A 226,812-nucleotide genomic window follows, 5' to 3' on the forward strand; every position below is an offset into this window, starting at 1 on the left:
TGTAACAATATCAGTGTGACTAAATGGGACATGTCTGTTACCTTGTGGCAGGATGTAAATTTTAGGCAATAATTTCTTCATTTTATTTCTTTTTGGAAGTTGAGCTGATGACAAAGCAGAAATTCCAAACAGCTTGTCCAACAAGAAGTACCCTGTATTTACCTGGAAGTTAAAAGAACCATCCACTGCAAAATTACACCATCATCTACAAAATACTCTCTTGATATTTTGACACTGATCCTCTCATCATTAAAAAAAACACTTCATGCATGATTTAATCTTTAATGAGGGACTCTTTTATGCTGTGTTGCAGAGCCTGAAAGGGTAAATGCAGAATCTTTTTTAAAAAATGTCTCATCTCTGTGTAGACATTTTGCTGTGTGAAGAACATGTTTTCACCTTGAACGGTTTCCTGCCCTCAGCAAAGACCAGCTGCGTCAGTGTGAGTGACTACATCCCTGTAAATGAAGATCAGAATTAAGCCTTTAATACAAATGTATGTGGCTTCTGGTTTTTTACTCCTTCTACTATCCTTGAATCAAAATGGTGGGAATACAAGCAAGATCATACCAACTGGCACCTGCTCAAGGCCTACAGATGAGGAGCACCTTGCAGGAGCGGGCTCTTCCCTTCTTCTGGAACAGTGGGTTGAGGGTGGGGGAGTGTTTTGTTTGCATCTGTTGCCTTTTGCATCATTGTGCTGTTTGGGTATCTGCATGCTGCCGTGTTTAGCACCCTGTTCAACACCTATTTCTGAGGCACATCTCTCTATATTCAACCATTCTTCACGTTTATTGCAGTGTGGTATGTTGAGTCTCAAGCATACAAGACCTCCTTTTTTGTTCTTAGCAGGTGGGACATAGCTCAAAGACTTTTAGGCTTTTTGTAGTGGGTGGGTTTCCCTTTTTTTACCCTTGGTGCATACAGAGCTCCCACAGCCTGAATGGGAATCATGGATGAAGGAGGAGGAAAAAGGTTGGGCGGAGTAAGGTGACAACCTTTACCATAAGTTCTAAGCAAGAATAAATTCTAGTCACTTGTCTCTAGCAGAATGGAGCAGGAGGCCTCGCCTACTGAAATCATGATTTCGTGGAAACTTTCACGCAGAATATGTCTAAATGCCACTGAAAACAGTGAGCCCTCATCCTTTCCTCCCACTCCAGCTATGTACTCCTGCAGCCCGCCTTCTGCAGCACTGGCAAATGTGCAGCCCTGCAGCAAGCTGATCTGGCCAAAGCTGTCCTTTTCCTTCCTGTGATGTAGGTGAAATCCAATGAACGTTTAACCAAGGCCTGAATCCTACTCAGATACCAGGTTCTTCATGTAAATCACGAATGTTTTTGCTTAACAGATCATTGGGCTACTCATTCTTTGCACAGGAGGAATTCATAAACCCCTCTGGTTTACTCCTTCTGGCCTTTCCTTCCCTCCAACCCACTTTACACCCTGCAGTGTCTGATACTGTGCTCCCAATGAGACTAGTGCCGATTTTTTAAATAGTAAACCAAATTATCTGTTACTTTTTGGGCCAAGACTAAATAATCATTTAGACAAATAAAAATTAGGCCATGCCTAAACCATTAATGATGCTGTGCTCTCCCATGTATTTTGCTGTTTGATTCCCAGTACGCATAGTAAATTATCCTAACTAACAAGGAGGGAAGGCGCACTGTATATCACAGAGGCAACCCTCCCAGGGCTAGCACGCAACTGCCCTTCACGCTATACCCCGTGAGAGCTTCTGAAGCTCTAGCTGTGATGTTTAATGGTTCCTTCAGCTGCTGCGTGCAGTCTTATTACAGTATAATGGCGCTCATTTTTTTTCACGTGCGATGGTTCCAGGTATGTGCAAGCAACAGCCCTGGCCACGTTTTGTTCCATGGAGAGAGGATGATGAGTATGTGACTTGAGCATCCATGGTAAAGTGCCTTGTAAATTCTGGGAAACCAATACAGCAACTGCCCTTGATCTCATTTTATTTCTAAATGTAGATCTATGAGATTCAGCTGAAATTAACTGAGAGAAGCGAGGGCTTCAGGAACAGGCCCTACTAACGTGATATATAATGCAGAACTAGGCTGTACCCTGCTTTCTTCAAGTATTTACCTGCGGAAAAACAAGGCGTGGCCATTTCTCAGCTGATATTAATTAGGACACCAGGTCAGTGGAGATGGGGCAGTTTATACCTGCTGTAAATCAAGGATCATACTTCTATTCAATATAAATGAAGTCTTTCATACTGACTTTTGCTTTCTCTCTGGTCCTCTCCTCTTCAGGCTGTGCTTTGTCTGTGTGGCATCCTTTCTGCTCTGCAGCAAGCCTTTTTCCCCCCTAGTACTACCATAGGCCTGTAATAGCCTATATGGACTTCCTAACTCCCTCTTCACCATTACTATCCCCTCCCCTTAGCTGTACTTCCTAATTTCCTTTTTTGTCCACCACTCTCTGATATTATTTTCTGCAACTACATTCATTAAAACTGTTTAGGCCTAATTAACTACAGGGGGCTCCTTCTTGCAATAAATGTGATATTATGAAATAAAATCTGCAAGATCAGGTTTTGCATTTTAATTGCAAAAGACTTGCAGGCTTTGGACCAAATTCAGTGCTGGGTTCAATTCAGCTTTAGGTGGAGTGTAATGCAATGTAAGAACAGATAGGTTTGTGTGATATGTTATTGACATACTGCTTTTCAGTAGCAACAGATTTCTCTGGCTGCTGAAAATAACTGATCTCTTATTATGGCGTAATCTTCCTATTTAAGACCTCAGAGATTTCTGCAAATCTGAGAAGGCACTTTGCTACTCAACCACGAGACTAATGTTTTAATAATAACTCCATCTAATACAGTTCTCTTCTTTTTTCCTGTTCTTATCTTTGGTCTTGTAGCAGAAAAAGCACTGTTGTCAAGTCTGTTGCACTTCTGTTTTGATGAGTGCATGCTAGTAAATGATACACCTGAGCAGCAGCTGTTGCACTTCAGCCTGTTCTTAAAGAATGGTTTTTGTTACAATCAAACATTTCTGTTAATTATCCCTTCAATCCCAGCAGGTTTTGATTTGCAGATCCTGAGGAATACAATTAACAATGAAAACATGCAAAGCTGCCTGTAAATGTTCTTATAGGTCATTACAGTCCATGGTGAAAATGAAACCAGCTCACTGTTATTAAAACATACCCTTAAATAATTACTGGCCTGGTGTTGGAGTTTCAAAGGAGCTATTTCCAACTCTGACAAGGTTTTAAGCCCAGGGAAAGAAAAGTTCAGTTAGTAGAAAACAAAGGTAATCCTCCCAAAGGCAATGAGCTGGAGGAACAGAGGTGAAAGATGGGTACTTTTAGGATACCTGCGGCTGGCCAGTATCTATAAAAAGGAGCGACAAAATGAGTGTTGGAGGAGAGGTTTCCCTTTGCCTAAGGAAGCTGTTGCAGGTTGGACGTACAAATTCGACTTTAACTCTGCTACATCTTGTTTTCTTACTTCTGATAGGCTTTGAATGACACAACGTCACTGTGGCTTAAAAGCAGCCCTAGTCGCTACCGTGAGGTAAGGACAGGTGAAAGACCCAGGCCCAGGGTTTACCAGAAGTAATGGGCATGGTGCTGCGATGCACTGAATGATCTGTCCTGTTCATTCAGGGTTTGATTAGAGAGGTTTGTGTTCTTGAAAATGTGCTCACAAGTCCACAGGTTTGGGTTCTATTTTCAGTGGTTTTCACTGCATCAGGATAGAGTGGGATAATGTTTTGCGGGAGGGACTAAACATGCAAAACGCAAGCATGTTCGAGCAAAAGTAGCTTTAGAACTTTTGCAGGATAAGAGCAAAAGACAATAGTGTAAGAAGGGAGAAGAGAAACAAGGGGAAACATGGGAATGCAAGGAAGACGAGAAACATAAAACCACCAAGGACTAGGGAAGTGGCGTGCTGCTCCCACTAAGGGAAATGGAGGAAGATCTCACTGACTTTAAGTGAGGCAGCTAGCTTATCTCTACCCTGACACTGAAAGTGCAAGTAAAGAAAGTATTGGTCAAGGTAGTACAACCTGGATAATGATAGTAGTGAAGTGGCATGAAGGTCCCTAACGCAGGCTGTTAATGCCATGTACCTGTTGCTGTGGGTAGTCATCAGCCTCAGAATCAGCAACATGGGGCCAAGAGGGAGGACAGACAAACTTCTTACCCACCTTCAGGCTGCAAGAAGTCAGGGATGTTGCTGACATGTTTGCCTGACCAGATTTTAAAAACCACCACCAAGAACAGTTATCTCCACAGGCAGCCATCTCTGCTGTTGTTCCCATGAGAAATTATCCCATGTGCAACCTGAAAGTCCTGTGCTGCAGTTTCAGAGCAGGTGGAGAAAGGTTTATGCTGCGATTCATGCCTCTGCAGCCTTCCTAATAAATCAGAACCAGCACAGGTACAACCACCTCAGTACAGTGTGGGTTTGTGGGTCATGACGCAAAGAGTGAAATGGGCCCAGTGTCTGAACAAACACCCTGCTCTTTGCCCCCTGCCCGCCTCCCCCCCCCAGCCCGCACCTTTGCAGCATGATATTTTGGCTGCCTTGGCTGCCATGCATTTGATAGCTATGGGCTTTAACCGTGCTACAGCTCCCTTTGCTATATGCATCTATCTCCCAGAAGGGCCCTGAAGATACCTGGCTTGCCACCAGCGGTAAAAAGGCTGAGAAGTCATGCATTTAACTGGAAACCTGTATCAGAAAAGCATCTTCAGGTGAAAGAAGAGCCAAAACTATCTGTGTATCTCAGTTGATTACTACTAATTGCTCTGAGAGCCCTTGGGACTGCAGCATTTGTAGAAGCACAGAAAGTCTTGTTTTCTGCTGTATGTTACAGACGTGGTCCTGCAAGCTGTGGTGAGTTTTTCTGATGAGCATATAGTTTTCAGGAGCCTGGATCAGAAACCAATTTACTAAGATGTTATTGGAGCATTCAGAAGTTGGCAAGATCCTGTCCTTCTCGTGTACATGCTCACGTATTTTACTAGAAATATAAACTTTCTATATAGACTTCTGCTGGTGGAAACATTCTGCGCATTGCCTGATGATGTGGAGAGCCCTTTTCATCTCTCGCTGTGATGTCCATGCTCCAACTTTAGTCATGGAAGTGGAAACCACCTCATCTGGTGCTTTAGGTCCAAGCCTGAGCTGAAATTGCAGTGTAAGGAGAGAGACAGGGTCAACAAAGGGATAGGCATTTTTCTTTCCTTACCTAAAAGGCCAAAGGAGAAACACATCCATGTGGAAGAAAAGTTCCTAACACTGCCCTCATACAGGAAGAACCTCCACATGGATACCAGTCTCTCGGTTTAGTTATAACGCATCCCTCTTTTATCCTTATGGGGAGCTGGTGTGTTTTCACAGAAGAGCAGGGATGACCAAGGGAGTCACAGCCTCCTTATTCCCATTGCGTAGTGCAATCTTGCTCGCATGTTGTAAGATGGAGTCACAGGTACAAGGTTGTACAGCTCACCCCTTCCAGCCCTTCCCGATCAGTGCAGGGCTTCATCTGCCCCAGCTCTGCATCACTAGCATTGCTTTTCCCACAGGTTCTGCACCTTGAGGCTGGGAAGAGGGAGAGACAGAAAAAGCAGCAGCTCCATTTTTGCATTAGCGACTGAAATGGTTCATGTTAATCAAAACCAAGTTCTGCCAAATATGCCTGGATGATCTTTTCTTTTGAATTCTTCTTGGTCTCCAAGTTCTGATTTGCATCTCTAAAAAAAGCCCTGTTTTTTCAGAAAGTATGAAGGAAAAAGTCAGAGTTTCCAAAATTAAGGTGACTAGGATCTTGCAAAAGATAACAACTCTTGCTGTAACAACAGTAAAATCCATTTAGCTATATAGGTAAAGAGCAGCAGAGAAAAAGATATTGTTGTCTTTTTTTTTAAACAAGGTAAGAAGAAGCTTAAAAAGTATTAAGGTCATTAATGGTAATCTAGGTCTAGTGAAAAGCAAAAAATATTTTGGCTCAGTTTTCAGTAACAGTGGTTTCAGAATATGGCAGTGAAACAGGGTGATGGGAACAAGTGAAGGAGAACAAATTAGCACATTGTGGGTTTGGGTTGAAACAAAACAAATTATTTAATATCCAGTTTAACTGAGATCATAAAAGTTGGCAAATGAAACTGCAGTTCCCTTAGTGATGTTTATCTGTGCAGTCATCAAATTAGCCAATACTGGGTGGTTGGAGAATGGCACATATAGGACCTGTTTAATGAACAGAGAAATAATGAAGCCCTCCATTGCTAACAGTTAATACAACCTCAATAGGCTGGAAAGATTTAGTACAAATGCTGAAGAAAAGATTAATAGGGGAGATGGAGATAAATGGAAAAAAATACAATGTACCTTTGTAATACGTTGCTCACCGTGGAGAAACTCACTGCTGGTTTTGGTGAGAAAAGCAGTTCTGTAGCTAAAGGATGTACAGCAGCTGTTGCTTGTTTGTACAGTTGCAATAGTATAATTGGTAATTTCTCATGTAGCCCAAGAGCAGGTTAATACAATTATGATACAGTAAGCAAGGACCAGGCAGAAGGGGAGGCAACAACGTGCTGTTGTCAAAGGGGATACATGGGGCTAGAGGAAAGGTAACAGAGTTGATGGTAGAGGGAACAAAGGATTGGATTTGGGACTGATCCTGATAGATGTTTGTATTAACAATGTATGGAAAATAAGGAGAAAAAAACCACCAACATTTAATTTTGCAGAGAATGATCAGAAAGTTGTTGTAGAAGACTTAAGTGACAGAAATGGGCAGCCCTGAATGTGGGATTGGTAGTTTCAGTAGGAGTAAGGGTGTATTGATCACAGCCCAAGGTCATAATAATCCTGCCTACAGCAGAGCTGGTCAGTCATGCTCAAAATGTTCCATTAAAACTGGAGCAGATGCAGAGAATGAGAATGGAGAGTCTGTTTTATGAGGAAAGCCTAGACCACCACTCTGGCTCTTTTAGCAGAATGAAGGCTGGAATGGAGTATAGTTGTTGTTCATAAGTATGAAAGAGAGATAAATGTAGATCTCTATCTATACTAGGGAGAAGGCAGAATAGTTAAGGACAGTACTTGCCACTGAACAAGATGATTATGTATTGCCTACTATGAAATTCAGTCCAAAAAGGGGGGGGTTACCTATCGAAGGAGAAGGGGTTTGGAGCAGATTTTCAGTGAGGCTTTTTAGAAGTACTTTAATAAATATATTGGGAAAAAATGCTATAACGTGGTGGTAAATCACTGTAAACCAAGATTCTCGTATTCCTGTGCCTGTGGGAAGTACAGGGGGCATGAGAGGGCTTCTCCTTATTCATTGACAGGTTCTAGTGATTAGGAAAGCATAGTGGTTTTTTTCCCTTCATAAAATTCCTGCTGAGGGAGGTATATCGGCAAGTGAGGTAGTTGTAATATTTGCTGTGCTTCTGAGTGAGATTTCCTACAGCGGGCTTTTAAAGTCTAATTGCCATTAACAGCTCTGTACATGCGATGTTTACATGAGGATGGAGAACAGCATCTAAACCTGTTTAAAATTCTGCCAGGGGAATGATGAGCCAAATCACTGGGCTGACAGATGAGAGAAAGTTAGAAAAGGATGGATCTAGGCAGCTTTCCATTTTATGGCCTGAAGGGAGATTTCTGTCTAAAGTGAACTCCCAATTCAGACAGTTTCCTGACGTGTGTGCTTATTTCCATCACTCTCTCCTGGTGTTTAACTGTACAAATATTTCTGTCATCCAGTACTGAGCTTCCATGTCTAAAAATAATGAGAAGACAGCTGAAATATGAAAATGGTGTTCTCCTGGAAGCCATTTAAAATCAGTCAGTCTGACATAAAAGAGGCTACTAATAGTGCCATATTTGGATTTTTCCCAACCTGAACAGGTAAGGAATTTATGTGGGATGTGCTCCCCTTTTTTCCTCAGCCTTGAAGAGCATTTTGGGTCACAGAATAGAGGAATGACTTAGTTGTTGTATAGTCCCTCCATCACTGTTGGACTGGATGCAGTTCACCATAAAGCTGAAGGGTACCAATATGAATATCCCTCTGCAGTTATGAAGATGCTAAGATGTCACAGAGTACAGAAGTTTGTATGCTTGAATAACTTGAGTGGTGATTGCTAACACCTTAGAAAGAGTGAACTCTGCTGGGGTAACTGTGTTGACTGGTTTAGGTTTCCTTAATGAAATAGATTAACGTTACTTCTCTGCACGTGTGTTGCAATTGAGTTGCCACATCACGTCCAGATCAAGCAGATCACCTTTGTACATTTCTGGAGTAATGTTGATCCTTATCAAGTAGTACAAGTATTGTTGTATTCAGGTTCAAGCAGGACATGCTTTGCTTTTTCCTATCTTTTGTTTGACCATCAACTACAGCAGCTTCCAGATACAGGGGTTTCTTAACACACTGGACCAGCTTCTGTAAAAATGATAGATGACAGGAACTAAGGGGGAGGAAATGGTTGCAAAGCTATTGATCATAGTTCACTATTTTAAGAAAAGGACAACAGGAGAGAAGCAAAATAGAGATAACGGGTTTTGGTAAAGCAGGTATTGATAAACTCAGGGAATTTGTAAGAGGATTTTCTTGGGAAGATAATTTAAGGGGAAAGAAGTGCAGGAGAGAGAGCAATTACTGAAAGAAGCAGTATTTAAGACACAACAGCAAATTATTGTACTACGAAGGAGAAGGCAATCAGCGTAACAAGAAGGAATAGCTGCAGCAGAAGCTCTTTAAAGTCTTGAATATTAAAAAGGGATTTATTTACAAATTAGGAACAAGGACATCTGGCTAAAGATGAATAGACCAAAAGTGTATGGTGGAGCCCAGAAAGATAAAGTGCACCATTAACTACTATTGAGGGTGATTAAAAAAAAAAAAAAAAAAAAAAAGTGAAAAGATTGCGTTAACACTACAAGAGCAGAAAAAGGCAAAGTAAAAATAAGGCACATTCCTTAATAAGGGAGGACTGCAAATAATAGGCTGTGATGACAAAGTCAAGATATTCAATGACATCTTTGCCTCAGACATGATATAAATTTTGAGCAAATGCCTAAAGCAATTAGGTTGTTTACAAGAAAACAGATGCACAAATCTAAGTAGGGGAAGAAGAGGCTAGAAAATATTGAATATGATACATATATTAAAGTTAGAGTGGCCTGGTGGGATTTACCCTTGAGTAGCTAAAAAACTTAAGCAATATCTGAACCATTAATGCTCATTGGTAACAAAAGAGGAGAAAGTTCTCTAGGAACTAGAAGAAAACCCACAAACCTCACCCTTCCAAAAAGGAAAAGGAGGGTTCAGGGAGATAACAAGTCTATCTGCGTTACCGTGAAAGATACAGAAGATTAAATTATTAAAGAATCAATGTATTAAGTACCTAGAGAATAATATGCTAATAAAAACAGCTGGAGTAGATTTGTCGAGAATAAATCATGTCAAACTAACCTTGTTTCCTTCTTTGACAAGATAATTGTTCTCATGGGTAAAGGAGAAGCAGTAAATACATCTTGACTCTGCTAAGTCTTTTGAGATGATCCAACTAACATGCTCTTAAGGAAACAAAAGAAGCATGTACCTACTCAGAGCCACGATACAGTGAGCACACACTCACGTGGTTTGGTGTTAAACTGGGAAGGCATTAAAAGCAGGGCTCTGCAGAAATCATATTTCTGCTCAGGATTTTGATTAACAACTGGAATCATGAAACACAGAAGTTTTCAAACAACATGAGGCTAGGAGGGTTTACAAGCTCTTTGAGATACAGGATCAAAATTCAGAACCATATTGAGAAACAGCATGAAAGGCCCAAAAACAGCAAGGGAAAATCCAGTACTCAAATACAAACACTTACCCTTGGGAAAGGGAAATTAAAAAATAAATTATAAAATAGGAAATGAAGAGATGCAATTGCTCTAATGGAGCCATGATGAATGAAATTGTCATAATATGACACTGTTACCAAACTAAGTGAATCTCATGCTGTGTAGTGCTGACAGAAGTGTTGTAGGTAACATATGCAAGGTGATTATCCTTCCTTGCTTGGCCCTAGGATGCTGACATTGGCACTGAACAACTTTGGGCACCACACTTTCTGAAGTGTTGCCCAACCGGGAGGAGACCAGAGAAGGGAAGTAAAAAAGGTATGAGGTAAAGAAAACATGGCCAGAAAACAAGAGCCAAAGCTGTGACTTTTGAGAAAAGATCAAAGGAAATGGTTTTGTTTAGTACAGGAAAGAGAGACTAGAGGTAAAATGTAATAATAATCCAGTATTCGTAGACTTGTTAAAGCAAAAGGTGGTAATTTGTTCTCAAAGACTCTTGCAAAACAGACTGTGATGCACTCAATGAATTTGCATTGGAGATATTTTGTGGTGTGATATTAGGAATTATCTGTGGTGTAATGCCTAAATATGCTACACAGAGGAGGAGTGTTTATGGAAGGGTTTCAAGATCAAGCTAGACAAATTATTAGATGTGGTCTAGGTGTAATAGCCCTATCTTTCAGAGAGGAAAAAACTCTGTGATCCCAGGAGGTCCTTAGCAGGCTTGCATTGCCATTATTCTATTAAATTAAGACCAGGAACACAGCAGGGTTGACTGTTATTATCTTTGCAGATAATTTTCAGTTCCAAACTTCAAATATACTAGGCTATTATAAAGCATCTTTTGTTTTATATGGATGTTAGACAACCACAAGTAAGAAAGGAATGTGATTAAATACTTTTCTTAAAAACTACTTTAATTTGGGGCCAGTTAAGGAATAAAGATACGTGGAGAACAAGATGTAATTAAGGAACAGTGGGAGGCCTGTAAAGAAAAAATCTGGTCTGTATAATGAAATCTCAATAACTTCAGCAGGCCAGTCGAGCTGGTAGCCTGGGTGGCAGAAATCAGGCTAATTGTGTGTACCCTGAGAGACCATTCTTAGGGTTATTGTGGAAGAGAAGATGGAAGATAAGACAGAACACAAAGACCAAGCACACAAGAAACTGAAAGGCAAGAAGAAGTGAGAGCAGGCTGCAGGAATCCCGAAGACCTCAAGAACCAGAAGCAGTAGTAGAGAAATATGTTTAAACCCAAAATCTGCTCTGTGTTTATTAGCCAGGGCAAAGACTGCAAAGGCTTCCAAAGTTGTCATTTACTCATTTGTACTCTCCAACCATGCCGTCTAGTATGGTGGTCGCTGGAGAGCTATGACCCTAATCCTCTTGGGAAACTTGGAATGTAAAACCTGACTTGTAACTGTCACCCCAGCCCCGCTCTGTTTGTAAGACCTCTCCCAAATAAAGGTCTGTATGTAAAGATTGCACCTGTGCTGGTTTCAGTCGGGTCTCTGACACAGCAGAAGCAAAAGGCATTGCTTGATGGATGCTGCAGACTGTGCCTTCATCAGAAAAGCCCTGGGGTTTGGAGTGCCAGTTGTGGGTGTAATACGGGAGTTACCAGTGAACTGGGAAACATAGTGCTCTCCTTACCTCACTGCTGGATCCTTGTAGACCATGTAGTGGCTCCAAGCGCTGCTAACAGCCTCGAGCAGAGGAGGCTTTACTGATTGCCACCACTTTTGAGGAAAAGCTTTGGCTGGTGTCAGTGCCACAGCCCTCTGCCAGCCAGCTTAGGGGTGCTTTACATGCAGTGCAGAGGACAAGTGTCTGTGCAAACACAATGCCCCTCCTGGGTCCTCATCTCCCAGGCACTGTAGCCTCACCCCAGTCTAAACTGATCCCCAGAGGTGAGCTGGTGGAGCAACAAAAAGGACAGAGCTCCTCTCACCCCACCTGGGAACACGGCAGCCAGGAGCCTTATGGAGTGGTGCTGGGGCTTCCTTCCCCCATACGCTTTCCCAATTCCACATCTGTCTGAACCCCTCATCTATAGCAGCACTCCTCCAAGAACAGGGGCTTTGGGATCTCTGCATCAGACACGAGCCCTGGGGCTGAGCCTGGGCTCCATGCCTCCTTTCAGGTGGGGAAGGCAGGTAGAGACCCTCAACAGGAGAAGTGGGTCTGGGATGTAAATGGAGCTGCTCCATGGCCTGGGGCAAAAAGCTTTCCCTTTCCCACTTGGTGAGTCACATACTGTCCCCGCTGCATCCTGAATCTTGATGTTTAATAGCAAAAGATCCATTACAACTCTTTAGCAGAACCCTGGCATTTGCTATAGTAGGCTGCTTAGAAAAGGCACAGAGCAGGAGGGAAGGAAGAAGCTGTTCCAGGGAAAACGTGTTTTCTGAGAAAGCTTCAGAAGCAAAGAGAGTTAAGTTTGAATGAGTTCTAGCTTGATTCCACATTAATCTCCTGGCTATTAATCTGGAGTCATTATCTTTGAGCACCAGTGACTGCAAATGCCCTTCTTACCCTTCTGAGCAGAGGAGCACGCAGGCATCAACCTGCACCTCGGAGGGGCGGCAATAGATAGTGGGCAATCAGGGTCAGGTGAGGTGACCATTTCCAAAGTAACTATCCTTAGCAGATGGGATCGGTTAATTCTTTGTTCTTAAGCAGATTCCTGCTGTTAATGAGAAAGGAAAAAAAAAAAAAAAAAAAGGAAAACCAAAAAGAAATAGTAATTTTTCTGCTCTGAGGCAAGCAGAATGCCTGAAATAGCTGAGATATGGGTAGTCTAATTTACAGGGACTCAGGAATCCCGTGTGGCATGTGCTTGGGGATGAAGTAGAGCTGGGCCCTGAGGCACTGTGACCTGTAAGTCTTAAATGTATCTGCTTGATTTTTGAAAAGAGGCAGAAGCAGCCACAAGGTTAACATCTTTGCCTTCTGATGCCTGAGGCTTTGCAGTGTTATTCAAGGCAATAATTTATCTTGTACCTACGAGGAGTTAAACAGCAGGGGTTTTGCTTAGAAAAAATTACAGCAAAACCTTGCTCCTGTCAAGAAAGAAGACATGGTGTCTTAATTAACTAAAGGACAGAGTTGTTTAGCTTTTCTGCTGGTGATGCCTCAGATCTCACCGACCATCAGCAGTAAAAAAGGCAAAGACTATAGAATGTAAGTGCTTACTTTAAACTTTGGGCATTCTTACTGTATTACAAACGAGCCCTTCCCCATAAATGAATAAGATTAAAATTTAAGAAATAGCCTTTTAATCTGTAACTTCAAGCACCTCAACAGAAAAGTTAACATGCAATGATGTGGTCTCTGTTTCCTGTGTCTAGGATGCTTATTATTACACTTCCTGATGGGGTAGCCTGTGCTACAGCTAGTTAAGCTCACATTTTCTGGAAGGTTTAGTCAAGACCCAGCAGTGCATTGTTCAGAGAACATGATCTGCTTATCTTCCTCATATTGAGCTATTGAACAGTTATCTACTCTAAGGGCTGCGAAGCATGCGCAAGTGTTCCTATTTACCTAAAAATAAATCAAGCATCTTTTGTAACAGGAGTGTGACAGAGGAAGGAGAAACGATCTGTAACAAGAGGACATTGATAATTTGCAAATCCTGAAAAACTTAACGTGGTATTTAAGAACTGAACATGATTTTTTTTTTTCCTGGCTTCATCATCATCACCACTCATTAAAACTTGCCTATAACTTGTAAAATCTTTTTGTCTGGGATTTAATTAAATAATTCTCTCAAAGAAAAACAAAGCAAGTTAGAATCTGGTTTGTGCTTTCCTAGCTGTATAGCATTTTTGGAGCTCAGACACTTGAGATTCAAACAACGGTATTTTTATCTTGAAATCAGCACAGAAGATGCTGAAAAGATACCTGTGTGAGACCAGCAGAATAATAAACACTTTACATATATGCCTACTTTCCTGATTTCATTGACAGTAATTATGAGAAAGAATTGGTAAGACTTAGAAGTTTTAATGTTATTTGGATGTAGTAAGAGATTTCATGACTTCTTTCTTTGCTTCTAGGTTTTACCAATTCATCTCTGACGTTCAGATTTCTGTGGCTAAAATGGACCTCTGTGCATCAGTCTTCATAAGTGATATAAGTCCAAGACCATCACACAGCAATTTCTGCAGCTGGTGAAGAACTTATCTTCCAATTATATCATGTCTTAAAAAGACATCCTGGCTTGGTTTGCTCTCTGTTACAAATTCTATTCGATTGCCTTAGTCCTTATCAGTAGGTATTTTGGCTTTTGTTAGTGCTTCAATATACCAGCAGAAATATATTTCATTGAAATGCATATATATTGCTCCTCTTCCAAATAAAAGATACATTAATTTAATGACAGTTAAAATGTGCAGTTTACACATATTATCTTGACAGTACTAATTAACTCCACACCTGGTAGCAACCTGAAGAAAGAGCTAAATGAGTATGCAGACATCCTTGTGATGCTGCCATCTCACCCAGGGTCAAAGCTGAAGGGCATTGGTGTAACAAGAGAAGCAGCTTGTTTTGCTGTGGTCTGGCCTCTCACTAGACACATTGATAAAAAAAAATATAAAAATTGTGGATGTGTTGTGCTTGTGACACTTGCAGAATTTACAGTATTAAGTAAAATAGGACAAAAAAGATATTCTCCAAAAGATCTGCGTCTAGTGGAAAAAAATGATGTGTATTGTAAACCCTCCCTTATCAAAGATACCACATTACTTTCAGAGGAACCATAATGTCTTAGCGATACCAAACAGCTGTTGGTGGTGACTACTCAAAGGTCACCGATTGCTTAAGCTGGTAACAGTCTATACCATCCCTAGGATTTTCTTTGCATCGAGTGGAAAGTCATTCCTGTGCTATTTTGGGTCTACTAACAACATTAGTGGTGTGATATTTTCTGCCTGCTGCCTTCTGGTTTGTTAGTGTTGGTTGTGGAGTTTTTTTATTCTTCATTTCTGTGTTGAGTTTGCATTGCTTATATGACCTCTCTTTGTTCTTTTTTCTCTCCCTAAAAAAAAGAAATGCTTCCCTCTTTTCCAACTGAGCAAGGCTTAGAAACCCACTGCCTCAGGTATTTTGAGTCTCTTTTGAGTTTAACCTTGTTCATCAGGATTCTTGCCAAGCGCCTCAGGATGCAGAAGAATCACAGGCACATCATCTGGGAATAGATTTTGTGTTCAAGCCCAGACTGAATTGACTTAGTGGTTATATAGGCTACTAGGGAATACACATATTCACTACATTTGTCTTCAGGTCAGGAGTTTGCTTCAGTACAGGAGAAGAAAAATTTAAGATTTATGTTTTAACAGAATTTTCAGGTGTATTCTTGCCAAATTTTTAAATTCTTTTTTCATACAGTCGGTATTTTTAAGTGGATGTTTTCTGACACACTGAATGGCAGTGTCATGTTCAAACTACTAAAAGGTGTCTGATCACAGCACGTTTTGTAGTTCAGTCATCTTTTGTCCTGAGCATTTTCTAACCTAAAGATGAGTGGATTTGAGTTTGGATACGAATCTTGCCAAGCTGAACTGTATAATTTGGCCATAGTCTAAAATAGCCTTGGTCAAAAGCCATGCAATTTCACAGGCATCTTTGGGAACACTGTGACAAGGAAGGAAAATGCCCTTTTTGGTGACACCACTACCATCTGAAAGTGTGGTGTTAATCTTACCAAGATCCTATTTGCTAGACAGACATCTTGCCATAGACTAACTTTTGTATTTTGCAAGATGCAAATATACCCATCTAGTAATTCTCATTTTTCCTACTAATTTTCACGTGCTCATAACCCTGCACTGCTGTTTGCTGCAGCATTTGTGCTTTTCAGCCATGTTCATTTTCTTACCATGAATACTACCAAGTCCTTACTTTAGAAGAGTTGAAGGTTCCTGTTTGGATGCTGTGGGAGAACTAGAACATAGAGGGAGTTATTGGGAGTATTTGGAGCCAAGGACAGCTAGGAGAGCCAATAATTTTGTCTTTGATGCTTGGCAGAGCTGAGGATGTGAGACCCTGGGGTAGTAAGTCTCCTACATACAAGAACCAAGGTTTAGGGGAGCTGCAGGTCTGTGGATTGGGAGAGCATCAGGAAATTGTTTTTGGAAGCTTACAAGTACACGAGATAGTACGTTGGAGGCTTTGCAACAAAATCATTTCATGCCAGCACTGACATACTTATTAGATCACAGATCACTGAAGCTACTCTCAGTGTAGCTGCTTCTTCTAGGTGCAGTCTGAAAAGCTGAGGAAATGCTCCTTTCACCCTTCTTCTTTCCTCCTCTGCACACTCATTTTAAGACCAAATGCAACCTGGCAAAATAGAAAACCAGTATATAAGCCACCTTGAATTCCTCAAAGCGTTTTCTGAATCAAAAGCATTCACCGGATGTTGTCAGATGTTGCACGTTGACCCACGTTGGTACTTTCCTACAGCAGACATCTACAAAATACTGGACTTGTATCATCTCAGTCCTCAAGTATTTGAGCATGACCATAATTAGGGCTCTACTTCTGTGAAACAACCAAACCTGAACAAAAATGGTCTTCTGATAGTCCAGTTCATCTCACTTTTGCTGGATCCAGCCCATCAGAAAGCACCATAAGGTGTCCAGGCTCTAACAAGCAGTGATATCTCACTTGACTTGGTCTGAGGGAGAAGTGGGTGCTCAGAGAGCCCCCTCCAGCAGCAATGTGTGACAGAAGACCTATTTTAGATTTTGCACAGCAACGTTGATGAGGGACATCTCTGAATCAGGACCTACTTTGATGAAATGGGGAGGTTTCCCAACAGCCCTCCATGTCCTGACCACCTTTGGCCAGACTTAGCCCAATGGGTGTTGCATCCAGTCTGGTGCAGGGAAAGGTTTCTGACCTGCACAGCCTACTAACACAGCAGAAGAATCCGCTCACTCACAATCTTTTTTTTTTTTTGTGATGCCTAAAAGCACAGTTGCTGAGGAAAGCCTGGTTCAGTGGCTAACTGCTTTGTTTTTCAGGGCTGTTAAGAGATTATTTTACTCACAAGATGCCTTCCATTCTTCTCTTCACCTCTGACACAACATTCCTGTTCCAAACTGCTGAGCTATTTTTGCTGGAAATTTTTAACAAAAAAAAAAACATTTTTGGCAGACACTGGGGGAAAAAAATACAGCCAGAAAGGAGAAAAAACTGGCCCACAGAAGACTGTGGGAAATACTTGTATATTTTGATCTAAAGCAGCCGCTGCGGCTCCTGTTCCAATTACTGTTCCTTTTCGACAAATCAAGGATAACTGATGTAGAATGAAGCCACTTGGGAAGCAAAACATCAGTCCTCAGGCTGCAGAGCACTTCATTAAGAAAGTTAAGCTATCAGCTTTCCATGGGGGGGGGGGGCGGGGAAGAAGAAAAAAAAAATCTTTAAACAAAGCAGCCCTGAGGGGAGAAGGCAGCATCAGCATCAGCTAATCTAATGGCTGACAGGATGGAGGTAGCTACAGGCTTTGAGTATGAGATCTTCCTCCTCGGCAGGGTGCGTCCTCCTTGTAGCTGTGTCAGATCTGGCTTCCCAAAGACACGTGGCTCTAGTCAGGGCCACACGTTAATGCGAAAGAGCACAGGACTGAGGTCAGAAGGTGGGAAGGGATGTGAAGCTAAAGAACCAGCAGATGGTTTGAGGAGGCTAAGGAAAGGTGGGAAGAGGACACAGAATCCCGTAAGGTGAAGATGGTGATTGTGGTCTAAGCAGCAAGTAGACCAAGAATGTGAATGAGAAAAAAGAAAAAAGAAGAATAAAGAAAAAAGAATGAAAAAAATTACCTTTTCCTAGCTTTGGCCAGGAAAAGTTCCTTGGTCTTGGCCAGGAAGAATTCTTTGGTCATGTAATGCAAAGGAGTGGTGAGAGTGGAGTAAGAGAAAAATGAAAAGTTTGGGGGACATTCCCAGAGAGGAAGAATTCCCAGATTCTTGCTCAAGGACTGTGGTAATGGAGGCAGAATGTGGTTTTCAAGGTTATACCAAGCTGTTTGAGATGCGATGAGGCAGGGGAGGTGTCAAGTGGAACAAGAGGATTTAGCAGCCCAGGCCGGGTGAGGTGGGATGGGGATCAGAGGCATGCTCCTCACCTGAAGTGTTTCCTCATGCCACTTCAGATCTTTCTGAGCCAAAAACGGTTGCAGAATGGATCGATGCCTCCATTCCCCCTCTAGCTGTGGGTATAATGGGTACATTTTCTTGATCATGTATTGATCTTGATGCTCACAAAGTTACATTCTGGTAGCTGCAGAGGCTGAAATCTTTCACATTTGGGTACAATCAGACTACTGTCTCTCTCAATCTGCTGTCTGTACAATCAAGCTCCTGTCGTACTAAGGTCTCCCAGGGCTAATTCCTAGGGTAAATGGACAGATCTGTTTCCATGATGATTAGATCCAAAATCTTGGTGATGCCACCATTTTATTCCAACAATTAAACTGAATCCATCTACCTACTTCACGCAGGTGAAACAGTTGTCAGAAGACAGCTTTCAGCAAACCCTAATTCAAAGCAGCCACATACCACTGATTTAGAAATTCATCCTAGTCCCCTACCAATTCCATGGGTTTTCCAGATCTCTCTGTGAGTATTTCTCTCTCTTTCCATCTTTGGTTTTAAATATAAACAGATGGATGGTTTAGAAAAAATAAAAAGGAAATGCTGTGTGGTTTCTAGCTATTGGTAAATACCCAGATAAAGTGCCCTCAACAGATTAAAGAAGTAAGCTCTTAAGAACCTTATCTAGCCTAATCTCCGACTACTGAACCTTTACTTTTTCAGAATTAGCACTGATTTGATTTTTTCCTGAAATTGTTTGCTTCCTACGTGGTCTGTCTTTGCCACACGTAACTGTGTCCAGTGTGTGTTTCAGTGCATGCTGCTGACAAACGGGTGGCAGCTCTGAGGACAGAGAGTGTTCACCTACCACTTTAAGAACTGGAATAGGGGGCAAAACAGGCAAGAAGAGGCTTTAAAAAGAAAAAAAAAACCCAAACCAACCAAACCCCCCCAAAAACCCCAAAAAACCCACACTCCAAATTATAATGTAGGTGATGCAAGTTTCTGAAAGCTGATGAGACAGTAGGAAACCCAGTGCTTGTGCTAGCCTGTGTCTGATAGCAAAACGCTTAATTGCTTTGAGGAAAGAGTGAAGGCAGGGCGCTCAGCTTTGCTGTATTTTGCTCATTGTTCCACAGGGGAAAATCAGTATAACCTTTGGTACAGTACCAAACTCTGAGAAACAATAGCTCTGCGATTTTGAAACAGTGGATCAAAACTTACATGGACTCATTCAAGGACTGAAAGTTTTAGAAAGAGTACCTCTGGGGCAGGAATTGAACTTGAATATTCCCAACTATTTGTACATTATACAACTGATGTACATTAGCTCCGCTAAGATCCAGGCCAAGCCAGTGAGTTGGCCAAAACAGTCCCAGTCATGGGAAAAAGTGCTGGCAGTCTAGGAGCTCCAGTGGTCTGGCAGAGCTGTGCCAAAGGAGGGGGTGGGGTGGGTTTGTAGGAGGTAAGGAGGCGCCCTTCAGCCATGCAAGGTGACCTCAGCTGGCTTTGAACTTCCTGGTGCTGAAAGTTTCCCAGAAAGATGAGGAAACCCTTTGTATGATGGAAAGAAGCGGTGCCTACATGGCTCAAAGAAGTAAAAGATGTGAAGGTTGCCTTGTGTGAAGCTGAGACAAAAGCTTCAGGGAAAACTTTTCAGAAAGTGAACTTTGAGGTCCCTCTGTGCAGGCCTGCTTAAAGGCTTTCATCTGATCAACAGATGTACCCTTCTTCCCACAGGTAAGTTACAAAGAAGAGAGAAAAATCCCATTTATGGCAGCCTATTTGGTGGTTCAGTGTGTGTCTTGCAACCATTTCCACACCCCAACACTGAAGAGGTCCTACCTCATTTGGACAACTCTGCTTTGCTTCCAACACTGTTGGTAAACCATGCTTGAAGAAAATTTCCTGTTGTTTCCAGTAAATCACCTGCAACTTTATGGATCTAGTTTTCCACTTACACAGTTTCCCTTGACTGCCAAACTGCTGAAACTGGTAAAAATCGCATCTGGACTAGTAAATAGCCAGCGCTGCTGCTTTTGGTTAATTGTCGGTGATGTCCGCTTATGATTTTGTCACTCTGTCATGGTTGTCACCACAAAAGCCCAAAAACTGAAAACATGCATGGACACCATCATGGCAAAGCCTTAAAAAAAAAAGCATTTGAAATGAACTAAGTAATATAGTCTTCAGCAGAGCTGTGTAAGACTAAAGCAGGCGCAACTGTGCCAGACAGCAAGATCTATGAGAAAGTCATAAATCATCTAGAGATTAGTTGAGAGCAGGAAGAAATGCCTCCTATGAACTCAGTATTTATTTTTAGGTGGGTTCTCAGACCTTGCTGGAGCCAATGACAGGAAACTAAACTTTATGACTGCTTTCCTAAAACAGCTTAAGAAGGTTTATGAGAAAAGAGTAAAGAAAAGTTTCCATAAATGAAGCAGGACCACAGTTTTGAAAACAGTGGGAGTCAGATGGTAAATGGTAATCCATCTGCTAGGAGACTGACCAGGAGCCTAAGTGAATGCCTGAAAGTCTGCTTTGAAGAACTGGGTCCCAAGTGATCAGGTTATTCCAAATTCCATTGTAAAAGAGACCCGGCCACTTAGAAGTCTGTTTCACTGAGCTTTCATAAAGGGATTCACATTATGCCATACAATATTTTTGACATCCATAGATCTAAGAGGAAATATATCTACAGAATTGTTTCATTTAAAAATGAAGATTTTACTACAGTTTCGGGTTTTGGATCATCAGCTAATGAGTTGAACTCAACTTTTCTAACATGCAGAAATGATTGATACTTTTATCAGCTTCATGGCAGCAAACTCCACTGCGGTGAGGCTTCTTGGGGGATGCTCTAGCTTGGGCCTCCAAGCGAGTCCCAAAGTTGCCTCCCCAGGACATAAGGATGCCCTTAAAAGTGAGAGCAGTGGGACTGGAGGACCTACCTGTGAGTAAAGGCCTGTCTGTGCCAGCCAGAGTAATGGTCCAAGCTGCCAATTTATACTCATTATGGCTTTGCTGATGCAAATGTTGCATGCTTATATTACATCAGGAACAGCTTCACTGAACTTCTGTGGGACTACTTTGCAAAGTCAATTATGTATGGAAGTCTTAGCAGACCCACCTAGAGAAATTCAGCCCAGCAGAGAGGGCTGATGTGCCATTAGTCATGTTTTAAAGACTTAAGAGGCACATAAAAGATGCATAACTTTTGGGTTGTATACACAGGTATACATATCAATGGCATTGTTAGTGCTATTTGAAGTATTTATAGAAGTGCTTTGCATTCAGTGGTGAGTTAAAAGAAAAAGGAGTCTGCTTCAGCCGACATCTTAAAGGGATGTTGAGAAACTTTACTGCTGTTTGCCCTGAGGCCCTTCCCACGATACATGCAATACTGAGACATGGAAGGTTAATTAGAGAATATTTGTAAAGGACTTTGAAGATAAAAGCTTTCTTTCTTTCCTTTTTCTTCTTTTTTTTTTTTTAAATGCTAAATATGCTGATGATTATGAAGGTGGAATTTCTGACAGCTTCTTTGTTTTGCATGCTGCACTGAAGTGGTTTTCTATGAATCCACAGTTTGCTGCCAGATTTTCAGCGGGGAGATCTGTCTGTGTACCTGCCTGCTGCTGCCTTTGGTTATGCCATGGACCAGCACCACCAAGAGTGCCTGCTGGTGCAGGAGGAGGCTGGGATGAAGTGCCATGTGGCATGCCACCAGCAGCCACCACTGTAGGCCAAGTGGAAGAACCTCCCTGTCTGTAACATCAAGGTCCATCAGGGTTTCTCCTTGACTTCAACAAGCAACAGAAACGCAGCCTTGCAACCCAGGGAGGGAAGCTCATTGAACAAGATCTCTGAGACTAACTCTTCTCATCTACAAAGGCAACCCACACTGACGTTCTGCTTAACATAATACTTCCTAGCCTTGCAAGGTTGAAAAAGATGTGGCAGCAGCTTTACCAGCGGTAAGGCTGACAAAACTGCCTGTCCTTGAAATTTCATAGAAAATAATTAGAGCCAAGTGCTAAACAGTCCGTGCTAGTGCATCTTACTCATTTAAACACAAGAGCTCAGCAGCAACAACAGGCTTTAAGTCTAATTCTCAGAGCTTTCTGCTGTTTCCGTAAAAAACTTCCCTTTCTCTTCATTAAACTCATTAGGTCATTCTTTATCTACCACATACGCTTTCACAGGAACTGAAGCATGGAACAAGGCAAACAGCAGCCTCCATCACACAAATCAGTACATTTTCCTATTCAGTAAAACTAGGTAATGCTATTCTGCCAGCAATCTGATGTGCCTAAATTTATTAAGCTTTCATTAAGGTAGACCACTGTAGTATGGGAAAATTTTATACCTAATAGAAGTAGGTTTATGAAATAGATTAGATTATTGGTAAAAATAAGTTTTGAGGTATTTATACATTTGACCACGTTTTATAGCTGAGACACGAAGATACCTTGAGAAGGTGCAAATAGTAACCATTGAACATCATCTTGGCCACTGCCAGTTACTTGATGGCTTGCTGCTTTGCTTGGCTGCTCTGCCTCTCCATATGGTGAAATGTACCTTCCCTATAAAAAGCATCCAGAGCACTATGACAGAAATCTGCCGTTAGAGCAACCCAGCAGTGTTACTGAAAGAGTTGGTGCTGAGACAGAGCAATAAGCAGAGTAAGAACTTTCTAAAGGTACAAGCTCCCTGCAAAATGAAAAAACAAGGCATTTCCCCAGCAAAGAGCAAATTCGCAGCTAAGAAGCCTCTTTAGCCCAACCTGTGTTAAAATATTTATTGTAAAGTAATAAGATGTTGGAGGGAAGGCATGTATACCGCATAAATAACTCTCCGTCTTGTTCTTGAAATTATATTGCAAATTATCACTACAAGTTTATTGAGCACTAATTTCTCCCCACCTTTGGGTAGCAGCCTCTATATATTTATGCCTGCAACACAGAATGCCCCAGCAACAGGGAGTAACTCTTCTGCTTGGTGAATGGGAGTGACCTGCCAGAAGTGTTTCAAGGGTGGCTGGAGCCAGGCTTGCCCTCTAGTTTTCGTCAGCATTATTAAAATCCTGGCTTGGTGTCATCAGACGAAAGGTCTATATAGCAAAATATCTTTCCCAGTGGCCAAAAGTAGGTGCTCAAGAAAAGCCTGTGAGAAAGAAGGCATCCTGAGGTAATTCAGTTTATAATGAAGCTATTTATTCATTCCCTGATAGCCTCTGGATAATTTCCTGGTGTTTCTCTTGTGTGAGAAAGTATAAATTTAACTTGTGGTCATTACATTAGTTTGAAATAGATATTGATAGAACAGCAGTCTTTCACACAATAAAGTTTTCTGAGCAAACATTCTGAACAATAACTTCAATACTCAGCAACCCAGCATTGAAGACAAAAATGTCATCTGTGACGCCATTAAAAACTCTTTGAGGTAATACCTTCTCTGTGTAAGCAGCTGTTAGGCTTGCAAAATAGGAAATTGTATCCTGCAGGAAGGATATATACATGCCTGTGTCCTCTTCTACCTGCTGAGCAAACCTCTTTGCATGGAAAGGTTAGACCAGAAGGCCATATACAGCATCTCTTGGCAGAAGGCGTGCTTGATGCAGGGGTCTTTTCCATGCAAAATCCGTGAGGTCCATTTCAAAGGGACCTAACTGAGTTGAGTACCTAAGAAACCTTCCTAAGAAACATGCAGTACACAAATCAGTCTGAAGCCTGAACTAGATCAGCTACAGAGCTAATGCTTGTGAAATTGCACTGACCGCATGAATAATTCTCCATCTTTTTCTTGAAGTTATATTGCAGAAGTTAAAGGAGCTGCCATCACCTCAGCTGAAATCTTAAACACAGGCTCAAAAATTGAGTTTTATAGGTACTTCCTCCAAAATGCCTTTTCCTACAGCCCATGCTTCTCCTCCCCACCTCCAGGCAAGACCTACAGGCATGTCCCTTGCCATGGCACTGCCCAAGAGGCCACTTGCTACATCCTCCTCCACAAAAGAAAACAAGTCCAGAAGACCATCCAAAGAGCAAATCTACCTAATCCTGTCTAAAACATCTCCAGAGAGCTCAAACCTTTGTCACAAAAAAAATAACATACGTAAAGGGGTTCAGTTAAGTAACTTGGGAAATACAATGCTCTGTGTGTGCACATGTATGTTTGGTCACTCAGCAGTGACCAGATTTGGATGCAGATTTATTTTAAAGGAAATGCCGGTTTTCCCAGGCCAGTCAACCAGCATCTGACGTGTCTTTTTCTTAGCTCATTCCTCCTCCAGGTTTTCTTTCTGTCTTGAAAAAACATGGAATTCTTCCATCCTGACAGCCCTTGTGCAATCATATCAATACCTGTTTGTTCCCTCCTCTTAGTCCATCCCACACCAGCTCAGGTTGTGTTTCTTTATCATATTCTTTTTAAAAATCAAAATAATTACTTTTTTTTGTGACTTGTCTATAACATGCTTTCCCACCTCCCAGAGTTCTTGTGAGGCTAGATTTGTATCCCATGCCATGAAGCGGCTGGGGGCACCATGGAGGTTTCTCCAGGATTTCTTTGTATAGTCTGAATATGCCACCTCCACCCTCCCGTCTCCTTCCCCCTGCAAACCAGCCTGGTGGAACTCCTCTGAGCTGGCTCAGTTACTGGCATTTCAACAGGCTCAGCTCTGGCTAAATAATGATTTTAAGCTTCCCGGTGAGCGTTGCCCCCCTGGGAGAAGTGACCTATTGGTCTGAACCAGCTTCTATTAAAAGGAAACATTAGAAAACCACTGCAATTAGCGCTCTGACAAGGATGCTTACAAAGATGAATTTGAGATTAGTGTTACCTCTAATAACTATTCCCTAATCACATTTTGTTTAATTACATATAGATCACTATTTGTCCCAGGAATTGTCTGGTGCCTGCCTTTTTGTGTTGGTTTCAAGCGCCCATCAGAGGCAGCCTGACCATCAGTGATGAAGGTGCACCCTGCTGCTGTCTACCCCATGTGGGGGAAGGACCTGGGCAGGGGTATCGTCATGGTTTTGCTTTAGTATGAAACTGGGGAGAAAGCAGCCTGGCTTTCAGGAGGAGGGCAGCTGCCTGTGCTCCTGTATATGTTGTGTATTACTTACCAGTATGTGCCTCAGAGGCCACACTGTTGCCCTCTGCAAATACAAAAGAAAGCTAAGCTCCCAAAGATCTCAGGTTTTTGGCGCACAGGCATTTCATTACTTTTGCCCACTGACTAAACTGTCTGATGGAAGTTAGGTTTGTTGGTTTAGCACCCAAAACCTGAGAACAATTCAGAGCCTCGCCTATGTACAAGTTTATTCCAGCATCATTATTCACAGCAAAACATAGAGCCTCCAGGTTTTTTAGGCAGATTTCCTTTGAGTTTTGAACCAATAAAACAAGTACTAGAAATAAATGTGCATTGGGAAGCCCCAGGGACCAATATACTAATTTTAAAAAGTATATGAAGGCATAATTTGCACTTGGTAAGACCATGGCTCTGCTAAAACTGCCGTTCACTGAAAGTAGCCTTTTTTATTTCTGCAATGGGATAAATTTATGCTGTGACCTCCACATATGAAACAGAAAGGCTGGATAAAGACTTCTCCCTACCAGCAGCTTAATGATCACCACAAATGAACCTAAGTCTCTTTGTGCTGACACAGCCTATTTGCAGTAAAAGTCTTCACGGCATCTTCTGCGCAATATTGCTTTCCTTGCAAGACATGAAGAAACCCAGTAACTGAGCATTAGGGAGATGGAGTGCTTTACAGTAACATGCACAAGAGCCTCTTGGGGCAGGCAGTTGTCACACTTGTTACGATGCTGTCACTTGTTCACCTGTCACCAAGGGGTCCAGTTTTGTCCTTCAAATGTATGTTGCCACATCAGATGTCAGCTCTATCGTGCATGCAATTGCATTGCAAGTCTGCTGACACTAAACTGCCAAAGAGAAGGATTAATTTTCCATTGGATCAGTGCAGAGACCCTTTCCAGCAGCAGCCTGTACTTAGGTTGGATTAAATGTACCATGAACCTGTACTCCAAATGGACTGGAAAATAAATCGCCTATGCAAGCTCATTTTTTCTGCTCTGTGTGCTGGGAGACCCATTTTAAAAGCTACGTATACTGTGGACAAAGTTTCTTTTTCTTCCAAGAGAGGGCACCATTAGCTTTCCTTCTGCTGCTCTCAGAGGCAGGGTGGTTGTAGCAGCCTCCTTGGCTGGGCCCTGTGTGCCAAGCCTGGGGACAGGCACCAGAAAGCACCAGCTTGGTTTCCTTTTGGAAATCTCAGATAGCTGGCATGCTTTCTACGATTGTCCCGCACAGGTCTGGCCCAAGGGAGAGCCCTGTGCCTGGAGGACCTTGCCACCATGCTGTGCCGGAGCTGCATCCCACGTACATTAATGCCCAGCCCAGCCTGGTGTGCCCTAGCAGGGCCTGGGCTCCAGTCAGCGGCACAGGTCATGCTTTGCTGTGTTTCTTCTGCACGAGCACTGAACTCACATGCAGGTCCTCTCCTTTTGATGAGTTAAGAGACTCCAAGAGCTGGATGGAAACCTGTACAACCAGCTGTGACGCTTATTAGCTGTACTTTGGTTTGTTAAATGCATGCCAGTACAAATACTGCTAAATAAAAGCTGTCTGTGAGACAAGAATAACCATCTCTTGTATCATCATTGTTCCTATCTGAAAGCAACAGTGTCCAGTGAGGTCTAATGCAATCTGTAAATCTGTGACCCCAAAAAAATGAAAGGGGGGGAAAAAAGTGTAAACAGCCCATATGATACTGGATAAAGATGACAGCGCGCTATTTCTGAGCTAGCTCGGTTTCACAGGGCTGTAACTCCCTGAAGGCAGCAGTCTCTGGAGTTAACACATGTATTAAATAACATTCCTCCTGCTCTTTTTAGAAAGAAAACAGGCCTTAAAGTAAAAGCTTTCTACAACATGAGCTCTGGTGTTGAAGTTCACACAGATGGTGCTTACTAGAGAAATTTCAATTCCCAACAATTTCAAGCACCACCTGATCTGTAATTCCAGCTTCTCCCTCAAATAAACAGCAACAATAAGCCAGAGACTGGGGACTTACTCTCCCATAGATACTTACAGGTGGGCTCCAAGCAGGCTGACTCATCCTGTGGGCTGGGATGTGGGGAGCGAGCCCACCCCTCTGAGCAGGGCATGTCCCTGGATGCCTACCCTGCAGCAGCACCATTCCTGGGGGTCTGCCATGGGTGTGACCCAGGTGGGTGCTGACATAGGAGCTAAGTCTGTCCCTACCAGCAAAAATGCAGCTTTAAGGACTCTGAGTCATCTCTGCAATTCCCAACACCTGCCTTTGGTAAATGCAAGGTCCCTCTCTCTTGATACAAATACCCCTTGCCAAATACTGCTGCAGTGTTGCCCCAGCCAGCAGCCTTAGGGGGGGAATGAGCAAGGTTATCTCTAACCAGCTACTGCTGAAGCACAACTGCCCTGAAGAGCAATGATGAAGCTGTTCACTGTTGTAGTAGGCATGTAGGCCTGTCCTAGGTACCGTGGCAGGTGGCCCCACTATGCTGGGGGCCTCCTCAGAACACTCTTGTTCTTTTATTGGCAGCCCTGTAAATTTTGTATGTGATCTGATGTAATTATTGCATGTTCAGATCAGTTTCCTGGAGGCTGGCTCTTTGTTGCTTTCCTGGGTCGAGCTCAGGAGCGCTGAAGGATGATGCTCACTTAGTGCTGCTGCTGATAATGACAGAGCATGTGGGAGACACTTGTATTCCTCTCCTATCTTTAAATAGCAATTTTCTTTATCTTATCTTAAACTAACATATCCTGTGCAGGCAGACAGGGGGTTAAACTGCAGCTGTGTTTCTTTGACTGTACTCTCTTCTGCAGCCTTTGTAGCTTTTTGTATTTATTTGAAGTTGGCCGCAGTGAGCTTGGTGGAATTTCTGAATGCTTGTCCTTCCCAAATACCTGCGCTTTTCTATACCGACACCATTCTTCATTTTAAGTTCCTCTCTTTTGGTGCCTTGACACTGGGATTTAGCCCCATCGGTGTCCCTGTACCAGCGTCTCTCTGGAGTAAGCATGGGGGCATTGCTCTGCCTCTGTTATCCTATCTGTGAAATACAGAGACCAGCACTTTCCTGCCTGATAAAGACTTTTGAATCTGTAAGTCATTTTCTGATCTTCACAGAGGAGGAATGTACAACGTATTTCAGTTTCCTTCTTGATATTAATACTACTTATTTTTCTTCATAATATCAATGCTAATATAGAATCTTCCCAAGCCAGCTGATCACTAAAGGAGGGTGGGGAAATCACGTGCCAAAAGAGCAAAGATTTATTTAATTAGTTTTATTAAAATAAAAATATCATGCATTAATACGCATTAGACATTTCTGAGAACCAGTAATATGAAGATTAAGACTACGTCATTTCTGCATAAAATAGGTTGAGCTGGTAGAACATGCAGCCTATGTATTGGAAGGGACTGGATGGAAAGATGAAAATGAAAAAGGTGCTGTAGTGGCTTTTTTTTTTTCTGTGTACAAAGTTCATCTATAAAGACAAAAATGATTTTATTTACTAATTGTGATGCTGGGGACTTATCCAGGCTGAATGTATCCTGACAGTTCCAGCTCCTGTCTTCTTTACTGTCTTGCCAACCCAGTGTATTTTGCTCTGTTATGCTGAGGACCCTGTAATTCCTTTAATCTGTCTGCTACACGTTCCACCAGTTGGATAATTAAACAACAATACTCAGGGGACACAGGGCTTCATTTGACTGGCTTTGCTAACAGAATTTATCTTTCTGCCTAGTGTAGTACAACAATTTAAGTCACCAGTGTGACTCTGGTTGAGACTTTGCCTTTCCTTCCATGGGAGTCCTGCCTTGCTGGTGCACACCCCATAGCTACGCAATTCGGAACCGACCAGCAGTACGGCTTCACACGCCGCCTGTCACGCTGATGAGGGATTGCTTTGACTCTGCTTCTGCTATTACGGTAAAAGTGAAGTGAGAACCTGCCATGCAATTGGAAAGAGCAGCTTTTATTAGCGCCCTGATAAAGCAGCACCTGGGCTTTCATATTGCACTTCCAATGGTCACAAGCGTTAGCTGTATTTTTGCTCACATTATGAAACTCCAGCACTGTGCATGGAGAGAGCCAAAGGGTCTTGGAGAGAGGAAAAGGTCCTGTTATTAGCTTCACTAAGCCCTGGATAAATCCCCAATGTGACAACTTTTACCAGGAAAAAAAAATTAATATCTAAGTATATCAATAAAAAGCTCTTAATGTGAGTTCTTCTCTGGCTACAAACCCTACAAGCTAGCCACTGATTTTTCTTCCTCCCAAATACAACAGTATATTACAATAAAAGTTCTCCAAAATTAAAAACAATTAAAAAGAATAATATACACCTCATTTTTATCGCTCAATATACAAACAATCTTTGATCAACAGTATAAACCATTAAACCATATAAAAGTCAAGAGTTTCTTATTGTACAAATAGTGCTTTCATAGTTGAGTAACTTTACAATGCTGCAAGGGTACCGCCTGTATCTACGGGAATATTGCTTGACAGTTTATTAAAACCAGGACATTATACCTTATACTCAGTTGATTGCATCAATACAAAGCAGCCTAAAACGGGCAATGGATCCATAGGATCTCTGATTATTGCGAGGGATTTTTCAAAAATCACTCAACATTAGCCTTGCTTTATACTCTCAGTGTAATCAAGTTAAACACCCCATTAGTTTCAAGGTGAATGATGTTAGCAATGTAGGTTTAAAAAAGCAACCTAGGTATGTAAGCCAAGCCTCCTACCATTGTAGACAACTACTTTACTTATTCCCTTTCACAAAATATGAGGATAGCATCGATGGTGGTTGCTAATGCACACTCTCCAGCTAGCTTGCGAGAGGTAAAGAGAAGGGTCTGGATAAATTCCAGTGGGACTGGAAACGATGTACCGTATCAGCTACATAGGAACACCACCTTCCATGGTTCAGTTGTTATTGGGGGGTTGATTTCTGGTTTTCACCTTACTAAGCAGAGAAATCCATTACTTCAAGGTGAGAAGCACAGAGAGACCACAGTGGCCGCAGTGTTGTGCCTCCAGACAGCACCACCTGCACCGCGTAAGAGGGTGAGAGCAAGGCTGGTGGAGCACCAGCCCTGAATCTTGGCCGAAGGCATTTTGCCTTTGAAGAAAACCCTTCTTTTTGGGTGCTACTGCGGTTTCACTTGACCGCTAGCTGCGGTACAGCCTGTTGTTGCCACACTCTTCTCTCCCCATATAAGAAGGAGAGGTGGCATGAAGTACCTCTGACTAACTGCAGCCCGCAGCCCACGCGGCCACGGTAATGCAGGTGAGCTGCCACGACACACGGCCTCACACGGCAGCGGGATGCGTGGCAGACAGCAAAGCCTACCCGGGAAGCGCTGTGATTCCAACTCCCCCGCATAATTAAAGTAATACATAACCGACAGTGTTATCGATTTAAAGTCTCACTGCCTGCCTACACACTTCCTCACATAAAAAGCAGTTATCTCATCATGTCTCATCTTCACATAATTGTATTTTTTCCTGATACTGACCTAAAACATCGTGTATTTATTTCTTTTTTTTTTTTCCTTGACTGTGTCCCTGTTTAGCTATTGCGTTGAGTAGAAAGTGAATCCAAATTGAGTAGAGGTTCTAGGTCTGGCCCTGAAGCGATACCTGGTCTTGATATTTGGTTTGGTTTTCTACAGACAGGCCTCACCCTCCTGTCAGCCCTCTTGACTCCATGGAGGTCTGGCCCAGCCACAATCTGGAGTGGAGAGGTTTAGCTTTTCCCTGGAATGAGAGGCTGTGGAAGTGGTGGCCAATACCCTAATTCCTTTAAAGCAAGAAAACAAGTCGTTACATCTTTGGTCCTAATGCAGCCCATTTGACAAGCTACTTGAAGGTGTCGCATTTTTCTTTTGTATAAACATTTTTTTTCTATTTTTTTTTTATTATATTATTTAAAAAAGGCTCCTTAAAAGTTGTATCTCCGAACAAAGAAATAACACTTACAAAAAGAAAGCTAGAAAATGGGATCCCGATATAAAAATTTGAACCAGTGGTGATAAAACATTACAAAGCGTAATTCTTGCCAAGTGTATACACAGAGCTGGACATTTCAGGAGTATATGGTTGCCATCACGGAGGAGGACACAGGTACATTTTCACACTTTGTCCTGATTCAGCTGTTTTCTCACAGAGAAATGCAGGGGGATGCAAAAGCCAGAGTACCGTAACTGCATCTGGAGAGGTGGTGGCTGTACTAACAGAAGATGTTGAACTCTGAATGTGAAAAATGGGTGCTTGTCTGGAAATGCAAAGGGTCTCCTTGGTACCCTGGAGCAGTCCAGACAGACCAGGACACCCCAGGCACCTGGTGATGGGACGTCTTTAAGCTGTTTGGGTCTGTGTGACATTGTTGTAGCCCTAACTGCCTCTCCCAGGGAAGAGATTCACCGCATAGTATGAGTGCTGTGTACATCAATTTTCGCACAAGCAATCTCTGCAAGAGGGCTTCCCTTCAAGCTGGTAGCGGGGATGGGAGTGACGTGTCTATCCCCACCCATACCTGCAGGAACGGTCAATGGCCTCAGTGATATCCCTGGGGAAATTTGGCAGCTGTCTCTGGTATGGATTGCCTGGCTGCACCCCTTCTCCGGCATTACTCTCCCTACACAAGCCCCTTCCTTTCAAATAAAGCATGGGACCGTAATGCTGGGGCTTCACGTGCCCATCCACAGTGACGCTGGTGGGACAGGTCAGCACACTGAGGTGTTCCAGAAACCACCATCTAGTTCTAACTGCTCTCTTAAGAAAACTCGCTGCCTAGTTGCCCGCCAGCTGGAAACAAAAGCAAGCCCCCGACAAGAGCAATTGCAACACAAAGGGAACTTCCTAAGCCAAGAAGAAAACAACCCAAGGCCCAAATGAAGTCAAGTGTGCTGACACTGTACGCAGATCACTGGAACACATCAAAGGAAGATGAAGACTCTTGACTTAACTTACATTTTCATATATTTAGCAGTTATTAAAAGTCTTAAATTACTATTGCAAAAGCAGTTCCATATTAAGTGGTGCTTTATGGTTAAGAGACGCTACGCACTAACTTGTGAGTGGTTTTATTTTGCCTTTCATGAGAAATACAGTAAAAAGGGACATGAATTTTTTTCTGTTGGTAAGACTGTTGGCTTTTAAAAGTGGCTGTGGCCTGCTATATTTCCCTATTGAGCTGCATTTTAAAAATCAGCATTTTCTACCCACATGTCCTGAGGGACAACAGCAGAACTTTCAAGTTATTTCTGGAGGCTGAATTATGCTGCCCGACAGTGTTTGCCTTTGTGAGTACCTGGATCTGCAGGGAGCTCCTTGCTGTTAAAAGGTCAGTGAGCTGCAGTGGGAAAACCAGACCATTTCAGCGACTTATTGATTATTATTATTTTCATCTCAGTGGAAATCATTTGGTACATTGCTGATGTCTGTTCCTCTCTGAGCATCATCTTGCATAGTGCGGTCCCATCCGCTCCCAGTGGTGCTGGATCTGGCCCTGCAGGCACTCGCTCACAGACTACAACCTGCTGCCCAGTTTTTATTTTTGGCTGGCTTTTTGAATTGTTACTGAGCTGCCAATTTACAGATTATGGCTTACAGGATACCTGCTTACCGGAACTACTTTACAATATAACTGATCCCACCAATCTGGAATCAGTACGTTTGTATCGGGAGTTTGTGGTCCTATATCCTCTTCCCTACTCTTCTCATCAAAAACAATACATTCAAAAAGCAATGCTCTTTCAGACTTACATGGCTTAATTTTTAGATGAGTCTCCTTGTTTCTTGCAGTGAGTTGCTACTGAATCCCTCCTAAATTGTTTTAAAAGGGCAAGCATATTAACCTCTATGAAATAATTTTCATGCTACATAATGCTGGTGATACATATTGCTATCTCTTAGTGGCTTGGTTTAGTTAACAGGTTTAAACAAAACATCAATGAACTCCTTTGTGCAATAGTGTCTGAAAGATTCGGCAGGAGAACATTTACTATGTGATTGTCTAGTGTTCGGCTTGCAGACATAACAGATTTAGCAGATCGAAAATTATCTGCGATTTAAGATCTTTTTTGGGGGGTTATGTACATTCCTCCTGGGGCAGTGGGTGGAGAAAAGCAGCACTGCCTGTGCTCACATGTTGCACGCTTGTGAGAGCAGCACAACACATCTGCTCTCAGGAACGCAAGGAGCAACCTGCCACTAACTGGACGTGGGAACTGGATTTTGGTTAGGGTTTTAAATACAAGCTAGTAACAATCAAAGTCAAACATTGCATCCTCCATACTGCTGTGCCTGGTACTCGGCCACAGTGACACGTATGTCCCAAATCTTTGGATTTTGACCCAATATACTGCTTTACCCTAGACTGCAGTGTGGCTGGTAAGTTACTGCACACACACAAGCTGCTAATGCATTTTACACTGTGTTACTTAGAGAAGGGGTCATTTCACATGACCATTCTTCTCCGTCTTGCCTCAATAAATCTGTAAAAACAATGTTCTGAGGATTTGCTGCTTGCTGCTGGACTCCAGATGCAATCCTTAAACTGAAACACATACTGATGTATGCAAAACATGGTGGTGGCAGAAATCTGACTATTTCTTGCTACTTATTATAGACTACCTAACCTCTGCAACTCAGCTGCTTATGCCATCCCTCAAGCAAGTTGTCCATGTTCAGCTAGCTAAAGGCCTTTGCACCAAAATCACCAAACATGCATTTGCCTTCTGATCTGGTGGTTTGATTAAAACAGCCCTGCCAAGCTGCTGCTGGGCTGCATCTAAATCACTGACTAAATTTACATTTTAGGCACTTTACCCCTTCTACATTTGTAAGAAATATTAATGATGGAATAATCTGAAGTTCTGGATCATGGGTCCCTGGTAAAGAGTAGCTGCTTTTGCTGCTGTGATTGATTTATACTATCAGGCTAAAAATCTCAGCCTTCCTCGCCTGCCTGTTCCACACTGATAGGAGAAGACAACGCCGGGTATTTTAAAGAAGCAGTAGGCAGCCCTGTGTTTCAGAAGAGGGAGATGATCTTTTCCATCGCTCCAGATTATTCTCCCTTTCCTCAGTTCACTCTTACTGCCCCTCCTGCATTGCCAGGATCTGTAACCCCAAAGGGACAGGCAGCCAGCCCCAGTGTGGTACAGCAACTGGCAGCCAGTAAAGCACAACAACTGATAAACCCCTTTTCTTTGCCACATCTATATGGGAAAACGGTTTCTGCTCTGAGCCCCTTCAAGAAGGGAAATAAAACTGCTTGGCTAGAGCTACCTGTGTTTCTTGCCCTAGTCAAATTTAATTTAGTATAGTTCTTCCAGTCTGTCTCATGAACGCTCCAATTTGCCACCATTTGCATTTCCTTGACATTTAATTAAAGTCTGTTAAATGTTATTTGACACTTCATTTTTCAGTTATGGCAACATCTTTAACAGTTTTGCTGAAGAAGAAAGGCATTTTGACAACTTGACAGCTGCATAAGGGATCAGCAAAAAAAGATGTCTTGTGTTTGACCATCAGAAAACAGAGTAATGAGCACTTTAGAACCATGTACAGATGATGCTGAGGTGTGTTCCTCCTGTCAGTTTTTAGCAGTAGTGGTCAGTAGGTGATGCATTGTGCCATTCCTTGTGTTAGTTTTCCCCGGAGCGATCCACTCCATACCGCCCTGGGCAGAATCTCCCATCCATCCCCCAGATGCACTGCTCTTCACACCAAGAGGCAGTATGTAGAGCCAAATCGTAAAAATCCGGTGGTTTGGAGTAACCGTTTCAATTCCCGGAGTTCTGGAAAACTATTTAGTAACATTTTTATTTTTTTTTCCTGCTGGTGATCTTGAGCACCACATAGCAGACCAGCAGTACAAGCATCTGATCTCTTAAAAGATCCAAAAATTCTGTTAGAAACATTTATAAAAATACAGAATGTAGAAAGGAATTTGACTGTACAATGTGTACAGCTCACAAGTTCATCCCAGAGTGGCTTCTTACCATGCTACCATTTGAAAACGAAAGGAATGCATCCGTATTTCTTCTGTCCAGCCAGATCCCGCTCCATCCCAACATGCATCCCAGTGCAGGCTATGGGCCTCAGTTATTATGTGGAAATGGGCGAGAAAAGATGCAAACTACCATCAGATAGGCTTCACAGTTTCAGCCTCCCTGCTGAAAAGGAAACGTGTGCTTATTGATGCATTGTGGTTGCCGTTCATTCTGGGCAAGGGTCCATTCTTGCAGCAGCCAGGTAGTTCACCCAGAGTCTGGCTTGCCTCGCTGCAAGAAGAAATTCTCTATGGTCATGCCGAGGCTTCAATGTATTCACTTTTTGGTGCTGCTACCCTTAAGTACTCTGGGTTTTCTGCTGCGGGAACTTTCAAGAGACCATTGGGTTTGGTTTCCTTCGGTAAGAAGTCCTGCTGGTAGTCAGGATTGTCCAGATTTATTTGGTGGTTGCCTGCCTGGATCCAGTAAGGAGAGCTCTCGAAGACCGTCTTGGCCAGTGGAGACTGGTTGGTGTTGAGATACTCCGGGTTGTCCACAGCTGTGCTGTGTGAATTCTGGTAGCTGGAGTCCGTGGGGACCTTTGAGTTTGCTGTGAGAGCGAAGTTGTTGTAGATTGGATTCTGGACTGCCGAGGCAGATGCTTTCTTGGGTGCCAACTGGTTTACGTACTCTAGAATAAAAAGAAAATAAAAATAAGGAATGAAAACAAAGAGATGTAAGTAATGCAGCCACCTGCATCACTTGAGATGTAGTTTCAACCCAGCTGCCACTTGCTCTTCACACAGCATCTCAATGAGCTTCCCAGCGCAGAAGAGAGCTGACGGCAGGGACTGCCATGCTGTGGCACCAAACATGCTGCCCTCCAGCTGACCTTCAGTAATTCAGTTTGTAAAGCAGCAGAAAGATGGCTTGAACCACGAGACAGCAAGATAGCTACTACTGATTTTAGTGATGTGTGGGTGGCTATGTCCCAGATACTGTTCTGAAACTGCAGTCTGGGAGCTTAGCTGCCAGAAAATGTTTCCCTAGAAAAATATTTAGAGAGGAGGAAAATGCTTAGAAAATACAGGACTGGCAGTAACAAGAGACTCCATGTTTCACTTCAGTGCCACTCCTTGCAGGGTCTTTCACCCTTTTTAGCTGTGGTGTATTTTTGGAAAGGTTAGATGGGATTTTTTGAGGGCACAAAGCACCATGACCACATAACCCAGCACCATCTCCCTTGGTGCTTGCTGGCTCGCTCACCAACCGCCTACACTGTACGTCCACGTGAAACTATGAACTGCCTTCTGTGTATCAACATCTGAAAGCAGTGAAACTGCCAGAAAGCTGTTTATATTGCTCAAATGGTTTAAGGGGTGAAACGTGGGTTTTAGAGGATATTCTCCCCAGTAGAAAGCATGCAAACTCCCGGCCAGATGGCACACGTGGCAAACATGAGGAACATGGCCTATGAAGGAACCAAAAAGAGAAACAGCCAGATAAAGTGTAGGGAAAGGATATGTGCACACATTTCCACTCCCATTTACCGAGAAAAAAAGGTAGGAAGCATTTGGATTCACTTCCTTTCTACAGAAAAAGAAGGACAATGATTATATTCACGACCAAATGGCTTGTGAATGACTGCTCGTGTGACGGAGACATGAGAGCCATACTCACCCGGGGCTGGCAGGAAGCTGTCGTCTAGGCTGTCCTCCAGGAAAGCGCCCGTTGGGTCTGAGCTATACCTCTGGACGAAGCTGTCTTCCCTCACAGGGTGCCCCTGCTATGTTGGAAGTAGAGAAAACCAGTATTAGGGGGACTGTTTTGTAGAAGTTGATCCACACAGAAAGAGTTGCTCCTTTTTTAAAGGTCATCCCCACTTACCCCATTCCTGTCAATGCAGGTTGTAGCAGAGTTGTTGCTAGTAGCACTCTGAGAGAGAGAAAGAAAACACAGACATCGTGAGAGGCAGTTCACTCTTAAAACTGCTTGTCATGTTTCCACAGAGGAAAAGTTTCATACCAATGAACTCAAGAGAGGAGTGCGGGATGTTGAAGGGCTGTTGAAGAAGCCCTGGTGTGGCACGAGATACTCATCCGCATCCACTATATCTTCCATGTCCTCCTCCTCCATCAGGGTGCGATAAAATTTGGAGTCCGTAGGGCTGGGCAGGTGCATCCTGTCATCTCCCTGTGGGACAAACGGGCGTGAGGGAGGTCTCGCAGGCTGCCTTTGGGCCCTCACTATCCCCTCCTCTGGGAGACAGAGTGATTTAGCCAGAGGCCCAAGATACAAAATCTTGATCTGTGCGTTTAACCAAATTTACCTAGAGTTTAGGGGAATTTGGGTGTGCAATCTCTGCCCATGCTGCTGTAAAAGAGCTGCATTCTTAAAAGGATCAGACTGTTCTCTCAGGACTGCACTATGGACTGTTACTGGCCTGAGGCTGGGACCAGGACTAAGAAAATAGTGACTGCTCTTGGAATTCTCTTTGTGATTCTAGCTGAAAGAACCTGGCCAGCAAGGATAAACTGGGCCTTAAATTATCCTTATTATATGCTTTCACATGCACTAATCATCATTTTGGGTCTCGTATTAAACGCCCGCCAGACACCTTCCCGCCGTTGGGCTTAGTACCTGTATAACGAGGTAGCGTGGGGGGTCCCGGGCCATTTTGGAGAACTCTGCTATCAGTTCACGAAACTTGGGACGGCTGTCTGCATCAATCATCCAGCCTGGAGGGACAACAGGGAAAGCAATGCACAAATGAAGTTGTCTCGGTGATCAAACACAGAGCTTAAAATAAAATGTAACAGCAAAAAGAGCAGTGCCACGCATGGAACAAAGAAAGGAGGTCCCCGTAAGGGACCATCACAAAGAGTTTGTTCACCAGCCACTGGTGCATTCAAAATACACATCATGGCAGTTTTGGGAAGAGCGAAGGAGGTGATAAACCCCCATGCTGGCAAACCTCCAGGATGCACCTGTCTCCGCTCCTGCTGGCTATCTCTGTATGGGCAGGCAGGTCCCACCTGAGGGATAACAACACACCATGCCTGAGGAGAGCAAACGGGTGGCCAGCCTGGACTGGTCCAAACTGGCCTGCTCTAAAAAAGCTCCTGAAGGAAGGAACACAAGCTAACTTCAGCGGGTGCCTGCAGAGGTGCGGTGATGTGACTGTCTAGTCGACGAGCTGCTTTGTGGAATCCTGGGAAGCCTAAAGCAGCAGCTACCCTCTGTACCAGATGTCTTCTAAAATTCAAAACATCCTTGCTGGGGACATTTTGAAGCATTATATCTAAGCTGTATTTAATTAGTAACCAGACTGTAACAAAAACAAGTCCTACAGCCTAGTGCGGATCAATGCTGGATGAGATCTTGAATATAGATACTGGTGGTTTGTTTTATTGCTTAGGAAACCCACGCTTTCTGTTATCAACTAATGGATGAGCTGATGTAGAGACTCTTGCATTTAAAATTAAAAGTAATAAAGGTCAAGCTTGCTGTGTCTAGAGGAACTCATAAAACCCAGCCTATCCATAGTAATGGAAGCAATAATATGCCATCTGAAATCTGCATTAGACAAAAATCTCATCATTCCCAGTGACTTTTTACCATGCTAGAAACAGGATACCTTGCTAATTCAAGAAGAAATCCTTCTTGCTTTTAGACAGAGTGGAGCATTTTGGAGTTTGCTGCTGTTGCAGAAGTAGCATCTACTATTTCTGAATTTATCTCTGAGTGGGAATCCCAAATTCTTTTAGACAAAACGGTGCAGCTTCAACAAGGTCTGTACCACAGCCTGCAGACATGGGGTGCTCGGAGCAGTGAGTGCAGCTGAGTCCTGCAGCAGAAGGCAGGCTCAAACCCCAGATCCTCACGCTCCTGCATTTAAATTCAGCATAACGGTATGAAAGGGGATAGGGATGCTCTGCTGGCTGTGTTTTACAAGCAGCAGGTACGTGATTAGGTGCCTGGAAAAATGCCTTCTTTCTGCATCTGGGCTGGCCCTAGGGAAAGGCAGGGGGTTGAGGTGTCAGTAGGGTTCAGCATCTCTGAGGTTTAGTTTTTAGGACATTGCTTTTGGGTCTGGGCACCACCCAGGCTCGGTGCACACATCTGGATCTGGTTCCTGCTTGCCCTGCGGAGCACAGGATCAGGCTCAGCCTGTGTGGAGCCTGTCCCAACAAAGCAACATGTGGGTGCTCTGGGATTCCCCACAAGTGCTGCACTCCAGGGTATCCATGATGGCATGGCTCCTGTTTCACCAACAGGTACACGTTCCTCCAGTGACAAGGTCTTAAATGCCACCTAGTGGGCTGCTTATCAGCATCCTCACAGTGGCGAGCAGGGATGTGGCGATTGTGGTCTAGAGATGTGTGGGAAGCCAGGCAATAATCTGACATTTTAGCAGCTGATAGAAAAGGGGCGTGGGTTTCAGAAGCCATTTGACATGCCCTAAAAATGGCTGAAAAGCGCTCCAGAGACCCTCAGCTCTTGTGCGACTTCACTGCAACAGCTGTGTGCCCAAAAGGGGCCATCAAAAATGAGGAAGAAATCGGATGAGGAACTCCGGATCCTCACGTGCATCTGCCGTTATGGTGCTGCCTGTGCTCCTGGCACCCCTTTAGTTAAAGGAGGACACAATCCACATGCATGACTGTAGGGGGAAGCATACTGACATAAGGGGGAGCCTGGAGGAGAAGGCAGTGTTAATTTTATTTTCTAGACATACAAAACCAGAGTATCAAGTAAAGTGGGTGGTGTTATGCTAATTTATACTGCCTAACAATATCAGCTTAAAATAATTGACAATATCAGTCAGTGGTGTCGTCCTGGTTTTGGCTTGACAGGTGTGTGTGGTGAAAAAAACCCATTGGTTGGCTGAATTAGTGACTAATGAAACCATATCCCATGCTTCTAGCTACAGCTCCAGGTGCAGGAACGCACTCTGGTGTCACAACTCCTTCCACATAACCCTGTTGCTGTGCCATCACCAAGGGCACGGCATGTACAAATGTGACACGATGAAGGCAATTCTGCTACTTACTCGACTTCAGGGAGCACCCACAACCCCAAATGTGAACTTACATTTGACCATGATCATGTAGACGTCGATGGTGCAGATTGGGGGCTGGGGCAAACGCTCGCCCTTCTCCAAGACAGAGGAGATCTCGCTGGCAGGGATCCCATCGTACGGCTTGGACCCAAATGTCATCAGCTCCCAAACTGTCACACCTGGAGGGTGGGAGGAGAAGACCATGAGGGACGCTTTACCAGCAGCTGGGTGCTTGCTTTTCCTTAAGGTTTTAGGGCTTGCTTTTATTTAAAAAAGAATAATAATAATAATAAAAATCTCAGCTAGTATCTCAGTGTTGAACATCACACAAACTTCCCAGCCCCACAGAAAGCAAATGCAGGGTACCGTCTCCGTCTCCAAGCAAGTGGTTTGAAAAATGGAAGTTGTCTTTTTTTTGTTTGAAAACAATCTCTTTGGAGACGAGCAAAAGCAGTTTTTGAAAGATGTGTAAACCAGCTGCCTTAGTGTCATTTGCTGACATACCATGCACTCTTGTGATGTAGCTGTTGTGATTGTCTGGTAGCTTAGGATACAAAACAAGATTTTGGATGCCAAGATACATAAACGGATTAAGAGGACCAGAGGCTGTACTTTTTCTAAAAGGACACAGGATCTGACCATCTGCATTAAATATTTTCCAGAAATGTGAGAGCCCATAGAGTGGAAATTTTGGAATCAGTTGCTTTGAAAAGTTTCCTTTCTGCTCCTCTTTTCTTTCAAGCTGATTAATGAACTATACCAAATATAAAATGCATTCTTTAAGGAGGTTATCACTTTGCTCCCCTTTTAGCATTGTCCTCTCAATATCAGGACAGCACAAGCATTTTTGGCCACAGCAGAGTTACACTAATTGACACTGACTGCCAGCGTGGCCAATGGTTTTAAGTCCTCCCTCTAGTTATGTGGCTTTCTTGTCAGCCCAGCTACATTTCACGTGAAGCTGCGGAAGAAAAGCATCAGCAGAAGTTCAGCAAATGGAGCAGAGTCTCCTACCGGCAGCCCCTTTCGGGGGAGGGCTCATCTTCTGAAAGCGTATTCTGCAAAACAACTTGCACCTCACTAACATGCAGTTTAATGGGAATTTTAGTTTGTTGAATAGGTGATTCTGGCTCATTGCTAGTGTTTAATCTCTCAGTCTTCTCATAATAGTAAGAAAAATAGTCACTGCGTAGAGCCACTAGGAAGTCCTGAAATTTTGCAACTCATTTGCAATACTTGGAACTGGTTTTAGACTCACCATAACTCCAGACATCACTCTGATGGGTGTAAATCCGGTGTAAAATTGACTCCAATGCCATCCACTTAATAGGAACCTAGGAAAATTCACAAATAAGCCTTAATAGGCTGATGCAAAATTTATTAGTGGTATTTACCACCAGGTGGTGTATAAACCAATAGTTCGTTGCAGAAGGGGAAAAAAAACCCCACAACCCAACCAACAAGCAACACAACCACCTGAGTGGCAGAGCAGGCAATTTTTGAGTGCCTTATTATTATTTTCATTTATTATGTTGAAGCTGAGAACTTGCAAAATATTAGGCGTAATTGAAATATCTCCTACAAATTAGTTTTACAATATTTTTAACCATCAAATTACTATTTCTTAACCTTCTCCCACAACAGGACACAAATCCAGTCTCAGGCTATATGACAAAGACTGATCTGCACTCATATGGTTCCCATTTATGGTCTCCACAATATTTGCAAGCAGCTTCCCTTTTATTTCTCAGCAGGACACATTCCCTCCATCAGCACGCAGTGCAACACGAAGGCGTGTTGAACCAAGCCTGACAGGTCTTTCTTCTGCTATAAATATACAGCATTCCCTTTCTCTTCATAAGCTGCACAGTATTATTGGTGTTGGCGACACCAATGAATTCAGCCATGATTTTTTTTTTTTTTAAATATGCTTTTTAAATAACGTTGCTTTTTCCCAGACATTCTGGGTGGGAATTTCAAAAGCATTCCCTGCTTTGCTACCTCCGCTCCCGCTGCAGTCCCACTGGTCTGACGCTGCTTTCAGCTGATTTCAGAGGACTTCCACCAGCTTCAAAGGCAGCACGCTGAGATGGCAGCTGAGTGCTTTGAAAAATCCACTCTCTATTTTTTTTTAACCCTGTGCTTAAGGCTCACGCGCAAGCACAGACACTGACAAACACGCGGCAGTTCACTCCCTGATGCGCTTTACCTTGCCTCCCTCAGCGTGATACTCCTTCTCGTCGGCACCCAGCAGCTTTGCCAGCCCAAAGTCCGTGATCTTCACATGCTGAGGAGTCTTAACGAGGACGTTCCTGGCAGCAAGGTCACGGTGTACCAGCCGACGCTCCTCCAAATAGTTCATGCCCTGCAATAACAACAGGCTGCTGGGCTTGGAGGTGCCAGTGAGTTACCAGACTTCAGCTGCTCTGCGGTAACTGTACGCACACCACCATAACCATGGGGTAACCCGTCCCACCTTCAGAAAAAGGTTGGCTCTTTCGATTTATGTGATGCTTATTGCAGGTAGAGCACATGAGCGTGTGCAGTTACACGGAGAAGTAAAAATTACCCTCCAGGAACCTTTCTGTGGGTCCATGTGCTGGTAGGGTGATGAAGATAAAATACAGAAGCAGTTAGATATAGCAGGGGCTGCGGTTCCTTTGGGATTTATTTCAAGAAATACAAAATCAGGATAGGGCTTTCAAATAAGGTGGCAAACTCTCCTTTCAGCTGCACTTTTGGAAGTCCAGTGACTGCAGGAGAGCACAGTACAGAGCTTACCACCTTCCATATGCACGCAGGCCAAGCCTACAGAGCATATTTAGACCTCAATCATTCAAGGTTACCAATACTGCGTCTTAATACAGCCTGCTCTGCCTTCTCCCTGCTAACAATGAGGTAGGCAACCCACTGCAAAGGTGAAGGAAAAGAAAAAAGAAAAAAAATTCATTCCATGGCTGAGCTCAGAGTTGCATCTATTTTCAAGTTCTCTTTGAAAAGGCAAGTTCTTCCAGTTTCACTGCCTCCCATGATGAGATTGGGTTCGCCATAGCATACGTGCTTTTTTTGCTCCAACTGCCTCTCACAGAAGAATACAACTAATTGTGCTGGTTTGACTTCTTAAGCATAAATCTAACAGCTGTGTTTCTGACCACAGAGGTTACTCTCCCCTTTCCCTCAACACCAGTCTCTTGGTGTATGGAATCAAAATGTTCACAATTTCTACGTTTCCTGCAAGATCTTCTCTAAAAAACATAATTATCCCCAGTCCACAGGTTTCAGCTGGTGATAGCTCATGTGCTTGTACTTTTATGAAGACAGAATTAATAAAAAAGTACTTATAACCTACAAAGTTCCCAGCAAAAAGATCATATTGATGTGATGACAGAGCACTAGAGGGAATAATTCCCTTCCAGCCTCCACCCCCTTTAAGACCACTGCTAACCTGGACCACCATCGAATCCTCCACCCAAGTCCCTCAGCAGAACTTCACCCATGTGCTGCTAACACTGCCAAAACAAACCACCCCAACAAACTGGCACGATGCCGCTGTGAGCATGTGTTTAATTACAGAAATAGATCTTTAGCGAGCAGAGCTCTTAAAACAAAACATCTTGAGCTGCCGACAGAAAACAGACTATGTTAAAAAAAACCATAATAATCACATAATCCAGTCCCACTAGGACAAAAGTTTTCCTGCTAAACATGCCTTGCTGCAAAGCCTAAGGCGCAAAGCTGCTGAAAGGCAGAATATCGGTTTCACACTAAGCTGTTTAAAATGCTGATGGCTAAAAGACTTGTGCACGTGCATAATCTCACACCAAAGATACTGAACTGCTCATCTAGAAAGTTCAGCAGATCTTTAATTGTGTGCAGACCTGGGGTTTAAGCCATTTGTCATCATTAAGCATGAGACCAATGTGTTCAAAGGGTTACTTCACAGTGTTTCTGCACATGGAGTGTGTATGCTCTGTCATAACATCTTGTCCGAAAGACAGGACTCCATACCCCAGTGAAAGATAATGTTTGTAAAAGATGCAAAGAAAACTTATTTCAAAGCTGTGAAAACAGAAACAAAAATAAGCTTCCCAGGGAACTTGCCTCCTGCTGGTTAGTTACCAGACATCAATATATTTGTTTCATTTGTTTTCCCCCTCTCCAAAAGTAAATTTTTGAAGAGTCAGAGAATGTCCAAAAATCTGGCATGACTTTATCAGAGTAGTAACACCCGACACATTGGTGGGAAAAAGCCGTACACATGATTTACGAGCGCTCTGAGAAGAACTTCAGTGTGGAGCAGCACAAAGGAGTGTGTTGAAGGTCAGACATCAGTGGAGAGAGTAGAGGTTGCTATGGGCGTATGTGGAACCGACATGGAAAAAAATCAAACAGTAGCTAACAATTGTGAATGGCAACCTCTGGGGCAAGTGATGCCCCAAGGATCAATTTGGGGACTCATTTTGCCACCTTAAAAATTAACGAGGAGGAGGAGGAGGAGGGAAATGTGGCCTCCAGCTCATCCTCCGAAGGGACTGAAACCAGGACAGAGCAGTAATTGATTTTAAACAAGATAGCAAAAGAGAAAAAAGCCGTTCACGTCCCAGGTGGACACATAAATTAAAATTCACTTGCTGTGGAGCGCACTGCAAAAAAGTACACACACCGAGATGAAAAATGTGCTCTGTATATTTTTGGTGGATACATTTCTGAGGTCTTCAGTATGTTTCCTGAAAGCAAGCCACGGCTGGGCGAGCCTGGGATGTATACAAGGTCTCGAGGGACCGATAAGGCTGTAAGTGTGTGGTTAGCCTGGGATCAGCATGCCCGAAATAAGCATCATTAAAGCAGCTGGGCTCTGCGGATACTGCCATCCCATACGACAAATCTCCAACAAACTGCAGCTATATTTTTGCTGATTTTGCTTCATTTTTCCATGCTTGCACATGGCTAACCACCTTCCAAACACAGCATATTGCTGCTAAGGGCTAGAAGGCTGTACTTCAGTCTCCTTTGCTGCTCTGCTCTTTGGCAAACAGTGCCAGGTGTGATAATGAGCCTTCTCCTTGGCACTACGGCCATTGCAATTAGATCACAGGCACCAACTCAGTGCATATAAGTTACAAAACAGCCCTGGGGTGCCTGAAAGTCTTTTGGTCGCAGCCAGCTTGTGCTAGAACAAAGTTGGTATGTATTCATCAGCAGTTTCAACCCCCAGTCCTCCAAGATTTCAGCCTGAAATTCTCCGAGGCACCCAAGGAGGTGTATTCAACAACATCACTGCCCCATGGCACAGGCCAAAGGAACTGATGGAAGCAGAATTTTGGTATGGGAATCACCAAATTCTTCTCCCTTCCCTGCCACAGCTTCATTGCATCACATTATTATTTCATTACCAGGTGTTTGGTTTGGACATAAATGCCTTGGTGATAATATTACGCTGTCTAGGAGCATTCTGAAGAATAGCTAAGGTTTGCTCAGCAGCTTGAAAACAGTAAATTGTTTAAGACAAAGTAACCATTTCCTGTCACGTATAAGGTATCTAGGAACAACATGGTGAAACAGAAAGATTTACAGAGACAGGTAAATAAATAAATATATCCCATGCTGTCACATCTCCACGGTAAGAGTTTCAGCTGATCTGGAGGCACATCAGTCCACTTACCTTTGCAATCTGCACACACCAGTTGAGAAGGTACTGGGAGCCGATGTTGTCCTTGTGCTCTCGGATGTAATCGAGGAGGCAGCCGTACGGCATCAGCTGTGTGATGAGCTGAACAGTGGAAGTGAGGCAGATTCCCAACAAGCGGCACACATGAGGATTGTCAACGCTAGCCATCACGTAAGCTTCCTAAGAACAGAAAAAACTCAGCGTGAAACAGCATGACACAAATATTTGGAGGCTGTTGAAAATCAGTTGGTCATTCAAGAGGTTGCTAAAATACTATATGCAAATTCTGTGCCACATATCACACACAATGTACTTGTATTTCCCACTCTGTGGTCCAAGTTTTTCCACTCAGTGGAAGGTCCAGATTTTGAACGCTGAAGCATCACCAAGATGCCGCAGCAGAGCCAGTGTCCCACTGGTGCTACACCAAGCAAATGTGGGACATAAAATCCTGGGGACAGACCTAGGAGGAATTAATAAATTGAACGTCAGCTGGAAGCTGATGGGATTTGATCATTTTGAGCACTTAATTGCAAGGGCAACACATCTTGTGAATATGTCATACGGCTTTTATTCCTCCACAGACCTTTTCACAAATCTGACTGGAAATCAGTACTTTTGAGACTTCTGCCCCTCTGTCAAGGTTCGTACTAACCAAGAAAGAAAAAAGTAATGTAGGATGCGACTGACAGTTCAATTTTTTAAAGAGACCGTGTTCTTCTTGACCATGTTGTTCTTCAGTCCATGTCAAACAACAGGCTAATAATCAGTTCACCTTTAGAAGCTTAAATACATGTTTTATTTGAAGCAACACTGGTGAAAATAACATCCCCAATTGGAAAAGCTGTTTTAGACCCATATAGTGATGTAAATGATACCAGGAAGGTACTTACAATGTGGGAGCCCAAGCAAAAGAAAACCTTTGGTCAACTGGAATTTTGGGTTTGAGTTTCATAAGTAAGTGAAAAAATCTTCTTTCAAGCCTGGGGTCACCCCATGTAGCTTTAGGTACCGAGCTAAGGTACCCAAGGTACCTGCTCTTCCCTTGCTCTTCTGTAGGAAGGGGAAGACGCCTTCAGAGGCTGGTACTGTATGCTCCAGACACACTGAATACATCCTTTGATATGGCCATGGGGTAAAACCCCCCAGTTTCATGGGGTTTTTTGGTGCAACAGCTACTTATGGATTGAAATTTGAGATCTATATATAATCATACATAATATATATTATGTCAAGTGCCACCTCAAAGACTGAATCCAAATTCAGGAAAAAATAAAGAGCTGAAGTTGTTTGCTTTTTTAAACTAACTTTGTGTCTGATATACAGTATGACACATTTAGATATTTTTAAAGCCATCTGATTGGAAACCAGCACAATGGGAAATAAATGGGAATTTTTCCATGCAGTGAGCTTTTAGGTCAGCACCTTAACTCAACAGCTGGAGTGATGCCAACTAATCATCCCTCAGCAATTCAGCGTTAGGCTAGCAGCCCCCCAAAGCCTGAAATCACAGTGAGGGCGCTTTTGTGGCAAGGAAAGGGGCAAATCTGCGCTTTCTAAGAGCTTAAGAAAAGAAATACCATAGCACTTTACTCATCATCTAACAAGCTTTCCACAGATGTGACATAGCTGCGTAGCTGGTAATAACTATTATTAAACAAAGTTACTAAAGCAATGACGTTCATGAAATAAGCAACCCCAATTCTTAAGCAACACTTTCTGGCCTTGGTATTGTTGCTTGACGTGCCAGCCTAAGCAAAACACGATGTAATGCAGCTTCTTCTGAGGTGCTAATCCTGTGTTTGGTGTCCTTGTTTTGGAGCCCCTGGGATGAAAGTGGCCGCTGGGCAGCTGGTTTAAAGAAGATCTCCAGCAGAGTGCTCCTCAAGCTACGGCAGGGTGGGAGCAGGTCATCAAGATCTATTGGACAGCACCGATTCTGTGGGCTAGCTCAAGGAAAGACAGAGCAAGAAAACAATCTGCTGCTCAATTATGTAAGCATTTGTGGCAGCATTTTGTAAAGAATCTTGCAGCTCTGTCATGCGATGCTCAAATGTAAGCAGAGACCAAAACATGCTCATCTCCCTGGGCTTCCAAACCCAGCTGTCGCAACAATGAAGGGCGCTTGTTCCTTGCCTTGCTTCTGGTTGGGATTCAGATCCACGTTGTGTTCCCTCCAGCCATTGGGGTGGGGTATATCTGCGAAGACGGTGCTGTTCTGGCTGCCCACCTGCCAGGCAGCCCTCATGGGGCTGAGGGGGGCTCACAGCTGGGATGCTGAGGGATCGGGGCAGGCATATGGGCCTCACAGCCTTCGGAGCATGTCCAAGCCTTGACGCCACCTATTACATTTGAGACTTGGAAAGCAAAATGGGCCACTGCCTCCTTGCAGGGGGCAGAAGGGAGCTATTGTGCGGTCGTGGGTCCCTCTAAGTAGCCCAAGACATTAAAGTGGGCCTTTGTTTCAACTGTTTATCTTGGAAATCTCTGCGGTACACTCTGACCTGCTCCAAGTATGCTTGGTATTCAACAACAATCTTCTGAATTAGCCCTACCCTAATAAAGCCAGCGAGAGCACGCCTGGATTGTATGAGCTAAAGCTGCTGCGCTTGTTCTATACCTGGCATGTTTCTGTAAGACAAATCATCTTTAATTGGACATTATTATCTCTGAGGTTTCAGGGACCTTGAAAAGTTGGTTTTGTAGCAAAAATCTGTTTTGAGAGGAGCTTTTGGAGTTTTCCTTCTGACTTCTTTCACTGGTTTTGTATTTTTTAACTTTTTTCTGACATATAGAATAAATTCCACCAACCAAATAATCTTAAAAAGGTGCAGGACTGAAAAAAGCAAAAGCTTTTTATTAAGCATCCTAATTCAAAGAAAAGATAACACAGAGATGTGCGACAGAAACTTCTTTGAAAAGAAAGGACTTTGATATCATCAGTGTGCAGCTCCTGCATCTACTGCCCCATTGTACGACTATCTTGATTTGCTGAAGGCAAGATGCAGTACTGCAGGCTTATTCATTGCTTTCCTTCAGTATACAGGAATTTAATGCAGTTAAGCCCACAGCATGCTTTGTGTTAGGTTCCTTCTCACCGTGACAGGGGAACGAGGGGCAGAGCTCTGGGCAGGCAGCCGAGCAGCATCTTTGCCAGCTCCTCACTACAGGAATGCTGGCGAAGCAGGGTACCGCAGCCTGCCCGCTGGCAGGGCAGGGGCACGGACCAGGGCCACACGGGCCTGTGTGGCCACAAGGGACCTGGGAAAGGGCTGACACTGGTCTAGAGTCTAACTAAACTAAAATGAAGATGGATATTGCTTCACTTATGGATTCTGAGATGGATCACCTATTTGTTCGCATTGCTGTCACGCACATACCAAATCATGTGGTACATAACACATAATCTGTTGGAGTAATGTATTGGAATAACACTGCTTATTCCAGCTGATCAGAAAAATCCAGTGTGCTTCCTTCAGTAGCACAGGTGGTGTTTTGTTCACCGCCATCCATCTCCAGACACTTCTATGAGATTTGTTAAGACCTTCACCAGCTTGAACCATACGGGGTGAGCCTTGCTGCCTGAAGTGTCATTTGCTGGCCAACGCTGGATTTATTATTTTTTTTTATACAAATTTCCCGTTAAAGTGGCTCGGTTCACACGCACACACGTTTCTTGTTGCTGAGGACTGAACCAGAGCACAGGAAAGCTGAACTGAAGTTACACTGAACACCTCAGTGCTCCTCTCTGCACTCAGCATTTTCCTTTCCTTGTATATAAATATATATGTATATCCTTGGTGCTGTATGTTCTGTGGCTTCAGATCTAGTTCAGATTTTTATCTATTCCAAGTTCAGGGAACTTTGCATTTAGGATGCTGGCTTACCCGTTGTAAACTCACACATTTATAAACTCCTGGATCAGCATCCCATAGCCTTTTCCTCTGTTTTCTGAAGTGATGAGCTACACCCAAGCAAGAAAATAGAATTCCCAGGCTCCTTTTGGGAAGCGAGATAATTTCTTGCTGTTCATGGCAGAGAAATCAGACAGCTGAGATTTTTTTTTGTTTCTTTTGGTTTTAGTTAATTTAATCCTATGTAACCAAGCAACTAGCTTATGACAATCTTCAGTGTCAGAATTCAAAAATCATTAGATCTGTTGTTATTTGCTTTAGCTGTACCACCGTAATGGCAATGGATGCCACAGTTTAAGGCCTAAAATGTCAGAGTAAAGACAGCAGAATTAGCTGTAAAAGTATGGTCCTGACCTCTCCTTAGGTCCCACCCCACGAGCTTAACATTAGTATTTGGACTGTGAGCACAGGGCTCGTAGGAGACACAAAAGCGCTTCACAGCCTGGGCTGCAAAGCCCAGCACTTGTAGAGGGACAGTTCAGGTTGGCGCGCAAAATATTTCTTCCCAGCCAAAACCCTGAAATCCCTTTAGTTGTTACAGAGGGAAATCCACAGACCACTGAGAACTTGACAAAACAAATATGAAAACTTACATCAAGTATTTCCTTGTTGGCTTTTGGTGATGTAGCCTCTCTCAATTCTTTAATAGCGACAGGAATTTTAACCTTCTCCCCTTCTGGGATCCAAAGTCCCTAGCAAAAAGAAGTATAAAGAGTTACTCAGTCTCATATCTAACTGGTTAATTCTCACAATTACACATATGTTTGTCTTCTGAGTAGACTTAAATATTCTGAACAATGGGAAGACAACAAAAATATGCAAAAAATGTGTCTTGTGGGCATTAACAAAATCCTGTTAATGGAGTGGTATTTCTCTTTCAGTCACCTCTACCCTATTTTTTTGAAAAAACATGTTCATGACCATGTCTGTATAAACAGCCCAAGAGATGCATAAAGAGCAACTTTTGCAGATGTGAATCTAATTAATCAGTGCATCACAGCAACTGCACATGCAAAACCTTGCCACTTCCAATTTAAAAATCATGGGATGAAAAAAAATTGGCATTTTCTCATGAAAACAAGATGGCATCTATACTGTACCAATAATCCCATCCTAAATGTACATCGTGGCCTGTTGGTTTATGTCCGACTGGTTCAGTGCTCTATATCTATAGCGTCAGGAGGCATTTGGGTGGCAGGTAAACAGTGTGACACTGTGAGGACACTCTGCTGATGTACCCAGCATTATAGGTGCACATTCTCAGAGATCAATGGGATTTGTTGCCCTGAAGTTCCTAGCCACAGCTGGAATCCTGCTTCAGAATATAAAGCTTTATAAAGAGATCTATGAATCTACAGTTTATATTTCAGTACCACTGGCAAAACCAGAAATACATATCTTGAATAAAAGTAGGAGCACAGAAAAGTGGAACTCGGTGAAGAGGAAACGCAGAGGATCAACAAACGTCAAGAGAAAAAATACCTTGTGGACCTATACATTTGAAGGTGTGTAGGCACTTCCACACATCTGAGTCAGTTCTAATGAAAGAGTGATTGACAATTATAAATACGAGAGCCCAGACCACATGGAAAAATAGTTTAGCACTGAGCTGACCAAAGCACATTTCAGTTTTTGCTAATATTCACAACAGGGTGCATTTGGCTGTAGTAGTTTTAAAATTGAAATCTTTGTCCTCCAGGTTCAGCAGTATGGCTTTGGCAACATCTTACGTAGAACCTGCCACGTTACCCGATTTGTAACTCAACTAATGATGATCGAGTCATCTCTCTGCCATCCAATACATACATACTATAAACTCTAGTCTAAAAGAATATCTACATGATGATGGCAGCTCCCAGTCCATGCTTTGTTTGTGTGGCTTCTGCATGAGGGAGCAAGATGAAAAGGAGAAGAGAAACATGATGATCTTACCTTATAAACAGTGCCAAAAGCTCCAGAGCCTAGAACTTTGACCTTTTTAAATTCTGTTTCCTTCAAAATTCTCAGATGAGCCTGGTTGGGTGCTTCCCCACTGGGTGTCAGTGGTTCAACCAGCTGGTGCAGAGAGAAAAAGACATTAGAAGCATGTCACAGTCTAGGAGGACAGCAAGCAGCATGCTTTGGGGAAGCAAAAAAATCCTTCCTTTAAAGTAATGAACATTTTATTCCACTAGAAGTTTACAGGAGGACAGCTCCACTCTTGACTTGCAGCAATAAGTATCCGAAGTTGCTCCAAATTTTGCAGGAAAAATCAGTCACAGAGTGACAACCGCCATTCTGAAGGCAAATGAAGGTACATACACTGCTGTTCAAAGGCGGACTTTGACTTCAAAGCCTTAAAACATGGCATGGAGAACAACGTAATTACCATAGATCCTAAATTAGATTTTATATATATATATTGAACTTGCAAATAAATTATAAAAATGTTTTAAATACTGGGCAAAAATCACCTGCAACCTTTCAGGTCTGCTTTTGTTTAACTGGATGAAATTCCTGTGGTACCAGTGGCTCCCCCCGACCACAGGGTTTCCAAGCAGCAGTTGAAACTCTGAGTGATTCTCTTCCCAGTAAAGAAGGAGATGGTGAAGCGGTTATTGATGTTTTCAAAATCTGATCTAAGACTTACTGCAGACAGCAGGGATGCCCTCCAAACAAGAGATATTTAACACTTTTTTGGTGCTTTTTCTTTTTCCTTTCCCTTGAATAAAACTGTTTAGCTAGATATAGTCTTATTTTAGCAGGTCAACAACCTTTCTGTGGTGATGAGATATCCTCATTTTGATGACTCCAGAGGGTTCAATACAAGCAGAGCACAAATTGAACTCTGCTGTCACAACTGTAGAATACAGTGGTATATAAAATATCATTAGGTGGTGCATTAAAAAGCAAGACAATTTTTTGTGTAGCTGACTCTGCAAAACCAGCGAGCACAGAAGGAATCTGCAACTGGGCTTTTAGCAGAATGCTAAATACAATTTGCTAATTATTTACTAGGATTGGACTAGAAAAAGAAGGAGGCTAATCATAAAAGAGTGGCTTTAATCCAAGATAATGAATTTTGCTATTTGGTATGTGAGGTACCCAGAGGGTGATGCTGTAACACACATGAACCATTCACTTTAATGGCTTTGTGGGGGTTTTGTGCTGAAAAGAAACCAAAGACAAGACACAAACACTTCCTCAATTCCTTTCTCTCTCTTTTTCCGCCCCACAAGATCAGACATACACCTGATAAGGCAGTAAAGTTTTCCAGAGCGCCCAAGTTGCCGCAGCAGCCCCAAGGCTTGCCTGGAGGGAGGAACGATTTGTGGCTGAGGGTCTACACAGCAAGGTGGTATGGATCAGAAAACACAAGGCACCTCACCCTGAAGGCGTGGTTTTTTCCAAGTAGACAATCTCAGTGCTTTTCATTGGGATTTAGACATCTAAATCCCCTAAAGCTTTTGGAAATTACATCCAGAGGCATCAGACTTGAGATGAAGCGAGCAAGCGTTAGGTGCACACTGCCTCTTTTCCGACTAGCACAGCAGGCACCGTGTTTGCCAACACGAGGGCTTGTTGAGTTACAAGGCAGATATGCAGTACTTTAATTCCCTGGTATGAGGCGGCCAGCACCGAGTGCCCCAAATAAAGCAGCCGCTGTTGCAGCCGTGCCAGCAGCACTCACCTCCCTCTCCTGCAGCAGCCGGCGCAGGGTCCGCTTTCTGACGATGTGACGTCTCCGCAAGTAAAGGCCGATGCCCAAGCCGACCACCACCAGGCACAGGAGACCTCCGACAACGCCAGCTGCAATAGATGGGATTTTGGAGCTGCAAGACAGGAGGGGATGCAGAAAGAGAAAAAAAAATGCTTAGGTGTAAGATTTAAAAAAAACACTAAATACCCTACAGAGGCTGCGTGAAACCTTCGGTTTTGATCAGGTGCACACTCTGGACATCCACTTAAGCCTATGTGACACTCTGGGTATCTTGGGCATCTGTATTTTTAAGTTCCTCATCCAGTAACCTGCTAAAAGTCTTCACTCTTAAACTCACAACCGGAGCTGAACATCATAGCTTAAGCAAGGACAATTTCTCCTCCCTCTGATAAACCCACCAAGCATGTGAGCATTTGATCTGTGAAGCTGATGTATGTCAGCCATGGGCAGCCCACACGTGGTCAGATACACAAAGCACCTGGAGAGAAGGTGATACCGAGATGGCACACGCAGCTGCAGTACCAGCGATGAAGGTGACATCTCCCCATTGCTTGGGCAGCCCATGCTGTAAGGGTCACAGTGGACTCCAAAGCATCAGCCCAACTACCCATGTACAAATGTCTGAGGCCAGGTAATGTTGAACCATCCACATTGTACATGCAGGTCGCTGCCTTTTTATTAGAGCCTCGGTCATTTCAAACTTCAGTTGAAAAGAAAAAACCCGTTTTCCTGTTGGTTTTTGATCTGTACTCAGAGATCCATCACAGCTCTTTCTAAGTTGCTCCAGGGATTACTATTATAGTCACTTTTTAACAATATTTCTAGGCTGAATTTGTCTTCCCATAGTACGTCTTTGCAGCCAGAAACTAAATCCCCCTCTCCCTTAGTCAGAGAAGCCTGTTTGCTTGTTGCCTGACCTTGAGCAAGACACGAAGCCAAACAGTGCAACATAAGATCTAGTGTGAAGAACAAATGTCCACCTATGCATGAAGTGGCTAGAGATATACAGATCACAGGGCTGGAAAAGACCCCATGGGTCTCTGACATGAACCCCCTGTAATGCAGGTAACCATATCAATCTCCTGTCTTTGCCACTAGTTTTTACTCCTTTCTTTTTTCAGCCTCTCCTTTAGTTCTTCAGTGACAGATCCTAGGTCTCACCTTGACTAACAACCTAAGCAGAACAAGATTTTGGAGCCTTGTGCCAGGAATATTGCTTGGTTTTTGAAATAATTTTTATATTGTTGGAGCCTGCTCTAATCTGTCACTTCCCTGTATGGAGCTTAAGACTTAACTTCAGCCCCAGCCTTGTGGTGTCCAGCGTGGCAATGTAAACACACATGCATTCTTTCCAGCTCGGTCGCTAATTGTAGCAGATGAAATACTCACCCATTTGGACAGCCTTCAAGACCTGGCCCTTTGCACCTGTAAAAACAAATGAACATTACAAACATATTAGCTCTGGCATACATACTTCTGTAATTCCAACTAAGAAGAGTGCTACTGATTGAAGTCTGTGTTGCAGAGCAGTCCAAGTATCAACATAGGAATTTATAATAGTCACACACTCTATTGAATATCAGTCAATAGCCTTGCTCCAAAATGTTTTATCTAGATGCATTATTTATGCTGCATACTTAGCTTAACGAATACTTTAAAACCACTTTCTGTCAGGCAGTAGAATCAGGGGAGGACACAGATACACAGAATTCAAATGGACCTGTGCTCCCTGGCTCCGTGTGGACATCTGCCTTAGTGCAAGAAGCTCAGGGCTGACTGTGGAGAACAACAAAAGCAGCCTCTCCCCTGCACAAGGGCAGAAAGCTACATGGAAATAGGGCACTGCAGACCCTCCTGCATAATCCTGTTTCCTGATAAGTAAAAGACTCCAGTTTCCAGACTTACTATTGCAATGGAAACATGGGCAGCTGATACACACTCCCAATCACAAAAGAGGATCTGACAGCACTCCCTTCAGCTATAGTCTGTTGCGTATGTGTCTGTGATATTTTTCTTTCAGAATCTAAGATATTATGTTACTGGTAATGTAAACAGGTATGACAGTTACCCAGAGAGCCAGAAACTCTACTAGCAAGTCATTCACCCTCCATTTGAGTTTAAAATACCTGAAATTAACTTTCGCAGCCCAATGCAAAAAACACCACAGATGAAACCACAGTGACTGTATTCATTTGGTGGTCTAATGGGTGTGAGAGGCACCGTGCATTCCCGAAGTGCTGCTGGGCTACAAGATGTATGCTTTTCATGGGATCTGTGGTCTTTGTGGCGTCTACCAAGGAAGGAGAGCATCACAGAGAGGGTTACATCACCTCTGAAGAACAGAGCACAGCAAGGAGAAAAGTCCAGTTTGTGGTATCCGCTCCCTGCGCTGACTTACAGAAAATGGATCATCCCAAAACAACTCTGGAGGAGGTCAAGTAGGGGGTAACGAGTGAGCCTGTGCCAGTAAAACTGCTCTGAATTCCCTCTCACTGAGAGGTGGGCCCAGAAAAAATTTAAAATGACAGGTGGAGTTGCAGATCTTATCTCATAACTTGATCTAGGTCTGGAGGAGGAAGAGGTGAAGCAACCGCTCATTTTATTGGATTTTTGTTTGTTTGCTTGTTTTTGTTACTCTGATCTTCCCTCGTGTATTTGTGTTGTTTCTGGGCCAATGCAGCGCTCCAAGAGCCAGCATCTGGAAGGTCTTGAGAGTTCACTGGGCTCCCATGCAGGAATGTGCATCCTGGTGTCCTGGACACACTGGAAGTGCAGCGCATACCGGTTCCCGGATCCCGGGCGCCCAGCTTTGTTAGCATTCCCTGTCTGCCTATGGCTTGGTTTATTTGCTCAGTTGTGTAACTATGTGCAGAGAGGCTGCACGTGCAGAGCAGAACCACCAGCTCACTTACGGTCGCAGGAAATGTATCTCACTTTGCACACGGTTTCTCTCTTTGGGTGCCCAACAGATAACTGATCTAGGACCCAAGACCTCATCCCAACATCCTCTACCACGTGGATACAAATTTCTATATGCTAATGCAACAAAGCACATGCAGCTTCTCCTGATAAGGATGTAAAATTAAACGACTGCACTTTACTTCAGAATGTGACTTTGGTTCTTCAAAGTATCTCTTCCTAAAAATTCTGGTTTGCCATACTACTTTATGATGGCAAATCCTCCATGCACTTCCTAACAGCAAAAAAAAAAAATAATATATATATATAATTACCTGAGGGCATAGTATCTAGTCTGAGGAACAACTGAGCAGTTATTTTCCTACACCAGAAAGTAGAAGTGTAGATTTTAATCTGTCTCCTTCTTTTTTAAAAAATTATTTCCCACATAAATGTATCAATATCGAGTCTGGTGGGATAAAGTATAAAGGTGTTTTGGAATAAAGTAAGAAGGCGTTTGGAAAGAAAAAGCCTGCACTTTTCAGATCCCATGTGATTTTCTGATTCATTTCACTAGTCAAAGAAGAAACGAAGTCTATGAAAAACATCCATCCAGGACTAAATATAACCATCTTTCTTAATGTGGAATTTTATGATGACACCCAACATAAGTAACCCAGGTTTTATGGAATCTAAACAATCACTTTTTCCATTCCGAAATAACTTTTCTTCTGCTTACAGAAACCAAAAAGAGAAATGTGACCCTGTGTTATGAACTGCCTCAAGATCTTGTAGATATATCAGGAATCTAGCAGTGGTTGCAGTCTCTGAAATATTTCTCTACTCTTTTGAAAATTAGATCTGTGCACAGCCCCCGAAAACTATTGCATCCTGAACTCAGCATTTCACCTGTCTGCGTAAATATTACTCATCCCAGTGCAGACTTTTTTATTTCCCAAATCCATCAAGATTTTAACAACTTTCTCCTCGACCTGTAGTTCCTAATTTGATGTAATACAGCCAGGTGGCTATGATTTATGGCCTTTCAGAAGGGACTCGTGCTGTAACAGCCAAAGTTACTTCACAGTCATAAAAGAAATGGAAAACCATTGGGCTTTTTAAAGCCTTACAAGAACTTTCCTCTGCCCTTTCTTCCTCATTAACTTTCAGAGGGTGACAAAGGCCTCACAGTTGTGCTGTGCTGCTGTAGCCTTCTCTCTTGGATGCCTGGCTGCTTTCTCACACCCCTGCCCCCAAATACCCTGGCATTTAACGTGAAGACTGGTGAGATACGTAGCGTTGGTAGCGACTGCGGAGGCAGGACGCGTTGGCCAGTGCTGTTAACTGCAGTGGTGGTTTCTCTCCTTGTTCTTCCACCACAGCAGATGTACTCTGGGACAAACCAAAGCCTTCAACGCCAAGCAGATTAATTAAGATGGCGTGTGTCATTAGTTGCTAGGGATATAAATGGGTAATTCCAGGGCTTTTGAGATGTTGCTCTCTGAATCGGAGCATATTTTCCCAGCTGTACTAGAGGGAGAGTAAAAGAAAGGTCACGTATGAAATCCCCAAGGGTTTACAGGAGAAATGGGAAAGAATGGGCCTTTCAGGCCGAGCAGGAGAAAGCTTCCTCCATTCTGTTTTCTAATGAAAGCAGCAAATAAAATGAGACTAGATGGGATTCATCACGGCAATAGAAAAGAAGTGATGTGCTACAAGTAAGCACACTTAAAATATTAAGTACCACAGCTCGTGACAAAGCTCAGCTAGGAGGAGAAGCCAACTTTACCTGCAGCTTCTTCAAATAAAGAAAATGGAGCCAGATCCTGCAAACCCTTACTTGCATAACTACAGAAGTCAGCATGTTTAATCATGCTGCTAAAATTTTGTGGGCTCTAGTTGTGAAATTGGACAGGGACAGAAAGAAAGTTGCTGTTTCTTGTCACACAGCAATTGCTGAGACTGGTTTCTAAGGATGCAAAAACTTTGCGAGCCAGCTATTTTCCACCCACTGCTGAACAGATATAATTTCCTGCAGCACAACAAGGGAAAGGCGTGAAGAGAAGTAAGCGGCATTACTGATCGATTGCCTTCATGAGGACAATGCCATGCCAGACTGCGTGTTCCCAGATTATGCCTCTGACACTGGCTCCCTACCCATCAATGCCGTTGGCCTCAGATGTCCCATCTGTAAAGCAAAAATAGTAACACCACCTTCTCCTGGCTCTTTTGAGCCCTTCAAGGATACAGCCTATTTCTTCTGCCACATTTGGGCAGCAACTCAAACAGGGCCATTGAATATGCCCACAATATAACTGGCAAATTTAGCCTGGGTCTTTCATATAGGAGTAGAAATGGATACTACTTTTTACATTCTGCCTTAATACCACAAGGCCAAATACATGGAACCACATGTTGGCTACCCCTGATTTTAAAAAACACCTCCTTACCCTACACCCATCACCCGCCAGACTCCACTGGTACACCCGTCCACTGCTAAAGCCAGGCAGGAACTGGCTTTTCTGATGAAGTCTGCTCTGAGGACTTGCTCGTGCACAAAGAGCCACTGTGTGGCTCATCATTACATCCACACACCTGGCAGATTACGCTGTCCAAATTTGCATTCGAGTCTAGTGTTTGATCCCGCTACCGAGGAAAGCCTTGCTCAGGTGTGGTTACCCACTCCGCTGCTCCGGCCATCAGCCATGTCCCCATGTGGCCGGTCAGAAGAAGGATATTGGTTCACTGTGGCCAGTTCATATGAGTAGGGACTAAGGAGGTCATTAATAAAGAGCATGGTTATGAAGATCCCTTTTCAACTGTGATCATTTGTTCTCAGGATGTGATGGGAAGCCCTGATAAGCCTTGCCTGCGACTGCAAAAAAACACAGGGGCATCACCGTTAACCACGGTGAACCCCCATGGCTCTTACGGCTGCCGGCTGAAAACCAGAGCACTGAACTCGCTGCCAGCACTAGGAAGGGCTTTTACTTGCTTCATCTCCTTTTCTCCATTAAGGTGGGGGCCTGGACACTCGCTTTTTCATGACCTGGCAGCTGAATTAGCTAACACACAACGGGATGATGGGTTGGTCTGAATACACTATAATTCTCTTTTGCAACATGTATGACAGGCATATTACAGAAGGATTTTGGATCAGACAGACCTGCAGGGTACAGGGCAGGGGCCTGTGAAGGAAAAGATGCCAAACATGGGCTGTTTTGTTTGTTGGGGTTTTTTTCTCTCATCATTATGTAATGTGTTGTGTTTCTCGTCATCTGTAACGGGATGTGGCAAGCATCACAGTCCCACAACCACATCTTAAACCCTGAAACCTTTTACTGCGCATTCCGTGTCCTTTGCAGGTCGGAAACCAGGAGAGGAGACAGTTGTTTCTTATTTTCATGTAGGTTAAACACAGTTCAATTCACAGCTCATACAGGTGACAGTTTAAGCATCCCTCCAAATGAGGACAAAAGTGGTTCATACAGACTGGGTTTACTGAGCAAGCTTCCCATCAATAAAGCCACATGCAGGAGGCAAGCAAGGCTTTAAACTCAGACCAAGTGCCAGCATATGGAAAGAAGGAAAAAAAGAAAAGCACTGTGGTACCCCACTAGGATTTCCCTCCTGAAAAATGGAAGGTGCAGAGAAAAATGGGCCCCGGGAGCCCAGCATCCACCAGATGTCACTGATGTTCCTCCCAAAACCAGAGGACCCAGCACCAAGCCAGGATGAGGGGGGGCGGGGGGGGAAAGAGTGCAGTGCTGGTGGGCAAGTTCTGTACAATTCCAGGAAACTTCCTGGTTAAATCAACAACCCAACCTGTTTCAAAACCCTGAAGACATTTTCCTTACTTTTATTTCCAAAGTCTGCCACACTCTGCTTACCTTACCTGTGTACTCCTGACCTCTGTCATTCCCTGCTATGTCTTCTTCTTGGTGGTTTGAAATGGGACCGTCAGGAAGAGAAAGATGTCGAGACAAGCTGTTCCCCTCTTTCTCCCCACCCCCCCACCCCCCCCAGCTCCATTCAGCCCGAGGTTTTACTCACCCCCGGGTGCAGTTGGGATGGCAGAGCTGGCAAACCGCATTCCCATCCGCATATTTCCAGACAAGGGTGTCATTCTCACCCAGAACCCCTGCTGGGCAGGATTTCACGCAGTGGGGGCCGTCTATAAAATGGGCACATTTCATGCAATTGTCAGGGCCCTGCGAAGAGAAACAGCTTGTTTATAATGCCATCACATCAGCCTGTTCAGGAGGAAATTCAGAAGATAAACCTAATGCCTTCCACTGCTGGAAGCCTTCAGCATCGTCTGGTTTTATGACCTTGCTACCACCTGATATTCTTGCAAGTATTTGCTCCTGTAGGATGGACCGTACAAAATGTAGCACCTGATGTTTAAAGCTAATATCTTCTTGTGTTTCAGTGTTGCCGCTTTTTTTCCCACTGCCTTTTCTGGTTGGGAAGCTTGCATTTTGCATGTAAAACAGGATCATTTAATGACACCTTGATAAGGGGTCAGCTGAGCGGTGGAGGGCCTGCCTGCTTCAATCTGCCATCACACGACATAAAACGCTGGACTTGGACCTGCTGACACCTCCCTGAAGTACTGGCCCCAAATCATTATTTCCCTGGTTTCTCAGCATGGGTTCTTTCCTGTTAGGGAAAAGCAGGGGATAATGGAGGCAACACAACCCAAGGAGTCCATGGTTTTGTTTGGTTGGTTGGGTGTGGGTTTTTTTGGTTTTTTTTAACTTTGAAAACTACTTAATTTGTGTTTAAAGGTGTTGCCTTTGGCTGTTGTTGGCAGAACTGTTTTTATTCAAGCTATAACAGCACCAGGAATGCCCTAAATATTTTAAAGCAGGGGAACCAGCAATTCTGGGTCAAATTCTACTATGGAGAAAAACCAGACCACATCCACACCACTGGTTTCAGTGGGAATAAAGTAAGACGTGCTACAGGAAGATTATTTTAATTACTGTAATGTCTAAGGGCCGCTATAATAGACTGATGACTAGATGCTGGGCAAATATGGAATGAGGGGGTGGTCACCACCTGAAGGAGCTTACAAATGTTTGTAACACCCCTGAGGCCATGGTGGTCTAAGCTAGAAGGGAGGATGGAAATGCTTCACATTACTGAGCAGTGACTTTTCAGACTGATGATGTGGAAGGATGGAGCACTCAGTGCCTGCAGAGGATGGGAAGAGGTGTTTAAAGAGAGGAGGATCTCTGACAGAAGTAGGGGATTTGATTTAAATTACAAAAAAAAAAAAAAAAAAAAAAAAAGAGAGCAAAGAGAGAGAGAATTAGAGTTTTACAATTAAGATATGATTTTGATCTGATTAAAAGGAAATTGTTTCACACCATTGTCAAACTGGATGTTTCATAACACAAAAGGGTTTTCTCAAAATTAAAGACGAAAATTGAAGAAGACTCTGGATGATTCGCAAGATTACATTGTATTGAGTTTTGTAGAAGAAGCTTTTGTATGAATTTGGAATATTTAAACAAGTTTGAAAATCCAACTGATTCATTTCAATTGCCTTTCTTTGAACATAATTTACACCTGCAATGACTTTAACATAGGTAATTACTGTAACCTAGTTAGAGGAAGGAACACGACTTTAAGTAAAAACTTAAAACTTAACATGCTTCCTGCATGTTTTTCGATAAGCATTTGGTTTTGATCATGATTTTATCATGGCTTTTGAAAAAGGCAAAAAGCTACTGTTTTAATCCACTATTTAAACACTTTTTCTCCTCTGAATAAGGAAATTTAATCTGTTCAGGCCAACTTGGCAGTTCACTAGCTACATGTTCCTGAGATGTTTGCCAGATTACTGTACCGTCACACATGTAAGCCATTTTACCCCCCTTGTAAAAAGACACAGAAAAGAAAGGCCCTACGACGCCTGTGACTGTGGATTACATATATAATGGGTGACACAAAAGAAAAATAACACCCTGAGGCTCCCTCTCCTGTCTGCTTCCCTGCCTCGCAAAGGCTTGACTCCTAACCCCCCCATCTCCACTCTTGGAGAAGGGTGAAGAGACCTCAGGATTATCTCAACAGGGGAAATACACATTGATACTCGGCCTGAGGCACGGGTTTGCTAAGGTGACTGCTCTTACAGGCCCAGTGCAGGTTGCGTTGTATGCGGTGGAGTTCTGCACCAGGCACTCGGGGTGGCAGGGCAGGCACTTGGACTCCCTCTCAAACTCCCTCGGCTCCCTGAAAAACAAACAAACAAGAGAAATAATTAAAAAACCCAGGCTGATTAGTGAGTGATAGATTTCCTCTTCCTGACTTCTCCAGTTTAAATGGATTGGGATGATGGTGCTGAGACAGGAGGAGGTACAGGAGGACCCTCCTGGCTACACCAGCAGCGCTGGCCCAGCGCGACCAGGGGGAGGTAAGAGTAAGGGAATTTTTGTTGACGGTGAAACACATGGTGCTCCAGATTGCATACTACAAATTAGTTTACTTTCCCTTTTAAGGTAATGACACAGAATATTCACGACGATTTCCAAAGGCTTTTAAATGGTAGTGATGCAAAGAGATCAGCAAAAACAGTTTAAGTGATTCCAAGGCTCGAAATAATAATTAGCAAAGTTAAAAAGCAATGCACTGATAATTAAATTCATGCCCTCCCTACAACACACAATGAATCATTAAAATATGAAAGCTGGGAACAGATGGTTTCAATAGCAATAAAGCTGTTCCACTTCAAGTAATGGTGTTATTAATTAAACTAAATCTACCCATCATTTGACACAAAAAATGCCCAGATCTGCCCTTCAGGTCTTAATAGCTGCTGGAGGGAACCAACTTACAAAAAAAAAAAAGACAGCTGCTAAACTGCAAGCTGCTAGAGAAATACAAACATCAGGGGCATCAGCACCCTGTCAAGTACTTGCTTAACACTCATGATTTTTAAAAGTCAAACTTTGAAAGATTTATTAAAATATCCCTGTAATTTTCAGTGCTAGATGTGCCTTCCCCCCCTGAAAAACCTAGCCGCAGTCCTGACAAACAATGATACGCTCCCTTCAGCCTGAGCAAGGCTGAAGCAATAATTTTGCCTGGAATTGCTGCTCTCAGTGCTTTTCAGATGAAAGTTCATTCTCCCTTGACTGCAACTTTGCAAATTGCAAGGGCAAGCCTACTGGAGCCAGGGCTACGGGGCCACTGAGCTCCCAGGAACTGCAAACGGCTCTAGCTCTCGACCGATGCGCTTGACATGACAGACAACTGGGATTTTCACTGGGGCTTTAAGCTCCTTTATTTCTCACGGGAAGGAAGCATAAGGCTTAGCCTCCTTGGGCCTCCAGATACTCTCCTTGCAGGCTTAGGGGCATGTCTTCTTGGTAGCCACTGCGGCAAGAGCAAACACCTAAGCAATGCTGATGGGGAAGGGGAGGTACCTCAGCCAGGCACCATGCTCACACCTCTGCAAAGCTGGTGAAATCCCACGCAACCGCAGGGCCTGGTTTTTGCTTGCTTTCTAGTTGCAACAGGTTTTCAAAACCAACCACCCCCACTCCCGAATTGTCGCCAAAACCTCAAGCACCCCTCGGATGCCTTACCCTTGCAGGATGTTGCACTGTTTCACACACTCCTTCTGGCGATCGAAAAACCTGCAGGAGAAGCAGTGGAAGGGTCCTGGGCCCCAGCAGCCCACGTCTGAGCACAGGGGGTCACAAACGTGCCTGGCAGCAGCTGGGAGGGAAAGACAAGAAAAGCCATGAACGTCAAGGCAGGAGAGAGGGCAAATGCAGCACTGCCCATGACTCCGTCCTGCTCAGCCGCTTTCCCCAGCAGATGTGAATGGTCCTGGCAGCATGGAAGAAGAATAATCATGCTTCTCTTCATTCCCAAAGCCTGAAATTAAGAGTGACTTCTGGCCTTTCAAAATAAGAACGAGCTCCCTGTGACAGTTTAACAGCTGTGTAATAAAGATAAACCAGTACCAGGCTGAGAGTTGGGGTGGTTCAGTCTGGAGAAGACAGTGCCCTGGGGAAACCTTACTGGGGCCTTTTAACACTTAAAGGGGCTTATAACGACTTTTTGCCAAGGCCTGCAGTGACAAGGGACAACAGTTCTGAACTGAAAGAAGGTAGATTTAGATTGGATATGAGGAAGAAATAGTTACGATGGCACAGGCACAGGCTGCCCAGTGGATGCCCCATCCCTGGCAGTGCTCAAGGCCAGGCTGGACTGGGCTGGGAGCAGCCTGGGCTGGTGGCTGGTGTTCCTGCCCGTGGCAGCGGGCTGGACTAGATGGTCTTTGAAGGTCCCTTCCAACCCAAACCGTTCTGTGGTTCTATGACCAATTTCCAAAACACAAGAAATCCATATTCTGCAACAAGAAGTAACTAGATTTTGGTGCAGGACCACTGCAGTCAACAGCAGCATGGTTGAACAACAACTTTGACCTTGTCAAAAAGCCCAGTATTTGGAGCTAGCTTCTGTGTCCTTCAACCTGTGTGGCTTCATTATCCCCACAGTGGTGAAGCAGCTCCTTCCTATCTGCTGGAGACCATGAAGTCCACACCTCAGTAAGAAAATATCCCACTTTTCCCTCACCATCTTCATTAAAGCAGTATCACTGACAAATTACTCTTGCATTTCAGCAATAGCTTCCATGGGAAGCAGGAAGGCAGCCCTGACTTACCACACTCATTTTTATTTCTGTTCTGTATAATCTTTGTTTTCTGGCTCGGAGTTGCAAACAGGCTGCGCCAGTCCATGGTGTCAGCGTAGCAGAGGTTCTTGTTCTTCATAATGGCGACATCTCCATCGCTTATTTCCTTGAGTGAGCGCAGCCCTAAGGACTGTATTTTCAAGTTAACAACAGCAAGGGAATACTGGCCACTAAAAAGGAGATGGACAAAAAGAAAACACACAGAAGAACGAGAATTAGTAAGCAGGGTTTTACTCAGCACATTTTTCTTTTGGTTTTCAAATGTGTGTTGCTGTGAATTGAAGTTTGTTCAAGCAAGATGCTGCTCAGCCCTCTAAACTGAACACCTGGTACATGGCATACCTACTGTAAAACTACAGCAACACTCGTACCTGGTTTTGCATGGGCTTTTTAAGCTAAAACTGGCAGGGCATGTGCACTCTGTCAAGTAAATGGTGTGCAAGAATGGTTGTAGGTAGAGCAGCTATTACTTTGTGCTGGTCCACCAAGCCATCCTTCCTCTCAGGGTAAGCCCAGGAGGGTGTTGGCTGGACTGCTAGTGTCTGTACCACCTAGCAGCCATGGTCTCCATCCCTGACTGCCCAGCTACCTGAAATCCCAAAGTGCTTCTGATTACATTGCCCCAGACTGCAAAGAGTGCCCTCCGTCCTGCTGGCTCTTCCAGGCTGCTGGTCCCCAGAGCAGGCTCCTGGCAGCCTTCCACACACAGCACAGAGCTGAGGGTCTTACCTCCCCAGCACAGTATCTACTGCTACCAAGATGGTGCTCTGCTCCTCGCAGGGTTTTTCCCCTTTTGCATCAGTTTTGGGACACCCGAGTCTCACACCCCCTGTTACCTTGGGGTGCTCGAACAAGTGCAGCTCTAAACACAGTTTCTTCTACAGTCGCTCTGGCAAGATGATTTACTTACTGTTGCTTGGTTCTGCCTCGTATAATCTCCAGATTTTCAAAAGCATAGAGATCAGTAGCATTATCGGGCCAGGCTTGAATCAACAAAAATCCTGAAATGAAAAAAAGATTTAATAATAATAGTAGTAATGATGATGACGATAACAATAAAAATAACAATAATAATAAAACGTGGTCAGTATTGGCAGCAGAACCTCCTCCTTGAGCTCCTCTGGTGCTGGGAGAAGGTGTTTGTGCTTTCCCTATGGTTATCTGAGAATCTTAAAGTGAAACATGACATTTCAGGGAGCAGGAAGATATTTTTAAACCCTGTTTTATAAACAGTTTACTACTCGGCCCACCACCAGGGCTAAGGAGCGTAAAAGACAAGCATGCTGGTGAGCCACCCATCCTGCCACACCGCGCTGCCAGTGACGACGGCTCTGGCTAGCAGATACCCTGGCTGAGAGGTGGCGGGCACCAGTGCTATGGGAGAAAGGCATCATGCCATCCCATTCCTGAGCTGCCCTTGGGGAATGGGAAAATTGGGGAATGGGAAAACTGAAGAGAAAGCAGAAACAGAGCAGAACAGACAGCTGCTCAGAGCAGATTTGCTAAGGCAAGCAGATTTCCCTGCTCAGCCAAGGTGCCCAGGAGGAGGGGGAGAATTCGGGGAATCGCAGGCAGGTCTATGAAGCTCTGGGGTTAGTTGTTGCTACCATGAAGGGAACTAGACAGGTGAAAGAGAGCAAGGAAAGGGGAACTGGAGTCATGTCTGTGGAGCCAGCTCTGATGTTACGCTCATTTTATAATGGGCTGAACAAAATTACTTTTAATTGATACTTGGTGCAAGACGGCGGCTGAGGGCTCCGCTGGCTACTTTGTGCTTGTGGAGACATATTCACCCCAAGGAAGAGCTCTTCAGGCTGGAGAGGGTGTCTCCACAAGGATGATGCAAGCCACTGAGCACGCTTCCCTAAGGAGCTGCTGAAAGGTTTTCCACAAATAGAAACAAACTTGGCTTTTTTTAGCTGGAGTGACACGCCTCTGCATCACCACAAACTTCTTGGGTGGCTGAGGATCTCCTCTGCTTTTACTCTTTGCTAGGGCTGACAGTTCAGCAGAAGGGATGGTCTGGCCAAACCACACACCTTGGATAGGTGACCAGCGTGGGTCACACGGGTGTAATGCTGGTGAGGTGTTGCTGACCACCTTCGTGAAGGGTGACCCCTAGTAGCTCAGGGGCAGAAACAATTTGCTTGGATTTCTCTCCATGTGCTTAAAAAATTTCCCTCCACTCCCTTTGTGTTTTTGGCAGTACCAGTCAGAGGACATTGCAACTTAAAACTCATTGCTAACCTGATATTTCTTTAACTGTTTTGAAGACATCCAACTTCTTGGGGTCCAACGGCAGGGTCTTTGTGAAGGCGTCCCTGAAACAAACAGAATGAGGAATTGGGAAAAGAATGGCTCAGCCTGATTTTCTCCCTAGCCCTTCTCCTCCAGTGCTGAATGACCAGCAGGCAACTCACCCTAGAAATGCAACTGGGAGAATGCTGACGTCCCCATTGATCTTGGTACAGTTTTTGAAGGAGTCTATGTTTGTGGCATTTATGGAGAGGATCCCTTTGAGTTCACCTATTCCAATGCCATTGCACACTGTTAAGAGAGAAATACAAAAGTCAGGGGGGAGAAGAGTGAAGCCCAGTCACATGGGAGGGAATAAACATGGAGATGCCGTTAGTCCAGAAAGCACTCCCCTATGGTCAAACCTACCACTGCAAGATGAATTTCACAGATCTGTTGCCTACTTTTGCTTTTCAGAAAGCACCACAGGACAATGGCTTCCTACTTGCCCAGCTGCGCAGCTCTGGTCCGAGCATCTCTGCACACAGGCTGTGGCACGTGCCCATCTCTCTCTTTGTTCTGCTTTCATTTTACTCCCCTTGATGAGATACTGGGAAGGACAGGTGAAGGAGAAGGCTGACGTGCAAGATACACATGCACACAATGCATGGTTTATCTGCTGTACTTGTGGTGTATCCCAGTTGGAGAGCATGCTCCACAGCCACATTTCCTGATCAAACCACTTGTCAGATCTCCAAACTATCACTGGATATTTATATTGAATTTGCACTTAATTGAGATAAGAACTCCATATACTTTTTCTACATCTCAAAGCCCTACTGGTTTATTCCATGTTTTTATACCTTTGCTGCATAGCCCATCACACTTTTTACACTTCCGAACACCGTTTTCTTCCACTTCATAGGTATCGGTATTGCACGAGCGAACACATGAGCCGTGGTCAGTCACCACGTAGTTGTCTGGAAAAAATGAGGATACAAAGGTCACTGAAATACGAGGGATGTGTTGGGGGCTGCACAGGCACTTCAGCACTGGGAAGAAAAAGGGGGTTTGAACTTTTGGCATACTTAACAAAGCACAGGCATCAATTATGAATTCTCACAAACACCCTCTGAAGGCAGATGGACATACAGTGCTCACCATTTTACAGAGAGGGGAACGGTCACACAAGGATAAACCAACAAGGCCAGGCTGTGCACCAGTGCCATGATCAGGATCAATACACAGCACTTCACCTCTGTGCACTCTTCCAGGCCAAGGGCTGGCCAGGGCAATGGTCATCCCCAGAAAGGGGTACCAGTTCTGTACACCAAACCTTCTTGCACATTTAAGTCTTGAAGGGTTAAAAAAACATGGATATAGAACAGTGTGAAAGAAAAACCAGTATCTGTTGAGGAAACAATGAACATAGGCCTTGAGAGGGAGGCGTTTAAACCAATGACTTTCTACCAGTCCTAATTAAGAACCAATTACTACCAGTTGATACTGCTTTGATAATCCACGGGACTGATTCAATACGGTCATTGTCCTAAAGATTCTCATGAGGTGTTTTTCTCCCCATCAAGAGAAAAATCTTCAGAAGTCACAATTCAGTGGTTAAAAATCAGGGAAGGTGATGGATGCAGACGGTTTGAAAAGGCTGTCTTCTTTACCAGCTAATTCCCTCATTTTTGTTACCTATTCCCAGTTCCCACAGAAGCTGAGCAGAAGAAAGTTCTCTTTCACTTGGCCATAATGCAGAGGGATAACGCAGGTCCCTTCCCACTCCTCTCCAACCTCCCACCTCCTCTGCGGCTGTGGAAATGAACTTACGTGGACATTCCCTCACACAAGTGGCTCCGAAGCTGTATTTTCCATCAGGGTTGACATCCATCTGATAAGTGGTGGGATTATACAGGACCAATGGGGGACATGTATCCTTGCATGTAGCATCGTCCCGAAACTTGCGGCATGCCTGTCATTGAACAACAGCACCTGTTAAACTACCTTCTCCTTAAAAAGTGACAATAGTTTTACATTTGCTCCTTAAAAACACTCTGATGGGCTCATCATGTTTCGTGCTTAGCTCTAATGGAACTCCCAGGCAGCTACAGGATGGGATGGTCCCTCATGCTTTGAAGGTGAAAGGTTGCTTCAGGTTGGGCAATTGAATTAAATATTTAGGAAAAAAACCCCAGAGAACATGAGGTTTTCTTGTTCTGAACAAGAAAACTTGGCACTCGGGTGGAGAGCTGCTGGGATTCACATGGGAACAGAAGTGAATCTGCATGCCTTAGAAGAATTTTCCCTACAAGCAGTAACCAAATCCAGACAAACAGTACTTTTCTTGGCTGCTTTTTTAATAACCAAAATCAAATCAAGTCCTTTCCTGCCGATTACTGACTTTTCTGGCGAAATATTAAACTGAAGTCATTATATTTGGCTGCAGGTAATGAACAATTTAGCAGGCATTTATGAAGGACAAGTTAGTTCTTCCAATCTATTTCTGCTTTAAATTAATAATCACTCTCTTTTCCCCTTTTTTCTTCCCTGGCTTTCCAGATGAGAGAATAACTGTCTTCTCTGTGAGCCAGTAACGGCATCATAGCCATGCAATTTATTAAGGGGACCAGGAACAGAGGTAACAACAAAACTGAGACCAGACGGTTTCTGTGCTGATTACCCAGGTGTCACCTAATTCAGAATGAACTGCAGTGCAAACATGGGGAAGAGTTAAAACCACAGTGTGCACCACCAACGCCCTGAAACTCTTGCAGAAAAGCAATGAGAAATGAGACGTGTTTTTTTTCCTAAAAAAACCTCCATTTTCTCCTTCTCCCTCCATTGCCCCAGGGTCCCCCAAATAAAGTGCTTTTGTGGCAAGTGAAAACCAGAAAATGAAACCTTGATTTCATGTCTGAAGTTAATAAAATGCAAAAAAAAAAAAAAAAAAAAAAAAAAAAAAATCCAACAACCCTTCTTCCCCTTACAAGTTCTTGCTTTAGCAAACCAAGTTTATTACTGACTAGCGCTAAGGAGCACAAGGCCAAGCTGTGCTGGCATGGAAAACCGCTGCACCAGGGAGGCAGCTGAGGACCTGGGGACCTGCCTGCGTGGGGAAGTCACCCTACAGCAAACACTCAGCTGCTCTGCAACAACTTTGAGCTCACTGGGCTCTTGATGGCGCTAACACTGCTTTGGCAGGCACTAGGAAGGTCCACCTGCAGGGTCAGTAGAAACCTGCTAAGGATGCTGTGAAGCTCATGTCCTCTTCCCTCCCACTGACCACCCGCACAGGGAAGCCCTGGAGCACCCTCCGGGTCAGCACCCCTCAGAGGCCTTCTCGGATGGAAGGAGGGTAGAGGACATGCAGCTGGAAGCCTGCCTTGCTGTGCCAGGGATTTAAGCAGTTATGATGGTGGTGTAGCATCATTACCAGGCAGTCGCTCTCCCGAGGCCCCGTGCACCCCGCGGCACACTGGTTGTGGCAGCAGTCACTGGGCACCTTTCCCCTGCACCGGCCAGAGCACTGCTGCGCACAGATGACTTTTGTTACTGGAAGACACAAGCAAAAACAAAAACATCAGGCATGAAGAATGTTAGAACTGTATTTATTGCAACGAGATCAAGAAATATGGAAAAAAAGGTCTGATGCAGGATCTGTTCTAGATTTTACCCCTGGGATGCGTGTTCTGTCCTTATATAAGGCCAGCGCTCTGGAGGGGTGAGAGCTGGTGTGGGTGGTGATGAGAAGGGATTGTGTTCAGCCCATAATTATCTTGGCTCTTGCGAGGTGCTAAGCACTCCGGTCCCAGCCAGCAAACCATGGCCTGCTTAGAAATAGCATCCAGGTCCCTGTGGCATCAATGCCTAAATCAAGAAAAATTCTGTGGAGTCATTGCATCTTACAGCTGGACAACAGAGCAGGATCTGGCTCCATTTTGCTGAGAAAATCTGCTATTATTGGTGCTAGCTTTGGGAAAAAACAACATGAAAAGAGAACTGCCAGGACTCTCTACTATAACGGGAAACCGTACGTCGTTGGTGTGGTGTTAGGATCCCTTCAGAGCGCTAAAAATATTTCTGAAATTTCCAGAGAGAGGGGACGCCCAGTCAGCAAACTGATTTCATACGTGAATTGTATTATTTTTCTTTAGGCTTCAATTCCTTGGCCAAATTTTATCTTCATTACTCAGCTCCCACTGGGTTTGCACCAGTGCAGCAACCCAGATGAAGAACTGGCCCCAATTCAGCGTTTTGCAGGGAAGAAAAACCGCCTGCAACATTTTGTTGAGAATCCTGAAATCATCTCCATTTGAATATCAAAGCAGAGAAAACTATAATCAGAACAATTTAAAAAAAAAAAACACAACACCCAGAAATTAATGGCTAGCATGTGTTTGTACCAGAGACGCAAAATGGGATTGTTTGTTCTCTAAAAAAAAAAAAAAAAAAAAAAAGACTGATCCACAGACCCTGGCATTAGATGTCAGAGAAACCTGATGGCTAACCCACTGTGCTGCAGCGCCCCGAGCATCCCAGCGCGGTGCTAGCCTGAGCGGTTACCAGCTCTGCAGCTGGCACAAATGAGCTACAATACCATCAGGAACTCCTGTAAGTCTGAAACAGACGGTTGTTAATTAACAGAAAGTTATTGGTAAGTGTAACCTGCTACAGGGTATATAACTGATATTTTAAAATAATATTTCCTAGCTTTTTCCACTACACACTTTTATATGCAAATTGTATTATTTCATTTCCCTTGTAAGTCTGTAAGCAAGATGGTATATTTTCAAGGAAACAGATTATTTCCACAATATGCATTAGCTTCTCCGATAGCAACTCCTCCATTCAACTAGAAATGGGGGAATAAAAGGCGCATTGTTCTACACGAACAGCATTTCGATATGATTTTTTTTATAAGCGTCAGCAGGGGAGTAAAACAGCTCGTCACTTTGATAGCTATTGACTAGAGCTTCCTGCTGGAAACATAGATCACGGCAGGCATTTATATTTCGTACGAAATATCCCACATTTGTTGAAGGAGAAAGATATGCATCACCCCAAACCTTCCCACACATGGAAGCGTGGGATACGTTTTCAGTTGGCCAGATTCTCAAATGCCTGGAAAGGAGAGCCAGAGCCTGCAAGCAGTTTTGCTTTGCACGCTCCCAGTTACCCTCCCAAAGCCAGCACGAGTCTGCAAATGCTGGGAGCTTGCAGGGCTGAGACTTGGGTCTCGCCAGCCCCTGGGACGGCTGTGTGGCCTCCAGTGCAGGACTGACCTGGGCAGGGCTTTGTGAGCAGCAGCCACTGCCCACCTCCAGAGCCAAACTGCAGAGTGGAATGAAAAACTCTAAAGCTTATATTAAATGAAGAGAGAAAGGCTCTGTGTTCTTTTCCCTTAAGCTCTAGAAGGCGTACAGCTCTGGCCTGATACTTGCAAGCAAGAAGCTTAGGTGTAGGTGATTATTTGCAATGGACAGCAACATCCTATCCTTGGTTTTCATTTGTGTTATGTCTAGACCAGCAATCTTTCCACTGAACCCTACACAAAACAAAGAATCAGAAACAGTGTATTTCCCTACTTATTACAGAAAAAAGGAAATAATAAAGTAGCAAAACAAACTGGGATGGTCTTCTTAGCCTTTACTTTGGGAAAAATAAAGCCTTGCAAAACCTCAAGCATGTTTCTGTCACTCCCTCAATATTAGACAAGCATCCTACCTGCACAAGTTTACAGTAAGGCACAGGCAGCCAACCTGAACAACCTCATGATGCCAAATACCTCCACTGACAAATTAGAAAATGGTTATGCATTTTCTGAGAGCCTTCCCAAGGTCCTCTGAGTACAGCATGTGGTGTGATCACCCACATGAAGGTGACACCTTTTGCATTTACAAAAGAAACCTATGGGGATTCCAAAGAGAGCAGTTAAAGCCAGCAAAAATCAGGTTATGTTGTTGCTTCTAATAGTAGAAATCAATCTGAAGTATCATTAACTGGCCTGCGGGAAACAGCAGGAAGGCAAACAATTCACCACACAGCTACCGCATTCTTTCTTAAACAGTAAAATAACTTCACGAATAAATGTTTGTAAGTGAAGATGGGAAAAAGTTAGAGGTGACAGATGAAAACTTTCAACATGGGAGACAGCTGTGGTCCTTTGCCTCTGGAGGAAGAGCACATCTGCAGGGAAACTCAGACCCAAGTCAAGCCACCCCGAGGTTTCCCCTCCAGGAATGGAGCCACCCGGGGGCAGCAGGCACAGCCTGGTCTGCGCTTCTGCGGAGTGGGCAGCGGGCCATGCCCACCCATGGTGCGCTTCAAGGAGCCCCAGCATAGCGGGATGCAGAGATGGGCAAGTGTGAAATACGTCACTAATTCACGCTTAGCGGGTTACTTTCTCAGCGGATAGAAATTTAGTATGTTGGAGCACACAAGATACTTCTTAGTTAATCTGCAGGCTTACGTGTCTGGCAGTTCTGTTCGCCTGGGCCCCAGCAGTGGTCTTCTGTGCAGTTCGGATGGCATTTGGGACCTAAAACACAACAGTGGAGTATTATATTCTATAAGCGTGGAGAACAACATCACGTGAGTCACAGAAAACAAAGACTCGAGCTTCCCTTCTCGATAAATCAAGAAAGGAAGCACCTATATACCAACACTCAGAAATTTTGAGAGCTGGACCTTAAATCTTTATTGTGTGTTCACCTCTGGCTTCCTACATGCGGTTCCCACACCTTTGAGCAAGTGAGTACAGTACCCAACCAGTCTAGCTTATGGAAGAGGTGTATTTTTCCCAGGAACAGGAATCTCAGCTACTGCCCAGCTGGACCTTCTGCTGGGGTTTGCATGCAATGGCAAGTCACCACCGGCTTGCGGCCAGGCATGTGCCAGCTGCTCGCTACAGGCCACATGTAAATCAATGTTTCTGAACAACACTGTTCGAAAAAGAAAACAAACCCAACTGGATTCGCAGGCAACCGCCAGCTACTCCGACCACAAAGTAATTTGACTTGTCTGCTTTGCGCCCTCCTCCCGCCCTTTGCCAAAAATACTGCTGGGTGTAGGACCACATGGCAGATGGACAGTCACTGGAGAGGCGGCAGAATGGGCAGACACCCTGCCTGACCCTGGAGGTTTGGCTCTGGGCTCCTTCCCATCCCTCCCTCCTTACGCTTTTCTTTCTTTTTCTTTCTTAACAACAGGCAAAGTCCCAGCGAAACAACTTATTTTAGATTACGGGCTCATTATTAAAACCATAAAAGGCTGTCTAAGCGGATTAATCTGGAATTCACTACTTTTAAGAGGCATTTCCTACTAGAGTGATTCTTCCTGCCACCAACACGTGGTTCTCCCTGCCCCCACTGCCCATCACATAGCTGAACAAACGCCAATAGTTGTCCAAGAGCTGATTGATTTGGGGCAAGACCAAAGAACTTTCTGTTTTTTTGAAGTTGAAAAGTCAAAGGTTAACATTTCTGTGGTGTTTAGAGCCAAACTCCTATGCTGACTTGTATAGTTTGCAACTCCTTGATTACACTGGGGCTCTGCAAAAAAATATGTCAACACAGAAGTTGGCTATTAGCTCTCAGGCAATTACGCAATGGGAAGAAGATAAAGAAAATATGTTTCTCCGCCAATTTATAGCGCCAGAAATGAAATGCTCAGAAATGAAAATAAACATTCCCTTTCCGTGAAATGACTGGGGATTTTATGAGGGACTCATAAGGCTGAAGGATTAGCTTGAGCCCACTCTAAGCACATGCTACACAAACTTTTGAATATAGGCTCATCTCCCTGCTGATCTAAAGCATCAGACTTATCGGCTTGTTTATCATTAATTTTGCAAGGATAACCTGTGCGGCCTAAACCAGCAGAGCTTTTACAGCACTCAGCTTCAGCCTTAGCGCTAACAAGGCTTCGAGTCCCACAGTAACTCCATGTGGGTTTTCCAGACCAGACTTCTATTGTAAACAGAAGATTGCTGGAAAGCAAACGAGTGCATGCTATCCTGCGCTGCCTTTGGAGAACACGTACGTAGGGTACTGTCTGAAATCCAGGGAAGGTTTCCCAAGAACTCCACTAAGCTGTGAGTTAAGGACCTAACTACCCTGAAAAATTACACCTTGGGGGAGCGGTGAAGAAGTGAAAGGACTTCCCTTGGAAGAGGGCTTGCTGGCCCTGCGTGCAGGGCTTGGCGGACCTGAAACCCACCGCACGGAAGATGGGATGTTTGTTTTCTCTGAAATGGGGGAGTGCACAGCATTTTTGGTAAGTTAGTACTCACAAGAAGACAGGTTGCTTGCAAATTCAAGCACCGTGAGAGGCTTCTTGCTCGTGTCAATGATGTCATTCCAGAGAACGGTGTCCATGTTGCACAGTTTGGGGTTGTTGCTGATTTTAACACCTCCATTGAGAATTTCTGCCATGGAAAGAAAAAAAATGGTAAGTGAAACAAACTGCCTAAGTCTCCCATCTCTGAACTCAAGAAGGGGAAATAAAACATGTACTTCTTCACCCTCGGGCACACTACACTATGCTGACAGAACAGGACAATCCACATAGCACCAGCACTCCTGATGGTGCCGCTAACACCGGGCTCAGACTGATGGGTTCTGGAAGGTCGGCTGCTGCTGGATGCCACTAAGAGACCAGCACATGTGGCTTTCTGCCTGGTGCCACCTCCAGAGGCCACTGAACTCAGCAGAGGTGGCACTGCTGGTATGCATACCAGAGACCATGTAAGACCCTAATTCACATACCAACCAGCTCCCACTGGAATTTAACAGAAAATACCGATGCACATGCGCTGGAATTAAATGATGCAAAGGAACAAGTGGATACTTCTTTGCCATTTTGGAGGACACAAATAAATCCCACCACCCTGGTGATGCTTTGTATTTTCTGGATCTTTCTGCAATGGGAAATTACGAACTTTCTTCATCTTTTGAAGAAGGCTGGCTAGCAGGAAAGCAGTTAGGAAACTGGGAAACTACATTCAGATGGGCTTGATGGCATATAACTCTGAGAGGAGATCTCCAGTCAGATCTCGATACCAATAACCTAACAGTGGAAGTTTGTTTTACAGGTGCCTCCTCCACCTCTTGCCCTCATCTCACCTGACAGCCGTTTCATCGGCAGTTCTCGGAGTCCCTGGGTTTTATTCATGTGGTAATTGGATAAAACTGCCAGGGCGTAAGAGTTGTCATACAGCACATTGCCTCGGATGATCTGGAGGTTTTCTAAGGGAATGACATCCACCATGTTAAGCGCGATGAGCACATAGCCTGCAACCTCCTGTATCGTCTGAGAGAACAGAAGAAACAAAGTGCTTAATCCATACCACTCTTCTACTCTTGACAGAGTCACTTTCCTCCTCCCACCCATCCAATCCATCATCTTTCAATTTTAAGGAATGATAAACCACTTAATCTCATTAAAAAGTAAATAAATACGAGAAGAAGAAGGGACTATATGGGAAATATTGTCAGGTACAAACTGAGCCTTAGAGCAGCTGCCAGGGGGTCATTCCAAAGGTTCAGCTTACCCCTGTTCCATCCCCAAGCAAAGGCAAATGGGGCTGCCTTGGGGATGCAGGAGAACAGGGCAAGCATGTACGATAGGGCAAGCAAGTGCGCTGCTTCCCCTGAATACTTGCCCAGCCTCCAACCACTGGCAGCACAGACACCATTTGGTTGAGGCTCTTATGCTCTCTCTTCTTTGTCCCTTCCCTTGCAGAGCCTCCAATGCTCAGCAGAGGGGAAGATCAGGTAACCTTCTCCCTCTTAAATAACAGTTACAGGACAAAAAGAAAAGTGAGGCACTGTCCCTGGATGTAGGTTAATTCCTGTACTGTGAAATGTGTGCATTTCTATCTCCTACAAAAATAACCATAAATGAAAAACCCTCAGGCTACCACTTAGGATACTTCCCTGTTCTGTGCAGACTACCAGTGAGGGTTCAAGAGACCTGTTGCATTCCTGGGAACTCTGAGCTCCATGGTCAAGCTGTGCTTGGGAAAGAAAAATGGCAACACCATTGTGTTTGTAACCCATATATCTGAACCACCTCTTTTCTGATGTTTTTGCTTGTTGCTATGATGAATTTTTTTTTTCCTTTTCTTTGTTCCCTGAGAAAAGCTCAAAGAGATTACTCCCCTCAGCCCAGAGGACTGACCTGTTTAATCACAGCTACCATACCAGAGCTCTTGATACCAGACACACACTTCAAATGGCAAAAAAACCTTCTTCCTTTACTGCCTCTTTCTTTGAAAACCTCCTAATCTGATAACTAGGCATGCTAAAAGCAGTGCATTTAAAACATCTTTTAACAACAACAAACCACCCCACCAAAACCCGAAGGTGTGATGCTAATGCCACTGGTGGCAACCTGGCAGTGGGGGAGCAGAGCTGTACCCCTTGCCCAGTCTCTGCTTGGTGGAGAACCTGGAGGTCCCCATGGCAGACACTGCTCCCCCCCATGCTGTGGCTGTGTTTTAACGTCCATCCCCTGCCTGTTCCCCTTGCAGCTTGCCATGGTTACTCATGCACTCGTGTACAAAACAAGGCAAGTGCCTCTATGCTTCGAAACCTGCCATCCGTGGGTTGCCGCTCTGCTTTGCCCAGCAGCATCACGAAGCCTCTTGCACTCTGAGAAGCGAGGCAATCCGTAAAGATGTAAAAACATTTATAAGTAAGAAAAAACCCATCTGCATGGCAGCCAGCACATTGAAAAGCTACTTCTCAAAGTACCTGATTTAGTACAGTAGGGTTGAGCCTATCCTGCAGCCTACAGGTATGCTGAGACTATGATCTGCAATTTCTCTGACACTAGCTAGCTATGGTTTTGGATCACCACAGAATTTTCACAGGGAGTTGATCCTTTGCCCTTAAAAAAATGCTGCATAATTCTTTTAGCAGGGTAGGCCACATTGGCCAAGAACACTAACCTTCAGGAAAGAGAGGTCACGATTGTGCTCCACGTATGTAATCTCCAGGTTGCTGAGTACCACCTCGCAGTTGTTGTACATCCTCTGCAGGCTGGTGAAATGGTCTTCCACATGTCCCAGTTGGGTCAGCTTGTTATTTGTCCCTTGACAAACTGTGGAGGAAAGAAGAAAGCTCCATGAAGGAAAGCAAGAATAAATATGGGGTGAAGACTTGTTGCCCACCTGTCTTTACAAGCACCACACCAAGTGAAGCATCAGCACAGATTCATAAGAAACTAGAACTTTATCTTGCAGACCGTAATGGCAATAGTGTAGGGAGCGTCCCACGATTTCCAGGCACAGAGGTGTACCAGAATTAAGAACTGGAACAAATGGAAGAATTTCATGGTATGTTCAGCTCTGGCACACAAATCCACCTAAGCATGCTTTGCTGCTGGGGAAGAAACTGGTGCCACACAGAGCACCACCGAGACTACAAATATTTATAATGGCATGATGGAAAACTTAGTCCCCACCTGAATTCTCTTACTCTGTTTTATCCAACCTACAGGAACTGACAGAAGTGATCACCACTATATTCAATTGTAATGAAAGAGCAAAATGCAAACTGCTTTAAAGTAAAAAAACACCACACGCAAGCCCCAGAAACTCTGTACTACTCCAGTCAGTCCCTGGCCTATTCCTACATAGCTAAAATTAAAACATCTCCCAGTTATGCTAATACAGAGGAAAGGAGAGTGATACAGAAGGCAACATGGTAAAAAACTTCGCAACGCCTTCCAGGTGGAAAGCTTCAGCCCATCTTTGCTCTTCAGTGGGAGCTATTCGTCACTACAATGCAACCCCAGACTGACCTCATGGCTTTCCATGACACACTGGAAGAATTGCATTCTTTTAACTTGCAGAAAATAAATGAAACAATACTTTTGTAGAGCCTTAATTCCTAGAAGCACCAGACACAAACTGGAACACCACTGTTTGGGATGCTGTAGAGTAAACAATAAAGACTCTTGACAAAGCTGGAAATAAGTTTTGGAGCTAATAACATAAGACAACTGAACAATCAATGTTTTATTAGTAGGAAAAATAACATAATAAGCAGTGATAAAGAGGCACTCATCAATCATCAAAACCATTCACTGAACATGTGTTACTTCTCAGTATAGTCATCACCATTAAGAAGCAACAGCGATAACAGATTAAATACTCTTTGTCTATGTTTAAAGCGAGGCTATTCACTCACATTCCTCAATTATTTCTCATTATACGTCTAGATAAACATTACGGTGTTTGGGATCAGCGTCAACTGCTAGTAAACGGGGACAGTTTAACAGGGGCTGTGATTACAACATCCAAGTCGCTTGTTACTACACGATCCTCAAGTGCAGAAAATGACTCTTTTTACATTAGCCTTGAATTTCTGTAATGGACAAGAAATTTCTAAGCAGGATTTTCTGTTCAGTTGCAAACTTAACTGTTCCAGTGCGTTCATGCTTAAAATCTGCATTTGCCACCTTCTGCCTCAAGTATGAGAAACACAAATTATCAGCCAAAATCACAGGAGGGGTCTTATTCTGTGGAGTGGTCACATTTTTAAGGCAGAAAGTTAAAAATGTTGTTGTATGCTTGTCTGCCTGGGGAAATGTGGTGGTGTTGGGGATGGGAGTGAAGACGCTTTGAACTGATTGGAAAAGTCAGAGTCCTACAAGAGATCATCTTGAATTTTAAGCAATGTTGTCCTCCAACCAAGGAGAAAGGCAGTAATAAAAGATTCTCAGTTCAAAATCTCAGCTCGGATGCTCAGTTTAGGCATCTCAGATCTGATCTCTAAACTAGGGTGATTTTGAAATGCACTCAAATACAATGCAGGAGCAGGTGCAGATTGGACTGCTCACAGAAATGAAGACATCTAAGTCAGCCTGTTTTGGTCTTCATGGTCCACAAATGGCCTGATGCTCTTGTGGAACCTCCAGAGTTAACAGCAAAGATCTGCCCTGGTACTCAAGACAGCCCCTATGCAAAAGCTGCAGGGTTTGTGCTACATGTGAACCAAAGGGAGGGTGGACGGAGGAGCCTTCCCTGGCAGCATCCTCCTGGCCGCTCATGCCCACCGCTGACCCTGCGTGGCTTGGCACCAGTCAGATCGTACCACAAAACAGTCTGGCTCACCGAAACAAGCCCTAGGAGAAACTGCACACATTTCAGTGTGCTTCCCTTGGGATCAGGCAAGCTTTGGAGCTCTGAACTTGGGTCAGCTGTCTTGAGAAACACAGACTTTTTCACTGCTTACTAGATCAAGGCTGATGCAGCAGGCAGAGCGCATGGTTACTCTTGCGCTTCTCCCTCTCCCTCTCCTACGGGGCCACTCGGTGAACCATGCCAAAGAGTTGATCCAAGCTACAAATAATGCAGAACAATAAATAAATAAATGGACAGAGGGTATTTTTAGCTCAGGAGAGCTTACCGATTTGGTTCACCATGGTGCCCCATGAGCCACTGCCTCAGGAGCAGCTCCGAGGACAGTGAGGAGGCAGGAGCCTGCCAGCCTGTGAAGCTGCAGATGGAAACCCAGACAAAACGAGCTCTGAAGAAGCTTCAGGCTGGTCCTCCAGGACCTACTTTCTTCCCCTGTTGTGTAAGTAGAGATCACTTTGATGGCTTTCTACCAAAGGTGTCTTAAGCCACACGCAAACCCACTTATCTCCTCCTTCAGGCTCATCACATCTTCTATGCCGTAAACAGTAGATGAGATGTTAGTTACGATTTGGAAAGCACAAGAAAACGCGTTGCTTCTGTCAAGATTTCATGGCTAGCATCAGTCAGACCACCCTACAGGAGCTTCCCCCCACATGCACAAGTTTTTGTTTGCTCTAAGAGATAAAAGGCCAAATCCTTGTTTGCTGCAGAGCGTGCTAAGTACATCCAAAAAGTGAACTTCATCACAGCAGTATTTACCAAATGAGAACCTGGGTCATAAGCAGTAAACGCTGAGCAAATAAAACTCAAATCAAACAAAACAAGCTAAACCCCTGCAGCATTATTATTGAACTCAGGCAAAGGTGCTGAATAATTTTCCAACTAGAACATGTGGAAAGAGAAGAAAATGACCTGCTTGCATCTGATGAATAATACTATTGCTTATGAAAACTGTTCTGAAAAGATATATGCTATAATTATTTGTAAATAATACTACAGTGTGAATGCCATTCTGGCCAGAGGCAAAAGCACAACGAGGTGCTCACCTTGCTCCAGAGTTTTAAGTGGGACGTGCATGCTTGCATGGAAGGATTATATTATGATGTAACCCCTACTGAGTTTGACCTCTTTGCCCTCCAAAGGACAGATTTTGATGCCACATACATTCATTATATACTTCTGTTTCAATGTGCAGTTTAGTCAGAACTATCCAGGTTTAAGAGTTGGTGGTGGGTATGGCTACTCGCAGGGGACTGCTGGGGGCTGCGTTAGTATGCACCGTGTAACATATGTCCCTTGTGGACACTTACACATAGCTGCAGCACATTTGACCTTTATAGAAGAGTAAAAAAAAACAAGAGAAGTTTCATGATAAAGATTCAGGGTGAGGATGTCCCTGACCAGTAGAAAAACTGAGATCCAGAACTGAACTTTAAGGCATGGGCTGATCCCTAAAAGACAAAAGCTTTGCTCTTATCTGTGATGTTGATATAATAAAAATACAGCCAGTCCGGAAAGTTTTGACACAGAGAAGACATCCCAGGAGACCACCATCTGCAGCAGCAGCAGGGCTGCCCACTGGGAGCGTGGGGCTCTCCTGCCCCAGCCCAGGTGACCCACTGGACCCCCAGAGCCCCAGCGATGTGCAGGCTACCCAAAAAGTCTGCAGAGCAGCAGCATGGCATTACCACCACAAGAATTTTATTTCTATATGATGCTGCTCTTAGCATGCATGCTGCACTTCCTAAATGGCGAAGCGATGTTGATCTTGAATCAGTGACAGTATTACGTCAGCCTAAAAAATGCAGATAGTGCTGAAATGAGCCAAAAGGTCAGGTGCTGTATAAGACAGCAGCAATCAAAAAGCTGAAGAAAGAGGCACTCTGTACTGATAGATCCAAACTCGCTGAACTCTAGTGCTTATGAAAAGTGCAGGGTTGGCTGCCCTGGATCCTATAATCTTCTCTCTGCTCACAGATCCTTGCTCCCGTTCTCTGCCTCCAACTTGGCCTTAAAGGTGTATTTCTAGGTGATGCGAATGGGTTCACCCCCTGCAACCCTCTGCTCCTTGGCCTTTTTTGCCTCTTATGCAGCCCAAAGAAGTGGAGTGAATCCAAGGCATTTCCTAAATGGCATTTTCCACACGTGATGGTAGGGAGACAGAAAGCATCCATCTGGCCATAACGCTAAGCCACTATATTCTCCCAGATCCACACAAGCTCAGATTAAACAAAGTGGTCCCTGCAGCAATTGCCCTGATAGAAGTGAAATCTATCTTCATCTTTTCCCCAGAAAATCTCTGATTACTGAAATCCCAATCCTGTCATGCATGTTTGTCCCAGACTTGAGAAAACCCCTGGAGAATGCTTTGAAACCAAATTATCGCCAATCCCCAAAGCATCAGCTGTTTCTGTGCATGCTTAGCCTGCGTCAGTCTCCCTGCAGCTCTGACAGACACATCAAAATAACTCACAAAGGCAATTTCAGAGACATGCAAGTCCATTTTCATGCTTCATATATCACTTACAATTCTATATGCCCTGACATAATAAATTTATATACTTTTTCTGCACACTTTCCAGCCATTATTGACAATAACGGAAAACTTGCAGACAAGAGATATTTATTCAATCTGCCAGCATGTTTATAAATATTCCTCTCTCCTCACTCATTGGCAATAATTTCACTTTGTAATTTTTTATATATTTTTTTTAGGTATTTCATGGAAAGGCAGTACTTTCTCAGGCACTTGGTCCAGATACAAAGCTGCTTCTGAAAGCCAGGGGAGATAATGGCACTCGGTGTCCTACCATCAGTGCTGCCCACAACCAACTCACCTTAACCAGAGTGTGAGTGTGGGGAAATAAACTTTTAAATGAACTGGAATAATTTTGTAAGACATGCTGCTCGACATAGGTTTGCATGGGCAACCACACCATCCCCAAACCCCGCCACTCACACCCCCCAGGTCAGGCACAAATCGCTTCCCCCTTACGAGGGCTGCGCTGGCTTCACCTGACAAGGCCTCAGAAATTACAGAAGATGCTTGTATCACTCAGGCAGAATCTGCACATCAGCTATAAGGGCAGGTCCCATATATCAGTGTGTTTTTTTTAAACCAACCTCAAAGAGAATTCCCTTACAGCTATCAAACAGATCCAAGTAACCTACTGTGGAAACCAGAAAAGCGCAGCTACTACTGCCAGGTCACCAACATAATGGCATTTAAGCTTACGAGAAAGTACTAGAGCAGACAGGACATTTGTCATTATGACTAGCCTAATTTCTGGTAAAAAAAGAAAGAACCATACAATGCTTTCCCTAAAGAAAATGGAGTATGAAATATCAAAAGGCTGGAAATAGAAAGTGACGTTTCATTATATGTGATTAAAGTTTAAACAGAAACACTTCTGAGGTTCACCAGCTCCTCAGCGCTACAGAGATGTGATGGAGGAATTTCGTATTACTGGGCTGGGCGTGTTTTGCATCCTGAGTCCGAATTTCAAGAGGGAGGAAAGTCCATGTGACACAAGAAGAAAACCAAATCTGCTGCAATGTGCTGTGGGAAGTTACGAAAAGGAAAGGAAAAGCTGGAAAACAGGTGAGGAGTACAAACAGTGCTCAGATGCAGGCAGATGTTTTCCCTTGAGAACAGTGGTTGCAAATGCATGTGATGCCTAAAACCCCCAGTTTCAGCTTAATGAACAGCAGCATTTGGGCACTGGAAATGCTGCCGCAGAAGATAATAATTTTTGCACATATTCAAATACTTTAATTTAAAACATTGTGAAAAACAGCCTCATGTGGCTGTACCAAGTCCCTCCTCAAACAGCGTGGTTTGGAATAACGCAGTTACTGAGAGTAATTCCAACTGTTATACACACCAGGAGCAAAACAATGACAGAGCTCTTAAAAATATTTAGATGGAAACTGTAATTGCAGAAGTGACCCAAAACTAACGCCATAGTGCAGGAAAATAATATGCCTTAAGGGAAAGCTTTCCCAGATGGTTTCTTATTTCTATTTACTCGACAAAAGCAACTTTTCCAGTTAAATCTAATTTTAATTGCCCCTGTTAGGAGTGGAGATGTGCCCTCCAATGGCAGAAGTCACATCCTGAATGACAAGGGACAGAGGCAGTGTGACAGCTGAATGGCCCGACTGCTGGTGAGTGTCTTCAACTGAAAAAATAAATAATCATATACAAACCAACTCGTTCCTGAACAAAAACCTCTCCAAAGTCAGAGCATTTCTGACGACAAGAGATTCAGCCTTATTAATTCCCTAGGGTGCTCCCTCCGCCTCATTATCATTTAATAATATTTCTATTTTTCTTCTCTGTTTCCATTATTTAATTCAGCATGTATCTTCATTAATCCTCCAGATTAAGGCCAGACCAGGATGTGCTGAAACCAGTCTTCACACTGGCTTCAATGCGAACTGCATGGGGGATTAAATAATTCTCTCACTGCCGCCAGTGTAGATTTGGAGCAACTACAAGGATAGGGTGGGCTAGCCCAGAGTTTGAGCTTTCCCCTCCAGATGCCGTAGGATGAAACTGTGGGAGGGATACAGATATCTTCTGTAAATACCAGCAATGTCAAAGAAATGAGAACTGTGTCACCTTCCAATTTTTTATAGTTTGGGAAAAGGTTGCTTTCTAAATGTGAGTAATACATGGGAATTTTTGGAGGGGCTGTTTCTAGCTGGGTACTGGAAGATAACGAGGGTTTAGATCAGTTTTCTTCACATGGCTCTGTCAGTGGTCTGTAAGAAGACATCAAGGGTCTACTGTTGAGGATGCCTGTAGATAACACAAATGTCACCAGGGTCTAAATAACAAAGAGGGACAGATGACCAGTGCAGGCTGGTTTCTGTAATTTAGGAAAATGATCCCTCTGAACAACATTATTTGAACTATAGCCAAAGGCAAGATCTTACATCAAAGACTGAAGAACATGTAGACAGAAAACGGGGTGCTGGGATGCAACTGCCTAGAAAAGGACGTGGGGATAATAAGAGGTGACCAGCACATTGCCTGATGCAACAGAAAACCAGAGGCACTGGGTGCATCAGCGGGAATACGCCGAGTGGCAGGGAGGCAGGAGCACACTGATGGCCAGCAGTGTCACAGCACGAGTGGCAGGGAGGCAGGAGCATGATGATGGTCGGCAGTGCCTCAGCACTAGTGGAGGGGAGCAGGAGCAGCTGATGGTCAACAGTGCCCCGGCACATCCAAGACCATGCTGCACTAGAGGGTTCTCCTCTCCCGGCAAAGTGGGTGCCGCTGGGTACAGCTCCCGCGCACTGGCATGCTCTGCTGGGGCTTCAACTCTTCTTCAAGCTGCATTTCATCAGCCCATGTCCCGGCCACATGGCCAGTGGCTAGCGCAGGATGACCTTGCCTGGAGGTTTTTTATTGAGGGTGGTGGCTGGAAAGCCAAGCTCCCCCAGATGTGCTCACCAGCAGCTGGGGTGCTGCTGCTGGGCTCTCCCACTGGCACCCCGTGGGGAGGCTGCTCTAAAGGAAACCTCGGGCTTAGTGAGGCTTTCTCTGTTGAGCTCAAGGTGAACGGCCGGGTCTATTGCAAGTGCAATCACCAATGAACTCAAGTAAATGAGCTGTTCCTATGATTTATTAGCGAGGCAAACCCACGAATAAGGAAACTTCGTATCTATCAACCTCTGTGCAAACACATGCACACATATATACACAAATGTTAACAAGCAGTTTATAAACTTTATACACACCACTTAATAAATTTTCTACAGAAAACCACTCAGGCACCTTCCCCCACTTTTTAACCATCTTTATCGAAACTCAGGCCACGCTGACTGCGTTACTTGAAATCAACATGGACTTTGAGGTCCCCTCTAGAAGTTTCTCCACATGAGCCCAACAAAGCAGCGTGACAGGCTTGGTCCTACAAGAGCAGACCAGGCAAAGTGATGGGTTCATGCCACAGCTGCCAGTTTTAACCTTGTGGTTCCCTACGTACAGCGGGGCAACTGAAGGCGGATGCTTTAAGGTGGAAAATGCAGCTTTTCAAGTCACAGTTTAGACACCCAAGCAGCGTACAGGATGGGGAAACACCACTGAGTGCTATGGAGAGGAGCAAGACTATGGAAATCAGGGAGGGGGGAAAGGCAGGGTCGGTGGTGTATCCGTAACGCTGGATAGAAATGTTGCCATGCCACTTAACACTGGGTCCTCCAAGAGAAAGCATTGCCCGTGACTGTGTTTCAGGACAGTGACCTGCGTGAAACCCACACAACTGGCCAGAGTAAGTCTGTCTTGCGCTGCGGAAGACAACCCCAAACAAGACCATGGAAGGGGCAAAAGACCATAGTGTTAGTCCCAGCATTCTCCATGCCCTCCAATGATTCCCCCAAAGGATGGGCCCATCAGGTAGCACAGCCTCTGGCTAACAGTCCGTGGCTGCAGCTCTCCAGCTTCACGCTCTGGCGCAGCTACTACGCCCATCACAAAAAACCTGTATGCACCCACTCGGCAGTGCTCCGGAGCAGGACAAGGGCCATCATACACCCCCATCCATGCAAGGTTCAGGCCCTGGGAAATGTTGATGCTTCTTGGCATCCACAGTGAATTTTTTATTACCACATTGCTGCAAGTGGTGTAAAAAGCCTGCGTAGAGTGCAGCAGCAAGCGACTGAGAGACCTCCAACAACGGGCATGGTTCACTGAGCCTTTAATCTGGCGAGACGTGTGTGGCAGGGGTGCGGCATCTCAGATCTACACCAGGATATTTGGGAAAACAAGGGGATGACAACGGATACGTAAGCCTGTGCTTTGTGGTCAAAAAAATTACATTCTTCATTGTTGTTTGTTCTGGCAGCATCTAAGGAGCAGCAGGATTTTATAGCGCAATAAAAAGAAACTGAAGATGTGTGTCCATGAAAATGTGGGACCAGTTTATAGCTATATCAGCACTCAATTGTTTGAGATTTTTTCAAAATGAGTTAATTTGAGAAATGAGAGTTAAAAGCACTAAGCTGCGAGCACTTTATCACGTGGGATTTCTTAAGACAGTGCAATAGCACACGTTCATTTGTGCCTTCCAATGAAAAGAAATCATGTTTTTATTTACATTAAATCAAGCCTTATGTCGAAACAAGCCGTTGTGCTCATACACGTACTTCTGAATCCCTTGAGGTGTAAATTCTATGTGAGCACTCACACACTGACTCAAAAAGGGTAATAGAAACAACTTAAATCTGATTCCAAGCAGAAGACTAAAAGCTTGCTCCTACAAATGCAACACATTCTTATTTTTTTTTATCCAATAAATATATTTACACACATACACATATAAATGTAGTTCTCCCAGGTGACTATAATGGCATCTCTAGAGACTGCAATGTATCTGCAGAACTGCTGCATGCACAACAGCAACTGTGCAAGTTCTGTTCGCTCACTACCTTGAACATCACGTGCCCACCTCCACGATAATCCCAATCGACTTCTGTGCATGGTTCTGCCCACTGAAGCTGCAAGTGCTGCCAGCAGCACAGCAGATGCTGCATCAAGCCACCCGACCCCTATAGCTTCATCACTGCATGATGCTTCCTCCAAAGCTGGTCTATAGCAAGGAACAATAGGTGGAACGTGTTCCAGCTTCCTATGGATTCAAGTTGGGAAGCTACAGAATGAAGAATCCATGCCCCAAAATTCCCCAGGAGACATCTTGCCCTGTAGAATGGGACTGCCGTCTCAAGCAAGGCTAAAACAAGACAAAAACGGCTGGCAGGACCAAGATAAACAATATTTACTGTTTCAAACAATAAAGCTACTGTTAAGTTATCTGTACTAAGGTAGCAAACGACCCATCAGCTAACTACAAAGAACAAGTAAAAGCTGATAAAAAGCTTTAAAAGCTTGTCTCCAGCTCCCCACATTCATGGGAATGAATGCTATGGTTAACACTTACATTGGGGCTTCCAGCTGAAATTTGGGTATTTGCACATGCTGACGAGCAAGCAAGTTAATACATGCTGCTGGGTTTGAAAACCCTCCAATAATATTTAAGTTTAAAAGGAATAGCTGAAGAGCATATTAAATGTAAATGAGCTCTGGATCACCTTTTGATCTTCATTTAAGCCTTGACTAAAACTCAACTGAAAGACTGCTATTGAAACCAATGGGATCTGAATCAGGCTCTTATTTCACTTAATTTAACTGTGTGAAATTCAATAAAGGAGGTAAATAGACTTTCTACTGCCCTTTATTTCTGGTAGGAGGAGAACTACAATTACATTTTGAAAGCACAGCTAAAAAGCCACAAAGTGATTTAACAGCACCTGGGTAAGTTTTGAAGATGGAGACCAATTTATCTTCAAAAGTCTGGGAAGAAAAAACATTGAATTTAGTCGTCGGTACTATAAATGTTGCAAGTTATGGCAAGTGGACTGCTTTTAGAGTCAGTCTTACTTAGCAATAGGGAACCTCAGCCACATTTAATGCCAGAGTTTAGTTCTGTGAAGAAATGTAAACAAGTTTGAACATCTTAAAAGGTACTTGAAATGCACGATTACTGTACGTTACATGCTGTTCAAACCCTGAAAAGGGTCCCCTCTCCAGCTTTTGATTTGCATAGTTAACCTCTGCCATGCGGCCTGAGCTGGAAGGCAGACAGCCTTCTGCACACTCTTTCACCCTCTTCAGCAAAGCAACTGCTCCATGGTTGAGTACTGAGCCCAGAAATCCTGCAATCTGAACCCCAGAAATGTAATATTAGACTGGGTAAACCACTACTAACGCTCTGACTTGCATCATCCTAACACCCATTTGCACGGGTCCCAAAAAATGAGATGATGGGGTTTATCATTTGTTTTGATTGGGTATAGAACAGAGCCCAGGCATGGGTTTTATTTCTCTCTGACCTTGCTGAAACTGCTCTTCCACTTCCTCCTGCGTCTATTTCTCCAGTTCTTTAAAAGAAACATTTCTGCTTCTGTGTATTTGAGGCCCATATATGCAACACGCTGCACAAAAGCCTGCAAAGCAGCTGTTACTGTGGTAGACTTTTGAGGATCCCTTATTGATATCTTGTCCTTGAAAAGACTAATAAATTTTATATAAATGTATTTTGTATAAATTAAATATATAAACTGATATAAAGGAACAAATAAATATTAATGGATGGGTAAATGAAATTATTTTCTTTTCTGAAAAGAATGAAAATACAGATTTTTCAAAGCTGCATTGTCCCGTACCAGTCTTTTTAGGTCAAATTATTATTTCATATATACTCAGAATATGTGGCTGTTTAGTTGTGAGTGGTTTAAAATCATTATGAAGGTGACTGCAGTGGCTAAATTTGATTCTGCAACTTCTTTGTTCCCAAAGTTTGAGTTACGGTACTGGCTTCACCTTCCTCGTGGACGTGTTCTAAGGAACGAGGCAGGCAAAACACCACGCAGCTTTCTCAAACACAAAAAACCCCCACATGCAAATATGAAAATCCAGAAGATGCATGCAGATAAGGATTAAAAAAATCCACCCTTACATAAATGCCACAAACCTGCTTTAACATATTCCATTCCCTGCAGAAAAAGTTGCCAAAAAGAAACTGCTCCATCGGTTCAGCAAAGGGAGGAATAAACGTCCCCTTGTATACAAAAAGCTGGTAAATTAGCTACGACCTAAGCTACAGGGCAGAATGTAAAAATGTTATCAGGAGCAGTCATTTGGACTGTGCTTATCTCTGCCAAGGATGTCTTGAGGGGGGAAAAAAACCACCAAAAAAGAAACTTTTTACTAGTGCAGCAAAACGCATGTAGAGACATGAAAGCCTGACTGTAAAACTGTTCCCATTCACTCCTGCTCCTGCCTGCTCCCCTGTCCCCACAGCATTTCTTCTGCAAAAGGCTGCGCTCAAGTATTTTGATGGATAGAGGTTTTTGGTAATCCGCTGGGTTTGGATTGATACCCATCTCCACGACTAGAAATAAACCACTGTTGTCTTTTACTGTATTACAGCCTTTTGGAAACGCACTGCTGTGCAGCACCCTGGCATGGCCACCCCTCTGCTGCGACCCCGGGAGCTGCCAGGGAGCACATGATGGCCCTTAGCCCCGTTCCACACACAGCCAGAGGCACTTTTCTGTTTTCTAGAAGAAAATGGAGGAGAACAGAGCCAGGAACACCCCAGTGTAAGCTCCAGCACCAAGATTACTACTGCAGGATGGCCCTGCTCATCTGCCAAGCGCACACACTGCGTACCTGCTAATCACTCAGACGGTGCTGGGATGATTCCCACCTTCCGAAACAGAGCCGCACCTGCCTAAGAAACCCCACTGCGCATCACACCCCTGGCATTTCCTTGCCTTCGTTTTTTCGGTTGAGCAAAGTTTCTTTAGCAGGAGAATTAAAACCACATTCCGGCATATTTCTGGTATGCCACACGGAGGTGCCGTGTTTGTCTGAAGCCTGTTTCTTACGTGGAAATTCAAAGAAAGAAAGAATTGGTGGAGTTGCAAGATGGGACGATATTAAAGGCAAGCAATGTTAAAATTTGAGACCCACCACTCTAAGAATTTGCATGCTTGCTTCTTTAAGCTTTCAAGGACTTTCACTGGATAGTAGAAATATCAAAGAGAGAAGAAAAAAAAAAAGATGCAAGGCTGCAACTTATGAACCTCAGGTGAAAAAAATAAATTACAAAATCACACTTAGTTTTCCACAACATTACATTAATTCTGGAAGGATCTGGCTTTGGCTGCCGCATCCCAGAAAGTTTCCAAAATTGCAAAACAGTCACCCTCTGAGCAAACACACATGTCACACAGCCAGCCCTCCCACTCCATTGCGAAGTTGTTCCCTGTAGTATCTTCTGATAAGCCTTACTAAAACCAGAGCCATGTTATCTGGAAAAAATGACACCTAGCAAGTTTTTAAAGCTGTAGGTCTGTTTGGCTGCCTTTGATGCATTCGCCAGTCTTCTGTCGCTATCTATTGCTTCATGGAGGAGCTGCGGCAGCTCTTGTGAGCCCAGTAAGTCACCTAGCTGCAAGCGGTGAAATGCTACAAGCTCCAGAGAACAGAGCAGCTTTGTGTTTTAGCAGCTCTGTATTGCCTTCGTCTTCGCCCCCCGAAACTTGGAAACAAATACTCATCTTGAACAAAGCAAGCTATTTCTTCTGCAGGCTAGGAAATAAATTCTGCAGTGTTGAATGTGAGACTGTGGTGCTACCTTGAATTGTGTGGCCAGTCTCGGAAAAATAAAGCAGAACAAGCCTCTTCCCCAACTAGAAATAAAGTTCTGCATTACAAAACCTTAATGGCAAAGCATTTAGGTGGAGATTTTCCAAAGCAGGAATAGGAGCTTGGCATGCAAATTATACAGCACATCAGTGGGAAGTGGCCATCAGGGCTAGCTTTGGAAAATCCCCTCTTTAAGATGGATCAGTACTGCTCACACAAGGCTGGAAGTTCTGCCACTGGGAAGTAAAGCTTCCAAACCTACTATGCCTCCATGAAGGAACTTTCTGATGGAACGAGAGCACAAATTTTACCCCAAACACCAAATTACTCTGTAGATATCAGTGCAGCATGAGGGCATTTCAAGAGCTTGTCTCACTCCAAAATGACTTTGCTTGATTGCACTGGGCTGCAGTACACTGAAGCAATCTCATCGTTGCTAAGCATAATGCAACACAGCCTTAAAAATAATAGTGGTAAAAGAAAAAGAAAAAAGAAAGATGGCCTTATAAGAGACAGAAACCAGCTGCTGGTAGATTCATTACATCCTCACTCAGCTTACAAGCTCCCAAAAGGTTCTGGTACAGGAGTTGAGAAAACCCGCAGGAAAATCGAGCTTGTGATCTGAATATGTTATACAGCTATGGGATGTCTCTGCTGTCACCAGGTTTGCTTTTATAAGGCAGCCTCCGACAGAAGGGTTTTGTGTTTGAGCTCTCGGATCTCATAACAAAAATTATTGAGTGCTTTCAGAGCTTTGCCAAAATAAGTTTCCATTAAAAGTCTCAAAACAGTATATGGAAAGTTTCTGCTATACTCTACCGAACTCTCCCAATAAATGGCAATACAGTTCATCCTTGCGGCAAAAAAGCTCTGTTAGTGTGCATCTATTCCAGATAATGTGCTACTAACACATTAAGTGCGGGTCCAATAGTAACTCCAATGTGTTTTTAGGGTGTTGCTTTTCCCTCTGCATGTTGAAGCCGACAGTTCCAAGGAGGAGTCCCGTAACCCTTGCAACCACACTTTGCATGATGTGACTGATGCGCTGCAGGACGTTGGGACACAGCAAAATACTGGCATTCTGAAACCTCAGGACTGAGCTTGCTTTCTTGGGAGGAATTAATTGTACCCAGAACCATGGGGATGCTCAGCAAACACATTCTTACCTGCTCCTAATAACACATGTCTTCAAACATGCAAACCTGCCTGCTCTTTTTCAATTTAATTGCATTTATTGCAAAAATTGGCCTTCTATCAGCAAGGTAAAATACATTTTAGACTTCTAGATTAAAAAACTCACAAGGTGGAAAAATCTGTGTTGGCCTAAACCAGTGACCACATAAAGATGATGTTGCTGAAGCTCTGGTGCCAATACTGCTACTTTTGAAACTTCTGCCTTAAAGACTTCCTCCATTCTTTTTGGTTTTAAGCTCTTTTTAGATTCAAACTTGGCAATAAATAATCAAACCCTACACCGCAGAACTGGAAGGCCATCTCTTGATGGAATGCTTTTCACGATGACTGTTATGTGAAAACTTACAGAGAGGCAATAGGGTAACAGAAGCAGTGAATAAACATCCACATCTCTCAGATGGAGCACTGGAAACATTTTTTGCCTGTATTTTAGTAGAGGGATACTATTAGGTCTCTATGGCTATTACTGCAAAAGTGTATCATCTCATTCATTCCAAGACATTCTTTAAAGTACTTCCTCACCAGTGATTTTTAACCCGTGCTCTGCATCTCCCTGGGAGCTCCTGAATCATTTTCATACCCATGAAATGTGGATGAAAAGCAGGCTTACACTCGCTAGGCAGAGGTCTGTATCCTATCTTCCTTAGAAATACTATAGGTGCCTGCACATTGAGCAATGCTGGAAACCACCGGTATGCATAATCCCATTCCAAACGTCCTGTGAACTCCTCCAAAGCAACTCCTTCCGCTGACTTCCACCCCATGGCATTGCATATGCGCATGCACACACACATAGAAATAAATAAATAAACAAATAAATAAGGAAGTAAATAAACCAGTGGCCTCTTGAAGCCACTGTAGGTCTACCTGAAGTACTTAGAAGTGAGACTAAACTTGGGCTTGGAAGATAAGTGGGAATTCTCATCTCAAAGACAAAGAGAATGTACTTGCCTAAATATGATCAAAAATAGAAAAGAAAATATGGGGTATTAAAAATTAGTTGCTAGAACAACAGCTCTGCTCCATTTAACCATCACAAGCCCCTGGTGCCCCTGCTCCCTGACCCCAACAATACTCCCCATGAAGGCACATGGCTGCAGAGCTACCATTACCACACCAGGACAGTCCCACTCCCACCACAGTACCTCCAATCCTGGGGAGTTTTGTTGTTAGTTGTGGTTTATTGCCAAAAGTCCTTGTTAGGCACTTCATCTTTGCCAGATGGTGCTAAATGCTCTTTATCCCATTTTAATACATCTCTTGTTCAAGAACCACAAGCATGAGCAGACTGCAGAGGCAAGGTGACTCACCAATTTACTGCAGTGGAAATCAGCAACAGGTGAACAAGCTATTTGCACCTCTTGACCTGATTTCCCGCACCGCCCCCCCCCCCCCTTAAGGACTGCAGTTCTTAAAGGGGAAAAAGATGTTTCTGTCTCATCCTAGTAACCCAGTGCCAAAAAGGAAATAGTGCAGTAACTATATCCTAATCCTGCCTCCCATTCCTAGCATGAAGCTTCATGTCCTGACTCACATAAGGAAGCTGAGTCTTCTGAATGCAGAAAACCTTACTTGACCCCAGCAGTAACAACTCACAGTGCCCCCAGCCTAGTTCTGGGAGGCAGGCAGCCCACCCCAAAGGGCTTTGCCCCTTCCCTGGAGGGTCCCACCCCAGCCCAGGCTCAGGTAGGTCACACACCTCTCAGCACAGTGCTGCTCACCCAAAACCCTGTTCCAGCAGCTGGGCAGATGTTCCCCAGGGCTGCCCCGGGGCAGACAGGAGGTATCAGTATTGCACACTGATTTCAGGCTCTTCCCGAGCATGCACAGTGCCTACTGGCCTTCTGTGAAGTCTCCGGGTGCCAATGCATGGGCCCCTTAGCAAGCAAATGCTTCCCATCACGCACACGCTTACGCGAGTCCCCCCGTGGAGCCTCTGACATTGCTTCCTCTCTTATTTTCAATGAACACATGTCATCAACTTTAATTTATACAGAGTAATTAAAGCTCCAGATCAGATGCAGAAACACCCCTCTAACTGTATAACGAATATCCTGGTGCTGAAGACACGGTGGGCTAGGAAGTGCTCTGGAACAGTTCAGAAAGAACAGAGACTCCGTGTACTTTATACCTACATGTGATACCAGCACATACGTGGCTGCAAGGGAAAACCAACGCTGTCTCCATTTCCACAGGAGTTTATCACCATATAACTCAGACGCTGTAACTGTTTCCTTGCTCTGACATGAAAAGCTTCTCTCTTTGTTTGCCAATTGCTTGGAAAAAAAGGAGGGGGGAAGTTACAGGGTTGGGTTTTTTTTCATGTTCCCCTATGACAAACACTTGAGTTAGCGCAATAATCATTTCTCAGTGCTGGTATGTGACAGTGTGTCCCTAAATGAAAGTAGTCAGCATACTTATCAGTGACTTTAAAATGTACTTTATCCTTTATGGCACAATACCATGACTCAAAACAAAGCTTGAATTCTTTAGTCTGTTTTTTCCTTTAGGGTCGTACTCCTGTCTTGATTAAGAGAAAAAGTTTCTTTTTGTTTTTTCATTTGTGGGTTTTTTTTGAGGAAAGCACAGGATTTTCTTTAGTTCTGTTAAGAGATAAGATATTTACTACTGAACACATGCTACTAATATATGACAGAGCAATAAAGACAATTTAATAGCCTGGGAATCTCTTGCTCAAGAAGGCTAAGAGGTCAAAAGTTACAGTGCAAGCTTATGATATGGCTTTGACATGTAACATATGCTTTCCGAGTGCCTTCTAATTGCAGGAAATGTTTCAGTTTCGCAATCTTACAAATATTCCTGAGGACTCTGAGGTGTTTCTCAAAGTGATTCACTCACATGGGATGTAACAAATCGAGGCTTCCTTTGACCACCTTACATTAGCACGGACTGCCTTTAATGAATGTGTACCTTAAGCAGTCATGGACAGCTAGTGAGGTATTTCCCCTCCTGGAGAGGACAAAGGGAGTCTAATAGTGGTATTATATGCAAAGTGTTGTGGATGGAAGAAGAAATCACCCAGCACTATGCCAGTCACAGGACAAGCAAATATGTACTGTACTGAAAATACACAGAAGCCCCACCAATTCCCTGCCAGTAGGGCTCAATCCCTGCCCCAGCAAGGACAGGGAGCCCACATCGCACCCAGGCCATCTGCTCCTGCCCCCTGGGTGCTGCTCAGTCACCAACGCCGGGGAAAAGGGAGCAGCAGACACAGTTCCTTTCAAAGGACTCGTTGACAGGAGCTGTTGCTAGACCCTTTGCAGTCAACAGGGAGAGGAGAGATAAGCAAACCCAGAGAACAAAGGGACACGGTATACCCTGTGCAGAGGGGATGAACAGTTATTCATCCCCTCTATATACCATGTCCCTTCTTTGAAGAAAGCTAAAGGTTTCAACAGGGACACAATATATATCATACTGAAATCATGCAAACATCTGGGTTATCATGAGACCTAACCTGCCTGTGATTTATTAATTTAGAACACCTATGAGGTAATAGGAATGAATGATATCCATGATAGTTATAAGCAAATTACTTTCCCCTTGGGACCTACAGGGTCATATAACGTTTCTATAGCTTCCCTGTGTTATGCTCAGCTGTGCCATGCCACCCCCGCTCTGGGATGCAGGGAGCTCCGGTGAGGCAGTGGTGCTCATTGTGCCTCTTGGGAGGTTGCTCCAGACCTTCATCCCTCTGACATTTATGAAATTTGCTTCTAAATGCTCAGCCTAAACTCAGGCTTTACCTTACAGACCATTTGTAAAAATTGTGCTGGTACTGTTCTTTATGTTAAAGTAACCTGTTCCCCAGCCTGGTATTAGCTCTTCAATGCATATACCAAGTCCCAGATTAATTAGATTTATTCAGCTAGCCAGACTCACTTAGCCCTGTCTCATAAAACAGTGTATCTTCCCTTACTTTCTTTTTATTCTGTCTCTTCCAGTTAATATCCATCTTCCATTGAGCTGGGGACTAGAACTGCACACAGTATTCCCGGAGAGGACTCAGCAGTGCATTGTAAATAGTATTAATGCTTTATCCTTACTGGGACATTCTGCACAGTGTATCCTTATTTTCTGCATATAGACAAGAGCTCCACTGTTCTTCCAGCTTAAAAGCAGAGTCAGTATGCACTCTGGGGTTCTGTGCAACTTTATCTAACTTTTATTCCATTTCCTAGCATCCTCCAAATCTACTTAAATGCCATCCAGACCTTCCTCTTCCTTCTCAGTATCTCGCAACTCTCCATCGTGAAACATCACTGGGACGAACTTATGTCCTATGCCAAGATCCTTAATGAGAGTATTCAGTTAGATATGTTCCAAGCACAGTCCTTAAGGATAGCCAGTTGATGGCTGTCTCCAGAGCTTTTCTGATACAGAGTTCGTTGTGTCCTCTTTAATCAGCTCTTCATACAAATCTGAACTCTTCTACTAAACTTCACCTCTTTCAAGATATGTAGTAACTTCCACCGTTTCACTATTTTACTTGGGTTACTGAAGTCCAACTAAGTAGTTATGTCCCTAAAATAAAACAAAAGCAAACCCCCAACCACCTCAACAAGAAAGACACCCTGGTAGGACTGATCTTTTCTAACGCAGCTAAAGCTTGTGACAATTTTCCATTTACTTTATTAACTTTAATTTTCATCTCCTTCAAAACACTTTCTGAAGCTGAGCATGGGCAGAATAAAGGTTGTATAGCTGTGTGGCTTCATTCCTTGAAAATATGGGGACCTCATTTTGTTGCATAGGCATGTAGAATCATGACTGCCTGATGACAGGTTAAATTGCTTGCTTTTTAAATAAAATATGTATTGCTCCTTTTATTTTTTACTATATTTACTATATTACATATAATATATGTAAATATATATATTATATAAAATAATACATTACTGTTCTATATATAACTATACATAACAAGAGCTTGACCTGGGTATGCCATGACGAGGGAGTGATGGGAAAACTGGAGATGATACGTTTCTCTCATGAAGATTTAAGCTTGTGAAATTCCATCGATAAATTACTTTCCTGCAGATACTCTCCTGGCCACATACCTTTTACTGTACACTTAAACCACCTGTGTGTCTCCAGTATCATATAACACATTTCATGGTGGCAAAATCCAACCTGACACAATTTGGAGTTAACCTCTGATTCATTTCCTTCCTGATCAACGCAACTTTCTGGCATTCACACCCTTTGCAGAGAAATAAGGAAGGCTGGTCTTCTAAATCCATGTTAATTTTTAATGGCAAATATGATTTATAAAAAAACCCCACACAACAAAACCAAACCAAACACCCAGACAGTCATATCTGTATCACTGAGGATCTATAAGCTGTATCTGATAAATGACCTGTCTGCAATGCCTCAGAAAATCTGCACAGCTGCCGCCCATAGACCTTGTTTGTAAAGCTCTATTTACTTACCTGTCACTGTTTGGCTAACTATTAACCACAATTAACCTGCTGTGTTGTTTGTTGTTTTTTTTTAAAACAAACCAAATATTTATCAGAAAAACAAAACTTATTCGGTAAGGCAAATGCAAATGTTGTCTCAGGCAAGGTCAGAGAGGTCAGGGGGAGCAATAAGGCTCTATTTCCACATGCAGTTGTTTGTTCATTATTGCTGGCTGCAAAGTAGAGGGAGATTAAGTGGGAGGTCAGAACCGTAATTTTCTGTTCATTATTGGCTTTCTTAAAAAGTGTTATTTGCACGGTGGTACATAATCCGCTTCCACGTTTCAGCGAGAAAAAAAAAAGCTGTATTCAAGACTAGTTGGTGAAAACATTTTAAAATGCATTGTTATGCTACTGAGCAATTTGGGATTTTTCCTTCCTACTAACTGCTTCTGAGCAGCAAGCAACACAGTATTTCTGGAATGCAACAGATGTTGCACCCTACCAACAAATTTTGCATCTTTACGAACATCTCGCTGGCACCTCCGCTTGCTCTAACCACGGGGATGATAGCTTCTGTCCCCTCTCGGTGTCCCTGAGACAGACACGGTGTGACCTGCGGCACAGCCTTCCTGATCTGAGACACCACTCTTGTGCAGTTAATTCTCTCGTCACCCCGTGTCTAAAAATCACCAGAAATTAAAGGAGGTAAACCCAACTTTTATACTAATGATGCCAACAGCAGTACAGCTGAAATGAAAAATACAAAAGAGACTTTAAGATGATACCGTAAGTGCCTGCAGATCAGTCTTTCTCAGGGGCGGAGGGGTTTCAGCAGATACTGCAGACATCTAAGCTGAGAGCTCAAGTTGTAATAAAACGTTTCACTTTTCCCAGACGGTGCTCTCCTATTCGAGGATGTTTGTGAAACTATGCTGCCAAATCTGTGATTTCACAAAAATTTCCACGGTGATAACATAAACAGTGAGTAGTGATTTATCTGTAGGATCAAGCTGTGTTAAAAGGGGAATGTGAAAAAATGTGTATTTGAAGACATTGGCTCCCCCGAGGGAGGAGGAAAGCTCAGATACACGCGTAAAGTGAACCACGTGTCCCAGACTTGCCAGAATCGGAGCCTTTTTTTGGTGTGCTTTCTGAAAATCCATGCCAAATGTGATGAATTGAAAAAAAAATAATTACAAAATAAATCGTCCTTTTTTTAAACTGAATTAACCCTGCCTTACCTCTTAATAAAGCAAATGTGTGAGATTTGCACAACAGACCATTAATAATCATCTCCGTAACGTACTGAGCTTCCAGCCTTCCTTCTAAACTAGCAGGTGATGGTTTTCTCAGGGACAATCAGATTTTGCTGCCAGTTACATCCACATCAAAACAGAAGCAATGCCACTGACTGGGGCAAAATTATTCCAGATTTACATCTCTCTTATGGACAGCACCAAGAAAGAACAGTTTAAAGACGATCCTGTCAATTAAATCCAAATTCATCATACTTTAAAAGTTACGAGCAAGAAGAAAAACTAGTCTTGGCATGTTGGTCTCATTGCCATGAAGCATTACAAAAAACCCCTAAATTCAAGATGAATGTGCACATGCACTGTAGCAGTGAAGCTACGGCAGAAAGGAGAACAACTTTCCTAACTGGTTGATCTGGAGTTTTGATTAAATGGTCCTTCCAGTAACAAGTTATCCTCCAAGAGGGCAGCAGCCTTGAATTCCCCCTCATATTTCCTTAATGGCTTTCACATTCTATTTTCCCTGCTGCAGTCAAAACAACTTCTTTGGCAGTCATACCTTCCTGCACTCTGCAGCCTGTGTGACCACTCTTATCCCCACCAAAGGCATCTGGGACTATGTTCGCTCCTGGATGAAAGTGAGAGCATCTGTCTTCACCATTGACATGAAAACCTTATTTTACCAGAGCTCTCAGGACCCTGGTTTAAGTGCTGGGAGAAAGGGAGTATATCACACAGGCTGCTTATGCAATTACCAGGACGTGCACCCACGGTACAGGACGGGGGCAGGGGAAGGAGAGGAGCGCAGCCAGCTGCCTGTCCCAGCATCTGCACTTGCCCTGGTGCCTCTCCATCCCTGCTCCAAAGATACGCACCCGGGTTTACAGCAGCCAGGACTGTTCAGAAGAACCACAGGATCAGAAAGTGCTTACTAATCTTTGTTTTCCTCTTCAAAAGGGATGCACAAATGAGGAAAAAAGTCAGAAAACTGCCCATAACGTGAACTATCCTGTAATGTAGCATGAACCTGGGTACAAACCACAGCGGGACAAGCACACCAGAAAGGATAAACTCTGTCCCAACATTTGCTACTCTGAAGGCCAAACGAGCCTCAACATCTCAAAAGCAAGAGGGAGAAATTATGATCTTGCAAATCTTGGTTCATCATTTGTTTTGATCTGCACCCCACCACCCCACCCCACCCACCCCCTGCCTAAGAAGCATTGGAGTACTGAAGAGCCAAAAGGCTGCAAAGACAAATATTCCCATCCTCAATAGCAGGGGTCTCCTTGTGAGCAGTCACCGTCAGTCTGTTGCTAACACATCCAAGGCTTCCCCTACATATTTCTTCATCCTGGGCTCTTCTTGGTTTTGCCTTTTCACCTGGCATTTCCTCACAGAGATTCAGCTTGTTTTCTTTATGCAGGCTGCTTTCTTCCAAACAAGCAGCCTGGAAGCCGTGAGCCAGAAGGCTGCTCTCCCTCAGCCTCTCTCAATATAACAAAGAGGAAAAGGCAAAAAGAAGAAAGGTCTCATGTCAGGAAAGCAAAGCCCAGGAGTGAAGAAGGTATGAGCTTACTGTGTGGCAAGTAGTGTGCCTGTGGCCTGCAGCATGGGGGGGGGGGGGGTGTGGCAGCAGCTGAGGGGGCTTCGCTCTTGTATCCTTGTGCCCATCCCAGAGCCAACACTGTTTCCTTTCCCACTGCTTGACATCATCATCCAGAAACCCTTAAATGCAAAACCCCTTTGCCTTGTTACCTGCATCATCCAAAACCATTTGCAAGCTGAAAATCAGGGCTGTGACATGCTCAGAGTAAATTTACCCAGAGTAAATTTAATAACTCATAGCAGAGTTATTGTTTGTTAACGTGTGGGGCCTTGTGCCTTATCACTTTATTAAAATGTCTACATGTATTTATCCACTTTCAAGGGTGTTTAATTTCCTCTGTGACCACTAATAGAGATTACAAAGTGCTAGGCATTAGTGAAGTGCCAATTTCCAGGAGGCATGAGTAAAAACTCCCTCATGAACAGACAAAAAGAAAAAAAAAAAAGAGAGACTATTAGATTATTTAGTTCTCTGAGCCAAACAAAAAAAAAATAAATAAACCCCACCACAAAAATATAACAACAGAAAAAACATGTGGAAGTCAAGACAGCCACATCTTAGGATGTATTTTACTTTCAGCAGTCAATGGTTCTCCTAAAGCTACAGGGGAAAGGGGTGCTGGGACCACCTGTGGTGGCAGGGAGGTGAGAAGCAGCACCCCAGCCTCCAGACGTGTGGACACCAAGTGAGCTGTGGAGGGCAGAGGTGACACTTCTGCTGGAGGAGCACAACCAGAAGCCAGATCCCAAAGGATCATGGCCCCCCACGACGTCTCTCTCAGCTCTGGTGCAAAGCAGCGTGATGCCCGTGCCTCTGGCGGCACTGCCCCAGCTCAGCACCCAGCACTGGCTGAGCACCAGACAGCAAGGGTGCTCCCCACAGCAAAGCAGCATCTTGATTTTCTAAACAACACACCAGTCATGCTGGGTATTGTTAAAAAAAGAATTGTTGCACGTACTTTTCTAAATACTAAAAAGTTTGGGGTTTATCCTTCATTACAGTCCTGGCTTTCTTACAATAATAGCTCACACTTATTTGTGATTTGTATATCTGGGGCCACTACAAACCCTTTGCAGCAAGCCAAGCGAAGCCAGCTCACCCCGCTCCGCTGGATTTCCATTTGCAGCCCCAAAAGGCCACACTGGGAGGTTTCTCTGCTGTGGCAGGGTGCTGAGAGCCATCCCGCCTGCCACCTGGAGTTTCATGGCCTAGTTGGGCTCCCGGCAGGCAGGGCTGGGTCTCAGCTGCCGTGACAAAAGGCCAGGTAAGCATCACGGAGCAAGACGAAACTTGTCCAAGAGCGATGGCTGGCTGAAGTCAAGGCTATTGTGGAGCTGTCGGAGCTCTTGCCCTGCCGCCCCAAGCTGTGGACCAGCTGAGCAGAGAAGCTAGTGTTCTGCTGCAATACAGCATCTCCCCCAGATGCATTAAATAAAAAATAAATAAATAAAACAACAAATCCAAACAAACCCAGCTGAACTCATGTACTAAGTTATGTACATGGGATTTGGGAAGAGAGACGGGGAGGGGGCAATGACCAGGTGGAGTAAGTGCAGCCAGCTGCTAAGTCGGGCGCAGGTTTGAATGGCCACTGAATCAGCTTCTGGGCTGTAAACAGAAAAATCCAAACCACAAGCAGAAAAACATTACATGGAGGAAGAACATCCAGGCACCCACGTGGGGACGGACTTTTCCCTGGATCCATCACCCACTCAAGCCTGCGTTTTACATTGTGGGAGCTGAGAGGAAAGCAGAGGAACAAAACCAACAAAACCAGCTGGGACACAGGAGAGCAGCACTGGTTTTCCCACCTGGTGGTACACTCAAGCGACAGGGTCTCTGGGCATAGCCTAAAACATGCAAGGCAGCACTTATCCAGATCCACATTTTACTTCCCAATTGCAGGATTGCCTTAAAAAATTAGGTAACTAAAAATTTTGCAGTGCAAAAACTGCATTGGGGAAGGTGAGTGAGGACACAGTAAAGCAGGTTTCAAAGTAGGGTTGATGCACATGTGAACTCAAGAGTATTTCTTTAATTCTCTGTGCTTTTTTCTTGATCATCTGCATAAATGGCAAAGGTAATATTCTCAGGAACTCTGACTCATCTGGGAAAAAGCAAGAGCTCCCAATTATTTTTCTTGTACCTGTCCCTTCTTGCTTTGCAGCTTATTACTCGTAAAGCAGAGAACAACTATTAACCAATAGATAATGTGTGCACTGTCTTCCTTTTTAAAGCGATTGGAGATCACCTGCTTTTGGCACCCTGGAGCCCACCTCTGCACACAGAAGGGGCTTTGCCTGAGCTGTGGCAACATGAAATCTTTTATTTCCTTCTCAGCACTGGCATAAGCCTTTCTGCTTCCCCATCCTCTCTGCTTTGTGAAGTTATTTTATGGAGGAAAGGTATTGAAACCAAAACCTGAGAAATCTGTTCTTGGAATTTAGGGAGTGGGAAACTGCTCCTACAAATTTAGAAACTTTTAGCAATTTTCCTTTCCTTTTAACAAATTATCAGAGCTCACTGCTGGCACCAGCACATGAATACGTCTGCAATGACACGTGTCATATTAATGAAAATACCTTTAAAAATGCAAATTACTCATGGCCCACTAATTGCGAAGGGCACACCTCTGTGCAGCATCTGCAGCTGGGATCACCTCTGCAGGACCCTGGCTGGCCTTGCAGCTGAAATCCAAGCAGCTGCCCACAGTGACATGGGAGGGGAACCTGGTGGCAGTCGAAGCTGTGACGGTGACCTAGTGACAGCATTTTAATCCACATGGGAGCATGCTGCACGGAAAGGGACAGCAAGCTGCCTCCACCTCTTCTTCTATTGCAGGCAGATACCTCGTTTTCAGTCTTTTGTGGCATGAACGGAAAGTTAGCATCTAGTTACCAGGAGGCGTTTACGCACCGATGCTCTGTATATTTACACAGCCTTTAAATATTTTTCTTAGCTCCCAAACAGTCCATCCTCCCCTGCTAGTGACTTGCTTTGGGGCCTCACAGATCTGTCTGGTGGGCATAAAGGGGAAAATAAGTGACTTTATTTTGTACCCTTTTTCCTAACAAAACCACTCATGCTAGCTCTCCTTGAATAAAAGTAGAATGTCACCGGCAAAGGTACCAGTACAAGGGGTGGTTATTCCCACTCTCCTCTCTGCCTCGTGTTTACCAGGAGTGGCAGAATTACACAGAAACTAAGCAGTTTACACAACCACCTGAAATAACAGGATTTGTACTGTTTTAACTCTATAGGAGTTCGTGACTCACTAGCAATGACAATACACTTCAAATAACAACATCCAGCTCCATTTTTTCAGTTTAGCAATCTAGCCTCGCAGGGGGGTCCAAACTGTCATTCCTCTATTAATATTCTTCCAATAATTAGATGCTTCTCATAGTTTTCCCTTTTATTTCACGCCATGAACAACATACCAAAAGAGAGCGCTACTATTTTAAAGCGTCTATGTCTGCAATATGAACTGCTCTGTGTAAACAATGAGTTCTTCCCTTGCCTTGAGTGAACCAGATGTTTCAGGAAAAAAAAAAAAAAACACAAAACCCCAATCCTCTCAACGCAGAGGACAGTTACGGTGGCGAAGAGATTCTTCCATCAAACTGACGGACGGACTTTTGTCACTGGTGGAACAGGTCCACCTTCCACATTTTGATTTCTTCCAGCTGATCCACGCTACTCAGGCAGAGAGATATAAACCAGTTTTTCAGTTGTGTAATAACAGCCAAAGCTTTAAATGTAAGTCTGCAACTTCTGTCGCGCCCATCCCCTCACTCCTACACAAGCTGTTCTTGCTATATGAAGATGTTGGATATGGGCGATCATAGTTTCTTAGTTCTTTTCTAAATCCTGACCAAGGTCTATTTGCTACAATAAAATACTGTTCAGGCATTGCTGGGCAGAGCATTAAACAATACTCTCTTCTCAGGTTGCAGAAACAGATAGAGAACCAGGCTATAAAGATGCTTCTATTCCTCCTGACGCTGCTTTCCAGCCCTGACAAAGCCCGCTCACATCCCACCTCTGAGCACAGGTTAAAGGGATGAGGGTTTTGGCTCTGGGTTGCTCACAAGGGCTACCAGCGTGGTGAGCAGCCCAACAGGAGCTCTTCACTTAGTATTTGCAATGATAATTTCCAATGTCAGCATGCTGGAATTTGAGATGACTCACAGACCATTTTACAGTGTTTTCACCTCATTAGAGAGAAATCAGCATTCAGTGTGTTATTAAAAGATGGTATTTAATTAGTCAATGGAAAAACCCCAACATACCAACACAGCCCTGTGTGACTTCCAAAGATGCAAACACCTACATGATTTTTTTTCCTTTTCCACCTATGAACCAAAGTTCAATTTTGCATTGCTGTGCTTCCTCCTGGCTCCTTTTATTGTTAACAGAAAAATCTCGGAATTACACTAGTGAGCAATGAACTTGCCTTCTCCTCTGTCTTAATAAGAAAAATTGATTGTGGGTAATTGTGTTGTCCATCTTTGTAAAAAGCCAATGTAGATGTGAAATGTTCATGGCTGAGCTCAAATTATCTTTCAGATGATGAATGTGAATACAGAAATTGGGCTTCAATACTCAAGTCATGCATCTGATTTTATTCTGTGCCTAGAGAAATGAAGAGCTGAATGCTTGCTACCGTTTAAGAAATTAAATGTCCTGATTAAATGAATTGAGCATGGTTGGGTACCAGAAAAGCTTGGAGGAGTTGCACTGCAGGTTCTAAATCTTCTTGTAAGTCATCAGCCAAGATTCTGCCCCACCCCCCACCCCCCCCACCCCCAGTTTCTAACAGGTTGACTCAAGGACCCCAAGGAATCCCAGTTCCAGATGTGTTTATACTTCCAGCTTTTCATCCTTGTTCCTCCGAATAGCACAAATAAAAACCAGAACCCCTATAACGAGGTATCTAAACAAAAAATACAAACATGGTCTGCATCAAAGGGCTCGGGCTATACAATCCCAAATGTCTTTAAAGTACAGCTGCTGGATTTAGCAACCTACCAAGTCCTCGACTTACAGAGCCAGGGACATGCCCCAGGGCTCACATGAGTTGGAAGGAGAACCGCTCCTGCATGGGGCTTGCGAGGAGATACCTTGGGACCACTGCACCTCTTCACATCACGGATGCAGCTCCTCTGATCTTTTCCCCTCCCTCCCTCCCCAAACTCCAGGAAGCAGCCACTGCAGACATCTCATCTAACGCTGAAATAAATCCAAAGGCATCCATTTCTCCTGGTCTGGAGGGACAGGCCACATGCTGGGCAGCCTTTACATGCTGGCAACCGTTAGGTGAGCAAATATGGCATCTTGCCTTCTGTCAGTGAGGGTTCCATGCCTACCAACTGAAAAGTAATCCTGAAAAACTGTCCAAGCCATTGTCAAACACTGCTGTCATCTCTTTACCATCATTGCTTACTGTGCATCATCAGTTATAAAAGAACAGCATCATAAATTTAGAAAATTAGCAACAAGCTGAATTGTTCAAATCCCTCCCCCAGTCATGATACTGAAGTCTCTTCATAGCACCTGCTCTGCTACTAGACAAGCTCAAACCACAGTCTGAAGGTAAACAGGCTCCAGCTTCTGCTAGACCAGGAAGAGAAACCCTTTCCAGACTGGCCAGCTGAGCATCCTCTCCCAGGCTTCATGGGCTTGCCCTGCCTGAACCAGGGTCCTGGTAGTTGTCTGCTTCTGGGAAGTGGCACAGCATCGAAATGGCCATGTCTGCTTAGTGTCTGAGATGATCAAACCACAACTTGCTGGAAAATCTGCTCGAAATTCCAGAGTTTGGGCAGAGGAGCAACTTTGCTGAAATGTGTGCTCCCAGACACACTATTTCTAGCAGGGTTGCAAGGGTTACCTTCAAAACCAGAAACACAGGCTCTTTCCCACCACTTATATTACTACACAAAAAAGTACATTTCTGGCACTGTTTAAAATATGTATTTGACAAGAAAGTTCACATCCTTTTGGTATGCAAAAATGACTACACAGCCTATTAAGAAGCTCCCAGAATGGCCCTAGAATCGATGAACAGGTAATCATTTACTTTTCCAAAGCACTTCCAAGCTGGTAAACGTGACCTTTTGTTTGCAAGGAAAAACAGAAGTTTCCTCTACCATTCTCCTTTCACTTTACTCCGCAGTACCCAGAGGATTTTCACAATATTCTCCTCTGCCCTGTATATTAGAAGTTCAGCTGAAGTCTGTTCTGCCTAAAGCTAATGAAAAATACAGGACAATAAGAATCCTCTTTCTCTCCTCCCTCCCAATATCAAATAACTTTTCAGAAGGCACTGAAAGTGCTAATGAATACACCAGGCTTTCTAATACATTTGGTTTCCTAGACTGGATAGGACTTTCATGTTAATACTCTTTATAGTAAACCCAGGTAGATTTAATATAAAGACAAGGAACAAGAAAAAGTATATAGGAATAGGGACAGCGAAAGGTTGAGGTGTTGTAGAATGAGGACAGAGTGTGCCTCTGTGCTTTCCAGCTACACTTTGCGGTTTGGGACCGCAGAAGTTAAAGGGGACCTACAGTGTCCTTCCAGCTGTTGTGCATTTTTATCGTTAAAAGTTATTAAAGACACTTAAAGATTCTATTAAAATTCCAAATCAATGAGACGGCTGTTATCAACACAATTACCCTAAAGAGCAGAATCTGCCCAGAATGAGACCTGCACCTCGTTTGGATCCCAGATGCCCTAGTGACAATTTTGGGGTTGAAGATCTGCCTATCTTTCAACTGTAGGCAGTTTCCCCCAGAAAACTCCTTTGCCAAAAATGTACGATCATCTTACTTCTTTGTAAACAATACCATTGGGGAAAAAAAATAATAAAAAAGAGAAAAGGCTTTAATACTAAAATAATTTCAAAACCTGCAGGGACAAAAAACCCAAACTAAAGGTTGTTTCCATTCTTTCTCAAAGTCTGAGCTACAGACATGTCATTAAAAAGGCCTCCTAAGCTAGAGAAGCCACTATGTCCATTCCAGAGCTACAAACAAAATTGCCATCAAAGAATACAATCTTTTTACTGGCCCCACTAATGTTATTTGCAGACTAGACTGAACTGATATTATATGCTACATGCTTGTTTCAGTTTGTTGTGATTTAGCACCCAGCAAAAAAACCAGTAAATGTGAGCTGCCTTAAGGTTAGGGCTCTACAGACAGTGGCATGCCATTTTGACTCTTTTATTGTGATGCCTGGATTACAATACTGAGCACAACTGGTTCTCTCATGCCAAATAGCAAAGGGAGAATTAAATTCCAAGAGTCTCATGAGACATGTATTTAAATATAAACACACAACGGCTTCACAGCTGCACTTAATCTTATATAACAGCCAAGTTCCCCAAGACTTCAGAAAAGCAGAATTAGGCACTTAATATATGCTGAGGAACAAAGTTACACCCATATACAAAAGCTAAGAAGCATCTTTCCTGAGCTTCTGATACTATTAATCTGGAAAAATGCATTCATAGAGAGTGCAATAATTCTGCTTATAAAGTAGCTGGTTGTAAGAAGTACGTCTAGTATGTAGCTCTGTGATGAGTTTCAGCTTCACATTGTTTTCCTGAGTTGCCATAATGGCTTAGCACAAAACTCACGTGCCTACACACCTGTTCTTCAAGCAGTTATCCTAAAAACAGACTACAAACAATAAATTTAAAATAGTGATTTTAAAGAACATCCATGAAATCTGCACACACAGCTGATATTTTCCCTATTTTCTATCTCTATGTATGTCTACAGCAAATCCCTTTCACTCTTTCAAGATACTTCATACTTCACTCTGTAGTACTGATAAAGCGTAAGAGCAACAAAATCTTAACTATAAACAAAAACATCCTGTTCTTTGGCCCTTCACCAGAAGACGCAAAAAGCTTAATTCCATGAGACAGGTGTCACCCTTTTTTCCAGTAAGAACTGGATCAAAGTTCAGAGGCTCTGAGGATGCTGAAGAAAACCAGACTGCTGTTAATCCAACGCATTTTCTCTCTCGTACTGGCCTGGAGAAAATAATAATTGGTTTAAGACCAACATTCTTTTCATGCATCAAGTCAGCTCTTCTTTTATCTTGCTGGGAAGCAAAAAAACAAACCCCAAAACCCAACACCCAGACAGACAAATTACAACAAGTGTTCTTACAAGAGATCTCTGATATAACTGTTTGCTGAAAACATCTGTACAACAAAATACAGTCCCTGTGTGCACAACCCAGCTGAGACTGCATAGTCTCATGACTATGATGTCATGATTCCCAAATGGAAATGTACATCTATACAAAGTTCTTGAAGCAATCAAAATTCAATTTACAAGTAAAGGAGAGACATAAAAGAGAAATTTTCTGGCCAGATCTGCCTGCAGGATTTATTAGGCAAGAAGGCTCCCTTGCTGCTTGGGACCTTCAACTTGGGTGAACTTCTGCTTGAGTGCACTGCAAGCGGAGCGTAACGGGGCTCTCCAAGCACATCGCCACCAACACCATAAGCTGTGAGGTCTGACACTCCCCCAAAAAACAGAGGGGAAGGTCAGTACACACAGCTCTTAACTAGGCGTGATTAAGCTGGGGAAGCAATTGCTGTATTAATGCATTAGGCTTCAGCAACGGCAGTGATAACGTGCCTGTTGCTTAAAGGAAGGGCTGAAGCATCTGCAGTGCTTTAAGCATAAAGAACAGCATCTTATGGACTGGCACAGGAACTTTACTGGAAAAAGTGATACCTATGCTTAAGTCCACGCAGAAGCCTCTGGACCAGTTCCTCCTTATTTGAACATCATGCTATTAAACCTAACACGTGTACGGTGGCTTTTCATAAAGCCTGACCTTTAAAAACAAGCCAGTGGTATTAGACAACAAACACCAACAAGATACTTGGCGTTACAGAGGGATAAAGGAGAAAATCCTCTTCCCAAGGGAAGGTCAGGCTTCAGGACTGGACGGCAGTGCCACCTGCCTCAGCAAACCTCATGGGCCACCAGTGTGGCCCCAGCCAACCAAAGAGTTTATAAAATTTCCTTTTTTACAGAGAAGCCACAGACCATGTTCTGTGGCCTTATGAGCCACCAAGACACATCTACAAATCTCTGCAGCAGTCAGGAGGGACAGGTGTCCCTCTGAAGAGCATGCCCATGTCAGTGCCTCAGGTCAGGCAAGGGATGTGCTAAGGCAAGAAGTTTCTTCAGTTCATGGACACCTGGATACCCCTCCCTCCACAGTACTCCTCTGGGCTTTGTAAATGCAGCATGGATGGCTGATCCTGGCACTGACTCCACAGGGTGCACACTGCCTCAGGCAAAAGCCCCAGTCTCATTTTATCTCCTGCTAACTAGCAGGAATTAGGCATATCCCAATATTTCTGGGGAAAAAAAAAATCCCAATTTGCAACGTATTTGCAAAATTAATTTTGCACCTTGGTACCATGTTGGAACATGGGGAGACCATGCTCTTAGACTTCCCTCCACAACAATTCAGGGACAAAAGAAGGCTCCAGGCTTGCTTTCCCCTGTTGCAGCAGCCAATTACTGTAGCTGCTGAACACCCACCAGTGACCACCGTAAGGACAACCCGTAGGCGTCTGGTCAATTCAAGTGGCAGGGCTTGAGCCTGCGTGTGGTAGGAGAAGCCAAAGGAAAAAGCAACACAAACAAAACCTCACCCCACGCCCCCTGATTTCCTCCTTCTAAACAGTACCATAATAAACCAGATGTGCGTGTTACTGCTTTTCTACGGGAAAAAAACCTTTTCTATTGCAGTTTTTCCTTCTTCCTTGTCACACAAGTACAAAAAAACATGGCAAAGAGAAACTTCATGAGCAGCTCCCTCAAGAGGGAAGGAGATGCCTAGAAATATAATATGTACTGAGTACAAAGACAGCTGGATGCCAAGAAAAAAGGTGTATTTCCAGGACAGCAAAGAGAATGCATCCTCTTTTTACCTCTGATGGCTCAGTCTCCACTGATTAGGTTCCAGATGGTGGGGATTGTTTTTTCTCATTGGTATTCTACAACTATGAAAAAGGAGAAGCATACAGCTTTGACTATCGGCACCACAACCGAGGTAATATAATTAGCCAAATATTTGTATAGGAAAATGATGGAAGCTTTGTAGCTCAGCTGCATAATGATGGGGAATGAGTAGCAAATAGGCTAGCAAAAGGACTCTGGGGTAGCTTCTCCTTGCCACCCAGAAGCAAGAGGAGCATCAAGGGATAGGACACGTGACCTACCCTAAAATCTACCTGACCTCCTTCCCCTTGCTCTGTAGGATAAGCCACAAGCCAGCCTTGTACAAGGCATGCTAGATGCCTAACCTGAGGGTTTCAACAGCCCTTAAAGGCTGCAGCCTTGTGCAAGCTGCACAGTGAATTTTAGCTTTGAAGAACCCAGAGCGACCATCTAGCCACTGAACACCTCGCACTATGTTTTAGGCTCGGAGTTGAGCAACCCCTCCAAATCCCCGGGGAAATCATCAGTCTGACCACAAAAGAAAGTCCCTCAGTTTACATGGGGAACAAGAATCTCTCCTCTGGCACAACAACAAACTTCATGCGTGCCTGATGCATCAGCGTGAAAGCAGGAGAAGACCTGGAAAGAGAAAGCACCCGCTGTGCTCCAGTAACTTGGTTTAGTCATAGCTCACAACTGTGGTCCCTGCGATTGCGCCAGAGAACTGGTGTAACAGCAGCACTGAAGGGATCGGTGGGGATCCTGTTCCTTCCTGCCACCTCTCAAGGAGCCCATTCAGTCCCCTTCCTGCTCATCACCCCTCAGGAGTTTTGAACCCACTGCCAAACACCCATCTTTGAGAGCGAGTGTATTCGTTAACCTTTAGGAAAATGCCTCACCAGATGAATTAAGTCGGGTGACATTTTACAGGCAGCGAGTGATTTTCCAGGAACGTTTCTGTACTCGTTAGTAATATATTTGGATAAAATTTCAGTGTTGTTCCTAAGGCTTAGAACTGGAAGGAGAAATGAGCAGACTTGCATGATGAGGAATGAGAAACAAGCAGCCCCAGCCCCCCTCTGCTGCAGAAAGCCGTCTGCCACGAAGGACCACAGGATGAGAAGCTCTGGTGAATGTTCGGAAATACATATGTTTTGCTTTTCTAACAGCCCTAGCCTATTATTCCCTAAAAGTCGTAGGCCAAGCCTTTTAAATAATTATGTTTTCATTCAGAATTCAAGCATAAAGAGACCAATCCAAGACTGAAAACTATCCCCATTTCTCTCCTTTCCCCAGGGATTTTCTCCCTGTATCACAGGCTTCCTCTGGAAAACCGCCGTCCCCAACTCCCTAGACAGCCTCTCCACATCAGCCTCCTGCCACCCCATAATAGCCACTGATTTCAACCCTGCAGCAACACTACCCCTTGACTGAGCTGCATGTGGGCAAAAGCCTGCACAACTTACTCCTCTGGCTACAAACCCTTTCCAGACAGGAATGTTGCTCTCTCTGTTGGTGAAGAAACTCTGCTCTTAATTTATTTAAACTCAATTTACTTTAAGTGGAGGCATGGTATGGCTGACACATTTAAGACCTCAAAAGTTTCAATGGAAGGATATAGCCGTGCTTCTACACTAACCCTGAGGATATTCACCATTATGTAGGGTAGTGTCCAAATCTAACAGGAGCGGACAGACCCCAGCGCCTGAGAGCACGTTGATGTCTCCAAAATCACTCACAAGCAGGATGAAAACGTAGAGCAGACTGGATATGAGCACAGGAAGCCATCTGGATGGCCCTCGTCTGTGAGGCAAGGTGAGATACGAGCTCTGTTAGCAGCACTTAATAGCCCTGCAGAGTTTTATTAAAAACAAAACTCCTCCCCACGTAACCCATGCCAGATCTTGAGGTTTACATTTATCAAGAGCACGCCAAGGTAATAAATAGGACAAAGAAGAAGGTGTGGCCACCAGAATAATTGTTTGCTCTCATGAAGGCAACGAGATGCCATTTTGTGTATTACGATATTCTTCTCTACTGCAGATACAGAAAAACCTTCCAAAAATACCATAAGAGTGTTTCAAGGAGATTTTTAGAAATAGGTGCTTGTCAACCTGCGTGGACCAGAACTGCTCTTTAATAACAGGGTCGCGTTTCCCTCCGCCAAACACAGAGCCATTTAGAAGCTGAGCAATACACCACAAATAGAAATATTAACCAGAGCGCTTTGTACTAAAAAGCCACAGATTTATTTATTCAATGTATGGACCATAAATACTGTTAGAAAAGAGAAACACTAAACATACACCATCTGGCACACATCTTTAACTTACACACCAAAGTTGTTAGAGGCTTTATTTCAAACATGGATCTATTCTAATGAGGCCATTCCAGCTTCTAGCACTGCACTATATCGTTTCAATACACAGCTGAAAAGCTTCCATCGTAATTGTTTTTTCTGCATTTTCAGAGCCCTGTTTGGCTTTCTAACATGTGGCCTACAAAGGCTAGAAGCTCAGCTGGTTGAAATCAAAGCAGCTTCAGAGCAGGAGACTTTTCAGATAGCCACAGCTTCTCTAGCAGACCCTACTGTACTGCCTGCCGGTGGGTGATAACTGCACAGGGCTGGGACAGATTGTGGTGGTGGCAAGGGAACGGTTAAGGACTGGTGTAAGAGCTTCATCTAGTTAAAAAGAAAATCTCCGCTAATATTTCCCGAACTTCCTTTTTCAAAGGGTAGACCAAGTGCAAATAGGAAGTATGCCACCTTTTCTGCTCGCGTGACTGCACAGTGGATCACCCACTCAAAAGGATGGGGAGCTCTTCAGGTGAAGAATTAAAAAGCTGCAGCGATGTTAATTATGCACCCAGTCCTTGTACAGCAGAGGGGCTTATAAACAACAAGTCCCTTCTGGTGAGTGGACGTGCTGGAGGTTGAGCTTAACTGTGAACCTCCGATCCTTTCCCTCAGTTTCTGTGATCAGAAGCTCTCTCCACATGTACGATGTGCTCAGCTCCGACATTAAGAGCTCTCACTGTGTTTAGGGGTTTTATTACAGACTCCTACAAAAGCCTAATGAGTAATAAACTTGTCGTTGTCTCAGACGTCAGCAATGACCATGACAATGATATTCTGACTAAGTATCCCTGAATCACACAGTTATTTATCAGTTGACTAGAATAAATATTGACTGTTCTTTGCACTGTCCTCTACAAATGCACCAAAGGGCTCAAAAGGCTAAAATAAAAGTCAAAGTTGCTAGATAAACATGAAAAAGAGCTGGTTATTTGCCCAGGGATTTTCTTGCTGTTTCAGATTTCCAGTCTATCAAATAATGGCATTTAGAGAATAATCTTAAAGAAAGAAGACCTGATATGAATATAAAAAACCTGAGTAGCTGAAGTTTTTGTTGGGCTGTTTGTTTTTAAAGGGATTATCCTGAAGAAAAATAAAACTAAGACACCACTTTTTCAGCTGTGGCAAAGTTTTCTTTCCAGGAACACGGATAAACACATATACTCTGATTTGCATGGGTTTGGGAAAGACACGAACGATTAAACCTGGAGCTCTTTCCTAGATTTTTAGCTGTAAGTTTTCTGTTTCTCTCTCTCCTCTATTGCTTAAATTTCCAACTGCAATCACCATTTGAGAGGTTGCCTTTTTGAGGCATGCATCTTGAGGTACCTTTCTTTCCATTTCCCAAGGTGCTCATTTCCCAAAACTTCAGTCACAGGCTGAGGGATGGGAAAGAGCACCTGAAAGCAGCAGCCCTCAGCATCTCCCACCAGAGCACTTGGCCAACAAGGCACTCAAAACCACAGAGCACTTGACAATGTGATGCTTCTGTTCACTTGCCTGTATCTTGCCCAGAAAAAGCAAAAACGCAGTGAAGATGACAGAGAAACCAGTCTCCACTCAAAGTCACTCATGCAGACCAAACGTGAGTGCATGTGACCTCGTAAAAAATTCCTTCTATTACTGTAATAACAAAACATATAAACTTATGGGCTTAGGAAAAAAAAGCACAGATTCACATGATAATCTTTCAATTCTCCTCCCAGCCCCCTTATTTAGAGAACAAAGGCTCTAGGGAGCCAAAACAGAAAAAAAACTTCCATTGACCTTGGTGCACTGTGGGTCAGAACTTTAACCTCCCTCTCCCTGGGCACCAGCACAGAGCTGGCTCTTCCATTCCTCCACCACGGGGCCAGCTGAACCAGCCATCGTCTACCCTGCTGCAAGCTACAGTTCATGGAGGGGGAGGCCAGGGGTGATGGAAAAGGAGGTCATGAGAACCCAACCACGAGGGCAACTGGGGTTACTGGGGTGAGGTATCACACCCGGGAGACATAGGAAACCTCGACAGAGGGGAAGCTCCTTTAATTCCACCACTCAGTCTCCTTGGTGCCCAAAGGGAACATCAGGAAGGGAAAGATGAAATCCAAGAAGTAACACTTTCAGGAGTAACTACATGTAATTAAATGGTCTGTGTTATTCTGGATGATGTTAAGAGTCACTTTTAGCCTGAAAAAGTCTGTGACATATGTATCGATTTCTGCTGCTGGTTTACAGGTAACAATCCCAAACCACACAAACAAGAAATCCCCCTAACCTTATAAGCCAAGAAGCATACCAGCAGAAATATCAGCCAAAGGCAGTAAAAAGGAAAAGTCTTTCCATTGTAATCAAAAGAAAAACCTGAACACCCTATTTGGACGGCTGTCGGACTTACACATTCTGCCTATTAGTTCTGCTAACAGTGTATGCCTGGCGAGCCTTGGCTCAGGGGAGCATTCTGGGCAGTGAAGGTGCTCTTTCCTTGCTGCTTCTCCTTCTGCATGAACATAGTCATGGAAATTTTGGATGCAAATGAATAGAACTCCTCAAATGAAAAGTAGGCGTGTAATTCCAAGATACTGCACAGACTAATAGATTTTTTTAATAAAATATGGGCTCAAACAAAGCATTTTTAATAAAGATCAGGCACCAGAAGATTCTTTTAATGTTTGCAAAACCAGTTTTAATCTCACACTTTATGAGATGCATTTCACTTTTCTAAATTTCCAGCTCTTCCAGATAGAGTAACTTAAAAGAAAAAGAAAGGCCACTGGCTTCAAAGCTAACCCAGCTGCAGGGCCCAGCTGGCGGGAGACAGCAGGCATTACTCCCCATCCACTCCTCCCGGGCTGGAAAAGTCCAGCACTGTCCCTGACAGTCTGATAGGTAGAGGGGGAGGGAAAAAGACACAAAGTTAAGAGTTGTCAGAAGGTCAGCCGTCTGGGTGGGAGCCCTCCCTCAGATAGCGCTGTCCCCCAAATGCTGAGAAGCATGTTTGACATTGGACGCTCTCCTGCTGCTGGCTCTGCTGCTGGGCTTCAGCAGATCCCCTGCACACCAGCAGGAGCCCATCCACTCACTCCAGCAGTGCCTCAGTACCAGGTCGCCATGCAAGTAGGTGGAATTTTAATTAAAAGAGGAGAAAAAATGTTAATCTCATTATTAACCATGAAGGGGAAAACCCACTAAGATGAAAGCCTTGTTTTCTAGGGGCATGAGAAGAATTTCCCTATGACTGGGGCGTGCAGTGCTTTTCACTGCTCTGTCCGTCCACCCTTCACTTCAGGAACGTTTGGTCAGTGAGGGGTTTATTGTCTGGGAGGGGATAACATCATGCTCCTGTCACTACCCTCATACTAAGCACCAGCGAAGTCAAGGCAAGAATGCATGTGAACCATAAGTAACTTAGTGCATTAATTAGTAAAATCATCCAAAACACAGCATCCTTGTGATGGCCTTTGCAGTGTTGTGCATGCAGCAGGATTTCTAAAAAAGAGTATTTTTGCAAGGCACATGCCCAGCACACTAAAAGGGCACATGACAGATAATAAATATACTAAGAAAAGAAACTGCAGCCACAGCAAGTGACGACAATCCTGCTCACAGTGAAGTGAATCAAAGAACACCACTGTAACACTTAAAAATAGGATTGTTCAGGTAATTGCATGATCATAAGGGTTGCAATTTGTGTTGTGATGCAATCACATATGCAATCAAAGTAGGCAACAGAACCAATAAGAAAAAGCAATCACAGGTCTGATTTCAAAATTTCAGTCTCTTCTTCTGTTAAGGTAATGAAGAAAAATCCTTCACATGCAAACAATTCAGCAAAACTTGTAACTGGCGGATGGATGAGAAAAGACAACCTGGTTACAGAAAGAAAAGGGAAGAATGCTGGACAAATTTTTAGGGACTATTCTAGACATTTATGTTCTACTTTTCAGCTGTGAAAGCTCTTATCTGCCTGATTTGGAAGCTTTAGTCCTCTGGCCATTAGTGGGTAAATGAAATCAAGGTTTGTAAGCTCCAGCCTCAAAGCTCCCTCTGAAAAAAATAAAAGAAATCGTGTTTATCACCTAAGAAGCTTTTTTAAGTGTCGATTTGTGCCCTTGCTTTGCAGGTTTATCTCCTGTTGACTTAAACCAAGGACAAGATTAGACTCAACAATTAAATTCCCATCAATTTGTTAAAGTACAGGGCTATTTTCTGCTCTGTACTTCAGATGTCTTAGATTCCTGAACTGCAGCTTAGATGCAACTGCTGTGAGAAGAGACTCTGATGCCCATGAAATGAAGACTTGTTTGGAAAGTCGAATAACACCCAATTCGTCAGAAAGGGTTCTGTGCTGGCAAATGTCACCCGACCCACCTTGTAAATAAAGTGGGTTTATTTGTATTAAGAAAACATTAGATAATCTAGCAGTTCTATCTGATGAGTTATTTCCACAAAATATTTCCATAAAGTTTTTTAGGGTTTTTTTTAAAAGATCTGAGCAGATGAACAAAAGTAAACATTTGTCAATGCCCTTATAACTTTATCAGCTGTGAAACAAACTCTATTAAAGAGCAGCAGCACATATTTTATCTAATATACCCCGTTAATATCGTGCTGGCTGTCTTTCTTTGGCAGTTCAGTATAGCATACAGCACTGAACTGGTTATATCCCAGGGTTTTTACCCAGGACTAGAACTTCTTGTGTGCAGCTCAACACTACTTAAATTAGAAGTCTTAATTAATTTAAAAAATTAATTTATGTTCTTTAAACAATGAGCTGAGAATTCATGCTTTGGAGATGGCTGTGGTTATCACTTGACCACAGTGAAAAGAATACATCCATTTTATACCATTTCATCATCACATCTGGTTCAACAAAATTAATCCAAACCTTCCCTGAAGCCTAAACCTTGTCATTTCCAGGAGACATCTGAAACTTAACAATATTCTTGTGTAATAGACAGGATGAGTTATATCCTAAGTGGGTGTGCAGTTTGATACCGCACCAATATATTTTTTCCATCAATGGCCACTGCCATCTGCACAGAAACAAAAGTTCCAAAGGAATAAATGTTATCACCAGACGTCATCCCCTGGGGTGCAGCCTCAAGAATTATGTTTTCCTCTTGCAATGTGGAAAGTTGTTCAGTGTGCGGCATCTCTGGGAGCGTTGTGGACAGCATGTTCTCTCATTAACTTGAAAAACATATTTAATAAATGACCGGGTTTGCATATGATTGCTAAAATATGCTTCTCACCTTACTCTCCTCGGGCACACATAGAGGGTGTCTATTAGAGTCCTAAGGCATGCCTTATGAACATGAGAGGATTCACTGTGGCAACCGGATGCACTTAAGAAAAGCCAAACCAGCTCTCTAAGGGTACCATAGTGGCTCTAGTACTGGTGTTCAGGTGGGTGTTGGAGCTACAGAGAAAGAAAAGGTTCGAGGACTCAGTTTCTCACATCCTGCAAATCCAGGATGGCTCTGCATGCCCTTCACATCCATCCCAGCCTCCAAAACACTTAGAGTAAGAGTTTAATTAACAGATAGCTGACATGTATCTTTTTAAGACCATTAAAACTGCCTTAAAATGGATGAAGTCTCCTCCCATGTGCCCCAAAGCCTGGGAACTCACTTGGGTTTTGGGCACAGCAACAATGGCGGGGGTAGGCCACCCCAGAAGCAGTGCTGCCTGGCCTCCCCCTCCTTCAGGACCACAGCCCAGAAGACCCCACAGGACCCAGCATAAGCTTCTGCCTGGTCACAAACATACTCCAGACTCACTTGCAGCGCACATGGGGAAGGGAGAGAGCTCTCTTTCACCCCTTGCTTGCCTATCTTCCATAAAGCCCCTTCAAAACATTTTAAGCAAATATTAAACTAATTAGTGTTGAATGCTTTATTTGGGGCATTTTAGCTTAAAACCCCAAGAATAAATGCAATCTGCCTAGCAGAGGTTTGCAGACTTGCATGGCTGGCACAATGCATAGGTACAGTAAGAGCTGGTACATGTGCACACTTGTGTGATTGCAAAAGCTTTACAGGCCAAAATGTCTAACCGCTCACCTGAACCCACTTGCAGAACACAAACCAAATGTACAACATGCATGTACATTTGGGCTTCTAAGATCACAAAACTATTTTCTCCTGCCTGTTTGCCCTAACATGGATAACTTACCGCCTTTCCCTTCCTCTGCAAGAACACGCAGCACCAACTTCCTGACAAAAAGCAGACCGTGATTTGTCTCACATGCAACAGCTTTCCCAGTGCCTCACCTACAGGCTGGCAGGATTAGCTATGTTATGTTGGAATGGCAATACCAAAGCCACAGGTTATGCCAAAGGGATACTGAGGAAGTCCCAGTTCCCACCCCCCAGCTGTTGTGCTTTATAATCTCCAGAAGACCTGCTTCAGGATCCCAGGTGTGTTACTGGCAGCAGCTCCCGTACGCCCCGTCAGCACCTGTTACAGACCTGATGCACCCGCACCCGCGAGAGGGGGTAACCAGCTGAAGCCGCAAATCTGGCAGACTGCTGGAGCAGCTTTTCTACACATACATCATAACCTATAATATATATACTATATATTATTGTATCTATTATAAATAATATTTTTATATTTTTATATATATATATAAGTAATATATAATATAAATAATATCCCACTGAAATCTTTTAAATAGTAGATTAAGGAGGGGAGCAGCTTTTCAGTCCTCCTCTGCCCAGACCATAGTACCCCCGCCCAAGCCCCTGTTCGCAGAGCAGGAGCCGTGGGCTCCCCGCAGACCCAGGAGCCAGACAGCAGCGCAGACCCCATGGGGACAGGCTGGGCCACCAACTGGGAGGCTCAGGGGTGACGAATGTGAGCTGCCATTTCACGGGATTAAGTGGGCAGAGTGCAGGTTGGGCAGTCACATGCAAACGTCATTTCTGCGGGCAGCTATCGACTGCAGATGCACAAGTTCACAAAGGGCCCTGAGATCACTTGGGAGCTGTGTGCTTGGAGTGCAGAATATCCATTACCAACAGAGCCTTGTTCACGTATTCGTGCTTGCTTTTATGGAGGATAATGCATTCGTGTTTTCTGCTCTGAACCCAGCCAGGGCAAAGAGGGAACAATCCACAAAGCCCTGCCAGCACCCACACCCAGGCCAGCCAATGTCCCTTCTGTGGAAGCCAGTGAGTGTACATTTGCACAAGCGAGCTGCTGGCTGGCAGCACTGCTGGCTGTCAGCAGCAGAGGATGGCTCAGCCTTCAGCAGCCTTGCTCCAGCACCCCCTCTTTGCTGGGACCGTACTGGAACCCACCCTGAGACCTCTACCAGCCTGCCCGTTCAGACACAGCAGTCCTACTTTAGTGCCAGGACATGGAAATCCAGGAGGAAAACCCTCGGTGAAACTGTTGTTGATAATCTCAGCCCTAACCATCTTCAACCAAAACAGAGGAGAAACAAACATATAAAGGATAACTCCTGTGGATAATTTTTTTTTAAAGTACAATTCTTTGGCTTGAGTAATGCCACAGGGTGATTATCACTTGTAATAGAAATGCTGCAAAACAGATACAACAATCTCATGCCTTTTTTTTTTTTTTTTTTTTTTTTTTTAGAAAAAGGAGGAGCTCAGAAATGCAATTTAACCTTGCAAATGACTCACTGGCTCTACAGAAAGACAAAGAAAAACTAGAAGCCTTTAAATCTTTGACTTGCCAACTAGTCCTTTCACAGGAAAACTGAATACAGCCATAAACATCAGCATTTCAGAAGAGGAGTTGAAACTGCAGCTCTGCAAAGACTCTGAATTAGCATAAAGGAGTGGACTGGATCTTTTCTTTCACATATGTCACTAAGGCAAGATTTCTTTCTAGGACCAATTGATGTGGTAATCACAGGGGTAGCTCACAGCATAATGCACTTTCTTGACTTTACTGTAAATGTCACATGCCCATAGGTGTTCCACCGTACTATAATTTGCTCTGTAACGTAGTATTACTTTAACAAAATAAAACCATCAGATTTTATTTTCAATGTTAAAAAAACCTGGCAATCCACTTAGAAATGGCGCTGAAATTTTCTGCGTTTGACCTGACTAATCACACGTGTGTTTGAGCTGCTCGCTGCCTGAAAACAAGGGAGTTACCTTGGGAAGGGAATAACCTTGCCTGAAAGCTGCCCGCTGGAAGGTGAGCATCGTCTGCCAGCCAAAGCCCACCTCCTCAGTGCGTGAAGATGTGAAATGGATGGTGAGAAAACGATCAAAATCATATTAGAGATGTTAGATTTTAAGCCCCACTTCTCAAAAAGAAACCTAGAGGCTCTTCTCAGTATTGCATACGATACTGTATATGATACTGCACACAATAACCCCTCAAGCTTCAGCGCCAAATCTGTGTTGTTTGGAAGAAGGAAGGGCTGAGGGCTAACCAGCTTTGAATTACTTCTGCTTTGGTCTTTGCTGTCTCAGATCCATGCATCCTGACAGTTTCATCAGTGGAGCCTGAAGAGAAGTTGGCAAAAGAATGGAACGTTTGCTTTTTCCCCTCAGTGCAGTGTCACTGCGTGCATCACCATGTGGCACAGTCCGTATCAGCTGGTTTCCCAATGTACTATTACTTCCAAGCATCAGAAACACTCAGATGACAACTTGTAAGCAAATACAACCACCAAAACACCCTTTGGGATTTATCATCCACTGCCTGATCTAAATCTATCACAGTATTGCCAGGATGCTTCAAAGTAGAGGAAAGGAAGGAAAAGATAAGATTTCTGCAATGATTAATAAAGAAGTGCTCTTATCTGATCCTCCTGTTCATGAAATATACCCAAGTAAGGTAAGTGTTTAGTATCTGTAAGTTCTGGGCAGCACTAATAGTGAAGACTTCTCCAATCAACATCGTATAAAGTTACCGGTGCTGCTGGACGAAAGCATGCACGTAGTGCTTTGGGGGTCTCTCATGTGGGTGAGCCCCCAGAGCACTGCCAAGAGGATAAAGGGGATGCTTTATCGCCACTTTTTTCCCTGTTGTTATTGTTGTCTTTAGAGAAAAAAAAAAGTTTCCAGATGAAAATATGCATGAGTGTAATGGAAATGACATGCAGGCATTGCTTCCCTCCCCCATTTGGCTGTCAAATCGAGCTCAGGCTAGAGCAGCCCAGCAGACTGCATGGGGGAGTGAGGGGGAGGGTTCAAGTGGGCAGGGGAAGTAGTGAAAGCCTAAATAAACTTTGACTATTAGATAACAGGGCTATTATTGCTCTGTAAGACTTCCTGAATGGCCTAGAAAAAACAGAGACAGTTCTTGTTCCTGCCTGAAGGAAAGGAAACACAAGGATGAGTGCTCAGTACGACAGCTGAAAACTCTGCTTGTTTCCTTCCTTCCTTCTTTCTCTCTCTTTTCTTTCTATTATTTTTCATTTGTTATTTTCTCTTCCTACTTAAAAACCACGCTGTATACTTTGCCAAAGCCAGGAGGACCTTATTTTCATGCCAAAAAAAACCCTGACCCAACAACCCTTTGAATTTCTGCTGCGGGACACAAAGGCCCCACATCTCGTGCAGGCTGCCAGCTAGTCGGGCCGCGAGAGGCTGCATCCAGCGCAGTGCCAGTGGCACCTCGGCAGCCAGCAGCCGCAGCTCCCCGGCAGCATCACTGCACCTGGGTGGCAGCGACATGAGCAACAACAGCGAAGATGGGAGCGTCCCTGGGAATTAAAAGAATGAAAAGGTTAAAAAAAGGAGGAACAAAAATGGCTTTTTCAGGAAATACAATCATTTTTTAACAGTAGGCAACTAAAAATATGCATGCTTTATGAAGGCTTAGTTCCCCCTTCCCAGGCTTTATACTGAAACATCTGGCTGGCAAGTGCAGAAACTGCCTCTTGCTGTATCTCTCCTTTTCCCTCCAACACTTCGCCTCTCTACACAAAGGCGTGTCATTCTTTCAAGACCTTGGAAAGTTTATTTCTCACTTAAAGTCACCTCAGTCAAGGATATTTACTGTTGTTAAACTTCGTGCTTGCATATATGATATTGTTGGTGTGATGAAGCTGTTAGACTCATTAGGTAAGCATCTACACCAGTGATGTATAATTATAATTCTTCAGGCTCAAACCAGATGCTCCAGAGACTGTCACAAAAACACTAACTTGTGCTGTTTAGATTCAGTCTTCTGTTTTAAGGTGAAAGCAGAGAGAAGCAGATCACTCAACATCCCATTTGGAAGCTGGTGCGTCTCAGATCTGCAGTCCCAGCCAGCTTTCCTCTCCGAAGCCCTTACAACCTCCTCCTTTCCTCTCCACTGCCTCCTCGTCCATCAAACACTCCCCATCAGCTGTGAGCTCCTGCTCTGGCTGCTCAGCTTGCTCTGTCAACACGTAAGTTGCTACAAAACTCAGCAACTAAGGCCACCTTACTGCAGTGCCTCTCAGGTGATGCTACTCACCCCCCCAGACCGGCTCACCAGCTTTTGCACTGAAGGAGAATGTTCTGCCTAGGGCTCTCTGCTACCGCAGACAGATGACACCTGTATTTTCCACTTCTCACTCCTTGTTCTGTTCACGTGCTTGTCTAAACCGCTCTCTTACATAGAAGTTTGCAGTTCTTCCTCAGCTCCTCAGTTTCTTTACAAGCATTTGCCATTCCTTCCCCACCGATAAACTTCAAAGCCTTTCCTCTTGCAGCACTCAATAGACGATCCCACCGACAGGAACCGTCTCTTTGGCAAAGGAAGGGTGGGCTGGATCTCCGCAGGATCCCTCACACCCTAACACCCGCTCCTCTATTTTGAGCATCATCAGGTTGGCCACTGTGTTGACTGGTGCCAACCACTGAACAGGATGATCAAACTGGAACGTACTGGTTTGTAACTGGAGTTAAGGGGAAGCCTCTACAGACAGAGACCTCTCATCTCTGTGTGCTAAGAACTGAGCAGAAAACATGTGGCTGACACAGACACACACACATTACAAACAAAAAAAGACCAAAAAAAAAAAAAAAAGACCAAACCCTTAAATACCCTAATTTCAGCCTAGTGGCCTTAGTATATTGCCTCTCGCACAAGCAGGGAGTATATTTTAAAACCAGAACTTTAGAGGAAAAGAAAGACGCTCCAGACCCAGGAGACCACATGAAGGTACTGGGAAGGTAAGAGAAAGAGAGAGAGGAAAGAGCAGGTTGCTGAAATGTAAAACTGAGCTTGTGGCAGATGAGATTAAAATAATGCTTAAGCAGATTTCTGGTGCAAATAATTGTGATTTGATTTTTCATAATTCCTTTCTGATACTGCCCCTAATTGTTCCTCCTAAAATACCTGCCCCTGGATGGGAAAATGAACACCCAGAGGGGAAAGAAAAATAAAAAAAAGGTGTGAAAGCAAATTTTGCACTTGTGTTTTAGTAAGCCTCCGACATCAAACATTCACCAGCCGTGAGCTCATCTAAAACCTTAAGGGGCAGAAAAAGTCATTCTGCAGGACTGGAAAAAGTGACCTTAGTTTACTTTTAAGTGACTTAAAGAAAAAGTCTATGCTTCTTTCTTCCAATTTCAGCATCCTCTTAGGAATGCCAAAGAGCCATTTCAGGTACCCTTGCAATCATAAACAACTTTTCTTTTTTTTCCTGGTTAGTGGCTGTTTAATTTTTTTGTTCCAGAAAGGCTGTCATTAAATAAACAACAGGGTTCACATATGAAAAGACAAACATCTTTCAAACCTGAACAAAGAGAGCGCAATTCCAAAACCTCCTAACATGAGCAACTGAATGAGAGATGAGGATATGACTCAAAGTCTGACACACTCCTCCAAGCCCTAATGACTGACCTCGATGGGGTGCTCCATGGGGAAAATAAACCTTTCCAGGGAAAACAAAGCCATTGCATGCAAAATAGGTGAGGAAAGAAAGGAAGCCAAGGCTTGCTGGAAAGAAACCCTGTCACTGCATCCTGTCGGTTTGAATCAAGCCTCAAACTGGCCTGTGGCTTGGAAGACCTCGTAGGGTACCTATGCAGTAGTGGTTGGTGCTACACCATGGACCTGTGGTGGGGTTAAACAGAAGTACCAGAAGCGCTTGCGTGAGTTGCAGGACGCCGACTAGCACCTAGTGCTCAGCTAGCACGTGTTGTAGTGTTAAACTGCTGCCACAGTTGTTGAACGTCTCCTCTTGTTCTGTCTCAGTGGTACAGGCAGGGGTGGACCCTGCAAGCTCATTCATGGCGTCCCCAGGAGGTGGCCAGACCCATCCCTATGCATGTGAACAGCATCAAGCCAATACAGCACATTGGCTTTGGTTTTTGGCCTGCAGGGTGCTTCCCCACTAAGAGTTGGCTGATCAAGTCTTCCAAGGAACGACACTGTTGTACCAACTCCTGTGTGCACCTGACGGTGGCGAAGCCTTGCCTGCGGGCTCCAGCAGCATACTGAAATGCAAGGACCCCTGATGCTATTGAAGCCTTCAGGCTGCTCAGAGCTCATCTGGGCTGCTCTGAGAAAGTGATTGCCCTAAAAATGATGGGCCCAGACCAGTAAACACAAAAGCAGTTGTCCCAGTCTAGGCTGAAAAGTTGCAATTAAATACCAAAGCTGCCCAAGTGGTAACTTTGATTTTTGCCTGTGCCATAACCAAGCGTCATATCTGACTGTCTTCTCTGAAGGATCTGCTGGAAATCCTCCATAAAGACGAAATAATTTACCATGGCCAAGTGCAGTGCAAGGGCTGGTGTCTGTTATCACATGATAAACGATTATCAGAAAGGATTACCTTGATGGTGGCTGTCCATTTGCTCAAGCCTGGAAGGAATATCCCCATCATGACTGCGCTAGGTTTTTCAAGTCGAGGGTGTCACAACAAAGAGAAGGCAGAAGCAAAATCAGAAAAAAACAGCCTTCAGAAAGAGACATTCTTTGCAGCAAGACTCATACCTTCTTGATGCAGGCATTTCAATGTAAGAAAAAGAAAAGGCAGACTTTCTATGTTCTGTTTTTATTATGCCTCTGAGCAAGGGATGCTTGCTCCAGGCTTGTAGGAGCAGCATGTCAGTAAGGTGGGGGTTTGTGCAGCTTTGCATCCATATTACTTGGAGGGAAATTTCTTTTAAGTGCACGAAGAGCAGTACTCTTGACAAAACACTGTTAAGTAACCTTAAAAGGGAAAAAAGTACAAACCCAGGTTTGAACTGGCTAATAATAATTTTTTTCTGGTTGTGTGAATTTACCTCTATGCTCATTTAAATGAAAAGCATGTACTCCATTGAGTCCTATTAGTTTGTAAAACTAAGGAATTTGGCCAGAGAAGAAATCCTACATTTTACTCTAGTTCATTGTTTCAAGCTGTCTGATCAGCGTATTTCCCTTTCTTGTCCTCGGGCCCCTGAAATGGTGGCGAGGTATTCTGTCTTTCACAGGATCATCATTGCTTCATCTGGATGACTCTACCAAATGAAGCTGCAGCCCAATCCCAGTTTTTCACCAAGTGATACTATTAAGAGGATGATGAAAAGGGAAATAAAAGAAACAGCTTAAACAATTGCGCCTTGCACATCTAATTCTAGGAAATAGCATTTAAAAAATCCCAAATACGCAAACAAAAAACAACAACAAAACAATATAAAAACACAGACCCGGTTATTGATAAATAATGTACACTAATACATCTGGAAGTTTCAATGAGAGATGGAAGTGCACCGAATCCCTTGAAACACAGTTCATGCCTTATAAAGCTGAATAAAATAACATTTTACAGGTTATTGAGCGTAAACGATAAGGATGCCAAGTACGAGCGATTTGTAAGGCTGCTTCTCTTTTGGTGCCTGCCTATGTCAAAAACCCCTTACCGTTTCCATCACTGTCAGCAGCATGGTAAACCCCAGTCTCCCTGAATCTCTGAAGAGCCAGGCATGGAAGAGTTGAACCTAAATTGGATTCTCTAATATGTGTAAGGCAGTCATGGATCATAGCTGGGCAGTGTTATTAATACTTCATTACAGAGGTAACCAGCCTCGCTGCAGTGGCATACTGCTTCCCCTCCATGGCTGAAGGTTTGTGAAATAACAGCTGACCTAAAAAGCTCATCAACCTCCAGCGAGACCTGCTCTGGCACTGCCATGCTGGGGACAGAGGGACAGACTGGGGGACACAAATTTCATCTCGCTAACCACGCTCAGCTACAAAACGTTAACAAATTGCTGGAGAGCCGTGCTAACCCCCATCAGTGCGGTGGTGGCACATGACTGCAACAGCACACACAAACCGTGAGCCATGTGAAAGACTGATGACATCTTGAAGCAAAAAACTAAACTACAGACTAGTAAATTAAAGAGCTTGTGTGGACAAGTCTGCCTCATTCCCTCCAGTTTTTGTAGTAGGAAAGATGCCATTATGAAGTGGCTGGAGCGAGTTAAACACCTTTTAAGTGTGCTCTAATAATTAGTGGTATTATGAAAAAAACCCAAAACACACCACCCAACTCTTGGCATTTGCTTAAACACCGCCCCCCCCCCCCCCCCCCCAGTTTCTTATTTAACTACAACTCCAGTGTTTAAAGTATTAATATCTGCCTATGCCGCTCGTTCCTACATGCTTACATGCTTTCCAAATCGCATTTGGTAAAGCTCAGTCCATCTGTTTTCCCACACTCCGTCAACACACACATGCACCAAAGTGAGCAGAGGCTACCTATGGTAGGGCTGTATTTTGTTCAGAACTTTCTGCTTGCATACCAGAAATTCAATGCTAATTCAACATGCGGGGGGGGGGGGGGGGGGGGCATTTGAGCTACAAAGAAGGGAGAGGAGCTCAGAAAGGGGAGGGGAGAAAGGGGGTTTTCGCTCATCACGATACACACACTTACAGATGAATAAGTACCCAGGAAGGATTTGTGCATAGCCGAAGCCTGGTTGCATACCAGTGCCTCCCGACTCCAGTGCAAACCTGTTGTAACACGACAATATTATGCACCAGAAACTGGACAAGCAGCTGCTAATTCACTGTACTAACTTCAAAACCCATAAATTTTCTTTTCAAACCCATCCAACAGGACAAAGAGAAGTCTGTTTGAGATTCATCACAAGTCCCAGGCTGATGGTTAATTTGTATGAAAATGGGTATAGTGGTTCCTGTAAATAGCTCTCCTCAGATGCTCTGGAGGTAAGCAACCTGGGGAGGATTTGGAAAGAGATCACCCTGCAAGATCAGCCTGCACGAAGTCTAGAAAGAGACAAATGCTCAGACATGTGTAGCCCCAGAAGGGATGGTGAGGGGTCTTTCTAAAAAGAAACAAAGACCACTGTGGAGAAGGAGGAGGCAGAAAATGAGGATGCACTAAGGCTGGGGTTTTCCAGGTGAATTCTTTGATGGTCCTATCTCCTGGTTCACTTCTGTTCTACTGCTCCTCCATCCCTGTCTGCCTGCCACCCTCTCCCTTGCACCAGCACAGCTGTTTCAGCAGCCACATCTGGTGAACCAGATCAACAGGTCTGGCTCCCCTTCCCCCAACTCCCCCCAAAAAAAACACCCAAAAAACCAAACCAAAACCAAACCAAACCATTTCAACTGCCAGGCTATTTTTAAATTCTCCAGTGTTACACAACATGACAGGTATGAGTGAGGGGGTGGCACTTACTAGCACAAGGTAAGGGCAGGCAGAGAATGAGGATGCTCTTAGCAGGTAAAGTCAGGAAATGTTATGTCAAATGAAATGTGTGACCTCACTTTCGCCTCCATTAGAGCTCACCATGCCTGCTCTGCCTGTCATTACTTTTAGGATGCCATATTAGCCTAGCATACACATTTTGAATTACTACTATTTTCTTCAAACTTATAAAATTAAACAGATCTACCAACTCTTGGAAGAAATTCAACGACACACAGAATTTACAAGCTTTTTTTTTTTTTTTTCTTTTTTTTTTTTTTTTTTTTAAATAATCTTCTTTGGTAGGGATTTATGCCAGGGAGTACAACTTACATCAAATGCTAGGTAGGCATTGAGTGACCATCACGTGTATTATCAAATTGTCTGAAAGTACCTGGGAAAACACACCGCATTTGGCAAAGCACAGACAGAGTAAAGACACAGACAAATGAACTGGCACTACCACCCCTGGAAGCTGTTTTAGGTGGAGAAATGAAGTATCACTTAAACCCTTTGTATATGAAGCTTTGGAGGCTTTTTGGAAGCAGAAATGATTTTCAAAATCCATGAAGGAAAAAAATCAGGTGTCTCACGAAGGCTTTTTTGCTAAGGTGATTTATCATCTTTGCTACACATCATGGTAGATGAGCTGCTGAGCGTTTGCTGTTAGAGATCAGAATGGATATTTTAAATACTCTCTGTATTGCAGATGGGTTTCTGGTGATGCAGGTGGGATGCTATATGTATTTACTATTAAACACAGAGGGAGCAGCCAACTGCATGTCCTCTGAATGCCACCTGAATGTCAACCAGCAACCCTGAAATGGAGCTCAGAACAAAAAATTCCTCCCATCAATACAGAGGTCAAAACCTGTCCTCATGCGAAGCCTAGATTATCAGTATTATTCCCATGTAAAGTTATTGTTCTGTAATGCACTGAATTCTAATGGAGTGATGGTTTGTGCTCCAGGACTAAAGATTATTTTTTAAAAATATGGGTCCCTACTTGATTCACGTATCCCCAACCATATATATTCAATGCCACTATAAAGTCTTCCAGTAGCTTAAGCCAATGTAAAAGAAGAATGATACCTCAGCCCTATTCAACTGTAAAATGCAGTGAGGCCAAAATTTAAGCCCAGGCTTTGCAAAGCTGCCTGCCTGCTACGTTTAAACTAAAACTAGTTTCTAAAACCCACGTCACGTTGACCGAGGCATGGAGCCACGCTGCTTTTTGCTCAGCCTTCCTCGTCTGGAGCTCTTCCTGTGGCATCAGGAGCTGCTCACAGCTCTGTAAACTTTGACTCCCCAACAGAAAAATCCCGACACCTTGGGGGATTTCCCCACCACATAGCATGGCTGAACGTAAGAGCCAGCAAATCTCTACTTCCACTGTGTTTATGTGGAGTGCCGCGGAAACTCTGAGTCAATTAAAAGAGTTTATTTGGTGTCACCGAGATTTTTTTTTTCACCTTTGTGAGTTTTTATACATACAAAGGCGGGGGGTGGGGGGGTGGGGGGGGTGGGGAGAAGGTCTGCAAACATGGGAGACAGTTACAATTCTTCCCTCAGCTGTTCTCCTGCTGCTTGCCGTCAGCTTGTAGGGCCAAAGTGAAAACACGTTGTACTATGGCTCACAGTCACAGAGGGTTACTCCAGACAGCCGGGAAGCCAATAATGCCGGGAAGATCATAAACGTAAAAGGCAACAGAAGACTTTGAGGGAGCAGAATTATTTTGTGGTGCAAAACGAGCCCCGTTCACAAGACAACCCAGCAAGATGGGCTATTGATCCAACTACCAGAGTGAGAGTAATTAAAATAACAGTTCACTTCCGTGTGCTTGGTTCTCTTTTGCTTATGAATAGTGCAGAATTTAATAGCAATCTGGACGTTCCAGCCTGCTTTTGCCATCTATGTAGCAGGCACTGGGTGCTGGTGGAGCCTTATAGCACCTTCAGCTCCAAAGAACCCTAAACCTTGGTTCTGTTAAGCAGAGAACAGCCAGACTTTCATTCAAGGCTTTCATAACGTCGGCCAGGTGGTAATTTGCTGGGAACAGGATGAGGTTATCAAAGCAGCACAAGGGGATTCTGTTCACTGCTATTTTTCTTCCTAAACCCAGTGCTCACTTGAAAATGTATCACTTTGTCTAGGAGAGATTTCCACTCGCAAGCGATTTGTCATGCGACTCCGAACTGCTGGGACTGTATTGATTCCAGAACTGCAATTGCAGTTGTCAGCAGCACGGGCTCCTGCAATCTGTTAAAAACATTCCTCGAAGGTGTTTAGTATGTTCCCTTCTCCTTTCCTGTGGGAAAGGCAGCCACGACAGGCTCTCACTCACCATCCTCTGCAAGGCTTGGTTGCGATGGTTTATTATACTGAAGCCCCACCAGTCTCTTTGCCCTTCCTCCCCGTCAGCCTCCCTCGCAGCAGAGCCAGCCGCGCTGCCTGATGCTGGCTGCAGCCTGCGGGCTGGTGGATACCACGTGATGAATCAGCCGTAGTGGCTGGAACCCCACTGCTCACCACCTTTGACACCCCCAGACAGGGACAGCAAAGCCCCAAGGACAGCCAGGGAACCAAAGGCAGAGGGTAACGCCAATCCAGTTTGCACAAGAGGATAAACCATTCCCTCGGTGTCCCTCAGTGTATCTAAACTGAGGCTAAGAATTACTTTTTTTTTCTGCTCCCCACCCCTCCCCCCCTTTTAATGTGTCTAACAGGACTACAGCAAGGTAGCAGCAAAATACTTGATCCCCCACATATGGCCAAAGAGCCAGAAGCCCAGCAGTTGGGTTACTATTGCTTGCTGCTGCCGCCGCCACCTTGCTTAGCCTTTGCTGCAGCAGCACCTCCGGGCTAGCTCTCCTTCAGAAAAGGCTGTGAGTTACATAGAGCATGGAACAGACCCATTCTTAGGACCTCTCTTCTTCCAGGAGTTTTTCCGTTGCAAATTAAACACTTTTCCGGACCCAACGGTAAGGTGAAATGAGGTATACGCAATCCCTTGGGCTCCTCGGCCAGCCCTTCAGCTAGCGGAGCCTGGCAGAGGGCCACTGAGAAGCAACAGTGCCGTGCTGATTTGCACCAGCTGAGGCTCTGCCAATAACCCTTTTAAGGATTTGGAAAGAGTCCCTGTGAACTAATAGGCCGAGAGATTTTAATCCAAGTGAAGGGGAAGGGTGATTCTGCCTGATCTTTGCCTCTTCTGAAGGAGGGGGAAGGAAAGCGGGAATAGTCCAGCTGAAATGGTCTGAAACAAAAGCAGGTGTCAGCGTACACGAGGTACTGCCTGGAAAACAGAAGGCTGCTGCAGCCTTAACCAGCATTCCTTCATACCAGAGACATGAATAATATTGGATTATACACGCAAGGAAAACACGCATCGTTCTCATTGAATCTTTTCTCCTTCCCCCATGTGCTTCTTAGCGATGACCATGATCAAAGATGAGGCTATGCCAGTGTGTAGCAGAAGCTTTTTTTTATTTGTTTTAAATGAAAAAGATGTCAAAATAACACTCCGAGTTGCATCAGAACAATCCCACCAGGGGTGCAATGTGGAGAAGTGGCACAAGGGCTAAACTCATGATGGTCAAAGCCTGAGAGAGATGACTTAGCTTTGTTGTAAGAAACTCCTCTCTAAGCACTTTCTTCTTTCAACGCTGCTGAAATTGTTGCTAGCAACAAAGTAAAGTAAAAACAGAAGAAAATTTGGATCGAACATGCTCTCAGCAGGAGAGGGCATTAGCTGGCAGTCTGCATGCAAAGCAGACCTGCAGAGGTCATGGCAAGCTCTGCCAGAAATGCAATATATATAGTCAGCCCTTCTGAAAACTCTGTGGTTTGCCTTTAATTAATTTTAGTGTCATATAATCTAGCTATATTCAATGCTCTTTACAGGAACTGCTATGGATACCCCAGGAATCATGAAATTATCCAGGACAAACAGCATATTTTAAGAGCAACCACTTGAATTGCAGCTCTTTTTTGCAAAACTAAATTAGAGACGAGCTTTGTCTATAGGCATCAAACACTTAACACCAAAGGCTGCTGGCTGTGTTTCTAAAAAAGTGTATCAATGCATAAATAGACCTGTATCTCCTCTGAAAGCAGAAGACAATGGATAAACACTAAGTGCTGTCAAAGGGTACACAACATTGAGAGAGAAGGACATGCTACATGCTTTCACAGAAACACCAGTGTACAGACAAGAGTGATGTATTGCAAATATATATGACTACTATTATATAAATTCCATTGTATTAGTCATCATGTTCTTCTAGATATTATTTAAATCCCTTTCTCTAATGAACTGCAACCCTAAGCTACTCCAATTCTCTAAATAGGTCACAGGATACTGAGACATTCAAATCCTTCCATCCAGCAGCAGTATATGCAGCAACTACAGCAAAGAAAGTGAGAAAGAAAAAAAAAAAAAAGTCTGTATTTCATCTGGCTGTCCTTGTTTTGTTGGTATGCTCAGCTTGGTACTCTTTGCATGTGGAGAGGAAGAGGCAGTACAGGTTATATGCCTATGTTTGTATACATAAGGAGTGTAGGGGGAAACAAGCAGGGAGCAAGGAGCTGTGCTGAGCTCCCAGGGAAGTCAAAACACTCGGCTACCACCAGCAAAACTTCCCCCAATTCCATACCATACCCCACCATGTCATTCTCAGGTTCTGCAAGGGTTCCAAGGCATTCAGTCCTTGCTTATTTTGGGGGCAGCTGATGGGATTTAACATCTTGTGTATCACCCATGCCATGGCAGGATTTCCCACTTTGGTTGTAGTTGAGTTGTACAATAATTTTCCCTAGCAGGTAACAAAAATGCGCTGGTCTATCCTCTAGCTTCTCCTCAAACTCCCAAAAGAAAAACATTTGTATTATTCCTATTTTAAACACAAATTAACTACTCCGACCAAATGACCAGAGACCTGATTTCCAGCACAGCCTTACGAACAGTGGTACTGGCACAGGGTGGGGGTGGGAAACGACAGTAGGTAGCGATGAATGAGGGGCAGAGCAAGTAGTCCTTCAGCCAGCTTTGGGGATGAAGAAAACAGTCTTGGAAGCAGTTTCCTAAACACATATATACTGTAAATTATATTGGCATTCCATTCACTGCCTGTATCTTCTACTCTAATGTCTACATCAACTTCTCTGCACTGTACTTACAAACGTTTTGAATAAAGTAGTGGAGGTTATTTCACTAAGGCTCTGCTCCACATAAAACACTCTCCCCTGGGTGCTTCTGATAAATCTTCATTAAAGCCTAATAGAGTAATACACATTGATAGGCCTTTCTACATCTGTCACTGGAGAGTGTCCTCTCTTCCTGCCAGCTTAGGCTACAGAACCCCTTCGCAATTAAAAAAAAAAATAAAATAAAAAAAATCAGAGTTCAGATGTATTTAAAGAACTCTTCCTCCTCTTTAACTTTTGCAGTTCATTAGACCTCCATAATTAAACCAAATGGGAAATCTTCCAGTTCCCCAGCGGGTTTTTGTTAGTCAGCAAAAAAAGAAAAGAAAGTTTTCCTGCATGTGCCTTTCAGCTTGTACTCAAAATCCCAGGCTTTTCGTGTGAGCAGCTGCAGCAGGGTTACCCAGGGTCGGCTTGGGTAGGAAGCAAAGGTTTCCTCCAGTCAGATAGGGGGGAACACAGCCATGGTTGGCAAAAGGGGAAAGAGGAAACAACTTCTATTCAGTTCAAAGTGCTTTTAAAAAGAAAAGCAACAAGAAACATTACAGAAAGGGACTTAGCTAAGGGAGATGATGAAGAGACTTAAAACCAGAAGAGTCTAGATCAAGTGCTAAACATTCAGCAAAGACAGACAACAGAATCCCAACAAACCACTGGCATGGACTTTTGCTGGCATATCTATGCACATAGTTAGTGTACCTTAACCTCACAAACCTGCTTAGTACCTTTTTTCTTCCGATCCTCAGTCGCAGCTGAAGCAGCTGTGACTGACACGGTCCCTCCATCCTCCACCAAGCATCCCACACCTACCCCTAAGAGCTTACCAGCTCAGACATCCCAGACACGTGGTTACGCACAACAGCACGAGCCAACACACGTGGCCTTGTCCTTTGAATTATACCGTATTTGCTTTGGAGCAGGTCAGGAGGAGCATCGCCCTGCCCCTCAAAAAACAGGGGAAAAGGGGCAATATCTGTCTCGAGAGCCTCTCCCATAGCACTACCCACCAACGGCTACTTCACACAGGCTCCAGTAAATCCTACAACAGTATGGGAAGGTGCTTGAGCCAGAAAGCAGATCTGTTCTGCAGGCTTTGCTGCACCCAAGATGCTGCCTCTCTGAGGACTTAAAATTCAAGAATAACCAAAACCACCCTCCTCCTCCTAAAATCCCCCTCAAACCCCAAAATGCACCATGACTTGCAAGGTTCATGGGTTTCAATTTCCATCCCGTTTACAAGAAAAGGTATTCTTACCCATAAACGAAAAGCAAAGCTGATCAGTTTTAATATTACTAAACCCAAAAGCAGCTCTTTCTATTCCTCAGAGCCTGCCCCCCAAGTGTGTACGTGCCTACTCTCCTTGTTCAACCTGTGCCACTCATTAAAATCACTAGAAGACATGTCTACGTGAACACCTGATGAAAATACCTGTCGTGTTTATTTTCAATACTGGCGGTATTCACACCTCCTCCCCATTGCATAGGGTAAAAAGATGATAAAACAGACTTAAAAATATTTCCTTAAAACTTGGAAGAACATATGAGAAAATATATGGCTTTTTTAAAAAGAAAAAGAAAAAAAGCCACGTAGCACCTGACAGATTACAATAGCTGCAGAAACTGAAATTCGGTTTATCTCCGGAAGAACTGCAAAGCAGGGATGCAGCAGAAGCTGCTCCAGCTAGGTACCCCAGGAGGTCCTGCCTTCGGCAACGAGGACCGCTGCTCTGCCTCTGTGCGGTGGCTGCAGCCAGCGGAGCCGGCCACCATCCCAAGGGCAGCCACCACCCATCTGGTAATTGTACTGTGGCACGGGGACAAACTTGTGGTCAGGAGGTGTAACAAAACAAGCAAAAATAGGTGGATATCCTCCCCGCATTTCCCCCCCCCCCCGGCTTCTGCCCCCTAACCATACATCAGTGTTAAAGCCGCCAGAGACCTTGGTGTTGGTTTACACAGCCTGTTTTCCTCCCAAAGCACCTGTGTATGTGAGCATACATCGTTCCTAAGCGGATGCTCAAATAATCTCCAAAATCAATATTGATTGGTCATAGATCTTGTTTACCATGTTTTTATTCTACAAGCTGTACGCCTCACTGGGAAACCACAGAACTATAGGGAAAAAAACCCCAAACAACTCTTATTATTATTTGGTTCACGACAAGATTAATGACTTGAAACGCATAGATTAGTTTCTTGCTTCAGACTACACTAATCCTGTAACAACAGAACCCTGTTGCGAAATGAAAGAGAGTACAACTCAATATGCTATTCATGAATAATCCAATGTGGACACAGAGTTATTCAGTTACAATGCAATTAAGAATGAAAAAGAGAGGGTAACAGTGGTAAACACCCAGGGATATTTTGAATTTAATTGGGATTAGCATGTAATACGCTTACAGCCTTTTGAGAAGAGGCTACGCAGCGGTGTACTGAGAACAGAGGCATCTGAAAGCCCCAAGCTCCTCATTTAATGGTCTTTTCAGCTGGCAAAAGCTGCTTTCGACAGCGGGTTCATTTGCAGGGAGTTTAACCCAGCACCATCGCCTGAAGCTGAACTGTGCTGGGGCGGGGGGGGGGGGGGGGGTGGGGTGAGGGGGTGGGGAGCAAGCTCCAAGGCTAAAGTCCATTTTGCAGGTTCAGGGGAGGGGAGCTGAAGCATGTGAAGGTGTTGCTGAAAGCCCACAACCTAATCTCTTCTCGCACGCCTGGGTCCTCACACACAGATACTACATCTAATATGGGAAGCATTCATCTTGAAGAAAATCGCAGAATAATGACAGATTTAGAGGGGTGCCAACGTGATGGTGGCGGGTGTATGATGCACCTACCTGGATGCTACCTCAAGAGCAGGTGTCATCTATATGCTTTCTGTGCATATTTCTTCCAGGGGAGGTATGACTAGGGGAAAGCAAATAATCAGTGACTATTTTCAATTTATGTCTTGGGAGGACGTATGGGAAGAAATCAAGCAGCCCTCGATGATTTATCCTCCGCTCAGAGGAATATTTCTGGCTTGGAGCAACATTTTGGTACTGCCCAAGTTGTTTAAGAGGCAACAGTGCAAATACCAGTGGCTTGTTTACAAGAGGAAGGCATCCATTGGCATCACAGTTGGTTGGGCTGCCCTTGCCTGGAAGGATGGGTCAGGGAAGAGGACGGGCTGGTTCAGAGCCCACACTGCTGTTAAGGGCTCCCCAAAGCATATTCAGCAGCTATGAAGCTCACTGAGGGTGTCTCTAAGGCTCTCTCACAGGGCTGAAAAGAGGGAAAAAAACTGAAGTACTGTGATTTTTACCTTGTGAATTTCCACAGCTTGTTCACTTTTTGGTGACTTAGTCTACAGAAGGGTAGTATGGAAACTTGAGCACACAACAGAATGAAAAGCAAGGAAAGCATTTGATAATTTTTCTGTTCTACCTGCTGATTCTCTCTCCTCCTTCAGATCACAAGTGTTAGAATGGTTCCATAAAAGCCAAGGTTTGTGGCGGGGCTCCCACTGCCAAGGCCCTACTATCCTTAGGTAGTCTCTGAAGATTTTCTTCCAAGCTGTTCCCACCATGCCTCTCATCCTTTAAAAAAACCCAGTGGGAATCAGTTGCACATGTTGCCTCAAGTATTTCTACAACTGTAGAGCTTTGTTTGTATGTGGTGATAGTGGGGGAAATGGCTTTATTCTAAATATATCTCCCCCTTACATCTGGGTGAAGAAACAAGGATGAGGTTATCCTTTTAAGTGCTAGTAACCAGAGCTAGTATATTTGTTATTGCTGCACCTCTGAGAAAACTGCTTTAGGGACCATTGTACTAAATGTTATTTTTCTCATGTAAAGACAATCTCTGCTCTGGTGAGCTTATACAGATCCTCCTTCTGCCAACAACTTAGCAAAACACAGAGCAAATATTCTGCTGACTTATGTCTGCTGCAGCCCCACTGAAATCAATGAGGTTGACCTACTTGTAAATCGAGCAGAATTTGATTCCTGTGTTTATTTGTGGATGGCTACGGAAGAGGCTGACCAAGTCTGCATGGAAAAAGATAACTCAGAACATCAGAGGTAGCTTCTGCTTGGACTAAACTTCAGAGGGTTTAAGTGCCGAACATGGGAACGGATGGACAAATTATTACAAAAATAGCAACCGGACTTAGCAACTTTGCTTTGTTAACCTGAAAAGTGCTCGGGGAGACCCCATGCTGGAAGAATTCACATGATCCCACTGTTACACTTACTACCGCTTTTCGTTTATACACCTAATTTGAATAAAAGGAAACCAGCTGCGGATCCATCACATACACCGATACCACGACAGCAGTAAATTGAAAGCAAAAGGCAAAGAAAAACTCAGAAAAGGTTTTTAGCTACACCACGTTAACTGGCAAGGCAGCAGAGCCTGAAACACGCTTCACCTGCCAGGCACAGCATTTGCAACTGGCCTGAGCATCGCGAGCAACACAGAAACATAAATCTGAACATGTGCTAATGGCATTAGTATTCGCCAAGTGGCTTCTAGTTGCCACACGTTTAACAGGGATAGAAGTGGTGAAGGGGCATAGCTCAGAACCAAAGTAAGTAAAGGTTTGGGCTGATGACTGGGATTAAGATACCAGCACCACCGTTTATCTGAAAGCACCAGGAACAGCTGTCCCAGCTGCTGAGCTGCTACCCCAGGTTCAGGAAGGATTTGTGCATCACAGCCTGTAAGCATCACTCCGCAGGAATGGGAGAAAAGGACTGCTAGATGAAGCCTAGCAGTCTGGAGAATACTTCTGAAGATTGCATCTTGTCCACAAAAAGGTTTTTTTTGAGATCACAAGCTATAAAAAGGCTGGACAGTAAAAGCACATAAGAATTGGAAGGACCCAGGACCTGGATTTGGATGTGGCTGGGAGTAAACCATCTCTTCTGCATCCTGCAGAAAACAAGCCAGCCTGCTCTCAGACCTAGCAGAAGCTGTGGTTCTCGCTCATTGACCAGCCAGCTGGGTGGGCTGAGAGATTGATAACATCATGCCTGCATCCTCATCTCAGGAGCAAAAATCTGGACAGAAAAAAGTATGCTACCATTAAGCGAGCAAGCACAGGAATTATTTAAAAGTTCACAGAGTGAAGGAGGAAAAGTCTGAGTACAGGCAGGGTAAAACATCTTAAAAATGAGCCTTCACACAGAGCTCTCCATCATTTCCAGGATGCTCTAAACCAAGCTGGCATGCTGCGGCACGAAGGCCAGTTTTGACTGGCACGCAATGGCTCCTGGCTTCCAACGATTTCCAAACTCAGCAAGAGCTAGGAGCCAGGAGCCACTACCTCTCACAGTCACACCACCAGCATGCTTAATTTGGGAAAGGAAAATACAGTCTAGCACATTAGCTCTGAAGGGCTGCCAAGTCCTGCTCTCATCTACGCGGTGCTGAAGCTGGCCAAAAAATAGGGAGGAAAAAAAAATTCGACACCAGGTTGGACTCCCTCAGTAACAACCCCCCTCCCTTCCCAGCCATCTCAGTGTCTCTGCTCTTACCTTCTCTGAGTGTAACAGGGGACTGGAGCTTATGTCCAACGCTGATAGAAACATCGAGCCACAAGCAATCTGGGAGAAACTGGGAGCTGGGCCACACAGTGAGTCTACAGAGGAGCTTGCATGTTCTGTAATGCTGAAATAATCAGTTCTGGGGATTGTACTCGTGCTTGGTTCACTATCCGGCTCAATACCACCACCGAGTATGACAAAAATGCTGCCTTCAAGGCTGCTCCACCATACGCACCCCTGCATCTAATCCAACTATAATTAAATAAACCTAATTTCAAATGGGGAAATTTCAAACCTGTTAAGAAGAAACCTGCAGCTATCATGTGAATTAAGAAACATTTTGGCATTATACACACGTGTATTATTAACAGAAGTTAGGTCTTATCAGAAGAAAACCCATAGGTCTTTAAACAGAATACTACCATCACTTAGATCTTTTCAGAGATCACAGAGTAAACAGGCCTCCAGAAAGGAGTTTTATAAAAATAAATGTATAATAACAATAACTATGGAGATAGCTGTATTTATTTACATTTCAAGCCCTAGGAAGCATTGATGTCTTATTTCAAAACATTCTCGACAAGCAGGAAGACTAAACCCAGCATTTTGGGTGGGCTTGTTTGAGTTTGTGAGGCTTTTTTCAAATCATTCTGTCATTTAATCACTTGCTTCCAGGACACTGTGTTTTAAAGAAAATGTCAAGTGTCATCAGTTAACAGTGCTGACAATGGGAAAAAAGAAGGTTTGCAAGTGCATATAGGATCTTCTATCTGGCTTTGACCAGCACTAGCTGGCAAACAACGCTTAACCTCAAAAAAACATGCTTCAGAAAACACACTGAAATACACACACGAATGTACTTGCTTGCTGTCTTTTGTTACTAGTATTAGTACTAGTACTAGTATTAAAAGCTTGAAAATTTTCTGCATTCACTAGAGGAAGCACCAGAAGAAAGGACTCCAGTAACACATGACAATGCAGGACAACAAAATATAGTATGCAGAGCACAGAGAGCAATTCAGAGCTAATCTATACATCCACTGTCCCATGAACTGCTTTTAAACACAATTACAATTCCTCTGAAGGACATGAGCAATGATGGATCACATTCGCTTCCATCTCCCTCCAATGTTCCCACTCATTCATACCAGGCCATGGAGTGACCACTACTACCTACGTTGACCGCAGCAATTCTAGCCGTCCCACTGAGTCCGTCAGCTCCATGCCTCTCACTTCTATCCCTAAACACAAGTCACCCTTGAGTTTCATTCATGGGGATGAGCCCACCCCAGCTGCAGTTTCCATGGGCACTGCTGGAACCATCAGCTGGGACCAGCTTAGAGGGTTTTCTCATGCAGACGATCTCGTGTGTGCTGTCTCCCAAACCATCCATTCCCAAGAACAGGAAGAAGCAAACATAATAATTGGCTTTCACAGTCATGATTAAGAGGACTATAGATTTTGCCCCACCCCTAGGTCAGCCCCAATACCTCTCCAGCTGCAGGGAGATGCTGGACAGTTCCCCATCCACGCAGCAGAGTGGAGTCAACAGAGGCATGGACAGTAAGGTCCTGGTCAAGCATCAAGTAAATGGGATACAATCACCCATTCTTCTGAAAGGTTCCTACCATTTGTAATACTCAAGCCACCATAAATCCCAGGGAAACAAACCAAAGCACAAGAGAATTCAAAAGATGCTGTCTTAGATTAAAAAAGAAATGACAGCTTAGTTTTTATTCCTTAAATAAACTATTGAAAAACGTCTTGGGAAAGAAGGCAAGGTTTTTCCAATGAACTGCACAGTAAGGGAAGTGCCTTGTTTTGGAAGCTGTATCAATTTCTGATACTTTCTTGCCTCCTCTTAGGTTCATTCAGCTAAAAAGTAACTGCTCAGAAGTGCAGCATAACTACAAAAAGATGATGCCACTCATTCATATAAGAAATGAACCTGCTAGGAAAGCAGCAGCAAACACCCTGCTGATCCATTGCCCCAAAAACCCTGTTTTAAAAGTATATGAAAAAAAGAGTATAAATACTTACATAAACACGGCACCATTCTTACAAAGTCTTAATATTCTGGATTGATGTTGCTAACTTTGCTGCTTGAAGGAGCTGAGCAGCTGGTCTGTCACACAAGAATGACGCAGCCTCTTGGACACAGCATAGACTAAACAATGATAGTCCACTTGCAGAACCTGGCAGAAGTGTCCCAGCCTCTCCCCATCCTTCTTTAACCACAGGCTCCCTCCTTGCTCTCTTGATTTAACATCCGCCACCTGTTTACCGCTCAGTGTCTAAAAACTGCCTTAGTTTCTGGACTTGCAAGAATGTTGTGTCCTCACAAGCCAAAACCCTCATTTATCTCAGAGAAGGGTGGTACCATCTTTTGCTCCTTCTCATAATGTCTTTGAATTAACGATGCTTTCCAAGAAGAAAGAAGAGAAATGCAGGAAAAAAACCCAAACAAATGGAGACAATGTCCACTTGAATTGGCCCTCCCCAAGCAGACAAATATTCTGCCTCATAGCGCTAGCACTGCCCATGAAGGGGCCAGTGAGGCTGGTCAGATAATCGTGATGTCCTCATGGTGCCCAGCTTGTTCCTCCTCTATCTTCTGTTAAGGCAGTGAGTTGTTACTGGTAATTAATTACTTAATATTTTAAAGCAGTAATCCTGGTTCAGGTATTTTTCCCCTTGGAATTTAGCTAGGGTCAGGTATTGATGGCACCTAATGAAAAGCTTTGAGAGGAACTCATGACCACCTATCATTTTCAAACATGTTTTGGTAAAGAACAGAAATGCATACAAACACAGCAAGGAAAATAAGCGGAAGAATACAGTGAAAAGCACCCATTTTTCAGCAGTATCATCAGAAGTTAAAGCAATAGGACATCTCCTTCTGTCCCGTACCTTTCCCATGTTGTTCCCCTCTCCCCTCCTTGTTGGATGGTACAGGGAGACCTTGTGATCCTGGTTATAATTTACTTTGCTTCCAGCCCACTGGGGCTCTGATTCAATGTAGGCAGCCATCTTGTGTCAGAAACAAAACTGTCACTTAAAACAGGCCAGACCTAGCCATTGGGTCACTCCAAAGCAAGTCAATCTGAAGAACGTGCGATGGGCCAAAGAAGAGCAGAAAGGAGAACACGCTTCCAACGTTCACCCTGGGAAGCTGACTCTGAAACTAAACACAGCTCTTTCACTTGCTCTAGGACTGTGGGCCGTGCTGGAACAAAGCATGTTTCACCTCTGCTTTCCTTGCAGGCACTTCCATGGCTTGATCTAGAACATGATCTTCAGGGCTGTGCTTCACTACCTGCCTATACAGCACCTTCTCCAAGGGGACCCTGATCACGCCTGGACCCACTGGTAATCCACCCCAGAAAACAGCATAACAGGAGCTCATCCCTGACCGTCGCACTTGCAGATAGTGGAGACCCAGTTTTACACAGGCAGAATTTCATGCATCAGATTCTTGTTTCAGCTGCACTAATCCACTAACTCCAGTAACTTCATGGGGAGTCATGCTTTCCTATTTCATGTACATTCTCTAGCTGCAGGGGTCACTAAGCTTCAATAAAGACTATTTTAAGAAGTCAGCTCATCTCTCTCTCTTTTTTTTCAAAAAAAAAATTCCTAAACTCAACTATGAAATTGAAGAAAACCAGACAATTTGTCATTAATCCGTCAATTGAGATAGACCCACTGAGCTAAGATAATGGCACATATTGAGCGGTACAAGCTCAAGAATTGTTGAGCTGAGAATGCGCTAAGCTGCCATGAGAAATCTGTGGTGTCTCAGTGTGATCTCACGCTGTAATTTCCATTCAAGGGAGGCCCTGTCAATCAAGACACATTAGAAATTATTTAAGACTTCTGGCATTGCTCAAAAAGGTCTTAAAGCACCACATTTACATAAACACTTCAGTTTTAGTTTCTGATATAACAGATGCTATGGCAATGGTTGGGGCGTTCATGCTATCACAGCATAAACAAGTCAAGATACATAAGCAAAAATAAATTAAAAGCATCCCCCAAATTGAAAGGCAAATATTTTAATGTGTTGCAAAATAAGCAGCAAGTCCACATGGAATAACATGTTCTGGTCATACATGGAAGGTCATGGGAAAGAAAGGAGCAAGCCCCATCTCTAAAGCAAAGTAAAGCAAATAAACATGTATTCCTCCCTCACTGGACATGAATCCAGTGTTAAGGCACTTGTAAAGATAGCTTTAATCAAAGAAACCCAATGAATCAGTAACTGTCTGCTCTTATAAAAACGAAGCGACATCTCCAGCTGTAGCTAGTGGCAGTCCATTATGGGCATCGACACAGCCCCCCTCCTCCGCCAGGCCTGCTGCGGGTGCCTGGCACGCAGAGGTTGCGGGAGCCTCAGCTTCACCCCCCCTACATCGGTCCCTCTCTCATTTTTTGGCACAAGGCTCACCTGCCCGATGTTAATCTGCTCACATTTGATCTGTGTACCCAAGTTGCCATGGAGTAGGACAAAACTTTGTAAATCTCCACTGTTCAAACAGATTCTCTTGAGATGTGTCATTTCAACGTTTTCTCAGTCTCGCCTCACGTACCATCTCTCCTCCCTCCTTCCCCTCCAGCCCAATTTCCCTTCTCATTCCCTTCAAGAATAGCACATGCAGTGAGAAGTGAAAATGCAGCAGCTGCTCACTTGTTAAAATATTTATATTTTTCATTTATGTTTTACAGATTGAGCCAGTTATGCTCTCTGACCCAATCTGAAAAAGATACAGAGCTGTATGTTTTATTTAATCTAAATGAACATGCAAAGAGTCCACAGCATTTGGGAGAGACAAACACAAGTGACAGGTCGGGAGACGGAACAAAAAGAATATGCATGTTATTTCTTTTTAAAATATAATCCTGGTTTCCGATCCTTTCTTGGGAATGTTTATTTTTGTATTAACACCACAACTCATTTCAACTGCACTGTAAATATTTCTATTAATTTCCTAGTTTAGTTTAAATTTCATTAGTAACCTAAATACAGAAAAAAGGAAATGTCTTTAAACGATCAACAAGATGCAGAGAATTTTGCTGGGATGCTGGAAAGGCTCCTGTTTGGTACTGACCCCAGTCCAGTGCAATAGCCCAGCAGTGATTTTGGTAACTTGTTCTTAAGCACAGCTACAGCAATCCCTCCAAAAATGCTACAGACACCGCATAAACATGCAATTAATGCACACACAAAAAGAAGTGCACTTACTGCACTGGTAAGTATGAGAATTAAGACCTGCTTAGGTTTCAGCTGAATTAACATTAGTTGAGAACAAAAAGTCGGTCCATACGGAAATAATTAGTTAAATGAAGACTGAAGGCTTGGTATGAACTTCCCTTAAGTGAAGCAGAAAAAAACATATTACTTTCCAACTGTACAAATGACCTTAATTTTTTTTTTTCTTTTCCAGTAGAAAACTCTCACCATTCATTAGAGCATTTCACATACAACAGAGGCCTTAAAAGGAAATGTGGCTCTCGCCTACGAGCAAGATGGATATCTACCCGGCCCCCACTCCTGCAGCCTTCTTGGGTCACAGGCTGAGGAGGAAAGAAGAAAAAGAAGAAAGAGTGTTGTAGGTCTCCCCTTCATCACTTCAGTTCTCCTCTTCATTTATTTTTGCTTTTCATAACATTAGGCTGAACTGCAGTTGGATAATATGTCATCAACTGAGAGCCAGGGTTAAAACCCATCCATGGATTTGAGCTTTCTTGGTTCACAGTTCTCTGAAAAATGGGGGGGAGGGGAGGGAACCTTCAGATGGACTGTAACTCACTGAGGTGTTTCACACTGTCTTTGCTCTGTGGCAGAGACCCACAGGCATGCATTCGTTTAGCAAAGAGCTGAAGGAATTGAGCATGCTCCCATCCCCATCCCCTCCCTCTGCTTGCGCCGGCTTTGGCTCTGCTAGCCGGGGCTGATGAACCTAGACCTGAACACTGACACACTCTCCTTACATCTCCTTCCTACCCTGAGCAAGACGTGGATGTAGCTGCCTGGGCTTTAATTCACAGCAGCTTCGGTTTCTGTAGCTTATTTAAAAACTCAAAATGATAGGTACTATACAGGCAAAGCCGAGTATCAGATTGACGTAAGGAGCTCCACTTTCATTTGGGGGGGGGGGCGGGGGGGCGGGGTTGTTCATTTCAGATGATCGACTTTCAGGCAAACCTTGCTGTTTCTTCTCCAGTTCACAGATGAAGACAGCAACTCTATACTTATCATCCAGACTGCAGAGGCAGTTTTCTGTCTTTGTTTTGAAATCCAGGTTAGTGCAGATGAAATAGCAGAAAGAGTAACGAGGGCCGACCTGAGATGACTGCTTTATGACCACGCACACCGCTGGAGGAAAGCCACAGCACCCACCAGCACATCGCAGGCACATTTCCAGCAAGGAACGATGGCTGAAAGAAACCTCATTAAGGCAGGAGGCAAGGTCACCAGTGGGAAGCAGAGGGGCAAATAGCTCCTCTTTTTCTCCCCTTCTTGTTGGCACTGGTGGTGTTTATATTTATATTAGATACCTCACATCACAAAAGAGTGTACCAACTTCTGAAACAAACCCTAACCCAGGTTTTTGGGGGTTTTCTTGTTGGTTTTTTTTTTTTAAGAATGCCAGTGCCAGATTAATTTTCCACAGCAAGAGTCAAGACTGTCAAGAACTGGCTGGTTCTTTCATCACAGAACCAAAAATTACTTTGGTGCTTCACAGAAAACACAGATGACAGCTGAAGGCGGAGGTGAACCCCACCCAGGTCTCGCTATTGAGTCTTCACTCAAGAACCGGCTTGCCACAAAACTTCACTGGCTTGCAGCTCAGGAACCAGACAGAGTCTTCCAGCAGCTTTTTCCCTTCCAGAATCCCAGCATACCTATCCTTGATACATTAGAAGAGAGATGCCGGAGCTGTTGGTAACGCTGAGAAGATCTGTTATTGGTTGCATATAAAGAGGTTGACGTTGGGCTAAAAGCACACTAGAAGACTGAGGATGGCCCACTAGTGGCATCCCACTGAAGGCATAGGGTGAGTGCCAAATCCATGGGAGCCTTGGATGGGAGAGCTGGAGCAGGGCAGGACCCTTCACCTCATGTCAAATGGCTGGTTTCCCCTCAAGAAGTTGCTGCTGGGACCACAGTGGATCATGTTGATACCCTCCGGCCTCCCTCTTCGGTTTTCACAAGAGGACAAGAAAGCCAAAGCTCCTCGGTCACCTGTGTCGAGCATCCCACAGGAGGACACGGGAGGATCAGGTCAGCCACGGGCACATGACAGCATTTCTGACAGGTTAGCTGGGGCACAAGATATGACATTTATTTTGACTCTGTGCCTTTACACCACATCATACCAGCTGTAGAAGAACAGCCAGTATCTGATCAGGCACTGAGACAACCGGTACTGAATTACATAATTCAGCTTTTCTTTTTGTTTTAATTATTATTTTTAAATAACAGTCTTGAGACTGGATGTGCAAGGAATTTACCTCATCACAAAGCCTTCACAGCAAAAGCTGGGGAGAGGTGTCTACACCACATAGGTCAAACTGCCCATCAGACCTGGTCACTATTTAATAACGTTCCTGACTGCTGCTCTTCCAAGTCACGCCTTCACAAAAGCCTCCGACAAGAAACATGACTTCTCCAGCCTGCCAAAAGGCTTAAGAAGAGCATGAGGCTCCTCCTTGAGGAGGAGAGCCTGAGGCCAAGGGCTTGTATGCAACCAGAGGAAGATGCCCTGACAAAAGTCCTCGGTGCCAATGCCAGGACATGCCACCCAGCATATGTCTTCTGGAGCTGGGTGTGCGGCAGCCCCAGCGTGTTTTCAGGTGCCACCAGTGCTCTGCCGTGAGGCTGGGTGGGACCAGCACCACACACCCCTGGTGCTCCAGCTGGGGCTCCATGCCCCTAACTCATTGGCAGTGTTTTCAGACCCCTGACCCCGCTATTCCAGTGCCATTTCTGGTCCAAAGGGCTCTGGAAAAATAATCAGCATGTAAAATACCTTGCTAAGGAAGAGAAACTCTCCCTCCAGGCACTGGAGAGCCTCCTGTTTCAGCTGGTGTGGTAAGGTCATTCACATCTCCCCTTTCAGTTTAACTTAAACTCTTAAACAATTCTGTTTAATTAGTAAGTCCACACCTAATAATATGCTGGCCCTCAGAGCTAAGGTGCAACACAAACATCAACTAGACTTTTCTTTTCTTAAACATTCTCAGTCATTTCTTTGAGGGACCTTTAAAAGATGATTAGACTCAAGGAAGTGCAAGTACTTGTTATAAAGTAGATTACTGCAGATACATAGAAGAACAGAGGAGTTCGCAGATGTAGCTTGGGAGAAACCCCTCCATCCCCCAAACCCAACTGTCCTCAAATTGCAAGTGCAACTTCACCCTTGAAGAACGCCTGAAGCAGCAAGCAGACAAGAGCTAGAAACAAGCTTTTCACCTCCTGCAACTATCCATCTTACATCTCTAAAATTTGCAATGAACCTAAACTGCAGAGGTTCATCCAAGTTTTTCATCCAGGTCTGTCTCTGTATTGGAAAATGAAAATGCACTTACATACAGAGTACTTGTAAATGTTTGGGATACGGCTCTCCAGTTACAAGATACTATAATAAAGACTTCACTCTTGATATTAATTTCCCTTTCTTCTCCTCGCATTTCTGAAATGCTGACCTAAAGTTTCATCATTTTACCTTAAAGCTCTAAACAAAGTTCCTTTGGTAATATTATATTTAAGAAACCTGGTGGCCTTCCTCTCCTGCAAACCATCACTGCAAAGACGTTTAAGATAACAAAAAAATTACCTTGTTCATTTGGAATTTTGGGCTTAAAGAATCACAGGGTACCTGGAAAGATTTAAGCTTCACTTTAAATTTAGTAGTGAAGTCGCTAGCTGAGTTTTAGCATGACCTTCAGATGTTTTCAGGCCCTATGAGGTTCTCCTTGAGCAGAAAGCACCAAAAGGAAAACGGAGTTAACCGTAAACAGGTTGCTTTATCTCTGTTTTGCAGCACAAGTGTGCAATTTAGCCTGCTGGCAGATGTTGGCAAGAAGCAAACTATAGACCAGAGGTTAAAACCCTTAAAAAAAAAAAAAGAAGACATCATTGTTGTAGAAAAATCAAGACAGTAATTAGGAAAAAGGTTTTCCAACCTGTGATTTCTCCCTGCTGTTTTATATAGCTTACATATCAGCAATCCCCCCGCCCAGTATCTTTTCTTACAATCCAGCTGATGGTGCTGTGCTGGTTCTGAGGTTCAGCTCCCCAGGGGTAGCAATGCTGCAGTGACAACTGAGTGCCCCAGGCAGGCACAGACCAAGTGCTTGAGAATGGAAGCTCCCTTCTCCTGCAGACCACCTCCCTCACCTTCTACAAGGACTGCCCAAAACACCTCATCTACCCACCCATCAGCAAAGGGAGGTGTCATGGTCTATATATACAGGTAGTTGTACCTATATAGTAAGACTCAAAAGTCAGCAACTTCAACAGAGAGGACATGGCAGAGGGGAACAAAGCCCCAAACCCAAATAACTCCAAGCAGACTTGACATCACAGGGGAGCAATAGTGAAAGGAAAAGAATCGGAAATGAGCAAAAGGCAATATAAGCACAGTGGTTATTTCCTGTTCATTTATTTCTTAATTTTTTATTCATGTGTAAATTGATCCCATCTGTTTTGTTGTGATTTTTTTTATTATTATAATTATTATTCAACCCCTGAAGGGAGAATACAGGCCACAGTTGAATAACAAAGTTCCCACAAGACTTGGCAATTCAATGTCATCTCAATACATTGTTCCAAAAAGTAGAAGGAGGAGGAACAACACACAAGACTGTAAGGGTGCCACATGGCAAGCGGTACCTATTTGCAGAGACATGTAGGACAAGAGTGAACTGACAGCAAAATGGAGAAGAAAACAGATATAATCCAACATTAAACACCAACGAAAGAGTGTACGTTGTGAAGGCTTGTTCTAGCACGGCTGCAAGCAGCGAGAGGACTTTCCCACTGCCACTCCTGCCATGAATTTTGATGGTAACCATGGAGCACTTGCAAAACTGTGAGAAAGTCACACACACAGAATACTGTATTTTAGAAAAAGTACATCATTCTCTCTAAATCATTCCTTCGAAATCTCTTCAAATTAAACGTTATGGAAAGAGACATCTGTAACCATCTTTTGGCAACTCTGCAACGTAATGTTCTAATTTCCTTTTAATAAATGGACAAATGCTACCAAGTCTCCTTTAAGGAATGCCACCAAAGCTATCGCAGCCCCTGCCTGGCTGAGGTGGCCATGCTCCTCACTCAGATAAAGGCCACCATTTCTTCACCGCTTGACAGGAACCCACCTAAGAGTTTGCTTTTACACTTGTCAGCTTCAGGTACAGGCTTTCAGGGTTAAAGACTGAAAATATAACTTCTTAACAGCTACGTGCTTATCAACTGAAACCTTCCATGTGGACAGAATAGTCCCAGCGTGTTACCTGCATTATAGTCCTTTTAATAAGGATTTTGGAGGTTATGACCTTGTTTTAGATGCAAGTCTTGCCTGCAACTTATTTATAACAGCCTCTTTCTTAAAAAGTTATCATTTTTATGATAACGCTTTGGGATTAAAGCAGTCAGCCCCCCACATTACACTAATGCTCTAATTTGGGGTTACAATCACATAGCACAAAGTGATTTATTGCCCTGGGATACTCTACGAAAGGTACCCAGCTCTGAAAACAGGCTCAAAAAAGGAAGCTTTCATCACCCACTTCACAATAAAAACATTTGAAAGAAAGGGGGGAGTAAAATAGAAAACACACGCACAACACAGATGTAGGAAAAAATCTGTTTGTTTCTAATGTACTGGTGAAATTGGTCAAGACCATCACATCTGTTCTGAATTACAGTTCTCATAAACACAAACAAGGCCATGAGCAAAGGCAAGGATCAAGCAGCAAGAAGGAAAGGCAAGAGGCCTTCACCCCTTTGTTTGCACTGGCCACCGTGGAACATACCCTCGTGCTTTGTGAGAGGCAGAGGTGCCAATGCATACCCCTAGAGATCGGTGGCCCTTCTCTTCTAAGCGCAAGACAGAGGGATGTGCTCAAAACAGCTCGGCACCAGGTCCTTGGGAAAGCTGTTCACCTATCTAACTGCATCCAGCTGCTCTGGGACACAGGCACAAATCCCATTGCAATTTTTTTTTTTCCCTGAGAAAACAGAGATCTCATTAAAAAAAAAAATAGAACAGAAAACATATAAATCAGATGCCTTTTCATTAGATTCCAAAACCCCCCAGATATTAGAAAAATTTTAGTGAGTATAGATAGAAACTATATTTTTGGAAACACAAAATTCAAGCATGTGTAAATTGAGAACAGCCAAATACTGTCCATCCTGCAGAGAAATGCCTCCAGAGCATTGCCTCACAGCCCTGCAGTTAGAAAAAAAAATCCTTTTGCTATATGGGCAATCAAGTTTTAAGGAGAAATTCTTGTTTTCAATAAGGTATCAAAGCCCATGGCAAGTTCTGCTAAAACAAATGAAACAACAACAACAACAAAACACATTGGAGGAGTTTGGACCAGTAAGACTTGTATGTGCCCACAACAATTTATAGAGATGAAATGACAGCACTCTCAGGGCACTTTCTGGGAGCAACTGTTGAATGCAGCTAGTTATAAAAGAAATGTAACATAAGAAATCCAGTCTGAAAAATCTTTTGATATATTGTATTTGCCATGGAAATGCAGGTAATAAAGTGATGCACTGAAGTGGAGGAGTGGGAAAAATATGCAGTTACCATGGAGGAAGCGGCATGATCAAATAACTCATTTTCCTTGACAGTTCATTTATGAAAGAAGGACAGAAACGAGATGCTCTATGGATGCTCAGAGGTAAAAGCCACTACATAACAACCCAATTTAAAAAAGGCTATTTTATACAAAGCAAATCTCTATAAAGATTAATTACAAAACACTGTAAAACAATAAATTTTCCTTTGGCATGCTCACTTGCTATTCTCTTTTGAAACCTCACGACCTTGTCACTGTGCCCTTGAACTATAGCATTAGTTATACACAATATGTTGTGAAGTATAATGAACAATGATCATCCATGCCCAAACTTTATATATAGATTTAAAAAAACATTGGCAAATGGGCTATTAAAAGTGGATGCACCTTATTGATTCCACCTTAAAGCAATTTACAGTTAGACAGCACTATTTGCTCAGTAGCGTTAGAACAAAAATTGCCTGTATTTGTCTTGTTGGCAAGGACAAAACACATCGATGCATTAGAGCTGAGATTTGTACCACGTTCAAACACCGCCGAGAGCTTGTTCATTGTACCTAGCACAGAACCGCACGTGTGCTAACGTGCCGGTACTTTAAAAGATGAAGATTAGCAAACAAAAGAAATATTTTGCCATACAATTGCCTTTCCAAATTATTCCTTATATTCTTCACTCAGTACGTCTTCAAGATAAGTAATTACAGAAAACACTCGCACTGCAAAATGTCTGGAGATGTAATAGCGCATTTAATTGAGACAAAAGTATCTTTACCTATGATACTTTAGTTATGCTCCAAAAGATGAAAAAGCACATACTGGGGGGAAAAGACGGCTACAGAGGCCAGGAGAGGAAGGAAGAGGTATCTCAACTGACCAAACAGTGTATGAATCAGAAAAGGAACTCAGCCTGACTGGTTCCTTACGGTACAGGATCCTTACTGGTTCAGGATAAAGTGCCCTGACTAACGTGCCTTCTTCCCTCACAGGCCTCCTCCTAGACATCTATTTCTGAGTCCATTCATGGGATTTTCAGGAAAATGCAAGAGTATTGCATTTTGCTTAATTCAGTGAGAAAACCACACAGCCCACGCTGCACTGGTCAGTGTTTACTGGAAAGACACGTAGAGGTTCTTACCTGCACAGATATCTGATCGAGTCCTGCTTTCTTTCATACTCATTGCTTTTATACTTGTTACCATCTACACTGGAGATGATTTGCAACTCAGGTAAACAATTTCCTCTTTCTGATAAATTCTGAGGTAGATCCATGGAATGGATTTACTGTTTGGGGATACAGCTGTGAACAGCCGACCTCAGATCTGCCTATTAGGAAATCGAGTCTCAAGGGTACCGATGCTTCAAAGGTATTCCTGCAGCAATTAATTAGCCCTTATTCACTTTGCACTTCGTTTTGTTCTTGATGTACTTAGCAGATACCATCAGAGCATTGAAACGCCTTGAACAAGTTAAAAGAGCCTGTGTCCTTGAGATTAACTGATCAGCCACAGCATGAACCAATATCTGAAAGCTCTTGATAACCAGAGACCACTGTGCTTTTTTTGACAGTTTCTGGGAATGCATTCTAGAAGAACAAGGACTTATTTCCAAAGAGCCTAGCGATATGACGCAAACCACAGAAACCCTACATCGCCAAAACACTGGCAAAAATAGTGAAGCCTTCTCCAAGGGGTGTTTAGCTGACTTTTACCGTTTTGGAGGTCAGTGGAAGGCAGGTTGGGCAGCCCTCTTGTGCCAAAGCAAAGGAAATGCCCTCCGACATCTGAGAAATGAGGCGTTTTTGTCACGTGGACATCACGTGTGTCCAAGAACACTTCTCATGACCAAACATTAACTGGCATGTACTCAAGATTAGAATCAGGAGACAGAACAACAACAAAAGTCCTGCAGCTGCCTCGACATCATACTCTTGGATCTCACAAGTCATCAATAACATCCTTCTACTGCCATTATACAGAACAGACATTTCTGTCGGTGATGAGCAAATGTGATTGCCTCCTGCCTCTCACCACAGGGCACCATGCTGCCAGACACAAAGTGTGTCTGAATGCTTCATGCGCTCCTTGTTCTGGCTTTTGGGTGCCCATAAGTACGCAAGTTAACAGGTAAAACACACAACCGCACAATTACAACGTGTCCAGCAGATTGGATTTTCCTACCATATTTATTCATCACACAAACACCTCAGCAGTTGCATCGAATGCTACCACTATAGAACTGGCAAAGCAGTTGTGAACTTTGACTGTTTAAAGGAAAACAGATGATGCTTTTGGAACAGGCACCAGCAGAGGCAGACAAAATCTCTGCAACATTCATCTGACCATAGCAGAACTTCAAGTCTCACTTCAGGCTTCTCGAGCCGTATTAGTTACATCTTTATCAAATGCTTTACGGGGAAAAAAAAATGTTACGGAGATAAAGAGTATGCCACAGATGTATTATTTCCTTATACTAAAGTAAATACTCATTAACATACTGGAGATGGCTGATTTACAAGGCACTGGACCCAATCCTAAAAGACACACCCGTGCATTGCCTTGCATTCTTCAAGTCAGTGTGAGCTGAGGTTATTCAAACCCTCCCCAGAAAAGCCTTCAGAAGCAGCTGTGTTTTGCACTTTCAACTGTTCTTTAAGCATTTACAGGCAGGGTACTATTAGTAAATAAACAGATGATACTTCCATGATACACTCCATTTCTATAGTACTGAAAGGGAAGTTAATTTTACAACTAGGCTTGGTTTTCAGTGAACACAGCTTTAGCACAGATGCTTTGGTGCTGCTGAAATCCACAGGATTTCCACAGCACCTGCATCATCAGTTATTATTGCCATTAACTGAACGAACCTGTGGTTCACCAGATCAGTACAGGCAAAACGCAGGGTCTGCTTCCCATTTGGAGAAGGTACCTAGATGTCAAACGGGACATTCTCTCTGAATTAGCACTGCTGGTTCTTCGAGGCATTTGCTGAATTTTGCAAACTAGACAGTGGCAATTTGCCCAGCGCCCCTGAGCAATTAATGCTCACTGAAAAACGGGTGGAGGCATTTGAAGTGAACAGGCAGCATATGAGCACTCCTGGAGATTACATTTTTAGTGTGTGGAAGGTGGAGATTTTCATCCAAGAAAGTGGCTTTAGCTGGAAGCAGCATCATGATCATCTCACAAACGGTCTCCTGGAGCTCCAACCTTTGAATGCTAAAAGGCAAAGAGCGTTCAGGAAACAACAAGAGAGTCTTCTTCTGCCAGTTTGAGTTGCTCTCAAGAGGAAAACTGAAACTGGTTCAGGAATTTTGGTTCCTGGTATCAGTAGCTTCAGGGAGCTGCTTTACAAAGCCATTTATGGCAGCTATGGGAAGCATCTAGGGGTCAGGAGACAGTGTTAGCCAGCATCAGCAGGAATCGCATTTAGCCAGCTGAAGGACTAAAGGTTAATAGTCCTGGTTGTCCTGCTACGTTCTGGTTAACTACAAAACATCTTAAAGGAGACTAATTGTTTCAAAGGCTTTACAGATCAGCAGAATAAGAAAAGCATGGTCCTATAAACCATATAGTTATCAGGCTGGTGGTGGAAATGTCACAGCAGGATTTACAAATTTGAATTGAGCTTTCTTTTAAAAATCCACACCCATGTTTAAAAATGTAGCTTGCTGGAGGGAGCAATGCTCTGGGATGGACCACTAGCCCAAGTTCTTTTCCCAGAAATTGCTAGAGGGTAAAAGGAAATTCTCTGAAATTCATCACCAAGTTTTTGCTTTGATCACCCAATCCCTGATGTCTAATCACTCTGCTGCATACCAGCCTGATGACCACAGTATCACATAAGAGTAGGAAACTGCCTGTGTTTGAATGAACTATCATGCTAAAACCGGGTTGGTAGCTCTTCATGGAGAACAGACCAGGCCAACCCTCCTCAGTACTGGGTTCTTCTCCAATGATGCTCGTTGTTTCTTTTCTCTTTCAAAGCCTACCGCATTCCAATCCACGTTAACCTGTGCATAATTCAAACAAATCAAGCTCATCACATCTCAGGACTGTGAGAGCCTTCTTACCATTTGGACCATAAGCCTCTCTGTCCTGGCCCATGCTCCTGTAGTAGCTGCAGCAAAGGAAAGCAGCCAGGACAGATGTGCAGAGCAGAAGATACCTCTTACATATTTTGTCTATCAGCTTGCTGCTGAATACGTTTTGGAACCAGGGGATGTAGTTGTATTTAATGGCACTTGATAGCTATTTCATCTACAGATTTTCCCTGCTTGGTCTCTGAACCCAGGTAAAGACTGTGGTAATTAGTTCAAGGGGGTTTTGTTTTGGTTTTTTGGGGGGTTTTGGGGGTTTTTTTTGTTTGGTTGGTTTTATTTTTTTTAATCTAAATGAAACTTGACACAGCTGTCAAAAGTATGGCATAGACGATAACGTACTGCTGTAACACAGTGGTATTTATGAAAAAGCAAACATAGGAAAGCTAAAGGCATCCGTGTGTGCTTTGGAAAGAGAAGGCATGGGCCTGTCTCTTGACCCTTTTTGCAGGAAGAAACTCATTAGTGACACGGGGCCATGCCTCCAGGGATGAATAAAGGACCTGTCCTGCAAACATTTAGCTGCCAGCTCAGTTTCAGTGGGATTCCTCACATGCTTAAAGCGAAGCAAGTGTGTGAATGTTTGAAGCATGCCGCTGTGCTAATGCCTGACGCTCTAAGAGCACCAAGTGTTTGTTATTCCCTTGGACAACCCGGGGGGGGGGGGGGTGGGGGGGGGGGGGGTGGGTGTCTCCAAGAGATGTTACATTCCTATTCACAGAAGGATTCAGCAGAATGTGGATCCCACGGCAAGGTGGGCTGTGTGAAAGGAAGGTCAAAGGAACAGACCTGTGAATGAAATGCTAAGAATTCGCATCTTTTGCTCTCCTGGGTCAGAGCCCATCACCCACGCCTCTGTCAGCCTCAGCCTCCCTCCGACGCCTCTGCCAACACAGCTGTTTTGGAAACACAGCTCCATACACTGGGAAAGCTTAGTTTCCAAATAGTGCCTTTAAAAATATTCTGTATTTTGTCTTCCTCTAGTCACAACAATAAAATAAAATGCTTGAGACCACCTCTTACCTCTCCTGCCCCTGGACGTGGTACTACACCACGCTCCTGTATAAAACCAGCTACTGCCCAAAGATGCTGGAACAGCAAAGCTGTGCCAAATTACAGACCCAGCGTTATCCCCTGCTGCAAGCACTGTGCACATACAGACACCATTCCTTTGACACTCAGGGTGGTTTATTGAGCCAGAGTTTGCCTGTCAGACACATGCCCTGAGGCTCTGAGTGGTGCAACCCCTGCAGCCAACCCTCTGAGCACCACAGGTCCCTGGCACAGCCCTCCTGCTCCCCACGTGTGGGCAGGGCAGACAGGGTGCATCTCCCCGGGGTCTGGCCAGCAGAGCGCTTACCCACTCCCGCATCTGCCAGGGAAAGCGCTTACCTGCGTTTCTTTTTCTTAATCACACGCTATGGAGGCTCTAGCTATGCACTACAGGGGCACTGGCGACAAACGCTGGCTTAGAGGGGGGGTTGAGGTGCTGGTCCTCGCCTGGCAGCGCTGCCCCAGCCATGCCAAGCCCACTCTTTGGGGGGGGGCAGCACGGGGCCAGCCCCTTCCTCTTGGTAAAGGAGCATTTTTGACTTGGGCCAGGACAGCGACTGAAGCCAAAGCGCAGCGGTGATGGAGGGCCAGCTTCCTCTGACCTGAGAAGGAAACCGTGGAAAGCAGCATGAATGTAATGCTGTTGCGAGCCTATAATTAAAGGGAAGACGACCACTTTGAGTCCTGAATAACAATTTCTTCAGGCAGGGTTTCCAGCTCCCAGAAGAGAGAAGAGCTCTCCAGGAGGGCTTGCGGAGCTGCCCTGCAGTGGCACAGAGCTAAGGAGAGCAGGAGGTTTAATACGGATTGTTTCAGGCTTTTCTAAGCACATCCCCTTGTTTAGGATTAGAAGATAATGACTTTTGGTACACTGCAGAGTAATTATAAAAATAATTCTATTTACCTAGTATCTTTTATCCCGAGAGATCCAAGGAGTATTTACGAAGCATAGGCCAGATTTTTTTAGCTCAGGAATGCGTGCAACTGCAAACAAACACCTTCTGGGCTTGTTCAGTTCAAACATTTGCACGTATGAACATCCAGCTACCTGTTTCATTTCATCTGCTTTTCAACAAACAAACAAGAAAACATGCTATTGGCCCAACTGATTTAGAAATAAAATTTGTTGGGTTTTAGGAAAATACTGAAAAAGCTCCACGACGAAAAAACCCACACTCCAGTAAAACTACAAATTCAAGCATGGCCCTGTCACAGTTCCATAATAACTAAATTTAATTACACCCATGCATACCAATTTACCTCTGCTGTCTCAGAGGTTGTTTTATTGTCGCTGTACAGGAATACCTCCCAGGCAACTCACCTTGGGGGAGTGGTGACAGCTGCTGTTTAATCAGTTCAGCAATTAGCTTAAGTTCTGCTTAATGGTTGAACATTCAACCCGTGGCACGGACTTTAGTGATGTTTAACTTGGGGACGGAGCAAAGGCAAAAGTTTAAACCCCTGTCTTGTTTGGAAGAAGTTGCGATGAAGATGAAATAAAATAAAATAAAATTAGGTATCAGACAGCAACAAAATTTCAGTTTTCAGGATGTTGTTTTTAAAAGAAGCGTGGTCCTCTTGGCCAAGTACAGGAACACAATTCCCAAAGTGAGCTTGCTAAGGGTGGGAGGGAGAAGGAATCTTTCTCCCACTGCGAAACTGTTTCACATCTGATGGCTGAAGCAGCTTTCTGCAGCCACACTGCTCCCCGGCTCCAGAGCTGGGGCAGAACCAGCAAAAACCTTGCTAGATTACAAATGCTTCCAGATGCACTGTAAAGGAACTGAAGCAAAAAACCCACCAAACCTTCCACACCTTCCACCTAATTCCTCTGCTACTGGGTCTCCCAGAGGGGTCTGGGAACGGCTGTGGCTGGGGAATGCGGCTCTCCGACCCTCTAGGAAGCCTCAGGGCTTCTCTTTCAAGTCCTGAATCGCTAAAAAACTGCTGCTGCTGAGGTGGGGACGGCTCTGAAAGCCTTATCGCCTCTGCTGAAGGCTGACAAAGAAAGGCAGAGGGCTCAGCCACCCAGTTAACGTCCCGCAGTGGACACGGGTTTGATTGAAATTCTGATTTGGGGCTTGATGGTTTTGCCAGGGAAATGAATTGGGCCTTTTGAGTCTGATGAGAATCCAAGTTGTACCTCATCACCCTTAGATTTTTCTTGAAAAATGTTTGGGCAATTGCCACCTCACAATTAGAAGTGAAATCAGACCATCTCTCTCAGTGTAAGGTACATTATTATTGTAATTTGCATGAAAAATACCTAGATAAAGGATGCTATTCATTCTAATAAATGCTAAGCTGCTTTTACTAGACACTATATATTACTGGAGTCGAACCCTCGAGTGAAAAGTGGTTTTATCTGTTCTGCTGTTATCTGATGTTCTGAATATGAGTTACTGCAACAAAGTAGTGCTAAACCTCTGCTACCGAGGCCAGAGCAGAAGAGACAACTCAATTTACTTTAAGTGGACCCGATTCAGTAATTTTTAGAAGCGCATGAGGAGCTCTCCATTTTATGCCCGTGCCACATAAAAAGTGCATTAACGTTGCCATTTGGATTGGGTTTTGTCTAACAGTGATTCTTTCAGGGCTTCCTCCTGCATTAAAAGTGAGGATCAAACCAATTCATACTCTGAAAAGGAACAAATACAAGTCCCCAACAGATGTTAAACTGCATGCCGCATTTAAAAGGCATGCAAGGCACGAGTGTATTGGGGGGGGGGGGGGGGGAAAGGAATATTTTGGTGGATTAGTAACGGGCTTGTAGCATCATTTCTCCTCTTTTCCTTCCAGGGGAAAATACTTTGCTAGAAAACTGTGCTGCTAAAAAATTAGAAAAAACACAGTACATGGTATCTATCAGCTGTCTTAGTGCCATGTTCTCAATAACTGAAGAAGCCCTTCCCAAGTGCCATGAAATAAATACAAGAGTATATAGGTTTTAATTGACAGGGCTGCTTTAATACAGAGTTAATTCTTGCTTGGCTTCACAAACACACACACTGCTCTTCTGCTACACCACCACCCACACATTGTGCTCTTCAGAGTATCTGCTCACCATTAAACAGTCAGCTTTCCGCTTTCCTGATCTGGTTTGACTTTTCAAAGTGGATTTGGCCACCTGTGCAAGTTACACGGTGAAGCAGTTTCCATTCACCCCTTCGCTTACACTGCTACAGCCCTTCCATCACAGCCAGCACTTGCTTGCAAGACGCAACCATGTGTAACGCAAATACAGTGGTCAGAGAGACCAGGGCCTCCTTCTGGAGACCCTTCCCCATGGAGGCTGTGGCTGTTACTCTTTATTCTGGCCACTTTGTCCTTCTGCCATCAGGTCATCTGAAGGGAACACCGGCTCCTGCCTCTGCCACTCCTGCAGAGGATCCCAGAGCCAGAACCTCGGCGGTGAGAGCTGCTGCTGCGGAGAAACTGTCTCAACTTGAAGCTCTTCAGTGAAGGCAGGGAGTAGTTTCACCAATCAAGAAGTTCAAGGCAGAGGAGGGGGAGCGTGTTCCACCTTTTAATATAAACATGAGGAGCTCTGCTCAGCCAAGTTGAAGTTTTTTGTGTCCCCTTTGTAAAGCTCACCAAGGTGTTCCACACTGTGGAACAGAACAACAGGGTTGTTTAGCACCCCGGGCAAAGAACAAATGTTTATTAACCGAGAGAAAATATTCCTGCTCAGACATGGCCTGGCATGCACAGCTCTGATGAAAAAGTCACTCCAGCCATTTACATTAATCAGACTGAGCTCTTCATTAAGAATAAAAGAAGTGTCTGCCCTATATGTCCATCATAGCTTTCACTCTTTATTTTTAATAATATACAAGTTTTTCCATTTTAGCTTTAATTAATCTGTCATTCCTACCTGTAGCAATTTGCTGGGTACATCATGGCTTCAACATAAGAAAGGTCTGTTTGGTCTCCTAATAATTTCATACTTCTAACTCCCACCCCTCCTTCCATCTCTTAAGACACTTCAAAATACACCATCTTATTTTAAATGCTTCAAGAAAATTCCTGTGTTAAACAAACCTGGTAAAGGTTTAAAATGCCAAAGCTTTAGCAAAGTGCAGGTGAAGCAGAATGGCTGGCAGATCTCCCCTGCAAGCAGCACAGACTTCAGGGCACAAAGCTGCTGCAGAAACACTTCTTTACAGTTTTATTGTTTCATTTTAGAACGAAGCACAGAAACTGCTAACCAAAATTCTGCTGAAGTTAACAGTCAAAGTTGCATCTTCCACTAGTATCAGGGCCACAGGGTCAACAGCAGACACACAGTTTCACTGTGAAAATAATCTAAATTTCTTTCTGGGGCAATATCCCTTATTTGTGCTTCCTCTCTCTCTACAGTGTGGGATTGCAGTGTCCCTCCCATGTGGGCTAAGCGCAACCACTGCATTTGGATGAGTAATGGCTAGCTGGGCTGGAACGTTTCCACTAAAACATTCCTCTACCATAATGTCTGAAACCATTTTTCTGGCTTTTAGTTCAGACTACAAAGTCCACAGATTCAAGCAGGCACCCCGTGCTTAAGCCAGAGGTTTGGTCTATGGACAGTTCATGCTTGCTTGGTACTGCAAACAGAGCATGCTGTCACCTGGAAGGGACTAACGGACCAGAAACAGGACGATGTCCATGAACAGCACACCTTAAAATAAAATACCCAGCTGAAATACGAAACACGATACAATTACCTGTACAAAACAGGGCAATCGGCATTCACCTCAGTAACACTACAGCTCCTAACTGCACATAAAGATCATCAAATCGGCTGCCTCAGTGCAAGGGGATGGATGGCTCTTCCACAACATGCATGTTTTCCAGAGAAAGGTGGGAAAAGGCAGTACCTGTCCTGGGTGACTGCAGGTCTCTCTCCTGACTTCCTTGCCTCCCAATCATAAAACAAGCAGCCTCAGAGGGAGTCTGTGACCCCAGGGCAGACATTTTGAAGAAACCTAAAGATAACTCCCTGATAGAGGAGCAATGCTAGTACCATTTACATCTAACATCCCATATTCCACATCAGCTGTCCATGGAACAGCATTAAAAAAACACCCCAAAAACAACGCAAAAATGACCCCCTTCCCCAAACCCCTTTGTTCTTCCATATGCTGAGGAATGAGACGATGCAAGCAGAACATGGCTTTATTCCCCCAGCCAAGGTCTAAGCGCTAGACCTTTGTCTTACACAGAAAGGATTCAACAGGCTGCAGTGTTGGCTCGTTGCATTTAACCATGTGCAGGCAAGTACCAATTCCAAATGTGGGAAGGGACCCAGAAATCTCTCCCCAAAGACAAATGTATGGAATTCAACCACGTTATCTACAAGAACTTGGAGACATCCCAGCAACAGGTTAGAACAGCCTTGACATATCTGATGCTTCAGCAAGAGCCCTGTGGGAATGGATCACACCAACCTGCGCAGCTAGCCAGCAGCCAGCTTCCACACAGATCAGGAGGATCCCAAGAACTCACCAGGACAGTGAGAAACCATTAACAACTTCAAAACCAGGGGTATAAAAATGATTTTCCTTTTGGATTGGCAAAGCAGCCAATACACATTTGGAACCGCGCAGTAGCTCTCCAGCTGTAGCACCTCTGCCTCTCTCCAGGAAGAAATGAAGCACCTTAAATCCTATCTATACCCTTAAATCCTACCTATGCTTATGTGATCCAGGGATCCTACGTGCTTTAAAAGTACTAGTGGACACAGCCCTGTGGGCCGGTGAGCCTAGCAAACGACTCCTCTATCAAACAAAGGATAGAGATCCACTGCAAACATGAGTCATACGATGACAGGATAAGAGAAGTTCCTCCATCCTGGCAATCCCCAGAAATTTATATAAAAGCAGACTCTTCACAGCATCACCCACTCAATCCCAGCTCAACTCTAAAAATCAGATTATGCTTTTCAGGTGCGGCACTATACACAGCAATCCTGATTTCTCATTAATTAAACCCTAATTCTGCATATCAGCACAGCCATTTCTTCTAGATCAGAACAAAAAGCCCTTAACACACACAGCCGTCTGAGATTGACCATTTCAGTTTAATGGTGCCATGATGCTCCTAATCCTACTGCGGCTCCAGGAGGAAAGTGTCCATGCTACAAAAGCCGACACTGCCCATCTGCCCATCCCTTCTAACTCAAGATTTCAGAGTTTGTGCTGAGCATGAACATCTCCATCCTAAAGAACCTGAATTGCCTCCCTTAGCTTTCTGAGCTTTTGCTTTTCTCATGCTAATGCCAGTTGTACAGGGTTTGGAGTCAGCTCACTGGTGATGCAAATGAAGGTGTTAAGGCTGGCACTCCACAAACCGGGGCACTTTTCCCTCGGCAGACCCAGACTCTTCGGTGGGCTCAGTGTTGGGCAAGGAGGGCTCCGTCAGCCAGTCCAGCATGACTTAGAAGCCTGTGTCTGAACTTGAGGCAGAGCTGTGTGTTGCAAAGGCAGCATTAGGATCGGAGTATAGCAAAAAAAATCCATTTCACAAAGCACTTTTACTGTCAGAGAAAAGTTCCCCAGAAAATTCAAAATTGGGAGCTGCGAGCAAGCTGCTGTCCCTCGCATACATTCTACTGACTACAGAATAATTTCTGGTATTAAACTGCGGGGGGGGGGGGGGGGGCAGGTATTCTGAATTGTATCACTGCATGTTCAAAAGATGATTAATCAACCTCCTCAAATTAGCCTTAGGGAAACAAATGCTTTCTCTCTCTCTCTCATTAATTTTTTACCTTTCATTACAGCCAAGGCTTCGGTTTTGAACCTAGTGACTAACCAAAACAATATACCTTATCTTTAGGAAGGTGAAAAGTAGAGATACTCAGCCAAAAAGCAGCGAGATCCACCTTCCATTTAGTCTCTCTTTGCACAGCAGCTCAGATCGGGCTAACAGGTCGCACCCCGCTGGTTCCCTGTCTTATCTTCCCCCATTAATCCCACATATCTTTAAGAGTTTGCAGACCATAACTGTGAATAGCCCATGAGCTTAAAGGGGTGAGCTCTGGCGAGGGCCTTTCAGGTCACTGAACCTGGGAAGTATGGAAAGGCACCGCTACTTCTCAACTCCACAGAGCTGAAAGTGCATCTCAATGGAGATGCAACCACACTGGAAGCATCCTTCTCCTCCGTGAGCGGCAGGGCTGAAAATAAAAATCAATATTTTCTATGCTGCTGCTGCTGCTGCTGATTTAATCCACAGTTTGCATTATGTTTTCAAGAAACAATGAGAAGACTGGGTTTAAAACCAACAAAAAAATAATTGTAAAGGCCATGAACTTTTTTTTTTCCCCTCCCACAAATATGTACAAAGTCCTTGGATGTTCCCATCACTTTCTGGCCTTGTCTTTAAAGACATTAATATGCTTAAATACTTGGGAATTAGGCTTCCATTATCACGATCCCCCAGAGGTGTTTTTACTTTTTCTTCTTCATTATGCAAAGAACATGAAGCAAGATCAGGTTTTTATGAGCCCACCCGCAAAGGCATCAAATATGCTGACTCTTAATAAAAAATTTGGACTGGAAAACCTAGTTTTGGTTAATGTATTAAAAAAAAAGAAAAAAAGAAAAAAGAAAAATAAAACTACCAAAGAGGTACTTTCATTCTAATGGCACAACCACAGGACAGTAATGAAAGCAACATGACTTCCCAGCATCCCCAAGAAGGTCACCTCATACAACTCCATCGCCTGCCAGGATGCAGGGCAGATCTAACTATTCCTGCTGCCTGCTTTCTTAAAAAAAAAAAAAAATGGAGGGAAAAAAAAAAAAAAAAAGATTTGGCAGTTTCATCTCCATCCTGTTCTCCAGGCAGTAGCATGAGGCGGGCAGAAGCAGCACCAGCCATCACTCACTACACCTCCCTGGTGCTGGAAAGAAACAATAATGCAAAAATCAACGGCTGTAGACCCATAAGAGGCAGTTAATACAATTAATAATAAGTACAGCAATTTAATAAAACTATCCACTTTTGTTTACACACTAGAAAGTTCAGGCCTCCTCAGAAATTATCTTTCATCCTCTGGGAATGGAGTCTCATGGTTGGCTTCAAAGATGCTGGCACAAAGCACAGACCTTTTGTTTAATTGCCCTCTTTTGAAGCAGAATATTAAGTCAAATGAAATTGAATATGAAAGGGAGCAGCCATACTGGAGTCGATGGGAATGAATGATGCTAACACAGACCATATCTGCCCCCTTCTCCCCATCTTTAATGTTATTAAGGGAAGCATATTTTCCCATCTTGCCTCTGCAAAATGCACCACTAGGAAAGAGAAAAAAAATGCTTTGGATGGAAAAAAAAATACTTCCCCAATTTTATTTTATTTTTTTTTAACATAAAAAAATATCCACAGACTGTATGTAAGGCTGGCAACCTCAGAAGTACTGGTGTTGGAATAGCTCTCCTCCCGTTGTCATGAAATCACTGATATCGAGCGAGGCTAAGGCCACTTGGAAAAAAAACCAAACCCAAACCATTGGTAATGTTTTTAAAGAATTGAGGGTTTTATGCAGCAGATGTGTGAAAATATGTATATATATATACACACACACGTATACATATTTCCATGGATACATGTAAGTAAATACACACAGAAATGCACCAACAACCACACCTCTGTGGACACTAGGGGTTGGTTCCCCCACAGGACTCAGAACTTTCCCAGAATGTTACAATTTCGTATTTGCATTCCCTCATTAAAAAGAAACTGCTGAAGAGAATAGCTCGACCTGTTTGCTGATACAAATTGTTACTACCCAGAGGACTGCACACCTATGAACATGCAGCAAAGTGCTTAATTTTGACAAAGAAAACTTCACATGGCAGGAAAAAAATCCCAATAAGTATGGTTTCTTCTCCCTCTCCTGTCATAGTAAAATTTTCTACTTTTTTCACAGACATTTGGGATATTGCTTACTTAAAGCTTCCAAAATTTAAAAGAAACCACTGCATTGCCTTTATTCATTGAAGTAAACAACTATAGATGCTACAACTATTACATTTCTAGAAGGCAAGGAGACGGCTCACTTAGTCATCTTAGCTGCGTGCCCTGAAACTCCTCTTGAAAACGTTTGGTGCTGGGTTTTTATTCAGCATTTGAAGAACTTCTTTTCCTTTCCCCTGTAAAGTCTTCACTTCAAAGGAGTTGTTGTAGGCTGGGACCCGATGGGTTGAGGTGTGGACACTACTTTTGGCACTGGGAAGCCTATGCCATTTGCACAAGGGTGATCGACTGTGGTCCTAAAAAGGATGCGCGATCTGAGATCAGATGGTCAATAATGAGTCATTACACGTCACACGGTGAAACGCAGAGGCCACGTGGTCCCCAGCCACCACGCGTGTTGAAGACAAATGCTGTCTTTGAGCAAATACAGAAATGCATGCCGTTCCCTGCCACGGCAGACGGAATTCTCCCGGCAGGCGCAGATCCATACCATACTGTAAATTATGGCCTGCTACAAATGAAAAATGCTGATTTGGGGATTGTTCACTTTGTTATAATTTTCCAAGAGTAATATCCTGCAGGGAACAGCCAAGTTAATACAATGTTTCCACTCAAAAATTGGCAGCCCCAGCACAGCCGATGGGGTGTATTTAATGAGAGTTTGCCTGCTGATAAAATGTTATTGCAGAACATGCAACCTAAGGAGAGCCTCATATTTTCCATCCTGGGATATAACCTTAGTCTAGCAAAACCGGGTAACTGGCAGTAGTTCTCTGGATTTGTAATACACCGTATATTTTTACAGCCATTAGAAGTGTACAGACGCCGTTTTGTCTGGTTTATTCTCAAAGGTAACAGCTCAGGATCTGCCATGGATGCAACTCATACCCGTTATTTTCACACTTGGCTCCAATGTGCTGCACAAGGCTCATTGGCTCCATCGGAACGGAGCGTAACTCGCGGCGCTAATCACCTCCGACACAAGCATTTGCTCATCTTTCCTTAACTTGCTCATGGCTGGTTCGTCTATTTTCTCCAAACATCGTATGTCTGGCATGGTGAACAAATAATTTACAGTGAACTGTGAAACTACAGTAATGTATAAGACAAAACCCAGGATTGAGCAGCTTAACTGGAAAAAAAAAAAAAATCTGAAGTGTCAAAACCCCCCTGCTGCTCTGCTGTGAGCATGGCACAAAGGTAACAGATGTGTGCAGCCCCGAAACCATCCTCCCTGTCCCTCTCCCTGCCCAGCACTCCTTTCACATCCATCAGCTCACATAAAGCTCACGAGCTGCTGAAGGCTGGGACTCACTGAAACATACAGGGGAAAAACCTCCGTTTCATGCTACATCTCAGCGATCAGCATCACACACAGATGAGGCTTCAACTTCTGCGGCCGTCACCAGATGACAGGATCAGTGCCTGAGCATCGAGAGTTGGAGGGAAGAAGCCAAGTACCACCAGAGCCCTTTGGGCTGGGCACAGTAGGATGCACAGACACACACGACAAACATTACAGAGCCCCCCTCCCCGCGAACTTGAGAGCTGAACGTGATGAGCATTGTATATAGTGACAGTTTGACATAATTGGTAGAATATCATTTTGCAACATAATTGTTTTGCACCCAGGACTCTGCAGAGGAGGGAACAAAACCCCAGACGCTGCCTTGAGATCACAAGCCAAGTGCTTTGCTAGAAGATACTAACAAACATGCGCGTGTATGTCAGTATGTGCGTGTAACTCCACAGCTCCTTTCTCCACGCCCATGTACAGTGCAGCGAATCTGCTAAAGCTTAAATGGTGGGGAAGGTCAAGGTTTTATTGTGGGAAAGCCAATGGTAATTTTGCTGCCTCGCTGGAATACTGCAAGCAGCCAAATTGTACAGCTTGAGAAGAAAGATAGAAGTTGCCCTTGAATTTAGGGCTTTAAAGAAACTGTAGCTCTGCTGGTCTTAGAACCAACCACCCAAGGGTACAGACCCGCTGTATGTCTCCATAAACCGGGGACAGCAAGCTATTCCTTTGCAAGCACAGCTCCTTCTACATGACAGGACAACAAGCTTTCCAAAGGTAGAACCGGGATTTCAGAAACCTCCTTAGTTACAGGGCTGCCAAAACTCCAGTGACCATCCCTGCATTTCCTAAGGATTCCTTCAACTCTCCCCAGTGCTCCTCCAGAAGAAGGGGCATGCAAACACTTTGGCGAGAGGCAGAAAGTTCTTCTAGCAGCACAGCACTGTGTCTGATCTGGAAACCTGGTTTTCCTCAACACCACAAGGGATGAACAAAGGGAGATTTTGCAGGAGAGGCTTCCTGCCTGCACAGGCGCCTGTTTTCCTTTGGTGACGGGCACACAGCTTTGGGGAACACCAAATACTGCGACTGCTCAGCATCCCAAAGAGCAGACTGACATATCTAAAGGCTTATTTAATCTCTTGGCTGCAGGGTGACATCTCAGATGTTATGTGACACACACCCCACCCCCCCAAGGCTGGTCTGAGGAGGAGACGACTCTCAGTCTTTGCTTTTGGGAGCGCATTTTCCCATGGAAGAGGGCAGCTGGCGGGAAGGACCCCTTGAGCTCAGGAGCGGCTGCGTATTGCAACACCCTTGCTTGGCAGAAGTGGCTGCGGCGTCCCTGCAGCTGTCCTGGGTAGTGGCCAGGGGCTCTCACTGAAGGTGCTCCATCCCATGTCCAAGTCTTTTATGAGTCCCAGACTTGCATAAAAGGACTGATGCCAAGTTCAGTATGTTCTTGGTTTTACCAGCTGCCTTTTTGAATTAAATTAATTGAATTCAGAACAGGACAAGAAACTACAAAAAGCAAGGTGCAAAAGATTCCTTCGCTTTTGTCCAGGTTCCCTGGTGTTTAGCTGGAGATGTTACCCAACAGCCAAGGCCTTGGTTGGTGCCAGTGGGAGACGCAGACATTTGCCTGCTAGGAGCAGGAGACTAAAAGTACTAAAGCATCGATCCCATGTCAAAAGCATGGAGCATCTGGCCTGTGCTGTACTCTCCTGTGTTAAACTGCTGCTAAGTGCTATAAAAAGTGAGTTTTCCTATGTATTTAATCCCAAAGCTTCCAGCAATTTGTTCCATTACCAAACCTCAAACCAGCTACTTTTTCAATTGGTTGCATTTTAGACCTCCGTGCACTACTTTTTCAATTGTCACTCAGAAACCAGGTACTCAGCAATTTTTGCTCTCTCCACCTCTTTAAGCTGTGTGACAAAAAGCCCACTGTGGAAAAAGTCAAGGGGCAACACTCAGTGTTAGGGCCTCGCTGCCTCTACTGCTCAGACCTCACTACAGGCAGATCTCCTGGTGACTGCATTCACCAAAATAAATATTCGGTGCTTCACCGGTCCCAGGCCTGAAGGATTTTCCTTTACATCATATAAATTTCCCATCCAACTGGCAGCACCTCTTCTTGCCAAGATGACCAGGAAAGTAAGGTAGCGAGTGTTCACCAACTTTGACAAGAAATCCCATGGATGCTACATGAACCAGCTAGGCTTTGACGGCACATGGCCATGTGCCGTGTCCAAACAGCTCAGTCTCAACCAGCACAGGAAACTAAGCAAACTGTTCCAGCAGTTGAAACATTTTCTAAAAATTGCTGAGAAAAAAAAAAAAAGAAATATTCAATTGCCGGCCTCTTCAATACGTGACAGAAAGCAAGCACTTGGTTTCAAAGAGGTCATTAAGCCTTTAACTATTCACTTAACATGAACGCCACTAGCAATACCGGTCAAGTCAATGTTTGTGCATGATTACGCTTCAAATTTAGATGGGAAGCTGTTGTACATAACAGGATCTGTGGAGACTTGTTTCTCTCCCTAATGGATTTAAATTGCCAATAAAATGGGGCCCAGGATCGAGATGCAAAGCGAAGCTTGAAGAACAAATATTTTCTCTGTCATTCGTTTTCAAAACGCTGTGAAGATCAAGGGGATTTTTGTCTTGCCTGTCCAATGCATGTAATTAAAAAAAAATCAATTAAAAATAAAAATTATGGGGACGAAGTGCCTTTTGAATCAAATCACATGATGGACAGCCACCACATGGTGTTATTCTCCTCACCCCAAAGAAAAAGGCTGCAGGTACAAATGCCCCGGGGGTGGCAAATGAACAGGTGCTGCTGCAAGCCCAAACCACCCAGCGTACAAACTGCTGCTCCTTCCCGCAGCGCTTGGCCCAGGGGTGCGGGTCAGCCCTGCTCAGCCACCTGAATGCTTCTGGCAAGGGCAACGGGCAAGTCGCTGGGCAAAGGAATACACCTATCTTGGCTTGGGAAAAAATAAAGCAAACACAACACACCCAAGATTGGCACCAGGCTCCTTGGCCAGGGAGAAGTTTCCACCCCCCTTCTCCAGGGCTCCATCCAGCCGGTGTGCAAGTGTCCCTGTAACACGTGAGTGAAGTGCAGTGTTTGGCACCTTTTGCAGGCCTCCCAGATTATCGCAGAGGTAGTTTTTGCTTACAGAGCCCTTTTGCCTTCAGAAACCATGTAAGATCTGCAAACAGGCTATCGTCCTGCGAGTTTGCCAGTGTATAAAAGGGCCAACTACTCATTTGATGGAAATAAGCTGTGAACACCTAAGCCTCTACGGGATCAAACGCTTGTAAAAAAAGTCAGCAAGAAAGGAGATGTAAATATCCCACCTGTTACCCTGGCATGCTGCAGAAAGTAGTGTCACTCAAAAAAACAACAAAAAAACCCCAACCCAAATACCACCCTCCCACTCAAAACAGAACCCACTACTCTATGCAGGTGTCCCATAAATACCCTCTTTGAACCTTTACTCATAGTTGAATCTGGACTGCAGCAAAGAAACTGATTTGTATTCAGCAGCAGGATTGCTGCTAATGCTGCAGAAAAACACAGTGCAGATTAATTCTCTATATTAATGAAAGCAGAATATCCCAAAGCTGTGAACTAATAAATACGCAGTCATGGCTAACAGCAGTTTATAGACAACATGTAGTTCAAAGCTTAATAGATTCTTTTTTTTTTTCCCCCCTTTTTTGTTTTCTATTGCTCCACAACTTACAAACCCTGACAGACCTTGCAAGAAAATGCCACCGAGGGATAAATTAAGAGGACCCTTAGGAAGAGGTTAAGGTTATGCAGGCGCCTGCTCACCTAGCTGGGTTGTAACGCCTAACCCAAACACAACGTCCCAGCTTATCAAGGAGACTGGAACCCTTCCAGTGCCAAGCTGGGGCCAAAGGGTGACGGCAGCTGGGCCGGCAGGCAGGTTGGCAAGCAGCAGGCAGAGCCCTTTGTCCCCCGCATCCTTGGCTGGGGTTCCTGGGAGCATCTCCCAGCCAGCAGCAGCGCCTGGCCCCAGCCCATGCCTTCCTCCTCCTCGGAAGGTCAGAGGCAATTAACAACGGACATATCACCCAAACCCATCAGATTTCATGGCAATTTCCACACATGCAAACACACAGACACTTTTTAAGACCCCTGCATTTACATCTTGCTGTGGCTTCACCCACCCTTCATCTTACAGCTAAGTAAATGCCCGGAGAGGGAAAAAATAATTTCTTCAGTCCATGTGCCCTGTCTTGAGGCATGTAATTTCTTGATTATGTAAAATTACTTAGGGTTGGGGGTGGGGCTGGGCTTAGACCATATCAAATCTATATAACAGTGCAGACAGTTATAATACACAGATCCCAATTTTATAATCCTCTTTTGACTATCTCACGGGCAATCCATTGTTCTGATCCCCACAGAGCCAGCCTGACCCACACAACCAAAACCAAAACCAACCCCCCTCCCCAAACCCAGAGCCTGCCGAGCATTTGATACTTGAATTCAGGTAATTTTAGCTCCTCTTTGCTGTGTATTTTTTTTTTTGGCCACACTTCTTCCAGCACTCATTCTGAGACACTAAACCAAACCCCCCTGCTTTATCCGCAACAGATTAATTACGATTTCTCTGCAGAATCCTTTATTGCAGTTACACAGTGGCCTGAAATAAAAAACCAAACCAACAAAAAGTAATTGAAAGAATACTGCATAGGACTTCTCTACAACAGCTTGGATTCATAAAGGACAAACAAATTTTTTGTTTGTTTGTTTTTTGCCACAAGCCCTTTACACCAGGCAGCCCAGACCGGGAGCAAACCTGACAGACTTGCATCCCTGCTTCTGAATGCTTCTGTTCCTGGCGGTAAAGCCAGGTCTGCTTCCAGCCCTGAGTGCCATACCTCAGCAGGGCTGGAGACCTACCTGAGGGCAGAATGTGACCTCATGCTTTCATACCACAATGCTGCAGATATTTACAGTCTCCCCTTCCATACCGGCACATGTAAAGATAGCTTTAGATCACAGTTGCCCATGCTGCTGCCTGCTACACAGGTTGACGTTTGCTATTCCTCCCTATAAATGAAACTATGCTATCAAACTAAAGACTTTCTTACGTGACTTTAGAAGCCTCTGGTGTTTAGTCTATAACTAAAACAAGCTCTCTCTTTTTAGCATGCCACATCACATGCAATCCGGAATATCACATGCATCTTAAAAGAGGAGTGCCAAGCATTTTAAATAAATTTGCTGCTATGAAATATGGAGCCTATGAAATAACCTTCTCAGCCTGGGGAAGCTTCCTCCCCATGCAGTCAGTCCCTTGCTCTCACTTTGTGCAGAGGTTGTGGGTTACACAGAAAACATCGTCTGCAGTTGTTAACCCCAGCTACCACCGACTCCGTGAAGCAAGGCCCTGAACTTCATGTGAAGGACTCATCTTACTGCCTTTAATTTTGAATTTTTAAATAGACTGTCCCTTCAATGTCTCTGTGAGCAGACGACCAAATAAATTCCCTGCCCGGCTAAACCACCAGGAACAGGGAACCCAGCTTCTCTGCCCCTGGGAACTCCTTTCAGGTAAACAGTCATCAGACTTCTAAGCTCTTCTGTCTCTCCATTTCCAAAAGCATTTTTAATATGCATCTAAAGCAGCTTTTAAAAGTCTTGCTAGTGCTGGAAAGCATTCCTCATGTAACACTGAGTTTACCACGGGAGGTAAGCGATTAATTAGATATCGGGCAGACAGGCTGCATTTTTATACCTGTAGGTACATACCTGAGATAAATCACTGCCTGCCTAATTATCACTGAATACAAACAACAAAATAAGTCATAAAAAAATATAAATCTACTTTTGACTAAAAATGGACTTCTTGGTGATGTTTCGAGCGAATTATCATCCATGTTACTGGCCTGAACACCTTCACTAAAAATCTATTTATATATCTATATAAAATCAAATATCTATATGAAATAGCACTGCAATACTGCTGCCTGGCATATCTGTAGCAGAACTAAATTTAGTTACTGCAGAGACTTGTTGGGGGCCACCTTGCTCACCTGTCCTTACCCGTTGGGCAGCACAACAAAGGTGTGCCGTGCAGTTTCCAGCCCAGCCACTGCCTTTAACTTGGTGAACTTAAAAGCGGTCTTGGCCTTTGAACAAACTGTACTGAGGTGGTAGGATGGTTAGGAGTATAAACCTGCTCCACCGTCCTACAGGATGAGTGACAATAAAGATACTTATCATGGCAGAGTATCTGTGAGGAAGATCAGAACGGGAATTACAGGGAAGGAATATCGGCTCCAGCACTGGAGGTTATACCATGGTGAAGGTGTAAAAAGTAAAGAGGGTCAGAAATCATCCAAAAGTGATCTGTAAGTGTTCCTGGTGACCTGACTCAGTCTAGGAGGTGAAAGGGCCAGCTGCCTTCCAATGCAACATGGTTTTCACACAAAAATTGTGAATTCTCACAGACATTTTAACGGCTCCCTGGCTTCATTGGAGCTTGTGTTCAGCTCTGAACATCCAGCTATATCAGACGAGAAACTTCTGCAATGCTTCCTCCTATGGACCCTCATGGGGGAGAAAGGATGCAAGATCCCCAGCACTGCCTGTCCTTAGGTGGGTTGTCACCACCACCCCGGAGCATAGCTGGGAAAGCACAGTGACCCTGCAGGCACAGAGACACCGTTGGAAGAGCTGCTCCCTCCAGCCCTGCCTGTCATCTACCTCACAACTAGCAATAGCTTGCTGGTGAACAGTAGCAGAGGAGACTAAAATTCAGGCTGTAAATCACAGGACTCATTTTTACACTGTTTTGGACCTGCAGCTATGCAGGTTTTTGTCCATAAGACGACTTCAAAACACTTTCAAAGACTAAAGGTGCTGTTCCAAAATTACTGTCAACAGGGAAAGGGACCATTGTACACGCATAGCGTTTTCCTGGGCTTTATTTCAAGAATTAGAAAGCCACATTTGTCCTTTTGTTTTATGCAATCCGCTAAAAACAGTAGCTATGGGAGAAAAGTCAACAAGAGAACAGCAATCAATAATAATCTTGCAAAACACAGCGCTACTGAGAGTAATAAACAATTCCTCATACTCCCAAGTATGCTTTTTCTAAGCACATAGTTTTATTAATACACAGATACTCAGCTCTTCCTAAGAGTTCAAAGATTAAGAATACAAAGAAATGTTGTAAAACCATTGGCATAGAAGGTCTTCCTTATACCACAGTGTCTTAAAAGGAAAACTCCTAAACAGGATACTGACCTTACACTACTAGGTTTTCAATTATAAGGTATAGTCTTACTCAGTCCAGACTAGCTTAAAACCTTTCCTAACCTTTCCTAGGTCTCTTGCCTCCACTACAACAATTACATTTTATTGTAGAGAAACATTTATAATGTACCACTCTAAGGTTTGATAGACAGCAAAACATCATTATATGCACACACCTCAACATCGTTTCCTTGCTATCAAATGCAGGTGATGCACAAACATCATAGGAAACCTTGTTCAAAATTCAGACACATAAATCAAAACTTCTGATACTTCCAGTTACTCATGACTTCCATTTCAACGATCTTCAGCGGCTCACTGTCGAGAAATGCCAAGTATCTGCCCTCACCAGTCACACCCTACAGAAGTACCACTTGAGCTTCTCAAAACCCTCGCTCCCTTCAACAGTGTAATTTTTGTCCCTGTAAGACAAGGCTCCTGAACCTGTACAAACTCCAGGACTACCACACACCAGCCCACTGATTTCAAAGGGATCGCACACAGACCTGAAGGAACACATGTGCCAACGCAGCTGGCTGAGTCAGAGCCATTGCCGAGTACTTCCATTAAGAACTTTTCTCACCTTCTGAACAAATTCATGCTCTCCTTTTACTGTAGCACTCTGTAAGTGGTAAGTTCTGGATCTTGCTGTAGTTATGCGCACTTTAAATCTGTCTGGTGTCCTTTTGTCAGTGCTACATGGACAGGAGCAGCTCCAGTACTGGGTGGTATAGCAGTTGCTGTGATGACACCATTTTTTCCCCCCCAAGTATAAAGCAAGAGTGCCAGAGGCCTCTATAAACTAAGAATCGCATATTAACGTACCATCCCAGGGCTACAGTGAACAATTCAGAGGGAGACATGTAAGCACATACACACACACATTCTTGGTAAGAACATCCATGTAAAAGGGGTTATTTTGCACACATCCAATGTGCAAGAGAAATGCCACTCAGCTCCATCAGGTTGAATTCTAGGAAGCTGAGAGCCATCTCCTGTGTGTTAAACCTTTAAACCATTAGACCACCACACTGGCTGGAAAAACCAATGCTGAAACCACACTGCTTTGCACCACCTAAAGGTTTCACCCGTATTAATCCCGCCTCCCAACAATAGGTCTAGAAGCAATTGTTTAGGAAAAGAAAGCGGAAGGACAATTAACAGAATATATACTTACTAGACTTACTTTTGAGCATACTCAGGCAAAAGACTCATTCAACACTGACACCACAATACAATTTATAATCTTAACTTCTGTTTCAGGAAAAGTACTTTTTGGCATAATCTTCATGTAACACAGTGAGGTTTTCTGTGTCAGTTTTTCCTTCTAAACTGGATGAGAAGAGTTTTCTTAGGCAAATAAAGTAATAAACCCCCTGATCCTGAAGTCCTGGCAGGCAAAATATCCATAGACTTCAAAGAGATATTACGCCTAAGGTTTGCTGGATTGAGCCTCAACAGAAGATACGTGTCCCTGCTGTAGCGTTACTGTAATTGAGAAGCAAGAGTTCCAGATTTTCTTCTTTCTCCTCCAGCTCTCCATAATTTTACCTTTCCTATGAACTCCTGTGCTTGCAGCTGCAGTGCTTTCTGCCAAAGCTGCACACTCTGCAGCTGGGAAGCCAGGCTCTCTTCAAGACCCTCCTTGAATTCCACTCTACAATCTGCTGCCAAACACATTGGGAAGGCGGAGATGGAGCAAGTGCTTTTATCACAGATAGTGGGCCAGACAAGATCATTACTTTAAGAATTGTATTCTTCTGGGGTAAAGCACTCCTGAAGCTGCACAGGTGGAGACTGGAAAAAATATTCCCCCAGGATACGCTCCTACCTCTACCACCCCCACCCCCCCTAAAGAAAATTAAGCGAATAAACACGGGCAAGCGACAACTCTAGGAGGCCCTGTCCCTACTTAGTGATAGGAACATTTCTGTTCCCCTCCTCCCTAGAGCATAAAAATGAAATTCCACCTACAGGCAGGCAAGGCAGCTCCCCCTTGGCATCCCATGCTGCAGGGTGGAAAGTCCCCGTTCAACTCTTCGTTATGCTTTGCATTACCAATGCGTCTGCGTTAGATATGTTGAATACCAACAACAACATCAGAGACAGAGCAATTCACTGCTTGACTAAACTAATGACATAGAGTATTTCCCCGCTCTCATCACTGTATTATCAGTGCAGTGTAACAGCTATGTTGCTTAATGCACTGTTAAATACCCCGTGCTATTTATTTTCTTGCAAGAGAACTTCCTTCACTTCCCGCATTGGATTATAGACCATTTTGCATCACACTGTGGCTGATAATTTGTTATTCAACCAATCACGTGGAAGGGATGAAGGTGAAAAAAAAGGAAAGGTATAAAGTTAGTAGCTATGAAAACAATTTGAAAGGGACCATACAATGACACAGCTTGTAAGTTACAGACAAATTTTAAAGTGCTTCTGCATCTTTTTTAGAATGGCCTATGAAAGCAATTATGCCTTTTTAATGTTCACGTTCTAAGAACTGTCACACTAAAAGAAACACAGAAAAAACTAAGAACACACTAAAACTGCAGCACACTTTTTTCTGTTTTTCTGTTTTCATAGAAAACCCTCGATAATGTCGCCCATTGCTGACCCAGTGAGCGCTGGGCGGAGGCAAGGAAAAGGCACCTATTCTCCACACACAGAACTGCAGCTTCAGCTGTAGATGTACCCCGGCCCAACCCAGGCAAGAGACTTCTAGGCAGTTACAGCAACTGGGGACCTGATGCATTACATTTTCAGCTGACAGTATTTATTTTTTTTATTTGACTTAGTACACCTTCAGAGCAAAAGTCTTGTTTTATGTAATTACATAAACACAATTGATGGTAGCAGTTTATTCCAGGGGCTGAAGACCTTCAATGGCAATCTAATAATGGAGGGAATTATTGCTGACAATTTTAAGAAAGCTTTTATCACAGTTTATGGGCCATTAAGCCCAACAGTGCGATTACCAGTACGATATCATCATTCTCAATAGTAGCGTTGGCCCAGAACAATCCACTTTCTAATCCTGTCTATTATAACTAGTCTGTTTACTCAGAAGTCATGTTTGCTATTTCTCAAATGATCCAAGTCTTTGAAACAGCATTTGAGTTTAGTTGATAGACAAGATCCAATGGTACCATCCTAAAGCAGGAGAAAACAGCCCGTCACTTTCAAGTGCCCACAACCAAATCAGATTTTCTCTTCATATGCCGAAATACAAAATACAGATGTTAGCTGAGCACGCAAGCATCAAATTCCATGAAAGACGGAGGCAGCTCTGGGAAACAGGCAATACAGTAAAAAAGGGAATATTCCTCTCCAGAACCTCAAAGAATTCAGTTCTTGACCTGAGCTTGGCATTGGCACCTTCCATGCCCTATGCTATCAAGAATTAAATTGGTGCATAGTAACTAATAACCAGACACAAAAGAAAGAGAGAAGGTGTTAATTAGCTGGTTTTTACTCTTAATTCGCTAAATACCAATCGCTCATTGATGCAAACCAGACTGCTGATGTTCAAATCAAGACGACCCTCATTTAGAAAAAGGGTCTGTTCTTCCTTTTTTGCGCTTGACATCTTTTAAGTGTCAGGGAGAATTATCCACACGTCCTGACAGGAGCATCTTACACACGGCTGAACACAAACTTCCATGGTGCTGGATTAGTTCATCTTCCATAGACAACTGTGATGAAGTGATGCTGCCTAGGGGATGTGCCTCATTAAGGAGGGAAAGAGAGAACAAGAGCAGCTCTGAAATAATAAAATCATTAACAAGAGCACCTTGCAGAGCTTATTAGGTAGGAAACAGACTGACAATACCATTGCTCAACACTTAATTACTTCTTCAAGACCAGATGGAAATGAGGGAGCATTTCAATTATAATCCTTTCAAATCCCAAACAAGAAGACAAGTATCAAACTCATTACATTGGGCATCTATCCCAACACAGATGTTTTGAGAAGTTAGTAGATCCTAGCAGGTAACTGAAGATGCTAAAGTTTTGACTTCGCCTCCTACTGCAGATATCCTCATTGCAAGTGGCCAAATTAGGAATTACAAATGGAAGGAATCACATTTTTCCTCTTACACCAAATTAAAACTGCTGCAACTCAACTACTTATCCTCCCTTTCCAGGTAGGTGGAAGCTGAACACACCAAGTAAATATGACTTGCATGTTTCCCCTCTGGATCTGCTGTGAAATACCTGTCCCTGCTTCTGCTCTCGAAGGCTGAATTTCTGCCGTTGATTTTGGGGAAGTGATACTGGCATCAGTACCTACCTAGATGCCCCAACCATGACACCAAAGGCAAAGTGCAGAGCTGATACCACCTGGCAAGCCTCGCACGCTTCATTCAGTCTGCTGCATAAAGACACCAGCTTGGTTCTGACGCTGGCTTTCCTCTGCTCCACGGGTGAAACTTCAAAGGGAAGCCTGTGCTCTGTCACCAACACGTACATGTACAGAAAGGCCAGCTAGAGAGGTTTTCGTTAGAAAGCCAAACACAAAATTGTCCACTTGTACAGGCAAGCAAATGGACAGCGCGCCTCAGTAAGAACAGTCTCGCTGTGAGCCATCAGATATAGTCAAAGTTCAAATACGGAACCTAAAGAGGGAAATAGGCTCTTCCTGGGCATAATGCACCTTCTGTTCACATTACCGCTGGTCCCCATTGGGAAAGACACGGATCAGTACCCAAAGGATGGGAGACGAGGCTGTTACTAGGTTTTCTGACAGCTTATTTTCAGGGAGTGACTTCTCCCTTAGCCTGGCGCTGAAATCCAAGTCACACTTCCACCACATGCCAACCCTCAGCAAACACCAAGGGCCCTGTGTCCTACACACCACTCCGCGGTGCACCACGTTCATGTGGAGACCCAACAGCTCCAATTATGGTCAAGCTGTGACAAAACAGCTTCCAGAGGCAGGATTTTGCCAACTAACACGTCTGTTTCCAAAGGGTTGGTTTGTTTCATCGGTTTTTCACTTGGGGTTTTCTATTTGTTTTTAACAGGGAGTGGGCGGGAAGGCATGGACTCAGTGCAAAACTAGTCTGAAGAACAGCAAAATAAATTGAATCCTGTTCAACAAGTGGGAATGTCAAGTTTCCTTTCATGAGAAATAGGCTGCAATAAAAACAGAGCAGAAAAAACCCTCCACACACGTAACAGATTTCAACTAGAGGCACTTTTGGCTCAGCTGTTCCCAGCAACTCATGCCAACCTGCTATGGGCTCTCACCCAGGGACATGAGGACATCTACCCCTCACTGTTTTGTGGAGGAAAGTTTCCTTGTCTTCATGTGCCCATGAGATGATCGATGATCTCTGTACCTTCAGATTTAACACAAGAGAAGCAAACTTGTCAAACATTAGTCATATCTGCTCTTACCACAGCTTTCCCTTCCCAATGATTAAAGGGAAGGAAGGAGGATTTTTTTTTTTTTTCTGGCTTGCAAAGTCAGTTTGTACAAAGTTCACCACCAAACGCCTTCAGGTGGGAGAACTGGTAACTTCCATGTGCAGAAGAAATGGTGATCACATATGCAAAATGTTATTTTTATCTGGCACTGATGATCTCTTATCTTCATTATTTTTAAAAGTTCTTTTATCAAATAGGTATCCCTAGTGTCTCACATATACGTTACATAAAAAAGTTAGAGAAAAGCACGATAGCAAAATTTTCCTCCTGAATAGAGCAAATGGTCATCTGGCCAGCAGGTCCCCAGATCTTACCTGTTCTCCATATGCCCTGAGCACCCCATCAGCCAAAGCCTTTGATAGCTCAGGGTGTATTTTCTTATACCTATCAACATTGCTTTGTACATGGTATAACCTGTTATGACAGAGTAGTAAAGTGACTGTATTCTTTTTAAAATACTACTTTTACAACACCAAAACCACACAGGATTTTTCCATTGCATAATACAACTACTTCAAATTAAGACAAATTACAAAACAACAACCTTGGGAAACAAAGGCCAAGAAGACCTTTTCTTCTTTGTCCTCTACACCAAATTACGATGCTCTCACCACAAGTACAAACCCAACAGACGAAGCTGGCCAAATTTGCAGGTGAACCATGAAGCACATCCCCTTGGAAACACCAGGGATAGTGCGTAATCCATGAGCGCATTGGAGAAAAGCAGTTTTCTGCACCTCTGGTTACGCCACATCCATTGGATGTTGATGGCCCAGGAAGACATGAAAGCAAGCTAAGACTGCAGCAAATTGTAAAAGTTTGAGAAGCACCCACTTGAGAATTCCCCACTACAATTGAAGAAAATGGAGATGCATTTGGCAAGGTGACTCCTTTTCCCTGTTAAGTATCTGCTTGTGGAAAATTAATAAGAAAGCAAATAAATGCTGAAGATACAACACAACGCCACCCGCACAAAACAAATATGTATCGCATTTTAATGTGAGCTTTGGTTACGTGGCTTGTGTTGAAATGCTACCTAGCATTCCAAATGTAACCCAACTTAATCATATCTATTGAAAACCACATAATAAATAACATGAAATATGCAACATGCCATCCTAATTGCAGAGGTTGTCTCGTTTACTAGAAGTCATTTATTTATTCAAATTACTTGAACTACATGATTCAATCTGAATCATGGGAACTAGTTACTGATTTGTGCAAACAGCCTCTTACTTGTTTGCTAAAGGCATTGTTGAAATAACTGACCCAACTGCTAAAACAAGCTTCCTCCTTGAACCCTGCCTCCTTCCTTCGTTTGGCCTCCCAAGTGAACTTCAGAAAACATGATGGTCTTCCAAAAGCATTTTGAACTTAAGAACTAAAAAACCAACAACAACAAATAGAGACTCAACTAATTACAACGCGATATATCAATTAATGCGATGAAAAAATGGTATTTCCAAGATCAGAGGATTGCTTAGCGACAGGAGATGGCACGTGCAGCTGCAGTTACACTTTGCAGAATTTAAGTACACAGCTCTGTCAAGAAGAAACATTTATACCTCAGATGTGAAACACCTTCAGCTTCAGGAGTGTACATGTGTCTCTCGGGTCTTAGTGGCGGGGTGTGAATACATATCCCCAGATATCTACCAGATATGCATCCCCAGATATAGTCTTTTATTTTTTTGGTTGGATTTTGGTGGGGTTTTTTGGGTTTTAGGGTTTTGTTGTTGGTGGTTTTTTTGGTTTGTTTTTGGTTTTTTTGGTTTTTTTTTAAAGTTAGGCCTTGCAAATATGAAAACTACAATCCTAACTGTGCTGCAGCTATGCAGAAAGCATCATTTAGGAAACAATTCAGACTTTACATCTGCTTACACCCAGCCTTGATTTGCAGGTACTGTCTCACATCGCTGTTACTTCAGGAAGTGCCAGGGCTTCCCCCGGGGCAGTGGAGCAAGGGGCCGGGCACACCGAGCCGTACTGCAGGCAGGGAATGAGCATGCTTCAGCTGCAAGGAGCCAAGCCACATACACACCACAATAGGTCACCTCATCCCAGGCTATGGCCAGCCTCCACCAAGGGACATGTCCCCAGGGAAGGACACGCAGAAGGGCCTTCAGGAAAGAGGAGAAACGATGCTCTGCATGAGACATTATCTCAAAGCTTGTGAATAAGCCCCAAATAGGATGTTGGTTGCCTTCAGCTCCAGGCAGTGTTTATCGTTGGCTTGAGCATGGGGCGAGAGGCCAAAATCCTAGCAGGCAACTTTGCCAGTGGCCAGCTGTGTTGCCTCAGGCAACCTTTCAAAGCCTCCGTGGCTCTGACCCTGTGGCTCTTGATAGGCAAAATACTACTTTTCCCTACCTAGAAGTGCTGCGCGAGCTCGCAATGCCTCTGCGCCAAGAGCGTCTGATTTCCAGGGCTCTTCTGGTTATCTTCATATTTACTGCTGGATCTGGTGATGGGAAGGCAGAGGTTATGCCATCGTGCTTTGATTACCAAATGCACACAGATCCCGCTCCTACGAACTGATAATTTTCTTCTCATAAAAGCCAGAGCTACAGTACTACTATCCTGTCATCAAGAGAGCTGGTTTATATCCTTTCCTCCTTCCTTCCACATCTTTCCCAGAAAACATCTCACCTGACATGGTCCCTGTGACTCGCCCAGCCCCACTGGCCCCACGCCCCAGGAGCAGCAGTCTGCTCCAGCAAAGCCATACTGGCAAAACCACCTGTGCTGGTTCTGTGTACTTGTATTTTTTTTATTTTTTTTTTTTTTTAGTTTATTTTATTTTTTGGTTTGGGATGGAGGGGGCTGGCAAACTTACCATTTTTCCAGGAAGCTAGAGGCTACACCCAGGGATGCTACCCACCCTTAGTGCGGCACCTTTGCGAGGCAAAGGAACCATGGAGAGGTAACCACTAGATGGAGGAGAAAGCTTTTAACCCACACAGAAGTGCAGCTGGCCTTTGGGGCATTGCTACTGCTCTGCAGCTTTCGCCCTACTAAAGTCCTGACCCACCTGCCTGGGCGCCTCCAGCAAGGAGGTTGCAAGCCTCCAGCTCCTCCTCCAGCCAGAGGTTAGCAAGGTATGGTGAAGGCATCAAATATATGCACACCAGAGAGGTGATGGCTACCCAGCTTTTTATAATTATTATTACATTGAGTTATTGTTAATATAATTTCATTTTCATAATTTTTATTTTATTTGATGAAAATGGGGGAAAAAAGTGATCACAAACATTTTGGACTGCATTTATCTTTCTACTTAATGTTCACCTGGAGCGCAGCTATTGATGTGTATATAAATGACAGTTTACCCCACCCCTGAAACCTTAAGTTTTTCAGGAGGGGAAGGAACGAATTGAAGTTAGCTCATTAATTTGAGCCAAACTCAGCCAACGTACCTTTGCCAAAAAAACGTGAGTGGGAGGGAGGGATAAGAAAATCAAATGGTGTTCTGGTATTTTCAAAATAAACCTGGAAATTTTCATTTCAAACAGTATTTCATGTTCCTTCTTTCCCAACTTAAAAAATAAAAGAAATGGTCTCAGGTCAAATCAGGTCAAATTTAATCTTCCAGATTATCTTAAAATGGGGGGTGGGGGGGTGGGTGGGTGTTGTTAGTGTTTTGTTGTTGGGGGGGGGGGGGGCGGGTGTGTCCCCCCTTCCCTTCACTAGAACCACCCCAACACATTTGTTTCAGTTTGACTGAAAGTTACTCTTTTTTTCCAGGGTTGTTTTTTATTTTTTCTCTTCAGCTATCGAAACAAACAAAACCAACCCATTATCTGCAGCACTCTAATAGTACAACATGCATGAGAACACATAGATGTTTACTTTCATGTGTGCAGCTGTGCTGGGCAGGAGAAGGCATGCTGGCAGGAGGAGGAACCTTGCATCTGCCTTGCACAGATCTGTCAACAGGCAAAATACACTTTGCATTAAAACTTAAAATGAAAGCTCACACACCTTTACGGGCTACATAAATCCAGGGTTGCTCTCTCTTAGCAATCTGTCCTGTTCTTTAAAAAGAAAACCATAACTCTTTTAAGAGGCACAGCATGGTAGCAACGTCCTAGTTAGCTCAATGGCCAACCCACACAGTCTTGTCTTTGCACTCTGGTCATCAGAAATTTTTCTGTTCAAACACACAGTCTCACAAGTGGGTTTCCTCACATTTGTTCCCTATAAGCAACCCTCAAAACCTCAATATTAACCACAGAGAGCAGAAGACCCACACCTATACATTTTCCCTGTAAGACAAACTATGAAGGTATGTCATAGCTCCTGATAAAAACCAATTTTGCTTAAGCAGGAATAGACATTTACTTTGGTACAATTTCTCTGTACAGAGAAGTACATTATTTTTTTCCCCATTTCCTTTAGGAATGACTTCTACTGCTGGTATTCATTCCAAGTGTTCTGTAACTATTTCTGAAGAAAGAAAAAAAAAATACACTATTACCCAATACTGTTAGGTCAGCAGAATTCAACCCTTAAAAAAAAAGTATTACAGTCCCATTCACTGTAGTTGGAAGCCAAGAAGTAACACATAAAACCCCAGAATGGGCAGAAACGATACTAGATCTCACACTACACCTACTAATAAAGCGTTCCTGGAAGCAAAGGGGCATAGGAGAAGGTCACACCGGTATGTATTTAACAGGTCAGCATGTACTGTACCAAGCTGAACAACAACGGTCAGAGTCCACACGGAACATCAAGCAGTGGATTCCCACACTGCCTACAATTAACTCCTGGAGAAAATAAAAAATAAAAAATAAATTCACCTGAACACCTCCTACCCACACCTACACGATGTTGATAAACCCACAGCGGTGGCTCCTGAGGTCCTCACGCATTTCACGAGCTCTCCAGAGCCAGCAGGCTGGAACGGCAGCGGTCCTGGGGAACGGAGGGCTTCTGGTGAGGGCTTCTGGTGAGTCACGCAGCTCCTGCTCATCCCTCCCATCGCAGGCGCTGGGTGAAGTGCCGCTTAGGACCCAGAGAGGCAAATGCTGCACTAACTTCTCCAGTTGCTCAAGCTAACCTTGAGAGGAGAGCAAGGCAGGTGACTATCCCTGTCACAGCAATAAGTGCAGCTTGAGCACACCTTGGAGGCTACGTGCCTTCTACAACTGCTACAGAACAAATCCGGGAAATGAAAGGCGAGAACGTGTCTTCCACTGAGGAGCAAATAAAAGCTCTGCCACCTTCCCTAGCAACTTTCCCTTTCTGATAAAACTACCAAAATCCTAGCTGGGTTGAGCGCGATTCCTGTGCCAGCTGAGCCCCGACCAACAGAGTTGCATTTTTCCCTTGCAGATGCTCAAGCAGAGCAGTACAGCAGAATGGGGGTTTGAGAATTATAAAGACAAAGAGAAGATGCTGAATGCAATCCACACATTTCAAAAACAGCAATTACTCTAGCTGGCAGGTTAGCTTTCTACAGAATTAGACCTCACCTCCATTTTGGCTAGTCTGAATTACAAAGGTTTGTCAGCCAGGTCAGCCCAGAGAGTGCTCCTGATGCAGACTGGCCAGGGGATGCTTCTGTGGGTACCCTGCAGTTCTGGCCTCCCCGATTACAGTCCTACATGCCAAAGAGTTTCTCTGACAATACAACCACATTTGCATTACATGAGCCCTTTTGCAATACAGATCTGAGTCTAACACAAGATTTGACACAAGTTCTCATACCTGTGAACACCAATACTTATAACAAACATGCTAACTATTAATTTTGAATGCACGTTAGTTCTTTGTGGGATGCTCCACTCACATAGGCAGGGGTGACTGCACCCTCTGATGCACACATACTACCGAAACTTGGAGTAATCCAGGAGTTTGTGGCAATATCAACAGTTTCTACACAAGACCATTCCATGAAGGTATTGTCATCCTCCCTAAAATGAAGCAAACCTTTCACTAGGCTTGTTTCTGATGAGCTGTTAAGCAAAGGCAGTTTGTGCTCAGTGAAGATAAGGACACCTTCTGAAGGAACTGGTTTGACTAGTCAGCTATCTTGCTTCTAAAGCTAGCATATCCCAGCGATTTCAGTGATACATGGATACCCAAATGCAAAAGTCAGCCCTGAGGACCATAATGGCATTGTGCGACACTCCCTGAAAGTCTCCCTCTATAAATTAACAAATAAATTACAATGGACTACTCTGATTGTAAAGTCTCCAGGGCATTGATCTTGACATTTCTTATTTATCTGCAAATCTCTGACTATATTCTTGATGCAAGAAGTAACACATTTGTATTTAGTACCACTTCAGCACAGAGTTTGCTCACCACTCAGAGGCACACACCTTGCAAGAGGCCCATCTCTTCCAGAACGTTTTGCTCGCAGTCACCGCATTTTGCGGATTGACCAAATTAAGGAGCCAACTGCTGGCACTTTACATTCCCTTCCACACTTGTCAGAAATTGCCCTTAATGATGGGATTTGGGTTTTGTTCTTAATTGTTCACACACTGTGGCACTGGAGTAAGAGCAGGTCTATACTCAAGACTACTTAATTACATTATCTCACCAAATTGGACCGTATCAGTACCTAAATTTCCGTCTCTGTAACTGCATTCGCTGCCAAGGCCGCACAGGTTTATTATAGCTTCCAAATCCAAAAAAGTTCAGTCATTTATCAAGGAGGAAAAATAAATAAATAAATGGGTGCACAGGCAAGATCTTACATAACAAATACCTACACACACACATGATCACTCCTGTCTCCAACACAGAAACCTCCACTTGCATCAGTGATAACACAAATATGGAACAACAGAACAGCAGGCCAGCAGTGCCAGTACCGCAACAGGAGCATGAGCACCCCTTCCCTGCGCCGGGACGCCTGGCACCGCGCAGGCTGAGGACCTGCTGGCTTGCTCCCACCAGCAGGCATGGTTCACGGGGATCTCCGGCGAGACCAGCCTGCACTGGAGGGCATCTGAAAAAGCACTGGATGCCTGCACGTAACTGGGTCAAGACCTACACGATCTGTAAAGATTAGTGCACTTGTAATCCATCTGCTGCAAGTAAGTATGGAATAATATACAGTGCAGAAACTACAGAACAATGTAAAGGGCAGAGACACATAATAGCAGTACACACAAAACCCACACATAAACACCGCACAGGGTATTAGATGGAGCTTTTTCATTTCCCATGAAAATAAATACTTCAACATCCTTAAGGAACTTAGTTTTCCTTGGTTTTTCAGAAAACAATGCAAGATGTTGGGTACAGAAAGGTATCACAGCCAATTTCGGCAGCGACCCAGCTGCCCAGCATGCTCGCATGCATGCTCCCACCCCACCACGGATGCAGCTACAGATCAAAACTAGAGATATAAACCCAATATACAGCAACAAAAAGCAGTTCACCGAACTGCTGCGCTGTCACCAAGCACTGACACACAAAATGGGCATGTGTCAAACACATCCCACCTAAGTGTCATGCCAGCTGTAGCAGTCATTTATCTCGGGTACCACTGAGCAAGCCATCCGGGGCACATGAGTGGAAATCCGGATTAATTCCACTGTGGTTAATGTGGGTCAACATCAGAGCAGGTAGATAGAGGCAGGTATTGATCCCTGTGAATGTACTTCAGTTTCCAGCAATGCCTTTTGTTTCTGGAATATACGCAATTGGGGGGGGGGTGTGTGGTATCCTAATGACTACAGTGTTATAACTAAACCAGTTTTCTCTCATCCATATTCAAAGAACTCATTTTAAAATTTTGGGAAAAGACACAATTGTATTTAAATTTCCATTCAAACATCAGGTTGATCAGATTTTATAGGTTGATTGCAACATTCTTCTAACAAAAACAACACCTGCCCAGGTACTTTTTTTTCTTTTGAGACAGCTGTTTTTGGTAATAGAACAAATCAGGTTGAAATTTCAAAAAGTGTCATTTCGTAGGCGATTTGAACTTCTGAAATCCACAGAATTTGGTCCTAAAACTCAAAGAGTGTTGCATATATTTATTGCGGCACATTTAATTCCAGAATTACTCTGAATTCTGATGGTCCTAGCACTTGACCAAGGAGGCAGGTCCTCAACATATACCGATGCCCTATTACCCGTTGGACCTGTTGCTTCAAACCAGTAACTCACAATTCTCACACACTGTTTCATTTTGTACCCCAACTGATCTTCTTGCTTATCCTTAAGCGTGGGGAGAAACTAATACAGACCAATCAATCGACTAATGCTGCCTGAAGAAATTCTTCTGCCTCCATCTCTGCCACCGAGTCTCCAGCATTCCTCAGAAGAACAGTTAGTTGCTGACACAACATGCTGAGAACAATCTATTGGGTTTATCACTGAGCTGCTGATTATTTAGTAATCCTCAAGTAACTGGCACCTCCTAAGTTTACAAGACACAGAGTTAAACACTATAAACGAGGCATTTCTCCTCACGCTCTATATATATTCTACATGCACACTAGAGACTGCGTCTCAAAAGACTTTTAATACAAGCACAGCAGGTGAGGCCACCTAGCTTCTCATAATTTTCAAAGGGTGAGTTAAAACAAAAAAGAAGAAAGAAAAAAAAATCCCAGGAAAGAAAAACTGCCCGTGTTACATCAACAACAGGTATGAACTTGATTTCTGGAACAAGAGAATCTCTCCACTTTTTAAAGGTTGTGCAACTAGTTCTTTTGGATGGGGTGTTTCTCCCTTTCCAGGGCGGTTTTACTGTCCACAGTCACGAAGGACTAACTCAACTGCTTTAAGTCATCAGCCCTTCCACAAAATATTAATTCTCTTCTCCCGCTTTACCTTTGAAAAGAAAGAAGTGGGTGTGGGGGGGATCAACCACCCAACAACCAAACTACCCAAATCTACCTTCCCCCCCCCCCCCTTTTTTCTTTCTATCACCCCCACCCCCCGGCTGGCAGATTTCCAAGATAAAGACGACTGCCTGGAACAGCAGCCGGGCCTGCTCTCCAAACTCACAAAAGAGAACCGCCACACACAGAGAAAAAGCGACAGATCCCACCGGCCAGAAACGTTTTCCTCACCCTTTAAACCATTTTCTAATAAATAATAAAAATAATAATAATAATTAAAAAAATCTCAAACCAAGCCCAAACCAGCAGCCCCGACCAGTCCCGGCGGGCTGGAGGCGCCGCTCCCAAGACGCGCCGGGCGGCCGGTGTCCCACGGGTGGCAGCGCCGGGACACGGCCGGGATAAATCGCTCCTCTGGGTAACAACCGGGGACACAGAACCCCCCGTGAAGTTTCCTCGCTTTCCCCGCCCCCCCTTCACCTTTCCCAGGTGTATATATACAGATATATACACACACATACATATATAGTTTGTTTGGTTTCGGGTTTTTATAGGTTTTGGTTTTGTTTTGGGTTTTTTTTGGGGGGGGGTTGGTTTTTTTTAACAGGACAAGCAGAGGTGCCCAGCTTGGCGGGGGGATGCCCGGAGCGGCACTTCCTCGGTAGCTACGCGATCTCTCCGGGGGGTGCGGGGCTGCGCCCCCCGCCCGGGGGCAGCGCTGCGGGAGCGTCGGGGCAACGCGGACGGGACGGGATGGGGGGGAGGAAAAGGAACACGAAGGGAGCAGCACAAGCGATGAAATGTGCCAAGGCTTATTCCCTTGTATTTCCTCCACCCCCACAAAAGAAAATAAGCCTCGAATCAGGAAGTCAGAGCTGCGGGATCGCTGCTATAGATTTGGTTGGTTTCCCTTTTCTCCTTTCTTTTTTCTTAAGGAAAAAAAAAACAAACCCAACCCAAACAACTCGTCGCGACTTTCCCTCCGCCGTTCCCCAGGGCAGCGCCGCCGCCTGCCGCCCCGGCCCCCGCGGTCCCACAGCACAGCGGCGGCAGGACCCCGCACCCCCCGCGCCCCCCTTACCTTTCTTCTCCTCCACTGCGGCGCAGAGGGCGACGCGCCCCAGCAGCAGCACCAGGACAGCGGCCCCGCGGGGCCCGGCGGCAGCGAGGGGGCTGCGGCCGCCCATGCTGCGGCTCCGCCGGCGGGGGGGTCGGACGGGACGGGCGCACGGAGGTTCCGCGGAGCCGCTCTGTTCCACTCCGCTGCCGCGCTGCGCTCAGCTCCTCGGCGCTCCGCCCGGCGCGGCCCCGCGCAGCATGCTGGAGGGCGGCCGTCGAGGGCTGCGCGTACACGTGGGTACCCCCGCTGCGGGCGGGCGGCTGCTGCCTTCCTCTTCCTCCTCCTCCTGCTGCAGGCAGCGACGGGTGCGCAGGGGCTTGCGGAGCGGCTGGAGCCGGCTGCGGGACGGGGCGCGCCCGGCTGCGCTCTCCGCCCGGCCGCGGAGCGCAGGGGCTCCCTCTGGGGACGCCGAGGAGGAGGAGGATGATGGGGAGGGAGCAAGGAGGAGAGGGGAGGAGGAACCGGCAGCGCCTTCCCCGCCCAGGTGGGGAAGGGGCGGACCCGGCACCTGTCCCGGGATACAGGATGAGAGCAGGGCTGGCGGGGGGCGGTTGAGTCGCCTCTCCTTGCTCCGGGGAGTGGGGGGTCCCGCTTCCCGGCAGACTGCCCCGGGTTTGCGCCGCTGCTCGCGAAAAAGCGGGGTGGTCGTGGCGCAGCCTGAGCCCCGGGTCCCTCCCTGGGTGGGCACAGCGGCATCTCGGGGTGTTTTGCAGCAGAAGCCCTATCTCTCCCGTTCCCCCGGCTCCTCCGAGCCCCCCGGCGGAGGAAGGGCTGAGGCGGTTTGTCGGGAGCAACAGTAGCGAAGCCGCTCCGGAGCTGAAATCCGCTCCCCAGCGCGCATCTCCGCGGGGCGGCTCTCTGCTTCCCGCACCGGCGGAGCCCGCCTGGCTTCTCTGCCCACAGCCTGGCCTTGTCCTGGTCTTTCTACCCTCCGGGGCTTGCAAGGCTGGGGCTGGGGAGGGCGTGAAATAAAACCAGCCCATTTCTCGGCGTGTTTTAGGACGGGAGTAGCGGGGTCCCAACCAGGGCTCACCGGTTCCGTTCCCCTGCACCAGCAGCATGAAAATGCGCCTTGCTCCACGCAGTGAGTTATTTAATAGCCACGCAATAACATCAGTGTTTTTCAGGTGCTGCAGGGGCACCCACAGGCATTAAGCAAAAGAGTCTGTGCATGGTGTTACCCCTGCCCCACCAGCCTCTTTCCTTCCCGAGAGGCAAACCCAAGCTATTCCATAAAATATGATTATGGTTACAATCCTATTTTAACAGGCTGATCCTTTGGAAAGTGGGAGGAAGCATAGTCTTGTCACTCAGGCACGTATATAGGACACAGAAGTGTCACTTGTCTGGGCTGGGATTTCTCCGAGCAAATCGTGATTCAACACTCAAACTTGCTAAATGCTGGCAGGAATTTCTTCATAAAGCTCTTGTGAGGACTTGGGTTGTACAGACAACAGGTCGTGAAGCCTTAGAACTGTTATGATTAATTGGGAACTCCAGAACTGAAGTCCTTAATGACAGCAGGTCGGGGAGATTACGTGCTAAATGCCTGTGTCTATCACAAGGTGCTGGAACACAATAGATTGCAAAATAGCCACTGAGTGTATCTTGACTTTCCTCCTTGATGCCTGTCCCTCTGAGAGATGCATTACTTTTCTCCTACCAGCCAACTTCCTCTATACAATCATTTTCTGATAGTTTAACTATTTACTGTCTAACTAGGCAAAAAACCCCACCATCCCATTTACTTCTCCCAGCACAAAGCCTGACACCTGACCACATGCCTTTAACCATGTATCATCCCACCATGCCTGTAATCGGTTATTAAGATGAATTGTATTACAAGTCAGCTTCTGTGTGCTGCAGCTGACATTCTGGTTTGGTTATATCTTGTAAATAACGCGAAAGATGTACTTTGTAGTAAACTCAGACACTAGTAATACCTGAGGAACTCTACTCATGATTGGTTTCATGGCTGAACTAAGGGCAAAATCTGGGCTTACAATACAGTATTAATGCAATTTGCTTCAAAGATGCTCAGACAGTGCAACTTCATAAACATTATGTATATATGATTTGTTTTCATTTACTTAGATACATAGGAGGATCTTTAAAAATGAGAGGCCCAGGAAAAAAAGATCACCTTCTAGGGAGGGAAGATTTGCAAAGCATCTTCAGCACACACTAATGATTGCAGCCTGCATTATGAGCAAGGAAGCGCAAATGAGAAACTGAGAAATGAACCTCAAGTCAGTTCTGTGAATAAATACTAAATAAAAACATGTGCCCCTAGACACGCATGTTGAGCATCAACCTACCACTATGGAAGGCAATGGAGCTTTTAAAAAAAGAAAGGATTCAAAGTGACAATTGAAAAACAAACTAAATACAGGGGAAAAAAACCCAAACAAAACAAAACAAACATCTTTTGCATATGAACTCAGTGGAGAAACTTGTCCAAGTCCTGTCCTAACATGCTAAAGAGCAAATACTTGCTTTGCAGAATTTTTCATGCAATTGGGATTCTACCTGCTATAGTGAGCAGGAACTTTTCATACTTTCTCCACCTCCCATCACATACTGCCCTTACATAAATGCACATAAACCCAAGTATTTGATCCTAAATAAACTCCTCTTTCATTCCTGACATGAGTAGCAAGGGAAGACTTGGCAAATTCTCCTTTAAATTTACTTTCCCACACTGCAGATACCCACTACAGGGGACTCCGACCTGCTGCTGGCAGTGCCGTACTGCTGAAGGGGCTGTGCAGCATGCAACTGTGAATTCCATCCTCCCACTTTTGGGTTACTTTCATGTCATCTGTGCTTTCTTTGCCAATGTCACGAGACAGACAGAGGCTCTTGAGGCTGAGGTTTGAGATGCTTATGATCACAGGCAGGGCTTTCAGGCCCTTTTTTACACAACTGAATGATTTTTTGAAAAGGTTTGAATTCAAACACGACTTTTTCCCTGAACAGCTGGTCACATATGCAGTGACCACCTCTGGTATAACTCCTTTGAACCCAATGTAAACACGTGAATTTTTCCAAGGGCATGCAATATTCATATTGCAAAACTTTTATTATCAGCTGCACGTGCGTGTGGATCAAAGGTTATGGGACAAAAGCCAACCTTTTGACCACCAATTTTTAAATTGATAGCTCATAGCGAGAGTATCATGCTAAAAACAGTATCTTGCTTCAGCTTTCTTTCAACTTGCTTGCTTTATAGTATTTATGTATCTCCTGTCTTCTATATAATAAGAGTAAACATGCTGATCTATGAGTAAAGTCCACGTAAGCGGTTAGTTCCTTCATATGAAGATACTGCTGGATCGCAGAACCGAGCTGCAATTGCTCATCGCTGCTTGCCTGCGCCACTGAGCCGATTACTTAGCCACACGTGGAGAGAAGTAACTATAAGAGGATGAATAACTGATTTCCCTATCAGTGGAAAAAGCAGGATTAATTCTCCTATCTCTTCCACATTCCCTCAGAATAAAGTCTCAAAATCCCTTCAAGAGCCAAGAAATCCCTGCTGCTGGATCCTTTCCTTGAACAAAATGAAAAATAAATGTGTTAGTTTTCATTATCCACTGCGAAGTGGGTCAGCAGTTGCCCCTCCAAAATGTTCGTCAGCGGCTGTTCCTTGGTGGCAACGCAGCGCTTCCCTGCGTGTTGCAAAAGTGATTTTAAAGGGCAGGCTTTTTACTGGAAGAGAAGAAATGAAGCAGAGATGAATTAGTGTGGTTTTACAATCCAGCTTGCTCAGATTTCATTTGCATGGCGTTTGAGATTGTGGACATTGTAGTTTGTATTCTGTGACTCCTTGCTGAGGTTTTGAAGTGAGGACTGAGGTAATAATTCATGGAGCTTTATGGCACTTTGCGTGTTGAAAACATTGCACAAACATTAACCAATTTATCTTCACAAATCTCCTGTAAAGCAGGTTAGTAGCTATCATTTCCATTTTATAGATGTAAAATAATTTGCCTTGGGCAGAGTGTTGTGGCAGAATGAGGGTTATCACTCAAGAGCTGTTTATTCCAAATGTTGTATTTAAACGTCCTCGGATCATGCTGCTGCTAGAGAGCGTCCCTGATGAAAAGGTGTGTAGGTGTGTATTTTTACACACTCAGATTCCCTCTCTCTTCTCTTAACACCATTCGTATGTTTGTATAGCAGCACTTAGAAAGGACAAGACTAACACACACATGGGTGCTGGAATTAAACCTTAATTACAGCAAATTGCACAGTCAGTATTTCAACACGTAACTATGGGTGTTATCTCAGGAGGGTTCCTATACTTTCTTTATTTAGATGCCCAATTTTTTGAAGCAGAAAATAAAAAAATAAATTGCTTTGTGCATTTTTACTGACATCTAAAATAATTGCAAGAATCAAAAATTCTTGTATATCAAATTCTGTCAGTATTGAAGCTAAACATTACAATTCATAACAGAAATGGAACAATGTTATCAGAGTATCATGGGAATAACTATATTGACAATAGTATACAGGTTTTATTCCCCTCTCGCAAAACATCTACCGAACTGCTGGGGAATAGGGCATTTCCACTGTCATCTAATAGGTAATTTCAAAGGGTGGAATACACTTCCTGCTTAAAAGCATCCATAGCTATGGTGTTCATAACATCATAGTAGGGACTACTGTGGTTTTCCACATACTTCACAAATCCTGGAGCTAGGTATTTCTTGCTATGTTCTTACCTGTGTAAATTTTGCAGTTTCTATGAATAAGGCCATAAGGTCCTGTGATACTGTGATAGAATGAGGTATGTTATATTATATCCAAAATCTTTGTTACTAAACAGTGCAGCAGTCTCCTACCAAGGAATAACGCTTCTGCCTTATTTCTGTACTTTGTTTTTTGTTGGTTTTTGGTTTTGTTTTTTTTTTTACTGATATTACCGTGCTACATATACTCTTGTGCTCGACCATAAATCATACATCTCTGTACGACTGCAGCAATTACAATTTGAACACGCTGTCAATAATAAGATGCCAGCAGAAGTCGAGACAACATCACCAGCTCACACCATATAGTTATTCAAGATGGGTGACTAGTAATAGTATGTGTCTGATTAGGAACACTAACACTGCTAATTGCATTACTCTCACTGTCTGTTCTGCACAAGTGAAGAGGGAGCTTTGCACCCTTGCTCACCTAATTCCTGACCCACAGCACAGGCTGTCATAGCCCATGTGTGTCCAGAGTGAGAAAGAGAGGGGGGCAACAAGGCACAAGCTGGTGCCCTGAACTTCGCCTTAGGAAGAGTAAGAGTGCCATGATGCTGAGCTCAGGTGTGGTGGTTGGCTGGGGCCAGTTGGGCATATCCTGCCCCGTCTCTGCCCAGTAAAGTCCTTTGCTCTGCCTCTGCCCAGCTCCCACCTGAAGTTCAATGCTATGTGCAAATAAAACAAGGGTCTGCTCCAAATACTGTCTCCTTAGGTGTTTGCAGCGCTGTGAAGAGAGCGGGGAAAGCTGATAGCCCTGAGTCAAAGCGCAAAGAATGTGAGTTGCATCAAGGGTGCGGCTAACAGGGCTTTCTTCAGATTCAGCCATCTCCTGCTGTTTGCATCCACAGCAGACACAGACAGGAAAGATAAGAGATTGCAACACCATGATTCTCCCAAACAACTGCAGCTACCAGTCCTTATTTGGGCCAGCCAGTATAAAAGAAGTCAGCCTTCCCTGATGCCCACTCCTTGTTTTGCATTATGGAGGTATCTCTGCCTTAACTCACTTTTCTACATAAGTTCCTGTAAATTCAGCATTTTCAGGACCATTCTCCAGCATGTAAATGAATTGCCACAGAGTAGCTTGCAACCATCAAAACATTAAACTCAGTCTCCAGACCGGTGTGGTTGCATCCAAACTACCTACCAGGAGCAATCCTTTGGCCCCTTTCTGCCTCTCAAACAGTGTTTGGAAGAACAGCAGCCAGCCTAGCCTGGGACTGTTCATAGAAATGAATAGTGCAGATGATAAGAGTACAATGTGCAGGGAACACTCCCTGCATAACTGACCAACATAGGCACGGTCATACCTATTTCCCAGTATTTCAAAGTCAATGGTTCTGTTTCTTACTCGCCTCAGCATGCACATATTCAATAACTAGAGTATCTCAGTAGGCAGTTTTTCCTTTCTAGCCAAAAAAAGCACAGATGATCATCAGTTCTTTTCTCCCAGCCCTGTAAGACAATAAGTACCCTAGCAATTACGGACACTTCATTGCTTATTGCTTCTCTGTGACTCCAGAGATATGCCATTAAAATCATTACCTTGCATTTTCCACATGAAAACCCGGCCCAATAGCAAAGCTGAACCGAACGGGAAAAGAATTTTTCTGTCACATACTTTGAGGTTGTGTCCCCAAAGCATTTTAACCACAGATCATGTGGCCATTTTTATTTAAAGCAAAATATGTCATAACGCTTAAAAAAAAATCTATCACATTTTATTCAGCACTGCATAGCTAAATAATAAAGACATATGTGGCAAAGTCTGGTCAATTCAATGTGATTAATCTGAACTATATCCCAGAGATATTGTAACTGTGCTGAAACAAATCCCATAGGACATGGCCAGGCAGCCAGTTGCCTTTTTCCCTTTATCATACCTTTAATTTCCAAAATCCTTCTCAAGTATATGTTTTCTGCAGCGTGTTGGAGAGCGTCGCGGAATGCGGCTGAGCAGAAGAGCAGGTTCTAGATACCAGAGAGGTCACACAGTGCCTGACACTCCAGCAACAGCATCTTTATTTTCTAATGAGGAGGAGCCAATCAGTGCCCCCGAGGAAGGCCTTACAGCAGTTTGGCCAATGTAGCTATGTGCCATGTTGAAAACTGAGATTTTGGCAAGTGACATGATGCTAGGCATCAGATCTGTAAAGCAAAACAGCTGGCGCAGAGGCCCTGGCATCCTCACTGCATGTGTTCCTGGGCATTTTAGTTCAGGCTGCCCCTCTCATCACCCGACAGACTGAACGTCCACTGCTGTCCTGGCTGTGCTATGTGGCCCCTGGAGAACATCCTTCAGGTTAGCTCCATCTGGAAGAAACTCAGGTAATGCACCCAAGGCCACAGCACAAAGAGGATCACGTTAAAAAAGCTCCCTGCTGATCCATACAAAAATACTTTTACAAATGTGTTTTGTTTACACTCCTCCTTATTTCCCTCTCTCTTTGCCAATACCCTCGACCGCAATCTGCTGTTTGTAGAAAAAAGAAACAAAAAAATCTTTGAGTTCCTGTAGAAGTTTTACTCTTTAGAAGACAAGACAGGACCTGGATGCCAGCCTCAGTCTTCGAGGTTTGCAGAGGGGGCTGACCCCAAATCCAGAATACAAACAAAGCCAGTCTTTCCTGGCTTAGCTAGAAAACCGCTTGGTATGAAAACAGCAGCAGGATGAAAACGCAAAGCAGTTCCCTTTACCCAGTGATACTGCAAGATAAGCTAGATAAAGTAAAGCCATGAATAATACAAAGCATATATAAGACCTGTAATGAAAAGAAGGGGCTGAAAACAGCCAGGCAGCTGCACAGAGAGCTGGCTGTGGCACGCACCAGCGGGCAGGCAGGGCAGGAGCCAGGGCCAGCCACCACGGCGTCCTCAGGAATCGGGTCGAGGATCTATGGAAAGTTAATCCACAAACCAGATAATCAAGGACGGGCATCATGTTTTAAGTGATGTCAAAACATGTTGCTACAAAAAGGGGTTGAGAGTGGTCAACTGAATGCTCTGAGTTTTTTCTCCCTTCCTATTTATAACGTGGTCCCCAGCACACCTCGGGATATCTCTTTGATCTTGACTCCTCGGTATTTACTTCTCAAGCTCCCAGCAGCTTTGACGGCAGTTCTCCCTTTCTGTTCAGATGGATGAGCAATTCTCTGAGCATTTCAGTAAACCTCCCAGAGGTAATTAAAATATAACTCTCTCCATCGCTTCCTTTACTCCAAACTCAGCTCCAGACCTTAAAATCCCCACCGAGAGGACGCAAACCTCTAATCAATTCCGTGTGCGCACTCCCACCTCCACCAGAGCCCTCAGCTACCAGTGTGTGATATCCTGCAATGCTGGTAAGAACATAATATCCTGGTATAAATAGAAAGCATACCATAAACCAGCCCAGGAAAACATGAGGATAAAGCAACCTGTCTCCTGACATTTTTATTTTTCTTTCTGAAATGGATCACATTGGGTAGGCTACTTCACATTCTCCATCACCCCATCTTCATAAGCAGTTCCCCAAACTACAAGCTCCTCATCATTTGGTTTTAGGTGTTACTTCCTTTCCCAGCCACTACTGCAGAACTAGAGACTCAATTCATTTAAAAAAAGAGACCCAGTACAAGGGCATTAACTTCTCCAGACCTGCTTCCTTCCTGACCTCAGTGCTTATTTGACTATAAAAGAACTGATGCTGCAGTTTTCAAAGAGGCGAATGAGGACCACGACTTCTATTCCCAGTCTGTGGGAGTGGGAAAGAAACTTCGGCATAAACACATGCAATTTGATACTTTAAATATATTCTAAATAGCTCCTTTTCCTTTAAAACTAATTTCCTCTGAAGGCAGAAATTTATCACCAATGACTCAAGCTTCCTCAAGGTTTTATCAATTTAAACTTCAATATTCTTCTTCCTTTGTGTATTCATGCCACATTGCCCAGCCCTTGCTCACCCACTGAGCGCTTGCTCATGCAAACCAATACATCGGTTTTTCTGGTTTATTTGGGTGAGCGAGTGCTTCCTCATCATGAGCCTTGCCCAATCTATTAATTTGAGACAAGGGTCTTGAGGGAATTGCAGGCCAGTCTGCAAATGGATGAGTGGTTTAAAATTTTGCCTCTTTTCTATATGGTTGCAGCAGAAGAAAAACAAATGCCTTGGCCTTTCAGCAGTGGAACTACTGGAGACTGGTTTTCCGCAAATGATTTTGCCTTCTCCCTTCATTGCCTGTCATCTGCAATACCCCCTCGTGCCCTCCAATGCCAGCTGGGTTAGAGGCAGCCGGTATGGAGATGTATGCGTGTTAATGGGCCACGTGGGCTGATGGCGACAGAACAGATAGCTGCTGAGGCTGCCACCTCTCATCTCTGCCTACCACCAGGTTTCACAAAGCTTGTGAGGTCCTCACTCTGTGGAATTTAGTTAAAATTAGTGAACAGGGATGGGTACCGATAGACAGAGCGACTGCATGAATCTTGCTTCCAGGCTAAAAAAACAGGAGCTGGCAAGAAGCTGTGATTGCCTGGCTTGGAACAGTTGAAATGTGTCCTTGATGTCCTTGCTAGTGCCTCAGGAATAATGACAGGTTTAGAGAGTGCAGCTCCATGACCTTATTTGAGTTGGAGCGCACCGCAGTACGTCTGACTGCTCTCTCGAGGCTTTTCTTTAAGTTTAAAGAGACTATATCAGGCCATCATTGTGGTCCAAAGTTACCAAAGTTTTTATGGCTGATGGGAGAGGCATATGTACTCCGTGATCCTGATGTTTGTTATTCACAGATCTGCTCCTGACCTTTGGTTTTATCTCTGCATCTCTTCCCTGAAGCTAACAACGTGCAACAGAAGCCAGACCCACTTCAGCAAGCCCACACAGCAGTCAGGGGGCTTCCCCGTGGAGTTGGCCACCAGCTCACACAGACTTCCCTCGGGAGAGGAAACCAACGAGGTCACCTCTCATTTGCAGTTTCTCAAAAACCAGAAGACCATATGTGGATGCCATGCTTATCTGAGTAGAGAGAAGGCCACAATGTAAATAAGAATTACAATAACAAAGTCTTGAAAACGCAAATGGAAGCAAGTCACTGCCTTTCTGGGAGACCTGTGCAGCTTATGAATGCAAAAAGAAAAAAAAAAATCTTTACAGAAGGAGGTAGATTTCTCTGCGTAGCCCGAAAAGCTAGATGCTGAAGTAGGAGCCAGAGCTTCCTAAGCGGTAACTCTGCCTGAGCCCAACCTTTCCTCTGTAAAATGGGGGTAACAAGTAGCACAAACAGCTAAATAATTTTTAAGAATAACAACTTAATAACTACATGGAGCTTTACAGCCAGGGCAGGCTTCAGGAATGCTATATATTCTTAAAATCTCGACCTTCCACCAGGATTTCAGTGCGGTTTATGCTAGAGAGTGTTTGCTCTCTGAGGGAATAGCTGCACTCTCCCTTCTTAAGTGAAGCTTCATCCCTGAAACAGAAAAATGGCAAAGTCCATGTGACACAATATTACTGCTCTGTTCACTCTTAATTATTGGCATGGTGACGAGAGCTGTATAAACTGAGCCAGTCCAGTAAAGAGTTCTTAGCACTGGCTGGTTAACCACTACATTAATATGAACATCTGACACTTAATTTTCTAGGAGGGATTAAAAGCAAAGTAAAAGCTTGGGGGATGCTGTTTACTTGTATGTGTGGGGCAAGCAGGGGGAACAGAGGCTGGGAGCAGCAAACTCCACCGTTTCAACTGGTATAGATGCTTCAGCCCTTCCCTTTAGCCCGTGATGTGGAGCCCACTTGCTCTTACTCACAGCTCAGTTTGAAAGGGTGCAATGAGCTGGGATGGATTTTGTGGGGTAATGGTTGTGTATGTGCTTATAGGTAGGTGCAAAGCAGACAAATAATTCACTGCCGCTGGTAAGCAGAGTGCAATGATCTATTTGCTTTCTTTCCATCTTAAAACAAAAATCTGGCCTGAGTATTTTAATAGCAGCATTTCTCTAGGAAAGGCATTTGTTTACTTTAGTGCCTGTAAAATTTGTCTGAACAACAGTCTGGGAAATAGAAAGCCTTGTCTTATTCACAGAACAAGTATAACAAGTCCTGCAAGATCTCTTCCAATGTTTCACCAATATGCCTCTACTCAAAGCCTGCAGATTAGACTCCATGTTTAACACAGCACAGATCTTTTCTTTAAGAATTAAATACTGCAGTGTCTTCATAAATCTGGGTCTATCACAGAGAACTACCTCCCACCCAAATAGCAACGGCATTGCTACAGGCACCAGTTTTGTTGAGGACAGGGCCAGGACATTGGGAAACTTTTACTGCTGACACTTGCCTAAGAAGAGCAGAGGTTACTGGCCATCTCCTGCATGTGACAGCAACATTATTGTACCAAAGCTGCCCTTTTCCCCCCTCAGCTGCTGTGGGGCTCATCACTGCTGGATGGTGCGGTGTACATGAGCAATGCATGAAAGAGTTCAAGTTCATTGGGGGCTGCTAAATACAGGTACACAATTGCAATCGGCGTCTCAGGAAAGGCTTACTGCCAGAGCAGCCATTGGGGCTGGGTGGGCTGGGGAAGGTGTCATGGAAACATCAATTTTAGTTTGACACGGCACAGCTTCCCTCCTGTTGCACTGAATTAATACTGGCAAGCAAAAGTGGAAGTCCTTAGGCGCTGCTCCCCAGCTTTTCAGGTGTTTACATACACAGAACAGCTCTTTCCCTTCCTCTGGGGAGAGAACAGCCCTCATCTGCAGCCACCGCAGCTGGTTTTGAACAACAGAGAGGGATTTTTCCTGGTATCAGCTCAGGAGCTGCTCCCTCCCTAAGCTCATGGAGTAGGACACTCACTGGTCCAGCTACAGAAAATACTGGTGGAGTGATGGGGGTCTGGGGACCACCAGATCTCTGAGATATCCATTACAGGCGGGCAATAATTTGGGTTGAGTTCCCCCAATCCAGCTCCAATGCCAGGCTGCTGCCCACTTCTTTCTTGCTGGTGGCTGCGTAAATCACTGCCATGTGGCACAAACCTACCCAGGGTCTGTATGTGTGGGATCAGATCAACCCAGAGGTAGGAGGGGAAGAGACAATATAAGTCCCCAATGTCACAGGGAAAGGCTCTACAGCTTGACCCCATGTTAAGTAATGCTCCATTTCACTAGGGGCTTCCCTGATCTCCAAGGCATTACTCATGGAGGAGAGACCTACTCATCATGAGTAAAGGCTTTGGAATCTGGCCTTTAATGTACAGCAATATCTTAGCAATAGCGAATATGTAAATCTCTGCTTCCTACAATGTATGCATGATATTAGGAAAACACTGCATAACAAAGAGCAAAATAAGGAAAGCGGTGCCAAGCAATTCAGTCTACACTCAAGCTTGCCCCAGTTAACACAGCCCTGGTGATTTACACGGCTGTAGGACAAGCTCTTAATCTTATTTTCCAACAAATTGCAGGAACAAGATGCTGACAAGTTATTTAAGGAACGCTCCTCTAAGAGCTTATTGAACCTGCCCATAAGTCTGTCCAAATGCAGAGGCATTGCAATTTTGAACAGCACTAAGAAAAGAGACCAGCATCCATAGGTGCACGTATGGTTTCCACACATCTTAGCAGAGTCTCACAGAAGACAAGGATCCTCAGGACTATTAAGGCATGTTGCCTGACCTTCTATCCCAAGCAGCAGATTCCACAAAATAACTCACCATGACAAAGAAATGTGACAGCATTTTACCTTTGAAGACTTCTGGATGTGTGTTGTTTTGCTGTAGAAAAGCAGAGTGTGTAGTGAGACAAGAAGCACATTTTCTGCTCAGCGCTGTTGGGTATGCCCAGTGGTCCAACCTGTCTGCTGGCGCTACTACAAAAGAAGAGATCAAATTCATCAGATTATAGCTTCATGAATTATGTTTATGACTGATTTGAGGTTGGGGACAGAGAGGAAAGGAGAAGGAATAGTCTGTTTCAAGCTCCTCTGTCCTTGTCCCATAATGAAAAGAGGGGAAAAAACCCCTTTTAGTTATTTTTGCTGTAACAGAACTGTGTTCAGTCACTACACAGCCTAAAGGTAACTGTTGAAATTAACTCACATAATGTATCACAAAAATACACATAAGTTCTTTGCCTGCTTTAATTTCATGTATGGCTTGCAGTTCACAACCTACATTGAGATGTGAGAATGTGATTGAGAGAGCTGAGAAATGAATTTAAAAAATCGTGTTATTTTAATGAGCAGGTTCTGCCGTCTACACCATATTATCTCACTAACTCCACTTGAAATGAAACAACATCCAGTCTGAATACCTGCTCAGTTCCTGTCCTACGCAGAGGTGTTAACGAGAGGGCACAAGCTGATTTTTATGATGTGAATCAAGTCTGGTAGAAACTATTACTTCTTAAGTTTCAGCAGTGGGATGGTCCCAGAGATGATATAAAATAAAGACTATCCCTACCCTAAGGGGCTTGCAGTCTAAAAAAAGACCAAAGGAAAGTATTTGTCTCTTGCAAAGTGCAAAGTGATTTATTTGGTTGGTTCTCCGGGTTTATAGCCTGCTTTGGAGGTGGGCACATTTGTCATGTAAATTTTAGCTTTCTGTGAGAAGCGCAGAGCAGGCTGTACTGATAATGCATGCTGCTTTGGTTTTTCCAGAAACTGTGTTTTGTTACAAAATAATTCCAAAATGTTCTTTCCAGTCTGTGCAGACATTTTGAAGTTGAAATGCTTTAAGTGATTGGTTAAGAATTGTTTTTATTTGTAGAATTCTTTTAATATTATTCCTGAAGAAAACACCTCATGGACAAAATGCATCACTCCCAGAAGGAATTATTTCTACATTTTTGTTCTGCTGAAAAATTCTGGGGGAAAAAAACCCACAAAACTATTCTGAAGGAAAAAACTCAAAACACTGCCAAACCACCTGCTCATCAGTAAGCTCTGCCATACTAACCAAAATCAATATCCCAAGAAAGAGCAATCTTTGTAAACAAACCCACAGCAAAGCAGAGGACTCAGCTAATTATCAGATCAGGTCATTTGCAGGACTCTGATTTAGCATTCCAGGTTGTAATTGGGTCCGTGACCACCTGCTTTGGTCACTGGAAATGAATGCAGCTGGACTTGGCTGGTCATCCTGTCAAGCCTTTGCTAAAGGATGTGAGTGAGCGCTCTCGTTAGCTGCTACCTGCCGCTCGGGCTTCAGTCAGTGTACATCGCTGCCGAGCTGAAGTCTTGCTGTCAGTAGCAGCAGTAGCGGCAAAGGTCCTTAGGTAAAGGAATACAATTCCCTCTGTCCATTGCCATGGGGCTTTCTGAAGCACAACAGCAAGAACGCATGTTAGATAATCTACAATTCATAACGATTCCTACACAGAAGAAGCAAAAAAAGTAAGATGGCTTAGTGGAAACAGCAGACTTTGTGTCAGAACCCCCATGTCCCAGTCACGTCTGCCAGTGACTTGCTCTGCATCCTTCAGCAAAGGGCATAACCTCTGACCCTGCACTTCACTTTCCCTTAGATAACGATATCTACCCTCACTTTATAAAATATTTTAAAATATACATGTGAGATAGGTTGGATCATTATAGGGCAAGCACACAAACAAATACATACACACCCAGACAAGCCATAGTGATACATAAAATGCAGACACTCCCATGCACAGAAATGTACTGATGACCTTAGGCTAATGACTGAAGTCTGGGTGGTACTGCTGGTATTCACCCAGCACACACTCAAATAGCTGTGCAGGTCGGCGCAGGCAGCCGCCGAGCCCTGTTGCACGACGCTAACGTGGATGCTCCTGGGCACACGGGGCCATGTGGGGCAGCTGGCAGCTGCCAGGATGCTGCCAGGCGTGCAGCGCTGCTAGCTCTTCCCCCGTGTCTGAGGGGAGGGCTTAGAGTCACAATGGAGGAAAAGGGAAAACGGTTCCTACTTTCTAGAGAGCTGGGATTTTTATTTACTAATTTATCATAGCTGCTATCGCCTTTAAAGCCCTTGTGTAATTAGCAGGAGCCTCGCTAGACTGAATGCAGTGCGGCTGGTGGCCTGGTTCCAGCAGCATGTCTTGTTCAATGCTTTCCACAGCAGCGAATGGCCTGACTTCTTCCATGAAGTTTGAAATGGCTGTGTTTGGAAATGCAGAAATAAAAAGCCTTGGGAGGAGAAAGGAAATGAAAGGAAGACCGGTTGTGGAGAATATAAATTTCCCCAAATTTAAGTGTAATTTTAGAAGCAATCTGAAAATAGTTCACCCCAGAAGGGCCCATGCTTTGTAATTTTCATACTTCCAGAGTCGTCCCACAGGATATCAGGTTATTAATAATAAAAATAATAATAAAAATCTCATAGGCATATCATACCCTGGGTGTATGGCACTGCAGCTAGCTCTGCAGACAGCTTTACCCAAGCAATAAACCCCTCACTGACAAACACGGCCCAGCTTCAAGTCCTAGGACTTGACCAGCTCACGTGTGGTACACAACTGAGTCCCGTTGCATGTACTGCACGCTAGATCACCTACAAACTGTTAAGCTATTCCCCTTTAAAAGCAGTATTGGCTCTAGTGATACTTCTGCTCTCCATGAACTGAGCCCTTCCTCCAAACTTCATGCAGGGCTCCTGCCCAGGCTGAAGCAGGTTGTTTCAAACTGTCATTGCCAAGCCTGTTAGCACAGAGTGAACATCGCTGGTCAAATTACTGCATCTGCAGCATTCTGGTCAGAGTCATAAGCTGCATGTTACTCCAACCCAGAAGGAAGAGGCTTACGATACTTTGCTCCCCTTGGTCTGCCTGGTCTGTGCTTTTGCCTGGATCCAAGTTCAGTCACATGTGAACACTGCTATTTGTAAACAGAAACCATTCCCTGTGACTCTGGACCTACCCTACACTTCATAAGCAGGGCTCAAGTTCAGAAGTTCTTTATAGCGCTTCTGTAAAAGCAAACCAAAACCAAAAGCACCCAAACAATGATTGATGCCTGAACTGAAGCACCTCAGTGTGCTTTTGGCTGTTCCATAACCAAAGTTGTCTAAGTTCTCGTTGTGTACATTGAAACAGGGAGCTACTCTGCAAGCTACCAGGTTCTATCAGACCCTGAATAAAACTGCTGCTTTATCAGGTAATGCAATCCTCAGCAGACTCACAGGAGACTTAAAAGCTTATTTCATATGCAGGCAAATAACTTTATCACCATCTGACTTGCTTTATTTCTTTGTCTTTCAACACGTTAGACATTATGTGATCTTTCTAAGTTTCTCCTTCAGTAGCACCTCCCTCCCTGCTGCTACTAACCCTTCAGGTACTGCTTCTAGTTTGGTGACTGCTCTTTACTAAAAATAAAAGGTCCTTTTAACCTGGTTTCTGAGAAGAAATGGAGTCTCGTTAGATACTAGAAAGTGCCCTCAGAGAGAGAGAAGAGTTCTGTAATGAAAAAGATTACTTCAGTGGAAGTAATTTCTTCTTGAGCAGAACATTACCTCCACCGAACTTCTCATCCTCCTCAAACACAAAGACTAAAATAATTTAACAGACTTAACTCTTAAAGGATTTCTACATATTTCTTTAACAAAATAGAAATTTCTAGGAAATCAGGTTTAGTTCCTCTATTCTTGGAACTATCTTTTTCCTATAGTCGAGGTAGTCATAAATTTTACAGATTTGTCAGAATTGTTCAACAAATGTTTGTAATAGTTAAGAAAAGTTCCGTTTCCAGAAGCTCTTTGAAGCAAAGGCTCCTCTGCATTTTTTGATGCTTGTCACACTGTATTTGGCCAGTGTGACTCAGTGCAGGAACATGGTTTGTGTTCCCTGAATGGATGACTCAGTCTGTACACACGAGAACAGTGCCTGAAGAGAGCACATCATGTTGCATGTAGGAAAAGATAAGGAAAGGAGAATCCTCTATGCTCCAGAAATATTAAACATGCTCTGGAATTATTGACTTTTTCTATACAGGAATAGAAACAGTCTGTGATTTTAAGGAAAAAAAATAGTAGTGATCAAATTCACCAACAGTTCACTCACACCTCCTTGGCACAAAATAAGTTCCTGGTTTTTTTCTGTAAATGCATTTAATGAATGGATTAGCATTTATATCTGGAGAAATAAAGTTCCCCTGAAACATTTCTATGCACGACTGTGATAATTACTTGAGTTGCTTAATGCACTATAAAAAGAAATCAGATTATGAACGTAGTACAAAGAACACAAGTAGACAATCTGCATGCACTAATCCACAAGAAGTGAGATGGATTTAGCAAGCATGCTTGCCAAAACAACACACACACACACACACCCCCCATGTCCCAGATGACATCAGATCCCGTACTAAGCCCACAAAAAAAAGAGATAGGAAGACTTGCAGCAGAACACAGGCATCTCGAGCAGGCTGGCCCTCTGCATACAGAGGCTTTCCCCGCTAAGTACCTCGACAGAGCTCTGCTCACTCAGAACCGCTCACACGAGGCTTACTGCCTTTATAAAACACACAAGGAAGCGTTACCACTCCCCAGTCTCTCACTCCAGGAGGAACAGACCCTTACAGAAGCATGGCTTTAAGTCTGTAGAAATGCTTGACCAACATCTGCTGTATTTTAATACTTCAGCAACAAGGTTTTATAGATGTTGGAAAATACAGACATGCACAAAAAGGATTAAAGCTAGTATTGTTTAGTCCAACGTGGCTGTTACTAGCTCTGCATTTTACTCTGCTCACTGCCCATGCTGTCACAACCTCCTAGGTATCAGCTGGAGACCAGGGAGAAAGCAATGGGAAGAGGAAGCAGACAGAAGCTGGGCTGCCGTGTCTCTCTCAGAAAACATGCCATAGCCTGCAGTACCCCTTGACCACAGCGCTTGGTTGGGCCGGGCAGAAAAGCCCAATGGCTAAGGAATATGGCTAGCAGGTAAAACACGTGGGCAACCGAGCACCAGCCACCCCACCTTCCCGCTGCAGGCAAAACACGATGGCCCACATTTGCCAAAGCGTATAGATGCCGTGGGGCTCTAATTGCCTATATGAAATTGGCCTGTGGCCTTGCCAGAGCAAAATGTACCCATCTGTAGAGCCAGTCATTAATTATTACCTCACAAGAGTTTTGTGAAATATTAAGGGTGCTACTGGAGACCTTTACATGAAAAGTGCTCCCCGTATATCATTATAGGTCATTACCAGGCCTGACTTTTTAAATAACAAAGCAGCAGCCTCGGTCACTTGATTAAAAGGTGATTGCATACCAGCACAGACCGATAATTTGCTTCCCAGAAGCCAGGCCTCACACAGAGCGCTTACGGCTCTCACACGGGGCTTGCCGAAAGCCCTGCCCGCCCCACTGAAGGCATTCGGCCCTCGCCTGGCCTTGGGCTGGACAGGCTGGGTGAGGCAGGCACCGGCTGGGGGCCCGGCTCCGAACCGCACAGCCCCGGGATAAGAGGGGCTTGCATGTCACGGCTGCTTCTGGAAGGCCAGGCTGGGAAGGGACAGCAGGCGGATGGGGTGCCCGGTTGTCCTGGGGCCTGAACCAGGGCCCATGAGGGCCAGGAGAGGCTTTCTTCTCCCTGGAGCATTTGAACCCTACAGAAGCACCTGCCAGTGGCACAGGTATTCATAAAACATCATGCAAATGGTACAAACTGCTAAAATTTGTTCAACCCAAAACTACAGTTCAACCAAGAAATGATTCTCAGAGGGTAGGGATTACATCTTGATTTAAGGTGGTCTGTTTGCTGGGCTTGCAGCATATAAAGACAGAATTCTCCTGACCAAGCTTTTGCAAGTTGCCTGTGCTGTTTCCTTGAAGGAGTTTTGACCTCTAGAGCATCGGTTCTTCCTTGTATTTCTTGCAACCTTGAAATTTTTCAGAGGTGTTCAGTACTGCAGGGTCCTGAAGCTTTTCTTTGAGGGCATTTTTATGATTCTCTCATCTGATAAGGGAATGATTTGATTCCTGTCTTGCCCTCTGGCATAATTTTGCAAAGCCTGCCTGATTCTGATTGATATCAAGGTTGTGCTTCTATTTATCAGTCTTTTTGTATTTCACTTAGCCCATGTTTATAAATAATAATTTGGACAACATTTGTTACGGTGTGAAACCTGTGATATTTGGTACTTTTCTTAAATCCTCGACCTTGGTTTAACAGACTATTCCAATCCACATATTTTTAAAGAAAATGCCATGCTTAATGGCGTGCAGGAAAACTTTAAAAATTGGTATAGAAATGACTGGTAATAAATAAAGGAAAGAGAAATAAATCCCTTTTCCTTTGACATAAAAAACCTAAAAAGCCTGAAAAGGCGATCTGCTGATGCACCACCAAAAGGCAAAGCAACAGAGCCCGTATTTATTGAGATGACAAGACCCTGAAAAGCAATCATACTGTTCCTGTGAAACAGTTTTGGATGTCTGTGGCTGACAATACCAGATGCAGGTTTGTCTGTACAGATACGGGGAGAAGGGAAAGGGACTGTGGCCCCTCATACCTGGGACTTGGAGATGCTCCTTGTTGTCTTCCACACAGTGGCTTCATCACCTCCTGCATGAAGTTCAATTAAGCCACAGGACAACCACAACGAGCATGTTGCAGGAGATGCCCCTGTGCTATTTCTTTCTCTGCTTCTCTGTGGAGGCCAGATTTGGAGGGGGCTGAGCACAAGGCATGCCAAGAAAGGTCCCCTGAGGAATACCACCAGATCATAGCTCAGTTCCAAGCAGGGAGTCAGATTGCCACGCACAGTTCAAAGCAGCTTTTAGAGAAAAAAAAAATTGTAATCTGTGGCCAGCTAGCCTTTGAAACTTTTATTCCACGGTATAGTAAAACTTTTGGCATTATCAATTATTTGTACTACATTTCTCTTGGAGAGATGCAGCTCACTTTTTCTCTGTTAGGTGTCTTTCTACTTGCTGTATTAGAGAATGCCACCAGAATAAATACTGCTTATAAGCCTGTGGAGTGTATGATATGGCTGGGAGCTGGGAAAAAATGTTTTGCCTGTGCCTTGCCAGCTTTGTGGTAGCGTAAGGCTGAAGACAGGCATCAAAACATTAACTGAGAAAATGCAAAACAGACTTGACCATATTTTGCACTTACCAGAGCCTTACTCAAGTTTATAGCAGTAAATATGTTCGTAGCTGCTTTCAGAAACATCTATAATGAACTCTGCTGTGTGCAAGTACCTAGCGCTTTTGATACTTAAACTTCAAAGAAGGGAAATAGCTCCACAGATATCATTCAGAACTAAATGCTGCTATCCCTGCTTTGATGAATTATTATTTTACTACCTACCAAGTATTGTACAAGTCATGATGAATTTGAGTGGCTGATTCATGCTGTCTACAACTTAACCTCAGCCATTTACAATTACACCAGACAGGACTGCTGATTTCAGCTGACACCTAACCTAATTCCTACAGCGCTGAAGCCTGTTGAATGCTGGGGAGGAATTCTCTGCGGAGCAACTCACCCAAAAATAGACTTGACATGAGGCAAAACTTAAGCATTGGGAACAGCATCTTACCCTAATCTAACATCCACACAACAGCTCCAGAGCAGTGGGAATTCTGTAACCACGCTGTGACCGCTGTAATAGTGTATAGGTTAGAGGAGCAGCCGCAGCATCTTGTTCCATGTGAAAGAAGGAGCAGAGCCAAACACAGCCCATAATCATCCGTAAGGGGTTGCTTAGGACAAATAGACTTGGCCATGGCTAGATGGTTGTGTTTTTGACATTTGGAATGGCTTCCTTTTCTTTTGGAAAAGAACATTGCAGATGGACTTGCTGTCCACTATAGCCAGGACAGTACTCCACTAGGTAGGGTTAAAAATGTAATCCCACCACAAATCTTGAATATATTGTGTTTTATTTCTGCAAAGAGGATAAAACCAATTCTATTGCTTTAAGTAGCACACCTTAAATTATACTCTCTGCATGTATATCTTATTACTACCTCGTTTTTGAAGTGTGGGGATGCTTGTAACTTGTATATATTTTTAAGTTGGTTTTTTTGGTCCCCTTTTGCTCTGCTCTTAATTTTCACTCTATGTGTACGTTCATATGTCACCGAACCATCAGTTGTCCAAACACACCTAACTATCTTGCTATGTGATGAAAAGACTGGTTTTCATATAATCCTACTACATCTCATGCTACTTGTACCTTAGTTTCCTAAGGCAATGAGGTTAATGTAATCACACACTGTATATTTATGTGTATGCATAACCTGAACCAGTCTCCTCCTGGTAACCTTTGATCCTGCTGGACAACCAATCCAATGTAACAGCTGTGGCACCCTCTGATGTTTTCAGTTCCTCCAGCTGGGCAAACAGGCAAGCAGACAGTGAGGAGAAAACCCCCATGAACTCTCCCACTGAGGATGTTACAGCATGGATGCCCTGGCTGACTGCAGAGAATAAAATGCCCTCAACTCTTTAGTCCTGGGGAAACAACTGGAGTCTGCATCTAATTAAACAGCAGTAATCACCACTGCAAGACAAAACCATAGGAAACCAGGCTCCATCACCTCCACAGCTCTTGGATGAGTTGGGTACCACCTAGATACTGGTTAAGGTTTAAGTTGCCTCTTGAGACATGGCCGCTGCCACATTCCTTCTCAGGGGACACATAACCCAAGTTTTTCCACCACTGAAGCTTACTGAACATTCAAGGAACATTTCTTGCAGAGAAACTCACCCCAAAATAACCTGTATTAATGAAGCTGTAGAGCCCTTCTATAGGCCCAAAGGCCACCATGCTTTACAAATTAACCTCTGATGGTACATGCCCTTTTCTTTGCTCTTTAAGGTTCTCAGCAATTTGCTACCTTCACAATGACTGACAATCACAGCATGGTCCAAACTGTGGATGTGGATTCAGAGGTGGGGGAGGAGAGAGCAAAGCCCATTGACCCAGTCTGCTTTGGCTGCTGGCGGCTGCTATCACCTTAGGTCTACAGATAGCCCACGCGCAGGATACTCAACTCATCCTTTCACCCTTCTTGCCCTGTAGTCTGGAGAATTGACTACGTTACCAAAGCTACAGAGGCCCGCTGTGTAAGCCAGTGTGTTGAAATGCCTTTTTTCCAATCCCCGATAAGTAGGCACCAGCGTGCTTTCTCAGCAGCACAGCTTGACCCATCTACAGGCAGCCAAAGCTGGGAAAAGAGCATGTAAGAAGTCCTGCCAACTCATCAGGCAGCATCACTTCCTCATACCCAATTGGCTGCAAATTGCTGTCTTGCTAAAATGATGACTAGAGTTGGATCAGAAAATGTGGCTTCCCATACATACACTGTTCATTTTGTTCATGGAAATGCCTTGTTCCTATAACAGCATTACCTCCATACAGCCAGTAGGAAGTGTCCTGGTTTTGCAAATCATAGAATATCTCAGGCTGGAAGACACCCAAAGTGATCATTTAGTCCAGCTCCCTGCTCCTCACCGGACTACCTAACACTAAGCCATATGACTAAGAGCATCATCCAGATACTCCCTGAACTCTGACAGCCTTGGTGCCACGAGCACTTCCCTGAGGAGCCTGTTCCAGTGACTGACCACTCTCTCTGCAAAGAGCCTTTTCCTAATGTCCAGTCTGAACTTCCCCTGACCCACCTTCATTCCATTTCCTCTTGTCCTATTGCTGGTCACCAGAAAGAAGAGATCAGTGCCTCCCACCTTGGGGAAGTTGTAGACTGTGATGAGGACACCCCTCAGACCTCTTCTCCAAGCTGAAGAAGCCAAGTGACTTCAGCTGCTCACTTCACCTTGGTGACACCTCCAACCTAGGTGGACCATCATCTTCATCATTGCTTGCTTTCACTTCCAGAGCCTCATACCTGTTGTAAAGAAAAGAGTAGAGATTAAGCATTGCTTTATGATAAGCACAACTTGCATTTTTTTGAACAAAATACACTAAAATTAGCTAAACAACCAACACATAAGGTAATCCCTTACCAAAACATCAAATGAGTATTCCTGCCAAGATCTATGAGAGCATCAGAGAACATCAGGAGTAGGGCTGCTGCATGAGAGAGGATAAGCCAGAAGCCAAGGGTAACCCCAGTGCCCTCACCACCAAGGGTGTCATCCCACAGGGTATGAACAGGGTGGGGATAACATACTGAAGTGACTACCCCCTACAGGGCACACTGATGGATTGGGTCTAGGGGACATTCCAGGGTCCAGTCATGAGCAGCAGGAGACAGAGCTGGAGGTCCACCAAGGACACTAGGTCAGAGACAGAACTGAGTACCAGCATTCCCACAGCAGCCTAGGCAAGAACTAAAGGCCCAGGACTGCACTTAAATAGAACTCCTGGGCCCATTGCCAGAGAGGGTGGGTGGGTGGGTGTGGGGGCTGGCAGGTGAGACTGGTCTGGGCTATTAAGGTCTATTAGTGCCCTAAGGGCACTGAAAGGAGCTTGAAAATTTGCTCCTAGTCAGGTATCAGGACATCTGTTGCTGCTCACAGTTTCCTCTGTCTGTTCACCTGTCACCCCAGAAGTAGTTTCTGCACAAAACCTTCTGTGGTCCGAGACTAGCAGTATGTGATGGAGGAATCACAGCGTGCACCTACACAAAGGAAAAGCCACTATGGACACGATGGCTGGAGCCACAGATGGTGACACCAGTCATGAAAGAATGATTCAAAGGTGATGGATCACCATCCAGCACTAGAAACCCCCTGCAGGACAAAGACAAAAGCGTAGCTGATAAACTAAATGTTTTTTAGTTTCTGGGTCAGCGAGGCAGGTTTATTGCAGAGTACCTCCGAACTGATCAGCTGGCTAGTTCAAGGACAAACCTGCACACCTGGGTTATCTTGCAGTGGAAAGCAGTGCGTGGATGGGAGGAAAGGGGAAGGTAGGGAAAGAATGTATGGAAACTTGTGTGTTGCTGGGTCTCTGTGTCAGGACCTGTCCAGGGCTCCTGCCCACCCCAGCAAGATAGGCAGTGCTCCCAGGACCCACCATCCACACAGAGCCAGATTATTCCATGACAGATAGCATAGCCAGGGTGGAGCAACCAGCAAGAAATAAACCAAATTTAATTGCCAGTATTGCCCCCCAAACAATGGATGCCCAACCACAACATGCCCAACTACCCCAATCTCCAAAGTCAACAGGAGAGAAAGAAAATTCTCACAAAAACAAGTTTACATTTTGCACTTTGATACCTTATCAACACAAAGTGAGGAATGACACCTACTGAATACTTCCCACATTCTGAAGCATCACCATAAGATGCTTCTTGGTGTTTGAACATTAAAACTATCATAGGGTAAAGCAGTATTGCTGTGAGGGTAAAAGGCAGAGCAAGAATTCACTTTTTGGCAGTATTATGTTTGTGTGATGATAAAACGTCTTTGCTAGCTCAGACCTGTGTTTGGAAAAAACATACCTCTAAATGGATTTTTTTTTCCAGTATTGCCATCTTTGTTGGAGCTTTGTTGCCAAGATAGCTAATGGTATAAAAATACCTGTGCGAATGCAAGCACTGGAAAGGCAGACAGAAAACTTTGCCATTTAATGTGTTAGGAAATGTCTATAAAGATGTTACACAGAGCAACAGCCTTTTTTCTTGTTATGGTGCCGACACAGTGTTAGGTCATGCTGGCTTTACCTGTAAGCTTATCCACAGCATCTCACCCTTTAGGAATCCCTGCTACAATTTTGGTTGAAGTACCTTTCTGGAAAAGAGGACTCTTGAGAAAGAAGAGCAGTTGTACAAGATGACCTAACAGTTGAATAATCTTTTCCCTTTAGGCAAAGCATGAGAGAACATGAAAGCAACCAAACAGGGTGATCAGAAATAACTGGAAATACATGTCCTGAAGGGTGGTATGTGATAGATACCAAGGGTCACTCAAAAACACACCACCAGTTATTTGCCCCTTCTAAAGTCACGGAGCTTTGGAGATTCACACTCCCCTTTATTCTCTTTGAGACACATACACACTCATTTACACACACACAGAGTGCCAGGATCTACACAAGTATGTACCATTGATGGAAAATAAATGGCAGTATAGAAGCCCTTGAGATCCAAGAATGTTTGAGGGTATGTTAGTGAACTGACAGGCTCTCCCTGCAGGTATCTACCATACACATGTTGCCCAAAGATGCACACATTATATTACACTTTGTTGAACATACGTTTCCTCAAGTTGTCTCTGCAGAGCTAATTCACCATAATGACAGCGGACTGCAAAGCCCATTACTTAGACAGGACAGTATTAATATGCATTTTATTTAAAGGAGCCTCGTTAGCTCACTGCTGGGGAACACATAAGCAAATCATCATTCATTAGGGAAGCCTGAGTAACATTGTGAGCTCTAGGACCCAGTTTTGATTCAGTCTGAAGTTATCTCCAGGCACACATCCAGTGTTTCTTCAGAGATGTAGCGACATAGAAAGAGTAGTTTTTCCTAAAGTTAATTTTGTATTTTTCTGCTCTTTAGATGTATATCAGGTGAATCAAACACCTGAGAAGTGACTTTCTTAATAAAAAACCAATAATAGGAAGTAGGTCAGATGCTAGTCTCATTTACAACTTCATTGACTTCCGTGGGGGTTTGGTGATCTCTCAAGGACAAAATTTTGTCTCCATATTCCTAGAAAAGGTTATGGTTAGAAAATCCAAAACCGTCTAACTGTTGCGCAATCATCAAGTGTGTAAGTAATAGAACTGCTGATGTACAAAGAGTTTTCGGACTATGCCTGTGAGATGGGCTGTTAGCCTTTTTGGAGAACAACGTTGCCTCTTTCCTCTCCTTGAACCAGAATGCAGAAAAATACAACATCCCTCCCTGAACAGACTGCCTAGGATATGGGGTAGGGTTAGGGCAAAGGGAGCCAGACTTGGGCTTTCCTGAGGCAGACTAGCAGCACCCTCCCCCATACCCTTACAGGTGGTCTTGGTAGTTTGGGGGATCAGGTCAGATGGCTTGTGCCAGTTACCAGGCACATTAGGGAGGGAGTCAGAGCATCCTGCAGGAGAACTGTATTGCAGGAGGGAAACCGGCTGGCCTTAATGGTAGCGAAGGGGTAGGCAGACTGGAGGCGGCTGTAGGGGGACATCTGGGCTGTGGGACCACTGCACCACACCTGAGTCACACGGGCTGCAAGAATAGTTTTGAGGACCAGGGCTCCAGGCTGGCTGCTAGTAACATCAGGAAGGGAAGGCACATGAAGCTTTTAAGCAAAGGAGAAGATTTGTGGCTCCAGGGAAGAGGGCAAAGGAAGACAAAGGGTGAAATCTCACCTCAGGTCAGCAGTGAGACTAACAGCTCTCCAGTTTGGAACTAAACAACTAACTATGTGTGCTCACAGCCCAGAAAGCTGACCATATCCTGGATAACATAAAAAGAAGCATGGCCAGGAGGTCATGGGACACAATTCTGCACCTCTACTCCACCCTGGTGAGACCCCTCGTGGTGTACTGCGTCCAGCTCTGGAGTCCTCAGCACAGGGAGGACATAGACCTGTTGGAGCAGGTCCAGAGGAGGGGCACACAGATGATCAGAGGGATGGAACACCTCTCCTGTGAAAAAAAAAAAGCTGAGAGTTGGGGTTGTTCAGCCTGGAGAAGAGAAGGCTCTGGAAAGACCTTATTGTAGCCTTTCAATACTTAAAGGCAGCTTATAAGAAAGATGGAGACAGACTTTTTAGTAGGGCCTGTCGTGATAGGACAAGGGGTAATGGTTTTAAACTAAAAGAGGGCAGATTCAGACTAGATATAAGGACAAACAAATTTTTTCTGATGAGGGTGGTGAAACATTGGAACAAGTTGCCCAGAGAAGTTGTGGATGTCCCCTCCCTGGAAACATTCAAGGCCAGGTTGGACAGGGCTCTAAGCAACCTGATCTAGTTGAAGACGTCCCTGCTTATTGCAGAGGTGTTGGACTAGGTGACCTTTAAAGGTCCCTTCCAACCTAAACTATTCTACGATTCTATGAACCAGAAATCCTGTAGCAATAAAATATCTGAAACCCTTGCAGGGGAAGGGTTTGGGTTTAGACTGGTCTTAACCAGTCTGTAAAGTTGAATAAATAAAAAAAGAAGTGTTTAAATATCCCTAAATTTATCTTAAAATTTGCCTGACTTACAGTGAGACCTAAAGATAATGTGAGAGAAAATTGCTGTCCCTGGGTCAGCCCACCATGAAATGCTTTGAAGGTGGCTAGTCTTCCATGCATGAAGGGAAAGCTTTCCAAATAACTCTTTTAACCTGTCTCAGAGATGTCTTAAAAGATGTAGCCAGTGCACATAGTGCAGTGAGGCATGAGTATACTGAGGAATTAGTTCAAACCTTGGTTTGGGAATTGAACTGAGGCACAGAATTGAGAACACCAGACACAAGATAGCCTGAACAAGGAGACCACACACACACAAGCACAGCACATCCTCATGGAGGGACAGACAAAGAACAGACAATGCTTTTGCTTCTGGCTGATGGAAGTTCTATCTCCACGCCAAGGTGCAAACAGTGATATTTTATCCTGGCTTGTGTCATGTCTAAGACACAGTGGCTTGGACAAGGCCTGATGAGGATGCTATAAACACATGCCCCAAGAAACTAGTATCACTGTAAGAAAGCCCAGGAGCAAACCTGACCAGTAGACCCTTAGTCATGGCTTGTTAAGTCATGTCCTTGCTCTGTTTTTGTCTACTGCATTCAACTGTCCCCAGGGTTTGGGGTAGGGGTCTCTGCCACTAAACAGTATGAATGAGGCTGCACTAATTTTGGTTCCTTTCACTCTGCACTGCGCTCCTAAAATATTGTAGCTGGTCTTGTACCCTGAAATGGTTTTGCAAGTCCTCATGCTATTTATCAGGGCATGAAACAAGTGCCCTCAGATGGGCTACATACTTGGGTAGAACCCAGCGCAGTCCTCACATCAGATCATTCACCCTGAACACAAAAAATGGCAGCTTGCGGTCAAGAGGGCACCAAATGGCTTACGCTTTGCTGACCAGGAGTGTGGATGTCTCACTACAACTGCACCTGCGGGCTTGCCCTTAAACAAGCAGGGTGACAAGGCCCTTTGGAAAGGTGACATGTGAAGTTGCACAGAGGTGGTACAAGTCTTCATCGGTTCTGATTCCCCCTCGTCTCTGAGGGCCGATGCACCTGCAACTTCCAAGATTCCTCCCCTATGAAGAAAAAGCAAAGCCAGCAATTCAGCCCCATCTTTTCTAAAAATAATTTAAAGGAATTATTTCCCAAGTTTCCCATCTTTCCTGATGCCCCACATCAAGTAAAAGACCTTTAAATAGCAACAAGTCACAGGAGATGCTAGCGATTTTCCTGTTCTGAGTGGGGAGAACCATTTCTTTAATGACAACCCCAATGGGACCAGGACTAGTTCTTTCTTCATTTGTCACTGAGCGCAGCACTCAAAAACTATATGTTGTGATGCCTAGTGCATTCTTGTGACAAGTATATCAACTCCCAGTCAGATGGCAAGAGCTTTACAGAAAGGTTGCCATGTACGTGCTCTGAATTGTATTATTATGCACATACACTTGTAAACACGTTGCATTGTTTTTGTGATCATAATCAAGCTGTGGATGCAAAGCAGACACCACCATCAGGTTCCGGCACCTGAGCAGAACTTCCATCGCAAAAGCAGATCAGTCAGGTGTAGCATAGGGTTGCCAGGTTCCCAAAAGGCTGTAGCTCTAACAGTTGGCATCTCAACAACACCCTCCGTGTGTGTTTGCTTCCACCCTTTTGCGCTGCTGCCAGGGTATGTGCTTATGCGCACAGATCATGTCCTGTGTAAGCAAGCACTGTGAAAGGGAGCATGTCCTTCACGTGAGTACACACATGTAAGTTCAGAGTAAACATCTCTCATTTATATGGAGAATTATCATTAGGGCCAATTGTTGCCTTTGGACTCTAACTAGTAAAGTACATTTATAGAGTAGTAAAAACATACTGAAGGATTCTCCACCCAGTGGGATGGAGAGTAACCTATTTTAGATCTTTCTATTACTTATGTAAAACCCATTGAAGATACACTCCTAACTACATGAACTTCAACACAGGTAAAGAATGATGTTATATGACCATTCCTTAATTTCTGTAAAGTTTAAATGAAGATATCTTTTTTGCTTGTTGAAGTCTTTTCTCCTTATATATATGTTTTTTAAAATTATTTTACCGAGCTCTATGCCTAGTTTCCTGTAGCAGAAGTTGACTGATTTGAATACCGCTGCTTGAAAACCTTGAAGAGCTGAAAGGCTGGTGATATTTTTTTTAAAATCATTAGACCTGACTGAAAATATTCCATTGATATAATTTTTTTTTCCTTTTTCCTTTAGTGGAACAGCTAAGAGCATGCAAACACACATGAACTTAACTATATGCTTAACCCTTTGCAAAAGAAGAACCCTATAATTCTGCCTGTGAAAGCACGAGAATCCCCCACACTTCATTTTTATGCACATGCATATATACCCACGAGAAGCTTTGGCTCATCCTTTTTACAGGCAATTAGTTATTTGAGCTTTTTGATTAAATTATATGTGAAAGATCAGTGTTTCAGAGTCCCAGTGCTTTAATAGCGATTTAATTGTATGTTTTGGGTAAGTGCCAAAGTGATGAATGGAGTTATCACAAATGACAATCTCTGCAAGTGAAAACACCAGCTCTGTGGTACACTAAGCAGCACCAAACTGGCCAGGTAAGAGTTAAGTGGCAAAATAAAGGAGCTGATACAAGCAAAACCCCAAAAACTACTGAGCTTGCATTTGCCTTTTGGGAGGACAGTGCAGAGTCCAAACGCTTCAGGTACTGAGGTTTAAAATATAATCAGGTCAGAGGTATTACACTGGGTATTTCTGGTGCAGATCAAAGGGAATTCTAAAGAGCTCAATTAATCCTTCTGTCCCAGCATGATGCCTGCTCCCACATAAGCAAACTCCTGTGGGCCAGTGTTCATTATACTAAGGTGGTATCTTTGTAGTGGCCAGTTCACAACCACTGCTGAGGATCTGCAAGAAAGCCCATGAAGCATGGATTGGTTTTTTGCATGAAATGGGAGTTAAACATCAGATATTCTCTCTTAAACCATTCCGTACTTCGACCAGTTCTTATTAATATACACACATGCAGTTCTCTTTCATATCCCTTTTCTCTCTTGGAATTCAGTCCTCTGTGGAGATGGTGTGCAGGTTGGAGGCAGGTTGGGCTAATGAAGATGGTAGCCAGTGCAAATATATTCTTACTGAATTTCTGTGGTATAAACCAACCTGGTTTTCTAGGTATACACAGGAAGATGTCCACAGATGCCTCCTGTGCCTGAGCTCTTCCTTCACTGGAAGAGGCTGGTACAGGTGCGGCACACCTGTGTGAGCAGCAGGCAGGGGAACACAGCAAAGATGACACTCAAACACCTGTGCTAAGGTGCAACTCCCCCCCTCACCACTCCCCTCCTGCAGCACGAAGTGGAGCAGACTCCCCAGTCCTCCCACCCACTGGCAGCACACACCAACCCATTGGTGTGCCCTGCAGCTCCAGCTGCTGCTTCTGGCAGGACCCCTCACTTCTGGTCTCAGCAAAGACAACCTCAAGAGACAGCAGAAGAGGCTTGGCACAGCCTTGGATGAACTTTTCTTGTGTTCTTACAGATATTTTGTAGCCTGTCTTCCTCTGGAGCAGGAGGAGCACTGCTCAGCTCAATCTCACAGCAGACATCCCGCCTCAGTCCCTGGGCCCCTCCCTACAGTAGCGCTGAACATCTCCTCAGCCTTTGAGGACTACATGTTCTTGTCATAAGAATCAAAACATTTGAGTCTCTGCTAAATTAACACTTAAATGATATGTACATACCTATCTTCCCTTCTTTTGTTGTAGCATAACTATCAGAACAGAGGAGAAGTTGCCACTATCCCAGGGGAACTGTCGGATGACTGTGAGCCAGTCTGGCAATTTCTGATACATCAATTACTTCGTTGCTTCCAAGCCTCAAAACTGTAATAACAAATACATCGGGGTTTACACACAATCATTTTCTAGATCCACAGATTTCAGTCCCTTGCAGAAGGTGTATGCTACCATCTCTGAGGATGTGCCTCCACGCTTGGTACCACCACAGCTCTCCTAAGGTCTAGGGGCAGGGCTGCTTCTTGCTGTATTTCAGGAAGGCTCATTCTATTTTTAAAAGGATGCAAATCATTTTAATCATTGCAGTTAATCAGCACTGGAAGTTGGGCAGCTAGTTATAAACTTCTTTACATACTCTTTCGCTGTCTTGCACTATCCACATGAGACAGATCTAACTATGATAAAAAATCTGACCTAAGGCACCAAAGACATCATTGTTGATTGAACTAAGGCTGGAGTGTCAAACTGGTGTCAGGAGCCTGGGGTGGGAGGAAGGCTACGAGAGCCATGTCCTCAGCTGATGTCATGCCATCCAGCCTGAGAAGAAAGCTTAGTTCACATACAACCCTTTGTATAGGCACGCTCTAGCTGCCAACTTTAAACACCAAGGATTTATTTTAACTGCCTGTCCGTTATTATAGGCTCTGCAAAAGCACACTCTGTAATGGGATCCCTGAAAGAAACTCCAAAGGGAGAAAAATTCCAGCATATTTTTGCTTGCATTCACAGACATGGGCAGAGAGCAAGGAGGCCATATGGTCTAACTTCAGCACCTCTCATCCATCAAACCAGTTAGTCCCTCTAGTACTTCATATACAAATCAGAAAAACCACCGGCTGGGCCAACACGAAGCTTCCTGCCCAGGAATGTTTGGGCTGCAGAGGAGCAAATCCTGCCAGTGGGCAAGCAAAAGCTAGCACTCGAACAGGAGCCTGAGACGCAGGGCTACACTTGCTATTTAGAGGGTTTAGTGTTTTCAAGTACATCTGAGAAGAAGCAGCGGTCAAACACCTTTCGGGTATACCGGTGTAACTCCAGGGACAGCCCCAAGCTGTGGCGGTGTAACCAAGAACAGCCTTCTAAGGATACTTGTGAAGTAGTGCACAAAATGCTTTGCTCATCCTTACTAAAGCTTAGAGAACATGAACTACAAGGCCTGTTGGTTTCCAGATGAGGTGGGCTTTCTGTTATCTGGCATCATATGTGGGACACAGTAACAGAACTGCTACTAATTTTTGTAATTATGATATTATCATTTTACCTGGAATTTCTGAGATGACCCCAACCCTCAACTTACTTTCTGGTGGAGGAGTCAGTCCACTCAGGTATATTTTGATGCAGTTCATCAAGACAGAAACTGCTTTTTTTTGGCTGCGTTCCCAGCCTAAGGTGTCTCATGAGTGGGCTCTGTGAATCATCATCAAACACAGGTAGGAGTAAGCTCCGATTAATTTGTGCAATATATTGGCATAATGGGATACCTAAGTTTTTTCCAGAAATTGGGAAAATAATAGAAAGTCAAAGTCAAAAGTGAACCACAAAATGCTACCTCATCAGTCTTTTTGGACTAGCTGACCTCCAGAGGTCTGTTCCAATTCAAATCATTCTGTGCTAATTATTTCTTCCGTGAAGTTTGGGTTCTGCCATACACATCCAAAACACAGATGAAGAACCAGTGTTTCAACCTGATTCATGTCCTTTAGCTCCACACCCAAAAAGCTCTAGCAAAACTAGCAAGAGTGTTGATGGAGTGAAATCCTACTCCAGGCACGGGTGCCGCAGGTTCCAAAGCCTGCTATGAAAATGCAGCTCTGCATGTTCATGCCCCACTCCATGCCCTGTGTTTGGAGGTTGGCAAGATGAAAGCAGGTGTGTTACCTTCCAGATACACTCTGACTAAACACATTTCTCCAAAGAAGCCAGCCCAGCTGGCCATGAGTTTGTTATGCCTGTTAGCCATGACTGCAGCTGAGAGACGTCTTTTTGGGTTTGATCCAGAGCCTGTGGAAATTGATAGAAAAATTCACCCACTTCCAAAGGTGTTCTGAGAGAGTCTTCTGCTCCCATGCAGTACAAATAATATTTTGAAGTATCACATGAGGCAGATAGTCATTAGGACAGTAGGCACCGCTTTTTTTTTGGCTGTATGAGAAGAATCCAATGCTTTGGCATTTATTTAGTAAATCACAGTTAGGTTAGGGGAGTTATGAAGGGAAGGACACAAGGAAATACCAGATGGAAGAAGTGGTCAAAATGAAGAATTTCTTGAGAACTGCCATTGGAATTTCTTTTTGCATATGAAGACAAAAGATCGGGGTTTTTTGCCCTTGCGCTTCTGCTGAAGATTTCCCTTTAAAGCACCACTTACTTCACAAGGGAGAGATGCTTCACAGGAAAAAGCCAGGACCAGCACAAACAGGAAAACAGTGAGAATGAGCAGGACCAGTTGTTCAGACTTGCAGAGCAAAAAACCCCAAAACAAAACCCAAATAAGACAGACAATTAAATATGTGAGAACTGGCTCGGCTCTTTATTAGGTTGTTTGGATTAACATATCCACAAGGAAGAAAAAGACACCTTGTATGTTTGCAGTTCAAGAGCTCAACCTTCCTTAACCCTCACTGCTTCCTGAGAAAGGGTGTCCCCACAGCTACTGCAGATGGGGCAAAGAGCTCGATCTGCAAAATGCTGAGGGAGATCTATGGAGAGGGAAAGGCCTGAAAAGCAAGAATGAGAGAACGCCACAGGGGCCTGTCCTGCTCTCACAGCCGCACGCCCCTAATTTCCTCTGTCTAGCTCCAGAGCACCCACTCCACCTCTGGGTCAATGGGCCACCAAAACAATTCCCAACGGCAAGCAGGAAGATGCCCATTTCAATAACCACTTTAGGAACAAGCCATTAACCCTTCAACTTCAGAGGCATCCTTTCCTTTTGTGGAGTTTTGTCGTGACCACACACACACAACTGCAATCTGTTGCTCACCACAGTCAAAACGAATTTGCAGTTTTCCTGTCACATGAAAAGCCCCATGCTACCCACCCGAGAAGGCACTCAGCCTGTGTTACGTGAAATTTGGCCATTCAGGCTTTGAAAAAAATCAATAGATAAATGAACAACTGGACGTGCCCTTGGGTCAACTCTGCCCCGCAGCTCCCATCATCCCTCCAGGGCAGATAGGGCTGAGCAGACCCAGTGGGCATTGACCACTCAGGTCCTTGCTGTACAGGTCCTGGAAAGCAAGCAAAGCTGTGGGTGGTACCTCTCTGCTTTTTGGTCAACAGAAGAGCAGCACAGGCCTCTGCTCAGAAGTTAAGGCTACCTGAGTGCATGCAACTGTAATTCATTACAAAAACTGTAATTTCTCAGGAGCTACCCATGACTATCTCAATGTACGGTATCAAAGACTGAAGCACTGTTACCATGAACCTTCTAATTCTGCAGTCAGAAAGACTTTTTGTCGGTAAGTATAAAGTGTGTCCCTTTTTCCTCACAACTTCATGAACAGGAATCCCACACAGGCTGCGTTCAGACCTTCCATACCCTGCAAAATTCAGAGGTACTAAAGAAATTGTATGTAAAACCCTGCCAGAATGCATTACCTCTCTAGCATCTCCTCTCCACAGCTCCCAGCTGTACTGGTGGGAGCCCAGCCCTACAACACCAGGGCCTCTCCAGCTACCAGTTACAAGTGGCAGCAAGTTGCTTTTTCACAATTCTCCTCTTCTCCACTTGGGACCTTCTCAGTGGCTGAACACAACCTTTCCTTTCGGCTCTCCTGCAGTAAGAGGTAAGGCTTCCCACCTCCTGAGCAGGGATCTAGAGAGGTTCTTCCCAGCAATTCCAACAGTATATTTTTCATCAGAGTGTTGGTGGGCTTTTTTTCCCCATAGGGTTGTTCATCTACCTCCTCCACTTGGATTTATCTTTTTTTCTGGACTGTGGTACCTTTTCTGAGATCCAAACCCAAATGGAAATAACCAGAGAGCTGTGTTAGCTCAGCACAAAAGATGCTCAGAACCAAACCAGTTTTGAGAAGGAAGCCTGTGTGCATGTTTACGATGCTTCCTGCCAGTGCCTACAGACCACTAATCACAGCTCCTTTGCATCAGCAATTTGCAGAAACAAGCTCTTTAGGCAGCAATGCTATTTCTCCTGTGCTGTGGACATGAGTATGATTAAATATATTCCTGGAGCACTGTGGCCTGACTTTTTTTTTATTTTTTTTTCTTTCAGAAAAGCAGCCAATGATCTTGGATGTCCCATCTAAGACATCTGACTTCCAGAGGGGAATGTCAGGAATTTCCGAAGAATCAAAACCCCATACCCAGCATATGTTTTGAACTGGACACCCAAAACAAAGTCACTTGGAAGTAGGTTACTGTTGTCTGAACACTCCCAAATATCTCTGAAGACACTGACAAGGAAGTGATGTGTCCATCAGAAAACTACAAACTATTTAGAACTGCTAGGCACCAGAACAAACATCAATAAAAACCTGTTTGACATCCAATTGCAAAGTAAAAAAAGTTTTAAAAAAAGAAGAAAAAGAAAGAAAAAAAGGAAAAAAAACCCCGAGAAAAGCGTGGCAAAGCCAGTATTAGCTCTTAAAATGGGAAAATCTTCCAACTCACCCACTTCAGTGGCGTGTCCTTGGCAAAGCTGGGGTTAAGAGTGGCCCAGCCAGAGGTACCACACCAGCTCCCAGCAATCAGCCACGTCAGTACTTGCTGCCAAAAATCTCCTCTGGGATCACTACGCCTACGTATTTGCTATTCTGCCTAGAAGGCCCCCAGTAAAGGACAGGGGCAGAGCGCTGGAGAGGGCAGGAAGGGGGTGCATCGCACCGACACCTGGAGCAGGACATGATACCTGGGCTCCACCAGCTGGTTACGGGCTCTGAGAGGTATGATCTTTTCTTGCAGCTCTCTCCGGCTCAGGCTTTATGCTCACAGTTTGGCTGAAAGCAGGCTCCGGACTGCACAAAAGCTAAAACCGGAGCAGGGGAATTCTTGCCCTTGGCATGAACAGCTACCACAGCAGCTGGCCGAAAATATTATAATACATGGGAATCTGGCAGGTGGCTCAGGGCTGCATAGCTTTTGGGGAAATATTCTGTATTGCACCCCAGAAAGCAGGAGACGAGAGAAAACACATTTTGTGCATGCGGCAAAGTGATAAATAAAAGATTTAAATAATGTCAAAGAGACCATCCACATTTAATGTTAAATATAAAGCCCATAAATTACTACAAAATCTTCCCGGGTCCTGACAGCCAAGCCAGATAACTCTCAGGGAAGGGATACCACGTACATACCGCAAGTTCTCCAGATGGCATAGGAGTTTGACAGGAGATCGTGCTGCTGCGAGCACTAAGGGAGGCACTTAGTGGTCTGCAGGCTCCGGAGCCCTGTTAGCAAGTGCTGTTTTCCATGCATAAAATGAGGAAGGACCTTCTGCATGGGCAGGGTTACCCCATGCCTCTGCCGTGTGGGTGACACTGAAGCCTTGTCCGACTTCTCAAGCAAACCTACTTCTCCAGAACCATTTTGATCCTTGTGGATGTTGACCTAATTGTAGGTAATAGAACAAGCTGGATTCAAATTCCCTGTGCTGAAGACAGAACTCCAGTCCATCATAGAAAGGGTTCACTTCCTCCCCCCCCATCCCGCTACATACTTCTTCCAGGGAACTGTAAATGCTTTTGAAAGAAAAGAAGGAAAATAGTGATGAAAGGTTTTGAGTATCTGTACAAGCCATCAATTTCTGAAGCATTCTCTCCAGAACAAGTTTTTAGATATTTTGGGGTATTTTGCTGCTGTGATGCTCACAATTTAATACAATGACGCTCATGAAATCAGCATGATGCCATAATGTTTTGTGCTGGTGCCAGCTGGAAGAAAAGCCAACTTTCTGTGGGTCTCATTCTTTTGAACAGAATATTAAAAATTCACTGAGTTAATTCTGTGAGTTTGCCTTGGCTCAGCAATGGGAATATATATCTGGAGTTAGAACAACATATTTAAACTATATCCTGGAGAAATGGATTCAACACAAAGATGCATCCTGTAGTTTTTAATTATATTTTTTTCCAAAGCCATCTAGTTAGATTTAGATTAATACTAAGTCAAATTCAATAGTAGATCTGTGACCAGTGAAAACTTCCTATATATTGGCATATATGCATTTTTACCTATGCATTTTTGCAGATGGTAACTTCAGAGTTAGCTGTTCCATTGCCTAGATGACACCTGCAAATGTCGGGTCCCAGATTATTATAAGTGCATGTACACTTATAATACACATTATACACACACGCACATATAATATATATAAAACATATATATAATATCTTGTGTAATATCATATACAAAAGTGTATGTGCATTTATTGGCACTTGAGGGTTAAGCTTAAACATCTTCAGTGAGAGTTACAGCTTTTTGGACTAATTTTACCCCATTTCTTATTTCTGAAAAAAG

At 44.1% G+C, this 226,812-nt stretch overlaps 1 protein-coding gene and 1 long non-coding RNA gene across 6 annotated transcripts; both read right to left on the minus strand.

Annotated features, from left to right (window-relative positions):
* Window positions 1–32,076: 32,076 nt before the first annotated feature.
* On the minus strand, window positions 32,077–190,106 carry EGFR (epidermal growth factor receptor). Of its 4 annotated transcripts, none has more exons than XM_037385221.1 (28): window positions 189,659–190,106; window positions 78,199–78,350; window positions 76,370–76,556; window positions 75,538–75,672; window positions 73,717–73,785; window positions 70,681–70,799; window positions 69,078–69,219; window positions 68,108–68,224; window positions 67,430–67,556; window positions 67,257–67,330; window positions 65,920–66,010; window positions 64,980–65,179; window positions 63,892–64,024; window positions 62,437–62,536; window positions 60,347–60,504; window positions 54,785–54,820; window positions 53,366–53,507; window positions 51,628–51,750; window positions 50,289–50,387; window positions 45,776–45,961; window positions 42,323–42,478; window positions 41,372–41,447; window positions 40,146–40,292; window positions 37,692–37,789; window positions 37,077–37,244; window positions 36,939–36,986; window positions 36,732–36,837; window positions 32,077–35,742 (listed from the first exon to the last, which is right to left on the minus strand). In XM_037385221.1, the coding sequence occupies exons 1-28, from the start codon at window positions 189,762–189,764 to the stop codon at window positions 35,366–35,368; spliced, it is 3,672 nt and encodes a 1,223-aa protein (XP_037241118.1). In that variant the 5' UTR covers window positions 189,765–190,106; the 3' UTR covers window positions 32,077–35,365. The 4 variants fall into 4 exon arrangements, with proteins under 4 accessions (XP_037241118.1, XP_037241120.1, XP_037241117.1 ...); XM_037385223.1 differs by lacking the exon at window positions 189,659–190,106 and adding an exon at window positions 134,978–135,055; XM_037385220.1 differs by lacking the exon at window positions 189,659–190,106 and adding an exon at window positions 127,251–127,429 and having other exon boundaries at window positions 36,732–36,834.
* Window positions 190,107–191,763: 1,657 nt separating this feature from the next.
* On the minus strand, window positions 191,764–226,011 carry LOC119147549. 2 transcript variants are annotated; one of them, XR_005104078.1, is made up of 5 exons: window positions 224,968–226,011; window positions 220,282–220,422; window positions 212,056–212,279; window positions 202,184–202,309; window positions 191,764–193,408 (listed from the first exon to the last, which is right to left on the minus strand). It is a non-coding gene; the product is annotated as an uncharacterized LOC119147549 (long non-coding RNA). The 2 variants fall into 2 exon arrangements; XR_005104077.1 differs by having other exon boundaries at window positions 191,764–202,309.
* Between the last annotated feature and the right edge of the window lie 801 nt (window positions 226,012–226,812).

This window comes from Falco rusticolus, chromosome 4 (genome assembly GCF_015220075.1).
Source record: "Falco rusticolus isolate bFalRus1 chromosome 4, bFalRus1.pri, whole genome shotgun sequence".
Taxonomy (NCBI): domain Eukaryota; kingdom Metazoa; phylum Chordata; class Aves; order Falconiformes; family Falconidae; genus Falco; species Falco rusticolus.

What these genes read in the sequence shown, in the direction of transcription:
- EGFR (XM_037385219.1), bottom strand. Translation starts at nt 127,371, where the DNA reads ATGATCCATGACTGCCTTACACATATTAGAGAATCCAATTTAGGTTCA. An exon ending in CAGTGCAACATCCTGCAAGG is followed by an intron (nt 62,537 to 63,891) that starts GTAAGGCATCCG and finishes TTTGTTTTTCAG; the next exon opens with GGAGCCGAGGGAGTTTGAGA. An exon ending in CCTGCATTGACAGGAATGGG is followed by an intron (nt 36,838 to 36,938) that starts GTAAGTGGGGAT and finishes CTTCCAACATAG; the next exon opens with CAGGGGCACCCTGTGAGGGA.